Source organism: Gorilla gorilla, chromosome 1, assembly GCF_029281585.2.
Source record: "Gorilla gorilla gorilla isolate KB3781 chromosome 1, NHGRI_mGorGor1-v2.1_pri, whole genome shotgun sequence".
Taxonomy (NCBI): Eukaryota; Metazoa; Chordata; class Mammalia; order Primates; family Hominidae; genus Gorilla; species Gorilla gorilla.
The window spans coordinates 17678944-17967301 of record NC_073224.2 but is presented as its reverse complement, the minus strand read 5'-3'; the positions used below and the strand labels follow the sequence as shown (position 1 = coordinate 17967301).

General features: G+C 43.8%; 5 protein-coding genes, 1 long non-coding RNA gene, 1 other non-coding gene and 1 pseudogene across 13 annotated transcripts; 5 read left to right on the top strand and 3 right to left on the bottom strand.

The window, feature by feature from the left end:
• Window positions 1-26692: 26692 nt before the first annotated feature.
• Window positions 26693-60767, bottom strand: URB2 (URB2 ribosome biogenesis homolog). 2 transcript variants are annotated; one of them, XM_019031710.4, is made up of 10 exons: window positions 60301-60767; window positions 58898-59036; window positions 54359-54535; window positions 48559-51889; window positions 43089-43249; window positions 40816-40926; window positions 38999-39241; window positions 35422-35509; window positions 32359-32498; window positions 26693-27648 (listed from the first exon to the last, which is right to left on the bottom strand). In XM_019031710.4, exons 2-10 carry the CDS (start codon window positions 59021-59023, stop codon window positions 27451-27453), a joined length of 4575 nt encoding a protein of 1524 aa, XP_018887255.2. In that variant the 5' UTR covers window positions 59024-59036; window positions 60301-60767; the 3' UTR covers window positions 26693-27450. The 2 variants fall into 2 exon arrangements, with proteins under 2 accessions (XP_018887255.2, XP_055236185.1); XM_055380210.2 differs by having other exon boundaries at window positions 60253-60488.
• On the top strand, window positions 60633-93367 carry TAF5L (TATA-box binding protein associated factor 5 like). Of its 4 annotated transcripts, none has more exons than XM_031003492.3 (5): window positions 60633-60769; window positions 72049-72193; window positions 76314-76418; window positions 83605-84329; window positions 91399-93367. In XM_031003492.3, the coding sequence occupies exons 2-5, from the start codon at window positions 72052-72054 to the stop codon at window positions 92194-92196; spliced, it is 1770 nt and encodes a 589-aa protein (XP_030859352.3). In that variant the 5' UTR covers window positions 60633-60769; window positions 72049-72051; the 3' UTR covers window positions 92197-93367. The 4 variants fall into 4 exon arrangements, with proteins under 4 accessions (XP_030859352.3, XP_004028609.3, XP_063563724.1 ...); XM_004028560.5 differs by lacking the exon at window positions 60633-60769 and adding an exon at window positions 60976-61074; XM_031003493.3 differs by lacking the exons at window positions 60633-60769; window positions 72049-72193 and adding exons at window positions 79649-80107; window positions 80332-80406 and having other exon boundaries at window positions 76353-76418.
• A 23847-nt stretch (window positions 93368-117214) lies between these two features.
• Window positions 117215-122952, bottom strand: LOC134757628 (non-histone chromosomal protein HMG-17-like; annotated as a pseudogene).
• Window positions 122953-129409: 6457 nt separating this feature from the next.
• ABCB10 (ATP binding cassette subfamily B member 10) lies at window positions 129410-171943 on the top strand. The gene is made up of 13 exons (XM_004028559.5): window positions 129410-130225; window positions 139020-139220; window positions 140758-140960; window positions 145982-146116; window positions 147606-147752; window positions 149046-149181; window positions 156836-156931; window positions 158174-158383; window positions 161257-161336; window positions 162452-162632; window positions 166948-166991; window positions 169651-169685; window positions 170115-171943. The coding sequence occupies exons 1-13, from the start codon at window positions 129709-129711 to the stop codon at window positions 170344-170346; spliced, it is 2217 nt and encodes a 738-aa protein (XP_004028608.4). The 5' UTR covers window positions 129410-129708; the 3' UTR covers window positions 170347-171943.
• Window positions 153453-153599, top strand: LOC115932076 (U4 spliceosomal RNA). The gene has a single exon (XR_004068433.3). It is a non-coding gene; the product is annotated as a U4 spliceosomal RNA (small nuclear RNA).
• Window positions 171944-174257: 2314 nt separating the features above from the next.
• On the bottom strand, window positions 174258-179898 carry LOC109027836 (uncharacterized). The gene is made up of 3 exons (XR_002006922.4): window positions 179808-179898; window positions 178013-178131; window positions 174258-174552 (listed from the first exon to the last, which is right to left on the bottom strand). It is a non-coding gene; the product is annotated as an uncharacterized lncRNA (long non-coding RNA).
• Window positions 179887-246322, top strand: NUP133 (nucleoporin 133). Of its 3 annotated transcripts, none has more exons than XM_019031672.4 (26): window positions 179887-180185; window positions 182088-182206; window positions 186112-186215; window positions 187351-187458; window positions 188401-188535; window positions 189910-190080; window positions 192167-192322; window positions 192649-192719; window positions 198122-198269; window positions 200608-200755; window positions 201693-201850; window positions 204024-204115; window positions 210368-210531; window positions 212420-212514; window positions 216439-216663; window positions 220499-220621; window positions 221721-221820; window positions 222371-222622; window positions 223570-223703; window positions 226489-226647; window positions 228990-229125; window positions 234952-235070; window positions 236995-237075; window positions 238403-238467; window positions 242640-242728; window positions 245579-246322. In XM_019031672.4, the coding sequence occupies exons 1-26, from the start codon at window positions 180004-180006 to the stop codon at window positions 245713-245715; spliced, it is 3471 nt and encodes a 1156-aa protein (XP_018887217.1). In that variant the 5' UTR covers window positions 179887-180003; the 3' UTR covers window positions 245716-246322. The 3 variants fall into 3 exon arrangements, with proteins under 3 accessions (XP_018887217.1, XP_063563705.1, XP_063563706.1); XM_063707635.1 differs by lacking the exon at window positions 179887-180185 and adding an exon at window positions 180219-180480; XM_063707636.1 differs by lacking the exons at window positions 179887-180185; window positions 182088-182206 and adding an exon at window positions 184960-185024.
• Window positions 246323-253495: 7173 nt separating this feature from the next.
• ACTA1 (actin alpha 1, skeletal muscle) lies at window positions 253496-256333 on the top strand. The gene is made up of 7 exons (XM_031016549.2): window positions 253496-253599; window positions 254463-254603; window positions 254710-255034; window positions 255147-255308; window positions 255393-255584; window positions 255677-255858; window positions 255937-256333. The coding sequence occupies exons 2-7, from the start codon at window positions 254475-254477 to the stop codon at window positions 256078-256080; spliced, it is 1134 nt and encodes a 377-aa protein (XP_030872409.1). The 5' UTR covers window positions 253496-253599; window positions 254463-254474; the 3' UTR covers window positions 256081-256333.
• Window positions 256334-288358: the final 32025 nt, after the last annotated feature.

Genomic DNA, 288358 nt, shown 5'->3' with positions numbered 1-288358 from the left:
GATTTTCTCTCTGTTTTGCCTAACTCAGGACTGAGGCCAAAAAAAGCTAAAAAATATTGCAAACCAAAATAACAACCCTAAGATGCCTGGGAGAAAAGATTACAGGTCAACATATAACAGACTACCTAAGGCAAAATCTGTGTAGAGTTTCTCTGGGAAATTAGGACACTCAAAAGTAAATGGGGAATTTTGACAGACATGTGCATGCCCAGAACAAGATGCATGCTCAGAAAAGACCTGAGAAAACCTAAGCTTTCACCTTAGACTGATCCCTAGACACAGTGCAAGCCTAGCATGGAGTTGAAGGAAATCCCAAGCACAGAGTCAATTTGCAAAGAGTAGGAGAGCTCCTAGTATTCAAGGAATTCTCTGTCAAAACACTAGCTGAACTCAAGCTAAGGAACAGAGACTTTAGTTACCATGTCAACAAAAAATACAGTATTTGAAATATAGCTTGGGAATGTCACTAAACAAACAGGCTACTATAGACTTCAATAACAGAAAGAAGAAAAAAAGAAAAGGAGCCAGAAAATCCTGGTGAAGGGGAGAATCTGATTTTCAGAGTTACCACATTGTAGTAATCAAATGTCTAGTTTTCAGTGAAAAATCACAAGGCATACGAAAAAATACAAAAATATGATTAATTCAAAGGACTAAGGTTAATTGACAGAAACCATCCTGGAGGAAGGACAGAAATTGGAGTTACTAGACAAAGGTTTTAAAAAAATGGTTTAAAGTATGATCAAATCATTAAAGAAAGACACAAAAAAACTAAAGGAAATCAGTATAACAATGGATGAACAAAATGAGAAGTCAGGTACAGGGGTACATGCCTGCAATCTCAGCTATTTGGGAGGCGGAGGTGGGAAGATCACTTGAGCCCAGAAGTTGAGGCTGCACTGAGCTATGATTGTGCCACTACACTCCACCCTGGGTGACAGAGTGAGACCCCATCTCTATAAAACAGAGAGAGAGTGAGAGAGAGAAAGAGATTATCAATAAAGAAATAAAAATTATCTAAAAAGAACAAGACAAATTTTGGAACTGAAAAGAAATAAAATAATTGAAATGAAAAAATTAACTATAGGGTCCAACAGCAGATTTGAGCAGGCAGAAAAATGAATCAGCCAACTTAAAGATAGAATCATTGAAGTCATCAAGTGTGAGAAAAAGAAAGAAAAAAAAAGAATGCAAAAAGTGTAGAGTCTAAGGGACCTGTGGAACACTGTCAAGTAGACAAACATACACATTATGAGAGTTCCAGAAGGAAAAGGGAAAAAGGAGCAAAAGAATATTTGAAGAAATAATGGTAAAAAACTTCCTGACTTTCATAGAAGATATAAATATACAAATCCAAGAAACTCAATGAACACTGTTAGGACAAACACCAAAATACCCACACCTAGACACATTATAAGCACACTGTCAAAAGCCAAAGACAAAAAGAGAATCTTAAAAGCAACAAAAGAGGCCAAGTGAGGTGGCTCACACCTGTAATCTCAGCACTTTGGGAGGCCGAGGCAGGCAGATCACAAGGTCAAGGGATCAAGACTATTCTGGCCAACATGGTGAAACCCTGTCTCTACTAAATACAAAAATTAGCCGGGTGTGGTGGTGCATGCCTGTAGTCCCAGCTACTTGGGAGGCTGCGGCAGGAGAATCACTTGAACCTGGGAGGCAGAGGTTGCAGTGAGCCAAGATCATGCCACTGCACTCCAGCCTGGTGACAGAGTGAGACTCTAACTCAAAAAAAAAAAAAAAAAAAAGGCAACAAAAGAGAAGTGACTAGTCACATACAAGGGATCCTCAATAAGATTAACAGCCAATTTCTCATGAGAAACCATGACCAACAGAAGAAAGTAGGAGGACATATTTAAACTGCTGAAAGCAAAAATATGGCCAGGCGCAGTGGCTCATGCCTGTAACCACAACACTTTAGAAGGCCAAGATGGGCGGATCACATGAGGCTAGGAGTTCAACACCAGCCTGATCAACATGGTGAAAACCTATCTCTACTAAAAATACAAATTAGCCAGGCGTGTTGGTGCATGCCTATAATCCCAGAGGCTGAGGCATGAGAATTGCTTCAACCTGGGAGGCAAAAGTTGCAGTGAGCCAAGATCATGCCACTGCACTCCAGCCTAGGCAACAGGGCGAGACCCCATCTCAAAAAAAAAAAAAGAAAAAAGAAAAAAAGAAGCAAAAAGAAAAGAAAAAAATCACCTGAAGTCTTACGTATGATCCATGAAAATAAACAAATAAATACAAATAGTCAATGAAGAACTCTATACTGTCCTTCAAAACTATGGAGAAATCAACATGTTTCCCGATAAACAAAAGCTGAGGGTGTTTGCTACCAGTAGACCTGTCCTGCAAGAAATGTGTTAAAAGATTAAAATTATACAAGATATATTTTCCAGACACAATGGAATGAAACTAGAAATCAATAATAGAAAGAAAACTGGAAAATTCACAAATATGTGAAAATTAAACAACATACTCTTTTTTTTTTTGAGATGGAGTCTTGCTCTGTTGCCCAGGCTGAGAGTGCAGTGGCGCGATCTCGGCTCACTGCAACTTCCACCTCCCAGGTTCACGCCATTCTCCTGCCTCAGCCTCCTGAGTAGCTGGGACTACAGGCAGCCACCACCATGCCTGGCTAATTTTTTGTATTTTTAGTAGAGACGGGGTTTCACTGTGTTAACCAGGATGTTCTTGATCTCCTGACCTCGTGATCCAACCGCCTCGGGCTCCCAAAGTGCTGGGATTACAGGCGTGAGCCACCACACCCGGCCTAAACAACATACTCTTAAACAATCAATGAATAAAACATGAACTCACAAGGAAATTAGAAATACCTTGAGACATGACAATAAACCACAACACACTAAAACTGATTCAATGCATCAAAAACACTACTAAGAGGAAATTTTATACCTGAAAATGCTTACATTAAAAAAGAAGAAAGATCTAAAATCAATAATCTAAACCTACATCTTAAGGAATAAGAAAAAGAAAAGCAAAACAAAATGACAGCTAGCTGAAGGGAGGAAACAATAAAGATGAGAGTGTAGATAAATGAAATAGAGAATAGAAAAACAATAGAATCAATAAACCCAAAAGTTGCTTATTTTAAAATACTCACAAAATTGACAAACCGTAACCTAGACTAACAAAAAAAAAATGGGAGAAGACACAAAGAAATAAAAATCAGAGATGAAAGTGGTTGTTACTATTGGTTTTGCTGAAATACTTAATAAAAAGGATTATAAAAAATAGTATGAACAATTGTACACAAAAAAATTGGATAACTAATGTAAAATAAATTCCTAGAAACATGCAAATTACCTGTACTGACTGAAAATGAAATCAAAATTCTGAATAAACCTATAACAAGTATAAAGATAGAATTAGTAACTCAAATTCTTTAAAACGTCTAGAATTAAATGGCTTCACTGGTGAATTCTACCAATCATTTAAAGAAGAATTAACACTAAGTCTTCTCAAAAACTTTTAAAAATAGATAAGGAGTTAATATTTCCTAACTCATTCTAGGAGGCCAGCATTACCCTGATAAAAACATCACAAGATATAAAACTACAGACTAATAACCTTTTGAATATGATGCAAAATTCTCATCAAAATGCTAGCAAACTAAATTCAGCATCATATTAAAAGGACTATACATTGCCAGGAGTGGTGGCTCAGGCCTGTAATCCCAGCACTTTGGGAGTCTGAGGCGGGCGGATCACAAGGTCAAGAGATCAAGACCATCCTGGCCAATATGGTGAAACCCTGTCTATACTAAAAATACAAAAAAATTAGCTGGGTGTGGTGGCACACATCTGTAGTCCCAGCTACTCAGGAGGCTGAGGCAGGAGGATTACTTGAACCCAGGTGGTGGAGGTTGCAGTGAGCCAAGATCACACCACTGCACTCCAGCCTGGCAACAGAGCAAGACTCTGTCTCAAAAAAAAAAAAAAAAAAAAAAAACGAGAAAAACAAACAAACAAACAAACAAACAAAAAAGGACTATACAACACCACCAACTGGAATTTATTCCTAGAATGCAAGGTTGGTTCCATATATGAAAATTAATCAATATAACACACCACATTGCAAGAATGAATGGGGGAAACTTCATGATTATCTCAATTGATATAGAAAAAAGGTTGAAAATTTTAACACTTGTTCATGATAAAAACAGTCAATAAACTAGGGTAAAAGGAAACTCCTTCAACAAAACAAAAGCCACATATGAAAAACCTACAGCTAACATCATACTCAATGGTCAAAAACTGAAAAGTTTTTCTCTCAGATCAGGAACAAGACAAGGACATCCACTTTCGCTACTTCTGTTCAACACAGTAGTGGAAATTTTAGCCAGAGAAACTAGGGAAAGAAAGAATGAAAAAAGAAAAATAGAGAGAAAAAGAAAGGGAAGAAAGGAAAGGAAGGAAGGAAGGAAGGAAGGAAGGAAGGAAGGAAGGAAGGAAGGAAGGAAGGAAGAAAGAAAGAAAAAGAAAGAGAGAGAGAAAGGGGAAAGGAAAGAAGGAAAGGAAAGAGAAAGAAAGAAAGAAAGAGAAAGAAAGGGAGGGAGGCAGGGAGGGAGGGAGGAAGGGAGGATGAAGAAGGAAAGAAAAAAAGAAAGAAAGAAAGAGAAACAAGAGAAGAGAAGAAAGAAGGAGAGAGGAAGGAAGGATGGAAGAGTGGGAGGGAGGGAGGGAGGGAAGAAAAAGTCATTAAATGGAAAGGAAGAGTATCATTATCCCTATTTGCAGATAACATGATCTCATATGTAGATACTCAAAAGAAAAACTGTTAGACCTAATAAATGAATTCAGGAAAGTTGCAGGATACAAAATCAGCACTCAAAAATCAATTGTATTTCTATACATTTACATTTAACAAACCAAAAAGGAAATTAAGAAAACAATTTCATTTGCAATATAATCAAAAATAATAAAATACATGGGAATAAATTTAACCAAGGAGGTAAAGACTTGTACGCTGAAAACTGCAAAATATTACTGAAGGCATCTTTTTAAAAATAATAAATACAGTGACATCCATACTCATGGATTGGAAGACATTGTATTGTTTAGATTACAGTAACACTCAAAGCTATCTACAGATTCAATGAAACCCCTATAAAGTCCTAACAGTGTTTTTTTTTTCAGAAATAGAAAAACCATATAGAATTTCAAAGTACCCTAAACAGCCAATCTTGAGAAAGAAAAACAGAGCTAAAGATCTCATACTTCTTGATTTCAATATATATTACAAAGCTATAGTAATCAAAACAGTATCGTACTGGCAAAAAGACAGATGTATACACACTACAATAGAATAGAGAGCCCAGAAATAGGCCCTCATGTTTGTGGTCAAATGGTCTTTGACAAGGGTGTCAAACATACGCAATAGGGAAAGGATAGTCTCTTCAACAAATGATGTTGGGAAAACCACACATCCACATGCAAAAGAATAAATTGTACCCATCTCACAGCATATTAAAAAATTAACTCAAAATGGATCAAAGACCTAAATTTAGACCTAAAACTATAAAACTCTTTGAAGAAAACAGGGCACCAGCCCATGACATTGGATTTGGCAATGACTTCTTGGACCTGATACCAAAAGCACAGGTAATAAAAAAAAAAAATAGGTAAATTGAGCTTCATCAAAATTAAGAACTTTTGTGCATCAAAATACACCATCAAAAGATAATTTATACCATCAAAAGAGAAGTAATATATCTTATATTACTTATACTAATAATATATTACTAATTATATATTATTAGTAATATATTTTGATGCACTCACCTTTTGTGCATCAAAATATACCATCAACACATAGAATGGGAGAAAGTATTTACAAATCATTTATCTAATAAGAGGTTAATGTCCAGGATATACAAAGAACTCTGATAACTCAATAACAATAAAATAAACAAACAAATTTAAAAATGGGCAAAGGACTTGAATAGACATGCCTCCAAAAAAGATAGACAAATGGCCAACAAGAACATGAAAAGAGGCTCAGTGTCACTAATCATTAACGAAATGCAAATCAAACAAAACCACAATGAGATACCACCTCACTCTCATTAGGCTGGCTATAATCCCAAAAGCGGAACAATAACAAGTGTTGGTAAGGGTGTGGAGAACTTGGAACCTGGGTGTGTGGCTAGTGTGAAGGTAAAATGGTGCAGTCACTGTGGAAAACATCCGCTTCCTTCTCCTTGGCAGGTTGGATTTCACCGCTCTTCCCATCTATATGGCAGAAAACATGGCCAGTGATTTGCATGTTACTGGTCTAGACTCCACTCTCTCTCTCTGCCTTAATTCCAAATTCCTGGGAAGTAACATTTTAAGGCAGGTACCAACCCTTAAATTCCTCAATTGTGGCCTAAAGTAAAGGACAACAATTGACGTATATTAGCTGCCTTCTGGTCCAATCAGCTGTGACCAGGAGACAGGGTCACATGGCACAGGTAGCCACAAAGAGCCCACCACGGCTATCATGAGGACTCGAGAGGAGAAATAACAGAAAAGTCAAGAGGTTGTTTATTATAGGGGGGGTGTGAAACGTCAGAATATAATCAGTAGCACAACATACTAAAGGTACCATTTTACCTTCCCACTAGCCACACACCCAGGTTCCAAGTTCTCCACATCCTTACCAACACCTGTTATTGTTCCGCTTTTGGGATTATAGCCCTGAAACCTACATGGTAGGAGCAGAAAGAAACAGGCATCATAGAGTTCTAGCAAGGTAGAAATGGGAAACCCAGGACCTGGGACTGGTCAGATGGAGCCAGAAGGATGCACAGTTGAAATTCACACGGCTAATAATTTATAGATTGAGTTCTGACACCACCTCTATCCAATTCCAAAGCCCGGGCTCTTTCTTCTACTCATCATTGCTACTCTTTGGGCAGAAAAATATTTTGCTAGTCTGAGCAAGTATGAAAAGAGAAAAGGTCATAAAAGTCTTCATTTGTTTGCTGATAGAATGCCTTGTTTTTATAAGGTTTCTGAGAGGCATACAAACACATAATTTTCAAAAATTACTTATTTATCGTGTGGTAGGCATATATTAAATTTTTTACCTACATTATTGTATTTAATCATCAATAACTCTTTATAGTAGCTAATATTATTATTTCCATTTTCTGGATGAAAAAACTAGAATTTAGAAAGGCTGTCTGGGCATGGTGGCTCACACCTGTAATCCCAGTACTTTGGGAGTCTGAGGCAGGCAGATCACTTAAGGCCAGGAGTTCAAGACCAGCCTTGCCAATATGGTGAAACCCCGTCTCTAATAAAAAATATAAAAATGAGCTGAGTGTGGTGGCACACACCTGTAATCCCAGCTACTCTGGAGGCTGAGGCAGGAGAATCATTTGAACCCAGAAGGCAGAGGTTGCAGTGAGCCGAGATCACGCCACTGTACTCCAGCCTGGGCAACAAAGCGAGACTTTGTCAAAGAAAGAAAGAGCTAAAGAGAGAGAGAGAAAAGAAAGAAGAAAGAAAGGAGGGAGGGAGTGAGGGAGGAAGGAAAAAAGGAAGGGAGGGAGGGAGAAAGGAAGGAAGGAAGGAAGGAAGGAAGGAAGGCAGGCAGGCAGGCAGGCAGGCAGGCAGGCAAGCTTTTAGTAATTTTCACAAAGTGATATATCTAGTAAATGACAAAGCTAGAGTAGTTAGGTCTGAGCCCACAGCCTTAAGCTCTTAAGTGTTAGGCTAAATAGTTGAGAAGTCAAGATGAAGAAAAAACATGGTTAAGAAATTACAGTCTGGGTCAGGCGTGGTGACTCACACCTGTAATCCCAGCACTTTGGAAGGCGAGGCAGGTGGATCACCTGAGGTCAGGAGTTCGAGACCAGCCTGGCCAACATGGAGAAACCCCATTTTAGTCTCTACTAAAAATACAAACATTAGCCAGGCGTGGTGGCACATGCCTATAATTCCAGCTACTTGGGAGGCTGAGACAGGAGAATCGCTTGAACCCAGGAGGCAGAGGTTGCGGTGAGCTGAGATCGCACCACTGCACTCCAGCCTGGGCGACAGAGCAAGACTCCATCCCTGCCCCCCAACCCCGCCCCCAAAAAAAGAAATTACAGTCTGATTATCCTCTAGAATCATACCTCATATTGTCTTGATTGGAAGCCAAGAATACACCAAAAAAATTAAAGATTCCTAGTGGCCAATGCAAAAAAAGGAAGAAAATGAATTATAAAAGTTGTGATATCGTTAAGATTAATAGAAGTTTAGGATGGCCCCAATTTTTTTGATAATTCTCAGTACCCCATGAGTCTTTATAAAGAGAATAGTATGTGATGTCATAGATAATGTCCTTGACAGCATCTTTACAAAAAAATACCATGACGAGTTTTATACTCATGCATTTGCAATTCACCCACTTAATCACAGTCAGTATAAAGTCAAATAATGTGAGTTTAGGAAGTTCTGTATGAGGCCAAACCAACGTCGTCTCATTCACAGCTCTCTGGAGAACTGGTTTGAACCAAGGTTGTATGTATGTATGTGTGTGTATGTGTGTCTGTGTGTGTGTGTGTCTGTGTAAGAAAAAAATGGATTGTATTTTCTTCAGGGAACTTACCATACATATTTTAATAAGAATTACACAGAGAGCCATGGTTGTGATTTCTGAGATAAAACCTGGAGTGCAGGTAGTCTACGTTGCTGATTAAAAACAAAGCCCCAGGCCGGGTGCAGTGGCTTACGCCTGTAATCCCAGCACTTTGGGAGGTTGGGGCAGGTGGATTGCTTGAGCTCAGGAGTTCGAGACCAGCCTGGGCAACATGGTGAAACCTCGTCTCTATGAAAAATACTAAAATGAGCAGGGCATGGTGGTGCCTACCTGTAGTTCCAGCTACTTGGGAGACTGCGGTAGGAGGATGGGTTGAGCCTGGGAGTGCAGAGGTTGCACACTGTACTCCAGCCTGGATGACAGAGCCAGACCCAGCCTCAAAAAAACAAAAACAAAAACAAAGCCCCAGAGGGAGATAGAGGTTAAACTTAAGGAACTAATAAAGATTTACTTGGATGAGGTCACCCTATCTAAATGTTATAATTTGGTTTTGATCAACACGAATCAATATTATCTCATAAATATTATTTTTAAATGTCAATAAGCAAAATTCTAACCTATTCTAACCAATTTTAAGAGAAATATGTAAAATGCAAATCCATATGCCAATGCTATTTTGTGTTCCTTCTGTTGTTTTCAAAATATAAAGAGGAGTGACTCTTACTGTTTACTTGTAAATAGAAATTTTAATCTCATAAATAATGACCAGGACTTGCAATCATATTACAAATAAAAGCAAATGAGACAGCTCCCTTTAAACTATAGCTTTGATTATGCAATACAGCATTGTGGTTTGAAAAATGTTCTTCTCTTTTTTTATAATGGAAATAAAATGCCTTATAAATGAAGATTTTTATTAGGTATTAAAAAAGCAGTAAGAATAAAAAGAATTTGGAATAAAGTGGGATTGGTGAGAAAGAAGTATTAGTAGAACATACATCAAAATATATGAAGTTGTCAAATAAAATATTACTTGAAATGTCAGCCAGGTAATATTCATTATGCAGCTTGAAATATAGAACAAAATATTCAGATGTTTCTATTTAAGTCAGAAATAACTAATATGCCTACCACCATAAAGTTAAAAAGTCACAATTTGGCTCATCAAAAGATATTCCTGGGTTTCAACATAAAAGCAAAACTATTAAATTCATTTGAGAATCATCTACAATCATTTTGGTTCATGAAATGGTTTGCATAATATAGACTGAAATTACTGGTAGCTAAGATCCAAGGACTCCGCAGAAGTGAAATATATTGAGTGCAAATCTTAATGAGAAAGGAAATGATAATTAGGGACAATGGGCTGACGTCTTAATAGGACTAACTATAGAAACCAGAAAAAGTTCACTGAAGAAAAATGTGAACCTGTACCAACTTTTTAAGCAACATTTTTACTGCTGTTGCATATGGTAAAGAAATTATATATTTATGTTTAAATTATGATGCTGATTTGGCCAGGCATGATGGCTCGCGCCTGTAATCCCAGCACTTTGGGAGGCTGAGATGGGTGGATCACAAGGTCAGGAGTTCAAGACCAGCCAGGCCAAGATGTTTCGTGAAACCCCGTCTCTACTAAAAATAAAAAAATTAGCCAGGTGCAGTGGCAGGTGCCTGTAATCCCAGCTACTTGGGAAGCTGAGGCAGGAGAATCACTTGAAACTGGAAGGCGGAGGTTGCAGTGAACCAAGATCATACCACTGCACTCCAGCCTGGGCGACAGAGTGAGACTCCATCAAAAAAAAAAAAAAAATTATGATGCTGATTTTAGGCAAATTCCTGAAATTCACTTTTAACTAGCATTAAAATAATTTGGTCAAAATACTTTCCTTATAGCCTCATTCACATAATACCTTTGTAATTATAGCTGGATGGCACATTAATCTTCATGGCATCACTAGAATATAAGCTCCATGAGGGCAGACCTGTCTATTTGCTTCACTACTATACCCCTGGCACCTATAACAGTATGGTGCATAATTGCTGCTCTAGAAGTATTTGTTAAATAAATGAGTGAATTTTCTGTAAGATATGTCATTTAGATACAGAAGTAAAATGTCCCCAAAACTGGGAAATAAGGTTAACCCCTGGGAATAAAACTCAGCTAGCAGGACATACCAAAAGATGATAGCTAGCTATAAAAATAATGTAAAAGATTATCTATGTATATGAAAATGAGGAAACTTAGGGCTCCTGAGTATAGTCAGACATGGGGTATAGTATCAGTGAGTCATGATACAAACATGATTGTCACCAAGGAAATAAAAGCCTAATTTTTTACATGTTGTTAGAAACTATATCTAATGGAATAGAGTCCTGGGGAATAGGGAATAAGAAATTAAAATTTTTTATTCCCTTGGCTCCTTTACTAGTAAAAAGATAAGCTCCAAGAAGGCAGATATATTTTTTTTTCCTGTTTGGATGGATGGATGGATGGATGGACGGATGGATGGATGGATGGATGGACGGATGGATGGGTGGGTGGGTGTGTGGGTGGATGGATGGATGGATGGATGGATGGATGGTTGGGTGGGTAGATGGAGAGAAGTGTGAAGGGAAAGAGGGATGGAGGGATGAGTGGATGAACAGAGATTTATTTGATCATTTATTCATGTATCAAAGAACTTGCCCATGCTAATCCAGCATGATTCAGGAGAAAATTATGAAATCTGGCAGAGGGCTGTGGCCACCAGAATGATATACTCTATTTTAAAAGAGAGATAGGTCATTCGACTTTACTGTGCCTTGGTTCCATTAACAAACAGTTATTGAGCACTTGCTATTGAATAGTTCTCAAATGAGATATCAAGACTCATGGGAGGTCATTAGGATACAGAACCAGTTGGTTGTGATTAAAAACATAATACTAACAGTGGCCTAAACAGGTAGAATTGTATTTCTCTCCTGTGTGCATGTCTAGAATAATATGGTGGCTCTGCTCCATGAAGTTACTCCACAAAGAGCCAATGTGCTCCTCGGGTTAAGTTAAGCTATGTTGCCTGAAAAACAACGCTGAAATCTCAGTGGCTTAACAACGAAACACTTTTTGGTTCTTCCCCTGCTCATGCCAATGGCTGCTGTGGATCTGACTGCTCCTCTGGGAAGCTCATTCAATAGTGGTGCAAGGATCCACATTGATTCTGCCTTTTTTTTTTTTTTTTTTTTTTTTGAGACGGAGTCTCGCTCTGTCGCCCAGGCTGGAGTGCAGTGGCGCGATCTCGGCTCACTGCAAGCTCCGCCTCCTGGGTTCACGCTATTCTCCTGCCTCAGCCTCCCGAGTAGCTGGGACTACAGGCGCCCGCCACCATGCCCAGCTAATTTTTTTGTATGTTTAGTAGAGACGGGGTTTCACCGTGTTAGCCAGGATGGTCTCGATCTCCTGACCTCGTGATCCGCCCGCCTCGGCCTCCCAAAGTGCTGGGATTACAGGCGTGAGCCACCGTGCCCGGCCTGATTCTGCCTTTTTCTCAAGCACAAGGCTTGGAGGCACAGCCCAGCCCCTAGTAAATTCAGCCAGGAAAGCGACAAGAAGCCCCTTTTTGATTGTGACAGTTTACTACGTACATAGGCCGTGAAAGGAAACACAGACAAAGGTGCCCGCTCCAGAAGTCCTTGTCCCACACATTAAAAGGATGACTCTGAAACAAGAGGCCCAGTGAATACAATGTGAGTTGTAGGACACCCCGTTGCAGAGGAGCTAATTCCCACCTCTAACCACGTGATTTTATAGTCTGCAGCTTTATTCTGAGAGAGGGTGCACAAAGCCCCACACCTCCTCAGAACCAGGAGGCAATGGGAAACGGTGTAACAGCTGAGCAGAGGGAGAGGGAGGCTATGGGCGGGGGCTCAGAGCAGCTCACGCAAGCCTGCCAACTTCTTGTGTTCTGAGAGGGCCGTGAGGCATTCTGGCAAGACTCAGATTCACTGCAGGGCAAGCCAGTGCCTAGGTGGTCAATATAGATGGTGCGAGATCATCAGGGTGCCATGTGGAGCTGTTACCTACATCTGCATCTCCATCATCCCCACCTGTCTCAGAGGAGAGGATCAGGCTGGAGAGTTGTGTGTGCTCCAGCCCAGAAGCGATCATATGTCACAATTGAACATAGTTCTGCCTGACTCCTGGAGGGGAGTCAGGGAACTCGAAGGTGTTTAGCAAACTGTAATCAATGTCTCTGCCTCAGCAGGCATGGCACTCAAGGCATGGGACCCAGGCTCCTTCTCCCTGGTCATCGACCGTCCCCCAAGCATTTGCCTCGTCTGTATGATCCAAGGTGGCTGAACTCCAGAAAGCAGGAAGGACAATGTATTTCCCTTACTTTTGAAGGAATGACCCCAAAGGTGTGTGCATTACTTCACCTCACATCCCACTGGCCACATGACCATGTAGCTGCAAGGTAGACTAGGAAATCTAGTCTTCATGTTTGGTAGCCATGTGCCTGGCTTAAACTTCATTATACTGGAAGAAGAGGAGGACAGATCCAGGGACAGTGTGTAGAATTGGTCACAGGTATGTTGGGATCATTTGTAAGGTGTTTTCCAGGTAATCTGGCACCAATAAAAGTTAAAATATTGAAGCTTGTGAATGGTTTTTTGCCATTTGCGATTTATATATCTTTCATTGTGTTTCATGTTGACATGGTTTTGAAGGAAGAAGAGAGCTGCAGGTAGCACATTTGAGAAAATGAACCTAATCTTGGTGGAAAGGCCAACATGAAATACCCTTTAGAATAATGCAGCTCCTTTCACATAACGTCATCCTCTGCAAGCAACCCTCCAGATGACGAATCCAGCTTCCCGAGGATTCTGAAACCAGGTAGAGCTCGTGCCTTAGTTAAGAGCTTAAATAGCGCAGTCACTGTTGATGAATCTTGTCCATGGTGAAAACTCTTTTTATTTGGTTATCATGATATTGTAAGTTAGCTCTAAGTATCTAGTTGATGCTGATTTACTGATATAGTGAAGTTTCTAAAGCTGCTAATAAGCTTAATCGAGTCCCCAGGACATAGGGACTCTGAATCAGGGGCCTGCCACACTGTAAGCCCTGCCTGTGCATGCAGCCAGCTAGCTTCCCTCTAAGTGGTTTCTATTGCAGGTATGTCTTAGAGCAACAGAAGGTTATTCTGATACTTTGCAACCTCATAGCCTGAAAACACATGTTTACACCAGCATGATTTCCCACCAGAAGCTGCACTGTAGAGGCAGAACATGTTCATACAGCAGCATCCCTTTGGGATAGGAAGCACTACTGACATCACCAAGAATCACAGAAACTCTTAGGGCAAATACACATAGGAATTCCCAAATGCCTTTTCCCCAGCACTGAAAAATAGGACCATTCCAGTATTTCTGATTTAACATCTGATTTAAGATTCACTGACCAGGGGAGAAAAAAGAAACAGATCTCATGCCAACACAATACCTTGAAAATAAAATATTGAAACTTTACCAAAAACCCAAGTCAGAAATACATTGCAAATATAATAAAAGGTGTACAGCACCCTGCCTATCAATTTTCTTAAATGATCTTTTCATGTTCTGTGGAAATTATAAACATAGCTATTCTCAATAAATGTGTAATTTGGATGGAGAAAAGCCCAGAGCTGGCATAAAACTCATCTCTGTCGGTAGGTTTTCAGATGTTTCTAAAATGAAATAGAGCAGAAACAATTTCAAAGCTCTGAGAAAGTGAGCTGTTTCAAAGAGGTAGCAAATAAAAATGAAACACCTGCAAATCCTGCAGAGACGTGTACAGCATCATCAGCCTCTGGCTTCCAGGCTCGGTGGTGGAGATTTTGATTCCAGTAGGATTGTGTCCACATTAGAAACTCCAAAAGGCAAGCTTTTCTTTTCTTTTCTCTTCTCTTCTCTTCTTTTCTTTCTTTTTCTGGGCCAAAACATTCTTTATTGCCTACAGCTACGGAGAGCAACTCAAGCTTAATGAACCAATGGCAAAGACCACAAAGAGAATAGTAGCTAAGGTCGGGGTTTTTCCTAAATTCCATTATGTATTTTATCATCACTGATTCTGTTATAAACAACTTCTGACCTTTGAGACCAACTTCAGTGTCCACAGAGACAACCCACCAAACCCTGTCTCCAAGCTCTGTGATGTCTCAACATAAACGTTCTTCTCCTGCGCCACTCTGTCCCAAGTGGGCAGAATAGATCTTGTCTGACTACCTAGAATCACTCCAACCTTGACACTTGAAGGCATCAACAACGCACTTTCCAATCAAAACCTCCAGAAGAACCTACTAACAACCCTCTCTTGAGCTGCCTGGAATCTCCTCATTGAAGTGCACAACCTAACTTTCACCATCTAGTTCTTGCTTATCTTTAATAATAACAGCTTCTAAGAACATTTCTTATGGCTTTTGAATGAGTGATGGTGGACAGGGGAACATTCCAATTAAGGTTTAAATACTGTTGGTTTTATCTCATAATCTCTTAATCTAAAATAACCCTTTCACCTTTTCCTTTCTTTCATGACACTGACGTTTTGAAGAGTTTCAAACATGCCCCACATTCTGGTTTTATCTGATTGTTTCCTTGTGATATCATTTGCCTTGTTCCTCCACCCCCTGACTTTCTCAAAGTTAGGTCTACAGCAGTGCTGTGCAATAGAAATCTGTAAACCAGCCCGGCGCAGTGGCTCACACCTGTAATCCCAGCACTTAGGGAGGCTGAGGTGGGTGGATTGCTTAAGCCCAGGAGTTCAAGACCAGCCTAAGCAATACGGCAAAACCACATCTCTACAAAGCAAAAAAAAAAAATTAGCCAGGTGTGGTGGCATGCGCCTGTAGTCCCAGATACTCAGGAGGCTGAGATGGGAGGCTCCCTTGATACAGGATCACATCAATGCACTTCAGCCCAGGTGACAGAGCAAGACCTTGTGTCAAAAAAAAAAAAAAAATCTGTGAACCACATACATAATTTTAAATTACCCAGTAGCCACGTTTTAAAAAATGTAAAATAGGTAAAGCTAATTTTAATAATTATTAACTCACAAAATGCTGATTTCAACACAATATTTTCAAATTATCAGTGAGAGGCTGGGTGTGGTGGCTCACAGCTGTAATCCTAGCACTTTGGGAGGCTGAGGCAGGTGGATCACCTGAGGTCAGGAGTTCGAAAAAAGCCTGGCCAACATGGTGAAACCCCATCTCTACTAAAAATACAAAAATTAGCTGGGCATGGTGGTGTGGTCCTGTAATCCCAGCTACTTGGGAGGCTGAAGCAGGAGAATCACTTTATCCAGGGGGGTGGAGGTTGAAGTGAGTCAAGATGGCACCACTTCATTCCAGCCTGGGCGAAAGAGTGAAAGTCCATCTCAAAATAAATAAATAAATAATCAATGAGAGATTTCACATTATTTCTTCATCCTGAGTCTTTACAATGTAGATAATACATGCCTACAGCACATCTCAATTTGGACTAGCTACATTTCAACACTGAATGGCCACACATGGCTAGCAGCTACCATATTGAACAGTGCAGGTCTACAGGCTTGATTAGATGGCAGGTAAAATTTTTGGCAGTGATACATCTTAGGTGGTGGTAGGCACTTCATGTTACACTGCCGCAGACCACTACTTATTATTGTTAACATGGACCGATATTTCTATAATAAAGATACTTTCCTCCCTAATCGTACTCAGCAAGTAATCCTTGGGGTAATTCTTTGGCACCATGCAAATATTTTTGGAAGAAGTGAAAAAATATTGACTATAGACTGGACAATAGAGGGTTTTATGGAATTTGATTTTTCTTAGGTAAGAGATGGGCATTATGGGATGTAGGAGAATGTACTTTTTACTAGAAGCAGGATGAAGTTTTTAGGAGTGAAATATAATGTTGGCAACTTCTTTTCACACTGCATTAGCAAAACATATAGTGTGTGTGTGTGTGTGTGTGTGTGTGTAGAGAGAGAAATTAAGCAAATATGTCAAATAGTAACAATTTTTTAATATAGGTAGAGTATATGGATGTTTATTGCACTATTTTTTCAACCTCTATAATTTTGAAATTTTCACAATAAAAAGTTGGGGACAAAATTTTTAAAATAATAATAACAGCACTTATTCTCTACCTGGGACTGTACTAAAGGATTTTTGTGCATTTCAAATTTCATCCTTGAAACAACAATACAAGGTAGTTATAATTATTACCATAGTTTTTCCTGACAATGAAACTAAGGTACAGGGAAGTTAGGTGGTTTTCACAAAGTTACACGGATAATTCTATCAATGACAGGTGAGATTCAAATTGAGTATATCTAACTTGGAATCCGTGTTCTGAATAACAAAAGTATACTGCCTCCTGAGCATTCAAAATAAATATTTCAAGTTCAGAAAAGTCATTTTCTGGGTCTTGATAACCTCAATCTTTATTCTAAAGACCAAGCAGCGTGCGAGGTGAACCCAGAGAGATGAAAACCCTAATTCAAGACCCCAGATGACAAGGCCACATACCATGATGGTAGTCCAGGGCATCTGCCTACTTGCAGGACCAGATTCACTGTGTTCTTACATCAAGAAACCTTTGCACTGGCTTGGTCTGTTTCCAGGAACTGGAACCGATGGTTTTCTCCAGACACCCACAGGCAACGGGCCAACACAAATAATTTCAAATACAACTGGCTCTTAAGCCAGGTTTTATTTCAACTCACTTCTCTCATTGGCTATAGAATGACGAGGATGATGACAGCCACTATTTATTGAACCCTTATTGTTTATGTGCCACACACTGTTCTAAGTTCTCTTCATATAGCACCTAGCTTAATTCTTTCAACAACTCTGGGAGGCATGTTCTAGAAGAAAAATGAAACACAGACACTGAAAATAGTATGTAGGGCTGAGATAAGACAATTCCAGAATAGTTACTTCTCACCACTGCATGGCAGAGTGAGAGGTGCCATCCCCAGAGAGCTCGTGTATACTGGAACTGAGCAGAATGGCCATGAGCTCCTGGGTAGCAGCCACTTCATCATATTCCCCACTGGGAACTAGGTGAAGGGATGGCATCAGGGGGGACATTCTTACCCACTGGACACCTTCTGGGCTGGCATCTGATGAAGCCCTTTAAAGTCCACTATCTTGTTCAAGGTGCAGGACCACACCAGAGCCAATCATTATTACCTCCATTTCACAGAGAAGAAAATGACACTCAGGAAACTTAAGTGATTTATCCAGAGTCTCACAGTTATGAAGTGGTTTCTGCTATGTAAAAAAATAAATGTTGGTTAAATGAAAGCATGAATGAATGTATAAACATACATATAATTTCATAAATTTAGAAACACATATGTTTTATAAGCCATACATATTTATTCACCAAAGAAAAACTATGGCCCGAACGCCCAAGGATTCCCTGTCAATAGAGGTAGCCCTGATGCTGAGGACTGCAGGGAACACCTGGCAGAAAGGAGGGAGGGAGCTGAGGAGGCCAACAGGAAGAAAGAAAAAGGACCTAGGGCCAAATCCACAGATATGAGCAGGCACAAGACATCCAAGGCAACACCAACTCACCACAAGAAATCAGAATCTAGACTAGAGCGCAGGACAGGTGAAAAAAGGAGGACTTTTGAGCAGTGATTCTGTTCATGAGGAGGGTCTGGGATATAGTTCAAGATGCCTGGTCTGGGCCACAGGGCCTGATGGCACGGGCAGAAACTAGAATGTGAAGGGAGCTAAGGAAAAGGAGGCTGGATGGGGTGATATGGTTTGGCTGTGTCCCCACTCAAATCTCATCTTGAATTGTAGCTCCCATAATTTCCACGTGTTGTGGGCGGGACCCAGTGGGAGATAACTGAATCATGGAGGTGGTTTTCCCCATACTGTTCTTGTGGTAGTGAATAAGTCTCACGAGATCTGATGATTTTATAAAGGGAACATACTTTGGCTTGGTATTCATTTTCTCTCGTCTGCCACCATGTAAGACGTGCCTTTTGCCTTCTGCCATGATTGTGAGGCCTCCCTAGCCACATGGACCTGTGAGTCCATTAAACCTCTTTTTCTTTATAAATTACCCAGTCTCGGGTACATCTTTATCAGCAGCATGAAAATGGACTAATACAGGCGGCAACCTACCCCTGACTGGTCAGTTTGGAAAACCAGGTGAAGAGAGCTCCCCCTGAGCTAATTTGGAAAAGGCACCTGCTCTGGGTGGACAAAGGTACAAGACTCTGTAAAGAGAGCTCAGGTCAGATTCTGGTCCCAACTTGTTCCCTCAGCCAGGAATCTTTGGGCAGTGCACAAACCATACAACTGTATGAAGCAGACTTGAAGTTAAGCAGGTAGTTGGAGAATCTGCATCAGATACCCCTTTGCCCCACTGCAGAGCCTCTGGACCTCACCTGTCTCTCATTCCAGCTGTGTGGATTTTGACCTCCTACAGACACAACCTGACTGCACCAAACCTCCGGCCCCAGTTCTTCTATTGACAGAGGCCTCCTCCCCACTCCCCCACCAGATGCCCAGACAATGCAGGTGCAGCTCGCAGGGCAGGGGTAGAACATGCCCTCCTATTAGCTCTTTCTATGCTTGGTGCCCCACGTCCCTCGCTCCTGCTCTCTCAGATTGAACTCCATAATAAACTAATAGTACCTGTGTCCTCCATCTCTTACTTTGCTTTCTGGAAGCCTGCACTAAGGTAGAATCAATGGAAGCCATGGGCCCACCCAGAAAAGTGCACATACAAGCAGAAACTGGTACGGGTTCTCAGCGGGTTTGTGGCTCCCCTGAAGGCCAGGTTAAAAACCTCAGCCTTGAGGAGAAAGGTAGAAGTTACAGTTCCTGAGTAGAAGCATGTTAGCTTTTTCTTACTCCTGGACACACCCCAGCTCTCTGATTCTGAGGGTACTCAAGAATTGAGCATGGAGAAGGGAGCTCAACACAGCAGAGCGCAGCCTTCAAACACTCACCAGAAGCCCAAGCCTAGCCAGAGTGAGGCAGCCATCAGATTACTGAAGAACTAGATGAAGATTTAAAACCGATTCCAAGAGAGGGTATTTCGCCCCCACCACTCTCTGGGTTTTGAGCAGCCATCTCCTAATCTCTGCTTATATAGTCTTTTTACAAAAAGTCCTTTGCATCTTAGCAAGAAGCAACAAAATTGCCCTATAAGATAAACAAAAGGTTAATTACAAAACCCTGCGTACTCCAGAAGCCCAAAGGCAAGAACAGCTATTTATTTCGCCAGCTCACAGCTCTGTCTGCCCTGCTGCAGGTGTCTGTCCAATGCATGCAGCCATCTGAATCACTGCACCTGCTCCCACCACACAGCAAAAGAAAATACCACCTGGGATTTGGACAGTTTCCCATAAAGCATTCCAAAGCGAGTATTCCAAAGACAGAAACGTTTGCCCTTTTGGAGACCTTGAAAGGAACCTTGGCAGTTCTCCCCATTGTCTTCTAAGGAGGGAAGAAGAATCCCTCAGACTGATGCCCCATCTGTGATGAATATGCGTTTAAGAAGCTGGAGGAAACCACTAGCAATTGCTGCATGCACGCGTAAGGCACCAGCCGCGGACGTTCATGCTATCATTCTGACAACCTGTCCATCAAAAGTGGCATCCAAATGCCACCCAGAGAATCCCAGAAGTGGACATTTAAGTCTCCCCAGTGCCCTTGCTCCATGCAGATGTGCTGTGGATGAACAGCTGCTTTTCACCAGCCCAGCTCCTCTGAAACTTCCCATTGCAAAGGGAGCCACCAGACCCTGCATTTCCAGCACCACAAGCCAGCGCCAGCAGCAGTACATGTCACAGGAGCCTCATCACAAAGTCGAATCTGGCAGAGCTGTCTTCTGCCTGTATCTCCAATCCCAATGACGATCAGAACTAGGTGTGTGGCAAACAGGTGCTGAAAACCTCAGCCCCCAGAGTATAAAGCAGCCCTCCTGACATTTGCTGGATTAGAGATGAATGCATCCGGAAATTGAGACAATCAGGAAGCTAATGTCACATTTCCAGATTTTCTGAAAACCTAAACTGTGGGTGTTTAGTGAAACAATGAGGCATTGTAATAGGAAGCATCAGCAACACTTTGCTGTGGTAAACTGCGGCCTCTGTACAGTCAGGCCACGCAGCCACACATAGTGCATGGAAAATTTAATTCACACAGTCACTTGTTTTTCAAATATTTATTCTACAAAGACGCATTCATTGACATTTATGGAGACAGGCGGGTGGAGCGCAGTTTTCAAATTGTTCTACTCTGCTCGAAGACCAGTATTCCCAGGGCATTCTTCATCCAACAAGTATTAATTGAGCACCTACTATGTGCCAGGTGCCCATTTCGGGTCCATACTCATAGCTGTGAGTAGCACAAACAGGATCCCTGCATATGCGGAGTTTAACTTCTACTGGGAAAAAAGACACCAGACAACATGCATAAGCAAAACAGCTAGTAAATTGGAGAGCAACACATACTGAGGAAAAAGTAATGAAGCAGGGAAAAAGGGGACAGGATGGTCAAGGCAGGTGGGTGGGATTTTAGATGGAGTTTCCAAAAGTCATCATAAGGCCAGCCGTGGTGGCTCATGCCTGTAATCCCAGCACTTTGGGAGTCCAAGGATGGTGGATCACCTGAGGTCAGGAGTTCAAGACCAACCTGGCCACCATGGTGAAACCCCGCCTCTACCAAAAAAATATAAAAATTAGCCAAGCATGGTGGCACGCACCTGTAGTTCCAGCTACTCAGGAGGCTGAGGTGGGAGAATCGCTTGAACCTGGGAGGCAGAGGCTGCAGTGAGCCAAGATCATGCCACTGTAACCCATCCTGGGCAACAGAGCAAGACCCTGTCTCAAAAAAAAAAAAAAAAAGAAATTTGTTTTTTGAAAGGAGACTCTTTGGAGGTTTTGAAGATGGAGGGACAACCGCTAGGACTATTTAGAAACAATCTCTAGGATGAGTGACCGCAGGCAGTAAGAGAAAAGAGGGAAGATGCTAGTGAGAGCTGGGACTGAAGGAGAGTGAGGAATTGGTTATGTCTTCCAGATTTTCAACTCAATTCAATGAGCAGAAATTGGCAAGTTTGAGAAGGACTTGCCCGGAGGCAATGGTGACATCAGGGAGTGGAAGGTCAGGAAAGTTAGAAGGTCTAGAGAGAATTGTCAAGGACTAATCCTTGAGGACACCAGTATTTTAGGGGAAGGGAGAGAAAAAGGTAACCAAGAGCATCAGAGATAGTCGAGGCCCTAGAGGATGCAGAGAGCCAGCAGGGGGTCCGACCAGCCAAGGGTGTCCAGCGATGGTCAAGGACCTACCACACATTCGTGAAGCCAGGTGGCTGAAGCTGACCCAGTTGTCTTTCAGAGGGCAGTTTTGATGGGAAGGATGACCAAGGAGCAAAGGTAGACTCCTTATAATTGTTGGGTAGTCAAGAGAAAAGGCTGATGGAAATGTGAGAGGATAACAGGATTGATACTGAAGATAAATTAAGAGTATTCTGTGTGTGTCTATGAACAGCAGGGAAAGTGATAGCAGAGACTCGAGAGACAGAGGGCTATGGTTAGATGGGAAGAGATTGTGTGCCTGATTTAATCTGTTATAAAGCTCAAAGAGGGCTTAGAGAAAATACCAGTGCAGGCTGCATGCCAAGTCAGAGAATACCAGACACTGAATGGCACCGGCACCCACATCTGTCCCCACAAGAACAGCCATTCTGAGTCTTTGAAATGGCCATAGTTGGGAAACAGTTGGCCATGCCCTCTAGCATGACATTAAGGTACAGGAAGACGCAGGGCCGGGCACTGATTTGTGTTTCTGTGGGTGCTTCTTTATCACCACCTTGGCAGCCGGCCAGGCGTTACTGCTGGGATTTCCCGTGGCCTCATTTTTCTAAGTGTGTTTCTCGCCCCAGGCCCCAGCACACTTTCACCTCCGTTGAGCCTGGTCTACTGAGTCACATCCCCTCAATCCTCCTTTGTAATGAAAAACCACTCCCACTACTACTAGTTGTGTTCTTTCTGGAGCATTTCACAAACCTCTTCCTTCCTCTCATCCAAATATTTATGTTCTACGATCAACCAGAACTTCACATTAAAACCATTGTAACAATCCAGTCTCCACAAGCTCCTAACATCCCAAAGCTATGCTGCCTCATGGATGTTTCTCCTTCTGATGAAAAAAGAGATCTTCCTCCCAATAGGTGGCCCCAGCAGAAGAGAGAGAACAGGATTTTGTAGAGAATCAATCCCCATGACTCCATTCCTTTCTCCCTCAACAGAGCTGGCTCTGGAGTTGAGGGGAGGGCAGGACAATCAGGGGACTCCAAAGCCGAGGAAGGAGGTGACAGACCTAGGGATGCCAGTGAGGCACAGTGGTCATGGTGGCAACGGGGAACAAGCTGGGTAGAGGGACAACAGGGCAGGCCAAAGAAAGGACATTACAAACAGGCTCATTGGGCCAGGCACGGTGGCTTACACCTGTAATCCCAGCACTTTGGAGGCCAAGGCAAGAGGATCACCTGAGCCCAGGAGTTCAATTCCAGCCAGGGCAAGAGCGACATCCCATCTCTACTTAAAAAAGATTAGCGAGGCGTGGTGGCATGCACCTGTAGTCCTAGCTACTTGGGAGGCTGACATGGGAGGAGCACTTCAGCCCAGGAGTTGGAGGCTGCAGTGAGCTAGGATCACACCACTGTACTCCAGCCTCTTAAAAAAAAGGAGCAAGGGAAGCCAAGAAGAGTCCAACAAGGAGGCTCAAGTGTGAGTTCTCACATCAGCGATGGCAGACGGGCGGGGGTGGCAGTCCTGGGAATGTGGGCTCAGGACATTTCAGAAGGGTCCCCAGTGTGGACATGAGGCTACAAAAAATATCAGCAGGAAACAAGAGGGAAGACTGGGAAAGAAGAGAGGTCACCAGCAAGCAGGAGTGATTGGGAGAGGTGGCCCAGACACACCAGGGAGGGAGGGCAGAGAAGTCAGTGAGTGGGGATGGCAGAATGGTGTTGGAAGGACGTGGGGACAAGAAAGCACAGGGCAACAGAAGTAACATCCATTAGAGAGACACGAGAGACATATGGGCTGAGGGGGAAAGGGTGAATATCACCTCTCCCTCCAGCCACTGAACCTGTCTGCTGGAAGAGATGGAAAAGGTAAACGACAAAGTAAAATTTAAAAAAAAAGGAGAGTGTTCAGAAGTTGCACAAGGGGATGAGGAATCAAAAACGACACTGCTGCTGCCTCTACAGTGGCTTTTATGAGACATAAAGCAGAAACATATGAGCTTATTAGACAAAAGAATTCAGGCTATAGCCTGGCATGCTGGCAATAAATCAAAGTAACCTCTATGAGTTATGAGAAACCAGGGCCGGGTGCGGGGGCTAACACCTGTAATCCCAGCACTTTGGGAGGCCAAGGAAGGGAGGACTGCTTGAGGCCAGGAGTCCCAGACCAGCCCGGGCAACACAGTGAGACTATCTCTACTAAAAATTTAAAAATTAGCTGGTTGTGGTGGTGTGCACCTGTAGTCCCAACTACTTGGGAAGCTGAGACAAGAGGATCGCTTGAGCCCAGGAGTTGGAGGGTGCAGTGAGCTAGGATTGCACCACTGCACTCCAGCCTAGGCAATAGAGCGAGACCCTGTATCCAAAGAAAAATGAAAAAGAGAAACCGAAAAAAAAAACCTCCCCCAAATCCCTTCAAGTACACACCCCCTCTTTGCTGTCTTTTTTTCTGGAGACTTCACATCACTCCTTAACACTGGGCAGTTTCCACAGCTACTGTAGGAGGCTGAGTCCGGAAAGCTGCAGAAGACAGGCTGTGAAGGCGACCCACCCACTGTGGTCCACAAGCAGCGGTCAAGGGCAAGGTCGAGAACGGGGTTGTGTGTTGTCTGTGCCATTGGGGGCCCCCTGATGTACTACTGTCCAGGACCGCCCAAGGCAACATCCCAGGCAAAGTCACCCTGCTGAGCCTTCTCTCGCCCAACTCCCCTTACACCCACCCCTCCCTTCAGGTGTCCGCTCTCAGCCAAAACCAGGCTGCCACATGGATTCAGTGCAGGCATTAAGGATCAGCACCCCAGGCCCTTCCAGGGGCGCCTCTCACCACCCAGGCAGGTCTCAGTTCAAATATCACCTCTTTCTCCAACCACTGAACTTGTCTGCTTTGCTGCCAACCCCGCGATCACCCCCTGGCCTATTTGTTTCCTGGCTCATTGTCAATGTCCTCTACTAGAAAGCTCCCTGAGGACCAGGGCCATGTCTCCGTGTCTGGTACAGACAGGTGATTCATGCACATCTGTCAGGTGATGGGGGTCTGGAGCCACAGCAGGTCTGGTGGGGACAGTCTCTCTGAAGCCCAGCATTTTGCCGTTCCCCAAGCTGAGTCCCCCACTCTGCCATGTGGAGAGCTGGCTGGGCCAACTCTCTTTGCTTGTGAGGTCTATTCTAACAGGATAAAAATGAACAACAGAGCCTCCATATTTGCCAGCCAGAAACATGTTTCTTCTACCCTATGAATCAGCAAAATGGAGTTAAAACAAATTCTTTGCTGAGGAGCGTTTAGAGTTCAAATAGAAATGACTGTGAGGAACCTGTGACTGCTTCCCCAGAAATGGGAACACAGCAGAGAGCCCTTCAGAGCTGTGCAGGGAGGAGGTGGAGTCCCAGCCTTCTCTTCTTCCTTCCCTTCCTTCAAGGCTGACTACCTGGCAGCCGCTGCCAACTCCCTTCGAAAGGCCCTGCAGTGCCACCACCAGGACGCCTGATGAACTGCTCCACGTTCGTCAGCTCACCCAGCATTCCCAAGGCAGGGGGAAAGGATGGTCCCCTCACCTCTGGCCTTCAGAACTTTCAGCACAGGAAAAACTAGCCATGGCTCCATGAAGGCCTCGGAGACAGTGAGCTTCCGGTCTGGGCACTTGAACCAGAGGCAAACCTAAGACCGTGTTTTAGCTCCCGCTTGTTTACAGCTCGTGTCCTTGAAAGGTCGCCCGCTCACACCAACACCCATCTCCAATTGTGAACAAGAAATGGCGCCACCAGACTCTCTTCGAGGCTCCTGCAGGGAGTTTACTACAGAAACAAAATTCTGTCAACACAAAGCATTAAGCGAAAGGATGCCAGACCAGCCGAAGACATTTCTGGTGGCCAGAGCTTCGAAAGGCCCTCTGCACACACAGTCTAGATGAGGAAGGGAACAGATGACATGCGCAGTGCGTAAGGCAGGACTGTCCCCCAGCCCCCACAAGATAGCACAGGAAATAAAATCAAATGTGGGGGGTAAAACAAGGGCCATTTCTCTTAGGTATCAAAGACATTCATTTTATATTGTCTGCTCCAATCACATCTGCTTGAAAATATAGTGTTAAAAAAAAAGCCTTTGCTTAAGGATGATCCTTCAAATAACTTTAAAAGTCTGCATTTTGAACTAATTAAAAAGGGAATTCCAACATGATTCCCACAAAGATAGTGAATAAGAAAAATAGTAAATATCCCAATTGAGAAATGTGCTATTACAGAAGATAATTATATAAACATAATTTACATAAGAAATAAAAATGGTAAATGTGAAAAATGTATAATCTCTTAGTAATGAAAGAAATTCAAAACAGAGTAACATCTCTCTCCTATCAAGGAAGCACAAAGAAACAAAAATCAATAATATTAAAGTTGACTCACTAGTAGGAAAATAAGTTAGTACATATTCTAGGGGGCAATTTGGCAATATTTATATAAATCCTTTAAAAATGATGTGGTTTTCTGACAAATAATACAACTCATGAGAATTCATCTTCTGAAAATAATTCAGCTGCAAGCACCATCTATAAATGGGAATTTGGAAAGATAACTATGTCTAACCATGGGGTACTTATTAAATAAAACAACAATATCTACTCAATGGACTACTATGCAGCCAAAAAAAAATGTATGTCGAATGTTTTCACTGACCCAGAGTTACTTAAATATTACACATGAAAAAAGGTAACTTTAAAAAAATGCATTTATGATCCAATTTAGCTACTATATATATTTATATGCACACCTATATACATACACATAGTAAAGGGACTAAAACAAGATACTCCAAGGTGACAACAGACGTTATCTGGGTAACTGAGACTATGAATGAGTTTTTAAAATTATCCTTTTATTTTTCTTTTCTGAGGTTGCTATAATAAAAATATATTGCTCAGGTAATAAGAAAAAACAATTAGGATTATTTCTTAAACTGAATAGGAAAAAACATTCCTAAATGAACTTCACAGAGCTAACACAGGAGGAGCAGGCAGGAGCCCTGGCACCCGTGCTAAACGTCACCCACCTGCCTGAGGTGCCCACTATCGCCACCCAGAGCAGACACCTCAGGCCACAGACTCTAACTTTCCCTGACTTCTTCAGAAAGCATACTTAGAGGGAAGGCAGAAAAAGTGACATTTCAAGAACACTTCCCATGTTACTTGAAGAACTTGAAAGGCAAATATATTTAAACAGGGCTGAATTATATGCCCATGTACCCAAAGTAAAAAGCCAAGTTTTATGTAGTTTCTAGTGCAGACGAGGGAACACCAAACCACTGAGCCAAGACGAGAACCAAACACGGAAAGGTCCCAAGAGTCAGCAATTTTTCTATTGAATTAATCTCATGCCAGGGTCAATTTTCAGGATTCTATTGCAATACTTACTGCATAAAACTATGTATTAAAAAACAGTAAGGAAAACACGATGTAAAATACATCAAAATATACTACATAAACCCCAAAGGATTTTCTATGTATACCAATACTACGAATTAGAACATCTTAAGTCTTTCATTCTCCAGCTCTTTCAGACCATGCAGCCAAAGCCTCTGGACAGTGTCCCTGGCGGCACTTCTGTCCCATGGCCTTAGGCCGTATATCTTTTCTCTCCTTCATGTTTGGCCTTGTGGTACTTGAGATAGTCATTATAGAGCTCCTTAAAGATGTCTCTCATTCCAGGCTGCAGCGAGGCCCGCAGGAACTGGACGTCAGGCTCGATGCAGAGGTCCAGGATGAGGTAAATGCCCTCCTGCAGCAGACTTTTCACAGCTGGATATAAGGTCACCTGAGGAAAAAGGCAAACCTCTGTGAGAACAATTGGGGGCAGAGATCAAGCCGCACTACCTGCCGACAATGCCTTGGCAAGCACTAACAAGTAATTTCAAACTGATCTCCAAATTGAGAAAAAAATCGACATTCACTTTTAAAATATAATTTTATTACTAAGTCAAACATTTAAATACTCATATTTTTAGTTTGTATTTTGGGGAAATAGAAGCTAACTCAAGCAAACACAAACCTAGAATAAAACTCCATGAAAGCACAAGGCTGGCTTTGCTGTTCAGTAAATGATGCTTACATGTTTACCAGGGGCATTTTAAAAAACTGGAGTCTTTAAATTTAAAAACCTTATAAGAAGATAAGCTGCCTGCCCATTGTGTCAAATTCTTCTACACCGTCAATCACCTTGGAAGCTATGCCAACCCTGTGGGACAATGACAACTACGTTCACCATAACACTATGACCCCCATCTCACCCCAGAGCAAGGCAGCAGGCAGGCTCTGAAACTACCAAAACAGACCACTGATAAGCCTACACTAGTAATTAGATCACATCATATCACCCAAGAGCAGAAGTGATTTCATGATTGCCATTTAATAGATTCCTTTTTTATTTATGTCAAGAACAGCACAATATGCACTTAATTCCTAACAGCCCTGGAATGGTTGAACTGGTCCTCATCCCTAAAGATGCACTTCTCCCCTGAAGTTCAGGGTTAACTAAAATCTGGAGCACAGGAGTGCGGGTGGCAGCCAGCTCCAACCTGGCTGTATCTGATGCTCCACCCAAACTTCCAGAGAAGAGACGCAGACTAATATCAAACCAACCTAAAAGGCTGGGGGAGCAGGTTCTCTTCACACTTACCACATCCATTCAGGTTTCAACTAAATGTGGGCTGAACAGAGTTTGAAACCCTAGTAACTGAAACTAAAAAGCAGTAGTAATGAACAGTTCTGGGAACAGATGGTGGTGATGGCTGCACAATATAAGAATGTATGTACTACTACTGAAGCGCACACATAAAACAGTTTAGCTGGTAAAAGTCACCTTATACGAAATGTATTTTGCCATTACTTTTAAAAAGTAGAAAAAAACCAAAGCAGTGGTAGAGCATCAGCAGACAGGCCTGGAATTTGGCTGATCATTTATTGCTACCCTGATAACCTGAAAGAGTTAATGTGTCTCTGCAAACGCAGTTTCTAATGAGGACATATTTTATTAACCAGAAGAACTGATTCACGACAGCAACCACTGGGAAGTACATTCCTAAAGAGGCAATTTGTTTCTGTCTCTAAGATGATGCTACTCTTCAAAGTTATGATCCTTTTCATGTAATAGTTCAGAAATTTCTGACAAGTGATCATCTTAAATTTTACCATTTTATAGATGATAGCAACACTCAAGGACCGAAGGTAGAATGGTGTGTCTGTGAATTTTACAGCAAGGTAATTGGGAGGGAAAGAAAAAAACAGAACAAAACAAAAAACAGACAAAAACACAAAGTCCTTGATCATACTGGCAGGGTGAGGGCTTTGTAAGTGGACTACTTATTCATACTTGTTCATTCATTTAATTATCACTTACTAAATAAATAATTCCACTTCCAAAGGCAAAAAATGAGGTTCAGTGACCTCCCCAAAGTCACACAGCTATTAACTAGCAGCGCTGAGACTTGAACCTAGGCAGTCTGAGCCCAGAGCCCATGCTCTGAACTATTTACACAGTTTCTCAGTAGTGAAAATGCAGCTAGACAGCCTCTAGCAAAGAGCTCTGGGGGTAGTAAGAAGGCCAGTAGGTTTTAGACAACACAACCACTTTAAATCTTTAGGTTTCAGATAACTTATTTATAAAACAAGAAAAGAGTCAATTTCTACAACACTAAGATCACTGGCCAACAAATGAAAACATCACTAAGTAGCTTTTAAAACCTTAGATAAGATGAGCAGCACAAACTACTTATTCTAAGCTATCACCATACAGATGGTTCCTGACTTAAGACGGTTCAACTTAACACTTTTCGACTTAACATTTTTTGAATTAACAACAGATTTATCCAGATATAACTGCATCATTAAAGTCAAGGAGCATCTGGACTTAACGATGGTTCAACTTACGATTTTTTCACTTTTACAATGGGTTTATCAAGTACTGAATGCATTTCAACTAATGATATTTTGAATATACTATGGCTTTACTGGGACACAGCCCCCTCCTAAGTCCAGGAGCATCTGTAGAGGGACATTGTAAATTGGTCTACAGGTAAAAAAGGAGATGAAAGTAACCATAATTTCCCTGCATGTTTCCATGGGGACTCATTACTGCTTGGAGGAAAGAAGACAAGTGGGCCTCTGGAGCTGCCCCTTCTCCTAACTGACACATCTCACCAGGTCGTCTTCCCTTACTACTGACAGGTCCCACCAGCAATACTCAACTCTGCAGAAGTACAAGGAAAATGCAAAGGAGATCTATTTAGCATTAGATCTGGTATTTAATTAAACTTAAACACGCGGGTCTAGAAAGATTTATGGCTCTCTCAGTAGAAGCCGCTAATGCATATGGAATATTTTCTTCCTTACTGAATTTAAAAACAAAATGAAAGATAGAACATGTACTGTGGTGCCAGTGGATTCTGGGAGGCTATGGCCCTAGCTAATTCCCAAAGCCTTTGGCTTTCAAGATTAAAAATAAAATATAACTAATGAGCATAAATTAGACATGAATAATGAGGCCAGGAAGCCAGAGACTTTTCATAAAGTAAATTTCAGAATAATAATTAGTGACTGAAGGGTTCAAATTACTGCTTCTCTTCTTGGCTCTTAGTGAAGTGATATTACTATGTCTCATTTTATTATTCAGTAAGACAGAAAATAATGCCAGCTTTTCTTTCATCAAAAGCTTACATGTTAATGACTGGTATGCTTGGGAAATATTAAGATTCCATAAAAAGGCCAAATAACTGCAATGAAACCAAACTACAAGCCCACATCTTGGTCAAAGGACAACGTGAAGGGGTGTTCTCAAGATCCGCAACACTTACCAGGTGTGGGCTCCACACCCGGTAAGGTGTGTGCACTCACATGGCCAGGCTGCCCCCATGTCCCCACCCACAGGACAGGCATCGCCACCTGCCGAGGTGAGCAAGGCCAGCGAGGTAGAAATTATTTAGTAGTTCTAGATGTATCTAAAACAGGAGCAGGGATGAAAAGTGATGCAGCTCCAGGTTTTCTAAGGAAGCCCATTCAACCCAGCCTCCCTGGACAAATGCTGACACCTCTACCCTAACAAGCTTACTTGTGATTTTACTATTGTTCTTAACAAGATTTACAAAGGGGAAATGGGTATTTTACAGAGAGATTGAACACAATATAAATGTATATCTATACATACAGAAGAAGACAGTCAAAAGAATACACCGCACTTTGCTCAAGCCTATGACAGTCAATTTAAACCAAGATTTATACAGCGTAGATTTACAAAGTTCTGTAGTGAACTTACTATGGGTCACACAGGATCCTATGGAATTTTGAAAATAGCATAATGACATTCCAAAGTAAGATAACTGTTGAATGGCTGGGCGCGGTGGCTTACACCTGTAATCCTGGCACTTTGGGAGGCCAAGGCGGGTGGATTACCTGAGGTCAGGAGTTTGAGACCAGCCTGGCCAACATGGCAAGACCCTGTCTCTACTAAAAATACAAAAATTAGCTGGGCGTGGTGGTGGGCACCTATAATCCTAGCTACTCAGGGGGCTGAGGCAGAAGAATCACTTGAACCCACGGGGCAGAGGTTGCAGTGAGCTGAGATCACACCACTTCACTCCGGCCTGGGAGAAAGAGCAAAACTCCATCTCAAAAAAAAAAAAGATAACTGTTGAATAATGAATTATCCAGAACACTGAATCAAAAAGTCAGATTAATTTGGACAAACATGTTTTTTCTTAATCTGTCTCTCTGAACAACTACCTGTATCTCCACCTTGTCATCTACTTTGAGTGTCTGAGAGCAGCTGAGTCACATGAGTGACACACCGCCAGAGTAAAGATACATGAACTCTTGCAGCTGAGGGGATCCCAGAACCCTGAGGTCTAGGACTCCTCTTTCTAGTCTCCATTAAGCCTGGTCCTATGAGAGCTCCTGCTCTTGGACCTGAGTAACATTTCCTCTCCTTTTATATTACTCAAGAAACTAACCAAATAGACCCCAAAGTTTGTGCTGGAGCAAGACAGATAATCGAGCATTTTCTGTGTACAAGGCACCACTGAGCCCTCTGTATGTCATTTCATTTGGTCCTTACAATAACCCTGTAGGAATGCTGCTAAACACCTTGAAATAGACAGGACTCCAGAGAATGGGGAGGCTGAGGAGAAAGGAAGGCCTGAGGCCAGGAGTTTGAGACCAGCCTGCACAACATAGGGAGACCCCATCTCTACAAAAATTTAAAAATTAGCTGGGTGGAGTAGTACATGCCTGTAGTCCTAGCTACTTGGGAGGCTGAGGCGGGAGGATCATTTGAGCCCAGGAGTTCGAGGCTGTAGTGTGCTATCATCGCACTAATGCACTCCAGCCTGAGTGAGAGAGCAAAACCCTGTCTAAAACTTGCACACAGCAACAGAGAACTGTCAGATCCACAACACCGCTTGCCATTTTGGTTGAGAAACCCTGCTTAAGGACCATAAACACAGTACTTGGTGAAAGACATTGAACCCAATTTTACCTTCTGTACCTCCAACACATACTGGGCCACCATAAATGGGGAAAACACAGCGAACTCCTCAGCTCGTGCGGCGATGTGGCTGTACATCCTTTCAACCAGGCGTGCACACTTTAGGACTGTAGGCAGGTCATCTATGCTTCCTACAGACAGCAAAGTGTTTCCCAACCAATTAGTTCAAAAACAGCACATTTTAACTCTTCTATGTTAGACTTTTAATATGGGTGAAAATTATCTCAAGTGTTACATGTTTTCCCAGACTCTTTAATTGGCTTATTTTCCAGACAGAATAAGGGAGAACAGATATGTCCAAACAGTTATCTACACAACAAAGGGAAGGACACTTTAAAAACTCAAGAGTGCTCGGGTGTTTTTAAGAGTCTAACCAGAAAAGTAATCAAGATTTTTAGGATGAAATCCAGGATTACTAAAAAAAAAAAAAAAAAAACCAAAAAAAACACCAAGATGGAGTTCTATAATAAAGGCAAATGGAAAACAAATTGAAAATTATCTTAAGAGAAGAAAATCATCTACCGACAACATATGATTTAAAAAATGAGATACCCTAAACTATGTCTTTGCCTCCTTACATTTCAGAAATTGTTTGTGTATGTGCCTTTTATAGGTGGACAGACATAGGACTCAATTATCATTAGCAGACATTCTACTGTCTTCTTAGATTTACTTCTGATTCCTAGTTCTTTTCCTACCATATGGTGTCAGGACCGCCCAGGGCCTCTTAACAAACTCCTCCCAAGAATCCTAATTGCATGAGTGTCCCCACAGCGTGAGTTACAGCTCATGGGGAAGTTCCAGCACACACCAGAGCACCTTCCCTGCTGTCATTCAGCACAATGGTAGGCACATTTTTATAAAACTCCAGAAAACACAAACAAATCCATAAGGACAAAAAGCAGATGGGTGACTGGGGCTGGGACCAGAGTGGAGAAAACACTGCAAAGAAACAAGAGGAATCTTTTAAGGATGATGGAAAATATTCTATATTTTGATTGTGGGGACGGCTTCATATATACATAAAACCCATTAAATTGCATACTTTAAACAGAAGCAATTTGTTATGCATACATTGTATATAACTCAATAAATTTGATTTTTAGAAGGCATACCTTTTTTGAAGACCGTGAATAAGCACACAGACATCTTTTATAGATGTAATTTTTCTAGATCAATGTAATTGTATGAAATTATGTCAACTGTTAACATTCATGTAGCATTTCAACAGACAATATACTTTAGTGATATGCTTTAATATCTAACATTGACTGCTTCTTCTCTTTTCAGACTGTTCACCATATACATGCTATTTACAACATGAATACATAGCACTTGTTATTTCGGCCACCAATTTAATGCATGCTCATTAGAAAGAGCATATTAGATACCAATAGAAGAGATAATAAAATAGTTAAAACTCTACTCAGTTAAGCCACGAATATGTCTGAGAACCAGGTCTTAGCAGGTAAGATGACGAAGCCACCTTCACATGAACACAGCACAGAGTCCCAGAAGTGTGATGTGCTCCTGTGCTTCCTCAAATACATGACAAAGGACATGCCTGTGGCAGTGTGACCAGGCTGTGCTCCACCACTGCTGAGCAAGGCCCCGGCCTTCCGTCCAGGCAGACATGACTACAAGAACAGAGATTCCTCCTTGCTGAGCTCAGACATGATGGGAGAGGCCTTGACACAGAACTGTAGGCAGCCACCACCAACTCGCTGAGGCTGGCATGGGAGGGGAAACTTGTTTACTAAGGCTGCTCCTAAATCGATTCACAATATTAAGCTGACATGCTCTGCACCAGATACAGGAAGAAGCGAAATATCTAACTGTGCCACTGACTGATCCCAAAACCGGGCAGAGGAATTGAAGCCTAGTCTTAACAATGCTCTTTTCCTTTTCTCAAAAGATGTCTGGTTAAAAGGCTATTGCTTAGGTCTACAAAACTGAACCACAATGGTGGGAGAGAAGCTGAGCACCACTCCTGTATTTCCAGTCGGCCCAGAACTATGGTCACAGGCTCTTCTCTGACACCCCGAGTTGAGTTATGGTCCCAGAGCCTCTGAGCTGACACCCTGACCTACCGCTTAGCACATCAGACAGTACAGGGCTGGTACATGCTATGCAATTTCAAAATACTGCAAAATAAAATCGAAATTCATGCAGTTTTGTTTTTTTTATTTTTTTTTGGAGACAGAGTCTTGCTCTATCGCCCAGGCTGGAGTGCAATGGCACGATCTCAGCTCACTGCAACCTCCGCCTCCTGGGTTCAAGCAGTTCTCCTGCCTCAGCCTCCCAAGTAGCTCGGATTACAGGAGTCCACCATCACGCCCAGCTAATTTTTGTATTTTTAGTAGAGACAGGGTTTCACCATGTTGGCCAGGCTGGGCTTGAACGCCTGACCTCAGGTAATCCACCCACCTCAGCCTCCCAAAGTGCTGGGATTACAGCCATGAGCCACTGCGCCCGGCCAGCAATTTTTAAAATAATAAAAGTCTCCCTCAAATAAGAAATTCAACAAGAATCAACTTCAAAGCTGAAAAATGAATTGTACACATAATATATGCTATTGCCATATGGCAGTTAGTGTTTCCCTAGTAAACAAACACACCCTTGCCAAGGTGAGGCTGGAACAGTGAGCGGCAGGACCTTATCCCTTTTATAAAATGAGATTGCTCTATACCTGCCTGTTCCTTTTCATCTCCCTATTGAACTATAAGCTCCTTAAGGGCAGGAATGGGGTTGTAAGTCATTTTTATATCCCCTTTACATGATATACATGCTCAGTAAACATTTCCTAAATCTGACAGTTTTTTCCCAGAAAAGGAACTATTTCAATAAGGAGATGCCTGATTCATCCACTGTTTTGGATAAGATAAAATGTGACCGTTTGAAATTTTAAAAAATATATATTTTGAGTATTCATTTGATATCATTTCTCTTATTTAAACACAAGTGAGTAGTTTTATTTTCAGTAACATATGTGGCCAGCAGCCACACCTCATGATGAATACATTTGAAACTGTATCTGATGTTACTCCAAATTACCTTTGTCCTTCTGCCGCCCTTCCCGCATAACTGAAAACACCAATCTATTGAAAGAGTTCAAGAAAGAAGGGATGGCTTTCAGCATTACCTGTAATGACAGATAACAGAATGTAAAAGTACATATGTGATTATTTAAGTTTTTCTACTTTAAAGGAGCTCATACTTATTTCTTTCTTAGCCTTGTCTATCGGGACACTCAAACCAGTTGTGTGTGCCCAGGGGTAGCCACATCCTTTCGCCTGGACATGCTGCTGTCACTGCTCACCCATCTTGTATTAGACTCTTCGACCCTTGTTTTAACTATCTAGGGTAGAGAACCCATACTGCGTAACTTCAGGAGGTCTATGGGGCAATCCTGGTTTGGAATTTGCTGAGTCTGTACCTTTCACTCTAAGCTGGTGCTAATCCATTCTGGAAATGGGTAGAAACAAACAATAACAGGAACAGTACTAATTAATATATTCAAGTATCATTGGTACCAAAAAAAAAAAGATTATGTTGAAGCAAATGCACTTAAAATGGGGACCAAAACCTCTCAATTAATAGTGGTGAAAAGGTCTGCTTGAAAACTTCATCTCGAAAAATGAGATTTCAGCCGGGCGCAGCAGCTCCCACCTATAATCCCAGCACTTTGGGAGGCCTAGGCAGGCGGATCATCTGAGGTCAGGAGTTGGAGACCAGCCTGGCCAACAGGGTGAAACCCTGTTTCTACTAAAAATACAAAAATTAGCCAAGCATGGCGCCGGATGCCTGTAATTCCAGCTACTCAGGAGGCCAAGGCACAAAAATTGCTTGAACCCAGGAGACAGAGATTACAGTGAGCCAAGATCGCACCACTGCACTCCAGCCTGAGTGACAGAGCGAGACTCCGTCTCAAAAAAAAAAAAGAAAATGAGATTTTGATGACAAAACATGCCTCTTTTATAGTCAATCACCTTTAGGTCTGAATCACAACCACACACTGTCCAGCAGAGCACCACCAGCCACATGTGACTACTTACATTTAAATTAATTAGAATTAAATAAAAGTAAATATTCAGTTCCTAGTCATACTGGCCACATTTCAAGCGGTCAAGACAGCTGTGGCCAGTGGTTACCATGCTGGACGATGGAGACACAGCACACACCCACCACTGCTGACCACTGCTGGACAGTGCTGCATCATGTGTGAGAGTGAACAGAGAGTAAGTCAAGTGTCGGGATTATTCTCTTTGGCATAATCTGTCCAACAAAATTTTTGATAGCATAATACCACATTCTTCATGTCAAATTACTGACTTTTTGCAGCATATTCAGAAAGAAGTCGTTTTTGCAAAAGTATTCCAGCATTTCATCCAGTTCCCCAAGGACCCTCTCTTAATCCTTTGCTATCATACTGATGAAAAGCACACAAATCCTTTTGAAACTATCTGGGTTCACACTCTGGCTCCTTATGATCTTGAACAAATCATCTAGCTTTTCTTTGTATGTGTGCACCTCAGTTTCCTCATCTGCAAAATGAGGATGATAGGTTGTCATGAGGATTGAACAAGCTAAGCCATGTAAAGTGCTTGGAACAGCACTAGCTGCTGATCATTCTGCTGGGTATGCTGGCTGTGCTGACTTCTTACTATACCCTTTAGATGCACCTAAGAGGATTCTGGCTGCGTGTTTACATCAATGTGGGCCTACCATGCACACTGTTGATGCTGTGATCATCCATCAGATTCCCTACACAACCCCAACAGATGAGAGTGAGCTATGATTAATTCACATCATTCTTTACTGTAATACCATGTCATTATCCTTGTCAATTTTCCCCATTCGTTAAATGATCTAATTCCACTAAATGGTCATTTGCTAATGGTTTTGCAGAAGAATCAAGCTGCTTTCTAGTATTACTTTCATCAACTTCATGAAATCCTGCACCTGTAATTTCAGTTTGTAATTTATGTGCATTGCATTTATATTGTACAGTTACATACAAATCTAACATCAGCAGAGAGATTTTAAAACAAAGATGCTGACAAGATAAATAGGGTCAAAGGCAATTGTTAACAGGGGAAGGCTTTAGAGTTAGAACCAATGTCATGAGTGTTTAGCTTACCAGAGAATATTTTTCTGAAAAACTGCATTGCTGGCAGGTCTCTATCCTTAGGACATCAAAACACTTAAAAATATCTGAATGTGCATGAATATATGACACACAGCCATGCACTACAAAACAATACTCTGGTCAAAGGCATACTGTATAAACAACAGTGGTCCTATAAGATTATAAGATTGTATTTTTAATGGAACTTTTCTCTGTTTAAATGCACAAATACTTACCATTGTGTTACAACCGTCTACAGGATTCATTAGTCACGTGCTGTACAGGTTTGTAGGTTTCTAGCCCAGAAGCAACAGGCTATACCCCATAGCCTAGGTGTGCAGTACTCTGTACCATCTGGGTTTGTGAAAGTATTATACGATCTATGGTGTTTGCACAACAAAAATGCCTAACGACACATTTCTCAGAACAAGTCTCTGTCATTAAGCGATGCATTAACTGTCGTATCTATGAGTTCCTACATACCTAGTCAGCCACACATACAGTGGTGGCACCATGAAAAGAACACTGGTCAAAGATAACAAGTCTTGAGTCTAAGGTTTAGACTCAGCTAAGTGACACTGGTCAAATTATTTGGTGGCACTGAGCCTCAGTTTATTCATCAATAAAATGGGATTACTGCCTCCTTCACAGGCTTGCTATAGCGGTGGAACATGTCAAATGTTCAATAAATGTTAACTGAACTGTAATTTTTTCTGTGAGACATGTATCCCTAGTTTCAGTTTAACTTAAAAAGGAGCATACTATAAAACTGGAACTCAGGATGCTTCATTCCCTATATCCATTTGAATTATAAGCCCAGCAAGAGATCTATGCAAGTGAGTGGCTTATTTAAAGACGTGGTGAGCAAAAACAGAGTAATTTTTAATGAGCTTCCTTAAATAGTATAGATTGTATATGCCTTATCCTAAAGCTTTGGGACCAGAAATGTTTCAGATTTCAGATTTCGGAATATTTGCATATATACAATGAGATATCTTGGAGATGGGACCCATCTAAATATAATTTAAAAGTTCATTTATGTTTCACTTTATATAGTTTATACACATAGCTGAAGGTAACTTTATGCAATAATTTTAAATAATTTTTTGCATGACACAAAGTTTTGACTGTGTTTTGACTGCGACCAGTCACATGAGGTCAGGAGTGGGATTTTCCACTGGTAGCATGATGTCAGCACTCTAAAAGTTTCGAGCTTTGGAGCATTTTGGATTAGAAGTGTTCAACCTGTAGTATACAAACACTGTTCATAGCACCAGATCCAATGAAGAAAAACTCGCTCGCAAACCCAGTGTGAAGGTCGAGCATTTTTATGCTTGAGAAACCACCTGGCTCTGAAATTTACTAGAACAGAAAGTTTGCCTAGCAAATCGTTATTTGTATTATTATCCTGCAACAGTAAAGTTTTGCTGCCACTTTTCTATAGACTTCAAGTACCCTGCTTGCAGAGGAAAAGCTGCCTGCCGCTCTCACCCTCCTTCTCACCTTAGGGTGACACTGCAGGATTGAGAAGAGCACGTTGTGCAGCCTCGGGAAGACGCTTCCATACTCCAGCGGCTTCAGATGGTCCAAAGGGACAGTGAGAAGGATGCTGAAGGCCAGGCTGACGTGGTGGGGGTTGCCGATGGCCTCCTCCCCCTGCCGCAGCAGCGCAGCCAGGACGTCTAAGACAGGCCCGACCACCGTGAGGGACACAGGCTGCTCCTGACAAGCTTCTCGGTTTAAGAGCTAAAGGGCAAAATAAGATAGAGGAAAAATGAAAGTAATTCCCCAAGGAAATAACACAAACACTGCAGCACTGAGTGACTGAGGTAGAAATGTCTGTGCTCCAAAATGAATTGATGTGGTCCGTGGGCCGTTAAATACTATTTGCTAAACTTCTTACAGATCAGCTCTAGTGAAAGATATTCAATTCATGATCTAGAATATAAAGAGAACAGACCCAAGAGGAAGGACAGCTCAAAGTCTTACCTAAGTAACCTGGGACAGCTCACCTGTGACCCTCCTTCTCAGATACACAGCAGCCCTGGTGAGGCCTTTTGGGTCCTGTCTCTCACAATGCTCACTGTTCTGCTGGGTATTCTGGCTGTGCAGACCCCTGCTACACCCTTTGGGTGGACATAAGTGGATTCTAGCCCGGTGTTCTTATCAGTGAGGGCCTACCACACGCATCATCAACACTGTCCCCGCCCGTCAGCATGGGTCGCCTCCCTATACAGCCCACGTGCCTCTCCTGATGCTCACCACACATGCTCGGTGACGATGACCCCTGCCATCCACCAACACGGATGCTCAGGAAAATGACAAAGCAGCCAAATTGGAAACAAGAGAGAATATTAAGTCTGTTTTTTAGACCCTTTTGCCCCAGGAACATGCTAACCCAGGGCAATTGTCTCAGGTAGCAACAGCTAGAATTAGGGCAGAGGATGATGGTAAAATAGATACTGCTCGTTCGCACCTAAGTGTAAGAACACCCAGGTCAGGGATTTTAGAAGGCAGGAGGCAGTCCCAATCTGAACCAGACTGTTCTAGTGAAACAAACAGCCTAGCAACAACTGGACACAAATTTTAACATTTGAGTATGACTGTAACAAAATAAACTCCTATCTGCAACATTACTATCCCATCCTATAAAGCATTTTATTCTCACTGTATCATAGGCCTTAAACACACACACACACACACACACACACACACACAAACTCCTACAAATAAACGAGTGCATTAAACTAACCACAACATTTTGTGGGGACAAAGAAAGCCCCAGAATTCCTTCTTTTATCATCTGATTAAATAGGCATCTACAAGCTGGCTGCAGTGGCATGCACCTATAATCCTGGTGACTTGGGAGGCTAAGGCAGAAGGATCACTTGAGGCCAGGAGTTTGAGGCTGCAGAACACTACGTTTGCAACTGCAAATAGCCACTTCACCTTAGCCTGGACCACACAGTGAGACTCCATTTCTAAAAAAATAATAAAACATAAAATTTTAAAAATTAAGCAGGCCTCCACGATAGCCTCCCTTTATCACTACATCCCTCTTCTTACTGCCTGTCTGATGCTTCCCAGTGCTACTAAATGTCCCTTGATAGCACCTCCCTTCCACTGCTCCAACCGTTGATACCAATGTGTTCAGGCAGGACACACAAGCTCGGCATCCTGCTCACCGCCGCCCTTTGGAAGTAGCCCACACACACGTTCTGCATAAAGCTACAGGGCAGCAGACCCCAAAAGGCTGACTTCTGTCTTCACAGGAAGAGGGAGGGGAGGAGCTGGAGGACACATCTCCAGAGGGTACTCACTGTTAAAGCTGTGACTATCTGGGGACACGCACGCCACAACAGACTTGCTTTCTCTCCACTGAGTGGGCAGTTCAGTAGCAGCCTCAGCAGCGTAACAGCTGACACAACAGCCTGGGGCAAAAGAGAAAAAACTTAGCAGCAGAGATAGCGTGTTCTCCCTTAAGAACTCCACCTGGGGAAGAAGCCTGCTCTCTGGGGCTGTGGCGTTGGAGTGGATTGAGAGCCCTGGTGTCAGGGGAGGTGGACAAGGCCTGCTTGGGGTTAAGTCCTGGGAGGGACACCCTTCACATCAGCATGCAGACAGGAAGGAAGTGAAGAAGATGAGCAGAGCTGGGGCAAAGTCAGGGTCTTTCAGCAGCATTTCACTAAATCAAGCACGTAAATGGGCCAGGACAGTGAACTGCAAAAGGGTCACACACTGTGACCTAATTACGGAGAGCCCGTGTTGTCAAGGCTCTGTCCACGCAGAGGACACTGGCTGTTACTTCACTGAGCAACGATGCACGCTTACAGATAGGAGGGGCTGGAGGAAAATGTGAAAACAATCGGATTAGGTGCTGTGGTCACGGGTGCTACATGCTGACATGACGGCAATATGGCCCAATCGGGTCACATGTTCCAACATATATGGTGGGAGAGGTCTTACGCAAAGAGTGAGCAGAATTTAACTTTTTTTTTTTTTGAGACCGAGTCTCGCTCTGTCACCCAGGCTTGGAGTGCAATGGCATGATCTCTGCTCACTGCAACCTCCACCTCCTGGGCTCAAGCGATTCTCCTGCCTCAGCCTCCCAGGTGGCTGGGATTACAGCCACCCACCACCAGGCCCAGCTAATTTTTGTATTTTTAGCAGGGACGGCGTTTCACTATGTTGGCCAGGTGGTTTCGAACTCCTGACCTCATATAATCCACCCACCTTGGCCTCCCAAAGTGCTGGGATTACAGGCATGAGCCACCGCACCCGGCCAGAATTTAACTTTTATACATATCAGTATTGTGAATATGTAATACTTAGTATTTTACATAATAAGACCACACATTTGTAATTTGAAAAACTTCCCCTTTGAAAAATAAGGTTTTAAACCATGAGACGTGGGCAGAGCCCTACCTTTACGGGGTGCCTATATGAACAAACAGACCCAGTGCCAGGCATTTCACATTGTCAGTGAGTTTCTATTTCAGCCTCACACCGTCCCTTTCTCCCCGAATGCTGTGCAGCCCGCCCCACAACCCTAGCCAAAGTCCTGGCTTCTGCCTTTCACTCTCTTCCCTTCCCTGCTCCCTCTGACTAGGCACACCCTAAAGCCCCATCTCCACTCCCACTCTCCTGCCCACCTACAGGCTATCTCCCCACCAGGGCCTGCCCCCCGGCACCACTTCTCCCTGTCCATCTTCTCACTCTTGCACATCCCCTGCTCCTGGCAGCCCAACACGCTGCCTGCACGGTGCACGCCTCCCTTCCCCTCACCTCTGCTCCCCAATCAAGTCCCCTGCATTCTTCAGTGCACGGCTGGAGTTTCACTTCCTCCGGGAAGTCTCCTGACCAACTGGTCCAAAGAGAAATTTGGGTTTGTTTCCTCTCCTGCCCAAATCAGTACCCAATACCAGTGTGCTGTGTATGACCAGGAGTCAATAAGCCATTCATGAGGCAGAATATGCCTAGACCAGAGACCTTGGCTGGACTCTCCACCCCACCAACCATTGGCTCTGTGGCCTGTGGCCTTCTTCCTTGCGTAAGAGACGTCTGACCAGTCCAGTGCCCATAGGCATTCAGAGAAACAAATCCCAGCATGTGAGCTCTGTGCAAAGGCACTCAGCAAATGCAACACCATGCAGGCTGTATTAGCGACTTCTGTCAGAACTGAAGGGGGTAGGCTAACCTAGGTGCTTCTCAAATGCTGGCATGAGGGCAGTATGGCCCAGTCAGGCCACATGTTTCAAGAATTATGGTGTGAGAGGTCTTCAGCAAAGAATGAGCAGAATTTAACTTTTTTATGTATCAGTTTTGTGAATGTGTAACACTTAGTATTTAACGTAATAAGACAACACATTTGTTATTTGAAAAACTTCCCGTTTGAAAACTAAGGCCTCCCTATGCCGCAGCCTGGGCTGTCCCACAGGCCAGGGCTCCCTCTCACAGCCTCCCCCTTTGCCTAGAGTCTCTACCAGTTAGAACTTGTTTAGTTTTAAGGGTGACACCACATCTCAAATCAGTTTTCCCATTTGAGCCGACGTGGTTCCTGAGCCTGCCACACAAGGAGGGAGAAGCCACCCACCTGCACATCTGCTTTCCACATGTTACTGACATCCAGTCCCTGGAGAATACACTGCATCACCAGCCTCAAGTCCTCTGTCGTCCCAACCTCTAACATTTGGGTGAACAAGGCTCCCAAATGAGGCTCAATATCCTGAGTGACCTGAACAGGAATTTCAGGATCTGTGTGGGAAAGAAACCAAAACCGTTAAGATGTGACAGACAGGTGAAATAAACTACCAAATAGTCATAGGATGAAACTGCGCACAGCTGTGGCCGCCATCAAAAATCACCAAGTTAGGGGCATGGTGATACAAGCACTGGTGGAAAAAGCAGTTACACGTATTTACTGTGATGCCATGCTCTCACACGCACAGCTACGCCTGCGCACTGTGTGTACACACACAAACACAGAAGACGACAGCCATGCTTAGGAGGTAAACCTGAACCACAGAAGACAGTGATTATTGCTTTGTGCCGTTGACCCTTGAACAATGTTTGAACTGCATGGATCCACTTATACATGGGTTTTCTTCTGCCTCTGGCACCCCTGAGACAGCAAGACCAACCCCTCCTCTTCCTCCTCCTCAACCTACTCAGTGTGAAGATGAAGAGGATGAAGACCTTGATGATAATCTACTTCACTTAATGAATGGCAAATACATTTTCCCTTCCTTGTTATTTTCTTAATAACATCTTCTTTTCTCTAGCTTACTTGATTGTAAGAATATAATACATAAACACATACACAAAATACGTGGTAATCGACTGTTTATGTTCAGTAAGACTTTGGTCAACAGTAGGCTATCAGTAGTTTAGTTTCTAGAGAGTCAAAAGTAATACAAGATTTTTTTAACAGAATTGTATCAGAAGGATATACACGGAATTTTTTACTCTGCTGGGGGATGGTGCCTTAACCCCTATGCTGTTCAAGGGTCAACTGTATTTTATTTCTCTATTTTCTTTGTGTTTCTTTATAAAATCAGTAGGGCTGCAAGAGTAGGTGGTATTTTAAACAGATGGGAAAGTCAGAAAGACTAAGAGAGCTCCACTTTTCAGGCCTGGATGACTGTCAGGAAGTCACCCAGCTGTTTCCCATCATTCCCAGTGTCCTTGGGCCCACGGTTTCACAATAACGCCCAAAGCCAGGGCACTCAAGGCCCTTTATCGTCTGGCCCCAGGTCATCTTTCCAGCCAGCGCTTCAGCCCCATCTGCCTATTCCACATTGCCAGCATACCTTCCTGCTTTCCTGTCTTTGCTTACTATTTACAGCACTGGGGGGAAAGGGGACTTTTGAGAGGTAAAGACCTAGGTCCAAGTCTCCCACAAGCTGTAAAACCCTGGACCCATGATCTCTCTGAACCTCAACTCCCTCATCAGTGAAGTGGGCATAACAGCACCAACTCCTGTGGCTGGCAAATAAAAAAAGGCCACAGAGCTCACAACATAGTGCCCTCACATGAAAGGCTCCCATTTCCACCTGCCCTAGCTACCCTTCAAGGGCCACTCACACGTGGCCTGTATGTGGCCTCTCCACCGAGTCCCATCGCTCTGGTTCGCTTTATGGCGTCTCCCCCACCTTTACCCTGTGATTTGTGCGAATGTCTGTTTACTTAATTACATAGGCCAAAATCAACACCTCACTCATCTCCAGAGCAGGATACAGCCTCAAACATACAAGCATTTTAAGTGTTTTTTTTTAATGTTTCTGGAGACAGGGTCTCACTCCATCACCCAGGCTGGAGTGCAGTGGCACAATCATGGATCACTGCAGCCTCGACCTCTTGGGCTCAAGGGGTCCTCTCGCCTCAGCCTCGGAGTAGTTGGGACCACAGGTGCATGCTACCCACACTGGCTTTTTGTAGAGATGGGGTTTTGCTTTTTCACCCAGGTTGGTCTCAAACTCCTGGCCTCAAGTGATCTCTTGGCTCAGCCTCCCTAAGTGCAGGATTACAGATGCCAGCCACCACTCCCAGCCAAGAAGCATTTTTAGAAGTGTTGATTTCTGTAATTGAATTCAGGTCCTCTGTTCTGCTGTCAGAAGGCATTCTTTACAAAAGCCCACCTCTGAGCCATCCTTAAGGACACAGGGAGAACTCCATGGCTGGGGCACCTGCACGGCACCTCTTCACACTCCCTCTCCCTGCCCAAAGCCTTGGGCCACTCCTCACTCGGCATTTCTTCCAGAGCACTCACAACTCTGGCACTTCCCTGGACAGTATCTAACAGCTCAGGTGGAAGAGGCCTGGACACAGCAACACCCCAGGCCCATGAGCTGAGGGCACAGTGTGGCAGGCTGGCCTTGCCCAACCCTGACCACACTGTGACCGAGGTGCTCTGTCCCTGGGGAAATAAGGTACCAGAAGTCCAGGGACATACAGTTAGGACTTAAAGACTGCCTCAACTTGGCCAGGCACGGTGGCTTATGCCTGTAATCCCAGCACTTTGGGAGGCCGAGGCAGGCAGACCACTTAATGTCAGGAGTTCGAGACCAGCCTGGCCAACACGGTAAAACCCCATCTCTACTAAAAATACAACAATTAGCCGGGCATGGTGGTGCATGCCTGTAATCCCAGCTACTCAGGAGGCCGAGGCATGGGAATCGCTCAAAGCCGGGAGGTGGAGGTTGCAGTGAGCCGAAACTGCACCACTGTACTCCAGCCTAGGTGACAGAATGAGACTCTGTCTCAAAAAAAAAAAAAAAAAAAAAAGAGATTGCCTCAACTCAGCAGGGTTGAAGAGGAAAAGGAGGACACAATATTCTGTTTAACTAAGGGGCACAGGGCAGAGCTTCAGACCACCAGCTGCCATTTCTTGGGCCAGTCACTTAGAACACTGTAATTAAGCTTAATAAGAGACTCGATTTTAGCCCCCATTAAGAAGGTGAACACCATTCGCTAAAAGAGACCCCGACACAATAAGACAGAACAATGTAATATCAAAGCCTTTCAGTTAATCCACAATCCAGCCAGAGACAGGTTACTGAAAGGGAGACAACAGCAGCGTGATTTGGCCCATGGCACTTCAGTTCTGGCACTGGCACAGGCAGACCAGATGGCTTTACTTTCTGCGAGAACCCATTTAACCCTCAACTACCGAAAGGCACGCCCACGGCCCCACCCGTCACAGCTTCTCCACCCAGAAACACAGAGGTTAAGGTGTGCTTAACACAGACGTTAACGTGACATTAACGAGGGTCAGATTTGGCTGACTTCCAGACCTCACCTCAAAAGACTGACCTGACCCCAGCCCTTTCATTACCACCAAAACAAAAAAGAAAAGACCCCCCACAATTGTGATGTGTGCCATCTTGAAACAGAAGAAATCTCTTCCATTAACTGTTTGTTTGGGAGGAGTAAAAGTGTGTTTTATTTGTATACCCTAATAAAGGTAACAAATCTTAATCATCCTTCACTATAGAGGAAAACCTCAACAAACTCTAAATGGGCCTCCAAAAACATTATAATCTATCCCCTGCTTATGGCATATTTAATTAAATCATAGAAAAGTATTTTGATTTATTCTTATTAAAATGCAACATTAAAGTGTACAAAATAAGAAAATAGCAACAATCACAACATGTTAATGCAATAATACAATGCATGTTAATACATGCATGTTAATACAATAATTATTTTAATTTTTGGATGCGTTTCTAGCCTTTGTCTGCACGCATGTATATCTTATATAGTTGTAATTGTGGCATATTTAACATTTCATACTGTACTTTTTTTGCTTAATAATATTTTCTAGATATTTCTAGCCCTTGTCTTCATAATAGTTTTCATAATTATACTTTTAACGGCTGCATAGTAACCCATTAACCTTTCACCAGTGGGGCTGTAAAGGTCGACTCTGTGCAGGAAGACATGAGCTTTCTTGCTTCGAGGCTGTGTACGAGATCCTAGTTTGCTGCTTGGAAGGCTGCCTTCAGACTAAAACACTTTGATGACATTGAAGGTTAGCCTTGGTCCAGTGAGCACTTGCACCTGGCAGCACCCTAATACGGTGGGAGGACAGGGGTGAACTAAGGAAGGCACAGTCTTGTCCTCAAGGAACTGTAAGAGGCTCTTTGGAAATTAAGTGATTTGGCTGGACATGGTGGCTCACTCCTGTAATCCCAGTACTTTGGGAGGCTGAGGTGGGCGGATAATGAGGTCAGGATATCGAGACCATCCTGGCTAACATGGTGAAACCCTGTCTTTACTAAAAAATACAAAAACATTAGCCGGGCGTGGTGGCAGGTGCCAGTAGTCCCAGTTACTTGGGAGGCTGAGGCAGGAGAATGGCATGAACCCAGGAAGCGGAGCTTGCAGTGAGCTGAGATTGCACCACTGCACTCCATCCTGGGAGACAGAGTGAGACTCCATCTCAAAAAAAAAAAAAAAGAAATTAAGTGATTTGTACTTTTTTTAATTTATTTTTTTATGAGACAGGATCTCACTGTGTCACCCAGGCTGGAGTACAATGGCAGGATCAAGATTCACTGCAGCACCGACCTCCCTGGGCTCAGGTGATCCTCCCACTTCAACCTCCTGAGTAGCTGGGACTACAGACACATGCCACCATGCCTGGCCAATTTTTGTATTTTTTGTAGAGATGGGGTTTTGCCATGTTGCCTGGACTCAAGCAATCTGCCCCCTCAGCCTCTCAAAGTGCTGGGATTACTGGCGTGAGCTGCCACGCCTGGCTCTGATTTGTAATTTTTTAAAGTTGGCAGATTTTCATATCTTTTTAAAGTCAGTTTATGGCACTGAAAGTCTGATACATAAGAACGTACTAAGGATGCAGATATCTATGTATCTCATTGCAGCCAGGACAAGTTAAAGGCTAAAAAGCTGAAGAGGAGCAGATTTCAAAACTATAAACGTACACAGAACAACCTCCAAAATAATTGAGCAACTGAGGTGCAACTGAGGTGCAATTGAGCAACTGAGGAGGCTGCTGTTTGCACAGAAAGTAAGGCAACAGTTGTAGCAGTAATTGCTTATGTACGCCTAGAATGTAAATAGAGGGCATGAAGTCGTGGGTGCTGGGCCTAGAAGGGAGGTCTTCTCACTGTCCACATGTAGTACTTTTCTTTTTTTTTTTTGAGACAGACTCTCGCTCTGTTGCCCAGGCTAGAGTGCAGTGGCGCGATCCTGGCTCACTGTAAGCTCTGCCTCCTGGGTTCACGCCATTCTCCTGCCTCAGCCTCCCGAGTAGCTGGGACTACAGGCGCCCGCCACCACGCCCGGCTAATTTTTTGTATTTTTTAGTAGAGATGGGGTTTCTCTGTGTTAGCCAGGATGGTCTCGATCTCCTGGCCTTGTGATCCGCCCGCCTCGGCCCTCCCAAAGTGCTGGGATTACAGGTGTGAGCCACCGCACCCAGCCTCACATGTGGTACCTTTTGAACACATCACGTGTTCACTTATTCCCAGTTCCAAAAAGGGGAGCAGTGGAAACCAGACCTCTATAACACAGAATTAGCTCAAGAGAAAATATCTTACCTGCAAGAACTCTTCTCACAGAATGAAACATGGAGGTAAACACGGAGTCCTTTTTGGGATGCAGTTCTGGGGCCAAAAAGAACAGAGTCAAAAACTGCAAGGCTGCCTGAAAAGACTGATCATGTCCCGCGAGAGCTGGCAACTCCAACAGTATCTGAGAGTAAACACCCTGGTAGAGGGCAGCGTGGGAGAGCAGCGTCCTGTCGCTTCCTTGGGAAATGTCGGCCCCTCCATCCCTGCAGTGCTGACCCAGGTCGGCTTCCAAGAGCTTGCTGACGGATGAGATGAGGACCGAGGGAAGGCGCCAGCCCTGGGCCCCCGGCACTGAGCAGAGCTGCAGCACAGCTCCTGTTTGCAGCACAACCTGCTGCAGCAGCTCAGACAGTGCTGCTGGGGCCTCTTGGCCCGGCTTCTGCTCTTTGAGGAAAGGTCCCAGGACATGGCACAACCTGGTTAAAGACACCAGAAGGAGCTGCCTGCCCTGGGGGTTCTGATTTTCTAATTGTTTGCTTGAAGCTGCCTCCGTGTATGGTTTGGAACTGGAGAGGAATGTGGTGATTTTTCTAAAATTGAGCACCAAGCTCAGCTTCATTTGGATGAGCATCTGCATTAGCTCCTCTAAGAACGTCCCTATCACTTGGAGGAATTCCAGCCAAGCGGGATCATCCATCTCAATAAGGAACCTACTACTAGCTCTGAACAATGAGGTCAGTACAATCTCAAAAATATCACTACCATACATGATCTTCAACACAGAGCGAGCACTCTTCCCCCTTTGCAAGTAACCAAGAAGTTGGTAGCAAGTCGTCAAGAACTTGAGAGCCAGTGAGGAGGAGCAAGAGCATCCTAGTTTGGTGACGGCCATGGACAGTAACAGAAGAAAATAATGCACATGATAGGGTGGCAAGAGGCTGTCCAGCTGTAAGGCAGAAATCACTTCCAAAAGCCCCAGGATGCTTTCCAACTGCTCTCCCTCCAGCTGGATAGGGAAGTCACTCTTGACCAGGGACAGTAAGTTCTGGGCAATTTCTCCTCTAGGTTCTATACCTTCGGGTCCAGCTTTTGCAAATCTGTTTTCCCAATGACCCACAACCATGTGGTCCTTTTCAAAAAGCCAGGGAAGCTGCTGACTGACAAGACCTGAGTCACGCTGGGCACCAGAACACAGAATGCTGGAGCAACTTGTGGTTACGCACGTTAAGAAAGCAGAATGAAGGGACTGCATCTCTGGAAAGAGAGGGCTATGAAGGAAGGCTTTGGATATTTTTTCCAGTGTGATGTATGCCTCTTCATCTATTGAGCCTTCCTGGGCTTTGCCCATGGGTAAAGTTCTCAGCAGGACACTGGCCAGGTATCCCACATCATCTGGACACAGATAGGATATTAAAATTGTGAGATTTGACACGATCAAGTGCCAGTGTGCTACAGGGTATGTGAGTCCACTCACCATCCCAACTTGGCCATCCCAGGAAGCCGTCGTTCTCTGATTCAAGCTTTTTCTGCCGGAACCAATAATAAAGGCAGCATCGCACCTCAAACTTTGGATGGCTCCTTCAGACCGGAAACTAGTTTGCATTAAAGTCCTTTTCATTTTCTGCAGGTACAGCTGTTCTAAGCAATATGTACCAAGAGAGCTGAACTGAGCTGTAAACTTCTCTATCTTCTTCCAATGCTGTGTTTTTACACCTGGGAGCAACGAAGGGAGGTTCGAGATCTCCAGAGCAACACCTATAAGGGGCCCAGACATAGAGTGATACTGGCTACAGTTCAAACTGAACATAGCGTCCACCTGGGCCCAAGTGTAAGAGAGCAGGAGCACAGAGTCACTGACCTTCTCCAGCCACAGCTCTGGCTCTGGGCCTGGGGTGTCCAGGAGAAGGGCCAGCAGGGGCTGCACGAGCTCCCTCAGCATCCTCTCCATCATGCACTGTGTCCGTCTGACAATGGGCAGGGGCGTGCTGCTGTCCAGGCTCCTCATGTTGAACATGATGCAGTGCAGCAGTGAGCTCAGTGACAGTGACTTCAGGGCCATGTCGATATCACTCTGCAAATAGGGCAAGACTAAAGACTGGAACTTCTCCAGCACAAGGGACCACGTGTCCAGGATCTGACTCGGAGGCAGCTCCAGGAGGCATGCAGAGAGTACCGTGGAGGGGCCCGAGGCCAGCACAGGCTGCCTCAGTGCCTCAGCAGCTGGACGACAGATCACCCCCAAAACCTCTTCAAACAACCGTGGCACTTGTCGGAGTTTGGCATAAGTCTGGAAGACAGTATGAATAAGCGCCTCCTGGGCTTTTTTGGTTCGAAACTCTGTTACCTCTGCATCGATCCACGCTGAAGCCAGCAGGTCATCCAGGTCTGGCTCCAAAATCAAATGATTCAGAGATATCAAAGTCTTCAGACAGCGGAACCAGGCCGGTATGGGTGCTTGTGCATGGTTTATCAGCAGCTCAGCCACATGGCGGTAAAAGTGGAACTGAGCCTCTTCATGCCGAATTCTGTCGGCAGCGATGTTGTAGATATTGTTGTTGGCCACTGAGTTTAGTAGCTGTTCCACAACCAAAAGCTCTGTGGTCCAATCTGATGTGGACAGGGCTTTGCTCTGCTCCTCCTGCAGGTGTGAAATCTTCAAGCAGCCAAACAACCTGGGGAGAACCTGGAAGCAGAGAAGCTGGTTTCCCTCCTTAAAGTAAGAATCTAGAAAGAGCTTATACAGCAAGGCCACTGAGTTGGCCACAACAGAGGTATGAAGGGATGCTGCACAGTAGCCAGCATCGACCAGCCTGGTAAGCACGGTGTCCATGGGAGCCAGAAGGTTCTTCATGGCTCCCGTCTTCACATCCCCTTGCTGGTGGTCCAAGAGCTCCTCCTTGTAGGATGACAGTAGCTCAGGCTGAAAAATCCCTCCTCGGAACACGGCCTCAATCTGACTCCTGATGTCCCGGCTCAGCATCTGCCTCAGCTGGCCCTGGCCAGCCTGCGTCCATGTGCCCCCTGAGAGTAAGTGCCTCAAGACCAGGCACGGCTGGAGTAGGTGAGCAGTCACATCCCCAAAGGCACGTCTTGGGTTGACCTGCTGCTGCAGGATCAAGAGATAATGGCCAAGGGCCAGGTGAATGACCTCAAACAAGTGGGCTACCACAGCTCTTTCAGGCTGCCTGCAGGCCGACCAGCAAAGCTGACTCAGCAAGGCCACCATCAGCTCCTGTTTGGCCACGTAGATGACAGCCAGGGCAGGTGTCGACAGGATGCCCTGGCAACATCGAAGGACAGCACAGATGTTTCTTTGGGATCCCAAAAGAGAGAACTCAGCTACTCTCTCATTGATGATCTGAACATTAAGAAAGAAAGAAAACTCATTACTGACCTTAAACCCATACATACATAAGAAAAGTATTAAAAAAAAATCAACAAACTCACCCCTTTCCCTCATCTTGGTAAGAAAGAAATGCCCAGATTACCATATTTCAATGAACCTGACAAAAGCTTAGTGCATCAAAATAAGGCAAAGCATCTGTTTCAATTCCTCCACCCATCCATCTTCTACCAATGCAAATCTAGAAAAGGATCCGTGCCTCTGTAAATTTGCTGTCCCTTTTTTTAAAGCTGGGTTTTAAAGGGCTTAAATGCCAAATGTCACTTTCTCTTAGATCCTAAACCTGCAATTGAGCTTAGATGTTACCAGGCAGAGGGAAAGTAGCACTTAAATTATGATCTTGTGGTCTAAAATACATGTTTATAGGCCAGGCACAGTGGCTCACACCTGTAATCCCAGCACTTTGAGAGGCCGAGGCGGGCGGATCACTTGAGATCAGGAGTTTGAGAACAGCCTGGCCAACATGGTGAAACCCAACTCCACTAAAAATGAAAAAATTAACCGGGCATGGTGGCAGGCAGCTGTAATCCCAGCTACTTGGGAGGCTGAGGCAGGAGAACTGCTTGAACCTGGGAGGCAGAGGTTGCAGTGAGCTGGGATCGAGCCACTGCACTCCAGCCTGGGTGACAGAGCGAGACTCTGTCTGAAAAAAGAAAAAAAAATGCATGTTTATAGTCAATTATACTTTTTCTATTTAAAAAAGCCAAAGCAAAAGGCACTCTTTTAAAAAGGAAAGCAGCTGGGCATGGTGGCTCATGCCTGTAATCCCAACACTTTGGGAGGCTGAGTCGGGGCGGATCACTTGAGGCCAGGCGTTCGAGACCAGCCTGGTCAACATGGTGAAACACCATCTCTACTAAAAATATAAAAACTAGCCGAGCATGGTGGTGCACACCTGTAGTCCCAGCTACTCGGAAGGCTGAGGCACAAGAATCGTTTGAACCCAGGAGGCAGAGGTTCCAGTGAGCCAAGATCACACCACTGCACTCCAGCCTGGGTGACAGAGACTCTATCTCAAAAAATTTTTTTAAAAAGGAAAGCAAATGTTATGTTGCTACTGCTTATTATACAGCAAATCTATTGTCTACTGCTCTCAAAATTCCAAAATTCACAAACACCAGAAATTATGAGAATCAGGCAGATTCTATAATTCAGTCACAGGTTAAGTTACTTGCTCCCAGCCTTATGGAATCTGAGAACCAAACCTATCCCAGATGCTAAGTTATCAGTGCCCTAATGAGATAGGTATTATTATTTCTATTCAAGTAATTGCTGGCCGTGGACTTTTAAAGTTACTCTGGAAATGCTGTAACAAAGATGACAAATCCTTAAATGTCAATGCACTATTACAGTGATCTCCAAATTTTTGATGATGATACAACTCATCGATTTTTCCTGCATTTATATTCAATAAGTGTAATTTATTTATAAATTATGCACACATGCTGCAGCACTAACATTTTATATAATTATGAAGCATACATAAAAATAAAATTTAAGTATGGCTTTTTAAACAAGGAGACATTCTAAGATTTTCTTCCCATATTCCAAAAGATCCTTTGAAATAAGCCACTTTGGTGACCACTGGTTTATTATTTTAAAAAGTGACCCAGTTTGGAACATAATCTCAAGAACCGTTAAGCCCTATGTGCCATCGGGCAGCTCAACCTTCGTTCCCCTCCGTTACTAGCCTCTAATGATTTTCTCTCAGCCCACACACTCATGAGGGTGAGGCAGTGTTATGGCTTCACAGCCCAGGATTTACACTCAGGCAGAGTGAGGTTCAAATCCCAGCTGTGCCACTAACTAGCCACGTGACTTTAGGAAAGTTAAACTTCTTTGAGCCTGGCACACGTTAAGTGCTCACTAGTAGTAGTTTTTATTGTATCTAGCTATTCTCATGGTATTTAAACACACTCAGTTTTGACAATGAAGTTCCTACTTCTGATCTGAGACTTCAAAATCACTTTCAGTCAAAAACTGAGGCGGCCCCGGGTTGCCGGCCAAGCCACTAGTGGCACTTGTGGCTCGAAGGCCATAGTGGCAAAAAAAAAAAAACCTTTGAGGAAATTCCTGTCTGGATTTTGGCCTTTGATCTCCCTCTAGCCCAAAAGAAAGGTGAAGAAGAAGAAAAACAAATCAGAGAAGCATAACTTGCTAGCTACCTTTTCCAATTAAAAAGGTAATCAATGACCTGTTTATGAAATTGTTCCAAGCTTTTTTTGAATATTAAATAACAAAATGCTTAGAGCATATGATACACATTCAATAGTTACTATTTTAATTCCAATAATATTACATCCTTTTTCTCCTACCTTAATATTTCCTATATCTTCATGCAATTGACACTAAAACAGGTTTCCAGCATTAACAAGAAATCAATGGAGATGCATGCAACACATACAGAACAGAAGAGTGAATTACCTTGACTAGGGAAATCTGAAGATTAATGGTCTTTCCATTCTTGAGGAGATTCTGCAATTTTCTGCTATGTAAAATGTTATCTATATAGATCCAAAGCCTTTCAACAATATCTTCCTTCAGTTCAAGCTTTTTCTTATAAAATGCAACCAATGATTGTCTTGCCCAATCAAGTAACACCTGAATTTGAAGGAAACATACACTGAAAATAAATTTATTGGCTGAGAGAAAGATGTTAGACATTATAGGGACATTACAGGTATAACCAAATCCAATTGCCACACGGGCGGCGGGGGAGAACCTCTCTTTTACAACTTACCTTTGGTAATATTACTTACGTGTTCTGGTATTTTAAAATGTTTATTATTAAAGGATAAGAACAGGAAAACAACAAATTTGTCTTCAGCTAGGGCAAATTAAAAGTTTCAGGTGAAACTAACACGTCTTAACCCGTTTTTTGAGGTTATACAGGCATACCTCATTTTATTGTGCCTTGTAGATACAGATATTGCATTTACAAATTGGAGGTTTATGGCAACCCTGTGCCAAGCAAGTCTATCAGATCCTTTATTCCAACAGCATGTGCTTGCTTCATGTCTCTGCCACATTTTGGTAATTCTCCCAGTATTTCCAACTTTTTCATTCTTATATTTGTTAAGGTACTCTGTGACCAGTGATCTCTGATGTTACTATTCTAATTGTTTTGGGGCACCATGAACCGTGTCCGTCTAAGTCAGCAAGCCTAATCAATATATGTTCTATGCATCCTGACTGCTCCACCAAAATGCTATTACCCTGACAGGCTATTTTCCCCTCTCTCCTTCTCCTCTGGCTTTCCTATTCCTTGAGACACAATAATATTGCAATTAGGCCAGCTAACCCTCCAATGGCCTCCAGACGTTCAAGTGGAAGGACTGGCTGCATGTGTCTTTAAATCCAAAGCTAAAAATAATCAAGCTTAGTGAGGAAGGCATGCTGAAAGGTGAGATAGACCAAAACCAAGCCTCTTGAGCCAATTAACTAAATTGTGAATGCAAAGGAAAAGTTATTGAAGGAAATTAAAAGTGTTACTCCAGTGAACACCAAATGATAGAAAGTGAAACCGCCTATTGCTGATATGGAGAAAGTTTTAGTGGTCTGGATAGAAGATCAAACCAACCACAACATTCCCTTAAGCCAAAGCTTAATCCAGAGCAAGGCCCTAACTCTCTTCAATTCTATGAAGGCTGAGAGAAGTAAGGAAGCTGCAGAGGAAAAGCTAGAAGCTAGCAGAGGTTGGTTCATGAAGTTCAGGGAAAGAAGCCATCTTCATAACATAAAAGTTCCAGATGAAGTTATCTAGAAGGTCTAGCTAAAATCACTGATGAAGTTGGCTAAACTAAACAACAGATTTTCAGAGTAGAAGAAACAGCCTTCTATTGGAAGATGGCATTCAGAACTTTCTTTTTTTTTTTTTTTTTTTTTGAGACGGAGTTTCACTCTTTTCGCCCAGGCTGGAGTGGAATGGCGCGATCTCGGCTCACTGCAACCTCCGCCTCCCAGGTTTAAGCGATTCTCCTGCCTCAGCCTCCTGAGTAGCTGGGATTACAGGTGCCCGCCACCATGCCTGGCTAATTTTTTTTGTATTTTTAGTAGAGATGGGGTTTCGCCATTTTGGCTAGACTGGTCTCGAACTCCTGGCCTCAGGTGATCCACCCACCTTGGCCTCCCAAAGTGCTGGGATTACAGGCGTGAGCCACTGTGCCCAGCCACCATCTAGGACTTTCATAGCTAGAGAAGAGAAGCCAATGCCTGGCTTCAAAGCTTCAAAGGACAGGCTGACTCTCTTATTAAGGTCTAATGCAGCTGGTAACTTTGACGCCAGTGCTCATTTACCACCCCCAAAATCATAGGGCCCTTAAGAATTATGCTAAATCTACTCTTGCTTGTGCTCTGTCAATGGAAAAACAAAGCCTGAATGACAGCATATCCTTTTACAGCATGGTTTACTGAAGATTTTAAGCCCATGTCAAGACTGATCAGAACAAAAAGATTCCTATAAGAAGATTACTGCTCTTGGGTGACCAAGAGCTCCGATGGAGTTGTACAAGGAGATGAATGTTGTTTTCATGACTGCTAACACAACATCCATTCTGCAACCCATGATCAAGGAGTACTTTTGACTTTCAAGTCTTATTATTTAAGAAACACATTTCCTAATGCTATAGGTGCCATAGTGATTTCTCTGACGGATGTGGAGAAAGTCAAACTGAAGATCTTCTGGAAAGAATCACCACTCTAGATGCCAGTAAAAATATCCCTCAATCATGGAAAGAGGTCAAAATATCAACATTATCAGGAGTTTGGAAGAAGCTGATTCCAGTCCTCATGGATGACTTTGAAGGGCTCAAGACTGAAGTGGAGGAAGCAACTGCCTATATAATGGAAATAGCCAGGGAACTAGAATTAGAAGTGGAGCCTGAAGATGGGACTAATAAAACTTGAATGGATAAGTTGTTTCTTAGAGATAAGCAAAGAAAGTGGTTTCTTGAGATGGAATCTACTCCTGGTGAAGATGCTGTGAACATTGCTGAAATGACAACAAAGGATTGAGAATAGAACTTAAACTTAGTTGATAAAGCAGTGGCAGGTTTTGAGAAGTCCAATTTAGAAAGAAGTTCTACTGTGGGTAAAATGCTGTGTCTTTCATGAAAGGAAAAGCTCCATCAATGCAGCAAACTTCACTGTTGTCTTATTTTAAGAAGTTGCCAGTCACCCTAACCTTCAGCAATCACCACCCAGATCATCAACATTAAGGCAAGACCCTCCACCATGATGACTCCCTGAAGGCTCAGATAACCAATAACCACTAGCATTTTTGGGCAATTTTTTAAAATTAAGATATGTATTTTTTTAGGCATAATGCTATTGCATTCTTAACAAACTACAGTATAGTATAAACATAAATTTTATATGCACTAGGAAACCAAAAAATTTCTGTGACTCACAATATTGTGATCTATTTCGGTGACGTGGAACCAAACCTGCAGTATCTCTGAGATATGCATGTACTAAGTTCTAAAAGCTAGAAATACAAAGACTGCTCAGAATGACCACAGAATGTATCAGACACGCAAAGCAAAAAAGTAAGTAGAGTTGAAAGTCTGGGATTTGTGTCCTGGCTTCCCCCACATTACCTACAGCTTAACCTCTAATACTACTAATATTTATACATCATCTGGGAGACAGACACAGTCGATATGAAATCACACAAGTGCTTTATGAAAAGGACTGTGCCTATCTATACAGGTTCCATTACGTGTCATGTTTCCTCTTCACAAAACATCGAAGAAAGCTCACAATCCCAGAACTGTCAATAACAGTATGAATAGTGACAGATGCCAGAAGGAATAAAATCTCCCAGTATAACAACAGCAGAAACCTTGATCCAATTGGCTGCTAGAGCCTCCCCTTTGTTTCACCCTGGGCAGCACCTGCCAGGTGATGGCCACGCTGCCAAGATGACTCCCAAGTGCAGCCAGGTGTAGAAAGCACTGGATATGACCGCTGCTCTCCACACCACACGTCATCATCGCTTTACATATGTCATCCATCTTGGAAGCATTTTGTGCTGTCTTCTTTGACAACAGCAACTGGATGTGTATTAATCCAATTTCATGAGCTTGTCATCCTGGTGTTTATCATGCCAACTATTTTTTAACCTAAAAAGCCTGAGAAATTCTAACAAAATGCAATGCCTTTCTTGGTACCTAGCCCATTTCTAAAATGGCTTTATACAAATACTAACATTTCTCTACTTCCCAACCTTCAATTTATCCAATTCGGAAGACTTTTAACAAAGCACCACCAACCAACAGTTTAAGAAACATCACTTTGGATTTATAAGCAAATGCAGCTATCAATGGACTTTCAGAACCTAACGTCTGTAACTTAATTCCCAATGTGTTCATTAATGCATATACTTAATTTGTAATATAATGTCTCCAAACAAAAGAAATGCTAAATTCGGTGGGTTCATTTATTTTAAAGAGACAAGGTCTTGCTCTATCGCCCAGGCTGGGAGTGAAAGTGGCACAATCATAGCTCATTGCAGCCTCAAACTCCTGGGCTCAAGGGATCCTCCCACCTCAGCCTCCCAAGTAGTAAGGACTACAGGCACATGCCACCATGTCTGACTAATTTATATACATATATATATATAAATATATAATTTTTTTAAAAGATGGGATCTCATTATGTTGTCCAGTCTGGTCTAGAACTCCTGGCCTCAAGCGATCCCCCGCTTTGGCCTCCCAAAATAGAGATGACAGGCATGAGCCACTGTCCCCGACCTAAATGAGGTTTTTTAACAGAAAAAAAAAATGTACTAATGAAGTGCCTGACTCATTACTTTTTTCACTGACATTACATTTAACTTCCAACAAAGTTCCCTCCCCAACTTTTTCTCTATTTTTTTATTTTAACCAATTGTCAATATCCAAATTATACAAGTGATAATTATCTTGACAGACTGTAAAAATATGAGTTTCACATTAAACTTACTTGTTCTTTATTTGGAAGAAAGCACTGGTGAGAAATCCAAGCAAAGTGAGCTAGTTTTAGTTTATCTTCCCAGGAAGTTGTCTTGCTTTTAAGCTTAAGGGAAATGCCAGAATAAACAGCAGCCATGGCTAGGCTTTATCTACAATTTAAAAACAATGGGAAAAAAATACTATAACAATGTCAGACTGAGCAGGCACCAGAAAACCAACAGTATTGCAGTACTGTATCTTGTTTACCTAATATGTATTCTTTTATAAGTTTTTAATGAATCAACAGATTTGTCGGGGTAAATCTACATACAAGATGCTTGACTCCAGAATTTTCTGGGGGAAATTCAGACAAAAGCAAGCAAAATATGGACTGCACACACAGAAGATGGACTATATGTATTCCAGCTGTGATCAAACATCACTTCCACAAAGGTGAGTGTTCAGGAATTCAACAAGGCCAAAATCAGTGATTACATTACTTGTGGAAAGAGTCATTCATACATGGTTTCAAATTGAAAGAGGAAAAGATACATAAGCAATATCCGGAGGAAGTAATATGTCTCCAAGTGAAAAAGAAAACCCCAAAGGAATACAGTTATTTCAGCTGCAACAGTAACCTTCCACTAACACTTTTATTCAGTCATGTATAAATTTACAACGCACATACACACTTCAAAAAAGACTCTACAAGAGATACTTGCACAAGGAAAAGACTAAAAATAGAAAACAAAAAACCATGAAATCTCGGGGGTAGCAAACATACCAAACACCTACAGTTACTATAAAACTGGGTAAACTTGGCTTTGAGTTTCCTAAAAGTTACAGTAAAAAGGAACGTTAAGACGTTTTCATTTTAGAAATTAAGTTATCCTTCACTCTACTGCAGAGAACAAGAACATCAAGTGCTGTCAGTTTTCCTATTTTGTCAAAATGTCCAAAACGAATTCAACGATGCCTGACTTCTAAGTTCAGTACCATAGAACCGCCATCGCGACAGCTACAGAGTGCATAACAGGTGTTTGCTGAACTGGCTACAAAGACAACCGAGATGCTCTCCCCGGCTCCGCCAGAGTTCGGCTCTCCGGGCCTCCAACCGCCCTTACCGGGCAATGCGAAGTCCAGGGCGGACAGCACAGCCCTGCCAGCACTCCCTGCCCAGCAGAAAGACACCGAGCAACAAGAACCAGGGGAGAGCAGCTAGGAGCCAGGAGGGAGTTCGCCTTCGCGAATGGAGCGTGCCCAAGCCGCTCTCGCCCAGAGTCTGCTGGCGGCACCGGAACTGGGCAGGGTTGGGGGGCCCCCCATCTGGGCCCGGCCTTAGGTAGGGGGATCTCCTCTGGACCAGCCCCGGGTGGGGGGACTCACCTCGGGACCTGGCTGCCCGCAGGGGCTCACCGCGGGTGGGGGACTCACCTCGGGACCCGGCCCGGTAGGGGGCTCAGCTCGAGACAGCTCCGGGTAGACAGCGGAGGACGGCGGCAGCGGCGGCGGCTGCTGTCCCGGTGCTGCGGCTGCTGTACGGGTCCCGCGTCCCCACCACGTGGGACCGGTACCCGCGCTCCTTCCGCCCGACGCCGGCGGCGCAGCGGGGAGGGGCTGCACGCACGCCAGGCGTCGCTAGCCGAGCGCCGAGGCGCCTCGCCCATTGGCGGAGACGGTTGCGCGTTGGAGGCCCGAGCGGCCCAGCCCGCGGCCCGCTCCGTGTCAGTCAGTCATGGAGCGGCCGCCCAGAGCGGCGGCGGGGGCGGCGGGGCGCGGGGCGCGGGGGCCCAGCTGAGCCGGCCGTCGGAGCGAGACCCTGCGGCAGAAACGACGGAGGCGGAAGCAACCCGATCCCGGAGGCGGCGGCGGCGGGGGGAGCCGGAGCCGCCTGGGATGTTCAGTGAGTGCCGGGCGCACGGGCGGGGAGGGCGGGGAGGGCGGGGAGGGCCGGGAGGGTCGCGAGGCGCGCGCGCGCGCGGGCGGGCGGGGGCCGGGGCGGTGGGGCCTCGGCGGGGCGCGCCTTGGCTCCCGCCGGCGGGCGGTGGGGGTGGGGCGCGGGAGGCGGGGCGGGGGGGCGGCGGGCGGCTCTGCGCGGGCGCGACGGCCGCGCCTCCGCCCTCGGCCTCCCGAGTCCCGGGCTGCGGCCGGCGGCGTGGCCTGCAGTCGGCGGCTACACCTGGACTGGCGTCGCGTTCCTGCGCAGGGGTGGGTCCTGCGGGTTGGATGCCGGGCTCGGGGAGGAGGTGGCGGGCGCCCGCGGGGAAGGTATCCCAGTGCCCGACAGCCAAGCAGGGAGCACGGCTCCACAGCTCCTTTGCATGTAGGGGAAAATGAAATGTCTTTGCGGCGAAGTCGGGATTCAACTTTGCACATGGTGATCGTGCGTGGGTGGGTGTGGAGTCGATCTCCGCGTGTGACACGGGGGAGCCAGAGTTAGACTAGCTGCTGCAGGAGAGTGCTTGCCTGCAAGGGTGTCTCTCGGGGCTCGTTGCCTCATGACAGCAAGGTAAGGTTGGTGCGCCCATGGTGTGGGACGGGTTCACCACCTCCAGCTCGCGAAGCTGCCAGGCTTTTGAAAATGTATTCGATAAGGCGTTGGTCCGAAGTGAGTGGATGGTTAGAAACAGTGGTGTCATTTTAGACTTAGCGGAAGTGGAGTGCAGGAACGCTACATGCAGTTCTCCCATCAGTTGTGAAAGTCGTTGTAATGCGGATCTCGCAGTCTTTGTGGTTCTGGGATCAGAAGGTAAGTGCCAGTCCCATGCAGTGTCTGTCTTAAATTACTGTACCTAAACTGACCTTGCAGATTGGAATCTCGGAATGGTGACTCCTGCTAACAAGCAGTTGGGAGCTGTGCTGAGAGGAATATTAAGGGCGGAGCGTGTCTTATATCAGGCGATTCAAGTGTGCCAACACCTGAGTTGGGGATGTAGGGGAGGACACGGAGGCTGTTCCCCGGTTCCTGGTCACAGCTCTACTTGGAAGGGGGAGTAGGAAAGGGAGTTTTGTGCTTAATAGGTTAAATGCATCTGGCCACATCTTTAAACTTTGGAACAGCATAATGTAGTGGATAGAGCTTGGTGACAGTAGACCTAGGGTGGAAATCATGTAGCCATCTGCGTAACCTCTCTGAACTGTAGTTTCCTCATCTATAAAATGCGATGATAAGGAGTAACTTAAACGTGGATTTTTTTTATCTTTAAGAGACAGGGTGCCTCTATGTTGCCCAGGCCTGGGCTCAAGCAGTCCTCCCGCCTCAGCCTCCCAAAAAACGACCTTTTTAAAGGTACCCAGAAAAAGAATGATGTGTATGAAAATAGCTAAATGTTAGCTATTATCGTTTCCTTTTTGGCAAAATACCCTCTAGGTTCCCTGTAGTCCTAAGTTTTTGCGTTAAATGGAATATATGCTAATTTTTTAATGAATCGTAAATTCTTCCTGCCTTAAAAATCAGCGCTAAGCTAGAAAATTAAAAGGTGGGCTTGTTTTGAGTATTTTTCTTTGTCATCAACAACAAATTAGATTAGTGTATCTTGGAATAGTTTTGTCGCTCCTGCCTGTAAATGTGAGGCTTATGTGAGCTTCTGTCACTGTGAAACTAGGTAAAGGCCTCACTGAACTACTCAGTAACTGGTTTTTGGTTTTGCAAGCAATATATTAGCACCTGTGAAGGACATCTCTGGGGAAAGAAAGGGGGTTTTGTTTCTGCTAATTTGTTTTGCTGGAAGGGAGCTCTAGGGGTCATCTGTTAAACCAGCGTTACTCAGTGGACAGTACTAGAAGTCAAGTTTCCAGCCTGTCTTGTATGTGACTGGTGGCTTCTCAGGTAGTAAGTGTTCTGATCATTCTCTCAGCAAGCTTCTAGTAAGCATTCATTGTGCTCCCTCAGGAAGCCCCTGGTCACATGTAGAATCCTTTGAGCAGCAAGATGCTATAGAAGGTGAGAGCTCAGACCCTTCAGCCAGATGTGCTGAGTTCCCATCCTGGCACTGTGTAACTTCTTTGCGCCTCAGCTTTCCTGTCTGAAGAACGTTACCTACCTCATAGGTTTGTTGTGAGCTTAAAGAAGGCAGTCTATGTAAAGCACTTAATTTTAAGTGCTCTAAGTGTCTTAGCGTCGACTATGCTCAGTGTTAAGTATTCGTAGTGGTAGTGTATGAAACAGACAAGAATAGGGTAAGTTCTGTGACAGATTTGTTCCTGGGTTCGTGTGTGGAAGGGATTGTGATCAAGGAAGCTTTTGGGAGGAAGACATGGCTAAGCTGAGCTGCGAAGTGCGGGTGGGATTTAGCCAAACCAGGTTGTAGTGCCAGTGTGGCAGTGCCTCCAACTACTGGAGGGCCCCTGAGGGGAGAAGGTGGAGTGGGACCCACCAGTAGAGTAAGAAGAACCAAGGATTGGTCCAGTGAGGTAAACAGGCAGATTAGAGCAACCTGGAAATGACACAGTAGACACTCACTTTTTCTATCCTTCACACTAGTGGAGGCAGTAGAAAGTATTTTGTTTTGTTTTGTTTTTGGAGATGGAGTTCCACTCTTGTTGCCCAGGCTGGAGTGCAATGGCGTGATCTTGGCTCACTGCAACCTCCGCCTTCCGGGTTCAAGCGATTCTCCTGCCTCAGCCTCCCCAGTAGCTGGGACTGCAGGCATGCACCACCATGCCTGGCTAATTTTTGTATTAGTGGAGATGGGATTTCACCATGTTGACCAGGCTGGTCTTGAACTCCTGACCTCGGGTGATCCACCCACCTCAGCCTCCCAAAGTGCTGAGATTACAGGCCTGAGCCACCGTGCCCAGCGGCAGTAAATGTTTTTAAGCTTAGCAGAGATAACATCAGATTAGCTCCTTGGAAAGATTGTGCCTATAGTAGTATAGTATTATGTTTAAAGTAGGGCCAGGTGTGGTGGCTCATGCCGATAATCCCAGCACTTTCGGAGGATCACTTGAGCACAGGAGTTTGAGATCAACCTGGGCAACGTAGTGAGACTCCGTCTCTACAAAAAAAAATTTTTTTTTTTTAACTAACCAGGTGTGATGGTGGGCATGCCTGTAGCCCCAGCTGCTGAGGAGGCTGACTCGGGAAGATCTTTGAGCTCAGTCAAGGCTGCAGTGAGCTGTGATTGTGCCACTGCACTCCAGCCTCGGTGACAGAGCAAGACCTTGTTTCAAAATTAAAAAGAAAGACTTTTATTTTTATTTTATTTTACTTTTATTTTTTATTAAAATAAAAAAAGTCTTGGCAGTTCCCTATCTGCCCGTGATTTCAAAAGGAAAATGGTAGTAGAGTTGGGCATTTTATTCCAAATCTCAAAGCTTAGACAGCACTTACAGAAAGCATGAAGAAACCAGGCAGCCTTCCCTCTTAAAAATTATCTTCAAGTATATATTGTATCTGCTTGATCACAAGCAAGGTTTTCCCCCAAAAGTCTCATGTTTGGGGCTTCCCTGTTACAGGGCACTCTTTCTCAGTCTATTTTGAACAACAAGGTGCTGTTTGGGAAGGACATAATGGGCTGGAACAACTGGAGCAACCTCAGCTGGTGCTAGTTTGGGATATTTATTCAATCTTACCAAATAAGTGAAACAAAAAAATAGGAAAGATTCAGTCATTAAGTCATTCTTCCTGATGGGGGTGGGGCGTATCACAAAGTGCAAGTGTTAAATGCAAAACATAATGTATGTATAATATATATACACACACATATCTGTATTTCTATATATATCTATCTATATAGATAGATAGATAGATATATGATGATGAATGAAAAGAAGTTCTGCTCACCCGAACAGGCATTGATGGCTTGGGTTGAGATTTCCAGCAGGAGTATATGGATTTAAGACGTGCTTTATTGTAACTGATTTAGTAGATGGGAAAGGTAAAGTGCTCTGGAAATGGAATTTGATGATTCATAGTGGCTTAATTCATCACAGACACTGGTGTTTAAGATATTCGTGAACAGTTGGAGTGAATTTGTTTAGTGAATTAATATATTGCCTTATATATTTTAGATATGTGTAAATTAATAGAGATTATAGTTAGACATTTGATTTTCATCTGTAACCCTCAGAGTTTCTCTTTTTTTAAATTAAAGTTGACTAAAATGTTTTCTTTTTAATTTTTCTTATTGCTATGGTAAGGTAGTCATAGGTTTGGGCTTACCTTTTAGTTGGACATTTTACAGAAAGAAATTAGCTGCTGCTGTTTCTCTGCTGAAGCAAATTGTCTTTTTCCTTCCTATTTTTTAATTTAAAGAAGATTTGAAGAGTGTTGTGTATTGTCAGTGTTTAGAAAACACTATAAAATACTTCCATTTATAATTGTTTAGTAGTCAGAGAAGATATCCTCCCAGTGAGGTGTATCAAGGTGGATGGGTATGTTAATAACTTCACAATGTTTGGCAATAATAAAAGGTAGCTGTGTTTTTAAAACAAAATACTAACTTTTGGAGACTTTGTCATTAGTAAGCAGAAGTGTTATGCAAAACTTTATGAATTAACTTTTTTAAGCCAAGATGCTGATGCATTAGTTTCACCAGGTAATGTCATTCTGTAGAACTCTGTTGTCCAATACGGTAATCATTGGCCACTTATGACTACTTAAATTAAAATTAGTTAAAACAATTCAGTTCCTTAGTTGCACTAGTCATATTTTCATTGCCCAATTGCCCTGTGTGGCCAGTGACTACTGTTGTGAACAGTGCAGCCTTACAACACCTCTGTCATTTTCCAAAAGTCCTCTTGGACAGTACTGCTCTGGAATGAAAAATTGAAGATTATTCCATCCACTTTGAGACACACGCACACATAAATGTTTTAATGAAGCGTCTTCAAATCCTCATGTACTGCATTTGAATTCAGTTTCAGGAACAGTGATAAGCATGGGAAAACATCTTATCCCTTATTTTGAGAACAGGACATCCTATTTCTGTCTGCAGTGGTGTTTGCAAATAGAGCATTTGTGAAAGTTTTCTTTATGTAGTCAAACATAGTAAGTAATGTAGAGAGCCATTCTGTAGATTGTGCCACACTCTTCCATGTTAATAAGATTTTGTATAGAAGCAGTTTTTCTGTGCTGTAAAACAGTATTAAAATAGAAATTCAAAAAGATCATGAGCTTAAAATAAACTCTCAAGAATTCCAAGAAGCTAGATAGCACTCACGTTATTTTTATGACGAGTTTCAAAGATAAGCCCTGTCCTCAGGGAACTCTCCATCTGTTTAGGGGAACTGAGGAAGAGTGATGGCAAGAGGGGACAACCTGCATGAGGGTTGGGGTGATTTAGGCTTGGTTGTAACATCATTAGATTTGTCATGTACTTTGGCTGCTTTTCAAAGGGCCGTATGAGGAGGGCCTAACGGTGGAAGAATATTGGAATAGTCCAGTTGAGAAGTGATTTGTAGAGTCGGGCATAGTGGCATACACCTGTAATCCTAGCTACTTGGGAGGCTGAGCTGGGAGGATCATGAGCCCAGAGGATGGAGACCAGCCTGGGCAATATAGCCAGACCACTTCTCTAAAGAGAGCGAGAAGCAATTTGTGCTGTCAAATAGCAAACAGTCAAGATGGGGCAGCAGAAATGGTTGAGTTGCACTAGCCGCATTTTTTTTTTTAAGTTGAGAGAGAATTCCCATTTAGAATAGGAGTTGGTGGCCTCTTTGAAGTAAGGGAGAGAGAGAACAGAATTTTATCATGACTGGCTTTTTGGTTGTTTTGTTTTGTTTTTGCTTTAATGGTGGATAGTGGCACCATTAAGCCGGCTAAGAAAACCGGGAGAAGGAAGAGGTATTGCAGGTGGAAATGTCTGTTAATTGACTGAGTTCAGGAAGGTGGTCTGACTGTAAGTCTTGCATGGTGGTGTGGTGAAGCAGGGAATGTGAAGAAGCAGTGGCAGACAGTAATGGGAGGGCAGAGCCACAAGAGAGGCTTGCAGTGGGAGGGACCAAGAGAGTTTCAAGTAGGAGGTGAGCAGCAGCATCCAATCCAGCTGAGAGATCGTGAAGGGTGGTGCTGGAAAGTGACTGGTTAGATCAAAAAGTTAAGGAATCCCAAGTCTCAGTAGCCCACTGAGGTCAGAAGCAGGGTCAGCTGGCTGGGTGAGGAGACTGGTGAAGGTTTAGAATAGCGTAGGTGGAAGGCTGTAGGGTAAGTAGTTGATGAAACAAGACTTCTGGAACATCATGGAGGTCCCAGCTGATGTTGGAGAAAATCTACTTCTCATGACATCTGTTTGCTGGATTTCGTGATTTCCACCTACTTTCTACCACTGCTGCCATCCCCACCAAAACGCCACATTCTTCACTGCGTCCTGAGCCCAGCTACGGCCTTATCCATGTGCCATTTTATTTCTTAGGACACCATGGGAAAAAACACAGCTTCTAGTTCAAGTGTATTTATGTCAGTCTGAGCAAAGATTGAATATGAAAGGCTATCATAATTTTTAAATTATATGAGGTATGACTGAAACTGAAAGTAGTATGGCTCATTTATTTTTCAGTTGTGATTTATATTTTCACAAAGCTTATTGAATACACTTTATCATGATGATTAATGCAAAGCTAGGGCTTTAGGTCCTACTTAGACTGATCTTTTGATATTACAACCATTTAGTTGCTGTGAGTGAAGAGAACTAATAACTTGAGTTACCTAGTAGACACTTTACAAAAAAATGCAAAAAAACAATTTTTTTCATCTGTTATAAGCATAAATTTGCCATTGGAAAAAAGATACAATTACTCAAAAGCCAACAGTCAGAAGTCTCAGTTGAAGAGCTGATTTGAGGATTGTGTAGTGAGTTTGCCTGAATTTATCTTGAACTCACCCCTACTCAAAACTGCCACCTTATTGGGGCAGGGGGAGGGATGGGGGAGCCAGGTAGTAGTACTCTTTTGGCATTTCGTGGAACTGTGTAGTACTTTAACCTGTGATATGGTGGGTGAGGGTGCCTCCCAGCTCTCCTCTACCGACCGTGTACATTAGAGCCTAACCGGGGTGGGGGTGGAGGGATAGGATGTGGCGTGTAACCACTGAAGGGATTGACCAGACTAGAGTTCCACACTGACAGCATCTTAAGAGGATGCCTGGGTTCCATGTATCTCCACCTCCCCATGTTTCTGTAGTTGAATGTTAAGTGTGGCTGTGGTTTTCCCTGCAGAGTTGTTACATTGAAATGATCATGTAGGATTTTATATAGCAACTTGGTTGAAGTATCTGGCAACTGTTGATACATGAGAATAGATATACATTGTGTCAAAATCCTCCAGAAATTTTTGATTTCCAGAAATACTGTGATATGAAGAGCAGAGTATTTGACATCTGTTTTTACCTCTGAAAGTTAAGTATTTTATATAAATTGAAAATTACGAGAAATTCTGAAATGTTAACAAAGAGTATAATTATATATAAATCCAATTTCAGTTTGAAAGATTTTATAATTATAGGAAAAGCTAGGCAGGTAACGAAACTGCACTGTTCGTCTCATGTATGAGTCTCTCCAGAGACTTAGGTCTAGTTTAAGGAGAGTTTTTTTCTTCACTTGTCCCTTTTTGGATATTAGTACTCTGGAAATCAGTCTGGGTGGAGGGGACTGATTTATCTCAGGTTCATTAATTATCCATGTCACTTGAACTATATGTACATTGGAATAAAACCCAGCTGAGTTGATTGGGTCGTGTCTCTAGTATTTGAGTTTAGCGTGGTTATGCAAGAGAGTCATTGCCAGAATTCCTGCCCTTAAGATCCATGGCCATACAGTTGGTTCACCACCCACCCTCAGGGAAGCGCCCTTATCATAAATGGTAGTTTGGACTCAGAGAAATTGCTATTTGGGGCAGCTAATTTAAGCATATTTGTTAGAATCAATATTACAGACTAGTTTCTAGCAATCTTAAATATGGTCAGTGTTGACTATCATTCATTCTTACTCCGTTCTGTTTACTCTTTCCTAACTTCACATCTTTTCCCTTCCTCCTCAGACACATAGGTATATTGTCGCACCTTGAGGACACTGTGTCATTGCAGAGTCTGTTCTCCAGATCAGTCATTCATGTGTCTTTCACATGCAGAGTTTTTTCTTGTCAGAGGTGATCTGAGAGATCCAGGCCCATCTGCCTGGAATGCTCACGGATGTGCATCAATATGTGCATGCATTCCCAAGTCAGCAAAAGATCGGCAGTGTGGAAGCCGGAAAGATTTCAGTCTCAGCTAGAGTAGGGAATTGGGCTGGTTTGGGAAAGCCCGCAGAGTAGGAGATCTTGAAGTTAGATGAAAAGCAGCTTTAGCAAGTGATAGGAAGAGGCACTGGTTGGATTGACTCGTCTTGACTTTGGGCCACACGGGAAAGGACAGTACTGTCACAGCCTCTGTGTGCATTTAACTTTTTTCCTCTAAATATAACACAACCAGAATCTGCAGGGCTGAAATTATTTATATACGTATCCACACACTCACGGGATTCTTATGTATAGCCAGGTTGGAGGATCACTGATAAAGCAGTGCTGATCAGTGGCCACAGAGAATGGGAGCAGGGACCCCACCCTCAGAGTATCAGAATCCGTGTATTAGCAGTTTAAAAAAACAGCTTAATTAAAAAGTAACCTAAGTCATCAATACAGTGAGAGAATAATACACCATACCCAAGCAAGGTAAATTTCATAGTGAGAGGAGAGTTCAGTATTTGGAAATTTATTATTGTGTTTCATTATGTCACTGATTCACAACCATAGTGTTCCTTCTTTTTAACAATCACAGACCTAGTACCCCTTCTTTGTAACAAATATTTTGAACTCTTTGGCAACCTAGAAATAAAATGCACAGATAATGTAATCTTTCTGGACATATAGTTTAATATATATATAATGTCCTAACATTTTATATTTATATGTATATATACTTGTGAGTATGTCTCTAGCCTTCACAGTTTGCTCTGTTGTGTGACTTGTAGGGAATTGAAAAGTAGGTCTTCAGAGTATATTTTTAAAGGGCTCCCACAAATCAGTTTAGAAGGAAATAATTACTTGCAAATGGTATTGGGACAGTGTGTTAGCTACAGTCACTGGGCAAAACGTTTGTTTGGTTATTCACCACACATACACTAAAAGAAACTGCAAATGGACGAAAATTAGATACAAATAATTTTTTTATGTTTAAAGAAAAATAAGACCAGGCATGGTAGCTCATGCCTGTAATCCCAACAATTTGGGAGACTGAGGCAGGAGAATTGCTTAAGCCCAGGAGTTTGAGACCACCCTGGGCAACATAGCAAAACCCCTTCTCTACTAAAAAAAAAATAAAAATAAATAAATAGACTTCTGGAAAAGGTGGAATTTTACATCTTAAAAAAGAATGGAAGGGCAGGCACGGTGGCTCACACCTGTAATCCCAGCACTTTGAGAGGCCAAGGCAGGTGAGTCACTTGAGGTCAGGAGTTCGAGACCAGCCTGGCCAACATGGTGAAATCCCATCTCTACTAAAAATTTAATAATTAGCCAGGTGTGGTAGCGTGGGCCTGTAATCCCAGCTACTCGGGAGTCTAAGGCAGGGAATCACTTGAACCCAGGAGCTGGAGGTTGCAGTGAGCTGAGATCATGTCATTGCACTCCAGTCTGGGCGACAGAGCAAGACACTGTCTCAAAAAAAATAAAATAAAATGAAAGACCGGTAGAACTCTCAAAGGAAAATACTAATGCATGTAACTGAAACTGAGAACTTAAAACACATCCAAATAAATGATCAAAAACAGATCTCCCACACAAAACAACTGGGAAACCTTGATTTAGAGAATGTTACTTTGGTTGGGATGATTGTGTGTATATGCGTACATGAAATGCATTCCAAAATGGACACAATATTTTGGTCCTGGAGGGGAAAGTATGTTTTACATGACAGAAGTGAACCCCAAAATTCATCCAGCTGTCATTGGTCATCTGGACTGCAGTATTTATTTCTGGCAAAGTAGTGTTTGAGGCCATGGCAATACTAGGGGTTCCTGTCATTCTTGATAATAAACTCGATAGTCAAAGGAAACAGTGCCTCTTCTTTTTTTTTTTTTCTTTTTCCCTTTTCTTTTTATTTTTGTGAACCTACAAATTAGCTTGAATTATTCAAAAATAATTTACTTCTGTTCAGGTCACTTCCTACCACTTTCCTTTCCTTTCTTACAGGAATTTATGAGACATATGCTAACACATATACGCACCCTCTTAGTGTTGTGCTGCCTTTCTTTACCTGTGGTTTAAATAAAGAGCAAAAATGGTAAATAATATTATACAATTAAAATGAAAACACGGCCAGGCGCAGTGGCTCACGCCTGTAATCCCAGCACTTTGGGAGGCCAAGCCGGGCAGATCACAATGTCAGGAGATTTAGACCATCCTGGCTAACACGGTGAAACCCCGTCTCTACTAAAAATACAAAAAATTAGCTGGGCGTGGTGGTGGGTGCTTGTAGTCCCAGCTACTTGGGAGACTGAGGCAGGAGAATGGTGTGAACCCAGGAGGCAGAGCTTGCAGTGAGCTGAGATTGCACCACTGCACTCCAGCCTGGGCGACAGAGTGAGACTCTGTCTCAAAATAAATAAATAAATAAAATAAAATAAAATGAAAACACATTTTGCAAATCCCTAACTTAGAGCTGGCAGTCTTTTCCTGGCTATTAAGCAAAAATATCACAGTCCCCTTCACCATTGTTAACTTCATGCTTTGTTAACATCTATTTATCCAGTTTCTGTGGTCTTTGATTTGGCACTGCCTCCTGCCTGCTTTTTTGGCTAGTTCGCTGCTAATTAACACCTCTCTCACAGAGTAGGCAGGAGAAATCAAAGGCCCTAAATTTCAGACTGGCCCTGTTTGCTCTTTGTTAGCTTCTCTAATGAAAAGTTTCATGGGGCTGATTGGAATCTTGGTATTAAACAGAGTTTGGGGGTGATCTAAGGACTTTATTATCGATGCTTTTCCTATTTTCTGTAATTGAAGTTGGCTGTATTGTCATTGGAGAAACAGACAAAATGGAAGAGTATACCACGTTGGTATTAGGGAACTTAGATTTGCGTCTTAACTAGGCCACTTAGCCACATGGCTGGTCTTTCTCTCCCATGTATCCTACCCATCTGCGATGGTGCAGTTGGATAGGTTGCTCTCCCAGGCCCCTGATGTCTCTGTATCCTGTCATTGCCTCCCTTGAAGGTCATGAAACGAGTGCGTACCGAGCAGATTCAGATGGCAGTGTCCTGCTACCTCAAACGCCGGCAGTACGTGGACTCAGATGGTCCCCTGAAGCAGGGACTGCGGCTGTCACAGACTGCTGAAGAGATGGCGGCCAATCTAACAGGTAATGGTGGGGGCTTGTCTGGTGGGGTGAGCCTGGAGCAGGAGAACTCACATCAATATCCATCTGGAATTACTTCTCCTCTTCTCAAGACAGTGCCAGAGAGAGCAGACTGACCAAAAACCTCAGTGAGCTACGTTAAGTGAATGATGTTGGCCTCAGAGACCCTGTCTGTCATTCAGAGCGGTGCTCACATGTCACTTCTGATAACCTCTGTGATTCCCCTGGCTAAAGTCATTTCCTTCCTCAGGACTTCTCAGTTACTTTATCTGTACCTGAAAGTATGTGCAACTTTTTCCTTCCGTAAACAATTAACCTACAAGACCCTTAGGGACAGGGTCTCCCTCTGTCCCCTTCTTGCACAGGTCCCCTCTCCTCCAGCATGGAGCCTCACATGTAGAAGTCAGGTTTGTTGAATAAATTGGTACTTCAGGATCTGTAGTTGGAAATATTATTATTATTATTATAGACACATTCCTGAAGTTTTTTAAATTTGTTTTTGTTTTTTAATGTTTTGAAATCCGATTCTATTTTAGAAAAACTTGAGTTGACTCCATCTGGATTAATAAGTATAGTCATCCCTCAGTATCCATAAAGGATTGGTTCCAGGACCCCTCCATGAATACCAAAATCCACAGATACTCAAGTTCCTGCCTGATAAGACGTGGTATAATATTTGGCATAGCAGGTTACATCTACAGACATCCTCCTGTATTCTTTAAATTGTCTTTAGATTACTTATAATTCCTAATACAGCCTACATATCACCCCATTCACATGGATTCATCATAGTATTCAGCACCTGGTAAATTCAAAATTTGCTTCTTGCGACTTTGGTGTTTTTTTTCCCCAAATATTTTTGACTTGCAGTTGTTTGAATCCATGGATGTGAAACCCACAGATACAGAGGGCCGACTGTAATTGTTAGCTATTTTGTGAGTTCATGTTTTTATGTAATATGACTTTATGACTTTCTTCTTCTTCTTCTTTCTTCTTTTCTTTTTTTTTTTTTTTTTTTTTTGAGACAGGGTCTCTCTCCATCACCCAGACTGGAGTGCAGTGATGCAGTCACAGCTCACTGCAGCCTCAACCTCCCAGGCTCAAGTGATCCTCCATCTCAGCCTACCAAGTAGCTTGGACCACAGTCATGCACAACCACCTGGCTAATTTTTTTTTTTTTTTTTTTTTGCTTGTTATTCTTGTTAGAGGTGGGGTCTTACCATGTTGTCCAGGCTAGTCATGACCTCCTGGCCTCGAGTGATCCTCCCACCTTGGCCTCCCAAAGTGCTGGCATTACAGGTGTGAGCCACTGTGTAACAGGACTTTCTTTTACTGAACTTATTTACTAGTGATTCTGGGGGAAAAAATTGCTGGGATACTTTAGGGTGATTATAAACTACTTCAATGGCTGTGTGTGGAGGTGGAGTTAGCAGTGATTTCTGCAGCTCAGCCCTGGTTCCCTTTCTTATATGCTCAGGCTACATTCTTCTCTCTTCTTTGTTCCTGGGCTTTCTGTGATCTTCCAAATATCTTTCACCACGTGCTCCATTTCTTAATGGTTTCATCCTCCATCCTTGTAGCCGCAGTTACCTCAGCTCCCTCTTTTCATATACCTTTAAAGTCAAGGACCCAGGGTTCATTGCCGTAGGAAGAGAGTGCCAGGACAGTAACAACCTGAGGACGCTCTCAAAGGAGTGGTTCCTGACTTCCTCTGAAACACTAACAGAAGCCCAGTCAGCAGCCTGCCATCATGTATTTCAGGGTCGGATCCACCCGTTATTCCTTGCCTTCAAACTCCTCAGAGATACCCTTGACCAAAACAGGGCCAGATGATGGCCTTGGTATAGAATACTAAGTGCCTTATTGTTTGAATAGGGGAGTCCATTTACAAGGCCTCTGTCCCATTGTAGAGCAATTCCTTCTGAATATGCCATCCTAGCCGTTTAAAAAATCTGCTGCCCTGCATCCTTTGGAACCAGAGAGCAGTAATTCTTGCTGTTGTTGATAGAAAGTAGGAATGAACAATATTAAACAGACTTCCAGAACTTTGCTCGTCTAAGTTGTCTTAGTTTCAATAGAATAGCTTATTAGGAGAAAGTGTTACTGCTGGAAAACCACCAGGAAAAGTGAGAAACATGAAATATGATTATCAGAAGATTTTGTCCTAGATTTTTCCATTAATTGAGTAATCTGAAGAATTCTTTTTTCAGCAGACATTTAGTGAACATCTGCTATAGGCCAAGTGCTGAAAAGTTCTAGAGATAGCTACGATTTGACCCTAGCTCTGAGAAGCTAAGTGTTCTAATTGGGAAGTGAGGCAGGTAAGTCAGTGATTGTAGAAGAGCATGAGGTAGTAAGTTCTGTGAGGGGGAGGTTCAGTGGTAGCAGAAAAGATCATCCAAATTAGGCTGGCAAGCCAAGGAAGGATCCCCAAAAGGCCTTGTGATTCCTGACATATAGTTGGGGGTCACTAAATAGTTGAAAGAGTGAGCTGAGTTGCAAAGGAACTATTAGATGTTTACCAGGGAACAAATTGGAGGAGGGTGTCCAAGTTTTCAAATGTGAATTTTAGAAAACTCAGTCTGGTGGCAGTATTGATAAGGCAGCCCAGATTAGAATCGAGGAAACTAGTTAAAAGACGCAGTCCAGTGAGAAGTGAGGACAGCCTCAGTTGAGGAAGTGGTAATGGGAGTGGAGAGGAGAGGATAAATTTTAGGGATCTGTAGGACTTAGTGACAGTAACTAAGCGGGGGGCAAGAAGAAGGAGGAGGAGTCCCTCCCTTGCATGCAGGCTTGCAGCAGGTCCTCTCTTCTGACTGTCTCTTCCTTCTCCTGGAGTAGGTTGGCTTTCCTCTCACCTGTGTTTCCCTTTCTACGTATTTCCTGTTATGGCGCCCTCAGTCCTGCCACATTCATCACCATTTCTCCATCCATATTCCATTGACAAAATGCATTCATGTTTCATTCAGGACACGGTTAAAGGTGGCTTCCCTTGGTTTTTAGCCACCTTCTTTCCCCGGTGTTCCCCACTCCTCTTGTAAACAGGAGGAGAATGGTTTTTGTTTTTTGTTTTTAGAAAGCATAAACTCACAGATTGGAGATTAAGTGTGTGTTTACATACTGAATATTGAGACTCCAGCCTTGTTTCCCCTGCACCAATTCATATGCCCGGAATACTGCAGCCAGGCACACATGCTCCAGGAAGGCAAGTAAACGATCCTTCCCTGATGAGTCCAACTTGCCCAAGAAGAAAGACGAAAAGACAGTGATGTTGGGACATTGCTCACCCTGGTCACCCTGGAGGATGAGCCTCACCACCCAGAGTGCCTCACTGTAAGACAGCCAGGGGCCATTGAACGCTAGAAGAAACATCTCATAAGAAGGGCAGATGGAAAGAAACAGAAGAAAACTTCAAAAATACCTTGTTTTAAATACTTAAGATTCAAAAAGCATAGCGTGTTTGGGGGAAAAAGAGAATGTTGAGAATGGAAAAAGTTATCAATTAGATACATGATAGTAAAAAATAAAAACTCATTAGGTATTATAAGTAATGTAGGGGGAAATAGTAGAAGGGCTGAAAGGTGAGGAAGGCTTTTAGAAAGTAGAGCAAAAAGACAAAGAAATGGAGTAATAGGAGAAAAAAATTAAAGGATTGGTTCAGGATATCCGACCTTGAAATTGTAGGAGTCTTGGAAGATAGGGAATTATCAAAATGAACTAGAAGACATGAATTTCCAGATTGAAAGGGCCCACTAAGTGCCCAGCACAGCGGTTGACAATGAACCCACACCAAGGCACCCGTGAAATGTCAGAACATAGGATCAAACATTTCCTGATGAATCTCATGGATTTATGTACCTGTGCTCTCTCATTCACCTTGTCCTGTGCTTTATGCCTTTCCTTCCCTGGCCTTCATTTTATTGGGCTTCAGGAGGGAGGGGAGAGAAGCAAGTGTCATCAGTCTGTCATGTTTAACCAGGACCCAGCATGCTTTGGAAACCTGCTGAAATGTCAGTTGCTGTGCATGTGCGCACAACACCCTCCTTCACCCATTCTGCCACATACCGGGTTAATAATCGTCTCTCTGTTTCCCGCCCTGACTTGTGTATCTTCTCCTCTTTAGTGCAATCAGAATCTGGTTGTGCCAACATAGTGTCTGCAGCCCCTTGCCAGGCAGAACCCCAGCAATATGAAGTACAGTTTGGACGACTGCGGAATTTTCTCACTGGTAAGTACTCAGCTCTAGAACCTTTTCTTATTAAGAAAACAGAGTAATACAGACCAACTCTGGGCACACTGCTTGTGAGTTAGCCCTGCTCCACGAGGAGCGGTAAAAAGAAAAATAAAAAAAATAGAGTAATGCAGATTTCCCTCTGAACCAACTATATTCCACAATTGGTGTGAGGTACTAGGGCTTCGAAGGTACTCTTAACACAGTTCTTGCATTCAAACTTATGGTCTATTGGAATTCCTGAAGAGTTCAATCACGAGGTTTAAGTTTACAAGGGCAGAGCTCTGGGTGTTTTATTCACTGTTTTATTCATGGCCTTCAGCACAGTGACTTGTGACTTGTATTGAATAAGTAAAAACTGTCAGCTATGCAGAGAAACATCCTTAAATACAGCACATTTGAAATGTACATGACATCTCTACTAATAATATAGTACATTTCACAATGGTCTTTGCCCCTTATTTCCAAAAGTGCAAGTAAATAGTCCTTATGAATGAACAGGCAAAAATGCTAGAAGTTGTCGTTTAGACCAGTTTTTGAGTGGCAGAATGACCACTTGAGATAAGAATAAAAAAGATACTGTAGCACATATTAGGAAGAAAAACATTAAGAGCCCCAGAAGATAAATTGGAAAGGGATGTGAATATAAAAATTTACACCAGGATAACTCACTTTAGCAATCAACCGAGTGTATTAATACTTCACTGCAAAAATCATTGCAATTCTGTAACAATAAAATTATGCCATTGAGTTTATTTTATTATACACCTATGCTTCAGTGATTAAAAAAATACAAAAATGTATGTAATGTCATTAGGGTCGTCTGAGTGTCACTCATAATGGAAATAAGTCATGTCCATGACAAGAGCCATCTCACTGTCATGAGTCAGAATATACCACTATTAAAATTATACATTTGGTGATTTACTTTTGTGTCTGTTTTCCTCATTAGACTATATGCTCCATGAGGGCGGGGACCATATCAATATATCTTAGGACAATAACTATCCTGGCATGTAGTCAGCACTTAACATAAATACAGGCTGAACGAATGAAGGAGACAGGCTCAAAGAAGCCAGATAATTTGCTTCTTTTTCTTTTTTTTGAGACAGGGTCTTGTTCTGTTGCCCAGGCAGGAGTGCAGTGGCATGATCACGGCTCACTGCAGCCTTGACCTTCTGAGATCAAGTGATCCTCCCATCTCAGCCTCCTGAGTAGCTGGGACCACAAGCATGTGCCACCACACCTGGCTAATTTTTTTAAATTTTTTTGTAGAGACAGGGTCTCACCGTGTTGCCCAGGCTGGTTTCAAACTCCAGGCCTCAAGCAGTCCTCCCATCTTGGCCTCCCAAAGTGCTGAGATTGTAGGCACAAGCCACCACACCCAGCCAAGACATTTGTTTCTAAACCAGCTTCCCCACCACTAGTATGGTGAAAATAAATCTGTCATGGAGAGATTAATATCATATTTTTTTAACTGAGTAAAATAACTTTCTAAAAACTGAGTTAAATTTTTATGCAAGTTGCTTAAAGCCTCAGAAACCAATGCCAATGATAAAAAATATCTCTAAGTTCTTACCTCTCAATGAAAGAAACCCTTATTATAAATTCAGTTTTTCTTTTTTTATCCTTAGTGGAAATTGATCACTGCACTGAAATATTTAAGATTTATATGATATGCAGAATTAATGGAACTTCCTTTTTTCAAACATAATAGAGTTATTTTACTAAAGCCTTAATTTTCATGATTTTTCGTTTTTGTAACTATTAAACAGACTATTCTCTACTTATGAATTCTGTCACCCAACAACCATGAAACTGATAAGATAACCCCACTAGAGGGTTTTATTTTGTAACGCTTATTTCCTGTAATATTTTGACCATTTTCTCCAACTGTAGACTATAGTAAATATAGATTCTTTGCTTTAAAATACCATTATGGGGGCCAGGTAAAACTAGGATAATTCTATGTGTGTGTAAGGCCAGATGTATTATTTTGGTTTATATATTGATTACTATGTACTCGTCGTTTACCATTAAAAATTATTACCACAAGGATTGTTTGGCCAGAACTTTACATTTCAAAAGATTATAGTCTATCAACCATTTCCTTTAAGTTCTTTGTTTCTGAACTGAGAAAGTTGTCTGTTATTTTGTCTGTAATTTGATTCTTTAATCCTTTGGTTTAAAGGATCATTATTTTAAAGGGGTTAATATATATTGATCACTTTGGACCGCTGCTCCTGGAATGTTTTTCTCTACCCTCAGGTCTCTGAAGAGCAGTTAACCAAATCAAATGAATAGTTATTTCCTGATCACCAAGATAAAGTATAAGATATACTCATTAATCTATTTTAGAAGCAGTCCTAGCATAAAAACACTATAGGTAAAAGTTTTTACATAAAATTTGAATATCACAGAAGCAGTTTCACAGACCAGCATGAGATCAATTGCTGAATCATATAGGAATTGCATTCAGAATGAAAGGAGAAAGTGATTTGGTTGGGGGTAGTCAGAGAAGGCTTTACTGAGCAGGAGGTAGGCTTTAAGTCAGCACTTGCAGGATGGATTGAGTTTCAGTAGACTGGAAGAGGAGGAGGAAGAGGAGTAATTTGGGTAAGAAATAACATGAGCAAAAAGGCAGGCTTGACGACTGTACAGGAACAACTAAGGCTTTGCTATGAATGGGGGTTTCAGGCTGGAGATCAATGAATATTAGTCTGAAAGCAGTTTGTAAAATTATTTGTAAGAGGAATGGCAGGGAGACTGACTGTTAATTAAAGTGCTTGGCAATCTTGAGAAATGAGGTGAGAAAGGACCAGAATTTGACAGCATCGTGGAACTGGAAGGCAGGAGCTTTATTTCATAGTTAAATTACCAAGGTGGAATCTCCAAGGCTCAGGAGTAAAGGAGGAAGAAGAGGTGATGATGGCTCAGGCTTTAAGACTGGAGTGGAGATGAAGATTTATTGAAAATAAATAAGTCAGAAGGGTTTATGTTTTTTAAATTGTCATGACAGTGGCATCCTACTGCATAGCTTGCAGTGGGAAATTTGAGGCTAGGATTTAGGAGAAAGATAAAGACTTGTAATAAAGAACATGTAGCATCAGCTACATGGAGATGCAAATTAAAGTCTTAAGAAATGATAACATCTCAAAGGAAGATACTAGGGAAAGATATAAGAGTATCTATGTCTATATCCACCTGAATGTATTTTTCCTCCACAGGTTGTCTGTAGATGAGAGATTCTGTGAGCTCACCTATTGCCGTAGGTCCTATTCTTCAGGAGGTGTAGTGGGAAGAACACAGCCTTTGGAGTCAAGCAACCTCTGGATTTGAACCAGGGCCAGCTGTGACTCTTAAACATGATCATGGATGCAAAGTACCTGGCTCCTAAGAGGCACACACCCAGTGTTAATTCTTTAAAGTGAAATGAGCATTTGAGGATTGACAGGAGGAAGAGGAACCAAAAAGGGAGTGACGACAGGACCAAGTAGTGTGGGGTTTCAGAATAAAGGACAGAGGAGTGCTAGTCAGTAGAGCCAAACCTTGAAGAAAGGTAGAGGAGAATGAGGACCGACAGGATTAGTTTTGTTTAATTTAGTATCCTTTTTACTACTAATTTCCATGAACTCATGAAAAACTCCATTGTTCTCTCATTTACCGCCAGTAGAGTTGGGCACCAGGTGGGCCTTCATTACATTTCGGTGGGTAGATAGAAGGAAGAAAAAGTGTACTTTCAGAGGATATGTTTGTTACTTTTGCGGTTAGAAAAAAATGTATTTTAAGTGAGTACACTTTCAGTAAAATACAGAGTATGTTAGATTGCAAGGGAATAATTTAAAGTGGGAGTTAGAATTCTGAATCTCACCTTCTTCCAAATTGATCAATTTTTTTGTTTTATACCCAGCACACTGTTCTCTTCAGACAAGAGAGAGCAATTAAGCAATTTTGAACCTATGAGCTGAAGCAACAGTGAATTTCAGTAAGTTTTAAAGTAGTACATCACTATTTCTTGATAGCTAGGTTTTTTTCTAAACTTACTCAATTAAAATGCCTCTCATTTTAGGAAATGAGCCTGAAATTTTGTTTCTAAGGAGTTGAAAACAATCCTTCATCCCAATAAAATACAAAGGAAAAAGAAAAACCAAAATCTAGTCACAGTTCTCGAAAGAAACAGCCAAGAGCCAACAGGATGGATATGTAGAGGTTTACTTTAAGGAATTGTTCCATGCAATTGTGGAGGCTTGGCACATTCAAAATCAGGGCGGGCCAGCAGGCTGGAGACCCAGGAAAGAGTTAGTATTGCAGTTCAAATCCAAAGGCTCTCTGCTGGCAGAATTCCTTCTACTGGGGGAAGATAAGTCTTTTTCTATTAAAGCCTAAACTGATTGATTGATTGATTGGATGAGGCCCACACTTTATGGAAGGTAATCTGCTTTACTCAAAGTCTGCTGACTTAAACGTGTTAATCTCATCTAAAAAAAAATTTAAAAATACCTTCACAGAAACATTTAAAATAATGTTTGACTGAATATCTGTGTGCCGTGGGCCCCCCCACAGTTTGACATGTAAAAGTAACCTCACAAGTCCACTCCTTATTAACTTGGCATCCGTATGCATCTCCTTATTCCATACTTAATCTCCAAATAAAGAGAATAACAAGTTCATACTTCCACCTAACCTAATAAAATTATCCTGTGTACAACCAAAAAACACACTAACCTTTTCCCCAGAGGAGAATGCAAAGTCCTTGGATGATGTTTACTCCTCTCCGTGATATTCCATAATTTTGATACGGTGAGGTAAAGTTAACAATACTTAAATACTATGATATGGAGTCAGTAATCTGGCCAGGCACAGTGGCTCACGCCCTTAATCCCAGCACTTCGGAAGTCTGAGATGGGTATATCACTTAAGGTCGGGAGCTCAAGACCAACCTGGCCACCATGATGAAACCTCATCTCTACTAAAAAATATATGTATATATATACAAAAATTAGCTGAGCGTGGTGTCACACGCCTGTAGCTACTCGATAGGCTGAGGCAGGACAATCACTTGAACCCAGGAGGTAGAGGATGCAATGAGCCGAGATCGCGCCACTGCACTCCAGCCTGGGTGACGGAGTGAGACTCCATCTCAAAAAAATAAAGTCAGTAATCCGATGTTCCATGATAAGGGAACGAGAAAGGAAAGAATGTGAAGATATTTTCTTTTTATATATCTATATATAGACATTCACACCGAAACATTCGTAACAAAATAAGAAATACAACAATTACAGTCCTCGTTTCCGTAGCTGGTCACATGGTGGTTGCTGGTATTCATGGTTGCCTCTTTCCACTACCCATTCTGTATTCCCTTCGCACTCATCTTGCAAGCTGATCGTGGTTTACCTGGTGGGGTGACCCAAACCTTCATTCTTCAGGGGTGTGGGCCATTCATAGTTCTGTATGGATTGTTGTCATTTTTATCGACTGTAATCACAGGGCAGGGTACAGAGATGTCCTAAGGGATCTCCTTAAGCCAGACATACTCCTCCTTACCTCCATTGTGTAGCAGTTCCAGTTCCTCTTGGGCAGGATCGATTACCCCAGCCAACACTGTAACTCCCTTCCTTGCCTATTGATTCAGAGGTGTGAGGAGCCCAAAGTGGCTGGGTGGCTGTCTTAACTTCCAGTTCAGTGGAATGATTGTAATTTTTCATCCTCTAAATAATGTATTTGAGTAGGGATACATTTATTCTAAAATGCATATTATGAATATTATGCAGCAGATTCATTCACCTTGTGATAAAGTGAAATAGGGTGTTAAGCAGAAATAACATGCAGATATCTTTTATCATCAAATTAGGGAGCAGGATTCTCTGATGCAGTATTCCTCAGTCTTAAACCCTGTATTGATGCCTTTTCATGAAAAAAAAAAAAATGCTACCAGAACATAAGTGCTGACTTAAAACATTTTTATTTTAATTTATTTAAATATGTACAAACATTACACTAGATCTAAAACCTTTATGCTTATTATATTTCTTTATGAAACCCAGACTCATTACAGATAAGAGACAAGCAAAACCCCAAAAGCAGTCAAGTTGAAAATAACACTGAGTGAATGTAACGGATGGATTTTGCCAGAACTACCTTGCTACTGCAAGCAGGCATCTGGACAGCACTGGTGACTGTGACACGGGCTGGTCTCAGCTCCTTGGGGGGCTTCTGCCCTGCAGTGGCCCTGCTGTCTCCCCACTGTGTATGAATCACATCGAAACCTTTGCTCCCTCACAGCATGCCTTGAGCACTTATTTAGGTGTCAAATATACCTCTGTTCTTTTCTCATTCACCCATGAATTCAAGCTGTACACCTTTTAAATAACATTCTCTGTCTTACAGTTTCATGGCGCTAAACTCCCAAGTTAGTAAGTAGTTGAGTCTTAATGACGTAAAATGGTCTTATTTGTAAATTATCACTGCAAAAGAGAATTTAACTTGTTAACCAACAAAATCAGAATGAATATGCTGACGAGACAATTGTTAATGAAGGCTGTCATGTTAACACAGGACACGCCAGCCTGTATAACCAGACATGTTAATGAGCCCACTAAAATAACTGCTTTGATTTTACTTGAGACAATGGATGCCAAAAGTAATCACAAAACACAAACTAGAGCACTAAAATCACTTGTCAGTACTTACTTGTTAAGCGGACATCCAGATAATTCTGAATATACTGTGTGTTGATTATTTTTTACATTATCATCAAAGTAAAAAATTGTGAAGAACTCAATCTTCCAAGAATGTGTTTAAGTACCCTCAGATATCTGAGGTCCCCAATTTGAAGAAACCCTAACGTATTGGGAAAAAATACTAAATCTTGAAGACCTGGGTACAAGCCACTGTATTGTTGTGAACTCTGGCAAGTCACTTAACCACTCTGGGCATTAAGTTCCTGAGTTGTGCCCAACTTCAAGCCCTGATTTGCTGGACTTCAGAGTTCATGCTCTTTGTTCAATCAAAAGGCCTTTGAAATTCCAGAATCCTGTGTTGGGCTTATAGTTCAATCAGTACTCTTAAAAAATGGGGTCCTGGCAAGAAAGCATTATATGATGGTGGTGATCCCCAGGAGGGATCACATTATTCTGTAAGATTATGCTGATTATAAAGCCTTCTTTTTCTTTCATTATAGATTCTGATTCCCAGCATAGCCACGAAGTGATGCCTCTCCTCTATCCTCTCTTTGTCTACCTCCATCTGAACCTGGTCCAAAACAGTCCGAAGAGCACAGTGGAAAGTTTTTACAGCCGCTTCCATGGAATGTTTCTGCAGAATGCTAGCCAGAAGGATGTCATTGAGCAGCTACAGACCACTCAAACCATCCAGGACATCCTATCTAACTTCAAGCTTCGAGCATTCCTAGATAACAAGTACGTGGTCCGTCTCCAAGAAGACAGCTACAACTACCTTATCCGCTACCTCCAAAGTGACAACAATACCGCCCTGTGCAAAGTCCTCACCTTACATATTCATCTTGACGTGCAGCCTGCCAAGAGAACAGACTATCAGCTGTATGCCAGTGGCAGCTCCTCCCGCAGTGAGAACAACGGTTTGGAGCCCCCTGACATGCCCAGCCCTATTCTGCAGAACGAGGCTGCCCTAGAGGTCTTACAGGAGAGCATTAAGCGCGTCAAGGATGGGCCTCCCTCCCTCACTACCATCTGCTTCTATGCCTTCTATAACACAGAGCAGCTGTTGAACACTGCAGAAATCTCCCCCGATAGCAAGCTGCTTGCTGCTGGGTTTGACAACTCCTGTATAAAACTTTGGAGTTTACGATCCAAGAAGTTAAAATCAGAGCCCCATCAAGTAGACGTGTCCCGCATCCATTTGGCTTGTGATATTCTGGAGGAGGAGGTATGAATACCATTTTTTTCTTCCCTGCACCCGCCTTCCTAATTTCCTTAGAATGTCCTTACCAAACACGACGTGTCTTAGAATGGACTTCCTAGTTTCCCTCATCATACAGCTAAAGCCAGACTAATGACATGTAACCTGTAGCCATTGAATTCCTGCACATGCCTAACCTAAGATGCAAAAACAATTTTTAGCAGCATTAACTTCTTATTAATGAATGGTCAGTATTTATACTATGTGAAATGTGGATAGCAACACTAAGCCTAATGAAAGACCTTTAGCTAATATTGACTTTAGCTGAGATTTGCAGTAAATATACACTTATGTGTGTGCACATTTGCTCAGGTACAAATAATCGGTAGTAGGATAACTGAGTCGAAGGACCTCCATTGTAAACTGTAATGAATATTATTTTCCCCACAGAAGGTTGTGCCATTTCACAGTCTCAGCAACAGTAGTAAGAACACTGGCATCCCTGCACCCTCACCACACTGGATGGTATTGGCTTTCTGAGGCCAGTGCATATCCTGTGGCTCCATGTACCCCGGGGTGTTCCCAGACCCCACTTGGAGAAGTATCACAGGAAGTAGAGTTGCCAGCTCCCCTCCCCTCATCAGTCAGTGTTCAATCTTGTTTGGCTTGTAACAGTTTAGGACAGTCATTGAAAAGGGCAGGCGCAGCTTGGGTTTCAGGTCACCAAAAATCACTACCTTATAAAAAATGTGGGCCAAGGAAGATAGAAATTAAACTTCACAGAATTAACTTTTCTTTAGAGTGGTCCTGAAAAAGCTGTGGGCCAAAGTATTTTTGTCTTATCACCACTGAAATTCAGGTAGCTCTGCCTCACATTACGTTGGACGGAAAATTCTTTACACAATGTTGAATAATTAAGGAGCAAAAAAATCACTCTAATTAAATTACAGTTAATGATAAGGATGTCAAGAATATTGGGTGCCCTAAATTAAACCTGTTTTCCTGTTCTGTTTTCTGAGTCCGCTTCCAGTTAGGATGGCCCTTGAATTTTTGATTCTTGCAACCCAGACAGTATAATTGAAGGATTTCCTTGTGATGAGTGAAGAGTCTAGCTTCCCATGTAGAAGCTTTAATTCCTAGAATTTTATAGTACTCTCCAAAATATTTTTTATTACATTTGTATTTGAATTTTCAAACATCTCTTTTCCTTGGAGATAGTTCCCTTTTTGGGAGTTCTTCTGATAAAACTGAGGAATACTGCCTGCGTTTGCTTTCAATTTTCTGTAAATACAAAAAAAATTACACTGACCTTATTAGCTTTGATGATACAGAGTTTGGAGATTATTCTGTGCATTAAAAATTAATATTAAGGAAGATAGCCTTATGACATCTGATAACAGTAGACCAAAATAAAACATTTTAAGACTCTGGCCACTACTGGTAACTAGCTCTGTGACTTGTCCTATGTTTATTTCCGGGTATCAGAAGTGTATCTGAAGACTCAGAAGTCAGGAACCGCATGCGGAATTCCAGGAACTGAAAGAAATTAAGTATGGCTGGAGTTAGGAGAGGGGCCAAGACAGGAAGTGATGTAGTGACACTGTCTTATATGAGCAATTATGGCGGCCAAACTAGGGTAGTGGCAGTGGCAAAGGAGACATGGATGAACTAGAGAAGAGCTCGGTTATTCAATTACTGTAGGGAGAGCAAGCATCAAGGGTGACGTTTGTGTTTCAGGCTTAAACAGTTAGATGTCCATCAAGAAGAAAGCAAAAGACGTCATTGGAATGGTGGTTTTGTTTAAGCATTTCTGGCTTTCCATCATGGTTCATACTGAAAGTACTGTAGATGCTAGCTAACCTCTGCCCTTTTTAAGAATAAACCTTTTTTTTAAACTTAAGAACTAAAGCTGAGATTCTCCTATTCTGTTGTTGAGGGGCTTCTTGCGTGGGATTTCTGCATGCCCGCCCATTTTATCACAGCAATTTGAGAAGTTTTCTTTTTGGTTTCTGACAACAAGCATTTGGGGAGAAAGCCAGGCATAAATTAGTTACGATAGTTGGTGTTTAATGTTTCTCCAGCGAAAATTTGGACTTTTCTTTTTCCCTTGTAGAATGCATAATTAAAACAGACTATTATTTTGAAATGAAATATTGAATATTAAAAAAATAAAATAGAGACTCTTAATACAGGAGCCACAAACTCACATACCTAGAGAAACCAAACAGGTAAAAGCAAGTGGTGAAGCCACATGGATTAATGAGATGATAGAAAGTACAAAATCACTATGTAAGTCAGATTAAAAAGCCAGCTTGCACTCTCTGCTTTCATCTTTTTGAAGCAATAACTATTACATAAATCAGTGAATACAGTATTTCTACAGTATTTGAAACGGTGTTCACACCTAGCAATTCCACTTCTAGACATATATCCAAGAGAATGGAAAACATGTGCACACAGGCACTTGTACATGAATATTTATGGAAGCATTATTCACAATAGCCAAAAAGTGGAAACAGTCCAAATGGCCATCAAGATGAATGAATAAATAAAATGTAGTGTGTGCATGCAGTGGAATATTATTTGCCCATAAAAAGAAATGAAGCACTGATGCAGGCTGCAACATGGATGAACTTGAAAGCTTTATGCTACGTGAAAGAAGCCAGTCATAAAAGGTCACCTACTGTTATTCCTTGCATAGGAAATATCCAGATAGGCACGTCCATAGAGACAGAGAGGAGAGGAGTGGTTGCCAGGGGCTGGGCAAGGAGAATGAGAGTGGCCGCTAATGGGTGTGGCATTTCTTTGTGAGGTAATGAAAATGTTCTGTATTAGATAGTGGTGATGATTGCACAACTCTGTGAATGTACTAAAAATCATTGAATTGTACACTTTGAAAGAATTATATAGTATGTAATTATATCTCAGTTTAAAAAAAAAAACAGGAAAACAGTAACCAAAATCTTCTATGTAAGCTTAAAATTTTCTGTTAATTATGCCAAATAAAACTGAATTCACAGCACTGTCCTGTAGCTTCTGTTGTCTCCCACTTAAAGATCATCTAGGTTAACCTTTGGAAAGGTGTTAAGTGACATAGCAGTCCCTTGCTTTTTACCTTGGTATGAGCAGCCCTCCTCCCGTTTCAGACACTGAGATGAAGAGTGAAACCTTCATTCTCCATCTTTTGTTCTATATGAAATGGAGATAGAAATGATATCCGGCTGGGTGCGGCGGCTCACGCCTGTAATCCCAGCACTTTGGGAGGCCGAGGCAGGTGGATCACAAGGTCAGGAGTTCAAGACCAGCCTGGCCAAGATGGTGAAACCCCATCTCTATGAAAAATACAAAAATTAGCTGGGCGTGGTGGCAGACACCTGTAATCCCAGCAACTCAGGAGGCTGAGGCAGGAGAATCACTTGAACCCAGGCAGCAGGGGTTGCAGTGAGCTGAGACCGCGCCACTGCACTCCAGCCTGGGCGATAGAGTGAGATTCTGTCTCAAAAAAAAAAAAAAGAAAAAAGAAATGAGATATCCAACCCTTACCCCTGTTGATTGATACCTATGTATTTTTAATATTTGAGCAACATGGCAAAACCACAGAGATACCAAACCAAGGATTTGCTCTTCTTTCTTTTCAGCTGTGTGTATGCAGCTACGCTTATCACTACCAGCACCCGCCTCCTTAACTCAGCAGTAAAACAGCTGTGTGCAATTCATTTATGTGTCTGGTTGTTTTGCCCCCAATCTGGTCTTCTTTAGGTTTGAAAAGTAAAGAAGGCAATATTAGCAGCAATACTCAATTCTATAATCTGTGTATCAAATTGTCATTTAGATTAATGCTATCCAATGGGAATATGATGTGAGCCATATAGTAATTTAAATTTTTCTAGTAGCCACATCTAAAAAGGTTAAAAATTTGTTAAAATTAATTTTAATGATGTATTTCATTCAAACTAATATGAACAAATTATTTCAGCATGTAAGCAATATAAAAAATCATTCATGAAACCTGTTACGTACATCTCTTTTGGTCCTAAGTTTTAGAAATCTGATATGTATTTTACATGAACAGCACATGTCGATTCATGCTAGCCAGTATCCAACTTTTCTGTTCTAGTTCAGGCTGCTGTCATCTCCCATGTAGATAGCAGCGATTCACTTGCTTCCAAGTCTAATACACTCACAAGTCCAGCCAAATTTAATGTCTTCCTGTTCCACTGACAGCTAATTAGAGAATAGATGGAGGCTAAATTCCAGACCCCAAGAAAGGACCCCTGGTCTAGGGGGAAACGTGAATGTGAGCTCTGAGGTAGTTGGAGCCTCAGAGTCCAGGAGCAGACGGCTATAACAAATCTGAGGTTTCAGGGACTCCATAGTCCAGAGCAGGGGCAGCAAACTACAGCACAAGGGTGCATGAGATGATACTTGATCTCTTTATTTTTCTTGTTAAATTTCTATTTCATGTGTGTTTCATAATGTATATAATAAGATTTATTATTACATGAATATGCTTTACAAATTAAACATTTCTATTTGGGATGCATACCCAATTACTGTGGAGCATTCAGGCTGAATCGTAGGGTATGGTATTTATCCTGTCGGCAGGAGAGAGAAGTGAAAACCCATGGAGTTGGGCCCTTGTAAATCAGCTGCTCGACCGTGCTGAGGCCCGTGTGGGACTGGTTGAGCCACACCGAAAATGTGGCTGGGTTATTTTAAGCTGTGGTCCTGGCAGAGGGCTGACAGTGATAGCCAACAGGAACATTCTGGTTTCTCCATTCCTTGGTCTACAGAGTCAGCTGGACACGTTTCCACCAGCCTGGGACAATCATCAAGATCCCTGGGGAGCACCAGCTGGACTCCCAGCCCATGCTCCTAGCCCATGCACCTTCATCTCCAATTGTGATGCTTTCACCACTGAGGAGGTGAAGGCCACTTCCATAGCTTCTTGTTCCAAATGAAGACCACTTACACCTCAGAGGCAGTAACATGTCCTTTAATTCACAGTTAACTTTCACAGGATCTTTGTTTAATTCATCTGGTGTCATTTTTGTTCCCACAGTCTTTATATAAACTTTCTGGTGTAGAGCAGTGAGTCATTCTTGAAATTTTAAAGTGTTGTTGTAACTTCTTTGGAAAGGAAAATTACTAATATTCTTGGTAGCACTCAGTAGACCCTTAAGCTCCCAAATACTTAATGTATTTTTAATGTTGAGTGTTTGGAATAGCCATTGTGAATATTCATGAACATCAGTGTTTATTTTCTCTCAACTTTTTCTTAAATATGTACACATGGGAGGCATTCATTTTATTTTGAATTTAACTATTTTCAAGTAGAAAAAAAGGCTGCCACAATGAACCAACAAAGCTGACTGGTTCGGGGATCTTCATCATACTCCTTTCTTCTGGTGTTTAATTAAAACCCATTTTAATTGATGAATTCTGGGACAGAAGAGACAGCTGTAGTTTTGAGGAGTTTATCTGTGTGGGAATAAAGGGAAATGAATTTTGAAAACAGATGGTATACTTGTGGGGAGAGGACCAGGAAAGGGGACTCTTTCTGAGTACCATTAGTTGCCGTCTTTTCTGTCGTCACACACAGGAAATTATTTCGAAGAATCACGTGAATCACTTGGCTTTGCTTAAAGCACTTCTGAATCCACACCTTGTTTTGTTACTTTGGGGGAGATGTTTTTTGAGACCCTCCAGAAAGTCACTTTAAAAACTTCATTCTTATTTATTTTGAAACACTAAGCAGTTTGTGGCTGGTCACTAGGCAGGGGGAGCTGTGATTTACTAGTAACTGTACCTTTCTAGCTTACTGTTAATTCTTAAACATCCAGGTTTTATTTTGGCTAAACTCCTCTGATAGTTCTGGGTTTTGTTTGTGTTTGTTTTTGTTTTGGGGTTTTTGGGGCACAGGGTCTTGCTCTGTCCCCCAGGCTGGAGTGCAGTGGTGCCATCACAGTTCACTGCAACTTCAACTTCCCAGGCTCAAGTGAGCCTCCTACCTTAGCCTCCCAAGTGTCTGGGACCACAGGCATGCGCCACCATGCCCAGCTAATTTTTAAAATTTTTTTGGTAAAGAGTCTCCCTATGTTGCCCAGGCTGGTCTCCCAACTCCTGAGCTCCAGTGATCCTCCTGCCTTGGCCTCCCAAACTGTTGGGCTTACACTGCGAGCCACCATGCCTGAACCAATAGTTGTGTGTTAATCTTGAAGTGAGGCCGGGCGCGGTGGCTCACGCCTATAATTCCAGCACTTTGGGAGGCCAAGGCGGGCGGATCACCTGAGGTCGGGAGTTCAAGACCAGCCTGACCAACATGGAGAAACCCCATCTCTACTAAAAATACAAAATTAGCCAGGCGTGGTGGCACATGCCTGTAATCCCAGCTACTTGGGATGCTGAGGCAGGAGAATCGCTTGAACCCAGGAGTCGGAGGTTGTGGTGAGCCGAGATCACACCATTGCACTCCAACCTGGGCAACAAGAGCGAAACTCCATCTGAAAAAAAAAAAAATCTTGAAGTGATACCACATCTGCCTTCATGTGTTGCTGTGTCCATCATTAACCCCCATCATGGGAGGAAGGAACATGTCAGGACTTAACGAAATGTTGTTGTCAGTTAAATGGAATAAAAACAGCAGTATGGCTTATAAAGCAGCTAAAACTGATGGATGAAGGCAATGCCCATAGAATAGAACAATCTAAGAGCCTCACATAAATTCAAAAGTAAATATTTTCAAATGGCACACATCAGAATTAACCGTACAAGCTATCCTCAATCGAAGGGTAAGGTCCACAGTCATTACTCTGCAGTGGCCTTGCATTTCTGTATCTTTTAATCTGATATAGTCTGAGCTGCAAGGTGAATTTAAGGGGAGCAATTTGTAAGTCGTAAGAGACTTTTATTCAGTTATGAGTTATCTTCCTGGGGTAGCGTTCAAGGGCAAGGCCACTGTCATTTGCTGGATAGATGCTATTTCCCAAGCAGTCTCAGTTCTCTACTTTTTTTTCTCCTGGACTTGTTTTCCTTGTCAGACCACTGAACATTTTTTGTGTGTGTTTCTTTTCCCACCCCACCCCACTGTTCCCAGGATGATGAGGATGATAATGCAGGCACAGAGATGAAGATACTGCGGGGCCACTGCGGACCAGTGTACAGCACGAGGTTCCTCGCGGACAGCTCAGGGTTGCTCTCTTGTTCTGAAGACATGTCCATCAGATACTGGGATCTGGGGAGTTTCACCAACACTGTGTTGTACCAAGGACATGCCTATCCTGTGTGGGATCTGGACATCAGTCCATATAGCCTGTACTTCGCCAGCGGTTCCCACGACCGCACCGCCAGGCTGTGGTCATTTGATCGGACGTACCCGCTGAGGATATATGCAGGACACCTGGCAGATGTGGACTGTGTCAAATTCCACCCTAATTCAAACTACTTGGCCACGGGCTCAACCGACAAGACCGTCCGGCTGTGGAGCGCTCAGCAGGGGAACTCGGTGAGGCTTTTCACAGGCCACCGTGGCCCCGTGCTTTCTCTCGCCTTTTCTCCCAACGGTAAGTACTTGGCGTCTGCTGGCGAGGACCAGCGGTTGAAGCTGTGGGACTTGGCCTCTGGGACCCTTTATAAAGAGTTGAGAGGCCACACAGACAATATCACCAGCCTCACCTTCAGTCCAGACAGCGGCTTGATTGCCTCTGCCTCCATGGACAACTCGGTGCGCGTCTGGGACATCAGGAACACTTACTGCAGTGCACCTGCCGACGGCTCCTCCAGCGAGCTCGTGGGCGTGTACACCGGGCAGATGAGCAACGTCCTGAGCGTGCAGTTCATGGCCTGTAACCTTCTTCTGGTGACTGGAATTACACAAGAAAATCAGGAACATTAATTTTTTAACTTTGTTGGAACGGACTGGGGTAACAGTGGAAAGCCTCCAGTTGCAATCCTTCAATGAGCTGAGATTGAATCATTGACTGTGAAAGAGCCCCCTCCTCCCCTCTCTCCTGGGCCCTCATTCCGGGCAGGTCCCCCTTCACTCAGCCCCCCAGTGTCGAAGGCCAAGGTTGGGGAGGGGAACAGGAGAGAGGCAATGATGAGTGATCAAGAATTAGGGTGCCCTGGAGGTCACTCACAAGTCCTCATGGAGACTCTGCCGTGACCTCGCGCATGCGAGCACCTTCCTGTCTCTCATTTTCCCCATCTGACCGGGGCTAGGTTTGGTTAGAGGGCGGCTGTAGAGCACCCTCAGGAGAAGTGGCGCCGCAGGGGTCACGCACGGTCCAGCCCTCAGGTGGGAGGGAAGTCCTTGTTGGCAGAGGGATGTGGGGCGGGAACGAGGAAAGGGGAGGGCATGATCCTGGCAAATAGTCTTTCCTTTTCCGTAATTACAGAGAACCAGGATTTTTTTTAATTATTGTTATTATAATTATAATTATTATTATTATTGACATGAGGAAACCTAGCACTGGCAGAGGGCACCTTCTCTGCTTTTAATCTTTCAGGTTTGACTCCTGGCACTGGCTTTGATACTTGGAATTTTGAGGTTCAGGGAATTCAGAGAATTTGGTAGCACAGTGTATTGGGAGAAAGGGAAATTTCGGGTGACAGATTGATCACCCTGGCTGACATGTTTCTGGAAGTGGGTGGGTGGGTTTGATTGAGAACATTTTGGGCTCCTGCAGTGATGGTGGGAAAGAAAAATTCTTTCCAAAGCTGCACTTCTCTTAATAATTCTCTCCCCTCAAAAGAAAGATTATGATAAAGAATAATTTGGAGTAATAAGTAACAAGATAGAATTAGAAAAATGTTGAATTTCTGAATGACCATTCAGAGGTGTGGCTTTTTCCACGTCTTTTTCTCCTGCAATGAACTGCTCCCACGTCCTGCACTGCAATACCAGTCTAATGAACACTTTGTGAAACAAATCGTAAGTATGTACGCACGCATATCAAACTATGCTCTGAGGATAAAGCAAGTTCTAATTTGTGGAAAAAGGATTAAATATTTCTGTTTTCTGAAAAGAGTTATTTTGTATTTTGTTTTCTATTAAAATGTATTTAGTTTCAAAAAAAAAAAGTGTTGGCATCTCATTTCATCTCTGAGGACAGGCGGGTGAGTGTTCTGTCCTGGGATGGTGTGTCTCTCACCTCTCATCAGGGCAATAACCCGTCGGTTACCTAGGCCACACTGTCCCCAACGAAGGTGCATTTTTATCTGTTCTTGGGTTCTGTTTAGCTTACTTTGAATCATGATTCCCTTAGTATTCACTTGGATTATTGATGGCATTTAATGCTGTTTGTACATCCAAGATTAATAGTTGCTGACTGGAGACCACATATATTTCACCATCTAGAGTCATTTGATGAGATCCTACTTCGCACTTCCTTCAAAGACCCCACTATAAAATCTCCAAGGGGCATAAGAACTGGACTGTTTAATAAACTCAAACTATGTATTGAACAATTCCAGATAAAGGACTCATTCAAAGTAAAGTGAACTTCAAAACATAATTTTCTCGGCCGGGTGTAGTGGCTCACTCTTGTAATCCCAGCACTTTGGGAGGCCAAGGCAGGCAGATCACCCAAGGTCAGGAGTTTAAGACCAGTCTGACCAACATGGCAAAACCTCATCTCTACTAAAAATACAAAAATTAGCCGGGCGTGGTGGCGAGCACCTGTAATCCCAGCTACTCAGAAGTCTGAGGCAAGAAGAATCGCTTGAACCTGGGAGGCGGAGGTTGCAGTGAGCTGAGATCGAATCACTGCACTCCAGCCTAGGAGACAGAGCGAGACTGTCTCAAAAAAAAGAAAAAAAAAATAATTTTCTGACAAGGACACCAAGAATCATTAGGAAATTAAGTAGGAAGACTAGAATTCTATGCCAGTTTTTTTTTTTACTTGAACCTACAATGCTGATTAATCAGAAATTTTTCTTATTTATAAAATCCATATATTTGAGACACTGGAAGAAGGGTCCTTTGGTAGTAGCCTGATGGCATCACCTTCCGTGTGTTCTGCACGTAAAGCCTAGAGTTCAAATGTGTTCTGATCTGTAATAAGCAAACTCTTAGGTGAGATGCTGTGGTATATTACCAGAAACAACAAAATCTCTAAGTTGGACAGAATTATTCTCTGAAGTGAAAGTACATCTCTGACAGGATGATTTGGAAAGGTTTTGTGTGTGTTTGTGGGTTAGTGCAGAGAGATTGCACTCTTTTCTCCGAAGGGTAGGCGTGCAGGACTTGCACCATTTTGTAGACGACATACTTAATGTGCAGCAACGCTCTGTTACTCGTCCATATCTGACATGGAATAGTCACAGGTCTTGAACATGCGCCATAGATTCAGTATCCTTAGGTTCTAGCAGGAGGGTGTAGCCATGGAGATAGAAAAATGTTTTTTAAAAACCTCCAAAAAAGAAATAAGGATATTTAATAAGCATGTAGGTAGTACTTACCATGGGCCAGAAACTGCTCCAAGAGGTTTATGAAAATTAACTTACTTTATCTCAAAAACCGTCTGAGGGGAGTGTATTTTTAACCCCATTTCACAGATGAGGATTCCGAGGCGCTGAAGGATTAAGCCACTTGCCAAGGGTCACAGCTGGTGGTCGAGGAAGCCAGATTTTAACCTGGGCATTCTGGCTGCAGAGCTCCTGCTTTTATCCCTACTCTGTTGTCTGCCTTCATTCCTGCAGTACCAGGTAAAGACGGAACTGTGGTTAGGAGTAACTAAATGTTCCCAGCCAAAGTTACGAGACTCTTGCTTCTCTCTGCCCAATAAACTAGCAGCAACAAACAGGATCAGGACCTGGCAGTAAGAACAGACCTATACAATATATGGCAAAAAGAAACTTCAGGCCATGTGCGGTGGCTCACGCCTGTAATCCCAGCACTTTGGAGGCCGAGGCAGGCGGATCACCTGAGGTCAGGAGTTCGAGACCAGCCTGGCCAACATGGTGAAACCCTGTGTCTACTAATATTAAAAAATTAGCTGGACCCACTTGGTGGCGCATGCCTGTAATCCCAGCTACTTGGGAGGCTGAGGCAGAATCACTGGAACCCGGGAGGCAGAGGTTGCAGTGAGCCGAGATCGTGCCACTGCACTCCAGCATGGGCAACAGAGCGAGATTCCGTCTCAAAAAGAAAGAAAGAAAGAAAGAAACTTCAGAATATTTTGTTACTCTGAACCACAATGATAAATCTCTAAAATGTGTATAAGGTGCGGAAGTGTTTAACCAGCTGAGGCCAGGCATGGTGGCTCACACCTATAATCCCAGCACTTTGGGAAGCCAAGGCAGGATTACTTGAGCCCAGGAGTTCAAGACCAGCCTGGGCAACATAGTGAGACCCTATCTCTACAAAAATTTTTTAAAAAATAGCAGGGCGTGGTGGCTCACTACTGTGCTCCCAGCTACTTGGGAGGCTGAGCTGGGAGGATCACTTAAGCCTGGGAGGTTGAGCCAGCCGTGAGCCATGATGACACCACTGCACTCCAGCTTGAGAGACAGCATAAGACCGTGTCTTAAAAAAAAGTTTTTTAATAAAATGTAAAAATAACCAGCCGAAATTTCTTAGGACAGACTCAGAAAATCAGACTGTAATGTTAATTTAGCAAGAGACTGGCCAAATGGAAGAAAATTAAAGCAATGAATAAAGATGAAATAGGGAACAATTTAAAGTTTTTGTATTCAAGATTCAGCTTCTAAGGATATGATTACCACCTTTCTGTTTGTTTTATTTACATGTTTAAAATGTCTTGGTGGCATAAGAAAATGTATTGAGCATGGCAGGCTTCTGATTTTGCTATTGCCCAGATCCGTGTTTAAGTGTACGGATTAAAAGATTAGTCTGTGCTTCAACTTGGCTCTCAGTTGCATATTTTAGAAAGGTGTTCATTATATACCCAGCCCAGACCAAAAATTTTTTTTTTTTTTTTTTTTTTTTGAGACGGAGTCTTGCTGTCACCCAGGCTGGAGTCTAGTGGCGTGATCTCAGCTCATGCAACCTCCACCTCCCTAGTTCAAGCAATTCCCCTGCATCAGCCTCCCGAGTAGCTGGGATTACAGGTGCACACCACCATGCCTGGCTAATTTTTTTTATTTTTAATAGAGATAGGATTTCACCATGTTGGCCAGACCAGTCTTGAACTCTTAACCTCAGGCAATCCACCTGCTTCAGCCTCCCAAAGTGCTGGGATTATAGGAATGAGCCACCGCACCTGGCCAAAAATTCATATTGACACCTCACATAGCAGCAAAGTGAGTCTGAAACTGCTTTGGGCTAAACAGAAAGTCTCTATTATAGAATTTAAGGAACACACTTTTTTTTTTTTTTTTTTTGGAGACGAAGTCTCACTCTGTCACCCAGGCTGGAGTGCAGTGGCATGATCTTGGCTTACTGCAACCTCTGCCTCCCGCGTTCAAGCAATTCTCCTGCCTCAGCCTCCCAAGTAGCTGGGATTACAGGCATGTACAATTACACCTAGCTAATTTTTGTATTTTTAGTAGAGACGAGGTTTCACCATGTTGGCCAGGCTGGTCTCAAACTCCTGACCTCAGGTGATCCACTTGCCTCGGCCCCCCAAAGTGCTGGGATTACAGGCATGAGCCACCATGCCCGGCCAGGAACACAAATGTTTCTTGTCAATTTGACTAATTGAAGGACAACTTGCTAACTTACCTATGATCAACTGAAATCTCTAAAATAAATTTTTATTTATTTCATCTTTTTTTGAGAAAGAATCTCACTCTGCCTGCCCAGACGAGTACCGTGGTGTGAACACGGCTCATTGCAACCTCCGCCTCCTAGACTCAAGTGATCCTCCCACCTCAGTCTCCCAGGTAGCTGGGACCACAGACTTGCACACCATGCTAGGCTAATTTTGTAAATTTTTGTAGAAGTGAGTCTCTCACTGTATTGCCCAGGCTGGTCTCAAACTCTTGGGCTCAAGCAATCCTCCCACCTCAGTCTCCCAAAGTGCTAGGATTATAGGCATGAGCCACCGCACCTAGCCTAAAAAATTTGTATATAAAAATATGAGTTTCTACTATGAGTGAACATTGTATCTGTGGGTAGAAATACAGTGGAAAGCAAAACTGATATAGTCCCTGGCTTGAATTTATAGTTTAGAGAGGGAGACAGGTTTTTTGTTTTTGCTTTTGTTTGTTTGTTTGTTTATTTTGAGATGGAGTTTTGCTCTTGTCGCCCAGGCTGGAGTGCAATGGTGTGACCTTGGCTCACTGCAACTTCCGCCTCCCAGGTTCAAGCTATTCTCCTGCCTCAGCCTCCCGAGTAGCTGGGATTACAGGTGTGCACCACCATGCCCGGCTAATTTTTGTGTTTTTAGTAGAGGTGGGGTTTCACCATTTTGGTCAGGCTGGTCTTGAACTCCTGACCACAAGTGATCCACCTGCCTCGGCCTCCCAAAGTGCTGGGATCATAGGCGTCAGCCACCGAGCCTGGCCGAGAGACAGGTTAAAACACCATAAAGATATAATTTCAAGCTGTAGTAAGTACAATCCAATGTGTTATGGAAATATATACCAGGGGATCTAATTTAGATTAAGCATTCAAAGAAGGCTTCTCTGAGGAAGTAGTAATTAAGCTTATACCTGGAGAATAAGTGGGAGTTAGCCAGGCAGAGTTGAATGGTGTGCAGACCCCAAAATGAGAAACAGACTGGTGCACTCAAAGAAGCTCAGTGGGACTGAGGCAGTGTAAGAAAAGGTTGGACAGTTGGCAGGGCCTTGGGCACCAGCGGGAATTTGGTTTTATCTTCAATGGGATGGAAGCCATTGAAGGATGTAGAAGAGGACAGTGATGTGATCCAGCCTCGAACTGGGTGTCACCAGTGACAGGAAGACAGAGACAGCACATTTACCACCGCAATTCCACTTTAACATCAGGATAACTCAACATTTACTGAGCCTGATCTGTGCCAAACATGTCAGGGCACAGCTGATGTTGGACACCAGCAGCCCGTGGGGCAATTGACTCAATGAGGCCTCCAACCATAGGGACATGAATCCTGTCACCAACCACTTGAATGAGTTTGGATGCAGATCCTGCCCGAGTTCAGCTTTCAGATGAGACCAAAGCCCTGGCTGACACCTTGATTGCAGACTTGTGGCAGGCCTTGAGGCAGAGGCTCCCAGCTCAGGCATGCCCAGATTCCTGACCACAGAAGACATGAGGTGGCCAGGTGACTCACACCTGTAATCCCAGCATTTTGGGAGGTTGAGGCAGGCAGATCCCTTGAGCCCATGAGTTTGAGATCAGCCTGGACAACATGGCGAAACCCTGTTTCTATTTAAAAACACACAAACACACACAAATTAGCTGGGTGTAGTGGCATGCACCTGTAGTCCCAGCTACTTGGGAGGCTGGGGTAGGAGGATCACCTGAGCCTGGGAGGTTGAGGCTACAGTGAGCCAAGATTGCACCACTGCACTTCAGCCTGGGTAACAGAGTGAGACTCTGTCAAAAAGAAAAAAAGGAAGGAAGGGAGGGAGGGAGGGAGGGAGGAAGGAAGGAAGGAAGGCAGGCAGGCAGGCAGGCAGGCAAGCAGAAGTGATGAGATGCAGCAATAGATAACTATCCCATCTGTCTGGCTGCACAGCCCATTCTTTTTACTGCTACGCTATAGAAAATAAAATAATTACTAATTTTTTAAAATCGCTGGCAACTGTAAGGAATGTAGATTGGAGGACATAAGAGTGAGAGCAAGGAGACTGGTTACAATCATCATAAAAGGGAGGGACAAGGGTGATGTGGACCACAGTGGAAGTGGAGAGCATGGACAAGTCCAGTGAGCACGTTAGAGGTAGGATTAGCTGGACCTTGTATCAGGGTTGAATGGGGGAAGGGAGGAGAAAAAAGAATTAGGGATGACCCGCCTCTTTCTGTTATAAGCAACTTGGACTGGGTTGCCATTTATTGTGGTGCAAAACTACAGAAAGAGGAGGTTCAGGGGAAAGGATCAAGAGTTCAGTTTTGAACTTCGTAAGTTTGAGATGCTTATCAGAGAACCACATGAAGATAGCAGATAGGCACTTGGGTAGACGTGCCTGGAGCTCAGGAGAGGTCTGGGCTTGTGCTCATTTGGGAATTGTTTCCATTTGAGTGCTTTCTGCTACAAGGGACCGAAATCTGACTTCAGGTGGCCTTTTTAAGTAAGGATTTTACTGGTTCGCTATAATGGAAAGTCTGAGGGCTCAGGTGGGTTTCATGTGCAACTCACTATGAGCCCACCTCTGTTCACCTTTGCCCTCTTCTGTGGCTGGCTTTTCCCATGGTTGTGAGAGGGCTACCAACTGTGACTAGGACCAGACAGTCCTCATTCATGTCTAGGGGGAGTGTGAGCTCACTTCCTATTCTTCACTCTTAAGAGCAGCCCCTTAAACCTCTCCAGTTTGGATTAGGCCTTCAGTCATTGAACCAGTACCTGACAAGGTATAGCCATATTAGCTTGTAATAAGTTGAGGGCAGTCCCCCAATCCTGACATAATGGGGGGAAAGTGAATGTTGGAGTCAAGCACAATATCTTCCCCAAGAGTCACTGGCATGTAATTGGAATTTGAAGCCTTGCAAATAAATGTGATGACCAAGGATAACAGAATAGAGTGAGAAGGGATGAGAACTTAGACGTATGCTGTGGAGTCCACTAAAACTCAGAGGTCAGAAAGGAGTAGCCAACAAAGGAAGAAAAACAGAAGAAGGTGATATGAAACTATGAGGCACTTAAAAGAGTATCCCTGTGACCTTGAAACAGGAGGAAATTTCTTTTTTTTTTTTTTTTTTTTCTTGAGACGGAGTTTTGCTCTTGTTGCCCAGGCTGGAGTGCAATGGCACGATCTCAACTCACTCCAACCTCCGCCTCCTGGGTTCAAGTGATTCTCCGGCCTCAGCCTCCCTAGTAGCTGGGATTACAGGCACCCACCACCACGCCCAGCTATTTTTTTTATTTTTAGTAGAGATGGAGTTTCACTATGTTGGCCAAGCTGGTCTCCAACTCCTGACCTCAGGTAATCCACCTGCCACAACCTCCACCTCCCAGGTTCAAGCAATTCTCCTGCCTCAGCCTCTCGAGTAGCTGGGATTACAGGCATGTGCCAACATGCTCAGCTAATTTTGTATTTTTAGTAGACACAGGGTTTTTCCATGTTGGTCAGGCTGGTCTTGAACTTCCAACCTCAGGTGATCCGCTCACCTCTGCCTCCCGAAGTGCTGGGATTACAGGTGTGAGCCACCGCGCCTGGCCGGAAATTTCTAAAGAAACGAAAAGGCACTAACCAAAAGGGAAAGATGGATTCAATTGTAAACCATCTCTTACTCAAAGACACCACAAAAAGAGTGAGAAGGCATGCTACAGAATGTGAAAAGACGCTTGTAAAACACGAGCAACAGCAAAGTAGTGTCTAGAGAGAGCAAGCCCAGTACGATGTGCTGTGGTTGTGGAATGCTCTGCAGGTCTGCTCCTTCCTGTAGAATGTGATGCGAGGAGGGGACTGTTATGTTGTTGTGTGCCTTCCTGTAGAATGTGACTGCAATAGAGGAATGTTCTACAGCTCTGTCCTGTCCTGTAGAATGTGATGTGAGGATGGGAATGTTCTGGAGTTCTTTCCTGTCCTGCAGAATGTGCCATGAGGATGGAAATGTTCTGTCATTTCTGCTGTCCAGCAAAATAGCCACTAGCCATGTGTAGCTACTGAGCACCTTGAAATATTGCTCGTACAACTGAGCAACTGATTTTCTTATTTTATTCATTTAAATTTAACCATATTAGGCTGGTCACAGTGGCGCACACCTGTAATTTCAGCACTTTGGGAGGCCAATTCGGGTGAATCACCTGAGGTTAGGAGTTTGAGACCAGCCTGGCCAACATGGTGAAACCCCAACTCCACCAAAAAATACAAAAATTAGCCAGGTATGGTGGCACATGCCTGTAGTCCCAGCTACTCGGGAGGCCGAGGCAGGAGGATCACTTGAACCCAAGAGGCATAGGCTGCAGTGAGCTGAGATCACACCACTGCACCCCAGCATGGGCAACAGAACAGGACTCCGTCTCAAAAAAAAAAAAAAGAGTAAGAAGGAGATGAGGAGTGGAGAGAGGATTTGGGGTTGCAGACAATTTCAGGCAGCTGAGGGGAGCAGAGATGAAGACATTACTGAAGGCGGTATGGAAGCAAGAAATAATTGTTCTGTCTGCTCATTGGTTTTGTTTGGTTTTATGTATTTGTTTTAATGAAGGTTCCTAGAGCAGGGACTTTCACACTTGTAGACGTCAACCCACTTCAACCCACATTTGTAGACTTCAACCCACAGTAACAAATGTATTTCACACTGTGTTCTGACATACACATATGCCGTGTTTACTGAATCTGAGACTCCTTTGATTAGAAGATGCACCGTTATCTTATGTACCATTTTTTAAAACTGTCAATTAGATGATGAAGAATGCTTTCTCTTCACTTAGAAGTTAATTTTATTTTATGTCTGTGTTTGCTTTTTTTTTTTTTTTTTTTTTAAGAGACAAGGCCTCACTAGATTGTCTAGGTTGGTCTCAAACTCCTAGGCTCAAGCACTCCTCCTGCCTCAGCCTCCTGAGTAGCTGGGACTACAGATGCACTCCAGCATACCCAGCTTATTTTATGCTTATTGAAAGCCCTTTCCTTTAGACCGTACATTGTTTTTATAATATAAGTGAAATCCACTAGTATTGGTATTCCTAAAACTTCTTCACACCAAGTCCAACTTTTTGAGTTGGTCGTCAGTGTCTAACTATTCCCCTCTGTGCTCCCCGAAACCTTGATCTTAGCAGAAGGTGTTAACAGAGACTTTCGTGCTTTATATTCCTTCCTCAAATTGTCATTCAACATTTTTCTGACCAAGCTGATGAAGAAGGCAGTGGTGCAGTCCCGCCACCTGGACTAACAACCCACTTCAAATGTCACAACCACCCTCTGGCAAGATGCCATCCCGTTATAAGTCCTATTCTCTCCTGATTTCAGAAATGTTCCCCCAGATTTTTAAATTACATATGAGGCTCAACAAAGGGTAGTATATAAGAAAACCATTTCTGGCCGGGTGCAGTGGCTCACACCTGTAATCCCAGCACTTTGGGAGGCTGGGGCGGGTGGATCACTTGAGGCCAGGAGTTCTGGACCAGCCTGGCCAACATGGTGAAACCCCGTCTCTACTAAAAATACAAAAATTAGCTGGGCACAGTGGTGCGCGCCTGTAATACCAGCTACTTGGGAGGCTGAGGCACGAGAATCACTTGAACCCAGAAGACGGAGGTTGCAGTGAGCTGAGATTGTGCCACTGCACTCCAGCCTGGGCAACAGAGTGAGACTCTGTCTCAAAAAATATATAAATAAATAAATAAACCATTTCTATGCAAGATGTACTGTGAGGTAAAATTTTTAATATTGGTCACTACCCACTAATTAATTCCATGGCCCACTAGTGAGGCCATTATGTGCAAGCTGGAAAGGGCAGTGGGGACCGTCTGAATGCTGATAAGCTGTGTGCAAAGTGGGGACAAGAGGCTGGCAGTGGAGTAGACTGGGGTCAGAAGTCCTGGGGGCAGGCCTGGCCTTGAATTACCAAGGCTCTTCCTCAGTGTTCCATGTGGGAAGAAGGAAAGAAAAGAGACAGGGAGGTAGCTTGTAGATAAAAGAACAAGCTTATGAGCCCATTCAGTCTACACTCACTTTAGCCAATGTGGTTTATTTTGGTTCACTCAGATTAATACTTATGCATCAGGCTTTGTTCACAACACTGAGCTTTGATAACAGTCTTTTTTAAAACAAGAGGGTGAGTCAGGCATTGTGGCTCACACCTGAAATCCCAAGACTTTGGGAGGGCAAGGTGAGTGGATCACTTGAGGCCAGGAGTTCGAGACCAGCCTGGCCAACATGGTGAAACCCCGTCTTTACAAAAATTAGGTGTGGTAGTGCGTGCCTATAATCCCAGCTACTCAGGAGGCTGAGGCAAGAAAATCGCTTGAATCTGGGAGGTGGAGGATGCAGAGAGCCGAGATTGCGCCTTTGCACTCCAGCCTGGGTGACACAGTGAGACTGTGTCCCTAAATAAATAAATAAATAAACAAACAAGAAGCTGATGGACTCTAGAGAGTTCAACTGATGCTGGCTATTGTCTGGTAAAAATCACAGTAATTCTAACTCCTTTTGCCTGGACTTGATTTTCTCATAGCTCAGCAGCCTTTGCTGTCAATCTGGTCTAGGAAAAACCATAGTATGCACAATTTACTCTCTGCAGCATTGCAGACACTGAATTCAAATATTATGAAATGCGCACATCTATAGAAAGAAAGCTGGGCTTTTTAGGGAGGAAGGGAGGGTGTTTTAGTTGGCTTGCTGAGTTTGGGCTGGTGCAGGGAGAGGGATCCAGTGTTTATTTGCAGAGTATGGAATGCTAAGGCCTGAGAGGTGACATGTGCTGTTGAATTCCAGCTCGAGTGAAATGTGCCGTGGCATTGGGTAAGTCCTTGGCCTCCCTGAGCCTGTTGGCTCACCTATGAATGTGGACATATTTATACCTACCAGGAGTGTTGGCAAGAGTAAATGACATAAAGAATATAGGCCCCACCCACAGCACATACTCAATATTAATGTTTTCCTGCTTCACAATAACGCAATCATCTGGAGGAACTTCTTCAAAATATAGAGGTGGAACTGTGCCAGAACAGTGCAGGAGGAAGGAGAGCCTGCCGGGCTTGACTCTGTCCTCTCTGGGATTTTGCTGTCCTTCCCGACCTTCCTGGCTGAGATCCACCACCGTATTCACTCCTCTAGTCACCAGCTACGTCAGCCGCTGTGCTGGGCAGCAGGGATTCAAGAGCACAACCGGACCTGGCCTCTGGTTCCGCTAAGCTGCAGTCCAGCTCCCTCCTTTCCTTGACGCTTTGTTCTGCTTTTGGCTGTGCAAGAAGATGCTCAGTCTAAATTGACAGTGGGTTTGGGAGGTGGAGAGAGTTGTGATATTTTGAGAAATCAAGTGATAAAATGAAGGGAAATGGTTAAAATGGTAATTTGTATGTGATTATATTTTCCCAGGATAAAAAATTGAAGAAAAGATAAAGCACCCTTCATAGGTATGCATGTAGTTATTATGTAAAACCCTCTGCTTCCTTAGATCATATAAAAAATTAAATTCAAGTCTGAGGGAAGAAAATAATTGAAGTAGCATTTAAGAGGGTTAAACTTTAATAGTCAAATGACACCATAATGTAACTTAGAAATAGTAAGTGAAAAGTCTCATCTCTTACTAAAATTATAGGAAAGTCCGCAATTTTGCCTTGAGAAAACGTTAAATTTGGAAGGTCATTTGAGGTAATGAAAATTGATTTTGGTGATATTTGTGCAATACTGAATATATTTAAAACCATTGAGTTGTACTTTTTTGTTTGTTTGTTTTTTTGAGACAAGTTTCACTCTTGTTGCCCAGGCTGGAGTGCAATGGCGCCATCTTGGCTCACTGCAACCTCTGGCTGCCAGGTTCAAGCAATTCTCCTGCCTCAGCCTCCCTAGTAGCTGAGATTACAGGCATGCACCCCCACACCCAGCTAATTTTTGTATTTTTAGTAGAGACAGGATTTTGCCATGTTGATCAGGCTGGTCCTGAACTCCTGACCTCAGGTAATCCGCCCGCCTCAGCCTCCCAAAGTGATGGGATTATAGGTGTGAGCCACTGTGCCTGGCCGAGTTGTACATTTTAAGAAGAGGAATTGTATGGTATGTGAATTCAATAAAGTCGTTACCCTCCAAAATTGAAAAAGTAAGATGCAACGGCCTATAACTGGCAGTAATTCAATAATGCTTATTGAATGATTGAGTAAATGAATGTATGGCAAAAGGTAGCTATTCATTCATGAAACAAAACTGCAGTCTGGTTCCTTTTGACTTTGAGGAGACTTCAGCTCAACTGTCTGTAGGACTTTTAAGGATGAATTTATTGGAAGAGGGTCGCAAATATTAACTCAATGCACCAACTTTTGTGTTTTGAATTATTCTTGTTTCTTTTGATGTTTTTTAAAATGAGACTTATGCTCATAAAAGTGTATCCAAAATTTTTTTGAAAGGCAATTTTTAATGCCTACCTACTCCGTGCCATAAAATGCTCTTTCTTGATTAAGCCAATATTGCTGGATTTATCAATGTTTCAAAGTTTGTGACTTTCTATAAAACAAAGTTCAAATCTGAATTAACTCACAGGTTGTTCCGATGGCTCATAAATTCATGTTGGTAAAACACTTTTGCCTCCCAGAATAAAACCAGGCCAGGTGCGGTGGCTGATGCCTGTAATCCCAGAACTTTGGGAGGATTGCTTGAGGCCGTGAGTTCGAGACGAGCCTGGGCAAAATAGTGAAACCCTGTCTCTACAAAAAAAAAAAAAAAAAAAAAAAAAATTAAAAAATAGCCAGACATGGTGACATGTGCCTATATTCTCAGCTACTCAGGAGTTAGAAGTGGGAGTAGCATTTGAGCCCAGAAGTTCAAGGCTGCAGTGAGCCATGATTGTGCCACTGCATTCCAGCTTGTGCAACAGAGTGAGACCCTGCCTCTAAAAATAAAATTTAGATTTAAAAAAAGAAGAATAGGCCGGGCGTGGTGGCTCATGCTTGTAAACCCAGCACTTTGGGAGGCTGACTCAGGTGGATCGCCTGAGGTCAGGAGTTCGAGACCAGCCCGGCCATCATGGCGAAACCCTGTCTCTACTAAAAATACAAAAATTAGCTGGGCATGGTGGCAGGCGCCTATGATCTCAGCTACTCAGGAGGCTAAGGCAGGAGAATCATCACTTGAACCTGGGAGACAGAGGTTGCAGTGAGCCGAGATCACGCCATTGCTCTCCAGCCCAGGCGACAAGAGTGCAACTCCATCTAAAAAAATAATAATAAATAAAACCATAGGTAAGTATAATGAGGGACAAGATACTGTAATTTCTGCTCAAGCTAAGAAGAAAAAAGTAAAGCAATTTGGGGAGGTATCAAGCTATAAGTAAATGCCCAGAAACATAGTGTGCTGTACATGTAGTAATCTACTTCATGATCATTACCTTTGTTAAGGGCTCATTATATAAAGGCATAACAGAGAAATCAAAAACAAACAAACAAACAAACCCCATCTCCCAAAAGACAGAAAACTGTCTCCTTCATTAGAAGCATTTCTCTTTAATTATAAACTTTTTTGAATCCTCAAAAAAAAAGTTCATGGATATTGGTACTATTGAGAAACTGTCACAACCAAAGTTCAGCTCACTCTTCAGACAGCCCTCTTTATTTCTTATCTTCCTCTCTTTCTCAGCCATTTCCCACATTGCTTTCAAGCTGTATGTCTTTTCTTTCCTGGCTGAGTTCCCAAGTCGTGATCATCGCTTAGTGTCTGACTTGAGACTCTGTTAGGGGTGGGGTCCTGCTGCCTGAAGCACAAAGCATGGCAGGGTCGGGTTCTGGCGTGTGGTTCCCAGCAAGGGCGCTGAAGACAGGCAGCTCTTCCCTGGCATTCTGCCCTAGCACAGAGTGCGCCATAGATCCCATGAATGGCTGTCCTGTGAACAATGAGAGGACAGAAGGGAGCTGTGCAGGCTTCCTTCCAGCTGCAGACGCCAAAGCATACAGAGGGCCTGCTGACTGCAGCTGGGGAGTCCTGAAATGGCCTTGCATTTATGTGAAGTGCTCATCCAAGCTGCGATCCATAACAGGGCCATTATAAGGACACCTGAGACTCTCATTCACTGCAGCACAGCCTCCTGCCAGTGTCTCTCATCCCGCTCTGCTGAGCTCTGAGCAACATTTAAATGAATTGGAGGCAGGCCAGGAGTTATTTTCCCTTCCCCTTTTCTCTATTTTCTGACTTCTTCTCTCAGGGCTTTCTGTTCTCATGACACAGTTTTTACAGCCAAAGGTCAGTACATTTCTTTTCAAAAGTCCTGTAGATCCGCCTCGCTCCTGGCATCCTTTCACCTTCTTGTGAATGATGAAGGTGAAATAGAAAAGGTGAACCTTTGGAGAAGGAGGAAACACAGTTTCTCCCCTGCGCTGCCAGACACTTCCTCTCATTTCTTTGCTGCCACACCGTGGCAGCAGATTTGCCCTTAGATTACAATCAATGTGAAGCTAAAACAAAGCTATAGTCAAATGCTAATAGATTCTTGGGCTCTGGGACATTTTCAGAGGGAGGGTGGGAGTAGACACAAGAAGAAATCAGGGTCTGGGCATGGTGGCTCACGCCTGTAATCCTAGGAATTTGGGAGGCTGAGGCGGGCGGATCACCTGAGGTCAGGGGTTCGAGACCAGCCTGGGCAACATGGCGAAACCCCACCTCCACTAAAAAAGTACAAAAATTAGCCAGGCATGGTGGCACATGCCCGTAATCCCAGCTACTTGGGAGGCTGAGACAGAAGAATCGCTTGAACCCAGGAGGCGAAGGTTGCAGTGAGCTGAGATTATGCCACTGCACTGCAGCCTGGGTAACAGAGTGAGACTGAAGAAAGAGAAAGAAAAAGAAAAAAAGAAAGAAAGAAAGAAAAGAAAGAAAAAGAAAGAAAGAGAAAGAAAGAAAGAAGGAAAGAAAGAAAGAAAAAGAAAAAAGGGAGGGAGGGAGGGAAGGAAGGAAGCGAAAGAAGGAAGGAAAAGAAAGAGAGAGAGGAAGGAAGGAAGGGAGGAAGGAAAGAGAAAGAAAAAGAAAAAAGAAAAGAAAAGAGAAGAAAGAAAAAAGAGAAGAAAGGAAGGAAGGAGAAAAAGAAATCAGGGAATAATAAAAACTACCACTTGTAAAAATACATATTGTGTGCCAGGCATTGTGCTAGATACCAGAGATTCATTGATAAGTTAGGTAGAGGTGGTGTTCACCTGATAACTCCATTTTTCAGTGAATAGATGCCTTGCTTATAGTGGGGACTCAACATCATTGAATGGAAATGTTTGCTAGTAGGTTGAACATCAGCAATGTTTGCTCTAGATTCTCCTGCTTGTGTGTGCAATAGTTTAAGAAATTCCTTTGGACAGTAATACCATGGATCTAGCCTCTTAATGAAGAATACCCAAAGTACTCCTGGCAGAGAAACTGGCAATCACTTTGGGTGGTGGAGCATAGCCTCCTACCTCTAGATTCAGTGTTCTGCAAATTCAAAGAGGAGAGTGTTTTTTTGTTAGTTTTGTTTTGTTTGAGATGGAGTCTCTGTTGCCCAGGCTGGGGTTCAGTGGTGCGATCTCGGCTCACTGCAACCTCTGCCTCTCCCGAGTTCAAGCGATTCTCCTGCCTCAGCCTCCCTAGTAGCTGGAATTACAGGCACCCACCACTATGCCCGGCTAATTTTTGTATTTTTAGTAGAGACGGGGTTTCACCATGTTGGCCAGGTTGGTCTCGAGCTGCTGACCTCAGGTCATCCGCCCGCCTCAGCCTCCCAGAGTGCTGGGATTATAGGCGTGAGCCACCGCACCCGGCAAGAGGAGAGTGTTTAAGTGCAGTTCAGAAACTATAGTGAATATAAAATGCTGTTACACTTAGCACTACTTCAACTAAGCCCTCTAATTGCTCCTAGATGGCACCCGCTTCAGGAAGAAGTTATGAGGCCTATTTGATGGAGAGTGAATATCACACATCCAGATTTGTTCAATTGGTACCTCCATTTTTCAGTTAACAGAGAGGCTGATCTTGCACGTGATAGCTACTCAGACATCTGTTAAACTGAAATGTTTGCTAAGCCTGCCTGATAAATTGTTTTGATTTGGGTTTTGCTATTTCTTGATAAATATGCCCAACAGTTTAACAAATCCCCATTAACATTAATGCCCTGGATCTAGACTAATAGGAATAAACAAATTTCCTCTCTCTCTTAAACTGAATTTCTTTAAAACGTTGCTCAAAATCAAGTTTTATGGCAAATTTCATCACTTAGTCTGAAACTTAAATCTTATTTTTGTCATGTTTTATGTGATCTGATCAGATGATATGGCCCCAAACAAAGCCATAACATCAGCTTGGCCAACTATTTTCCTTAATCACTCTTGTAGTGCTTTAAGACCACATCGTTGGCCGGGTGCGGTGGCTCACACCCATAATCCCAGTACTTTGGGAGGCCGAGGCAGGCAGATCACCTGAGGTCAGGAGTTCAAGACCAGCCTGACCAACATGGAGAAACCTCATCTCTACTAAAAACACAAAATTAGCCGTCGTGGTGGCGCTTGCCTATAATCCCAGCTACTCGGGAGGCTGAGACAGAAGAATCACTTGAACCCAGGAGGCGGAGGTTGTGGTGAGCCGAGATCGTGCTATTGCACTCCAGCCTAGGCAACAAGAGCGAAACTCCATCTCAAAACAAAAAAAGAGGAAGAAAAAAGAAAAACACACATCTTATAGTGGAGATATTTGCCATGTTTTTCTGCCTCTTTATGAGCCTGACATAATCAGTGAGGAAGTAGCCAACCTTTCCAGGTATTTGAATGTTCTAAGGCCTCAAGGAATCCATTTATTAAATTATAAACCCCCTAACTCAAGCTACAGCTCCCGAAAAGGCGGGAGGGTGGGTGGGAAGAGCAAGGTCCTCACTGCAGAGCAGCTTGGGGCAGCACTGTGACTGACAGCACACGTCTGGAGTCAGACCCATCTACATCCCAGGGCCATGACCTACTTGAGCAAACCATGTATGATTTCTGTGCCTCTGTTTCCTCATCTGTAAAATGCAGATTATCAGGCTGATGATATGATAAAAATTATATTAGTGCCAGGCTCAGTGGCTCACACCTATAATACCAGCACTTTGGGAGGCCAAGGTGGGAGGATCACTTGAGGCCAGGAGTTCAAGACCAGCCTGGGCAACATAGCAAGATCTTGTCTCTTAAAAAAAAAAATGACAGGGTCATGCCTGGATGATGGAGGTCACGCCTGGGTCATAATAGGGTGTGGTAGTGCACACCTGTAGTCCCAGCTACCTAGGAGTCTGAGGCAGAAGATTGCTTGAACCCAGGCGCTCAAGGCTACAGTGAGCTATTATCACACCACTGCACTCCAGCCTGGGTGAAAGAGCGAGACTCTCCAGCATGCGTGACAGAGCAAGATCCTGTTTCAAAAAACAGAAAAATAATAAATAAATTATATTAGATATATAATAGGTTAGCTTATGAAAAGCATTCAGTAAATTACCATTGATAACATCACTCCAGCAAAAGTCACTTCTCTGGGCTTCCATTTCCTCATATGTGAATTGGAAAGTTTAGGCAATCATGTCTAAAACCTATTTCAGCTATAATCAAAGTCTCTGGTTATAAATAACACCACTACAAGCAAAGAGCTGATAGATGTCGCTTTTTCTCTATTCCAATACACAGTATCAGAGCCTAGACAACAAAGGGGGACTTCATCTCTACTAAAATTTTTTTAAAAGTTAGCCAGGCATGGTGGCATGCACCTATAGGCAGGAGAATCACTTGAGCCCAGGAGGTCAAGGCTGCAGTGAACTATGATTGCACTACAGCCTGGGTGAAAGAGTGAGACCCTATGTCAAAAAATTAACAAAAAATACATAAAAAACAATACCTAGTATCAGTACTTTCTTAAGTTTGTGATTTTAAAATGCTCTCTCTTAAGTAATCCACTGAAAGATGTTTTTTCTGCTGCCTGATGATTGCAATCAGTGCTATATTAGTCTAGGGCTGCCATAACAAAGTACTACAGACTGGGTGGGTTAATCAACAGAAATTTATTCTCTCGCAGTTCTAGAGGCTGGAAGTCCGAGATCCAGGTGTCAGCAGGGGTGGTTTCTCCTGAGGCTTCTCTCCTGGGCTTGCAGATGGCTGTCTTCTCCCTGTATCTTCACATGGGCTTCCTTCTGTGTGCATCTGTGTCCTAATTTCTTTTTATAAGAACACCAGTTATATTGGATTAGGGCCCACCCTAATGGCCTCATTTAACATTAATTACCTCATTAAAGGCCCTTTACAAATACAGTCACATTCTGAAGTACTGGGAATTAAGACTTCAACATATGAACTTTTGCAGGGAACATAATTCATCCTCTAACAAGTGCTCTCTAACAAGAGTGTCTATGCTTAAAAGAGATTGCAGCAGAGTTCTTTACATCCCTCAAAACATTGGTATATTAAAATGATGACATCATGCTGATCCCAGCAGTATGAGCAAGAAGTGGCAAACATGCTGGAGGCGTGCCATAAGCCCTCTGTAAGACCCACTTTGGAAGGTGAGAGATAAACCATAGAAAGATTTAGGGGCTTGCCTCATCAATATGGTATTTAGGAGTATGGCGGTCAGGGGCATACTGGGATACTCCTGCAAAGTAAAAGACAAATTGCTACTTCTTGCATCCCTCACCACAAAGAATGAAGCCTGACTGGATCCTGGAGGCAACAGTTCCACACTCAGGACTACTTTTCCAGTCCATAAGCCAAGTGACACAGAACACTCCTCACTTTGAATGCGGCCTAGAGCAGGAAGGAGCTCTGCAGCAGGCCCAGGCTGCAGGCAAAGAAGCCTTGCTTTGGACCATATGGTTCAGCAGGCCCAAAGATGCTGGAGGTATCAGTGATGGAGGAGATTCAGTAAGGAGTTTAATCAATGGTGGAGGAGATTCAGTGAGGAGTTGATGTCAGTCTCTAGAGGGAGAGTCACAGTGCAGGCTTGGGGGACCTGGAACAAGGATATCCTGTCTGTTACTGGGCCCTGGAAGAGACTGAATGTTTGACCATGGAACAGCAAGTACCTGTGAATCCAGAACTGCTAGTCATGACTTCTGGCTTCTGACAAACTCATCAAATCATAAGATCAGGCAAGCCCAGAGACAATCTATCATAAAATGGAAATCATACATCTGGATCGAGCCCAAGCAGGACAACAGGGTACAGGTAAGCCACATGAGCAGGTAGCCAGACCTTGGTCATCCACCATGGTCACACCAGTACCCCTCCCTCAACTTACACTAATGGCCATATGCAAAGAGGGGAGGGTCTCATACAACCAGTTGAAGCAGGAAGAAAATGCGCAAAATTGACTTATCTTGGGTTGGCTCAGTGAGTAAGTTCAAGCCACAGATGGATGGCAGCGCCACTGTAGCCACACTCTGGGGTGACCTTGAAAGACAGTGGAGAGAGGAACCCTTCCCAAGGGGCAAAACATTGAGCATGCACCTGGGTATGTGTGTTGTGTAGAAAGAAAAGCAGCCCAAGATAAAAAAAATACATCTGGACTCATGGGAAGCAGCAAGTGACCTGTGTCAGGAATCTGGAAGGCCAGGGACATGGAGGTCTGGGGAAAAGGCATTTGGGTGGGCATATGGGAATGGGTAAAAAGAGGGATGATCTCTGAAGTACATGCTGTGCTCAGCAGAAAGCATCCACCTCTGAAGACGCACCGATAACTGCACAAACAAAGTGACTCCCCCTGTTGACATTAGCCAGCCCTTGTCATCAGCCACCCCAGGAGTGGAAACATAGGCACATAAATGGACTGGCCATATTGCCAGAGATGGATGCCACACATGGGCTCATCTTCATGGACACTCAGTGCCCTTTCCTGTTCCTGATTTTAATAAACATGCCTCTAGTGTTTCTCTCTAAAATGCTGGTTTAGAACTAAGGCATATAGGCTGGGTGCAGTGGCTCACTCCTTTAATGCCAGCACTTTGGGAGGCCAAGGCGGGCGGATCACCTGAGGTCAGGAGCTTGAGACCAGCCTGGCCAACATGGAGAAACCCCGTCTCTAAGAAAAGTACAAAAATTAGCCCGCGCATGGGGGCGGGTGCCTGTAATTCCAGCTATTCGGGAGGCTGAGGCAGGAGAATTGCATGAACCTGGGAGGCAGAGGTTGCAGTGAGCCAAGATCGCGCCACTGCACTCCAGCCTGGGCAACAAGAGTGAAACTCCATCTCAAAGAAAAAAAAAAAAAGAAAAGAAAAAAAGAAATTGGTCTGCTTACATTTTCTATCACTAGAAAATTCTGGTGAACTGTGATTTCCTATATAACTATCTAGTTCATGAACATTTTCAAATGTATGTACATCGTGATTTGCAAAATGTCTCTGATTTTCTTTTTTGGAGGGGGGGAAATGGTCCCACTTTGTCACCCAGGCTGGAGTGCAGAGGCACAATCTTGGCTCACTGCAGCCTCAACCTCCTGGGCTACAGGTGCACACCACGAGGTCCAGCTAATTTTTGTTGTATTTTTTGTAGAGATAGGGTTTTGCCATGTTGCCCAGGCTGGTCTCGAACTCCTGAGCTCAAGCAATCTGCCCTCCTCCCAAAGTTCTAGGACTATAGGCATGAGCCACTTGGCCCAGCCCTCTTATGGTTTTATAAATTTCTTCTCAACAAGTATTTCTCCCTCATCATATCTTGTTTTGCAGATATGCAAACCTCTATGAGGTTTCATAAGATATGCTCATCATACAGATATGAGCACAGTGCCTCATGCCTGTAATCTCAGCACTTTGGGAGCTCCAGGTGGGAGGATCACTTGAGCCCAGGAGTTTGAGACCAGCCTGGACAACATAATGAGACTCCTACTCTACAAAAAAAGAAGTCACGTGTCACTTAACAACAAGGATACGTTCTGAGAAATGCATCATTAAGCAATTTCACTGTGCAAACATAGAGTGCACTTACCCAAACCTAGATGATATAACCTACTACATACCTAGGCTATATGGTATAGCCTATTGCTCCTAGGCTATAAACCTGTACAGCATGTGACTATACTGGATGCTGTAGGCAATTTTAACACAATGGTATTTGTGTATCTAAAGATAGATACCTAAAGATAGAAAAAGTATAGTAAAAATACTGTGTTACATGGCCAGGCACGGTGGCTCATGCCTGTAATCCCAGCACTTTGGGAGGCTGAGGCAGCTGGGTCACCTGAGGTCAGGAGTTCGAGACCAGCCTGGCCAACATGGCGAAACTCCGTCTCTACTAAAAACACAAAAATTAGCCGGGTGTGATAGGTGCCTGTAATCTCAGCTACACAGGAGGCTGAGGCAGGAGAATTGCTTGAACCCGGAAGGCAGAGGTTGCAGTGAGCCGAGATCACACCACTGCACTCCAGCCTAGGCGACAGAGATATACTCCGTCTCAAAAAAAAAAAAAAAAAAAAAAAAAAAAAAAAAAATTATAGTGTTACAGTCTTATGGGACCACTGTTCTATATGTCGTCCATTGTTAACCAGAATGTTGTTTTGTAGCACATGACTTCATTTGGTCTTTCTTCCTTTTTTTATTAATTAAGTCAATGGTTTGAATGCTTTGTTGTTTTTATTTCCCAAAAAACAGTATTTTGTTTAAACAGTATTTTGTCTGTTATTTCTCTATTCTCCATCTCATTAGTTTCTGCTTTTTTTTTTTTTTTTTTGGGTTTTTTTTTTTTTTTATTGATCATTCTTGGGTGTTTCTCGCAGACGGGGATTTGGCAGGGTCATAGGACAATAGTGGAGGGAAGGTCAGCAGATAAACAAGTGAACAAAGGTCTCTGGTTTTCCTAGGCAGAGGACCCTGCGGCCTTCCGCAGTGTTTGTGTCCCTGGGTACTTGAGATTAGGGAGTGGTGATGACTCTTAACGAGCATGCTGCCTTCAAGCATCTGTTTAACAAAGCACATCTTGCACCGCCCTTAATCCATTTAACCCTGAGTGGACACAGCACATGTTTCAGAGAGCACAGGGTTGGGGGTAAGGTCACAGATCAACAGGATCCCAAGGTAGAAGAATTTTTCTTGGTACAGAACAAAATGAAAAGTCTCCCATGTCTACTTCTCTCCACACAGACCCGGCAACCATCCGATTTCTCAATCTTTTCCCCACCCTTCCCGCCTTTCTATTCCACAAAACCGCCATTGTCATCATGGTCCGTCCCCAATGAGCCGCTGGGCACACCTCCCAGACGGGGCCGCGGCCAGGCAGAGGGGCTCCCCACCTCCCAGTAGGGGCGGCCGGGCAGAGGCGCCCCTCACCTCCTGGACGGGGCGGCTGGCCGGGCGGGGGGCTGCCCCACCTCCCTCCCGGATGGGGCGGCTGGCCGGGCAGAGGGGCTCCTCACTTCCCAGTAGGGGCGGGAGGGCAGAGGCGCCCCTCACCTCCCGGACGGGGCGGCTGGCCTGGCGGGGGGCCGACCCCCCCACCTCCCTCCCGGATGGGGCGGCTGGCCGGGCGGGGGGCCGACCCCCCCACCTCCCTCCCGGATGGGGCGGCTGGCAGGGCGGGGGGCCGATCCCCCCACCTTCCTCCCCGACGGGGCGGCTGGCCGGGCGGGGGGCCGTCCCCCCCACCTCCCTCCCGGACGGGGCGGCTGGCCTGGCGGGGGGCCGATCCCCCCACCTTCCTCCCGGATGGGGCGGCTGGCCGGGCGGGGGGCTGACCCCCCCACCTCCCTCCCAGACGGGGCGGCTGGCCGACCCCCCCCCCGCCTCCCTCCCGGACGGGGCGGCTGGCCGGGCAGAGGGGCCCCCCACCTCCCAGCAGGGCCGGCCGGGCAGAGGCGCCCCTCACCTCCCGGACGGGGCGGCTCGCCAGGCGGGGGGCTGACCCCCCCACCTCCCTCCCGGACGGGGCGACTGGCCGGGCAGAGGGGCTCCTCACTTCCCAGTAGGGGCGGCCGGGCAGAGGAGCCCCTCACCTCCCGGACGGGGCGGCTGGCTGGGCGGGGGGCTGACCCCCCCCACCTCCCTCCCGGACGGGGCGGCTGGCCAGGCAGGGGGCCGACCCCCCTCCCCCCTCCCGGACTGGGCGGCTGGCCGGGTGGGGGGCTGACCCCCCCACCTCCCTCCCGAACGGGGCGGCTGGCCAGGCGGGGGGCTGACCCCCCCACCTCCCTCCTGGATGGGGCGACTGGCCGGGCAGAGGGGCTCCTCACTTCCCAGTAGGGGCGGCCGGGCAGAGGAGACCCTCACCTCCCGGACGGGGCTGCTGGCCGGGCGGGGGGCTGACCCCCCCCACCTCCCTCCCGGACGGGGCGGCTGGCCTGGCGGGGGGCTGACCCCCCCACCTCCCTCCCGGACGGGGTGGCTGCCGGGCGGAGACGCTCCTCACTTACCAGACGGGGTGGCTGCCGGACGGAGGAGCTCCTCACTTCTCGGACGGGGCGGCTGCCGGGCGGAGGGGCTCCTCACTTCTCAGACGGGGCGGTTGCCAGGCAGAGGGTCTCCCCACTTCTCAGACGGGGCGGCAGGGCAGAGACGTTCCTCACCTCCCAGACGGGGTTGCGGCCCGGCAGAGGCGCTCCTCACATCCCAGAGGGGGCGGCGGGGCAGAGGTGCTCCCCACATCTCAAACGATGGGCAGCCGGGCAGAGACGCTCCTCACTTCCCAGATGGGATGGCGGCGGGGAAGAGGCGCTCCTCACTTCCTAGATGGGATGGCGGCCGGGCAGAGACGCTCCTCACTTTCCAGACTGGGCAGCCAGGCAGAGGGGCTCCTCACATCCCAGACGATGGGCGGCCAGGCAAGAGACGCTCCTCACTTCCCAGACGGGGTGGCGGCCGGGCAGAGGCTGCAATCTCGGCACTTTGGGAGGCCAAGGCAGGCGGCTGGGAGGTGGAGGTTGTAGCGAGCCGAGATCACGCCACTGCACTCCAGCCTGGGCACCATTGAGCACTGAGTGAACGAGACTCCGTCTGCAATCCCGGCACCTCGGGAGGCCGAGGCTGGCGGATCACTCGCGGTTAGGAGCTGGAGACCAGCCCGGCTAACACAGCGAAACCCCGTCTCCACCAAAAAAATACGAAAACCAGCCAGGCGTGGCGGCGCGCGCCTGCAATCGCAGGCACTCGGCAGGCTGAGACGGGAGAATCAGGCAGGGAGGTTGCAGTGAGCCGAGATGGCAGCAGTACCGTCCAGCTTCCGCTCGGCATCAGAGGGAGACCGTGGAAAGAGGGAGACGAGGGCGAGGGCGAGGGCGAGGGCGAGGGCGAGGGCGAGGGCGAGGGCGAGGGAGAGTAGTTTCTGCTTTTATTTCATTATTCCCTTCCTTGTGCTTTCTTATTTTTTTTCCAAGCCAAACTGTATCCAGCTTTATTAAAGATACTTTCCATAAGCAATCATGATATTTCAGGCAGGACATGGGCAGACAATCGTTAACAGTATACAACAACTTTCAAACTCCCTTCTTCAATGGCCTACCAAAAATCAGAAAGCCACTATAAAACCCAGTGAAGTCTTCATCTGATGCTCTGAACAGGGAAAGTTTAGAGTGAGGGTTGACATTTCACATTTAGCATGTTGTTTAACAACTTTCCACAAGCCAACCCTGACTTTCAGGAAGTGAAATGAAAATGGCAGAATTTATCTGAAGATCCACAGTCTAGAAATGGAACCGCTGCTCTTTTGACAGGTGCCACCTCAGTGGCATCACTCGAAAGTCCAGGTTGCCTGACACACTGGTAACCAATGACTGGGGGTAGGTCCTAACAGATGTCTGGGCTTAAGGGAGTTAAGTGTATGCTGAAAGATGGAAAGGGAGAAGAGGACATAAGGACGTATTTGTTTTTCCATACCACAAGGCTTTTGTGCCAAGGTGGCCATGTGTGTCAAAGTCCAGGAATCCCTCCTCCTGGGAGCCAAGAGGAAGTCTCTCAAAACTAGAAGGGAGAGGTGTTTTCCCCACATCAATCCAGCTTCGGAGACATTCTATTAGTGACAAATGCCCCTCCCCAACAAAACAACAATGAAGTGTTCTGTGTGCTAACAACATAGCTTAAAAAATAATAATACTAAAAAATTAACACAAAATTCTGCATTTTTATAAAACTTGATAGAAATAGTATTTCAAACTGTACAGTCACCAGAAGTACACGGCTATCAAAAATGCACACACTTTACTTGGCATCTCCAGCACCTTCAGCTTTCTGTGCCTGGTCTGTTTTGGCATCTCCATTTTCTGCAGGGTTATTCCCCTCCTTGCCAGCAACAGCTTTTCCCTTTTTCCCTTTGGGTACTGTCTCTCTATTCTACGCAGGGGCCTTTTTAGGCTTGGGCTCTGGTTTTGGAGGAGCAGGTTTAGCAGACAACCTCGCGGATCTGTTCTGTGGTTCGTCCTTCACCTGGGCTTTATCTCCTCCTTTAGTATCCCCTTCGGCCCTTCTCTTGGAGATGATGGCGGCGGCGGCGGCGGCGGCGACGGCAGCGGGACGTGGGCGTGGGCGCGGGATGCAGCGGCGCGCGGGCTTTGGTTGGTCCGGGGGTCGTTCTCGCCTCTTTTTCTTCACATTGTGCTTTCTTTTGATTTACTTTTTGGTTCTTTTTCTAGCTATTTGGGTTGAGAATACAATTCATTAATTTTTATTGTTTTCTTTTAAAAATTGTTATTTTTTTTAATTTAAAATTAAAAAAAAAGACGGCTGGGTGCGGTGGTTTACGCCTGTAATCGCAACACTTTGGGAGGCTGACGCCGGTGGATCACCTGAGGTAAGGAGTTCGAGACCAGCCTGGCCGATATGGTGAAACCTCATCTCTACTAAAAATACAAAAATTAGCCGGGCGTGGTAGCATGCCCCTGTAACCCCGTGGTGGCATGCCCCTGTAATCCCAGCTAGTTGGGAGGCTGAGGTGGGAGAATTGCTTGAACCTGGGAGGCGGAGGCTGCATTGAGCCGAGATCGTGCCACTGCAGTCCAGCCTGGGTGATAGAGCAAGACCCCTCTCGAGGCCAAGGCGGGTGGATCACGAGATCAGGAGATCGAAACCATCCTGGCTAACACGGTGAACCCCCGTCTCTACTAAAAATACAAAAAATTAGCCGGGCGTGGTGGCGGGCGCCTGTAGTCCCAGCTACTGGGGAGGCTGAGGCAGGAGAATGGCGTGAACCCGGGAGGCGGAGCTTGCAGTGAGCCGAGATTGCGCCACTGCACTCCAGCCTGGGCGACAGAGCGAGACTCCGTCTCAAATAAATAAATAAATAAATAAATTAATTAATTAAATTAAATTAAAGAGATAGGTGTCTCACTATGTTGCCCAGGCTGGTCTCGAACTCCTGGGCTCAAGCAATCGGCCTGCATTGGCCTCCCAAAGTGCTGGGATTACAGATGTGAGCCACAGTGCCCGGCCTGTTTTACTTCTGTTTACATAAATGTTTAAGGCTATTGCTATTCTTCTGATGACTACTTTAAATGCATCCTACAGATTCATATATGTAGTACAGGTTGAGTAGCCCTTAACCAAAATGCTTGGAACCTGAAGTGTTTCAAATTTTGGATATTTTTGGATTTTGGAATATTTGCATATAAATAATGAGATATCACGGGGATGGGACCCAGGTCTAAATATGAAATTCATTTCTTGGACCACCTGTGGTTGTTCAGCATTACCATCATTCTGAATGTAAATGACACTGAATATATATGCTACCGATAGCAATCATCTTCTTATACTTATTCACACGTAAGTAGCTAAAAACAGTTAAAAAAAAAAAGTACTCTAAGATACTATTAATACAGTAAAAGAGGCCGGATGCCGTGGCTCATGCCTATAACCCCAGCACTCTGAGGGGCCGAGGCAGGCACATCACCTGAGGTCGGGAGTTCGAGACCAGCCTGGCCAACATGATAAAACCCTGTCTCTACTAAAATTACAAAAAAAAAATTAGTCCGGGCCAGGTGCGGTGGCTCACGCCTATAATCCCAGCACTTTGGGAGGCTGAGGTGGGCAGATCACTTGAGGTCATGAGTTTGAGACCAGCCTGGCCAACATGGTGAAACCCCATCTCTACTGAAAAAAAAAAACCCCACGAAAGTCAGCCGGGCATGGTAGCGATGCCTGTAGTCCCAGCTACTTGGGAGGCTGCAGCAGGAGAATTGTTTCAACCCAGGAGGCAGAGGTTGCAGTGAGCCAAGATTGTGCCACTGCACTCTAGCCCGGGCAACAGAGCTAGATCCTATCTCGAAACAAACAACAACAACAAAAAATTAGTCTGGTGTGGTGGCACGTGGCTGTAATCCCAGCTACTCAGGAGGCTGAGGCACTATAATTGCTTGACCCTGGAGGCAGAGGTTGCAGTGAGCTGAGATTGCACCACTGCACTCCAGCCTGGGCGACAGAGCAAGACTCTGTCTCAAAAAAAAAAAAAAAAGTAAAAAAAAAAAATGTTCAGGGTAACTTGTGGCTTCATGTTGGTGCTCAAAAAGTTTTGAATATGGGAGCATTTCAACTTTTATTTTATTTATTTATTATTATTATTATTATTATTTTGCGATGGAGTCTTGCTCTGTCACCCAGGCCGGAGTGCAGTGACCCCAGTCTCGGCTCACTGCAACCTCTGCCTCTCGGGTTCCTGTGCTTCGTCTCCCCGGTTTAAGCAATTCTCCTGCCTCAGCCTCCCAAGTAGCTGGGATTACAGGCATCTGCCACCATGCCCAGCTAATTTTTGTATTTTTAGTAGAAACGAGGTTTCACCATGTTAGCCAGGCTGGACTCGAACTCCTGACCTCAGATGATCCTCCCACCTCAGCCTCCCAAGGTGCTAGGATTACAGGTGCAAGCCACCATGCCTAGCCCAGATTTAAAATTTTTGGATTAGGGATGCTCAACTTGTATTTAAATTATAATTTATTTATTTAAATTCTGTAATTTTTATTCATAATTTCCCTTTCAAGAGTTGTTTAATAGAAATGTGCTTTTTAAAAAAAATTCTGCAGTTAAGTGTGATTTTCTGATTTGTTATTAATTCTGAATTATATTGCATTGTAATCAGAGTGCGTTGTTATGAAACTTATGCTTTTTAGTGACATAATACATGATCATTTTTTGTGATCATTCTATTAGCACTTGAATCTCTATTATTGGAGTATAAAATTAAATATATATATCCATAAACTCTACCTTATTGATTTTGCTGTTTAGATTTTCTATGTCCTCACTCACGTTTAGTCGACCTTGGTCTGTCGTCTAAGAGTGACGTGTTAAAGCATGCTGTCATTGGCGTGCTTCCGTTTCTCCTTGCATTTCCTGTTATTTTTCCTTCCAAAGGTACTCATTGTTGGTAATTGTGGCTTTTACTTTAAAACATGTACTTCTTCATATTTGATGAATTTTGGCTTAAGTTCTACGTTAATATCAAGACCACAGCAGAGTCTGGGCATGATGGCTCATGTCTGTAATCCCGGCACTTTGAGAGGCCGAGGAAGGTGGATCACTTGAGCCCAGGAGTTCGAGACCAGCCTGGGCAACATGGTGAAATGTTGTCTCTACAAAAAAATACAAAAACTAACCGTAGCCAGGCATAGTTGTGCGTGCCTATAGTCCCAGCTACTTGGGAGGCTGAGGCAGGAGGATCACGTGAGCTTGGGAGGTTGAGGCTGCAGTGAGCCATCATCGCACAATTGCCCTCCAGCCTGGATAACAAAGTGAGACCCTGTTCCCCACATCCCCCCCACAAAAAAAAATACCACAGCACTTGTTTTCATTTCCCCATTCCTGTATTTTTATCCTTTTTCTTACATACAGAATATAGTTGATCTTGTTTTGTAGCCAAATTGGAAATATTTTCATTTCATAGGTTAAACCCATTCCCATTTATTTATTTTTTGTTAAAATTTTACTGTGTACGTGACTATTTGCTTTGTTTTCGCCCATGTGATGTGTTTTTTTTGCTATTTTTAAATTTTCTCTTGGCATTTAGGAATCTTTGTATTTTTCAAGCAATTCTTTGATATCTTTGCACTTTTCTTCCCTTTTTTCTATAATATATAGGTTATCTTTTATTATTTTTGATTTTTTTAATCAATAAATTAATTTATTTTTGAATAAATGGTATACAATTTGAAAGCTACAAAGGAACACATACCCTTATACTTCAGTTATTTACTTCTCCCCAGAGATCTTGGTGTATCCTCCCAAAGATAGTCAATGAACACATGAGTATAAGTGCATGTATGTGTACATTGATACATTTTTAATTTTTATACAAATATAGCCATATTTGTGTAATCTGTGCTTTGCCTATTCATCCTGTGTGTGCAATATAGCATGCTGTACACACAATCCTGCACCTTGCTTTTTAATTGTACATGTTAGGGTATGGTACCAAGTGAGAACGTGTAGAGCTGCCTTGTTCTTTCTGAGGATTGCATAGTCTTCCATTGCCTGGGTATACTACAAGTTATGTAACTAATGCACTAATGCTGGAAAGTAGTTTCCAGTCTTTTGCTATTACCAACAATATTACAGAAAGTTTCTTTGTATATATTTATCATTCTACACATGTGGGAGTTTAAATGTACCTTAAATTCCTAGAAGTGGCACACTTTTTTTTTTTTTAATTTTGAGATGGAGTTTCACTCTTGTTGCCCAGGCTGGAGTGCAATGGCACTATCTCAGCTTACTGCAACCTCTGCCTCCTGGGTTCAAGCAATTCTCCTGCCTCAGCCTCCCATGTAGCTGGGATTACAGGTGCCTGCCACAACGCCCAGCTAATTTTTTGTATTTTTAGTAGAGGCGGGATTTCACCATGTTGGCCAAGCTGGTCTCGAACTCCTGACATCAGATGATCCACCTGTCTTGGCCTCCCAGCACTTTGGGAGGGTGCGTGAACCACTGTACCCAGCCGGCACACCTTTTAGAACGACTCAAATCCAAAATTCTGACAACACCAAATGCCGGTGAGTATATGGAGCAACAGGAACTCTCATTCATTACTGGTGGAAACCCAAAATGGTACAGACACTTTGGAAGACAGTTTGGTAGTGTCTTATAAAATTAAATACACACTAACCATACAATCCAGTAACTGCACTCCATGTTATCTACCCAAATGAGCTGAAAACTCATGGCCACACAAAAACCTGAACAAAGATGTTTATAGCAGCTTTATTCATAATTGCCAGAACTTGAAAGCCACCAAGATGTCCTTCAGTCGGTGAATGGATAAACAAACTGGTACCTCCAGACAATGAAATAGTATTCAGTGCTAAAAAGAAAATCAGTTATCAAACTACACAAAGACATGGCAGTAACTTAAATGCATATTACTAAGTAAAAGAAGCAACTCTCATAAGACTATATGACTCTGGTTGTATGACATTCTGGAAAAGAAAAAACCATAGTGACAGTAGAAAGATTAGTGGTTGCCAGAGGTTAAGAAGGGAAGGGCTGGGCGTGGTGCCTCATGCCTGTAATCCCAACACTTCGGGAGGCCGAGGTGAGAGGATCGCTTGAGCTCAGTATTTCAAGACTGGCTTGAGCAACATAGATGGAGGTTTATATATAAGACCCCATCATTCATATATATATATGTATATATACACATATATATGTATATATGTATATATGTGTATATATGTATATATGTGTATATATGTATATATGTGTATATATGTATATATGTGTATATATGTATATATGTATATATGTGTATATAAGTATATATGTATATGTGTACATATGTGTATATATATGTGTATATATGTGTATATATATACAAAAAAAGAAGGGAAGGGGGAATAGGCAGAGCAGGGAGAATGTTTAGGGCAGTGCAACTACTCTGTATGATATTCTAAAGGTGATACATTTGTTTCCCTTAGAAAGGAATAAATTTTTGAGCTCTATTGCACAGCAGGATGACTATAGTTATAATAATGTATTGTATATTTCAAATAGCTAAGAGAGTAAGTTTCAAATTTCTCACTACAAAAATAAGTGGGGTGAAGGAAATGTTAATTAGCTTGCTTTTAATCATTCCACATTGTATACATTTATCAAAACATCACATTGTACCCCATAAATGCATACAATTATGACTTGTCAATTAAAAATAATATTAATTTTAAAACACAAACAAGTGATAGGGTATGGATGCTTTTTCTATTTGTCTGAGTCCAACCTCAGACTCTTAACATATGAAAAAATACTGTATCTAATTTTTTTCACCCGCTCCCCTATGTATCTAAATATTGTAAAACATATAGAATCAGGCTCACTGTCTTGTTTGTGGTAGAAGAGTCCAGAGCTACATTTCATTACATCCTGCAAGGTTCTTTGTGTAGTCTGAAATCTGGATGGCTGTTGAACATACTTGCGGTAAAATGAAGGTAAGTATTGTAACAGGTGTGATCACCAAACTGACTATCTTAAGCAGCCTCAGTAACTCAGTTGCTTTTTTGGCCAAACGTGAGTAAATAGACAAATACTGAACATCTACTGCAGTATTATTCAAGATACTGATGTCAGGACTTTGTATCAGTTTGCTAGGGTTGCCGTAAGCCATAACAAAGTGCCAGGAACTGGATGGCTTAAATGAAGAAGCGGGTAGCTCAGGTCTGTAATCCCAGCACTTTGGGAGGTTGAGGTGGATCCCCTGAGGTCAGGAGTTTGAGACCAGCCTGGCCAACATGGTGAAACTTGGTCTCTACTAAAAATGCAGAATTACAAAATACTAAAAATACAAAAATTAGCCGGGCATGGTGGTACAGGCCTGTAATCGCAGCTACTCAGAAGGCTGAGGCAGGAGAATCGCTTGAACCTGGGAGGTGGAGGTTGCAGTGAGCCGAGATGGCACCACTGTACTCCAGCCTGGGTGACAAAGTGAGACTCTGTCTCAAAAATAATAAAATAAAATAAAATATCTCACAGTTCTGGAGGTTAGAAGTGCGAAATTAAGGTATTAACAGCAGGGCTGCAGGGGAGTCCTTCTGTGTCTCTTCGTAGCCTCTGGTGATTTGCTAGCAATCTCTGGCATTCCCCTTGGCTTGCAGCTGTGTAACTTCCACCTCTGCCTTCCTCATCACATGGCATTTTCCCTGTGTGTGTCTGTCTTTGCATAGCTGTCTTATAAGGACACTCTGCTCCAATATGACCTCATCTTACGTGAACTAATTATATCTGCAATGACCCGATTTCCAAATAAGGTCACATTCTGAGGTCCTGGGGAGTTAGGAACTTCAACATATCTTATTTGGAGGGACAGAATTCAAACCACATCAACCTTTCTTTGGGCTCTTTTGTGAGAAGGTGAGAGAAAGAAATATAAAAGCTATGTAAAATGTAAAATGTAAAAGATGCCGAAGCCTTCTACCTACAGTGCACTCACCTGCCTAAGGCATAGTGCTAAGAGGTTAAAGTTACAGCCTCAGCATTCACTGTAATCACACAGTACACAGGTGAGTTGCCAAAAGCTTCGATCCTAACCTCTTCAGAGGAATTTACAAAGCACTCCTCCTGCCCCATGTGGATTCCACGACTTTGCTGTGCATGCTTCACTGAGCTGCTTCCTCCATCTTCAGCCACAGTCCTGACACCCTACCCTTGACGTGATGAGCTGCAGGCTTGAGTCGAAAGAAAAAGAATGTACCAATAAGGGTCAAATGACACCCCCAATCAGCTTACAAACTCCGACCAGAGAGCCTTTGTTTTGATTCTTGTGCTATCGTGTACCCGTTCCTGCTGTCCACATGGGCTCCCTCCTTTGCCACCCTTAGAGAGGGACAAGCACCCACAGGTGGAATTGCTCTTGAAGTAATCCCAACAGCTCTCAAGTTGCATCAAAAGAAGTCCCTTTTGAATTCAATACCTGTTAGCCACGAAACCTATTAAGAGTCTATTCAGAGGGCCAGATTTTACCTCTTGGTTCAGTCACACCTCCACCAAGAGTCTTCTGTGTCTTTCTTGTGGGCAGGACTTAAACTTTTCTTATTCTCTTGGCATTAATACACAGCCCTTTCTTGCTTTGCTGTGGTATTTTATTAATCCAATCACATCTAACTGGCTTGTTTTATTCTTTTCTAAACACACCTTAGAGCATTTTTTGTTTTGTTTTTTGTCTTTATTTATTTATTTTTTTGCTTTTTTCAGAGGCCCAGGAACTTGATCCTAATTTCTAAAGAGGCAGTGAAGGGCCGGGCGCAGTGACTCATGCCTGTAATCCCAGCACTTTAGGAGGCCGAGGCAGGCGGATTACCAGAGGTCAGGAGTTTGAGACCAGCCTGGCCAATGTGGTGAAACCCCTTTTCTACTAAAAATACAAAATTAGCCAGGCGTGGTGGTGCACGCCTGTAATCCCAGCTACTCAGGGGGCTGAGGCAGGAGAATTGCTTGAACCTGGGAGGTGGAGGTTGCAGTGAGCCCAGTCCAGTCTGGGCAACAGAGTGAGACTCTGTCTCAAAAAAAAAAAAAAAAAAAAAAGAGGCAGTGAAGTTATTCTTATTTTCAAGTGAGAAGAGAAGGTCATAGAAATGTAAAGCAATAATTCATATATATATGAAATATATATGTTATATAAACATATATATATATATATTTAGAGTAGGTCATCTTTTTTTTTTTTTTTGTGATGGCAATATAGGTCCAGGTGATCCTTCTGCTAATATTCATTCCCCATTGTACTTTTAAGAGCTATAGACTTTTTTTTTCTTTTCTTTTTTTTTTTTTTTGAGACAGAGTCTTGCTCTGTTGTCCAGGCTGGAGTGCAGTGGTGTGATCTCTGCTCACCGCAACCTCCGCCTTCTGGGTTCAAGCCATTCTCCTGCCTCAGCCTCCCCAGTAGCTGGGATTCCAGGCACCCACGACCACACCCAGCTAATTTTTGTGTTTTTAGTAGAGATGAGGTGTCACCATGTTGGCCAGGCTGGTCTTGAACTCCTGACCTCAGGTGATCCACCCACCTCAGCCTCCCAAAGTGCTGGGATTACAGGCTTTCTTTTTTTTCTTGATACAGGGTCTCACTCTGTTGCCCAGGCTTGAGTGCAGTGGCCCAATCACAGCTCACTGAAGCTTTGACCTCCCGGGCTCAGGGAATCCTTCCACTTTAGCCTCCCAAGTATCTGGGACTACAGGCACACACCACCACACCCAGCTAATTTTTACGTTTTTAGTTTTTGTACAGATGGAGTCTCCCAATGTTGCACAGGTTGGTCTCAAACTCCTGGCCTCAAATGATCTTCCCACCTTGGCTTCCCAAAGTGTTGGGATTACAGGCGTGAGCCACCACACCTGGCCAAGTTTTGTTTTTTAATCAGCTACACTTCAGTTATTTTTCTATTGACTGGAGGCCTTAGAGAGCAATGGCAGAAAAAGGCAGTGGGATGCCATGCCAGGGAAGGTAGGAAGGGAAGGCCAGTCTGACATTTCCTGGCCCTTGCAGCAGCAGGGGTTTTCTGGAAAGTGGGTAAGAGAAAGATGAAGCTTAGGTCTAGGTTAAAATTGTCACTTTCTCTCCAACTGGGAGAGTGTCGTTCATTGATGTTTCTTCAGCTGGGCTCAAAGAAGAGGTAGCAGGATGCATGATGAGGAATGATCCTACTTCTTTTCAGAAGTCACTGAATAACATATTTGCTAAAAGGAACATGCTTACTCATAAATATCACTGGAGCTGATTTCACACTACACCACCAATTCTAGAACTTCTGCACTGATGAGAAACTAGCTTGAATTGTAGTCACCCTGGGGGCAGGAAAGTGGGGGGGCGGGGGTAGGGAGGCGAGACTCCATGTCCTCTGGGTTTAAGAGGTTGGACTTTAGAGGATTACATGCTTACTGCTCATTTCACAGGCACATTTAAGGCCCGACTTAACCCCACACTTTCTATTATCGATCCTTCCCCCACCTCACTCCTTACCTATCAGGACCATATACTTAAGGCACTCTATTAGGCACAAAATTTAAAGATGTGCTAAAAAGTCTCAGTAATCAAATCATGCAAAATTTATTTTAATTGAAAATTTTTTAAGTCAGGTTTTATGAGGATACTTCTGAAAAGAAATGGGATCGTTTTCATCGTGCATCTTGCTACCTCCTCTTTGTGTTTTTTTTGTTTTTATTTTGTTTTGAAAAGATGCAGTCTTGGTGTGTCGCCAAGGCTAGAGTGCATGGAGTGCAGTGACGTGATCTCAGCTCACTGCAACCTCCACCTCCTGGATTCAACCGATTATGCTCCCTCAGCGTCCCAAGTAGCTGAGACTACAGGCATGCACCACCAAGCCCGGCTAATTTTTGTATTTTCAGTAGGGATGGAGTTTCACCATGTTGGCCAGGCTGGTCTCAAACTCCAGACCTCGAGTGATCCGCCCGCCTCGGCCTCCTAGAATGTTGGGATTACAGGTGTGAGCCACCGCCCGGCCATTACCTCCTCTTTTTTTTTTTTTTTTTTTTTTTTGAGACGGAGTCTTGCTCTGTCTCCCAGGCTGGAGTGCAGTGTGGCACCATCTCAGCTCACTGTCCAGGTCCAGTAAAAATACCTATGAGTCTACAAAAATCTACCCACGACTCACTGTACCACTGGTACATATCCCCCCCGCATGAAGTCTCCATAAAGTGTCCCAGTGAGTTTTAATGTTCTCTCCTGTCTTTCCATGCACGTGTATTAAGATGCATTGCCTTCTGATTGGTGTTTTCCACTTATAGCAGCGGGTATGCCTCGACCACGCCTGTCTTCAAATTTCTGCTCTAGTTAAGAAACGATCTCAGGCCGGGCACGGTGGCTCACGCCTGTAATCCCAGCACTTTGGGAGGCTGACGCGGGCGGATCACCTGAGGTCAGGAGTTCGAAAAGAGCCTGACCAACATGGTAAAACCCCGTCTCTACTAAAAATACAAAATCAGCCGGGCGTGGTGGCGTATGCCTGTAATCCCAGCTACTTGGGAGGCTGAGGCGGGAGAATCACTTGAACCTGGGAGGCAGAGGTTGCAGTGAGCCGAGATCGTCTCAAGAAAAAAAAAAAAAGAAACGATCTCTTCCCTTCTCAAAGTTATATACATTTCACTATTCGCCAACCACCTCCTCCACGCCGTCCAGAGCTGAGCTGACACGCAGCGAAGTCCTCTCAGTGGTCCCTCCGCACCTCAGCCCTGTGCTTGGCAGCGAGACGAGTGACAGGGCCGCCCCAGCATGGGTCTCCCGGGCCGCGGACCCGCCCCACGCCGTGTCCAGCACGCTGTCCTCCCGCCCCATCCTTGTGCCGGCCATCGTGTGGTCGCGTCTGCGCGCTCCGCCCGGTCTGCCGGCGTGAGAAAGAGCTCGTGTCGCTCCCAAGTTCAGACCAGAGGGGACGGCGAAGCGCGAAAAAGTTCCCTGCGCCCAGTACGCAGGCGCAGCCGTGCTCCTGGACTTCCCGGGCCTCGTCCCTGCTGGCGCGCCCGGCGCTCCTCCGCCAGCGGGCAGTTGGGGGCGCTGCAGGGAGGGCACCCGAGCGGGTTGGGGGCGCTCGGAAGGGTGGCTTGCAAGGTCCGGGTAGCTGCAGTCCCCGGAGTGGGGCGGAGAGGCGCGACACCGCGCGGACGAGGATGGGGCGGGGGCGGGCGCAGCCCGAGGGTGCAGGCACGATAAGGCGGGTGACAGCCAGCGGGGAGGGGCGGGCGCCACCGCGTCCACGCCCTTTGCTCGGGTCCGGGCCGGGAGGGTCCTCGGGCTTTGCGCGCGCCTGGCCGGCGGGCTGAGGCGTACGGGTCGCCCGCAGCGCCATGCGCGGCCCCCCTGCCTGGCCGCTGCGGCTGCTCGCGCCACCCAGCCCAGCCGAGCCAGGTCGGCTCCTGCCGGTAGCCTGCGTGTGGGCCGCGGCCAGCCGCGTTCCCGGGTCCCTATCGCCGTTCACTGGCCTGAGGCCGGCGCGGCTATGGGGCGCGGGGCCCGCGCTGCTCTGGGGCGTTGGAGCCGCGCGCCGCTGGAGGAGCGGCTGCCGGGGCGGGGGTCCGGGCGCCTCGGGGGGCGGCCTGGGCCTCGCGCGGCTCCTGGGGCTGTGGGCTCGGGGCCCCGGCAGCTGCAGGTGCGGGGCTTTTGCCCGGCCAGGCGCTCCTCGCCTCCCGCGCGCCCGGTTCCCGGGCGGTCCCGCAGCCGCTGCCTGGGCAGGGGACGAGGCCTGGCGGCGCGGGCCGGCGGCGCCTCCCGGGGACAAGGGGCGGCTGCGCCCCGCAGCGGCCGGACTCCCGGAGGCCCGGAAGCTCCTGGGGCTGGCGTACCCTGAGCGCCGGAGGCTGGCAGGTAGGGCCCTCCCCGGCCACTTCCCTCCGCCGGGCCGCTCCTTCTCCACACGCGGGGTCCCGGGGCGCCGAGAGGGACACGGCCGGGCCGCTCCTTCTCCACACGCGGGGTCCTGGGGCGCCGAGAGGGACACGGCCGGGCCGCAGAGCGCGTGTCACCGCCGCCTTTCCTGGGCCACTCCTAACCCCGGAGGAGGGAGGGGATCGCTCACCTCAGAGTAGCGTTGTCAAGATTTCGCCTTAGCTGGGGACTCGTTTGCAGATTTTACACTTGTTTTCTTGTTGACACACTTTATATATGTCATTATTGGAATCTTTGAGTCTGTTCCACCAGCAACTTAGTGGGAGCATCTGTTTTGGCTTAGGCAGCAAAATGAGCTGGAGGTTTTTCCTTGGAAAAAAAAATTCTAGCCAAAAATATGCCTATTTTGTTATTAGGCGTTTATACTTTTTTTTTTAACCAAAAAAACATTATTTGCTTTAAGCGAGTCTGTCAAGCAGTCACCAATGCTTTCACAACGGAAAGCAAAACTTTCAGACTTGTCTCTTGTGCAGGAAGTTACAGCACTGTGTTCAACAGGCCACACCAACCAGTGATCTGTTCAGTAATTGAGTAACTTTTTTAAAAGAAGCCAAAATGAATGTTTTTAGAAACAAAATTTAAATAGAACAGTTTTCTATAGCTCCTCATTTTTTAGCCATAATTGGAGGAGTGTTTAGATGCAAGGGCCTTGTAAGATCTAAAATTTTTTCGATTTCTCTAAATCTTCACTCCTTCTATAAACATCTGTTGAGCCCTCATTCTGGACTGGGCCCTGGGTTTACAGTGGCATGCACAAGGAAACATGGTCCTCACTTCTGCTGGGGCTTCTAGGTTAGTGGGGAGAAGCATCTATGAAATATTCGTATGTATAGAGGTAAACCTGCACCTGTGGGCTGTGGAAGGGGGCCTGTCAGGTTGTCAGGTGCAACACCAGAAAAGCATTCTTTGCTGCAAATCCATTGCTTTAGAAAGGACCCTCCTGGGTAGTGATTTGGGATTTAGAGTAGGTTTGCACAGTGGAGGAGAGCAGTTAGGGTGGCGACTTTTCATCTACCAGTTGCTATGACAGCTTAGGGGGCTCTTGATATCACTCGGGTGGAAAGAGAATTATTTCATTGTTCAGTTGGTTGAGTGTACATTTTGTTGTAAAATATCTTTCTTTTTCTCTTTCCTCTTTTTAAAAACATCGGAGACTAGGAGCTCTCACTTGACTTTGAGCTGCTTGGGACGGGGACTGTCTGATTCATCTTTCTGTCTCTAGTTCTTAGCATGGCACAGCACAGAGCAGGCACTCAGAGTGCCTTCAGTGAAGGAATAAATGACCATACCACCAGGCACAGAGTGAGGCCTTTAGAAACCCTGAGCATCATCGGGTGCGCCCACCACTTCTGTATGTGACTCAAAGTAAGTGTAAGGAAATCCAGTTCTGTTTTGTTTCTGAAATACTAGATGTCAGGAAGGGTGTTTAGGTGTCAGGCTTTGGTGGCCTACACGTGCCCAGTCCTCTTATGCCATGACCATTGTTCCTGTGACCCCTCACTCTGTCCCCAGATATCCTGCCATGCTAGTATGTTTTGGTGACAGCCTTAAACAAGACGAGACTGCCTCCTTTTTTCTTTCTTCTTTTGTTTTTCTGGGATAGGGGTCTCACTGTGTTGCTGAGACTTGTGTTGAACTCCTCAGCTCAAGCAGCTCTGCCTCTACCTCCTGAGTAGTTGGGACTACAGGCATGTGCCACCACACCCAGCTTGTACCTTTTTTTTTTTTTTTTGAGATGGAGTTTTGCTCTTGGTTGCCCAGGCTGGAGTGCAATGGCGTGATCTCACCTCACCGCAACCTCCGCCTCCCGGGTTCAAGCGATCTTCCTGCCTCAGCCTCCCAAGTAGCTGGGATTACAGGCATGTGCCATCATACCCGGCTAATTTTGTATTTTTGCAGATAGAGTTTCTCCATGTTGGTCAGGGTGGTCTCGAACTCTCGACCTCAGGTGATCTGCCCGCCTTGGCCTTCCAAAGGTGCTGGGATTACAGGTGTGAGCCACCGCACCCGGCCTTCTTTTTATTTTAAGAACAGAATATATTTTGTTCCACCACATTGAGAAATTATGAATATATAATTTGAAGAAACAAGCCTAGGGTTGGCACACTATTTTTTTTTTTTTTTTTTTGCTTTTCAAACAGATAAATACATATTGTATGTTATGAGGATAAGGATATCTGATAAAAAGCCCTTATTTAGATGTATGATTTCCTGAGAAGTCATTATATATTAAAGCCAGTTAGAATTAAGAGGAAGTGGGGGTCATTGTTAATTTGTAATTTAAAAAAAAATGTGTAATTTATCATTCTAAGAGCAGCCTGAGGTGTTGGCACATCTCTTTGAAATGCTGGAGGTAAAGAGCAATTGCGTGTGTGTATTTTCTAATCAAAACACTAAAAAAGCTGAGCTGAAAAGGAATTCCAATGTTAATTTGTTAATTTTTAGAAAAACAAATACAAAAATCTTTTTTCAAAAATGCAGCTTTATATTTTAATAATAATACCTCCATCTGTCTCAGCATTTTGCTGGGTATGCCTCCTAAACTGTGTGAACAGAAAACTTTGATAAATAGTTTGCATCAGAAACTTTAAAAACACAGTCTACCATGAAATATGTACAGACGTGTGCCGAAAGCAGTTTTAGCATAACTGTGTTACATTCCTCTCCTAAAGGAAGGCCTAAGCCGCCCCTTTGGGGAGGAATTCGCAGCTATCTTCATACAGATGTAAGGTCCCTTTTCACTGATAATTCTCCATCGTTATCACTTTGGCCAGAAGGACTCTTAAAAGATGCAGGTGCTTGAGGAGGAGCAGGGTGTGGACTGATGGGATAAGCGACACTTCATCAGAACCGTCTGGCTGTGCCTGGCAGATAGATGAGGCTCTGACCTGAGTGAGTTAGGGGCAGGGTTTTAGGAGCAAATGTGGGCCCCTACAGTACTGTGAGATTAGGGCAAAGCTGCCTCCTGGAGGTTTTTTGTGGTGGGGGCTTCGGCGGGGGGGGGGGGGCAGCATGCCTTCATTAAACTGTGGACTGTACACATGTATCCCCTCCGCTGGGGCGTGTTCAGTTGGTGCCTGTGTGGAGGACTCGGGAGGACTCCTCTCACTGCAGTTACTGATAAGGGGCTGGTGTGTGGTTTGAGGGCAGGACTGCTCTGAGAACCTGAAGCCTGCTGGCAGCTTTTGCTGAGTTTGTAGTTGCATTTTATGAAGATGGACCGTGAATGACCACAGTGAATATAGTGACAAAAGCAGTGGGTATGGTGGGCAAGGAAGCCAGAGTAGCTACTTCCTGAAGCCCAGTGAGGATGGAGATCCTGCAGGGACAGTGCCCTGTAGGGGCTGGGGAGGATGAACCTTTGAAATCGGAATTGCCCCCAAAAGCCAGGGATGTGCGTGTGCTACGGAAATACATTGTTTCAGAGAAACTGAGCATTCTGTAGCTGTGCTGTCACGTCAGATTCCAGAAGGACAGTAGAGAAAAAATGTAAAATATCTTACTAATTTTTTATGTTGATCATGTGTGGATAATATTTTGGATATATTGGGTCAAGTAAAATGTTATTAAAATTAATTTTACGTATTCCTTTTTATAATGTGGCAACTAGAGAAGTTTAAATTACCTAAGTGGCTCCCATCGTATGTCTGTTAGAGTCCACGGCGAACCCTCCTGTGGTTCATGGGACAGGTACCCCTAACTGTTTTATTTTAATTTTGTCTTTGGGGTACTCCTAACTCTAGAGCATGCTAATAGCATGGACAGAGACAGTCTGATCTTGCACCAGACACATGGGGGCTCGGATCTTTCTTCTCCAGATTTCCAAAACCTGGAGTCCCTGGCTTCTTCCTCGACTCCCTTCTCATCTGTCAGCCGCTCATGTCCTCACTCATTCTCTACCCAGCGCAGATGCCGAGTCCCTTCACTCAGCCTCCATCTCCCCAACACCCTCAACTCCTGTGTTCTCCATCACACCCACCTGCATCCGTGGAAATGTGTCCCAGACTCCAGCAAACCAAACATGTCTAAAAACCAAAGTTACCTTTCTCCGCAAAGCATCTTTCCTCTTCTGTCTCTTGGTTCAGTGAGAGAGACTGCAGTGTGAACCTCTTGGCCTTGGCCAGAGACATGGGTCGTTCTTATAACGGTAGTAATAAAGATAATAGTTAATATTTCTTGTGTGCTCAGCCCTGGGCATTATACCAGATGCTTTGAATATGTGTGTAGTTTACTCATAATTCTGTGAGGGAGGGATTGTTTCTATTGCCATTTTACAAATGAGGAAACTGGGCACAGAGAGATGGGGTGACTTATGCAAGGTCAAACAGCTAGATGGCAGAGCTTAAAAGGAGAACTTAAGATAACGAATGCCTAACCTAGGAGGGCCGGTTCTGAGGTTGAGTTGGTCAGGGTTCCGACCCAGTGCTGACCAACTCAACCTCAGAATGGCCCTCCTAGGTTAGGCATTCCTCATCCTAAATCCTCCCTTTAACCCTCATCTTATCCTCATTTTTCAGAGAGGAAAAATGCTCCCATCCACCCAGTCATCACGTCCTAGTTCTTAAAAATATCTGCAGTCCTATACTCTGCCCTTTATCCCTCTGTCCCCAGCCTACTTCACCCTAAGTTTGCTTCTCACCTAGGGCACTAGAACAGTGCTGTGTCCGCCACTCCTTTCGCTCTGTAGCCAGAGTGGATCATTTAAAAATGCAAATCTGGCTGGGTGCGGTGGCTCACGCCTGTAATCCCAGTACTTTGGGAGGCTGAGGCGGGCGGATCACCTGAGGTCGGCAGTTCAAGACCAGCCTGACCAACATGGAGAAACCTCATGTCTACTAAAAATACAAAATTAGCCAGGCGTAGTGGCGCATGCCTGTAATCCCAGCTACTCAGGAGGCTGAGGCGGGAGAATCGCTTGAACCTGTGAGGTGGAGGTTGCAGTGAGCTGAGATTGCGCCATTGCACTGGACAACAAGAGGGAAACTCTATCTCAAAAAAAAAAAAGCAAATCTGGCTGGATCATTCCCCAGTGTAAAGCCCTTTTAGGCCGACATTGCCACAAAATCCTTCTGTTCTATAACCTAGAGGCTTCATTTCATTTCTCAGTTCTCCTTCCTGTGCACCCATGAGGTCTCTGCCCCTGCTCCATCCTGACAGGCTTTCTGCTCCCTTCCCTGATTCCAAAGTGAGGCCTGTGCTTCCTCTTCCTCTGCTTGGGATGTGGGAAGATGCCGAAGACAGGCTTTGTTGCAGAATGTGGTTCAGTGTTGTGTAAATTGGGAGACCTTGCATAGGCTCCCTCTCTGTGTTCGAGATTCCTCTCTGAAAAACGAGGATAAGATGAGGGTGAAAGGGAGGATTTAAGATGATGGATGCCAGATCCTTCAGATAATGGTGAGGACTCTGAAGTGCTGCCTTTGAGTCCTTGAATGACAGTGGGGATTGCTGTACCTGCCTGATACAACCAGATGGGTGCCGTGTTCAGCAGTGGGCAGGTGGTAGGCACAGTGTACAGCTTCCTCCAACTACCCCCAATCTCTGTCCTTCTATCCAGCGCTGTTGTCCAGCAATCTGCAATTCAGATTTTCCTTCCCCTTTCTTTTGAAGGATATTTGTTTCCATCTTTGCTGCAATTCAGTAGAATGAGGTAACAAAGATACTTGAAGGTATCTGTCAAGAAATAGATAATGGGAGAAGTTGCTGGGGCCGCATCAGGCAAGGGTGGGGGCAAGCAAGAGACTTAACTATGGAGAAAAGGTGTGGGAGAATTTCAGAATTGCAGTATGCTCAGTTGTGTCCAGGGCTTGTGGTGGAATCTGAAATGATGTTTATGGAGCAAGTCTAAAGTATTCCTTAATATCAGAAGACAGTGATATGTAGTCAGATCTTGATTAACAAGAATCCAGTTAACTAAAAGCTGAAAAATATCTTTTACTTTTCTTACATTCAAATTGGGCAAAGAATCAAATGACAATAAAACAAGCTGATAATTTTTAAATGATTATTAAAAAGTAAAAGTGTGGGGGGATATCCTGAAATTAATTTGGATTCAGCTAAATTACTTCCTCTTTGTAATCAGCATTATTACTATGTGAGAACAAGACTCAGAATCATAATTAGGGGGCATTTCATTCATGTCATATGGATTCTTACTGTAGAATCATAACTGATTTAGAAAACTAGAGGAGGAGGGAAGAGGTGGACCTTTATATAGCAGGTCACATACACTGTGCTTTCAGAATTATTCACTGAGGCGAAAGAACAGAGATTAGCTACGATGAAGGACAAAAAGAATTTTCTGCTGAATCCTGAATTCGCCAGGATGACTCCTTCTGGAGCTGCCAGTTCATCGAGGCTGAGGTACTCAGAACCTCAAGTTAGACAAACTGCCCGTCCTTTGGGCCTTCAAGCCCCTTTGGGCACTGTTGTAAGAAGCATGTTGCTTTGAAACAAGACCCCGGGCTTTACGTCAAAATGAAGTGACCCTTGCCCAGCTTCCTATTATTCAGTTAGATTGTGATTATGGGATTTTAAGCCAGGCATATGGACTTTATGAGCTGCCAGAGCTCACATTTCTGCTTAGGCTATTGAAGAATTTTGATCTGATAGACGTTATTGCTTCCATTGCCAAAGTTCAATTTCTTTGTTTGTTCATCCAACAAAATAGTGATTGAGATTCTCCTATGTGCCTGTCACTGTAGGCAATCAGTGACAAATCAGACCGAAATCTTTTATGTCCTAATGGAGAGAGAAACTAAATAAACAAGTGAAACATTTAGAATGCTGAAAGGTAGGAGCTTCGAGAACACAAATGGAGAGGGAGTGAGGTGGGTAGTGTAGGGTGTCTGTATTTTAAGTGAGGCTGTCAGAGCAGGCCTTTTTGGGGAGGGGACTTTAGAATAAAGACCTTAAGGAGGGGCAAGAGCAATTGTTCTAAATGTTCCCCCACTTAAAAAGGCCCATGTTTTTCCTACAACTCTGTTTGTCGACTAAATGTCCAGTTGGCACTGAGTTTGCTCTGGACTCTTTATTAAGGTTATATAACAGTAATACTTTTGGCTGGGTGCAGTGGCTCATGCCCTCAATCCCAGCACTTTGCAAGGCTGAGATGGGAGGACTGCTTGAGGCCAGGAGTTTGATACCAGCCTGGGCAACATAGTGAGACCCCCGTCACTATCTTTTAAAAAAATGCATTTGTCTTATTATGAATGCAGTTATCTGTGATATGTGTTGTTACTAATTGGGTTTTCTTTTCTTTTCTTTTTTTTTTTTTTTTTGAGACAGAGTCTTGCTCTGTCACCCAGGCTGGAGTGTAGCAGCACAATCTTGGCTCACTGCAACCTCTACCTCCCGGGTTCAAGCGATTCTCTTGCCTCAGCCTCCCAAGTAGCTAGGACTACAGGTGCACACCACCACACCTGGCTAATTTTTTGTATTTTTTTTTTTTTTTTTTAGTAGAGACAGGTTTTCACCATGTTGGCCATGGTAGTCTTGAACTCCTGAGCTGAAGTGACCTACCCGCCTTGGCCTCCCAAAGTGCTGGGATTACAGGTGTGAGCCACCATACCTGGCCTATTCATGTGGATTTTCTAAACTTTTTTTTTTTTTTTTTTTTTTTTTTGGAGAGAGCATATTGCTGTGTCACCCAGGCTGGAGTGCAGTGGCATAATCATGGCTCACTGCAGTCTCGACCTCCTGGGCTCAAGTAATCCTCCCACCTCAGGCTTCTGAGTAGCTGGGACTACAGGTGCATGCTACCACCCTGGCTAATTTCTGTATTTTCTGTAGAGACAGGGTTTTGCCATGTTGTCTAGGCTGGTCTCGATCTCCTGGGCTCAAACAATCCACCTGCCTCAGCCTCCTGAAGTGCTGGGATTACAGGCATGAGCCACTGTGCCAAGCCAATATTTTCTCTTCAGATAAGACTCTATCTTGTTTGCCTGTTTTTTAGGTGCATGAACAATCCTGTTCATATTTATTTTCATATCATGTTGATATTTCGCAAAGCAATAATACAATATTAAGAAGCAATATATCACATGTTTTATTGACGTTTGCTTCTGTGTAATGATCCGTGAAACTGTTTTCCAAAAGTTATCTAGAATGGGTTGTTTGTTTGTTTAAAGCCTGCAGCACCTTGTATTCCCAGGCAGTCTCCCATCCAAGTACTAATGAGACCTCACCCTGCGTAGCTTCTGAGGTCAGTCAAGATTGGGTGCGTTCAGAGTGTATGGCCGTAGACAGAGTGTTGAGATACTAGATGTAATCAAGGGCTTTAACTAGACAGCTTGATCTTCAAGTTACAGTATAGTTAGATGCCAAGGAGTATAGCATGCATAGCATGAATGGAGGAAAAATACAATCTGAGATGAACACAAAAATCAAGAGATGGGGAGGAAGGGGCTGGCCAGAACGGGTTCCATAGTTGGCTCCCAGTTTTTCTTGGTGAGGAAGAGTTGATCAGACTAAGAAGTCATCTTCTCTGATTCAGATATGATCACTCACTTCCTTAGTCAACCTGCTTGTTCTCACCTGGAACCATTTGGTTCTTCCCTTGAGTCAGAGGTCGAGGAGCAAAAGGGAGGAAACTGCTAGAGACGGAGATCAACGCATACTCTGAAAACAGCTTATTTGGCAAGGAAGCCTCCTGGACTCAGCACCGCAGCCCCTTTGCTGAAGCACCCTGAACATTGAGAGTGCTTGTGTTTTCTAGCTGCGGTTGGATTTCTCACGATGTCCAGTGTTATCTCCATGTCTGCCCCTTTCTTCCTGGGGAAGATCATCGATGTCATCTATACCAACCCCACTGTGGACTACAGCGACAACCTGACCCGCCTCTGCCTAGGGCTCAGTGCCGTGTTTCTGTGTGGTGCTGCCGCCAATGCCATTCGTGTCTACCTCATGCAAACTTCAGGTAACAGTCTCTCCTCTCAGGGATGTGAGTCATCCTGAAGAAGATGTAGAGTCCTGTGGGTTTGTTCGGGCTCAAATCTCATGTGCTCCAGGCTCCATTCTCTTCCTCTCTTCCTGGCATCCCATTAAGTGGGGATAGAGTCCAATGACTGCCCAGATGTTGGAGTTACAGATTATTTTAGATCAAGCACTCTCAAGTCTTCTTTTATAGTTGAAGTTGAGCTGTAAGGGCAATCATGCCGGTCTTATGGGAGGTTTGAAAATAAGCCCCTTGGGCTGGGTGCCGTGGCTTATGCCTGTAATCCCAGCACTTTGGGAGGCTGAGGCAGGTGGATCATGAGGTCAGGAGTTCAAGACCAGCCTGGCCAACATGGTGAAACGCCGTCTCTACTAAAAATACAAAAATTACCCGGACGTGGTGCTGTGTGCCTGTAATCTCAGCTACTCAGGAGGCTGAGGCAGGAGAATCGCTTGAACCTGGGAGGCAGAGGTTGCAGTGAGCCCAGATCATACCACTGCACTCCAGCATGGGGGACAGAGCGAGACTCCATCTCAAAAAAAAAAAAAAAGAAAAAAAAAAAAGAAAATGAGGCCCCTGGCCATGAAGCTGGACTTCTGAGGCTTCCTGAAGGCTTCAGAAACCCATTTACATGCCCCATGCTTGTGTTTCTCCTTAAGTAGCAGCTGGGATGATAACTTTGTTAGTATTTCTCTGAAGAGGTCTCGTTGTTACAGGCAGGTCACTGCCACAATAATGAGAGAACCTGGGACACCAACTCGAAGTCTGTTGCTCTCCATTTATCTCTCTGGATAATTAACCAGTTCTTGCCATTTGAAGGTTCAATACAGGAAAGGGTTTCCAGGGAGGAACAAAATGGGCTTTTGGAAGTTAATGTAATAAAACTTCTTTGTAAATAATACCTTAAAAAAATCTCGGCCAAGTGTGGTGGCTCATGCCTGTAATCCTAGCACTTTGGGAGGCTGAGGCAGGAGGATTGCTTGAGCCCATGAGTTTGAGACCAGCCTGAGCTACATAGCAAGACTCCATCTATTTAAAAAATAAAAATAAGTTAGCTGGGTGTAGTGGCGGACATCTGTAGTTTCAGCTACCCAGGAGGCTGAGGTGGGAGGATGGCTTGAGCCCACAAGGTTGAGGTTACAGTGAACTGTGATCGTGCCACTTCATTCAAGCCTGGGTGATAGAGCAAGACCCAGTCTCTTAAAAAAAAAAAAAAAAGTAAAAATAAAAAAGGCCTCTGAGTCATGTTATATTTATTTTATTCCTGTATCCTCTCACTGGCGCCCACAGTCTGTAGTTAATAAGAGAAAAGTAGTGTTAGTAGTGCATGACAGTTAATGTGCCTGGTTTGGGAAAGTCTCTTTCCACCCATGGGATACAGTGCAGCAGACACGCTCAGAGGCTGCATTGCTCAGGAGGGTTACAACTCCAGGCCAAGCTGCTGCACAGTAGGTGGCTGCCCCATAATGGTAATGGATGTCTTTACCCTTGGTGAGCCTGTTTGTGTTTGCTTTTGCAGGCCAGCGCATTGTGAATAGGCTGAGAACTTCATTATTCTCCTCCATTCTGAGGCAGGAGGTTGCTTTCTTTGACAAGACTCGCACAGGAGAATTGATTAACCGCCTCTCATCAGACACTGCACTCCTGGGGCGCTCAGTGACTGAAAACCTCTCAGATGGGCTCAGGGCCGGGGCCCAGGCTTCTGTAGGCATCAGTATGATGGTATGTGGGCCTGGTTCCCCTTGGTACCTTCCTGCCAGGGCTTGGCTTGCACCAGGCCTCTCAAGTGTGAGACGAGCTCAAGCTGAGCGGTTCGCATCATTCTGTAAGTGCCTAGAGCCAAAAGTGCTGTTGCAGAAGCTGCTGGAACGTGGGGATTGCCTCTGCCTGCATGGCCTCTTGTACCTTCATTTCTCCAGAATGAGTGATTATCTGGAAAATGGACTCATGTGTTACTGCTGGGTATTCTGAGATGTGTGTACCCGGGGTATTAAGGCAGAAAAGAGCATCAGGTAGAAGGAGCACTGGGTACTACCCTGTGGGTGGCACCAAGCGGTGACTAAATTCCATTCCTCTGTGTGTGTAAGTCGAACTGTGCTCTTTTAAGGGGAGAGCTCTTCACTCCCATGGCCTTTTTTCCTTTCCTTAACTGGGTGGCTTGTGCCTGTCCTGTCTGCTTGCCTTACCTCTTCAACCAGTATTTCTATTCAGCCCAGTGCTGCAGGTCGTTGGAGAGGCAATGCAAGCCACATATGTGATTTTAATGTTTTAGTAGCCACATTTAAAAAAGCAAAAAGAAGCCAATGAGATTAATTTTGTTTTTTAATTTTAATTTTTTTAGAAACAGTCTCACTCTGTTACCCAGGCTGGAGTACAGTGGCAAGATCATAGCTCACTGCAGTCTTAAACTCCTGGGCTCAAGTGATTCTCCCACCTCAGTCTCCCAAGTATCTGGGACTACAGGCACACACCACCAAGTCTGGCTAATTTAAAGAATATATATATGTTTTTTGTAGAGGCAGGGTCTCTCTATGTTGCCCAGGCTGGTCTCAAACTCTTGGCCTCAAGTGATCCTCCTGCCTCGGCCTCCTGAAGTGCTGGGATTACAGGCTTGAGCCACTGTACCTGGCTGAGATTAATTTTAATAATGTTTTGTTTAAGCCAGTATAAACAAAATATTGTCACCTCAACATGTAATTAATATCAAAATTATTAATGAGGTATTTTATATTATTTCTTTCATGTTATAGTTGACCCTTGAACAATGCAGGGGTTGGGACACTGAACCCCACACAGTCAAAAATCAAAGTATAACTTTTGACTCCCCAAAAACTTAACTACTAATAGCCTACTGTTGACCAGAAGCCTTACTGATAACATTAACAGTCAATTACCATGTATTTGGTATATGTATTATATACTATGTTCTTATAACAGAGTAAGCTAGAAAAATTGTGTTATTAAGAAAATCATAAGGAAGGTAAAATATATTTATTATTTATTAAGTGGAAGTGGATCATCATAAAAGCTTTTTTTTTTTTTTTTTTTTTTTTTGAGACGGAGTCTCGCACTGTCATCCGGGCTGAAGTGCAATGGCACGATCTTGGCTCACTGCAACCTCCTCCTCCCGGGTTCAAGTGATTCTCCTGCCTCAGCCTCCCGAGTAGCTGGGATTATAGGTGCCAGCCACCACGCCTCGCTAATTTTTTTGTATTTTTAGTAGAGATGGGGTTTCACTATGTTGGCCAGGCTGGTCTTGAACTCCTGACCTCGTGATCTCCCTGCCTCAGCCTCCCAAAGTGTTGGGATTGCTGGCGTGAGCCACTGCGCCTGGCTCATCACAAAAGTATTTATCCTCATTGTCTTCACACTGAGTAGACTGAGAGGAGGAAGAAAGGTTGTTCTTGCTGTCTCAGGGGTGGCAGAGATGGAAGAAAATCTATGTATAAGTTGACCCATGCATTTCAAACCAATGTTGTTCAAAGGTCAACTGAATTTCCAAATCTGGTGTGTATTCTCTACTTAAGAAGCATCTTAATTCGGATGCTAAATTTTCATTGAAAGTACTTGATCTATATTTAGATTTTATAAAATGTACAATTGAAAAAGTAGTTTGACATACTCAAGTTTTCCAGACATACTTAATAGTTTGCCAGTAACTGAATGGAGTATAGGCTTTTAAATTTTAATTAAACCTAAATACAATTAAAAAGTCAGTGTCTCAGTCATACCTGCCACATTTCAAGTTTCCAGTAGGGCTATCGTTTTGGGCAGTGCAGTTCTAGACTCGTGGAATAAGAACTGTAAATAATCCTTTCTCACAAGTGGAAAAGCTTGGATTCTGTCCTTTGTGTCCCATGAAGCACTCAGAGAGGAAGGGTGTGTTGCCTATTAGATCTGACTTACGGAATGAAAAACAGCTTTGAAATCTCATGATTTTCCAGCTAAGAGAGAAGCAAACCTCTGGAAGAGGACCCTTCCTGTACTAACATGCCGTTTTCCAAATATGAATAGTTTTGGGGATCAGGAAGAGTTCAAGCTGGGAAAAATCACTTGGGGTACTTTGTGTAACAAGGAAAGGGAATTCAGTGTAGGTCAGATGAGCAATTCAAAGGGGTCTGTTTGGGATGCCATAATAATACCACAGACTGGGTGGCTCAAACAACAGAAATGTATGTCTCACAATTCTGGAGGTTAGAAGTCCAGGGTCAAGGTGCTAGCAAAATAGCTTCGTTCTGAGGCCTTTTCTCTTGGCTGGTAGGCAGCTGCCATCTTGCCATGTGCTCACATAGTGGAGAGAGAGTGTGCTCTAGAGTGTCTCTTATAAGGACACTAATCCTATTGGATCATGGCCCCACACTTAACGACCTCATTTAACCTTAGTTACTTTCTTAGAGGCCCCATCTCCAAATACAGCCATGCTGGGGGTTAAGGCTTCAACATGTGAATTTCAGGGGAGAATTTCCATTCAGTCTGTAAAAGGGCCTCTGGAAGTGGCTTCACCTAGGATCTGATCTTTGGCTCTAGGGGATCAGAAATGTGACTTTGTTTCTCCTGCACAAACTCATGGACCTGACACAGGGGAAGTCCAGTTATGAGAACCTGATATTGTGTATGGAATACTGCCAATTTATTAATTTACATAGTGGGCCTACCCACCATTAAGTTGTGTTTCTGCTATTCCTTTTTTTTTTTTTTTTTTTTTTTTTTTGAGACAAGGTCTCACCCTGTTGCCTAGGCTGTGGTGCAGTGGTGTCATCTTGGCTCACTGCAACCTCCGCCTCCCGAGCTCAAGTGATCCTCCTGAGTAGCTGGAACTACAGGCGTGCACCACCATGCCCGGCTAATTTTTGTATTTTTTATAGAGACAGTGTCTCACCATGTTGCCCAGCCCACTGGTTTTGAACTCCTGGGCTCAAGCGATCCGCCTGCCTCAGCCTCCCGAAGTGCTAGGATTACAGGTGTGAGCCACTATGCCTAGCCCATTTCTGCTATTCAAAACACTTCATTATGGTGCCAGCACCCTGTATTAGTCATCAGAAGGTTTTTCATTAAGTGTGGAACCAGAGTGAAGGGAGGGGGGTGGTTCTGGACAGTTCTAGGGGAATCTTGATGGACTGTGCCTGCCCCACACAGAGGACACCTGTCCAGTTGGTTCATTTTGACATCAGTTGTGTTCAGGCCCCAGAAGTGTTAGACCTGCCCTGTTGGTCTCATGTCCTGTTGGTGACCATCAGAGATATGATTATGTTCCCCAAGGCTCACCCCAGGTGTCCTGATGGACTTGTCTTCTCAGGGTGGGACATTCCTATGCACATCTGCTTGCTCCTCTGTGAAGGTGCCAACCTCCTTTCTGCCTCAGGGCCTTTATGCAATGGCTCTTCCCTCTTGGGGGAGAGGTCTTCCAAGATCGTGTTACATCTGCAGTGATACTTTCTCTTTCTTGTTTATTATCTAAGTCTCACCTCTTCTTTCTTGCATGAAAACTCTGTGAGGGTTGGTTATCTCCCAGGTGCCTGGAATAGTGCTTGTACTCAGTAACGTGGGCTCTCAGTAATAACTTGTTGACTGAGTAAATGAATGAGTGAATGATTGGTTGATCCATCCACTTATGTTTCAGTTTGCAGTTTTTCCTTAGTATTATTTAGCCTTGTACTGATTATACTATTTTCTGTGCAAATGAGATATGGTAGATTTTAGTAATCTGTTGAAGAGATGCTAGTACTATTGAAAGTATAATCACCAAATTGCAATGTTGACAGGAAAACCCTCTGTTACTTACTTCTAGAAGTTAGGTTATTCTTTCAGCAATTCCAATTGCTAGAAGCTCCTCAGTATGTTGAGCCCAGATCCATCCTGCTGACTTCAGTCCACTGAGCCATGAAAGCAGCTCTAATTCTTCTTCGACTTGTTAGTTGTGTCCTCCAAGTCCTCTGTTGACTGTCATGCAATGTGCTGTTTTTGTTTTTGTTTTTTTTTTGAGATGGAGTTTTGCTCTTGTTGCCCAGGCTGGAGTGCAGTGGCTCAATCTTGGCTCACTGCAACCTCCACCTCCCGGGTTCAAGCGATTCTCCTTCCTCAGCCTCCCGAGTAGCTGGGATTACAGGCATGTGCCCCAACACCCAGCTAATTTTTGTATTTTTAGTAGAGATGGGGTTTCACCACGTTGGTCAGGCTGGTCTCGAACTCCTGACCTCAGGTGATCCGCCCGCCTCGGCCTCCCAAAGTACTGAGATTACAGGCGTGAGCCACCACACCCCACCCGATAATGGGGTTTTTTGGTGACTTCACCATCTTGGTCATTTTGATGGGACGTGTTGCTGTGGTTGTTCAGTGCCTGCAGGTGGTTCAGACCTGAATATACAACTCCTGAGGTGGACTGGAGCGTGGAGCAGAACGGGCCTCTGCCAAACCCCCATCCTGTCTCTTCCCACTCTGTTGTTAAACAGCATGGTCTGATCTAGTATTGGCCTGAGGATTCTTTCTTCAGCAATTGCTTGTCACATTTCTTCTGTGTGGCATGCTGAATATTTATGGGGTTTTGTGAAGAATAAAGATGTCTGAAAAATTCCACCAAAACAGGATGTAACAACTTGGGGACAGTACCTTCAAGCCTGCTGTTAATTTAAACACACTCACACACACACAGACACACCCACACACACACTCCCCTTTCGTAGGTAATGAGAATGTCTTGCCACCCAATGTAACAAACACCTCTGAATTTTTTTTGTTTTTGACAGTTTTTTGTCTCACCTAATCTGGCCACCTTTGTTTTGAGCGTGGTGCCTCCAGTGTCAATCATTGCTGTAATTTATGGGCGATATCTACGGAAACTGACCAAAGTCACTCAGGATTCCCTGGCACAAGCCACTCAGGTAAAGGCCCCTTCCTGTCCGCATGGTTTCCAGCAGAATGGGGTCACAGCCAGGATCCTAGAGGGCAGATCCTAAGGGATGTACTTAGGTTTTTCAATAAAGTGCCTGCCTTTCCTTTCATTAGAAATTACCCCAAGATCCATGAAACTTAAACTACTCTGTTTTCTAGACTAGATTTCTACCCATATCTCAAAGTAGATCTAACTTCACTGAACATTTTGTGGAGTCCTCACTTGTTACTATCACTATTTCTTTTCTTTCTTTTTTTTTTTTTTTTGTTTTTTTTTTTTGAGACAGGGTACATGAGAAAAGTTTTTTCATGCACTCTAGGCTGGAGCGCAGTGGTACAATCACAGCTTAGTGAAGCTTTAACCTCCCAGGCTCGAGTGATCTCCCACCTCAGCCTCCTCAGTAGCTGGGACTATCGCCCCATGCCACCATGCCCACTAATTTTTAAAATTTTTTGTACAGACATGATCTTACTGTGTTGCCCAGGCTGGTTTCAAATTCCTGGGCTCAAGTAATCCTCCCACCTTGGCGTCCCGGAGTGCTGGGATTACAGGCATGAACCACCATACCTAGCCACTATCACTATTTGTTATAGGACAAAACAGTTAATCAGGTTTTGAAAATAGTTACTAGATAAGTGTTTCATTAATTTAATAAATCTAGCTTTGCAGTGCTGTGCAACGTTATCTTTTCAAAAATTAAAAATGGCCAGATGCGGTGGCTCATGCCTATAATCCCAGCACATTGGGAGGCCAAGGCAGGTGGATCACCTGAGGTCAGGAGTTTGAGACCAGCCTGGCCAACATGGTGAAACCTTGTTTCTACTAAAAATAGAAAAATTAGCTGGGCGTGCTGGTTTGTGCCTGTAATCCCAGCTACTTGGGAGGCCGAGACAGGAGAATCCCTTGAACCTGGGAGGTGGAGGTTGCAGTAAGCCGAGATTGTGCCATTGCACTCCAGCCTGGGTGACAAGAGTGAAACTCCGCTCCAGAAAAAAAAGAAAAATAAAAAATAACCATTATACTTTCATGTTACAAAAACCATGCATGTTTATTGTTGAAAAATTTGAAAATATAAAGAGAGAAAACAAAAACACGCATAATCCTGTCTTTTTGAATTAACATTATTAACATTTTGGAGTCTGTCTTTTTCTCTGCATAAAAATGCATTTCTGCATCTACATATACTCCTGTTTTTCTGCCTATATGTTTTTCTGATATGTTTAGATATAGATTTTTTTTCCCCACAACTAGAATTGTTTTGTATACTCTGCTTTGTCACTCTTTTTTGACTTAGTCATGTATCAAGAGTGGCTTTCCATTGATAGTGTCTTTTGTGGAGTTCTCACTTCCTACTATCACTATTTCTTTTCTTTTCTTTTTAATGAATAACAAAATGAGAACCACATTTTATTTTTCCTTCTTAGAAGCTCTTGAAATATGACCCTTCTCCTCCTGAAATGTATTTATTATTCTCCCAGCTAGCTGAGGAACGTATTGGAAATGTAAGAACTGTTCGAGCTTTTGGGAAAGAAATGACTGAAATAGAGAAATATGCCAGCAAAGTGGACCATGTAATGCAGTTAGCAAGGAAAGAGGCATTTGCCCGGGCTGGTTTCTTTGGAGCAGTAAGTAGATCATTTTGGAAAAAGTAAAAGTGGTAAATGTTAGAATGGGGAGAGTTTTATTCTGTGGTGCTCAGCATAAGTAGAAAATAATTTTAATTTTTAAAATTTTAGTCTTAATTTCAAGGCCAAGAATGACTTTCTTTAAAATATTTTTGTGAAAAAGGAAGAAATAAGTAAATGTCCTTAGAGAAAAGTCAGTGCATGGTGTGATCGGGCACTGATTCTTTGTGCGGTGCAGGCCAGCGGCATCAGCTTTGCCTGAGCACTGGTCTGCCTCACCAAGACTCAGCTCCACCCCAGATCTGCTGAGTAGGAAACTGGGGCCAGCAATCTGTTTAACAGGCCTTCTAGGTCATTCTGATGCCAGCAAAGTCTGAGGATTAACCAAAATCATCTCAGTGTGTTTCAAGAAACAAGTATAAAAAATCAATCACCACTTTGGGAGGCCGAGGCGGGTGGATCACGAGGTCAGGAGATCGAGACCATCCTGGCTAACACGGTGAAACCCCGTCTCTACTAAAAATACAAAAAATTAGCCGGGCGTGGTGGCGGGCGCCTGTAGTCCCAGCTACTGGGGAGGCTGAGGCAGGAGAATGGCGTGAACCTGGGAGGCGGAGCTTGCAGTGAGCTGAGATTGCGCCACTGCACTCCAGCCTGGGCGACAGAGCCAGACTCCGTCTCAAAAAAAAAAAAAAAAAAAAAAAAATCAATCACAATGCACTCAAATAGGACACTGAAATAGAAAATCACCATGAGGGCAAATTCAAGATATGTGTAAACTGAAAAGAACTTCAGAGGCAATTCCATCATTGCTATGATTAACAGATAAGGAGCAGTGGCCCGGAGAAGGCCTCCCCTATACCTAAGACAACCACACACCTAACCATGGTAAAAGCAGGCCATAGATACAGGAGTCCAGCTCCTCAGGCTGGTGTCCTTGCCCAGAACATCTGATTATATTATATAAACCCATACAGTAGATATTTATTTGTTTCTTCTAGTTAGGGAAGGAACCTTTAATATTACTTTTATCTTTTGCAAACTGAGTAGATGGGATAAAATCAGGATCTGATGGGAGACTTAGCTTATAGGTTTTCAGGTGATGAGATTGTTTTCTTCATTATTGCAATATTACAAAACCATTTTTAATTTGAAACTCAGGTGAAATTAATATTTTGGAAAAATCTTGCTGTGACAGTTGAGTGAAAAAGGGACATTACAGGCCGTGTTCATGCTTTTCGCATTCTGGGTCCTTGATTCCCATCTGACTTCTGTGTTTTCTTCATTCGACAGACTGGGCTCTCCGGAAACCTGATCGTGCTTTCTGTCCTGTACAAAGGAGGGCTGCTGATGGGCAGTGCCCACATGACCGTGGGTGAACTCTCTTCCTTCCTAATGTATGCTTTCTGGGTTGGAATAAGCATTGGAGGTAAATAATTTAAATAGGCTTGGGGTGTTACAAATTAAAAATCAGAGCATCATTTCTGAAAGAGAAACTGAACTTTCACATTACTTCAATTAACTTCCACTGAAAAAGCATTTCCTAGAATGTTATTATTCCAACTGGGCTTTTAAAGAAGTAAAATGAGTGTGACCCTCCCCAGCAGGTGAGCAAACAGCTCCTTGGTTGGGAAGTATGGGGATCTTTGCAGGCCTCTTATAGCTCAGCATCGCTCTGGAGTGGTATTTCCCAGCCTGTGTCTTCAGACCATTTGTTCACTTGCTCACAGGTGCAGGCAGGAGGAGGGCGGCGCTGAGCAAGTGTGGACACAGAAACCCATAGTCGTGTGTTAGTCATGGTTTCGTGATTGGCAAATCAGTGGAGAATAAAATTGCTTTTGCACAAAGTCGACCATATTCAAAACTAATGAGCAATCAAAAAATATTTATAAATTATCAAGTGTATGAAACAGAGTTGCCTGCTTTTATTAAGAATCTGTGAGAGTTCAGCTTTTATTTTTCATTCCCGGATGAAGGAAAGCAGGAATGCATCCCCAGTCAACTTGGGACAAATGATTTCCTGGTTTTTGTTTCCCTTCTTGTCTTTGAAAATCAAGATGGAAAGGTCAGGTAAGTAGCTTAAGGTCTGATTAATGGAACATTATCAGGTATCCTATGGTGTTGCCTCAACCAGCGAGTTTTATTTTCAGGGTTTTGTATCTGTCTAATTGTTGAAGGTAGAAGCATTTCCGTAGACATCTGCAGGCAAGTGAGGATTTTTTTCTGGAATGAGATTTTCAGAGACCCCTGAAAAAAGCATTTTTTTCAGGCTGGTCTTAAATAAAAACTGATTTTAAGATGTTTTGGGGTGCTGGCTGGTTTGGGAAACGAGAAAGTGGACCGGTTCAGGAGGACCCACAGACAGTATGTAGCTCTTCCCTCTCCATTTCCTGGATTGAGCCTGCTGGGCTGGAGGTTTCACACCCTGTTGTGGTCCTGTTCCCTTAGGTCTTCCATCCTCCTTCAAGTGGACTACCTACCCCACTTCCCCTCTCCCTGGCCTTTCTGTTCACATTCCAGGTTTCCTCCCTGGCCTCCCCTCATCTTAATGTTTTCTGCCACGCTAGACATGATCTTTCTCAGCCCCTCTTCTTCCCTCCTCTGAACCATTTGGCATGATAGAAGTTATTTCTGTTTGTGGTTGTTCTATTGCCCTTTCTGTTCACAACGGACAAATTCACAACTGTGCCTTGCACAGAATGGGTTGGAAAACACAGTTCTAATCCATTGCTATAGTCAGTTACCACCACTGGTTATGGGAGGTGCTGCTAAGGCTTTGTCTGCGTGCAGAGATTGGGTAATTTGGCTTTCTTAACCACAGGCTAGCCCACAACTCTGGTCAACTGTCTTGTTCAGGATCTGCCATCTGGTGTGAGGAGGGATAAGAGAAAATATGGGTAGGTCAGTGTACATCTGTTGCCACCAGTTCTTCCACATTTATAACATAGATGCCTAAGGTGATAGGAATTTAATCCAACAACTTGAATTAGCAGGTGAGAATTCTACCACTGAACCACGAATGCCCAACAACTTAAATTAGATTTTAAGTGCTTTTATGTTTGTTTGTTTGTTTATTTATTTATTTGGAGATGGAGTCTTGCTCTGTTGCCCAAGCTGGAGTGCGGTGGCATGATCTCGGCTCACTGCAACCTCCGCCTCCGGGGTTTAAGCAATTCTCCTGCCTCAGCCTTCCGAGTAGCTGGGACTACAGGCACGTGTCGCCACACCTGGCTAATTTTTTGGATTTTTTTAATAGAGACGGGGTTTCACCATGTTGCCCAGGCTAGTCTTGAACTCCTGAGCTCAGGCAATCCGCCTGCCTCAGCCTCCCAAATTGCTAGGATTACAGGTGTGAGCCACCGCACCCAGCCATGCTTTTATGTTTTTAAAGTAATTTTATACTTTTATAGAATCACTGTCTAAAATGATTCTATAATCTACAAAGCAAGAAATTCTATTTTATTTATTAAATAAGAATTTTTATTTTGGTTTCTGCTTAGAAAGGCATAGTAGGGGTAAAAACCCCAATGATTCTAAGTACATTCTCTGCTAAGATGAAGTCAGAAGTACTGTATGAAGAAAAGCAAAACCTAACCATTTTCAAGTTTACAGTTCAGTGGTGTTTAGTACATTCATAATGCTGTGCAACCACTACCTCCATCTAGCTCCCAAACCATTTCATCACCGAAAAGAAAACCAATACTCATTAAGCAGTCTATCTACTTTACTTCCTCCTGCCAGCTCCTGGCAACCAAAGTTTGCTTTCTGTCTCTATGTATTTACCTATTGTAGATATTTCATATAAAAGGAATCATACAATATATGTCCTCTTGTGCCTGGCTTCTTACACTTAGCATAATATTTTCAAAGTTCATCTACATGGTAGCACGTATCAGTACTTCATTCCTTTTTTTTTTTTCTTTTCTTTTTTCCTGAGACAGGGGCTTGCTCTGTCACCCAGGCTGGAGTGCAGTAGGGCAGCCTTGACCTCCTGGGCTCAAGCAGTCCTCTCACCTCAGCCCCCTGAGTAGCTGAGACTTACAGGCATGCGCCACCATGCCTGGCTAGTTTTTGTAGTTTTTGTAGAGACAGAGTTTCGACATGTTTCCCAGGCTGGTCTTGAACTTCTGGGCTCAAGCAATCTGCCCGCCTCTGCTTCCCAGAGTGTTGGGATGACAGGCATGAGCCACCGCAACTGGGCTAGTACGTCGTTCCTTTTTATGGTTGAATAATATTTCATTATAGCGAGAGATTGCATTTTGTTTATCCAGGGCCATTGTGCTTTTGTTCTTCAGAGTCAAAGCTCTTAACTATGCTAAACTACTTTTGACTCTTTACCTTTACTTCTTTTTTGTTTTGTTTTGTTTTAGAGACAGGGTCTTACTCTGTCTCCAGGCAGGAGTGCAGTAGCACAATCCTAGCTCACTGCAGCCTCGACCTCCTGGGCTCAAGTGATCCTTCCGCCTCAGCCTCCTGAGTAGCTAGGACTGCAGGCATACACAACCATATTCAGCTAATTAGTTTTATTTTTTGTAGAGACAGGGTCTTGCTATGTTGTGTTGCCCAGGCTGGTCTCAAACTCCTGGGCTCAAGTGATCCTCCTGCCTCGGCCTCTCAAAGTGCTGGGATTATAGGTGTGCACCACCATGCCTAGCCTTACTTTTTTTTTCTTCTTTCTTTCTTCCCTCCCTCCCTTCTTTTTAAAAATTAATACCATTTTCAAAGTAGTTTTACGTTCATAGCAAAATTGTGTGGAGATAGGGGTGTATACCCCTGCCCCCATACATGCACAGCCTCCCTATTAACATCCCCCGCAGAGTGGTACATATGATACAATTAATGAACCTACAGCTGGGCGCAGTGGCTCACTCCTGTAATCCCAGCACTTTGTGAGGCTGAGGTGGGCAGATCACTTGAGACCAGGAGTTCTAGACCAGCCTGGCCAACATGGCAAAACCCTGTCTCTACTGAAAATACAAAAATTAGCTGGGTATGCTGGTTCATGCCTGTAATCCCAGCTACTCCGGAGACTGAGGCAGGAGAATTGCTTGAACCTGGGAGGCAGAGATTGCAGTGAGCTGGGATTGTGCCACTGCACTCCAGCCTGGGTGACAGAGTGAGACTCTGTCTCAAAAAAAAGAAAAAGAAAAAGAAAAAAAAGAGCCTACATTGACACAGCATTACACCCAAAGTCCACAGTTTACATTAGGGTTCACTCTTGGTGTTGTACATTCTATGGGTTTGGACAAATGCAAAATGACATGTATCCAACATTACTGTATCACACAGAGTAGTTTTACTGCCTCAAAGATCCTCTGAGCTCTGCTTATTCATCACCCTTCTGCAACCTGCTGTTTCCATGGTTATGCCTTTTCTAGAATGTCATATATTTGTAATCATGCAGTATGTAGCATTTGATTGGCTCTTTTCATAGAAATATGCATTTAAGGTTTCTCCATGTCTTTTTATGGCTTGATAGCTCATTTATTTTTAGCACTGAATAATATTCCATTGTGTGGATGTACAACAGTTTATTCATTCACCTACTAAAGGGCACTTGGCTGCTTCTAAGTTTTGGCAATGATGAATAAACCTGCTATAAACATCCATGTGTAGGTTTTTGTGTAGATAGGAGTTTTCAGCTCATTTAGGTAAATACCAAGGAGTACAACTGCTTGATTGGATGGTAAGAATATGTTTAGCTTAGCACAGTGGCAGTATCATAGGCAGTGAGGTTTATCCGAGGCGTGATTATTGCCAATTGAAAACTTTTCTCGATACCCTTCTGTGATGACTTGCAATGTAGTCAGCATTGGCAAAGTTTTTTTTTGGTTTTTTTTTTTAAAGGGAGTCTCATTCTGTTGCCCAGGATGGAGTGCAGTGGCATCATCTCAGCTCACTGCAACCTCCACCTCCCGGGCTCAAGCAATTCTTGTGCCTCAGCCTCCCAAAGAGCTGGGATTACAGGCATCCGCCACCATGCTTGGCCTTTTTTTTTTTTTTTTTTTTTTTTTTGAGATGGAGTCTTGCTCTGTCACCCAGGCTGGAATGCAGCGGCGCAGTCTTGGCTCACTGCACCCTCCACACCCCCAAGTTCAAGCGATTCTCCAGCCTCAGCCTCCCGAGTAGCTGGGACTACGGGTGCGTGCCACTGCGTCCAGCTATTTTTTTTGTATTTTTAGTAGAGACGGGGTTTCACCATGTTGGCCAGGCTGATCTTGAACTCCTGACCTCAGGTGATCCATCTGCCTCGGCCTCCCAAAGTCCTGGGATTACAGGCATGAGCCATCCGCGCCTGGCCTAATTTTTGTATTTTTTTTTTTTTAGTAGAGACAGGGTTTCACCATGTTGGCCAGGCTGGTCTTGAACTCCTGGCCTCAAGTGATCTGCCCACCTTGGCCTCCCAAAGTGCTGGGATTACAAGTGTGAGCCACCGCACCCGGCCAGCATTGGCAATTTTTGACATCTCTATGGTGACCGAATGAATTTTTTTCTTACAAAAAAATTTTTAGTTTTGTAAGAAACTCCCAAACTGCCTTCCAAAATGTGTGTCCCATTTGCATCCCCACCAGCAAGGAATGAGAGTTCTTGTTGCTCCACATCCACCCCAGCATTTGGTGGCGTCAGTGTTCTAGCTTTTAGCCATTCCGATAGATGCATGGTATTTCATTGTTGTTTTAGTTTGCATTTCCCTGATGACATATGATGTTGAGCGTCTGTTCATATGCTTATTTGCTCTCTGTATATCTTCTCTGGTGAGTTGTCCATTCAGGACTTCTGACCATTTTTAAGTAAGTCTTCATGTTTCCGTATTGTTGAATTTTAAGAGTTCTTCGTATATTTTGGGTAGCAATCCTTTATTGGATAGGTCTTTTACAGATATTTTCTTCCAGTTTGTGGCTGGTCCTCTTGGTATTGTATCTAAAAAGTCATCACCAAATTCAAGGTCATCTACACTTGCTCCTAGGTTGCCTTCTAGGAGTTTATTGTTTTGTGTCTTACATTAGGTCTGTAATTCACTCTACATTAGTTTTTGGGAAAGGTGTAAGGTCTGTGTCTAGATTCCTTCTTTGCATGTGGATGTTCAGTTGTTCTAGAACCATTTGTTAAAAAGATAATATGTATATTGCCGTTGCATCTCCATTGTATTGCCTTTGCTTCTTTGTCAAAAATCAGTTGACTGTTTATGGGGGTCTATTTTTGCCAAATGCATTTTTAATTCAGCCTAAAAATTTTAGTCCATTGTATCTTGCATAAATATTCATACCATAGAATATTTGATTTGTATTTTTTCAGCATCGTCACTGAGGGAAAATGTTACAAATATATGTCCTCACATTTGATGTAGACCATTGCATTTGGGGTTTAAGTTGTTAAATGGTTCAGGCCAGGCACGGTGGCTTACACCTATAATCCCAGCACTTTGGGAGGCTGAGGTGGGTACATCACTTGAGGTTGGGAGTTGGAGACCAGCCTGGCCAACATGGTGAAACCCCATCTCTACTAAAAATACAAAGATTAGCCAGGCATGGCGGGGGGCGCCTGTAATCCCAGCTACTTGGGAGGCTGAGGCAGGGAGAATTGCTTGAACCTGGGAGGCAGAGGTTCAGTGATAGATACTACACCACAGCAGAGCAAGACTCCGTCTCAAAAAAAAATAATAATAATGGTTCAAAGCTGACTTTAAAAAGTGATCGCTAGAGACCAGGGATGGTGACACACGCTTGTAATTCCAGCACTTTGGGAGGCCAAGGCAGGAGGATTGCTTGAGCCCAGGAGTTTAAGACCAGTCTAGGGAACAAAGTGAGACCCTGTCTCCACAAAAAAATAAAAATAAAGAGATTGCTGGAATGTTTAACATTAACCAAATTTATTTCAGTTTTTGCTACTGTGAAAGTTTTTTTGTTGTTGTTGTTTTTTGTTTTGAGACAGGGTCTCGCTCTGTTGCTCTGAGTGCTGCCAGAGTGCAGTGGTGCAGTAATACCTCATTGCAGCCTTAACCTCTTGGACTCAAGCAATCCTCCTGCCTCAGCCTCCCAAGTAATTAGGAATATAGGCATATGCTACCAGGCCTGGCCTTACAGTTATTTTTTGTAGAAACAGGGTTCTCTCTATGTTGCCCAGGCTGATGTTGAACTCCTGGGCTCTAGCAATCTTCCCAGCTTGGCCTCCCAAAGTGTTGAGATTACAGCCATGAACCATTTTGCCTGGCCCTTTTTTTTTTTTTTTTTAACATAGCATTACATTGTATGAGGTATTATAAGTAATCTAGAGATTACTTGAAGTATATGGGAGAATGTGAGTAGCGTATCAAAGTTATATTTATTGAGTGCCTGAAGGTGAGGTATTGTTTTGTGGATTTGTCTTTAAAATCAACATTGAAGTATTTTATATTTTTTTAAATTATGAGATAGCATTACATTTCGGTTAAATTGCTATGCTTTTAACTAGGTAGATTTCCTCTGCGGCATTATGATTTTAATCCAGTGGTTGATGAGTATGACTATATATGTTTTTCAATTCCTGATCAAACATTAAATCCTTATTAGAAATCAGTGAAATGTGGCCGGGTGCAGTGGCCCATGCCTATAATCCCACACTTTGGGAGGCTGAGGCAGGTGGATCACCTAAGGTCAGGAGTTTGAGAGCAGCCTTGCCAACATGGCGAAACCCCATCTCTGCTAAAAATAAAAAAATTAGCCAGGCCTGGTGGCTTGCGCCTGTAATCCCAGCTACTCAGGAGGCTAAGGCAGGAGAATCACTTGAACTGGGGAGATGGAGATTGCAGTGAGCTGAGATCGTGCCACTGCACTCCAGCCTGGGTGACAGAGTGATAATCTGTCTCAAAAAAAAAAAAAAAAAAAAATCAATGAAACTGGAAGAGGAGAAGCCAAAGGAAAACTAGAGTATGAGACAAGCAATTCTGAGTATCAGTTCCCAGGAAGCTGCCTCAAGTTGTCTTTTGAAAATATTAATAACAGATTTTATATTAAGAGCAATCATTGTCACTCCTCTCAGAGGAGTGGTGGCCAGTGCCAGTGCCAGTGGTGGACATGTGTGTGGATTCTGCTTCTCATCCTCAGGTCTGAGCTCTTTCTACTCGGAGCTGATGAAAGGACTGGGTGCAGGGGGGCGCCTCTGGGAGCTCCTGGAGAGAGAGCCCAAGCTGCCTTTTAACGGTGGGTCTGAAAATTGATTGTTTCTTTGCTAGGATTACCAAATGTGGCTTTGAACAATGAGACCAGCTCTTCCCCTGCCTGCAAGGGAGTGAGGGATGAGCCACAGTAAGGATGTGGCTCCTGCTACATGGCGGGCCGGGCGGGGGGGCGGTCAGGTTTTCTATGAGAGGGGGTGGGACAGCTGCTGGGGCACTGTTGTGGGCCAGGATGTCCCTGGATGCATGGGCTGGCCACGTAGTGTGCTGCCCTCTGTTCCCCTCCCTCCATCTGGGTGTTACCGCAAAGGGCAGGATGGAAGTCAGTGTGGCCCAGGGCTGTGACTAGGAAGGGTCCCAGCTAGTCTACCAAATTGATCTTCCCTAGTGATTCTGACATCTCTGTGGAGGGCTAGGGTGGGAATAAGGGAGGAGGAATCAGACATAAGAAAATATCTAAGTTTCTTGGCATTTTGGTGTGGGGTAGGGGAGGCTGGTACTCATTGGCTGGAGCCATCTCCTTCCTTATCAGTGACTTCCCTGGAGCTGTAGGGCCTAAACCAACTAGCCAGGAATCAGGAGAAATGGCTATGAGTAGTAACCACTCCCAACTGCTTATTGACTTCCTAGGACATTGTCAGGTAGCCCCAGGTCCATAAGTGAAAGCCCAATATTCTCCGATGTGAGAGGCCTAGGAAATAGGTCCAGCTGAGAGAGTTTCAGTGGTGTCTCCCAAAGCACAGTAGGTGAACACCAGGGCAGAACAGACGTCTGACCCCTCCAGTTCTGCAGCTGCTGTGCAGCGCTCCCTGTTTCATCATAACTCTTCCAAAATATTTATTCCGGGTAGGTAAGATAAACTCTGGAGCTACACAGAGGCAGTGGCATAGAGAGAAAGCCATCGGGTTTGAAACCAGACTAACAAGGGTGGATCTTAACTCCACTACTTGTTAGCTTAAGCAGGTTGTTGTCTGTGGTCTTCAATGTCCTCATCAGCAAAATTGGAATTATAATTTCTACCTCTCAGGGTTGTAAGGATCAAGTAAGACCGTCTACGTATATAGTACCTTGGACATAGTAGGTGCAGAGTTGGCACGTGGTAAGCATTTAGCCTAGGTCTGCTTCTGACTTGCCCTTTAAGAGCTCATATACCAGGATTAGCTGTGGTGGAGTCACCCATCCATAGCCAGATGAGTAGGAGAACCGAGTTCAGCTTTTGAGTTTAATTTTTTGCTGTAAGTAATTAATATTCCATTTTATGTTTCAGAGGGGGTCATCTTAAATGAGAAAAGCTTCCAGGGTGCTTTGGAGTTTAAGAACGTGCATTTTGCCTATCCAGCTCGCCCAGAGGTGCCCATATTTCAGGATTTCAGCCTTTCCATTCCGTCAGGATCTGTCACGGCACTGGTTGGCCCAAGTGGTTCTGGCAAATCAACAGTGCTTTCACTCCTGCTGAGGTTGTACGACCCTGCTTCTGGTAAGTGGTTCACCACACTGTAGCACCGAGGGACTCTCCCGAGCTCTGCTCCCACTTTTGTGCCCTAGGAGATGCTCAAACCATGCAGATACCTTATTTTGTGAGAGTACCTTCTTTTCTAAGTGCCAGTGGAAAGAAATCCCTCAAACAGAAGGTGTCATTTGCAGGGGCATGACAGCTCATACAGAGGCCTTTAGAGCTTTTTGTGTGTAATGTGTCCTACCTCTTCAAGCCCAGAGTGACTTCCCCAGATCTGCCTCCTCATCTCCCATGCGGGTATCTCCTCTGGACATGCCCTCTACTGGGAGCAGGTGGACGAGGCTGTGCTCAGCAGCCAGGACAGGGTGCCTGGGGTGCTCCAGCAGCACCCTGGAAAACCACCGTGTCCCAGTGCACGTGCTGGGCGCAGGAGTGATAGGGAGCTCCTGGAGAACCTCTGCCTCTGCCTGTGACCCATTGAATGCTTATTGTGCACACAGTTAACTTGGCAATCAGTGATTCACTTCTTTTTTTTTTTTCTTTTTTTTTGAGACAGAGTCTTGCTCTGTCGCCCAGGCTGGAGTGCAGTGGTGCGATCTCAGCTCACTGCAAGCTCTGCCTCCTGGGTTCCCGCCGTTCTCCTGCCTCAGCCTCCCTAGTAGCTGGGACTACAGGTGCCTGCCACCATGCCCGGCTAATTTTTTGTATTTTTAATAGAGTTGGGGTTTCACCGTGTTAGCCAGGATGGTCTCGATCTCCTGACCTCGTGATCCGCCCGCCTTGGCCTCCCAAAGTGCTGGGATTACAGGCGTGAGCCACCGTGCCTGGCCAGTGATTAACTTCTATGTGACTGTTCCATTGAAACTATTTTGAGCTAGTAGGGATTTTCCTTTTTCTTTTTTTTTTTTTTGAGACAGAGTCTTGCTCTGTTGCCCAGGCTGGAGTGCAGTGGCGCGATCTCAGCTCACTGCTGCAAGCTCCGCCTCCCGGGTTCACGCCATTCTCCTGCCTCAGCCTCCTGAGTAGCTGGGACCACAGGCGCCTGCCACCATGCCCGGCTAATTTTTTTTGTATTTTTAGTAGAGATGGGGTTTCACCGTGTTAGCCAGGATGGTCTCGATCTCCTGACCTCGTGATCCACCCTCCTCAGTCCCCCAGAGTGCTGGGATTACAGGCGTGAGCCACCGCGCCCAGCCGGGATTTTCTTAATGGATGATTTTTCTCATTCTAGTTTTTATTTTATTTTTAACTGGATTATAACATCTTTAAGAGCAAAGAGCACATGATTTTACTTCTATCTTCCCTGTAGTAGACAACAATGTCAGCAAGCAAACAACTCTTAGTAAAAATCAAATCATGAATTTAGAAAGAATATTTTGGCCAGATGTGGAGCCCCACACCTGTAATTCCAACACTTTGGGAGGCTGAGGTGGGAGGATCACTTGAGGCCACAAGTTGGAGACCAGCCCGGGTAACATAGTGAGACCCTGTCACTATTTATTAAAAAAAAAAAAAAATTCTTTAATTTAAAAAATGAATGTTTTGTGTCTTTGTGCTTATGCTTTTTGGTTAAAACAATGTGAGAGCTGGTTACATGTCAGATAAATATGTGACTTGCAAATCCTGACCCATGGAATCACCACCTGTGTTAAAATGGGGCTTACTACATTGTTTGTCTCTGGAATCACTTTCTTGATTCACCATTCACTTGCTATAAAATTTGGAGTTTAAAAAAATCCTAGTTAGCTGGGCACAGTAGTTCACGCCTGTAATCTCAGCTCTTAGGGAGGCAGAGGTGGGAGGATAGCTTGAGCCCGGGAGTTTGAGACCTGCTTGGGCGATATAGTGAGACCTTTTTCTCCATAAAAAGGAAAAAAAAAAAGACCAAAAAAAATCCTATTTAGGTTGCTGTAATTCAAGTAAAAATACTGAGTCTCTAGTTTCTTCATCACAATGAATAAATCCAGGACAAAGCAAACTGCAGTTAAATGTCTGCCATGTGTAGTCTATAAAGAGCTTTGTGCTTTTTCGTCAAAGACCTCAAGTTTTTGCCAGTTTGTGAACATTTCCAGATGGCTTCTATAATTCCACAACATTAACTGAGAAGAAATGGCATTTCTTATGCTGTCACTGTTGTCATCATCACCAAGTTTTGTTGAGCACCCTCAATGTGAAGAATTCTGTTAGCAAAAGTCATAAAGATAGCGTCTGATTATTTAAAAGCTCTGCCATGGTATCGACCAGATTCTTAGTTGCAGACAACAGATTCCTCACCAACTAAGCTTATTACAGAAAGGGATATTTTAAGGAGTAATAAAAGAGCTCAAAAATCACTGGCAGGAATGACAAAATAGATTCTAGATTGTACTTCCAGGACAGTTTGCCGAACTCCATCCCAGAACCAGGCCTTCAAGGTAGCTGCTGACACTGGCATGGTCAGGAAGCTACAAATTTAGGCAGTTGCTGTCATGAGTGCCAGCTTCAGAGCTGTGCCACCTCTGCCAGTATTCGTGCCAGCAAGTGGACGCCTCATGGCTTGCCCCTCCCTTCTGAATTAAAGCTTTGCACAAGTGCATCTTATCGGTGGAATCCTAAGTCACTAGGGAGTTTTGGGAAAACCCCCTACAACCTGCGGAGTACAGGAAGGCAAGCTGGACAGATGGACTCGGTGAGATAGTCATCCAGCTACTATCGGGAGACAATAACTTGGACAATCCAGAAAGTCCCTTTTAGCTCTGAAATTTCATGAAATATGTTAGTTTTAGAGTCCATCTGGAGATTTTCAGTACATTTTGATCTTTAAAAAATGAGTCTGGAATTTTCCCACCGGATCCTTTCTGTGTTGGCCATCAGCCTCATCACACTCAGTGACTCTTTCCTTTCCTCTCAACAAGGAACTATTAGTCTTGATGGCCATGACATCCGTCAGCTAAACCCAGTGTGGCTGAGATCCAAAATTGGGACAGTGAGTCAGGTAAGAAGAGAGGCTTCCATTTCGGTGTCACTTTCTTTTAAAATTACTTTTGTCTTTTGCTTTTTTTTTTTTTTTTTGTCTCGAACTTCTCAAGAGAGAAGGAATGGAAGTCTTTGGGATGTATTAAGCTCATCTCACATGGCAGGTTGTTTAGGTTTGCAAGTAGCGCTGTTTCCTGAAAACCCTAAATGTTTGAGCAAGGGTGAAGCATTGACTTTTTATTGAAAGCTGGAGACTACCATTACTAGATAGTCTAGAGGATGGGGAGGAAATGATAGAAGATTTTATTGACTCTTTTTTAGCTTTTACTGATTCTTCCCCACTTCCCATTTTCATCACCAGCCACAGTCTACTATTCTGCATAATGGGTTTCAGGGAAAAGTCAGCAAAGACTATGGCAAGAGCCAGAGTCCTCCTTGCAAAGAAGTTGCAGATTTCAAAGCAGAGTGTTAATGTAATGTGGTCACTTTGATAAGGCCATTTTCACAAGACCCGTTGGGGCAGGGAAATGTTGCTGCAGCTGTTTTAATTTTTATTACCAGGCTGTGCACACAGCATACAAACCTGAGCCTCCCCCCATTTCTGAACCTCTCTTTGTGATTAGCTTATCCTCTCCCCACTCCACTTGGGTGAGGGCAGGTGGATGGTGATGGGTGCTCAGGAGTGTAGGGACATCAGTGGTGTATGTGATTAGGGATGGAGAAAAGAGCCTGGAAGTTTGCTTATTTTTTAGGACTACTCCATAGGGTTCTGTCAGAATTGTCTGTTCCCATCTGGTTTGTGTGTATTTCAAAAAGTAATGGATGGAGATGGATTCCCCGCTTTGTCCTGAGTGGAAGGCAGGCAGCTGGAAAATGCAGATGGACTTGGGGTCTCCCGGTGCCTCCTGATTCCTGAGTCAGGGGACTGACATTTACAAAGTTCCTACCATGTGCCAGGTGCCTTGCGGGCACCTGCTGTGAGGTCTCATTGCTTGCAGCATGGTGAGAACTACAGATGATAAAATCCTGTTCATGGCAAAACATAAATTTTAAAAAAGACTGCTAGGTCTAAATTCATTAGACATGTTTTAAGTCTGTTTGAAATTCGTGATATGTTTTATTTCCAATTTGTAGGAACCCATTTTGTTTTCTTGCTCTATTGCTGAGAACATTGCTTATGGTGCTGATGACCCTTCCTCTGTGACCGCTGAGGAAATCCAGAGAGTGGCTGAAGTGGCCAATGCAGTGGCCTTCATCCGGAATTTCCCCCAAGGGTTCAACACTGTGGTTGGAGAAAAGGGTGTTCTCCTCTCAGGTGCATTTCTTTACTGCTTTGTAGCAAAGTCTCTATATCCAAAGAACTTTTCACATGTTTCTTGCTTTTTTTATTTGTTTGTTTTGTTTTTAAGACGGAGTCTTGAGTCTTGCTGTGTCACCCAGGCTGGAGTGCAGTGGCAGTGGCGCGATCTCGGCTCTCTGCAAGCTCCGCCTCCCGGGTTCATGCCATTCTCCTGCCTCAGCCTCCCGAGTAGCTGGGACCACAGGCGCCTGCCACCACATCCAGCTAATTTTTTGTATTTTTAGTAGAGACAGGGTTTCACCGTGTTAGCCAGGATAGTCTTGATCTCCTGACCTCGTGATCCGCCCACCTTGGCCTCGCAAAGTGCTGGGATTACAGGTGTGAGCCACCGTGCCCGGCCCACATGTTTCTATATTGCAGTATTATTTTCTAATTAGGTTTTCATCTTTAGAGTTTTTGAAATTAGCCTTACCACTTGCTCTCTTATATGTGGAAAACTCCCCAGTGTTTTCTTTCACTTTCTACCCCATATGTGTTCCAAAAATTCTGAGTAGTACTCAGCCACAGCAAGCTTTTTTTCATCTGAAAAAAACAACAACAACAACAAATGTACTTTGCAACCTGAGACCCTCAAAAATTAAAATAAGAAGTGGCAGGATGATTTGCCCAGGGAGTCAGGGAATGTGCATCAGGAACAAAGCTGAAATTGAAAGAATTATTTACTCCCTACATACTAGACCAGGGTTTGACAAACTTTTCTTTAAAGAGCCAGACAGTAAATACTGTGGGTTTTGGCCAGGCACGGTGGCTCACACCTGTAATCCCAGCACTTTGGGAGGCCGAAGCGGGTGGATCACTTGAGATCAGGAGTTCAAGACTAGCCTGGTGAACATGGTGAAACCCCGTCTCTACTAAAAATACAAAAAGTTAGCTGGGCGTGGTGGTGGGCACCTGTAATCCCAGCTACTTGGGAGGCTGAGGCATGAGAATTGCTTGAACTCAGGAGGTGGAGGTTGCAGTGAGCCAAGATTGTGCCATTGCGCTCCAGCCTGGGAGACAGAATGAGACTCTGTCTCAAAAAAAAAAAAAACTGTGGGTTTTATGGGTCACATATGATGGCTGTCACACATCCTTCTTTGTGTGTGTGTGCTTTTAAGCAACTTTAAAAATGTAAAACACATTCTTAGCTTGAGGGCCGTGCATAGAGAAGCAGTGGTTCAGGTCTGGCCTGTGGGCCATAATTTGCTGAATAGACTCATGGCTGTGAGGCAAAGTGAGCGATTCCCTGTGGTGTCAGACCACACCTATCATTCTGGATCACATTATGGTTGCCATATTTTGAGGAGAGAGAAGACTCACTTTGTATTTCTTTAAGGTGCAGAAATGAACCAATGAGTAGAACTTAAAGAGAAATAAATGTTCAGCTAAACACTTTTTTTTCAATACAAATATTGAAATGTTTCCTTGCAAGATAACAAGTTCCTGGCCGGGCATGGTGGCTCACGCCTGTAGTCCTAGCACTCTGGGAGGCCAAGACAGGCTGATTGCTTGAGCTCAGTAGTTCGAGACCAGCCTGGGCAACATGGTGAGACCCCCTCTCTACCAAAAATACAAAACAATAGCCAGGTGTGGTGGTGAGCACCTATGGTCCCAGCTACTCGGGAGGCTGAGGTAGGAGTACTGCTTGAGCCCAGCGAGGCAGAGGTTGCAGTGAGCTGGGATCGCACCACTGCACTCCACCCTTAGTGACAGAGTGAGTAAGACTCTGTCTTAAAAAAAAAAAAACAAACAAAAAACTTGTCTCTGTTTGAGCAGAGGGTGGGTGCCTCTTTGTGACAGTGAAGGCTGGCAGATTAGACTAAAACAATAGTCTTTTCCTATGCTAAACTTTTCATTTGAAGTTAGACCACAGAAAATATAAAACAAAAGGGTTTTAAGCTTATTGCATATGATTTAAAATATATATATATATATATATATATATAAGCAGTAGATGAAAAGGCGTCTTTGATAGATCTGAGATGTTCCAGGAGTAGAATTCCTGACTGCTGTGTAAAAGTGAACTGCTACTCCATCTCTGAAACATATCTGAGAAACGAGGCAGAAAACCAGTGTAAACTGCTCGTGGTGAAATTATTGAACATTGAAGTGTGAGGCTTGTCCTAAGAGCACGTCACCTCCCTTGACACAGATTCTGCATGTCCTTCCCTCTGGTAGGATCCTCCAGTTCCGTTTCTCAGCGAAGTAACCAGAGGTTCCAGTCTGCTCTTGCTTTCTGGGAGGAAGACAGAGCACCTAGTAATAGATTCCCAGGGTACTGATTGGCACCACACATGACTCAGAGGGGACCTAAGCCATCAGCAGGCTGCTCTAAGGACCTACCTCAGGGCACTCAGACACCCTCACCAATCAGAGGCTCAGGAGAGGGTTTTCCTCACCGCCCTCCTTGTGTGCACTGGTTTCCTGTTTGAGAGCAGCATTTAGCAGCACCACACGCCTCAGATGTAGAGGATGAACCTCTCTTATATGAAATAAAATGATGTCCAGCAACTACTGTTGATAAGTATGTTCAGCCAATAAAATCAAAAAGGAATGTTTTTTATCCCCAAAAATGGAATTGGGTTTTATAAACAATGTAAGTTGGGAGGAGTGAGCACTCTGAGACTTTCCAAGTGTGACTTAGGAGCAGCATCCCTGGAGGAAAGGAGGGAGGATGGGGTGAGACAAAGATAGGGAGGGAATCAACACAGATCCTGCTGACTCCACTCCATCCCACCTTCTTCCACACCTACGTCCAGTTTGTTCCCTCACTTTTAGTAGAATTTGAGCTTAAAAAGATAGGATTAGAGTGACTTACTGTAACTTTCAGTGTCATACATACACACATATTACTATTTTTTCCTCTAGAGGAGGGGAAAAAAAGAACATCATAAAGAATAAGTGCTATGTTAGCCGGGCATGGTGGCACTGCCTGTAGTCCCAGGTACTGGGGAGGCTGAGGCAGGAGAATCACTTGAGCTCAGGAGCGAGAGGTTGCAGTGAGCCATGATTGCACTACTGCACTCCACCTGGAAGACAGAGCAAGACTCTTGTCTCAAAAAAAATTAAAAAAAGAAGAATTGCTATAATGTGGGAATATTAGAATTATCAGTCTCAGCACCACTGATGTCCTTTGCTCCCAGACATTTCAAGTGTTCTTTGGAAACCTGCAAATATCTTGAGTTTCTGGTTTCCTTGCTACATTGGATATTCTGCTAGGGAGGAAGTATGTGTAGTGATGAACAGCATAGATCTTTAATGCTTTTAAGAGCATACCCCTTGCACTGTGTAGGTTCAGATCTCAGTTCCACTACTTACCAACTGTGAGATCATGGACATGTTACTTTGTATCTCAGTTTATCATCTGTAAAATGAGAATAATTATAGGGTCTGTCTCATAGGATTTTTAAAAAGATTAGTCAGGCACAGTGGCTCACACAGTGGCTCCCAATCTCAGCACTTTGGGAGACCAAGGCAGGAGGATCTCTTGAGTCCAGGAGTTTGACACCAGCCTGGGCAACAGAGCAAGACCATCTCTCCAAAAAATTTTAAAAATTAGCCAGGTTTGGTGGTATGGGCCTGTGGTCCCGCTACTCAGGAGGCTGAGGCAGGAGGATCACTTGAGTCCAGGAGGTTGAAGCTGCAATGGGCCGTGTTCATGCCATTGCACTACAGTTGGGTGACAGAGCAAGACCTTGTTTGAAATTATTTAAAATAAAAACATTAAATGAGATAATACATGCAGTGCATATAGAAAATGCCTGGTATTGGCTGGGCACTGTGGCTCCCGCCTGTAATCCCAGCACTTTGGGAGGCTGAGGTGGGCGGATTGCTTGAGCCCAGGAGCTTGAGACCAGCCTGGGCAACATGGCAAAACCTGTCTTTACCAAAAATTAGCCAGGTGTGTTGGTGCACACCTGTAGTCTCAGCTACTTGGGAGGCTGAGGTGGGAGGATCACTTGAGCCCAGGAGATTGAGGCTGCAATGAGCCGTGATCATGCCACTGCACTCCAGCATGGGTGACAGAGTGAGGCCCTGTCTCAAAAACAGAAAGAAAAGAAAATACTTGATATATAGGAAGTCCTCAATACATTTTGGCTATGATAATAATTATTAATTTTGGGATTGATATATTTTAAACCTATATTTTAAAATAGGTTTCTGGTCTATCTGTGTCAGCTATGACTAACTAGAAGAAGCTTACCTTCAAATTGCTATATGGTTTATCATAAAAGCCTATTACTAAGATTTTTTGCTGAGGCTTTCTTTTTTTAAATGTTGTCTTTGTCAGGTGGGCAGAAACAGCGGATTGCGATTGCCCGTGCTCTGCTAAAGGTAAGCCTAAAGCGACTTGGATGTTTTTTAAATTAGGGATTATTTTTATTAGGGACCTTGTAATTTGTAATTTACTATTTGTCTTCTTCCTTTTCCTGTTTTTTGTTTGTTTTTTTTTCTTGGAGGGGGAGGGTGACAGTTCTGGTGAAAGGTAAGTTAGTGTAGTATATTGTCCAAATTTAACAAGTATTTCTTAGGTATCATGAGCTCAGTACTGTGCTAAGGTTGTTGGAGGTAGAAGAATTTAACACATGGACCCTCCATCAAGAGGCATACAGTCTAGCCAGTGAAACAGTGATTATTAATGCAAAATATAAAACAGCATAAGTATGCATATTTGTACAATCTGTAATCAGCTGCTAAAGTGAATAGTACAGACTTGAAGTACTTAGACAAGATTCCTAGAAGGAAAGGGAAGAGCCATTTTAGCTGAAAGGCAGGCATTCTGTTTTTAAGGAAGCAATAGCCTTCTCTTTGTTATACAACTGTTCTTCTCAGGCTTATAGGTGATTTTAAAAAAAGCAGCTTTACTGAAGCAGAATTTACATATATAAAATTCATTTATTTTAAATGTACTTTCCAGTGACTTTTAGTAAATTTGCGGAGTTGGTTGCACACAAAGTCCAGTTTCAGAACATTTCTGTCACCCTAAAAAGATCTCTCGTGCCCACTTGCAGTCGTTCCTTGTTTCCGGCCCCAGGATGCCACGAATCTACTTTCTGTCTGTCTAGATTTGCTTTTCCAGACATTTCAGATAGATGGAATCAGACAATATATGGTTTTTGGCATCTAGCTTCTTTCACTTAGTACAGGTGGAGTGTTTTTGAGATTTCTCCAATTTGTAGTTTGTATCAGTACTTTATTCCCTTCTACTGTTGAGTAGTATGGATGGATCCCTATTTGTTGATCTGTTCACCAGCTGATAAACGCTTGGGTCATTTCCAGTTTGGGGCTATTGTGAATAATATATAAAGAATAGTAGCTACCTTTTTGTGAGGGTGTGTGTTTTCATTTGCAAAGCTGGACTTGTAATGTTTTATCTACATCAGATTAGTCTCTTTTTTTTTTGGTCTCATGTGTTAGCTTTTCTTTTTTCTTTTTTTCTTTTTTTGAGACAGAGTCTCGCTGTATCACCCAGGCTGGAGTGCAGTGGTCCGATCTCAGCACATTGCAACCTCTGCCTCCCAGGTTGCAAGTGATACTCATGCCTCAGCCTCCCAAGTAGCTGGGATCACAGACGCACGCCACCACACCTGGCTGATTTTTGTATTTTTAGTAGAGGTGGGGTTTCACCATGTTGGCCAGGCTGGTCTTGAACTCCTGACCTCAAGTGATCCACCCACCTTGGCCTCCCAAAGTTAGTTTATTATTTCTAAATTAACTATAAGCAGGACCTTGAAAGTTATAGACTATATCTTTTTAATTTTAATTTTATTTTATTTTTAAATTTGTGACAGGGTCTCATTCTGTCACCCAGGCTGGAGTGCAGTGGTGTGATCATGGCTCACTGTAGCCTTGACCTCCTGGGCTTCAGTAATCTACCTGTCTCAGCCTCCCAGGGAGCTAGGACTATAGGTGCATACTATACCAAACCCAGCTAATTTAAAAAAAATTTTTTTTGGTAGAGATGGGGTCTTGCTATTTTGCCCAGGGTGGTCTTGAACTCCTGGGCTCAAGCAGTCCTCCCCCCTCAGCCTGCCGGAGTGTTGGGATTACAGGTGTGAGCCACCGTACTCAGCCTTACTCATTTTATTTATTTATTTATTTACTTACTTACTTACTTTATTTATTTATTTTCTGAGACGGAGTCTCACTCTGTCGCCCAGGCTGGAGTGCAGTGGTGTGAGCTTGGCTCACTGCAGCCTCCACTTCCCGAGTTCAAGCGATTCTCCTGCCTCAGCATCCAGAGTAGCTGGGATTACAGGCATGTGCCACCAGGCCAGCTAATTTTTTTGTATTTTTAGTAGAGACGGGGTTTTGCCATGTTGGCCAGGCTAGTCCCAAACTCCTGACCTCAGGTGATCCACCTGCCTCGGCCTCCCAAATTGCCGGGATTACAGTCGTGAGCCACCACATCCGGCCACCTTACTCATTTTAGATTCCCATCTCACTGACCAGCAGGATAAAACTGTGCTATAAAGGATACCTGGTCTAGTGATTACTCTGATGATCATTTAAAATAGTCTCTAATTCTTTCATTTATGTACTTATCCCAGACACTTAGTAATTTGTGGGGTTTTTTTGTAACAGCTTTGAGATATAATTCACATACTACATAATATGCCCATTTAAAAAATAAATTCATTGGTTTTTAGTGTATTCAGTGTTGTGCATCCATCATCACAATTTTAGAACATTTTCATCACCCCCTCAGGGACCCTCTACTCTTTAGCAGCCATGCAGCTCCCCTTCCTTATTTCCTGCATTGAACCCAGCCCCAGATATCCACCAATCTGTAGAAGTGCCTGTTGTGGACATTTCATATAAGTGAACTCATACAGTATGTGATTCTTTGTGTCTGGCTTCTTTCACTTAGCATAAGTTTCCGAGGCTCATCCACATTGTAGCATGTGTCAGAATTTTATTCCTTTTTTATTGCTGAGAGTTTGTGTTTTTCCAATAAAATTATTTTATCTTTTCCTTTTTTTTCCTTCTTCAGAATCCCAAAATTCTTCTCCTAGATGAAGCAACCAGGTGAGGATATCTTAATAATATATGCGATTATGGGTATTAAACCAAATTCTTCCTTCACCAAAACACTTTTAATTCTTTACCTCAAAGTGATACAACTGAAAATCCTTTTCCCCCCTTTACTTTAAAGTGAGGGAAGCTGAATTAATAATGACAGTTGAAAAGCAGTGGGCAGACTGAGTCCTAGTTGAGAGTTCTAGGTCCACTTCAGACATGGTTGCCATCAATCCTAATCACTCTGTAAGCTGTAACTGTGCAGAATGCTTTTCTCCTTACATCACAGTATAGTTTTATGGAGATCAGAAAGTCCCAAACAGTTGAAATTTTGATCATGGTAAAAATTCATTGCTCAGGAAGGGCTGCTGTGTGTATCAGGAAGCACATGGGTGTCACTGACGTCTTTGCTTTCTTGTGTGTGTGCTCCTGTGTCAGTGCGCTGGATGCCGAAAATGAGTACCTTGTTCAAGAAGCTCTAGATCGACTGATGGATGGAAGAACGGTGTTAGTTATTGCCCATCGTCTGTCCACCATTAAGAATGCTAATATGGTTGCTGTTCTTGACCAAGGAAAAATTACTGAATATGGAAAACATGAAGAGCTGCTTTCAAAACCAAATGGGATATACAGAAAACTAATGAACAAACAAAGTTTTATTTCAGTATAAGGAAGCAATTACTGGTAAACAATATGAGACTTTAATGCAAAACAGTGTTGCAGAAAAAAAACTCAGACTATGAAATACACAAACCATATATCAAGTTTTTTGAAAAATACCTATTTTTTTCCAAAGTGTGTAAAAGATTGTTTTGAAACGTACCTGTTCTCAAGATCTTTTTATTCAGAGTTTTAATAATTGTAACTTTTTAAATGTCTATAGCACTGAAGTTATTTTCAGGTTTTGTATTTTCTTTTCTTGTGGAATATTTTAATTAATATAGCATGGCACCTCATTTTCTTTTGCCTGCTGTTAAAGATTGAAGCTATTGTCAAATGACAACTTTAAAAAGGCAATTATAAATAAAAAGCCTGATTATTTTAGGCCAGTTTACCAATCACTGTGTAATTCTTCTGGTAGTATTCTACCTACTTTTAAGTCTAATTTTACAGATAGAATAATGGAAATTGAAAATTTAACCCTTTATTCCGATAATCTCATGAAGCAAACCTAACTATTTAACATCAGCTGGAAAGAAGGGAACATTTATATTGCCCGTCTCCTGTGTCTTCAAAGGTGTGAGAGCTGAGGAATATGTGTTCCTATGGGAACTATGTTTGAATATGTGCAGTTTTCAACATTTTGGCACATGAAAGCCTGACAAGTTTTTAAAAGGGCAGAAGCTTTATTTTTTGAACAGGAAAACATGTTTTTTAAATTCACATGTTTGTATGAGTACTTTTGCGAAGCAAGGCATGAACTGCTAGGTATTATTAAGAATGAATGATTTTTGCGTTTAAGTTGTTTGAAGGCATGTATTTTGAAAAATATCTGTTACAAATTTATAATTTCAAGACAAATTGAATCTTATTTTATCATACTTTTGGAATTTCATTAATATAAGGCTAAAATCTGAGGAATATAACTAATGTTCAGCCTTAAGACATTTAAGTTTGGAAGTCCTTGCTATTCAACAGAATAACAAGAAGACTTCAGAATGTATCACTCTCCTGAAAAGAAGATATTAATAAGCCCTTTTATTTATGGTTATAGTTTTATTTATAGTCTCAAAATTCCTAAAGCAATGCTACAACCATTGAATTTGCCATATTTTGTATCAGTGCTGTTAATTTGCTGTTGCTTCAAGAAAAAGTGCTTTTTCTCCATGGATGAGGCTAGACCCTAAGAAGTAATTAAGTCAATGTAAATCAAATGGAAGTTTTCCCATGAACTAAGCATTTATTAGTTCCCTGATTAGACTGGAAGAAGAAACCACTATTTCATGAAAAGCATGGAATATTATATTTTATTGTTCATAATTAATGAATAAAATTGATATGAATGAATGTAGTGTTCTTTGAATTAGTAAACAGTACATCTGTGACAATCATTTTTAACAAGCTCTACTTGTGTTCTTTATAAAGTGATTTTCAGAAAGCAAACAGAACACAATTACAAGGTTGAATCTGAGGAAAATAATCCTTGTGCCATAGAAGTATTTACGAAATTGCATTTCATTGTTATGTTTTATTTTCTGATACATGATGTTCAATTTTATCTTTAGGTAATATTTTATATCATAGATTAAAATTTATAGTGAACTTTATCTGTGTCTGTCACTTTTTTTTTTTATGACCCAGGAACCAAAGATGCAGTCTGTCATTTCTTATAAAACTTCTCACTACATTGTTTCTTAGTAGAATTTGGCTGTGGAGATTCAGGAATAAAGAAAAGACTAACATTACACATATCCAAAAACATGTTGTAATTAAAAGTTCCATTCATTCCTCCTTACCAAGTTTGTTGAATGTCATCACTTGTTTCCTAGTAAACAATTGTTTAATTGTTTCACTGCAGTAAATAAGTATCTCCTACCCACATCAGGGACAAGGAACTGTGCTGTGAAGTTGATGATAGATGAGTAAGGCACAGTTTCTGCCCTCAAGGAGCTTCTAGTTTTGAAGGAGTGGGAAGGCAGGGGAAAATTAATAACAAGAATGCAGCTAGGGATCATAAAGAGGTGTAGTTGTAACACTGTGTTCTGGTATCACTTTTTTGTTTCCAGAGTGTTTGCATGTTACATTTGATACTTTGACAAGCCTGTAATTTAGACAAATATTTATCTTCCCCATTTCACAGAGGAGGAAATAAGCGTAGGCAAGTTGTGAATTAATTCAGCATTAATGACATACACAGTTTCAGGCAAGAAGAAACTCAAAAGAAAATTTTCACATTGTTGAGCTCAGCATTTTGTTATATACCGTCCCAGGCTTGTCTGTATGTTCAAGGTCTCCCCTGACCCTGGGCCTGACAGGTTCCCGAAGAATAATCACAAGTTAAACCATTGTAGGTCGAACCCTTGTAAATGCATTCTTATAAAAGTAGGGCTCCATTTTGGGAATCCATCTTTTTTTTTTTTTCCTTTGAGACAGAGTCTCACTCTGTTGCCCACACTGGAGTGCAGTGGCGTGATCTTGGCCACTGCAACCTCTGCCTCCCAGATTCAAGCCATTCTCCTGCCTCAGCCTCCGGAGTAGCTGGGACTACAGGCGTGCACCACCATGCCCGGCTGCTTTTTGTATTTTTAGTTGACACAGGGTTTCACCATGTTGGCCAGGCTCATCTTGAACTCCTGAGCTCAAGCGATCCGCCTGCCTCAGCCTCCCAAAGTGCTGGGATTACAGGCGTGAGCCACCGCGCCCGGCCTGGTTTTAGTTTATTTTTGATAACTTTGGCAGTTTTATAAAATAAGATGAATTCCCGGCCAGGCATGGTGGCTCATGCCTGTAATCCCAGCTACTCAGGAGGCTGAGGCAGGAGAATCACTTCAACCTGGGAAGCAGAGGTTGCAGTGAGCTGAGATCGCACCACTGCACTCCAGCCTGGGAGACAGAGTGAGACCTTGTCTCAAAAGTAAATAAGCGAAAACCAGTACAAATGTTACAAAACAAATATAAATGAAATAACTATGTGAAAACTACATTGTAAAAGTTCCTTTGGAGTGTATTTCTGAGGCATCATGGGGTTTTCCTGGTCATCTGTCCACTGAATTCATTCAATAAACATTTACTGAGCATCTTCGATTTTGCTAGGTCCTGTGCTGGGTGTGAGCTGTGCCTCCCTCACAAAGCTAGTGCAAGGGTTGGCAAACAGCTGTTTTTGTATAGCCTGCAGGCTAAGGATAGTTTTTACAGTTTTAAATTGTTGGAAAAAATCAAGAGAATATCTCATGACACATTAAAAATACATGAAATTCAAATTTCAGTGTCCATAAACAGCCTACTCCTTCTAGGAATTGTCTGCGGCTGCTTTCACCCTACAGCCACAAGGGGGAGGAGTTGTGACAGAGACTACACGGCCTACAAGCTGAGATGCCTGACAGAAATCTCACTGATGACAGAGACAGTGAAAAAATTCCGTACTACTTGAAGGACTTCTAAACCACACTGAAATTTAGAGCCTTCTCAAAAAGTTCCATTGACAGGATTAGATGAGTGCCCTGAAAATGACTGGGTGCGGGTGATTTCTGGATGCGTTCTTCCTTGTTCCTGTGCCTCTCCATTTTAACACATTAATTACCATGCTGTGAGAATGGGAGTCTAATAATTCCACCACGTCGGCAGGGAATCATTCTGGCTGCTTTCCTATTGTCGACTGCAGTTGTTAGTTAGTCCCACATAAATCAAAGTTTGATCTTAACTGCAAAGGTGATATTTTGGGAAGGACGTACAGAGGAGAGGCTCGTCTCCAAGTGGAACCACAAGTTGGCTGGGTGCCTCACACATACACACATGTCTACACTGGGGAGGTATTTTTCTATTTATTTTAATAAAATTTAAATCCGCTTATATTGCATGTAGGGGAAAAGAAACCCTTACCATCTTAGGTTCATGGCTAAGGCCCTTATAACAAAAACCAGATTCACAAGAGAAAAGCATGCAAATTTATTTAAAAGTTTAACATGACATAGGAGCCCTTGGAAATGAAGACCCAAACAAACAGGGAAACTTGTGCATTTTTATGCTTAGGGTTGATGAGTGGACAACTTGTGGAAAGGTATGACTGGACAAAGGTCTGATCTAACGGTAACAACTGGGGGAAATTGGTAAAGCCTGTTTGTTCAGACTCTTCTCTGTGGCCCTGTGTCTTCAGAGATAAGGATGTTTCTTTCCTCCAGGTACAGGGAAGGCATCTCTCAAATGAGGGTCTTAAGACCTGTTTTAGGGGAGAAGGGTGGAAGAAGGTCAGAGAATGATCTTCCTGCTTCTACTGTGTTCTCAAATGCCAAGGTGCCACATTTTGGGGTGGTAGGTCCTGAACCGTATCACTGCACACACTATTTTTTATTCTATATATTTAAGGTGTACATGATGTTGATATGTATATGCACAGTAAACTACAGTCAAGCAAATTATCCTATCCTTCATCTTCCATAGTTACCTTTTTTGAGTTTTTTTGAGGAAAGAGTCTATAAAATCTCCTCTCAGCAAATTTTCAGGATATAATACAATGTTGTTAACTATAATCCTTATGCTGTACATTAGATCTCTAGACTTACGCATCTTACGTAACTGCAACTTTGACCTAATTCTCTGCACATACTATTTTTAACCAAACTGCTTTTTAGAAAATTTGCATGAATATTTTCCTACATTGTTAAGTGTTCACTACTCACATCCATATGTATTCTTTTAAATATAGCTTTTCATAATGCTTTTTTTTTCAGACTCAGGACCTTTGTATTTTTTTTCAGTTTTCCATAATGTGGATGCACTATAAATCTATAGTTGGCCATCTATGTTACTTTCTACCTCCTTCACTATTATAAACAATACTGTCTTTGTTATTTGACTTTTTCACATAAATTTCTAAGGTGAAATTGCCAAGTAATTATAAGGCTTTTTGATAGAAATTGTCCTCTTAAAAGATTGTACTTTTACAGTCCCACCAGATAGATATGTAAGCAGTGCTTGTTTCCCCATAGCCTTTTCAATATGAACTGCTACTTTTTTTTTTTTTTTTTCTGCCCTGTTGCCCAGGCTGGAGTGCAGTGGCCAATCTTGGCTCGCTGCAACCTCTGCCTCCTGGGTTCAAGCTATTCTCCTGCCTCAGCCTCCTGCGTAGCTGGGATTACAGGCGTGCATCCACCATGCCCAGCTAATTTTTGTATTTTTTTCTTTCTTTTTTTTTTTTTTGGAGACGGAGTCTCACTCTGTGGCCCAGGCTGGAGTGCAGTGGTGCAATCTCAGCTCACTGCAACCTCCGCCTCCTGGATTCAAGCAATTCTTCTGCCTCAGCCTCCCGAGTGGCTGGGACTACAGGCACGCGCCACCACGCCCAGCTACTTTTTGTATTTTTAGTAGAGATGGGGTTTCACCATATTGGCCAGGCTGGTCTCGAACTCCTGACCTCGTGATCTGCCCGCCTCGGCCTCCCAAAGTGCTAGGATTACAGACGTGAGCCACTGTGCCTGGCTAATTTTTGTATTTTTAGTAGAGACAGGGTTTTGCCATGTTGGCCAGGCTGGTCTCAAACTCCTGACCTCAGGTGATCTGCCCTCATTGGCCTCCCAAAGTGCTGGGATTACAGGTGTGAGCCACCACCCCCAGCCTCTAACATTCCTTTATTAAATTCTTTTAACTACCTAGCTTGAGGGTACCATCTGTTTTCTCTATGATTTTTTTCTTTTTTTTTTTGAGACAGTCTTTAGATATATATATATATAATTATACTTTAAGTTCTAGAGTACAGGTGCACAACGTGCAGGTTTGTTACATATGTATACATGTGCCATGTTGGTGTGCTGCACCCATTAACTCGTCATTTACGTTAGGTATATCTCCTAATGCTATCCCTCTCCCCTCCCCCCACCCCACAACAGGCCCTGGTGTGTGATGTTCCCCTTCCTGTGTCCAAGTGTTCTCATTGTTCAATTCCCACCTATGAGTGAGGACATGCGGTGTTTGGTTTTTTGTCCTTGCGATAGTTTGCTGAGAATGATGGTTTCCAATTTCATCCATGTCCCTACAAAGGACATGAACTCATCCTTTTTATGGCTGCATAGTATTCTATGGTGTATATGTACCACATTTTCTTAATCCAGTCTATCATTGTTGGACATTTGGGTTGGTTCCAAGTCTTTGCTATTGTGAGTAGTGCCGCAATAAACATACGTGTGCATGTGTCTTTATAGCAGCATGATTTATATTCCTTTGGGTATATACCCAGTAATGGGATGGCTGGGTCAAATGGTATTTCTAGTTCTAGATCCCAGAGGAATCGCCACACTGACTTCAACAATAGTTGAACTAGTTTACAGTCCCACCAACAGTGTAAAAGTGTTCCTATTTCTCCACATCCTCTCCAGCACCTGTTGTTTCCTGATTTTTTAATGATCTCCATTCTAACTGGTGTGAGATGATATCTCATTGTGGTTTTGATTTGCATTTCTTGCTCTGTCGCCCAGGCTGGAGGGCAGTGGCGCCATCACAGCTCACTGCACCCTCCACCTTCCTGGCTCAAGCAATTCCCCAGCCTCAGCCTCCCACGTAGCTAGGATTACAGGCACACACCACCGTGCCCAGCTAATTTTTTTGTATTTTTAGTAGAGACGGGGTTTCATCATGTTAGCCAGACTGGTCTTGAACTCCTGACCTCAGGCAATCCACCTGCCTGGGCCTCCCAAAGTGCTGGAATTACAGGTGTGAGCCACCATGCCTGGCCTTCTCTAGGATCTTATTTGACAGAGCCTACAAGGCCCTTCATGGTCTCTCCTTATTTCTCCAATTCCCTTTACTTTTAGTCTTTCAAGTTGATTTGTTTGTTTAAAGTCCCTGGCTCTAATCTCAGCTACTCAGGAGGCTGAGGCTTGAGGATCACTTAAGGCCCGGAGTTTGAGACCAGCCTGGGAAACATAGCAAGACCCCATTTTTTAATTGTATTTTTTTAGAATTTAAAATAAAATTTCTTGGGGAGACAGGGTCTTGCTATGTTGCCCAGGGGCTGGTCTTGAACTACTGGCCTCAAGCCATCCTCCCACACCTTAGCCTTGCAAGGTGCTGGGATTAGAGACGTGAGCCACTGTGCCTGGCCATGAGACCCCATTTCTAAATATATATATATATATATAAATAAAAAATAGGCAGGTGTGGTGGTACATGCCCATGGTCCCAACTCAGAGGCTGAGGCAGGAGGATCACTGAAGCCCAGAAGGTTAAGGATGTGGTGAGCTTTGATCACGCCACTGCACTCCAGCCTGGGCAACAGAGTAAGACCCAATCTCTAGAAAAATCATAAAGTAAAATAAGAATAAATAAAGTTCCTAGAATGCACCAAGTCCTTTGCTGCTTCAGGACCTTTGGCGAAGGATCCTCTGCCTGAAACATTCTTCCTCCTATTCTCTTATGCTTCATGTCTCAGGTTAAATGTCCTTTTCTCCCAGAGGCCTTTATAGACCTCCATCCAAAAATAGGTAGCCCCAGTGATTCTCTCTCATACACTTTGCTCTTTTATTTCATAGTACACATCTCAGCTTGTAGCTGGATATTTGTGTTCATTTTTTCAGTGTCTGTCTTTCTCATTGGTCTGTAATCTCCATTAGGGTAGGACCCATGGGCTTTGTTTAGTTATAAGCCTTAGCAATTATCACATAGCCTGGCACATGGTAGGTACTCACTAAATCCGTAACAAATGGATGACTTTTAGTGCTGTCTGCTTACTATATCCTTCAATAGCCATACGTTTGGACTCCAGGCAAGTTCTTGCTCAAAGGTGGCTGACAAGTCATTCTAGCTCCTGCAAACAACAGCTTTTACATTAGGATGCTGGGGAAACCACTAACCAGTCCAACAAAGCACAAGAATAAAATTGATCCCACCAATCCTCTCAGACACAACTATTAATACTCTCTATTGCCTATTTCACACCCCTCCTTGTAAGAATGAAACAGGGAGGAAATGCACTGGGCTCTCAGAGCTATAAGACTCAACAAGCTGCCAAGTTGGGTTAGACACCCAGGTGGGAGAAGGAGTAAAGCAGCTAGCCTATGTAACCTTGGCAAGATGACTGCTCAGATGCCACTGGTGCATAGATAGATGACTGGCTTCCCAGGGGAATGTCAACAACTGACACCCACACTGTGGTCTCCCACATGTGGATACGTCAATGTTTACTTAACCATTCCCTTATTTCAACACATGTTGAATGAAAGTCTACTATGTGTCTGTTACTGTGTGCCACAAAGGTAACAAAGTCACTGCTCCTGCTGTCAAGACATTTAAAAGGAAGTACTTGACAATTATGAAAACAAACTATTATGCAGGATAAAAATACAGTCTACACACAGGAGCAGAGCGGACGAAGCATAAAGGGGACCTAATCCTGTGGAAGGTTTCACTGAGAAGGCAGCACAGAACTGACTTGATGCGGAAGGTAGGTGCCTTCTGGACCAACAAGGCAGGGAGTGCATTCCAGGTGAAAGAAACATGGACATGGGCACTGGAGGGAGATTTGGGTTTTTAAGTTCTTGGAATGTGGAGTGCAAGTGGGAAGTGCTGGAAGTACAACACGGACGGAAAAGCCAACCTGACTTAGATCACATAGGACCTTGCAAAGGAGCTTAGCAAATAACCTACTGGCAATGGTCAACCCCTGAAGCATTTACAGGCCCAAGAGCAGCATTAGGTTTGCCTTAATTCGTTGTGTTGGCAGTGAGAAGATAGAGTGGAGGAAGACTAGACACAGGTAAGGAACCCTCTCCCCATCTCCCCCACTCCCTCCCGCTGGCAGAAAAGAGGCTACGCAGTGGTTGAGGGAAAGGTAAGTACCAGAATCAGGGCAGAGGCAGTGCAAATGTGTGATCTAGTACAGACACGTAGGACCTTACAACGTATACCATGATCTTAGGGTGGAGGTAGGTGTGAGGGATGACTGCAGATAGAGCTCTTCTCTTTGCCTTGGACAACTGGCCAGTTTTACCAAGCTGGAACAGAGATGGTGGTAAGAGAGGGGTCCTAAAGGAAAACACGAATGCGCTTTTCATAAGTGGATTGTGAGGAGTTCGCAGGACTTCCAGCTGAAATTGTCCCCTAGGGAGCTGAATGATAGGGGTCTGGGGGTTTTGAGCTGGATCCAGGTTAGAGACACGGATTTGTGGCGTCATCAGCGTGGATGAGACTGCGCAAAGTTGAATGGGAAAATGGCAAAGCTAGAAAACAACAAATATCACAGTGCGATACCAGTGTCAGCTTTACGGCTTTTCTCCGTCCTCAGCTTGGACTGAGGAACATCTTTCATTTCACAAGAGGCTCAGGAACTACCAGTGTGAAAAGAGGCTACGTTCAAGCTGCTGGAGGGCCAGTTCCACCTAGGCGCAGTCAAGAAGGGCGCTTGGCTTTCCGGCTTCACGTCCCTGGAAGCTCGGCACTGCAGCGGTTCTAGATTTGGGGCCGCCGGCTGCCTTCCCAACCTACCTCGCTGACTGGGCACCGCCCTTAACGTCACGATCACGCCCCCGCCAGCGCTCCGACCACAACCCGCGGGAGCCATTGCGTTTGACGTCATCATCGCGCGCCATCTCTTCCCTTAGGTGTTTAAGTTCCGCGCGCAGTCCGCGCTGCAACCTGACCGCCAGATCCCTCGCTGTCCTAGTCGCTGCTCCTTGGAGTCATGTTCCCAGCCGCCCCTTCTCCGCGGACCCCGGGTACCGGGTCCCGAAGGGGCCCGCTGGCCGGACTCGGGCCCGGCTCCACGCCCCGGACGGCTAGCAGGAAGGGTCTGCCCCTGGGGTCTGCAGTCAGCTCCCCAGTGCTCTTCTCGCCGGTCGGCCGGCGTAGCTCGCTAAGCTCGCGGTAAGTGATCTCCCTGTTTGGGTCTGGCAACCAACAGGCTCACGGGCCGCAGTGGGCCGGATAGGTTATTGTCTTTAGAAGCCTTTGGAACCGGGGCGGCGGAAGAGAATGCCACAGTATTGGAAAATAGACCTTTTCCACTGTTGCAGGTAGTATCTGCTTCGTTTTGATTATCAGTTGATCAGTTGATTCCCCACTTTGCATTTTTCATGGATACCTTTTTGCAGAAGTGAAGTACAAACTGGATTTGCATCAGTGGTTACCCACTTCCCACCTACTACCCGTGTGATCTGGTGTAAGTTACTCGTGATTTTCTTCATCTGTGAAATGGCGATAATATATCTCACCTGAGTCAGAGGAGTTATTATGAATTGCCACGATGCAGATGTAAGGTGATGGTGATAATGAGGACCTACAACCCTGAAAGATCATTGTTTAATGCCTAACATACCAACTGACATTAATATCTGATGATAGGTAATTAAAGGGTTTCTAGCTACGGAATTTAACTTTCTAGGTAAATTATAAGGAAAAGGCTTTACATAAGTGAGCTAAGAGTACTGTGGTAGTTTAGTTACTAAAACTGATGGTTTGGAGCACCAGTAAAATCATCACACACACACACACCCTTCCCCCCCCACACACACACCTTGTTCATAATTAACCTAAAACTTTAGTGTTTCTGCATAGTTTTCTCTGAATTCATCTATAAAAAATGAGTTTTTCCCTGCAGGAAACACAAAGTATTGTGTCTTGAAATTATGGTTAAAATTTATCTGTAAAATTTTTCAGTACTTTAAAGGAGAAGAGGTTTTGAAAGAATACACCGTATCTTTGACTTTTTTTGGCATATTTTGAAAAGTTCTTTTCAAAGTGCTGATCTTGTCAGTGTTTTCTATTCCTTTTGCGAAAAGTTGGAGAATAAAAGCATACTTTATTTACTGTGTGTTGTTTTATTTAAATCTCTTCTTGTGATCATTTGAAGAAAAACCTTTGTTATCCTCTGTCAGGAAACAAAGCCCTCAGCCCTTCTGTATGTGCATCTTCTCATTTAATTCTCTTGATAAGACATAGAATAACTTTTATTCTGGTGACTTTACAATATTCTAAATGTTAAGAGGGTGAGCAAGAAATAAAGTTTTTACTGTGATATCTGCTGTTGAAGACCATGTAACAGCTGATGCTCGTAACCTGTTCGATTTCTTGCTTGGTTGTACAGATCCGATAGATTTTTTTTTTTTTTTTTTTTTAAGAGACCCCTCTCACTCTCTGTCGCCCAGGCTACGGGCTGGTGCCACAATGCCCGGCTAATTTAAAATTTTTTTTGTAGAGACAAGGTCTTGCCACATTCCCCAGGCTGGTCTTGAACTCCTGGTCTCAAGCAGTCTTCCCGCTTCGGCCTCCCAAAGTGCTGAGGTTATAGACGTGAGCCACTGCTCCTGCCAGGTCTGGTAGACTCTTAAACCCCTAAAGCCAGATGAGCTTAAATCTCATCTAAGCCAATATTTATAAAATGTATTTGACCACAACATATGGTAAAAGCTGATGTTTTATATTCTGTCTTTCAAAAATGTTGAGATCTGCAAAATGACCCGCTGTTTGAAAAAAAAACACTGGTCTAGTTAAGCCTTATTTCACAGCTAAGGAGGCAGAATTATAAGGAGTTTAAGTGAATACAGGCATGCATTTCAATACTAGAGTCTATGGGATTGAAGCCAAGTTTTCCTAAATCCTGTTTTGTTTTTTTTTTACATGAAAAATATTACATTTAATTACATGGTAAATATGAGCTAGTGTTAATTTTTTTCAAAGAACTCCTTATTGTGAAAATATATACATAAAAAATTAGGATAATGGAAAATTTTAAGTTACAAGTAAGGTAATATAGACTCTTTTCTTTAGGGGAACACCAACACGAATGTTCCCACACCACTCCATAACTGAGTCTGTGAACTATGATGTGAAAACGTTTGGATCTTCTCTTCCTGTTAAAGTCATGGAAGCCCTAACATTGGCTGAAGGTAGGTGTCATCTTTCCATTTACCTGTATTAGCAGTTTAAAATGGAGCCTAGATGTGGCATAGAGATTAAATTTATGTTTTCTCTAGTATACCTTTACGTAGATGGTGAGAGATGGGTGGCCTGTCTAGTTTTTTTTTATTTTTATTTTTTTGAGACAGAGTCTCACTCTGTCACCCAGGCTGGAGTGCAGTGGTGTGATCTCAGCTCACTGCAACCACCACCTCCCAGGTTCAAGCGAGTTTCCTGCCTCAGCCTCCCAAGTAGCTGGGATTATAGGTGTGAGCCACCACGCCCAGCTAATTTTTTGTATTTTTAGTAGAGACAGGGTTTCACCATGTTGGCCAGGCTGGTCTTGAACTCCTGACCTCAGGTGATGTGCCCTCCTTGGCCTCCCGAAGTGCTGGGATTACAGGCGTGAGCCACCACATCTGGCCACTTTAGTTTTTTTTTTTTTTTACTGTAATTGAGATGTATAATACATTCGAGAAGGAGAATGAGTTCATTTGAACACAATCAAATTAAGTCTTTAATGGTTTTAGGTACTGTACAGTAGTCCCCCATTATCTTTGGGGGATATCTTCCAGGATCCCCAGTGGAAGCCTGAAACCTTGTATAGTACTAAACCTTATATATACTGTGTTTTTTTAATACATACACACCTATGATAAACTTTAGTTTATAAATTAGGCAAAGTAAAGATGAACAACAGTAATAATAAAGAACAATTATAACAATATACCAGCAGCACTACTCTTGTACTTCGTTTGGGGTCATTAACTAAAATGAGAATATAAGCATTGCATTACTGCGACAGTTCATCTGGTAACTGAGACAGCTACTAAGTGACAAACAGCTGGATAGTCTCAGGGGTGTCCAAACTTTTGGCTTCCCTGGGCCACTTGGAAGAATTGTCTTGGGCCACACATAAAATACACTTACAATAGCTGATGAGCTAAAAATAAATAATAAAAAGGTCTGTGTGTAAATCTCATCATGTTTTAAGAAAGTTTACAAACTTGTGTTGGACCGCATTCAAAGCTGTCCTGGGCCACACGTATCCCTGGGCCGTGGGTTGGACAAGCTTGGGGTATACAGTATGGATATGCTGCACAAAGGGTTGATTCACAACCTTTAGGCGGGACAGTATGAGATTTTATCACTTTACCAGAACAGCATGCAATTTACAACTTAGGAATTGTTCATTTGAATTTTCCATTTAATATTTTCAGACTACGATTGACCACAGGTATTTGAAACTGCAGATAAAAGGGGGAAATACTGTATATGCAAAATTCAGTCCTGTTTACAGAGTTGATCAGGTTTATGAAGTTTCCCGTTAAACCCCAAAACTGGCACCTCATGTTATTGGGTTTAATAATACAGTAAAATCAAGTCCTACCTCCATTTCTGGATCCTACGTAGCATCCCAGAGGCTGTGTGCACAAATTTATGACGTTACCATTGTCGTGGTGTACCTTTAGAAGAGTCTGTTGGTGGAGAATTAGTGTGGAATTTTGACAGATACAATCAACACAAGCTTAGAAAGGCAACTTTAAAGATGAGCAGTTGGATGACACTGGAAGAGCAAAGTTCAGAGCAGCCTTAATATCTGCTGAAGTCATTTTTATTAAGGCTTGAATTCTAGATCTTTGTGATTTTTCTGGAACGGTATTTTTCAAATTGTAGGGGTGACCAAAATTTAGCGGTTCTTGACCAGCATTTAAAAAAAGAAGAAATAGAATGCATCTCATATGTTTAGTAAATTTTGTTTGTTTTACTTAAATTGTATATGGGTGTATCATGATGTAAAATGTATTATGCTGTGAATAACTCTATTTACTGTATAACTGTTAATAACAGTAAAAAAAAAATGCTGAAATTACTCTGTTTTAGAAGAAGGAATATATCTCATCAACTGGAACTTGGCACATCTTGCCTGTAGGTCCTTGGGAGCTTTAGGGATAGTTGTTTTCAGACAACTACTAACCTTTCTATACATTGTTCTGTTTTAAATAAATAAATGTATATATATATTGTATATATGTGTATATTTTTCCCCCTCTAAAAATTTCAGTTTAAATTACATTTAAACCTTTTAATGTACTACTCATATTTTAACAGACTAGATTAAATAACACAGCCCCAAATCTAGAAATTCAGAGAGTCCCTAGAAATTAGGATATATAAAACAAAGAGGTGTGTCAACTTGAAGAACTCTTCCCCACTTAGAAACCTGCAAACTACTGTTAAGTCAGCCCTTAAAGGCACACCAGTCGAGGATCTGGAGTTGTAGTGCTTTCAAGAAAAAGAAAATTACTGAGCAGATAGTTCAGTTGAGCAAAAAGCCTCACTTAGCCTGGGCTTGGTTTGATATTTTTGCTTGTACATTATCTATGCCTTTTACTTCACCCTTCTACCTTTCTGTAAGTAAAGAGCAAAGCTCAACTTAATAAAATTTCCAGGGCTGTTAACACATTTGTGGAGGTTTACCACCAATACTTAAGACATATGCTAATTTAGTTTTGTCACTTAATAGAGAACGTAACTCTTTGTCTCCATATAATAAATAATTTATCATTCCTTTAAGGAGCTCTTATTTGAAAATTATATGCTTTTGGTCCTCCAAAAGCACATTGTTTTCCTTGAAATGTTTTATGTAGTTAATGAGTTTGTTATTTATGTTACTTTATCGATAAAATTATAAATGTTGCTAAATATTTCTTTTTTGTTTGTTTGTTTTGAGACAGAGTCTTGCTCTGTTGCCCAGGCTGGAGTGCAGTGGCGCGATCTCGGCTCAATGCAACCTCTGCCTCCCAGGTTCAAGTAATTCTCCTGCCTCAGCCTCCCGAGTAGCTAGGATTACAGGTGCACGCCACCATGCCCTCATGCCCGGCTAATTTTTTTTTCTATTTTTGGTAGAGATGGGGTTTCATCATGTTGGCCAGGCTGGTCTCGAACTCCTGACCTCATGATCCACCCACCTCGGCCTCCCAAAGTGCTGGGATTACAGGCGTGAGCCAGCCTGCCTGGCCTCTTTTTTGTTGTTTCTGCTTACTTATTTTTTGATATGGAGTCTTGCTCTCGTGACCAGGTGGGAGTGATGTGATCATGGTTTACTGCAGCTTCAATCTCCTGGGCTCAAGTGGTTCTCCTGTGCCTCAGTCACCCTAGTAGCTGGGAAGTGCACTGCCAAGCCTGGTTTTTTTTTTTTGTTTTTTTTTTAAGAGAGAGGGTCTCACTATGTTGCCCAGGCTGGCCTCAAGCAGTCCTCCCAGGGTGGCCTCCCAAAATATTGGGATTTATAAGCATGAGCCACCGTGCCTGGCCTAAATATGTCTTATAGGAAATAAGCTATCTGGTCTGTTTGTAACAAAAAATTAAGGAATATTCAATGTCCCAAATACACTTTTTGCCTTTAGATATATTTCTTTTTTCTTTCTTTTTTTTTGAGATGGAGTCTGGCTCTGTTGCCCAGGCTGGAGTGCAGTGGCACGATCTGGGCTCACTGGAACCTCCACCTCCCAGGTTCAAGCAATTCTCCTGCCTCAGCCTCCCAAGTAGCTGGGACTACAGGCACGTGCCACCACACCCAGCTAATTTTTTGTAGTTTTAGTAGAGATGGAGTTTCACCATGTTAGCCAGGATCGTCTCGATCTCCTGACCTCGTGATCCTCCCACCTCGGCCTCCCAAAGTGCTGGGATTACAGGCATTAGATATATTTCTAAAGTTGGTTATCAGAGTTAATAGATCTATTGTTTTTGGTGTTGATGATTTTGGAATATTCAAAAGTATTTGTTGTGAGGTAGTCGTTTCTGAGTGTGCCAATTACTTTTTTTTGGTAAAGCGTGTGGTAATAAAGATTTATACTATAAGATTAATCGCCCACCTCATTTTTTCCTTTAGTCGATGACCAGCTGACCATTAACATAGATGAAGGTGGATGGGCTTGTCTGGTGTGCAAAGAGAAGCTCATTATTTGGAAGATTGCTCTGTCACCTATTACTAAGGTAATGGCTCTTTAGAGAGCTGGAACGAGATAGAGGAGAGGAATGCCAATTGACTTTTCATTTTTACCCTCATTTTTTTACAGTTGGAGGATAGTCAATATGAAACTACTTAGGCATTAAGAGTTTGCATTTTCATAGTGATGCGAAATAATGAGCATGCATACACATTTGTGTATTGGGAAAAAAGTTTCCCCCTTTTGAAGATCTGTGTTGTTTACGTTTAATAAAATTAGAGTCATTGAAATTTCCAATGAATATAATGCTAATCCATCTGCCTAATGAAGTATCAGACTAAATGCTATCCACATAAGCAAATGAACTTTGAGTTTGCATATTTCTGAGAAGATAGAACTATGTTTTGTTGAACCTACTGAATGATGCTTAATAAAATAAGAAAATATGATACCAGTTGCTAGTTAAACTTTTCACTTGTCCACTTCCAACAGTGGGTTATCATTTGCATGTCTAGTAACTTATCCTCAGCAACCTTTTTCTGTTTGTTACAGCTTAGATACGCTACTCTCTTCTACCAGTCATTACTTCCTTGGCCATGTTCCGTTGGAACTCAGGGCTCCTGCTTACCTCAACTCTTCGCTTCTGCTGAACTCTGTGTTACTGCTGCCTAGAAAAGGGTGTATGTGGTTAGGAGTAATAGGTGAGGGAGAATTCCTGGGGGACATACTGAGTTAGCTGAGGGATCCTGATATTTGGCTGAGAGTCTAAGAAATTGTTTCCTAGGTAACTTGGTATAATTACTCTTTGGTCATGCTAATTTTAAATGTCAGATGAACAAATCAAGAGTAGATTGGGAAGGTTCCATAGGAAGCCAAGCACTCATCTTAACCTTACTTAGCCTTCTCTTAACTGGACTTTTCTAGCCCGGGAAGGGGTGAGGATAGTTGTTCTTCAGAGTTTGGTCTAGCTTTAAGTTTTCATGATTCAATATCTCTTAAGATACTTTGTTTTAAAGTTACTGAAAGCCTGATTAAAAGGAGATGTGAGAAGAAAGAATATTTGTAGAATGGTGTTTCCAGCAGTGAGTCAGAATCTAAAATATGCAGAGAAGGGAAATCAGATGCATCTTCAAAATACTGGATTTGATGGGAAAGATTTTCTGTTTGGGTTTGTTCTACAGTTATCGGTTTGCAAAGAACTTCAGCTGCCACCTAGTGATTTCCACTGGAGTGCCGACTTAGTGGCTCTTTCTTACTCTGCTCCCTCAGGTGAAGCACATTCTACTCAGGTAGGTGACTTAAAAGCTTATTTAAATAAACTTTTTACAACAAGGACATCCTGAAGTTAGAGGAATCATCCTCTTTGATTTTGAGACATAACTATAAACCTATAGAAATCAAGACATTGTGGTATTGGCAAAGAGAGCTACACACATAGGTCAGTGTAAGAGAATAGAGAACACAGTTATAGATCCACGTAAAGGCACCCATTTGATCTTTGATGAAGGTGCAAAAGCAATTCAGAAAGGATGGTTTTTGATGATGATTTTTCTCTGTATCAATGCATAGTGTAGGAACCTTTGTAATTTTAAAATTACAAATGACCAATTTGTATTGTATTGTATTGAATTTTCCCTTAAACCTCATACCTTGTTACAAAGATTAATTTGAAATGGGTCATAGATCTAAATGTAAAACAGTAAAACTTTTAGAAGAAGACAGAAGAAAATCATCATGACCTGAGATTAGACAGAGTTCTTGGAAATCACCAAAAGCATGATCCATAAAAGAAAAGTTTGATAAAATTAATAATAAAATTAAAGTAAAATAAAAATTTAAAGCGTTGCTTTGCCAAAGACAAGAAAATGAAGAGACAAGTTACAGAGTGAGAAGACATTTGCAAATCATGTATCCAGCAAAGGACTTGTATCCAGAATATTTTTTAAAATTCTAAACTTGATAAGAAAACAATGCAGTTTAAAAATAGGGGCTAGGACTTGAACAGACACTTAGTGAGGATATAAGGATGGCAAATAAGCACATGAAGAGATAGATGTTCAGCATCATTAGCCATTAGAAAAATGCAAACCGAAACACTGGTGAGTTCTTATTTCTGATTTTTCTTGATCAAATAGTAAATTGTCCTGTTTCTTTATATCAGTGCCATCAGACTGCTTGTTTTTGGGTTCCTCTTTTATTGTGATTGCTGATTGTTGTGATCTTGTTTTGAGGCTGTTGCTGTCATGGTTGCCACCAGAGAAGGATCTATCCGCTATTGGCCAAGCCTTGCTGGTGAAGATACCTACACAGAGACTTTTGTAGATTCGGGAGGTGATAAGACTTACAGTTTCCTAACAGCAGTGCAGGTATACCACGGATATTCCTTTATATTTATTGGAAAGCTGTGATTTGGCTTGGAAATAAATTTTTGTTTTTATTTTTAAATAGAGGTGGGATCTCCTTATGTTGCCCAGGCAATTCTCAAACTCCTGGGCTCAAGCAATAACTCCTGCTTTGGCTTCCCAAAGTACTGGGATTACAAGCATGAGCCACTGCACACCAGCCGTGGAAATGAGATTTGATGACTAAAAATGTGGGGTTTTAAAGAGACTATAGAGGCCAGGGAGGGATCAAAAAGAGACAAGGAAGAGAAGAATGTAAGGATCTATGATTTGAACAGTTAGACAAGGGAGGCTCTTCTCACAGGACTCCAAAATATCAATTTCAGATAGTAGCTTGTGATACGAATTTCTTTTAGAAACATTTTATAAGAGTGGCTTAAAAACTGTCAGACACTATAAAGAATGGCTTGCATTATCTTCTTTGTAGGTTCACAAAGAAACAAAATCTGGCTGAGCATGGTGGCTCATGCCTGCAATCTCACCACTTTGAATGGCTGAAGCGGAAGGATTGCCTGAGGCCAGGAGTTCAAGACTAGTCTGCACCACAAAACAAAACTTTGTCTCTACAAAAAAATTTAAAAATTATCTGGGCATAGTGATGTGTGCCTGTAGTCCCAGCTGCTCAGGAGGCTGAGGCAAGAGGATCTCTTAAGCCCAGGAGATTGAGGCTGCAGTGAACTGTGATCTCACCACTGCACTTCAGCCTGGGTGACAGAGCGAGACCCTATCTCTAAAAAACATAGCAAACAAAAAATATAAATAAATAAAATCTGATAACCTAATTTGTTGAATCTGAAATATGATGAACTTGTAGTTTAAAAATCATAATTTAAAAAATATGCAATTTTTTTCTGCTACAAAAGTTTTTTTTTTTTTTTTTCTTTTTTCGAGACACAGTTTTACTCTGTCCACCCAGACTGGAGTGCAGTGGCGCAATCTCAGCTCACTGCAACCTCTGCCTCCTGGGTTCAAGCAATTCTTGTGCCTCTGCCTCCCAAGTGGCTGGGATTACAGGTGTGCACCGCCACGCCCAGCTAATTTTTGTATTTTTAATAGAGACGGGGTTTCACCCCGCCTTGGGCTCCCAAAGTGCTGGATTACGGGTGTGAGCCACCATGCCTGGCCAGTTTTTTTCTTATGAGAGTTTTTCTATGTAGGATTAATAATATTAACTGAATGGATTCTGAAATATATTACTTTAATAAAATAACAACGTTCTATTTTGTATTCTTTTAGATTTATTTCAATTACGATGATTTTTCTCTGTATCAAAGAATTTTTCATTTTATCTTAGCATTCGATGCTAAACTGAACTAACCTCATAATATTTTTTCACAGGGAGGAAGTTTTATTTTGTCTTCGTCAGGAAGCCAACTAATTCGGTTGATACCTGAGAGCTCAGGAAAGATTCATCACCATATCCTGCCTCAGGGGCAAGGCATGCTTTCAGGAATTGGTCGAAAAGTTTCTTCTCTTTTTGGAATTTTATCTCCTAGTAGTGATCTCACAGTAAGTTTATAAAATAACTATTTTACAAGCTTATTTCTTAGTTAAATCAATAAGTTGAAAGTATCCTCTGAAGTTAGTATTCCTCCATATGGACAGTAGCTTATGCGAAATAAAACCTTTGGTCTTTTTAGTGAACTATTTTTATTATGATGAAATGAGATCATACTAACCTTCTCCCGTAAATTGTAACACTAAAATCTTTAAATCAGATTATCTCACAAGTACATTTTTTGAACTAAAACTATTATGTAAAATATAAAATGTGTTTCTTAAAGATTAATTTGACTTTTTATATTTAACCAGAAGCGTGTCTCTACTCTCATGCCTCCAGCTGTCTGTGTGGATGACTGAAATCTAGATCTGTTGGCTGGACTTCTCTGCCCCATACTCTAGCACAGTGAAGGGAAGATGATTTGAACTAATATTTATGGACCATCTACTCGCTGCTTGGTGCTCTATAGTTGTTATATTCATATTGTGTAATCATTGTGACAACCTGTAAGGTAGCATGCTTTCCCTCCAGTTTACAGATGAGGAAGCACCCTCAGCAAGGCTGAAGGTGTGTAACTGCTGAGTGGCAGAGCTGGGAATCATACCCAGGCCTGTCTGAATTTAAAGAACATGCTCTTTTTACTGTGCTGTTTCCCTCTTGTTTCAGATAATTATCACCTGCTTCCTTGAATGTTCTTTAAACCTAAACTTAACATGTTTAAAAACAAATTTATTGTATTCTTTCATCTCTCCTATTGGCTACTCACTTAACCCTATAAAACTCATTTCTCTTTTGACCTGTTTTTGTTAAGAGCACCGTCCCTTTTTTCAGTGACCCAGGTATAAAACCTTGTTATTTTTTGTGTCTCCCTCTCCTTCTATAGCAAACTAGTTATTTACCAGGTGCTGTAGATTTAACTTCTATCCAATCTCATTTCCATCCCCATCTTTCTGCTTTTGATGTTATGCCCTAACCTATACTCTTGATAAATTTCACCTAAGCTCCTGGTACCTGCTCAGTTTACTTACTGTTGGCCTTTCTGCCCTATCAGTGATGAGTTTTAACACAAAACAGTCATGTATATCCAGCTTTAAAAAGCCGAATATCTATACTTCATGATTAAGTATATACTGAAAAGGCAAAATAACACTCCTCTTCATGACTAACTACATACATTCTGCCAAACGCATTCAAACACAATTCTGTGTTCAGAAGCTATTGATAATATCTCCCTTGCTTGCTACACTTACAAATTCACATTCAACACTCTCTGCTATATGTCCCTGATTTTTCATTATTTTTTATTTTTATTTATTTTTAAAAATAGAGACAGGGTCTCAGCATTTTGCCCAGGCTGGTCTCAAGCTCCTGAGCTCAAATGAGCCTCCCTCCTTGGTATCCCAAAGTGTTGGAATTACAAGCACGAGCCACCATGCCTGGCCTCATTATTTTTCAAAAAATCCTTATTTTTTCTTCTTTTCTACTTATCATCTACATTCCTATGTAACAGGATGACTTCTTGTTCTCCAAAGACGCTGTAACTTTCCCACCTTTCAGCTCTGCTCCTCTTGGGCCTTCCACCTGTATCCTCCTTCCTATAGATCCAACCTTGCCCTCAAGCTCTATTTCAGGATCACTCCTTTCTGGGTTTTTTTGCTTGTTTGTTTTGGAGATGGAATCTCACTCTGTCGCCAGGCTAGAGTGCAGTGGTGCGATCTCGGCTCACTGCAGCCTCCACCTCCTGGGTTCAAGTGATTCTCCTGCCTCAGTCTCCTGAGTAGCTGGGACTACAGGTGTGTGCCACCACACCTGGCTACTTTTTTGTATTTTAGTGGAGATGGAGTTTCACCATGTTGCCCAGGGTGGTCTTGAACTCCTGAGCTCAGGCAATCCACCTGTCTCGGCCTCCCAAACTGCTAGGATTGCAGGGGTAAGACACCACACCCGGCCCGGGATCACTACTTTCTTTAAATCCCAAATGAAGAATTCTGCTAGGATTACTAATCACATATGTGAAATTTGACTTTTAAAACAATAGTTCCTTAACATTAGAAGTTAATCTGTGAATTTGACTTCCTTTTCTTTTCTGAATAGCTTTCAAGTGTTCTTTGGGATAGAGAGAGATCAAGCTTTTATAGCCTGACGAGTTCAAACATCAGTAAATGGGAATTAGATGATTCTTCAGAAAAACATGCATACAGTTGGGATATAAATAGAGCCCTGAAGGAAAACATTACCGATGCTATTTGGGTAAGAAACAATAATATTCATCTCTGTAATTCATGTTTATGGTTGTATGATAATGCTGGTTCCCTTAATTGTTTTATTTATTTCAACACATTTCAGTGTAATAAACAACATAGTGTATGGTTATCAGATTAAGTGGAAATGGGGTAGTCAATCTCCAGAAATATTGGAATGCATTGGTTTACTTGCTTAGCGATTTTTTTTTTAATGTATACATTATTCAGCAACTGAGTTATGGGTGAAGCACTTCACTAGCTACTAGGGATATAAAGGTGAAAATAAATCATTCCTGCACTTGAGAAGCTTACATTATTGATATTTTCATGTAGGGATCTGAAAGTAACTATGAAGCTATTAAAGAAGGAGTCAACATTCGATATTTGGACTTGAAGCAAAACTGGTAAGCAATTAATTTGTTGTAAAGAACATAGAGAAGAATTTGGAAAAAATAAGTTGATGTTTATAATAAAATGATGAGCAATCTCACTGTCTGCTCTTTCTTTGGAGACAGGGTCTCATTCTATCACCCAGGCTGGAATACAGTGGCACCATGATAGCTCACTGCAGCCATGACCTCCTGGGCTGAAGTGATCCTTCTGCCTCAGCCTTCCAAGTAGCTGGTACTGCAAGCGTGCGCCACCACACCTGGCTGATTTTTAAAATTTTTTTGTAGAGATAGGGTCTTACCATGTTGCCCAGGTTGGTCTTGAACTCCTGGGCTCAAGCAACCCTCCTGCCTCAGCATCCCAAAGTATTGCGATTACGGGTGTGAGCCACTGTGCCCAGCCGGTTCTTTTAGTGCGGATCTTCTCATGCTATCTATTAAGCCTTACTGAATGGTCTTGCTCTTGTTTATCGAGTGATGTTAGTTCATTTGGGAAATTGAGGCATTTTTCAGCCTTAAATAGTATAGTCTTACCTTGGTGTCTCATTCGTTAGAGACAAAGCTTTTCTGCTCTTACAGCTAGAGCTTCTCTTCTTCACTGCCAAGAGATGCCTGAGACCCTGTCATTGCCCACTGCTGTGGCTGCCCCATGCTGTGATCTTTCTCTCGTTGGAGGTATCAGGCACATGTTTCCCATCCTCTTTCTGTTGCTCAGGGAGCTTTAGGCCTATGTTTGTGGCTATGCCGACTTAAGGATGGGATAAGGCTTTGTCTTGGTAGTACAAATTAGAACTTAATCATAGTTCATACTCAGAGTAAATTTCCTCTTAGAAACAGTGCTCTCTCTGAGTGGTGCATAGGATCCTAGTTTAGTCTGATAAAGCTAATTATCCCATGTTACTATTTAACTTTAATGCTCAAGGTCACATGGAACTTAAAAACCATTTGTAACATTGCTCATGGTGAATCCAAATATATAACTAGTAATCCTTCAGACGACAACTTCTCAGAAGTTAAAGACTATTTTTTATGAGTTTTAGAGTAATTTTTACTGTTCTTGTTACATGTTTTGGGTTAGTAGAACAAATTCTATGTGTTCCTTGGAGGGATATTGTAGTTGTACCACTTTGTGTAATTTTTCTCTCTCGGGCTGTTTAGACTATTATTAGTAGGCCCCTTAACAGTCTCTGAAAACCTTATAAAAGCTATCAAAGAGGTGAAAGTAATAGTACTTGTTTAATTTCTGTAAGCGTTTTAATTAAATACAGTTTACCTGTTTTTTTGTCTTTACCAGACTTTTGGAAATGTAGGAGTACTGCTAGGACAGCCCACTATGGGCATATAATACAGACATTTTTCTTTTTTCTTTTTATTTTTTTTTGAGACTGAGTCTTACTCTGTCACCCAGGCTTGAGTACAATGGCATGGTCTTGGCTCACTGCAGCCTTTGCCTCCCGGTTCAAGCGATTCTCCCACCTCAGCCTCCCAAGTAGCTGGGACTACAAGTGGGTGCCACCACTCCCGGCTAGTTTTTGTATTTTTAGTAGAGACAGGTTTTCACTATGTTGGCCAGGCTGGTCTTGAACTCCTGACCTCATGATCTGCCCACCTCAGCCTCCCAAAGTAGTGGGATTACAGGTGTCAGCCACCGCGCCTGGCCATGCAGACATTTTTCACATAGTTTTCTGAATTGGAGGCATGAGGTTGAGAATGAGAAGCATGCTTAGGAATTGCTATGCAGGGTCCACCCAGGGCTCCTCTGCCCCAGTGTTGTCGTGCTGACCAGCAGGGTCCCTGTGAGGTGCAGCCCTTATCCTCCTAGACCTTCCTCTCCACCTTTACTGAAAATTATCCAGTTAGTACATGTTCTTGAGGCCTCATGATCAGAACTGTACAGAGAATTTCTCATACGGGTCCGTTTATTTATTTTAAGAATAGTGTCTGTCGTCTTTATAGTCATTCACACCTACTGATTTGTTGTCCATTTGGGCAGAGCTACAATCTGGGCTTATAATTTCAGTGAGTAGCTGGGCTGGGTGGCTCACGCATATAATCCCAGCACTTTGGGAAGCCAAGACAGGAGGATTGCTTGAAGCTAGCAGTTCAAGATCACCTGGGCAACAAAACGAGACCCTATCTCCACGCAAATAAAAATAAAAAATTAGCTGGGCATGATGGTGTGTACCATAGTCCCAGCTATTCAGAAGGCTGAGGCGAGAGGATCACTTGAGCCCAGGAGATTGGGGCTGTAGTGAGCTATGATCCCACCACTGCGCTCTACCCTGGGCAACAGAGAAAGACCTTCTTTCTAAGACAAATAAAACAAAAATAAATAAATTATTTTTCTAGATGATTACTAATACAAAGTTTAGATATCTTCATTTTAGATATAAAGTTTGGAATTTTTTTTAACCTTAACTTCATTACTTTGGATATACTCACATAAAAACTTAACTGGTAAAGCAGGAGGATCACTTGAGGCCAAGAATTCTAGGCCAGCCTGGCATTGTAGAGAGAGAGACACTGCCAACATGTTACAAGTTTGGGCCAATATTCTTTTTTTTAAAGTTGATTTTTTTTTTTTAATTTTTATTTCAATGGTTTTTGGGGTACAGGTGGTTTTTGGTTACATGGGTAAGTTCTTTAGTGGTGATTTCTGAAATTTTAGTGCACATGTCACCTGAGCAGTGTACACTGTACCCAATATGTAGTCTTTTATACCTTACCCTTCCCACCCTTCCCCTTCAGGTCCCCAAAGTCCATTATCATTCTTATGTCTTTGTGTCCTCATAGCTTAGCTCCCACTTATAGGTGAGAACATATGATATTTGGTTTTCCATTCCTGAGTTACTTCACTTAGAATAATGTGGACCAATATTCTTGAATTCCTTTCAAGAGTCCAAGCAGAAGTGATAAAGTTTGGGGAGCTGGGGGAAGAGAACCGTGAAGAAGGAAAATGAGAGCCGTGCTAGGATTCCTTGCTTGGAAGTGTCATGTCATTTAGTTACTTGCTTGGTTTCTTATTTTTAGTTGTCAGTAGAGGGTGCTTTGCCACCTTTTAATATTTTTGAGACTTGAATGAAAGTTGCTAGTAATAGGACCGGGCGCAGTGGCTCGCGCCTGTAATCCCAGCACTTTGGGAGGCTGAGGTGGGCAGATCACCTGAGGTCAGGACTTTGAGACCAGCCTGACCAACATGGAGAAACCCCGTCTCTACTAAAAATACAAAAATTAGCCAGGTGTGGTGGCGCATGCCTGTAATCCCAGCCACTCGGGAGGCTGAGGCAGGAGAATTGCTTGAACCCAGGAGGTGGAGGTTGCAGTGAGCCGAGATCACGCCCCGGCACTGCAGCCTGGGCAACAAGAGCGAAACTCCGCCTCAAAAAAAAAAAAAAAATGTTGCTAGTAATAGTATTAGATGTTTTAGAAGAGCTAAAATAGGAACCATTTAATTTATTGGGAGCAACAAGTTTGCTAGACTTAAGGGACAAATAAGCTTTAAGATGCAAAATGGTCTGTTTTTACATATATAGCAGTTTGAAATTTCTATAACCAGTGGCTAAAAAGCATTTTAAATATATATGTATATTTTTAAACGTTAGAGACAGGGTTGCCCTGTTTGGTCTTGAACTACTGGGCTCAAGCGATCCTCCTGCTTCAGCCTCTCCCAAAGTGCTTGGATTAAACACATAAGCCACTATGCCTGGCCTAAAATTATTTTTATTTTTTTTTTGAGTTAGAGTCTCACACTGTTGCCCAGGCTGGAGTGCAGTGGTATGATCTTGGCTCACTGCAATCTCTGCATCCCAGGTTCAAGTGATTCTCATGCCTCAGCCTCCCGAGTAGCTGAGATTACAGGGACACGCCACCATGCTGGGATAACTTTTGTATTTTAGTAGAGATGAGATTTTGCCATGTTGGCCAGGCTGGTCTCGAATTCCTGGCCTCAAGTGATATGCCCACCTCGGCCTCCCAAAGTGCTGGGGTTACAGGTGTGAACCACCACACCTGGCCTTTTAAATTTATTTTAGAGATATATGGTCTCACAGTGTTGCCTAGGCTGGTCTTGAACTCTTGGGCTCAAATGATCCTCCTATCTCAGCCTCCCAAAGTGTTGGGATTACAGGTGTGAGCCATCGTGCCTGGAGGTAAAATTTTTTAAAAAATATTTTTCCTCTGGACAGAAGCAAGTAAGCTTTAAATAACTGAGTACATCAGGGATTGGCAAACCTTTTCTGTAAAGGGCCAAAAGTAACTGTTTTAGGCTTTGGCGGCCATGTAGTCTTTACTGCAACTACTCTATTTCACCAATGGTATCATGAAACATCCCTAGAAAATACATAAATAAATGCGTATGGTTGCCTTCCAACAAAACTTCATTTATGAAAACTGGTTTGAGATCAGTTTCACTGGAGGGCTGTACTTTGCCAATCCCTGGATCAGATGGTTGTTTTGATCTTTTTTTGAAGTCAGATTTATTGAGCTATAATTTATATAGAGTAAAACTTACCCTCTTTAGTTTATAATTCCACAAGTTGTTTTTTTTTTCTTTTTTTTTTGAGATGGGGTGTCACTCTATCGCCCAGGCTGGAGTGCAGTGGTGCGATCTCAGCTCACTGCAACCTCCATCTCCTGGGTTCAAGAGTTCTTCTGCCTCAGCCTCCCAAGTAGCTGGGACAACAGGCATGTGCCACCATGCCTGGCTAATTTTTATAGAGATGGTTTTGCCACGTTGACCAGGCTGGTCTTGAACTCCTGATCTGAGGTTATCTGCCCACCTTGGCCTCCCAAAGTGCTGGGATTACAGATGTGAGCCACCGCACCTGGCCCTAATTCTACAAATTTTGACAGATACACAGTTTAGTCATTTAACCGTAACAATCAATACAGAACAGTTTTATAACCCCCCAGATTCCCTTGTGCTTTCTGTAATCGACCCCTCCATCCTCTAGCCCCTGGAGACCACTGATGTGGTTTTTGTCCCTATAGTTTTGCCTTTTGCTTAATGCCATAGAAGTGGAATATACAATGTAAAGCCTTTTGAGTCTGGTTTCTGTCACTTAGCATAATACATTTCAAATTCATTCAGTAAGTTTTTTTTTTTTTTTTTTTTTTTTTTTAACTACTGAATAGTGTTCTTTTGTATGGATATACCACAGTTTATCTATTCAGCACTTGGAAGACATTGGGTTGTTTTCAGTTTTAGGCAATTATGAATAAAGCCACTACAGTCATTTGTACACAGGTTTTTGTGTGAACACAGTTATTGGTTTTTTGTTTTTGTTTTTAAATTTTCTCTTGGATAGGTATCCACGAATGGGATTGCTAGGTTATATGGAAGCATATGTTTAATTTTATAGGAAACTCCTAAGTAGTATTTTTAGAGAGGCTTTACATCTTCCTTTTTTATTGATTAGTGATGGGCTGGTGATTTTGGCAGCAGCATGGCACTCAGCAGACAATCCATGTCTCATCTATTACTCTCTGATAACAGTAGAAGATAATGGTTGCCAAATGTCAGATGCAGTTACTGTAGAAGTCACTCAATATAATCCGCCTTTTCAGGTAAGATTTATATTGGTTAAATTACAAAGCAATAATATGTTGAGTATTTTTCTAACCATTTCAGGGTCTTATGTATTTATTGACAGAGTTTTGCTCTGTCACCCAGGCTGGAGTGCAGTGGCTTGATCTCAGCTCACTGCAACCTCTGTCTCCCCTTCCAGGTTCAAGTGGTTCTCCTGCCTCAGCCTCCCGAGTAGCTGGGACTGTAGGCACGTGCCACCATGCCCAGCTAATTTTTGTATTTTTAGCAGAGACGGGGTTTCACCGTGTTGGCCAGGCTGGTCTCGAACTCCTGACCTCAAGTGATTCCCCCAGCTTGGCCTCCCAAAGTATTGGGATTACAGGTGTGAGCCACCACGTGTGGCCCCATTTCAGGGTCAAATTTCTTGACAGATTTCATCTGCAGGGCTTGGAAATATTTTAAAATAGCTTGTTTCTAGACATTGTTGCATTTTCTTTGCCATCTCAGGCTTGTTCTTTTGCTTAGTTTTGGCTAAAGAAAAATGAGAATGGAAGCAACTAGCAGAAAGCAGTTTGTTTCTTCTGCTCTAGATCTTTGGAGGGATTGTCATGTCTGTATTTAGGTAGAAAGAAGGTATTGATTAATTCCAGGGTGGAAGTAAGGAAGAAACCAAGCTGGGCATGATGAGTACATGCCTCTAGTCCCAGCTACTCAAAAGGCCGAGGCAGGAAGATCACTTGAGCCCAGGAGTTTGAGGCTGTTGTGTGCCATGTTCACACCTGTGAATAACCACTGCATTCCAGCTTAGGCAACATAATGAGACCCCATCCTAAAAAAAGAAAAAAAGGAAGGAAGAAAACTGGTAGGTATTAGGGTTTGGTTTAGAGCCTTGTATACTATAGAAAAATCCCCCTTTTTACCCAAAGGAAGATTATATTTGTATTCAGCAGTGTTATATAGTCATCATAGTTCTTGTAAACGACTGGAAGACAGGCTTTCTAATTTTAAGTTCATTAATAGCAATTAAACATGTTTAATAACTGGTATTCATGAGGAAGAACCTGAACATCTATAAATTCATTTTATTTACTCTTACATAGTATCTAATTCTGTTAAATCCTTGTTTGTTTATTTTTTGAAGAGATAAAGTCTTGCTATGTTGCTTGGACTGGAGTGCAGTGATATTCACAGGTCCATCAGAGTGCACGGTAGCCTCCAACTCCTGGGCTCAAGCAGTCCTCTCAGGTAGCTGGGATTACAGGTGTGCACCACCGTTCCTGGCTTAAATTCTTACTTTTTTTTTTTTAATCCTTACTCTTAACATGACTTGTTTAATTGAATCCTGTAAGAAAATCTTTTGATTTGTTCTTTTATGTCAGACAGAAATAAACTTTATCAAGTGTTCTGATTATGCAGTGTGGAAAACATGCTCAGTGTTAGAAAAAATTTCAGCCAGGGCGGAAGACTATAAAGAGAATGTGAGGATTAAAAAACAATTCTAGGACCTCGCATTTAATGTTTCTGTAAAATTATTTCTTTAATAACAGCTTATCATTTTTAGCATATTCTAATTTAATGAGATTTATTTTTATTTCTCCCTCTGATTTTATATGTAAACAAATCAACTAAGTTTTCTTGCCATTAATATCTTGGCAGTAAGGTAAGAACAAAAATGTTTGTTTATCAGGGATCATTTATAAAAAATTGCCAATTCTTAATATAATGAATTTTAGTGTTTTCATTTTCTCCTTTGAATTTATCATAGGCTTCTAGTTATAGTCATCATCATGGAAATGTTTTCAAAATTTGTTAATTTTGGAAATTAACAAATTAGGCCAGGTGCGGTGGCTCACACCTGTAATCCCAGCACTTTGGGAGGCTGAGGTGGGTGGATCACCTGAGGTCAGGAGTTCAAGACCAGCCTGGCCAACATGGTGAAACCCCATCTTTACTAAAAATACAAAAAAATTAGCCAGGGGTGGTAGCATGCACCTGTAATCCCAGCTACTTAGGAGGCTGAGGCAGGAGAATTGTTTGAGCCTGGGAAGCAGAGGTTGCAGTGAGCCAAGATTGCACCACTACACTCCAGCCTGGGCAACAGAGTGGGACTCTGTCTCAAAAAAAAAAAAAAAAAAAAAAAAATTAAAAAAAATAAGCAAATTATAAGCAAGTCAACAAAATATATGTCTAATTGATGTTTATAAACTTACTCTGTCATGTTTTGTTAATCATCTCATGGGTAGTGTTCAGATTTTTACAAAGAGAATTGGTGAATTATTTTTATGAAATAATGTACAAAAATGAATTTAAAAAACCATACAAACAAATATTTTTGTTTTACTTCTTGTTAAATGTAATCTTAAATTTAACTTTCAGTCTGAAGACCTGATTTTGTGTCGGTTGACGGTCCCAAACTTTTCAAACCAGACTGCCTGTCTGTATAACGAGAGTGCTGTCTATGTGTGCTCCACAGGAACTGGGAAATTTTCTCTTCCCCAGGAGAAAATTGTCTTTAATGCACAAGGTACAGTAGCAGTTTTAGAAAGCATGATTGGTGAGCTCATTAGTCATTCTGAGTGCTTTTTTTCTCTTTCCCTGAGTGTCACTTCAAGCATGCTGCTTTCAAATGTTTCTGAGACATTTCATACCACAACTACAGCAGCTGAAGCCACAACCCTACTAAGAAACCAAAAGGGTACTAGAATTTCCAAACTATTATATTTACAGGCAAAGATAGTAACATTTGTTCCAGGAGAAGATGCCAAGAAGCAAAAAACTATTGCCAAGAGAAGTAATTGCTTATTCCTAGTTAGTAAAAGTGACTTATTCTGAGTTGATGCTTTAACTTTTCCACACCCCTAGATAAGAAGAGCCTCAGGTGCTGGACTTATGCAGGGGGGCTGGTCAGGATTGAAGAGAAACCAAGCAGATACTTAGCTGAAGGGGCTGGGCAGAGGACAGAGTGCAGGTAGGCAACAGCATGGAACCCAGGTTTTCTAGTCCCAGCACAAGAACCTTGACAGAGGGTGGTGGGTAGGATGTTACTAAGGTGCCAGGTAGGCTTAGACTTTTTTTTTTTTTTTTTTCCAGTCCCCATTGACTGATGTGGTAAGTTAAAGTCAGAATTAAGAGAACTCCACAGGATTGAAAAAGCTCTTCTTCTGAGTTTGGCAGAAGCAATAATTTTCTTTTTTGGCTTACTAGACTGACTGCTGTCTGGCAAGGCTAGTTTTTATTGTCCTTAAAGCTGAAAGACACAGAGCCTGCTTCTTCAGATAGCAACCGGTTCTTAGCATTTCATTCTGGGATGTAAAGGATGAGTTCGAAGTAGGAATAATGTTGTAAAGGAAAAAATGTGCTTAATATATCATCAAGATGATTTTCTGCTTAGGGTGGTAGCTTTTACATAGCATTTTGTTGTTATTGTTAGATGTATTTGACTCTGTTTTTCTTTCTTTTAGGAGATAGTGTTTTAGGTGCTGGTGCCTGTGGTGGTGTTCCTATCATTTTTTCTAGAAACAGTGGACTGGTGTCTATTACTTCTAGGGAAAATGTGTCTGTATTGGCAGAAGACCTGGAAGAGTCCTTAGCATCTTCAGTTGCTGGACCAAACAATGAGGTAATGTGATTCGATAAGAATTTGAAGTTTTTATGTTATTTATTTTTTAGAGATAGTGTCTCACGCTGTCACCCAGGCTAGAGTGCAGTGGCACAGTCATAGTTCATTGCAGCCTCAAACTCCTGGCCTCAAGCAATCCTCTGCCTCAGACTTCCCAGTAGGTGCCTGGCTAATTTTTTGTTTTTCGGTTTGATTTGGTTTTTGAGACAGAGTCTCACTCTGTTGCCCAGGCTAGAGTGCAGTGGCATAATCATAGCTCACTGCAGCCTCACCTCAACCTCCCGGGATCAAGCAGTCCTCCCCTCTTAACTTCCTAAATAGCTGGGACTACAGACATGCGCCATCTCACCTGGCTAATTTTTTATTTTTTGTAGAGACAGGATCTCCTTATGTTGCCTAGGCTGGTCTCAAACTCCTGGGCTCAAGAATCCTCCCGCCTCGGCCTCCCAAAGTGCTGGGATTACTGGCGTGGAGCCACCATGCCCAGCCTAATTTTTAGTTTTGTCAGATTATTTTATACAAATGGTCTCAAAACTGAGACAGTTTTCAAAGACGTAATGATGCAGACATTAGTTCTTTTTATCTTCCTCATCCCCTCTGTCCTCTTTGCCTGGAGCAACTACATTTAAGCCTTTTAGTGATTTATTCTGGTATTTTTCTCCATATATCTAAGTAATGTACATATATTCCTGTCTCCTGATTCGTCTGTTGATTTTCTACTACAGAAAATGAGGTATTGGGTTACCTTACACTCCTTCCTCTGCCTTTATCATTCTAACATAAATTTTTTTTGTAATGACAATGTGAATATTGTTTATGGTTTGCTGAGCCAAATACTGATTACATGTCCTTTATTATACAACTTTGTGTGACTCTTGGAGTGTATAATGACCTCGTTTTGTATTTTCTCACTTTCCTTTCATATGTGACTTAATCTTTTTACACACTCCAGGAGTTCTGTAGAGTGCCCCTCAATGTAGTTTTTCCCAAAGTCAGGTCTCCAGAAACCTTCCATCTGCACAGCTGTCATCCCAGAACTTCCCTTTTCCATTGTCCTCAAATCCTGAGGACCTGTCCTCTGCACCATGCATAGGTGGCCTCATCTCCTGTCAGCGGGGCCATTTCCCATTCCTTCTGCTTTCTATCTTCCTTTGTTGTAGTTAGTATCACAGATATTTCCAAGGAGCTTGTATTTCTGTTTCTTTTTATTCTGGGATGATTTTTTGAGAGGAATAGCCAGGTAAAAATTACCAATGTTATTCTGTTGTCTTGAAACCTGAAATATCCTATCCATAAGATTTTTATCATTCTTTTACAGAAGACTAAAAATAATTAATACTGTTTGGGGTAATTTCCATTTGAATAGTGTATGAAATATATAGACTACCTCTGTAATTCAAATTAAAGTGATTAAGTGTAGTTTTAAAGGAAAGAAACAATTTTTAACTTTTTTTTCTTTTCACAAAAGGGATTAATACCTTGTATTTTGTATTTTGTAATTAATACAATTACAAAAAAGGATTAATATCTATTTTGTAATTGTATGGTTATTATAATACTGTTATACATTCTGAAGCAATTTTATAGTATTCCATTTCTTTAAAATTTTTCTAAACCTTTGTTTAAATTTGTAATCAACCATTATGCTTAGGTAGTACACACTGTGATGAGTAGTGTAAGAGCAAACCTATAAAAAGATTCTGTTAATTATGATGAAATCTCCAAATTATTTTACTTACAACATAATCCCTGAATTACCTGTACCTTTTCTGTATGACTTTGGTTGATCATTTGGTGCTATTTATAGTGTTTCAATAAGTATATGAATGATTGGTATGGACCAAGCTTGTCCAACCCACAACCCATGGGCTGCATGCGGCCCAGGATGGCTTTGAATGCAGCCCAACACAAATTCGTAAACTTGCTTGAAACATAAATTTTTTTTTTTTAACTCATCAGCTATCATTAATGTTAGTGTATTTTATGTGTGGGCCAAGACGATTCTTCTAGTGTGGCCCAAGGAAGCCAAGATTGGACACCCCTGGTACAGACAATATGGCAAACAGCTCGTGTGTATGCGGAGTTGCTATCATAGGATGGGTGCAGTTTTTAGTCCAATAATTAAGAATATTCAGATGCCTTTACCTCTAAACTATACTTTGTTATTTTGCAGAGTATGATTTTTGAGACCACTACAAAGAATGAAACTATAGCCCAGGAAGATAAAATCAAGTTGCTGAAAGCTGCCTTTCTGCAATACTGCAGGTATAACATGTTTTTTAAATTATGGATTATTTTGTGTGTGAGGATATGTTTTACTGACATGTGCTACTTATTGACTGGTGGGAGCAAGTTGGAGGAATGATGCTATCAAGAGGAGAATGTTTTTTTGAGCTTTAGCACTTTAGTAAACTGTTCTGAACTTAGTAGCCGTGGGAGGGTTCCAGCTAGCTAGGCTAGGGAAAAAAACATGGGCTCTAACATACTCTCTCCACTTCATGAAAAACAATGTACCATTAAAAATGGTGATCATGAAGACATCTTGCAAGGGTCTTTTATGTATAACGTTAAGGTGCAAATAAGTTGCTTACAAAGTTTTTTTTTTTTTTTTTTTTTGAGACACTCTGTCGCCCAGGCTAGAGTGCAGTGGCGCGATCTTGGCTCACTGCAAACTCCGCCTCCCAGGTTCAAGCGATTCTCCTGCCTCAGCCTCCCAAGTAGCTGGGACTGCAGGCGTATACCACTACACCTAGCTAATTTTTTTATTTTTAGTGGAGATAGAGTTTCACCATGTTGGCCAGGCTAGTCTCAAACTCCTGATTTTAGGCTGACTCCTAAAGTGCTGGGATTACAGGCGTGAGCCACCACTTCCAGCCACATGCAAAGTTTTATTGGTAATATTAAAGAATTATGGCCTGGTGTGGTGGCTAACACCTGTAATTCCAGCACTTTGGGAGGCTGAGGCAGAAGGATCTCTTGAGCCCGGAAGTTCGAGACCAGTCTGGACAACATAGACCTCATCTCTACAAAGAAAAATTTTAAAAATAATTAGCCGGGCATGGTGATGCACGCCTCTCGTCCCAGCTACTCAGAGGCTGAGTTGGGAGGATCATATGAGCCCGGGAGGCCAAGTCTACTGTGAGCCATAATCACACCACTGCATTCTAGCCTGAGTGACAGATCAAGACCCTGTCTCAAAAAAAGCAAAAGAATTAGACCTGGCCTATTAGTTGAGTTTTGCTTTATGCAAAATCACCACAAACCTTAGTGACTCGTTTAACATAGCTGACAATTCTGCAGTTTGACTGTTGGGGCTGGACTCGGGGCAGTTTTACTGTTCGGAGTAGGCTCACTCATTTTGGTCTGCAGCTGGGCTGGCTGCTCTTTACCGTACTCGCATTTCTGGGCCATTGGCTGGCCAGCTTGCTCTCTACTTCCTATGATGTCTCCTCAACTAGCAGGCTGCCCTGGGCTTATTCATGTATCGCAGGGTTCTAGAGTGGCAAGAGAACAAGTGTCAGTGCACACTCTTTAAGTCTTTGCTTGGATGGCGTTTGCTAGTGTCCTGTTGGCCAGAGCAAGTCCAGCTGTAGTGAGAGCGTGCCTAAGCAGATGCACGTATGGGGTGGGGAGTGATTGTCCTCACTTGGTCACACTTGCTGCTCTAATACTCTTCTGGGTTTAAGGCAAATGCAGATTTCAGTTTATCTTAGACATGTATTCTGCTCATGTATTCTGGTACTTTCCTTAAAAGGTATGGCAAATTCACATTTGAATAAATACTCAGGAAAATGGTGATCCAGCCCCCCTGCTCTGCCCCTTGTTAGCTGTGGGAAACTTTGGACAGATGCTGAACATTTCTGCCATTCTGTTTCTGTTTCTTCCTTTTCGAAGTATTGAGTGGGGTGGGAGTTAGCATGGCTAAAGGATCATTAGTTTATCGTCAGATCTTTGTTTTGAAGGAATATGCTGAGTGTACTACCTTCATTTCCCCGAGTTCTGAGCCCATGGTTCCATAATCCCACTCATACTGGTGTCTGATGCATAGCGGCTCACTCACAGAGACAACAGATTCCAAAGTGCTTTTACAGTTCTAACATTCTGTACCTCGTGATCTACTGAGCTTAGTTTGTCACCAGAAGGGGGCACCATTAGGCAAGTTTTTTGTTTCCGTTTAAAATTATATTCTTTTAATCTTGTTCTTTTACATGGTTCAATCTTCAGAAATCTCAGTTGAAGTGCTGTGTTTTTATGTTTCACAAGTTTATCCTGTAATTAAAATTCTGTCAGATTTGTGGCATCTCAAAATGTAAATGATAATGCAGCAAGTCACCAGTCATTAGATTTGTTTCCTGTGGCTGCCATAACAAATCACCACAAGCCGGGAGCTTCAAACAACGCAAGTGTCTTCTCTCACAGTTCTGGAGGCCAGAAGTCTGAGAGCGAGGCATGAGCAGGGCCCTCCCTCTGAAGGCTCTGGGAAAGGATCTGTCTTCACCTCTCTCAGCTCCGGGTGGCTGCTAGCAATCCTTGGCTTGTAGATGTGTCACTCCAGTTTCTGCCTCCATTGTCACGTAGCTGTCCTCACATTCACATGGCCTTTTTTTTTTTTTTTTTTTTTTGAGACAGAGTCTCACTCTGTCATCCAGGCCAGAGTGCAGTTGTGTGATCTCGGCTCACTGCAACCTCTGCCTCCCTGGTTCAAGCAATTCTTCTGCCTCAGCCTCCCAAGCAGCAGGTGCACACTGCCATGCCCAGCTAATTTTTTGAATTTTTAGTAGAGACGAGGTTTCACCATGTTGGCCAGGCTGGGCTCAAACTCCTGGACTCAGGATCCGCCCACCACAGCCTCCCAGAGTGCTGGGATTACAGGCGTGAGCCACCGTGCCCAGCCCACGTGGCCTTCTTATAAGGACATCAGTCATTGGATTTAGACTCATCATAATTTAACAAATTGTATCTGCAAAAACCTTATTTCCAAATAAGGTTGCATTTTGAGGCACTGGGTAGATATGAATTTGTGGGAGACACTATTCAACCTGGTGTAGTCATCTTAAGATGTTTTACAGGGGAAAATTATTAGGCACAAGAAGGGGGACCCCTGATCTAAGTCCTGAGCAAGCAGTACCCTCAGGAACAGTGTCATGGGCCCTGTAGCACAGCTGTGCTGAACTCATCCTGCCCAGCATGGGTGAAGTACTATGGACTTAATAAGGGATGATTTCTGGGGGAGTGTCAGCTAGCTCTCTTAAAGATGTAGACTCCTTACAAACAGAATTGTGGTGCCTTTAAAGCAGGATTTCTCAACCCCGTTAACATTGACATTTGAGGCCAGGTGTGGTGGTTCACACCTGTAATCCCAGTACTTTGGAGGCCGAGGCAGGCAGATCATTTGAGGTCAGGACTTCGAGACCAGCCTGACCAACATGGTGAAACCTTGTCTCTACTTAAAAAAAAAAAAAAAAAAAAAAAAATTAGCCAGGTGTCGTGGCACATGCCTGTAATCTCAGCTACTCAGGAGACTGAGGCAGGAGAATCGCTTGAACCCAGGTGGCGGAGGTTGCAGTGAGCCGAGATCCCGCCACTGCACTCCAGCGGTGCATTGTAAGCTGTTTAACAGCGTCACCAGCCACTTCCTGCTAGATGCCATTAGCACCGTTTCCCCCAACTTGTGATGCCCAAAGTTATCGTCAGACATTGCCAGATGGCCCCTGGGGTCACAATTGGTAGGTAACACTTTTAAGTGTGACTGTTTAATTTTTTGCTAAGGTAATATTACTGTTTTTATAGCATCATTTCTTTGAAATTGATTTTTATGTTATTTTGGTTTTCATTTTATTTAGCCCCAAAAACACTAAATCTTTTGTTCATGAGAGTTTTGGGGAACTTTTTCTGTAATTTTTTATTAAATCTTGCCATAGTCACCTTTGTATTTTCATAACCTGTAGCGTGACTGGGTCACCAGCTTCACCCTGGCCTTTCACGCTTTCAAGAGTTTTTCTGCGTTTCTTCAGTCAGCTGTGTCTCCTGTTCTACCAAGGGACCATGACAGCCCTTTTCCAGTCTCCTCCCACTTCCCTCAGACTTAGCAGAGGACTTAACTTCCTACTTCACAGAGATCACAGAAGCCCTTGATAAGAGCTCCCTGTACCTCCTAGCTTACTAGCTATGAATGTATCTGGATCCCAAATCCTGTTCCTCTTTCCCTCCCAATAAAGTAGGAAGTGTACTCTTCTTCCTATCAGAGACTGCTCTTTGTTTTGAAGGCCACTCTCTCCTGCTTCACTTAAGACTACATCCTTTCAGTTCTCCCTTTCCTCTGTCCTTTGACCTTTCTCATGCTGGCTCCTTCTCATCAGCAATTAATCATATTTAGTCTGCCATTTGTAAAAAGACCAGTCTTTGACTTTGCGTCCTTTGAGTTACCACCTTATCTGTTTGTTCCTGTTGATGGCTAAACCACCTGAAAGGATGTCTACATTCGCTGTTGTCAACCACATTCCCTCTCTCTCTACTCCCTCGGCTATCTTTTCTCCTCCTTGGCTTCATTTGCTGAAGAAACAGATGTACCATGACCCGGGCCATTATGTGAAAATGGAGAGTGTCCAGCAGCAGTACATATTTCATAGGCACTTGAGTTTCAACGTATCCAAAACCGAGCTTATCTTCTCCAAAGCTTATTCTTCCATCCCTACCCCCTGCTCCAGTGACAAGCACTACCATCTCTTCAGTTCAAAGCAACAACAGAGGAGTCATCCTTATATAGTTGTTCCCCCTTACCCGCAGGGGGATATGTCTTAAGACCCCCAGTGGATACCTGAAATTGCATATAGTACTGAATCATATATATACGTTTTTCCTATACGTACCTATGATGAAGTTTAATTTATAAATTAGGCATCCTAAGAGATTAAGAACAATAGTAATAAAACAACCGTAACAATATACAATTGACCTTTGAACAACACGGCTTTGAACTCTGTGGGTCTACATAATACGCAGGCTGTTTTCAACCAAATGCGGATCAGAAATTCATTTGCTTATACAGAGGGTCGCCTTTTTGTATACTGGAGCTCCACAGAGCCAGCCGCAGGACTTGAATGTGGGTGGATTTTGGTGTATGTTGGGGGTCCTGTAACTAATCCCCTGTGTATACTGAGAGATGACTGTACTGTAATAAAAATATGTGAGTGTGGTTGGTCTCTCTCTCTCTGTCATCTGTTTTCAGACTGCAGTTGACTGCAGGTAACTGTGACTGTGGGAAGTGAAACCATGAATAAGAGGGGACTACTGTACATCAGATCCAGCAGTAACCTAACTGGATTTTTCTCTTTCCTGTCTTTTCCTTTCTTCAGTAACCTCCTAACTGGATTTTTCTCTTGTCTGATCTGACATCTGATCCCCTCTCCATATGATAGAGCAATCTTTTGGGACACTGGAACAGACTGTGACACTCCTTTACAGTGCCTGTCCATTGTCCGTGGTATTAGGTTCAAACCCCATAACATGGTTTACAAGACTGTGTCCTCTAATTTTGTGATTCATCCCTTCTCAGTATCCCTTATTTCTTCATGTGTGCCATAGTTAATCCCCTGGTGGGTTCATTGACACCCTAGTTGTCCCCTAATCTCTCTAAGTTAGAAGAGTCTGCTGGTTTTTATGGGCTTACCCTTCCTTTAATTGGTTATCCTGCAAGTTTTTTCCAAACTCTTGCTCCCTGGGTGATCTCAGCCTCTCCCGTAGCCTCAGTTCTCTCCTGAGATAGAGGCTTACTTGCGGACGGATGTGGATGTATGTTCTGTGTGCAGCTGTATACCCCTCCCCCAGTTCTCCCCAGCCTTCCATGACCTCCTCTTTACCTGTTAGGAAGTTTTCCCTGTCTCTCTCGGTGTTTATCACCTGTGTCATTGCTTGCTCAATTGTCTGGACTATTTTTAAGTCTTTTTATCTTTCTGTGTCCAGAGCCGAGCATGTTCTAAGTATTCAATGTGTATTTATTGAATTAATGAATGGATAATAGTTTTCTCCCTTTTAATTAAATAAATTTTATTAAAAGTAACTTTGAGCCAAAACCTATAAATGGTTTTTAGGTTACATTTAACTTCACAATTAACTTAAAAATTTTTTTATTTTTATGGGTACATAGTAGGTGTATACGTTTGTAGGGTACATGAGATATTTTCATACGGGCATACAATGCATAATAATCACTTCAGGGTAAATGGGATATCCGTCACCTCAAGCATTCATCTTTTTTGTATGTTGTGAACATTCTGATTATGCTCTTAGTAACTTTAAAATGTACACTAAATTATTGAGCATGTCAAGTTTGTTACATGTCTTTCTGTGCCTGACTTATTTCACTTAACATGTCCTCCAGTTCCATCCCTACTGTTGCGAATGACAGGATCGCATTCTTTTTTTTGGCTGAATAGTAGTCCATAATTAATTTTTTCTTGGTGAGTTTTGAAAATATTTTGCCTCCCTTAATACTTGTGTTTTCCAATTTTATTTCAGAAAAGATTTAGGTCATGCTCAAATGGTGGTTGATGAGCTCTTTTCCTCTCACTCTGATTTGGATTCTGATTCTGAACTAGACAGGGCAGTTACCCAAATCAGTGTAGACCTGATGGATGACTACCCAGCATCTGACCCACGGTGGGCTGAGTCTGTCCCTGAGGGTAAGAATGTTTCAATTATGGAATGGTGTGTTTTGAACATATTCTGGTTTCTTTATTAGAAGCATCTGTTAAAGCATATTTTTTAGCTTCTCAAACAATTTAATATTAATTCAATATTTTTTTAAATATTGTGACCTTCCTTTTTTTTTTTTTTTTTGAGACAGAGCCTTGCTCTGTCACCCAGGCTGGAGTGCAGTGGCGCGATCTTGGCTCACTGCAAGCTCCACCTCCCAGGTTCATGCCATTCTCCTGCCTCAGCCTCCCGAGTAGCTGGGACTACAGGTGCCCGCCACCACGGCTGGCTAATTTTTTTGTATTTTTGGTAGAGGCGGGGTTTCACTGTGTTAGCCAGGTTGGTCTCGATCTCCTGACCTCGTGATCCACCCGCCTCGGCCTCCCAAAGTGCTGGGATTACAGGTGTGAGCCACCAAGCCCGGCCAGGTAACCTTCTTTATAGTATGTTTTGAAAAAGGGTCAGAACAGGTCTAGATAACAGAATGTAAACTAAAGGAACATTGGAGCAAATCCTAATTGTTCTATCCAAGGCAGATTAATTAGCCTTACTTAGCTTTCCTGGCTTTTATTTCTAAAAGAAAATTGGTAGCATAGGTAGACAATTGGCACTTACCTGCCCCCCAATCCCAATTTTTTTTTTTTTTTTTTTTTTTTTTTTTTTTTTTTTTTTTTTTTTTTGGAGACAGGGTCTCCCTTACTTTGTCACCCAGACTGGAATGCAGTGGCATGATCTCAGCTAACTGCAACCTCCACCTCCTGGGTTCAAGTGATCCTCCCACCTCAGCCTCCTGAGTAGCTGAGATTATAGGTGTGCACCACCACGCCCAGCTAATTTTTGTATTTTTAGTAGAGACGTAGTTTCACCATGTTGGCCAGGCTGGTCTCGAACTCCTGACCTCAGGTGGTCCACCCGCTTTGATCTCCCAAAGTGCTGGGATTTCAGGTGTAAGCCACCACACCCAGCCTACTTACCCCCAAATTAAATGATAATTTTGGCATAATCAGTATATTTGACTAATAGAAATGATCCATTCCCCTAAGAGCAGCAGTGATCAAATGTCAATATGTAGAAGTGGACAAGACATGTCTAGCTGCCTGTCCCAGGTGACTGCCCCTCTTACTCTTACTTCCACCTCAGAAACTCGAGGGGAACTCTGGGGTCCCCAGATACCAGGGAACTGTCTCAAACATGTTTCTCTCCCTAATTATCCTACTTCTTAGCAAGTTCACTAAGCTCCATTAGAGATTTAGGAAGAAAACATCAGAGCTCATCTCCTTTCTTTGACTGTTTTTGTTGGCACTGTCAAGCTTAAATTGTTACAAATGATTAAACTAAAAACGTATTTTGCATTTTGAATAAATACAGTATGAATTGTATCAAACCTCCAAAATTTTCTCTTAAATTTTTAAAACTCCTGAGTAATGTTATAAACAACTGTATTGTAAGGTTGATATTTTTCTTTTGTATAGACTTTTATTTTTTTTTTCCTTTTCTTTTTTGAGACGGAGTCTTGCTCTGTCGTCAGGCTGGAATGCAGTGGCGCAATCTCGGCTCACTGCAACTTCCGCCTCCCCGAGTTCGAGCAATTCTCTTGCCTCAGCCTCCTGAGTAGCTGGGACTACAGGCACGCGCCACCACGCTTAGCTAATTTTTGTATTTTTAGTAGAGATCGGGTTTCACCATGTTTGCCAGGATGGTCTCGATCTCTTGACCTCGTGATCTGCCCACCTCGACCTCCCAAAGTGCTCAGATTACAGGTGTGAGCCACCGTGCCTAGCCTTAGCTTTTTATTTTAATAGCAGTTAACCACTAATATTAAAATAGTATAGTTGTAAAACCACTATGTTCTAAGTTTTATCACTGTTTTAACAGAAGCACCTGGGTTCAGCAATACGTCACTGATTATCCTTCACCAGCTAGAAGACAAGATGAAAGCTCACTCTTTTCTTATGGACTTTATTCATCAAGTAAGAGCGCAGGGTGCTGGGCACAGGGCTCTGCCTTTGGCAGTCTCTCCAACACAGTGGGAAGTCCCTTCTCTCTATTTTGAGGTGTTTCATTGGGTGGGGCATGACTGGTGTTTTCCATTGTCTCTGCTGATTTAAAAGTCCGTAATTCCAGGGCTGTGTACAAGCCTGTTAATCCAGGTATAAGAAGCAGGACTTCATTCAGATTTCCCGTGTGCGTTTGTGTAAGAACTTAAGTTTTCATGAGTCGATTTTGTATTTGACAGATTTTTATATATGACTTTTAATTTTGAGGTGCCATTAGAATCAAATCCTCATTGAAAGTGTTCCTTTTCTTTTTTTATGTTAAGGTTATCCTCATATATATTGTGCCTAAATTAGAAAATGTTTTGCTACTGGATAGAATTGTTACATAAATTCACTCATTCTTGTCTCGTCAATAAAAGTGGCTTGCAGACATATTACGTAGCCAAATGCATGAATTTCAACCTGCTTGGGGTTTTGTTTGTTTGTTTTATTTATTTATTTATTTATTTTTTTGAGACAGGGCACTCTGTTGCCCAGTCTGGAGTGTAGTGGCACAGTCTTGGCTCACTGCAGCCTTGACCTCCTAGGCTCAAGCAGTCCTCTCACAGCCTCCTGGGTAGCTGGGACTACAGGTTTGTGCCACCATGCCCATATAATTTTTTTTTAGTTTTTGTAGAGACAGAGTCTTACTACATTGCCCAGGCTGGTCTTGAACTCCTGGGCTCAAGAAATCACTGCACTTCAGCCTCCCAAGGTGCTGAGGTTACAGGCATGAGCTACCAGGCCCAGTCTCTTCCCTGATTGTTTTTCAAACTCAGTAGTGCCTACTCACTACCACACCCGGCTAATTTTTTATGTTAAGGAGATTCTAGTGAGTGCTGTCCAATCCATTGCTTTCTGTGATCATGGGAATGTTCTCCTAGTGTGATGTCTAGTGGGACAGCTGCTGGCCACATGTGACCTGAACAGTTCAAATGTGACTAGCAACTGAAGAACTGAATTTTAACTTACTTAAATAGCCACTGTGGACAGTGGCTACCTTATTGGACAGTGCAGCACTAGATAATTTCAGAAATGACTTGATTGTTCCTAATCCCACATTCAATTTTGTGCATGGTTTATCTCCTGTCTACTCTTTTATTTTCTTGGCAAGAAAACTCCAATCATTCAATGAGTCTCTCTTTTTTGTTGTTGTTGTTATTTTAGGTGGGATATGGATTAATGAGGAAAAAACACATTTTCTCCCGATATGGTCGTTTAATTAGCCAAGTGTATTAGTTAACTATTACTGCCGTATAAACCACCGCAAAACACAGTGGCTTAAAACAATTCTGTGGGTTAATCAGGCAGTTCTTCCGTTGGTTTCACCCGGAATCACTCGACCTGCATTTAGGATGCACTGAGCTGGAGGGTCTGCAAGCCTCTTCCCGCTTTCTGGCAGTTGGTTCCAACTGCCAGACAGTTGGAACCAACTGTCACAGCTCACTGGTTCCACAGCTCACTGCAGGCTTGACCTCCTGGGCTCAAGCAATCTTCCCACCACTGCCTCCCCAATAGCTGGGACCACAGGCACTCACTACCACGCCCGGCTAATTTTTTTATTTTCTGTAGAGACAGGGTCTCATAATGTTGCCCAGGCTGGTCTCAAATTCCTGGCCTCAAGTGGTCCTCTTGCCTAGGCTTCCCAAAGTGCTGGGATTACAAGCCTGAGCCACTGTACCCAGCCCTAGGGAATATTTCTGAATATAGAGAAATATTCCTTTTCTCCTTGAGCCAAACTTGACATCTGCAGGGCCATATCCTCATTCTGAAGGGGGTGGAAGTAACACCAACACTTCAGAACAGTACCCTTGCCTCTAGTTTTCTGATGTTGAGGGAAGCCTCTGTGTTCATACATTGTGTTTCCATACCTTACAGAAGCAGGGAGGTAATCTGATCATATTCACTGTGTGACTAGAATGATTGTACATATATATATATATATTTTTTTTTTTTTTTTAATTTTTTTGAGACAGGGTCTCACTCTGTCACCCAGGCTGGAGTGCAGTGGCATGATCATAGCTCACTGTAGCTACAGCCAGCCCGGGCTCAGGTGATCTTCCCATCTCAGCCTCCCAAGTAGCTGGGACTACAGGCATGTGCCACCAAGTCAGCTAATTTTTGTATTTTTTGTACACATTACCCAGGTGATCGCCTGCTTCTGCCTCCCAAAGTGCTGGGATTACAGGTATGAGCCACTGTGCCTGGCCTAGAATAGTTTTAATCTAGAGCTGTTGCTTCACTGTCAGTGCTGCAATCAAAGCAAAGTAAAGCAGGCAATTGGGATGACCTTGCATGAAAACTCCACCTAGATTTTTTTTTTTTTTTTTGAGACGGAGTCTTGCTCTGTCACCCAGGCTGGAGTGCAGTGGCGCAATCTCTGCTCACTGCAAGCTCCGCTTCCCGGGTTCGTGCCATTCTCCTGCCTCAGCCTCCCGAGTAGCTGGGACTGCAGGCGCCTGCCACCACGCCCGGCTAATTTTTTGTATTTTTAGTAGAGACGGGGTTTCACTGTGTCAGCCAGGATGGTCTCGATCTCCTGAACTCGTGATCCGCCCGCCTCGGCCTCCCAAAGTGCTGGGATTACAGGCATGAGCCATCACGCCTGGCCGATTACACCTAAAATATTTTTGAGGGAACCAGGAAATAAATTCAAGTCAGGAAAGACCATGTAACTCTTATTTTAAAATAATAAGGTGAACAGGTTAAATACATTAGGATTCAGTGAATTATTCCACAGTCATTAAAAATAAGAATATCTAAATGTGTTATAAAAAATAAAATACTATCAAAACAAGGTACAGAACAGTATATACAGTGTGACCCCTTTTGTGTTATAAAAAGATATCTCCTAGCATGTAAATACTACAAAAGCATATAGAAAATGAAGGATGAGAAAATCAGGTCACTTATTAACGAAAGAGAATTATACTTAAAATGTGAAAAAGTATTCATTATTTATGCCTGTCTTTTGGCTCTTTCCTAGTTCAGGTTATTGTAATGTCATATGCAATGAGAAAGCTTAGGAAAACCTCTAGAAGATCATAACACAGGACAGATGGGCACCAAGCAACTCAGTAGGAGATGCAAAGGGTTAGAGACACCCCCACCCTCCCAGCAGCATTAGGGGTATGAAATCAGTCCTTGAAGGTGGAGGTTGCTGAGTTTCTGATTTCTGAAAGTCTGGAACCTAGGGGAGTTAATTGATACAGCTAGTAAAGGGCAGTGTGAGGCCAGGTGCAGTGGTTCACACCTGTAATTCCAGTGCTTTGAGAGGCCGAGTCAGTAGGCTCGCTTGTGCACAGCCAGGAGATCTTGTGGCCAAGATCAGCCTGGGCAACATAGCGAGACCCCATCTCTACAAAAATAAAGTGTAAAAATTATCCTGTTGTGGTGGTGTGCTGCTTGGGAGGCTGAGGTGGAAGATGGCTTGAGCTGAGGGTTTAAGGTTAGGGTGACCTGTGATCGTGATTGTACCACTGCACTCCAGCCTGGGCGACAGAGCAAAACCCTGTCTCAAAAAAGACGAAAAGAGCAGTGTGACTGTTTTGATAACCATAAACAATAATTTGGGAAACATGATATGCAGAGGCAGTAGTAGTGGACAGAAGCCCTGGAGTGACCCTGTTCTTAGAACAGGAATATCTACATTTCCTTGTGGGTGTTAATGGCCTGGCTGAAGTGTCTGTGTGTTAGAAACAGTTAAAACAAGAGACAGCTGGAGGGACTTGCTGGGGGAAAGCTGGGGGAAAGCTGGGGCCAGTGACTGCCCAGGGTGCTTCTGGGGAAAATACAGCTATGGTATTTTGCATGTTACCATAATTGCTTTCTGAGAATATATGTTTGCCTTTTTGCAAGGTTGGCTTATTTGGACGTCTAGGCAGTTTTCCAGTTAGAGGGACACCGATGGCCACTCGACTGTTGCTCTGTGAGCATGCCGAAAAGCTGTCAGCCGCCATTGTTCTCAAGAACCACCACTCCCGGCTTTCTGACCTTGTCAACACAGCCATATTGATTGCTTTGAACAAGAGGGAGTATGAAATCCCATCCAACCTGACTCCTGCAGATGTCTTTTTCAGGGAGGTAAGATGAGTCCTCTTTCATGTGGCTTTGTAGAACGGTGCCATTTAGTGATCATGCCCTAGGCAGGAAAGACGGTGAGGACGAGTTAAATCACAAAAGATCTCACTGAAATTTTAAACTGGACTCCAGATTTTCTGGCTAGAGTGTCACTCAGAAGTATCATTTATCAGGTACCTGTAAAGAAGAGTTTGCAAAGTTGACTAAGAAGTGCTCCCTGTTTACTTTTTTTCCCCGATAACTGTCTCCAAGTACCTATTTGCTTTGCGTGCTGATCTTTTTTTTTTTTGAGATGGAGTCTCACTCTGTTGCCCGGGTTCCAGCGATTCTTCTACCTCAGCCTCCCGAGTAGCTGGGATTACAGGTGCTAGCCACCACCCTGGCTAATTTTCATATTTTTAGTAGAGATGGGGTTTGATCTCGAACTCCTGACCTCAGGTGATCCACTCGCCTCAGCCTCCCAAAGTGCTGGGATTACAGGCGTGAGCTACTGCATCCATCCTGATCTTCTCCTTTGTCTCTCTCGATCTACTCTTTTTTTGGGGGGCGGGGGGGACTGAGTCTTGCTCTGTTGCCAGGCTGGAGTGCAACAGTGCAATGTCGGCTCACTGCAACCTCTGCCTCCTGGCTTCAAGCAATTCTCCTGCCTCAGCCTCCCAAGTAGCTGGGACTACAGGCATGTGCCACCATGCCCAGCTAATTTTTGTATTTTTAGTAGAGACCTGGTTTCACCCTTGTTGGCCAGGCAGATCTACTCTTGACTCTGCCACAGCAAGGTGGCCTTCCTGAGTGGTCTCCCTTGCCCTCCGGCTTCTGCCAGGTCAGATGAATGTGAGGCCCTGCCATAAGGCCAGAAGTTGGAGTAGTTATTCCGCCAGCTTTCTTCCTTGCCTGTGCACACTTTACATTGGTTGTGCCTCTCTGTCAGGGACTGTGCCTCCTGTCCAACTGCTTTCTCTGTGTTTCCAGTAGCTGCCCCCTCCTCTTGCCTCTTCAGGCCTGAGGTTGATAATGCCTCATCCTAGGGTGCTGCCCCATCCCTTTTTGGACCCCTTAATCTTGCCCACACCTTTGCAAACAGTACCTTCACTGAACTCCTCAGCTACCTCCTAGGGTCTTGTTGCTACACCTTGCTTGTAGAATCAGATTTATTTTCAGAGAAAAAGTAAAGTCTGCTACAAACTTCAAAGACAAAAATGGTTACGATGCTGGGCAGCCAGTGGCAGCTGGACGTTGTGGAAATGGTGGCGCAGTCCTCGTGCTTTTGTGAAGCCTCACAGCCTGATGAGGCAGCAAGGCAGACTTCGCTGTCTCCCTTTAAAGGTGTGACATTAGAACTTAGACCTGTTGTCTTAGCTGAGACTGCAGAATTATCTGGTTTTAGAAACAGTGCCAGCTCTTCCCTGAGCTCTGTGAAATTTGGAATTCCTTATGCATTTGAGGAACTTCAAACTCTATTTGGTGTCTCAAATTTTGCTTCCTTCCTCCTATAGCCTAGCTGTATTCTAACATGTAGCACAGTGTGCCGACAAGTCTCTTTTTCTTAATGTTTGATGTACTGTAACCTAAGTTTGATGTACTATAACCTAAATTCAGTCTTCCTGTTGATTCCATAAATGTGTTTAGTGTGAATTCTTTGCTTTTATGCATTTGGGTTAGTTCCTAGGGAATGGAAGGAAAAGCACTTTGTTACGTTTTGTTTTTAATCTAGAGAGTATGCCAGAAATCTGAAAGAAAAACAAATCACCTCAAGTTTCATGATCTAACAAATCAAATTGTTGTCATTTTTGTGTCCTTTTTGGTCTTTATTCATATATAATTTTATATGATAAGACAATGAATTTTTTAAAATTAATTACAAACTACTTGTAAGAACTGAGCAAGAGCCTGGTTCATTATTCTGCATTTGGATCAAAGGGCAAAGTATAATTGTCAATTTAGTGTATGTACATGTTTCAGTTAGCTGAATTATTGGAGAAGGGTCTGGAAATTATCAGTTGGATACATATAGAATAATATTTTAGGAATATGATACAGCAAAACTAAAAATGTGATTGGCTCCTCAAAAGAATGTTCCATATGAAAAATGGTAACGTTTAGGACTGTTCACGTCACTATTTATCTTCATTTCTCATGATGTTCGTTGGTCTTCAGCTTCTCTGGGGTGTAGTTATAAAGGTTTTCTGCCGTGTCATAATGATCATGAAAAGAGAATACAATAGCTATATGCATATAGTAGTTTTTCTTTCTTTTTATCTGTCCTTCCACTTGGGGGTGACAAGTTACCTGTCTAAGGAGTATTTGTGTTTTGGGACGAGCTGGTTAACCAAAATCAATCCCTGATTGGTGGGCCATATAGAACGATATTTTGACTTGGCAGCCCTGATAGAAACTAAAACAATATAGAGCCTGCCTGAGGGTGCGCTCTCCACTTTGCCTCTGTTTCCAGTTTGGGAAGGCCTTGTACCTCCCAGGGCTCTGGAAAAGCAGAGCTCACTGCTTAAGGAACAGACTATGTTGACACGGCATATGAGCAATATTTGAAATCACTGAATATATACATGATAAGAGAATTTAACAAGTGTTTTGGCATTTTATGCGCTTTTATGTTATTTTCTGTCTTTTATATTATATATGCTTTCCTTTTTTTTTTTTTTTTTTTTTTTTGAGACAGAGTCTTGCTCTGTCGCCAGGCTGGAGTGCAGTGACACAATCTCTGCTCACCGCAGCCTCCGCCTCCTTGGTTCAAGCAATTCTCCTGCCTCAGCCTCCCAAGTAGCCGGGACTCCAGGTGCGCGCCACGACGCCCAGCTAATTTTTGTATTTTTAGTGGAGACAGGGTTTCACCATGTTTTCCAGGATGGTCTTGATCTCTTGACCTTGTGATCCACCCACCTGCAAAGTGCTGGGATTGCAGGCATGAGCCACCGCACACGGCCATTATATAGGCTTTCATTGTGTTTTTCATGTTAACAATGTAAAATATTCTTACGCTTAAGCTTATAAATTAAATGTGCTAAAGATTTCTTGCCTGGGCTGTTAGGATGCCTTTGGCTAACATCAGAAATGCAAAAGGAAGAACAAGGTTTGCAAAAGTGAGGGATTTTGTTTGGGTCATGTTTTATCTGTGCCTTCAGATCTTGTTCCTTCAGCCAGTTTGTGAGGTCCTTGAGGGCAGCTAATCTGATTTTTCTTTCCTCTTATCTCTGAGTGTCCATTGCTATGCAAACTCTAAATAATGGGGGGAAAGCTTAAGTGCAGACTTGAACTTGAAACAGGAGTTTCAGTGCCTGATGGTATTTTTGCACTGTTATCTCCATGTATTAATTAATGACAAAGGAAGAGTTAGAAGTTATGTATTTAGTTCATTCTCTTATGTTGCTTACTTCTGTTCTACAAATGTTTCTGTTATGTCTGAAGAAGGGGAATTCCTCAAAGAAAGAAATTAGCAAGTTCACTTTTTGAGGTCATTATTTTAGTCTATTAGTCCATTAGTTTGGGGTATTACATTGTAAAGTGATGTCATCTGTAACCTAGTGCTATTTAAAGATGCACTGAGCAGAGTAGCTATAATAAAAAATATCATCGTTTAAATAAAAATCTCAGTAACAATCCAGAATTTGCCTGTTTATAAGACTTATTTGGGCACTCTGACTTTTAAAAGTTAGGAGATGTGACTTTTCTTGATTTTTGAATTTATTTTTACCATCAACTGCCAATAAATTTTCCTCCATCTATAGGTCTGAGGATATGGCTTAATGAGTAAAACTCACTGGGTAGTTGTTACCCATCACCATAATTTTTGTTGTAAGTAGTTTACTTCTGTGTATTCTCTCAGGTATCCCAAGTAGATACCATCTGTGAGTGCTTACTGGAGCATGAGGAGCAAGTCTTGAGGGATGCACCTATGGATTCCGTTGAATGGGCTGAAGTGGTGATCAATGTGAACAATATTCTCAAGGTACAAAAATATAGTAAAGGCTTCAGCAAATCAAAGCCCAGGGCATGGATAGACAAGGAAGTGGTTTCCATATTCCTACTCTGTATTGCCAATAATTTATAAGGTTGTAGACATTTGTTAATCCCAAAAAAGTTAGAAAAATGTCATTTTATTATTAATCAGCTAATGAGTATTTTGAATGTTAGCCTGGTGCCTATTAATAAATTTCTATAATCCTGAGTTTCTATTTGGTAGAATAATAAACCTTTCATTTGGGAAGATGTGTTTGTATCTTTGCAATTTTTTTAGTTGGTTTTTTTCGGAGAGAAGGTCTCACTGTCACCCAAGCTGGAGTGCAGTGGCACCATCATAGCTCACTGTAACCTTGAACTCTGGGCTCACAACTTCCTCCTGCCTCAACCTCCAAGAGTGTTGGGATTACAGACCTGAGACACCATGCCTGATTGCAAACGTATTGTTAATGTAACTGTCTAAATATTTCTCATTTCTATTTTTTGATTACTCAAAACCTTGCTACTTTTACTATTGACTAAAACGTTCCATTTAATTTTAGCTAGTGGACTTGTAGTAATGATTTTCCTACTTTGGTTACTATTATTTGCCAAAACTGAAGTTAAATTATGGAGTAAAACAAATTTCAAAAGCAGAAAGAACCAAAAAGTAATCGTGCAGATCTGTGCTGACTTTTTTCTCTTATTTTCTTTTTTTTTTTTTTTTTTTTTTTTTGTGAGACATGGTCTCACTCCATTGCCCAGGCTGGGTTTATAGTGGCTTGATTATAGCTCACTGCAGCCTCCACCTCCTGGGCTCAAGCAGTCCTCCTGCCTCAGTCTCCCAAGTAGCTGGGACTGTAGGTGCACGCCATGATGCCCAGGTAATTTTTAAAATTTTTTGTACAGATGGGGTCTCACTATGTTGTCAGGCTAGGAGCAATCCTCCTACCTCAGCCTCCCAAAGCACTGGGATTGCAGGTGTGAGCCAACATTCCTGGCCCCTGAGTATTTTTTCTTACTAATTTACTTTGCTGTCTTAAATTATCTTCAGAAATACTGTGATCCATCACCTTTTGCCTGTGATAACACATTAACTTTTTTTCCAGGATATGCTGCAGGCTGCTAGTCATTATCGCCAAAATAGAAACTCTTTGTATAGAAGAGAAGAATCACTAGAAAAAGAACCTGAATATGTTCCATGGACGGGTAATATACTGATTTATTAACAGTTGTTCAAAATATATTTCTAATGACCCATCATTTTTAGAAGTTGTGTTATTCCCCTAGTGTAGGTTTGTAAGTGAAATGAAAAAGTGCCGTCTCCAAAATGAGAATGAGCAGCTCTTGTCAAAATCACTTTATTCTTCCCTTGCTCTTATTTATCGATCTCTCTATAATTTATGTATTCAACTGGTACTTATGCATTTGCTAGGTTTTAGTTCAAATAGTTATTCATAGAAGTAGTCCTGGCCCCGGAGGTATGGACTATATTTTGTGTTGATTTAATACAAGAAAGTAAGTGGAGTAGCATTAAAGGAATTTAGAAGGAAGAAGAGTCATGTTTACCTGGCTTTGCTGAGGAAATCTCCTTGGAGAAGATGGGGTTCAAGCAGGGCATTGACAGGTATCACCTGAATCCCTGTTCAATGTAATTTTCCAGCAGTGATGAAGAGGCATAATTTTTATGCTATTAGTCTTTCCTTTAGCCATCACTAGAGCCCTTACTTTAACCATATTATTTTGTGTAATTTCACAGCAACAAGTGGTCCTGGTGGCATCCGAACGGTAATAATACGCCAGCATGAGATTGTCCTGAAGGTGGCTTATCCACAGGCAGACAGCAACCTCCGAAACATCGTGACCGAGCAGCTGGTAGCCCTGATCGATTGCTTCCTGGATGGTTATGTTTCTCAGCTTAAGTCTGTGGATAAATCCAGTAATCGGGAAAGATATGACAATCTGGAGATGGAATACCTACAGAAAAGATCAGATCTCTTATCTCCTCTTCGTAAGTTCGTGATACTTGGCAAGAGTTTTAAATTTGCTGAATGGATGAAAGGGTTGAATAGTTAATTCAGTATATTCAGTGTGGTAGTGTTAATCCAACTGTAATAAAGAACTTAAAGCAAATATGCACAGCTTTCTGTGCTCATTTATTCAACTTTTGTTCCAGTACTATCTAGGTATAAGTACCATAGATGATACTGAAGATAATTAATAAATACATAAATAAACAACATGCGGAGACTACCCTTAAAGAGCTTAGCATCACAGACCTTTACGTGAATAACTGGATTGCAAAGTAGAGCCTGGTGAGGGCTGCTTGAGGGGTACAGATAAGATATTATGGCTGTTTGGCAAAGGACACATTATACTCCAGGCTAGGACTGGGAAGAGTTTGCTTTACTCTTACATGAAGGAAGAGAATAGCGTTTTGGGGAGGCAGTGATGAAACAAGGGTCTGAATTTGCATCTTTTTTTTTTGTTGAGACAGAGTGTCACTCTCTCGCCCAGGCTGTAGTGCAGTGGTATAGTCTCAGCTCACTGCAACCTCCATGTCCCGGGTTCAAACAATTCTCCTGCCTCAGCCTCCCAAGTAGCTGGGATTACAGGCGTGTGCCACCACAACTGGCTAATTTTGTATTTTTGGTAGGGATGGGGTTTCACCATATTGGCCTGGCGGGACTCGAACTCCTGACCTCAGGTGATCCACCCGCCTCAGCCTCCCAAAGTGCTGGGATTGCAGGTGTGAGCCACTGCACCTGGCCTGAATTTGCATCTTTAAGAAATTGATGTGAATTGTGAAACTAAGTGCCAGTAAGTGGGAAGGTTTCCATTCCATTAATGATTGTTGGTTTATAATAGGAATAAAGATAAAATTTCAAGTAACATTTTTTATTACAGATTTTAAGTTTTGCTAACAGGATTTTTTCCCATCTGTTCTCATTCCCACAGTTTCACTAGGCCAGTACCTGTGGGCTGCTTCTCTAGCAGAGAAATACTGTGACTTTGATATATTGGTACAAATGTGTGAGCAGACTGACAACCAGAGCCGACTCCAGCGCTACATGACCCAGTTTGCTGATCAGGTGATGAGTGTTGGGTGTGTGGCCACTGAGTCCTTTAGTTGCCTTTTCTTGAAATGGCTTTGCCATTTCAAATCTGTAATCAGGGCTTTTGGAATATGATACGATCTTTTTGTAGTTAACTTTGATGAGAAGATACTAATTTGTATGTCGCGTTTCTTTGTAAATTTTGTCCAGTAGCGAGATCACAGTTCACGACAGCCTCAACCTCCTGGGTCCAATCACTTCTCCCACCTCACCCCCTCCCACACCTCCGGCTTTCCAGTAGATGGGACCACAGGAGCTCGCCACCATGCCTGGCTAATTTTGTTCATTTTTCAGTAGAGACAAAGTCTCGCTATGTTGTCCAGGCTGGTCTCAAACTCCTGGGCTCAAGCGGTCCTCCTGCTTCAGCCTCCCAAAGTGCTGGGATAACAGGCATGAGCCATTGCCTGACCACACAATTCTTTATATATAAATATTACTGAAAGATTATTTGACCTTTGGAAAATATAACTTTCATTTCTGTTTATATATTTTCTAGTTATTATAAAAGTACTTAGGTACATGAATATTGGTAAAGTTCTTAAAAATTGTATAGAAGATACTCGGGAGCATAGAAGACTACTTTAAGAGAGCTTAGCTTTACAAATACACCTAACATTCTCATTTTCCTTGAGGGGTATTATGCTTCCTGTTTAAAAAACAAAGTTCCCAGCCAGCCTCAGTGGCTCATGCTGTAATCCCAGCACTTTGAGAGGCCAAGGCGGTAGGATCACTTGAGGCCAGGAGTTTGAGGCCAGCCTGGGCAACATAGCGAGACCCTGCCTTTACAAAAAAAAACTTTTTAAAAAACATGCCACCACACGCTCATGGCCACACTTATTCAGGAGGCTAAGGTGGCAGGATCGTTTGAGCCCAGGAGGTTAAGGCCAGTGAGCCAAGATTGTGCCACTACACTACAGCTAGGTGACAGAGGAAGACCCTATCTTTAAAAAAAAAAAAAATTTCCATTGTGACGCTATCTTAAGTGAATTTAAAGTTGTTTCTTGAAGCCAGTCTATTCAGTCAGTTGATTACTATGAAAAGCTTATTTTTTATTACTGTAAAAGTGATATTGTATAAAATTTAGAAAACCACTATAAACACAAAAGATAAAAATCACTCAAAATGCCACCACCCAGAGAGAACCTTTTAAGCATTTGGTTTATATTTTCAGTCTTTCCACTCTGTGTATTATAGACAAACATGTTTTGTCAACTGCTTTTTTCACTTGATACATTGCAAACATTTGTTCATGTCATTAAATATTTTACAGCAGCATTTTTAATGGCATTATAGTATTTCATTGACTGGGTATGACTTACTTGATCAAAGATCAGTTGTTGGGCTGGGCGAGATGGCTCACGCCTGTAATCCCAGCACTTTGGGAGGCCGAGGTGGGCGGATCACCTGAGGTCAGGAGTTCGAGACCAGCCTGGCCAACATGGCAAAACCCCGTCTCTTCTAAAAATACAAAAATTAGCCAGTCTTGGTGGCGTGTGCCTGTAATTCCATCTGTTCTGGAGGTTGAGGCAGGAGAATCCCTTGAACCCAAAAGGAGGAGGCTGCAGTGAGCCGAGATCGTGCCACTGCACTCCAGGCTGGGCAACAGAACAAGAATCCGTCTCAAAAAAAAAAAAAAAGGTCAGTTGTTGGACATGGCTTATTTAGTATTTCAAAACATTGCTAAATAAATATTTTTTGCACTGATCATGATTTTAAAATTATTTTTATGGATTTTCTTTCTCTTTTCATGCATTTTTGCATTTTTTTCTTATATTTTCTTTAACATGTTTAAATGTTATTTTAAAGTCCTTTTGTGCTTACTCTGATCATCTTTGAGTCTGTTTATGTTGCCTGCTTTTATGTTGCTTGAATCATAGTTTTCTGCTTCCTGTATCTGGTAATTTTTAAATTGTATTTTAGACATTGTATATTTTAAAAACTCCATAGTATGGAAATCGATGTTATTTGTCCCCTCGTGGATTTTCCTTTTTCTCTGTTAGGCAATTTAGAGGAGAGGGAGATGACTCAGTTCATTAGGAATAGAGGTGGCCCAGGACTCGGTCTCAGCTTTTGTAATATTCATTTCATTTCTGGTGTCAGAAGTCTTTCATGGCAGGATCCCTGCTTTAGGGGAAGTATCTCTTAAACACTGTGAGACTGTAGAACGTCTTGGTCTTCCTCTCCAGCTCAGCCTCCACACCACCCCAACACTCCACAAACAGCCAGTGGGGAAAACTGGCTGGGCATTTGGGCCTCTCTAGATTTTGATGTATCATGCCAGGCCATGTGGCCAGCTGGCGCAGAATTCTGGAATGTTACAGTCTCGGTGCTGTCCCACAGAGCTTTCTGTGATAATGGAGCTGTTGATAATGCGCTGTCCAAATGGTAGCCACTGGCCACATGGGGCTACTGAGCACTTGAAATGTGGCTAATGTACCTAAGGAACTGAATTTTAAATTTCAAGCTAATTTTTTATTTAAGTTAAACAGCTACGTATGGCCAGTTGCTACCATATTGGCCAGCGCACATCTAGATTCTGCCATTAATCTTGTCAGTGGTCTTGAGCAAGATGCCCTTTCTGAATCAGAATGTACACATTTGTCAAATGAGATGATTGAATTAAGTGATCCTACAATATAGGAAATTATTGTTTAGAACAGGTTTTCTGTTTTGGAGGCCTTTAGAACAAAGTTATGTTTTGTTATCAGAAATGTATTTTTTTAAACTATTATGAATGAATTCTATGTTCTGTTATTTGTAGAATTTTTCAGACTTTCTCTTCCGTTGGTATCTGGAGAAAGGAAAGCGAGGCAAATTATTATCTCAGCCCATTTCTCAGCATGGACAGTTGGCAAATTTTTTGCAAGCTCATGAACATCTCAGCTGGTTACATGAAATTAATAGCCAAGAATTAGAAAAGGTAAGAAGGATTTTTCTATGGAGCAGATGTGTGCAATTTATTTAGGTAGTTTTAATTAGTTTTATTTTTAGTAATTAAAATACTGTTTACTCTCATACACCTGAGAAGGGGTTACTATCCAAAATATATAAGGGAGCTGGGCATGGTGGCTTATACCTGTAATCCCAGTACTTTGGGAGGCTGAGGCAGGTGGATCTCTTGAGTGCAGGAGTTCAAGACCAGCCTAGGAAACATAAATAACAAAAACATTAGCCAGGTGTGGTGACACACACCTGTAGTCCCAGCTACTTGGGAGGCTGAGGCAGGAGGATCACTTGAGCTCTGGAGGTTGAGGCTGCAGTGAGCTGAGATTGCACCATTGCACTCCAGCCTAGGCAACAGAGTGAGGCCTTGTCTCAAAATAAGTGAATGAATGAATGGCAAAAGACCTGAATAGACATTTCTCAAAAGAAGACATGCAGATGACCAATAGATGTGTGAAAAAAATGTTCTGCATCACTCATCATTAGGGAAATGCAAATTTATATCACAATGAGACATCACCTTACATTTGTTCGAATGGCTGTTATCAAAAAGATGAAGGTAACAAGTGCTGGAGAAGACATGGAGAAAAGGGAACCCTGATGCACTCTTGGTGGGGATGTAAGTTAGTACAACCATTATGGGAAACTGTATGGAGGTTCCTGAAAAAGTTAAAAATAGAAATACCATATGATCTGGCAATCCCGCTTGTGAGTATATATCCAGAGGAGTTGAAGCCAGTATGTTGAAAAGATACCTGCACTCCCATGTTCATTGCAGCATTTTCACAGTAGCCAAGTTATGGAATCCACCTAAGTGTCCATCAATCAGTGTAAATGATAAAGAAGATGTTGTATGTAGAATACACAATGCAGTAATAGCCTTAAGAAAGAAGGAAATTCTCTCATTTGCAACAGCATTGATGAAGCTGGAGAACATTACACTAAACCAAATAAGCCAGGCACAGACAAATAACTCATATGTGGAATCCAAAACAATTGAACTCATGGAAGCAGAAGAATGGTGGCTGTCAGAAGGGTGAGGGGATGTTATATGCACACACACACGTACGCACATACACATATACACATATACATATATACATACATATAAGGAACTCAGCTCAATTGCAAGAAGACAAATAACCCAATTTAAAAATGGGGAAATGGGCCGGAGAAGTTGGTCAAAGGGTACAAGTTTCAGTTAGGAGGAGGAAGATTATTTTTATTTTTATTTTTGTTTTTTTAGAGACAGTCTCACTGTGTTGCCCAGGCTGCTCTTGAATTCCTGGGCTCAAGCAGTCCACCCACATCAGCCTCCCAACGTTCTGGGATTACGGGCATGAGCCACTGCACCCAGCCAGGAACATTTTTTATATACATTGCACAATATGATGGCTAAAGTTAATAATAGTATATTGTACATTTTAGAATTTCCAAGAGAACAAATTTGAAATGTTCTTACCACAATGATAGGTATTTGAGGTGATGGGCATGTTAATTAGCTTGATTTAATCATTCCACATCACATACATATATTATTACTGTGTATCCATAAATATATACAATTATAATTCGTCAGTATACGATAATTTTTTTAAATTTAAAAGCATTTCTTATGGATTATTTAGAATGTGTACTCCTATTTTCTCACATAATTTGCATAAAACATTCTTAATTTGTGATGGTATTGCGATTACTTCTTAATATCTCAATAAAAATATGTAGTCCAGGCTGGGTGCCTGTGGCGCATGCCTGTAATCCCAGCTACTCAGGAGCGTGAGGCAGGAGAATCACTTGAACCCGGGAGGCGAAGGTTGAGTGAGCTGAGACTATATCATTGCACTCCAGCCTGGGTGACAAAGTGAGGCTCTCTCTAAAAAAAAAAAAAAAAAAAAAAAAAAAAAAATGTAGTCCATCATGATTTGACATCACATTAAAATCACAAAAATTTTAATGATGTGTCTAACAGTCATTGGCCTTTTTGCAATGAGTATATTGTTGTAATATTCAAATTATGAGTAAAAACATACAAATTAATTTTAAAATTTGTTCTTGACAGGATGTTCAGGTGAATATGTAAGTTTTAGAGCAAATGTTTTGTGCATGTCTCTTTTCCCAGTATTTAGTGAGGATGGTTGATATTTTGCTGTGTAATTACTCTCAATGTTACGTACTGCTCAGTTTTTAGGTTTGCTAACTGTTGACTTTTCATTCATTGATATGGCTTAGGGGAGAAAAACAAGTTTGGGGTTTACTTACCTTTGTTTCAGCTTGGATTGGTACTCAGTATCTTATGATGGTTTGCATATTTTATTGTAGGCTCATGCAACACTTCTGGGTTTGGCAAATATGGAAACTCGTTACTTTGCAAAGAAGAAAACCCTTCTTGGCTTGAGTAAATTGGCTGCATTAGCTTCAGACTTTTCAGAGGATATACTACAAGAAAAAATTGAAGGTGAGAGAATTCGAGCAAAAGGATTTACAAATTGGTCATGCCATCAATTAACTCATGATGTGTTCCTGTCATCAGTTAGCAGGATCTATCTCTTAGAAACAGGACCTGTCTCTAAGAGGAATGCATTTAGTTAATGTCCGTGTGTAGTTACTCAATTATATACTTGGAATTTTTTTAGAGAAAAGTAGTTTGTATTTTAAATAAGAATTCCTAAAGAATAGACTCAAATGATTTTGAATGGAGAGGTCTGATTATGTACCTTTAGTGATAAATATTCCAAGGGCAAAAAGAACTACAAAGCAATCTTGACCTTTACACAGTGGGTTTGTTGTAGGTAGTGTGGTATAGGTGCAATAATTCTGAACTATTTTGTGTATATTGTAGATGAAAACGATTACATATAGTACAGTTGGCCCTCCATATTCTTGGATTCCACATCTGCAGATTCAACCAAACATCAAAAATATTTGGGGAAAAAAGAATTAAAAATATTCAACAACAATTAAAATTACAACAACAGAATTAACAAAAAATTAAAACAACAAAAATAATGCAAAATTAAAACAAAATAATGCAAATTTTAAAAAACCAATACAGTATAACAGCTATTTACTTAGCATTTACGTTGTATTAGGTATTATAATCTAGAGGTGATTTAAAGTATATGGGAGGATGTATGTGGGTTATGTGCAAGTAACTACCGTTTTTATATAAGGGAGTTGAGCTTTTTGGTATTCCTATGGGTCCTAGAACCAGTTGTCAGCAGATACTGAGGCATGACGCTATTATTTTTTCGAACCAAGGAGAGAGGAGTACAAATATAGAAAGACAGTGAAGAAAAACTCTGTATTACTGAATTTGAATTGGAAATACCAGATAGAATCTGATTTTTAAAAACAATATATTTTCTTGCTTGAGGTGATGGGTATGCTAATTACCCTGTGATCATTACACAACATATACATGTATTGAAGCATCACATTGTACCCCATACATATGTATAATTATTATGCATCAATTAAAAAAATACATCAGCTGGGGGTGGTGGCTCATGCCTGTAATCCCAGCACATTGGGAGGCTGACGTGGGAGGATTGCTTGAGCCCAGGAGATCGAGCCAGCCTAGGCAACTTAGTAAGAACCTGTCTCTACAAAAAATTTAAAACTTAGCCAGGTGTGGTGGTGTGCGCCTGTAGTCCCAGCTACTGGGGAGGCTGAGGTGAGAGGATCACTTGAGCCCAGGAGGTCGAGGTGGCAGTGAGATGTGATTGTGCCACTGCCCTCCAGCTGGGGCAACAGAGCAAAACTCTGCCTCAGAAAAAAAAAAAAGTCTCTCTCTCTATATATGTAGATAGATAGATATAGATAATAAAATGTGTGTGTGTATATATAAAATTGTGTGTATATATATATATACACACACACAATACATACACATATATATACATTTTATCTATACACACACACACATACATATTTCTTGTCTCTTTGCAGTGACACCCCAGTAGCATGAGTATACCTAGTTCCATATGTTGGTTTCTGACTACCGTTTTCCAGTAAAAGAAGTGAGGGCTTATTGAAGAAATCTTGGAGAGTCTTATTGGGCCAGAAAGCAAGGTTAATGTAGCGATACTAAAATAATACAAGAGCCTTGAACAGCTCCCACTGTTCAAGTCTGGGGACTATTTGAACATCAAAAGATTGGTAGTAAAGGGTATATTCCACAGTTTATAAGACAAAAAAATTCATGAGTCTACAGTGATTTTCAAAAAGGGAGAGGGTCAGTGAAATGCTTCTTTACAGGAGAATGCCAACTAATAAATGTGAAAACAATGGCAGAAGTCACTATTACAACCACAGTGAATAACTGGTCACCAAAGGATGCTGAGACCATTGAGTTTAGGGGCTAGGGGAACAGGATATTCCCGTGGTTTTGGAGTATCAGTAGACAAATCTAATAGACCCTGTCATCAACCACAAAACAAACCACATTGTGTACCACTCCTGAAGCAATGTACTACCATCACGTGTGTCCTGTTATTGCCAAAATGTTCACCATTATTCTAATTACAAGAGAACAATCAGACATAACCTGCTGGTGGGACATTGTATAATACAGTTGCCCTAGACTCTTCAAAAACTTTACCAACATGAAAGACAAAGGCTGTTTTAGATGAAAGGAACCTAAGAGCCATGACACATAAGCAAATGCAGAGCAAGATTCTTGATCCTGAATCACCCTCAAAATAACCACAACAGTTATGGTGAATGTTTTGGAAACAAGTGGGAGAAAGTTTGAACATACTTAATATTAGATGATATACCTGTATTGATGTTAAATTATATAAGCCTGATAATCGTATTGTGGTTGAATGTCCTTGTTTTTAGGAGATACATGCTGAGTATTTAGAAATGAAATGTCATGATGTCTGCAACCTTCATATGCTGAAAAAAAAAGTACCTATGTACATAGAGAAAGCAAAAGGGACAGAGTGTTAGCAACAGATGACTCTAGCTGGAGGATATAAAGTGCACATTGGCATTTTAAAATTTTTTCTGTAGATTTGGACTTTTTCTGTTTTTTATTTTTATTTATTTATTTTCTTTGAGACAGGGTCTCACTCTGTTGCCCAGGCTGGAGCACAGTGGCACAATCATGGCTCACTGCAGCCTCGGACTCCTAGACTCAGGTGATGCTCTTGCTTCAGCCTCCCCAGTAGCTGGGACTACAGGTGCATGCTCCCATGCCCGGCTAATTTTTGTATTTTTTTGTAGAGATGGGGTTTCACCATGTGTACCCAGGCTAGTCTCAAAACTTCTGGGCTCAAGCAGTGTGCCCACCTCGGCCTCCAAAGTGCTGGGATTATAGACATGAGCCACCACACCCAGCCTGGAATTTTTCAAAATAAAAATTGGAGCGGGGAATCTCAGCTATGTGGTTTGGATCAAGTATATGCAGATATGGATATCTGGTTATGTGGCTTATCCACAGAGTCCAGCCTAAGATCTGGGTTTAAATTATACTGCTGTCATTTTTTTCCTTTTGAGGGAGTGGATATAGTAGAAAGAATTGGGATTTCAATATTTTCTCCAGAACTTACTAGCTTTGTGACCTTGGATAGTTAATTTATGCTCCTTTGCCTCAGTTTGTTCATCTATAACAAGGGTAGTTGTAAGGATTGAGGACACTGTCTTGAGAAAAATGTCTTGCATATATTAAGTACTCAATAAATTATAGGTATTAGCCCCTTTTATTAAAATTATTTTTTACTGTTTGGGATAATCTTCCTTCAATCTTTTTATTTTTTGCACTAGTGGCGCCTGTTCTAAAAAAACGTGTGTTTTTATTCTATAGGACTGGCTGATAGTCTAAGAGGGGAAGCCATATTTTAGCCTGGCCACCAGAGATAGATCATGTTAATCAAAGTATTTTAACACAAGGCTTTCCTGTTTCTTCTTTCTCCCTGCTTTGCATTTGATCACTTCTTAGCTTTTATTTCTTAACGCAATGGGAACATTTGCAGGTCTCAGTGATTCTACAGACTGTTAGCACAATGTATCTAATCGGAGGGGATAGACTTTTTAAAAATAACTCTTCTGGTAGTTAAATAATTCCTCATGGAAAATGTGTAAATTACAGAAAAAATTCAATAGGAAAAATAAGTTGTCTGTAGTCCTACCTCCCCGGAGATAGCCACTGGTACTGTTTTGTGGGTTTTCTCCCACTCTGATTTTCTAGGTACAGAAATGGACAAAAGTGTTCCATTTAATTTTTCCAAAACCAGGATCACGGGGAATGCTGCCAGTATTTGAGCGAAAGTATCTGTGTTTTGGTCACTGTTTTGCTGTGAATGCTGTGTTTATGAGGCTACCTAGCAGTTTTCACCCTTTCCTGCAACTCAGCACATTCCCTGGGGTGGAGTCAGGTCATGGGCTGCAACCTGGAGAGTTTATGGCAAACAGAAGCCCCTGTTACCTCATCCAATGGAGATAACCCTTGCTGCCTAGGAGATGTGCTGTATATTCTTCCAGGTCTTGTTTTTCTTGATAGACTCATGGTAGCTTTTACATCATTTCCATTTGCGAATGAAACTCAGTTGACCCTTGAACAACATGAGCTTGAACTGCATGGGTCCACTTACATGCAGATTATTTTCAATCAGTGTATTTCGGAGATTTTCAACAACATGAAAACACTCATAGATATACACCATGTATAACTGTGTAGCCTAGATATACCAAAAAAAAAAAATTAAGAAAAAGACAGGTTATGAATACATAAGACATATGTAGTCTATTTTATCATTTACTACCATAGAACATACACAGATCTGTTACAAAAAGTTAAAATTTATCAACACACAAACACAGACCTCACATAGCACCATTCACAGTGGAGGCAAATGTAAACAATGTAAATAGGCAGCATTAAATCACAAAATTAACTAATACATACTGTACTTACTGTAATAATTTCATAGCCACCTCCTGTTGCTATTGTGGGCAAGTGTCTGCTTGCTGAAGTGTTAACAGTATTCAATTAAAACCCCAATTAAAGTGATGATCCAGTTAAAATGATTCTGATCATCTCTGTTTGAGAAGTTTGTCTACACTCCGGTAAATTGCCTATTGCAGCAAAAAGTAAATTTCCTATTGCAGTAAGAAGTGATTTCTCATAGTTCTCGAGTATTTTTTCCTGTGTTTAATGCAATACCATAAACCTTAAATAACACCTCGAGACTCATATGAAGTGCCACTAGGTGACGCTAGACATGCTCCCAAGAAGCATAGGAAAGTCGTGACATTACAAGTGGAATTGCTTGATATGCACCACAGATTGAGGTCTGCAGTTTTGGCTATCCCCATTTCAATATAAATTAGTCTAGCTTAATGACCATTATTTTAAAAAAAATGGAAATTTGTGAAGCTGGCAGCAGCAGTTAAGCTTTTGGGGAGTCGAAAGTTACCCTCCCAGCACTTTGGGAGGCTAGAACAGGAGGATCACTCAAGCCCAAGAGTTTGAGACCAGCCTGGGCAGCATAGCAATACCCCATCTCTTTAAAAAGTTATGCTGGGATTTTTGACAGCACGGGAGCTTAGTGGCCCATCCCCCTTGTTAGTCAAGGGCCAACTATATACTATAAATTCTAGTGGGAAAAATTTTACTGAATTATAAAATATGATGGAGAGATCTCCACACTTATGAAGCTTATACCTCATGAAATAGCTATCTGCTCTCCAACTTCTTCAAGCAGTGAACGTGTTTCCTTACCTGTTCTCTTCCCTCCTATTTCTCATTGCTGTGATAATTCTTAGGACTTTGATCAAACCATGGATATGCTGTAAACATAACCAGCAATCAAGAATAAGAATTAAAAGCATTCTGAGTGAGAAACACCCAAGAATGATCAATAAATAAATAAATAAATAAATAAATAAATAAATAAAAGAGACAAAAAAAAAAAAAAAAAAAGAAAGTTCTTTGTAATTCTCCCCACCCTTGAGAATGTACTTTGTGAGATCCACCCCTGCCCGCAAAACATTGCTCTTAACTTCACTGCCTAACCCAAAACCTATAAGAATTAATGATAATCCATCTCCCTTTGCTGACTCTCTTTTCGGCACCCAGGTGAAATAAATAGCCATGTTGCTCAAAAAAAAAAAAAAAAAAAAAAAAAAGCATTCTGAGATCATTGAATAACGATAGGTTTACCTCTGGAGCTATTTTTTTCTTTTAAAATTCAGATTTGTTTTATGACAGCAAAAATGAGAGCAAAAGTCAAAGTTCATCATATTCTCTTTCCCTCCCTCTCATCTTGAATACTAGAAATGGCCGAGCAGGAGCGCTTTCTACTGCATCAGGAGACCCTACCTGAACAGCTGCTGGCGGAGAAACAGCTAAATCTCAGTGCGATGCCAGTATTGACTGCACCACAACTCATTGGTGTATGTGCTTTTCAAATCCTTAACACTATTTCTTAAACTCAAAACCTTTTTGGTGTTTGTTGGGCCATGTAGTATAGTTCCTAAGAGGAGTTATTGTTTTACTGCCTACCTTCCAGAAAACTCCCCTAGAAAAACGTTGTTTGAGGCTGCTTGGGAACAGAAAGCTAATTAGAGAAAAATTAATCAGCATCTGCCTCCCCATACACCTCCACCTAAAGGTGCTTTATCTAGGTGACCAGGAGAAATTACTTATATTTTGCTTTTCTAGTATAGGACAAATAAGTACCATGAGATAACTTTTATTTCCCCCGCAAAATTACTTTTCAAGCTCTTCTATAAGAAAAAATGGATTAAGGAACTCAGTTTACATGATCTAGCAGTGCTGTCCTTACCCCTTTCCTCTGCAACCCAACACATCCCCGAGGGCAGAGCCGGAATACAGGCTGCAGTCTAGAGAAGAAGCATCTCTTTGCCAGAGTGATGTAGGATCACCTTAAATGTGTTCTATCTATATGAAAAGGCAAACAATTAAAATACATTAGCATTTTAGCCATTATTAGGAACAGATTTCCTGTTATAACTGAATTTACAACAGCCTCTCCTGATAGAATATATATTTAATTTGGAAATGGAAGATACTCTCTATTGTAACTCACTATTAAGTATCACTAAGAAAAATGTAGTGCCGATTTTACTCTAATGCATCATTAATTTTAATACCACAGTCCAATTTCAGAGATGGTGGAGTAAAAAGGATGTTCAAGAACAACAAAATAAAAGTATTGTCTTTTGAGTGCTGTAAGACAATGAACACAAGCAGATAGCTTTTTTTCTGAAATGGTCTGAGTATTGTTGCTATTAAAGGATTACACATACAATTTTTAAAAAATGAAATTATAGTTTTTGGGAAAGGAAGACGGGAAAAATTCAAATTGATATTTTTAATAAGGCAAGTATTTTTCTGACCATAAAAATTACAGGAAATTTGAAGAATACAGAAATGAGTATGCAGTCAGCTGTAATCTAACCAGGGATAAGTGTTGGTAACATGTTGATGTGTTTTTTTATTAAGTAAATATAGATCAACTGTACACTTTATTGTAGGTCTCAATTTTTTTTTAGAGACAAGATCTTGGTATCGCTTGGGCTGTCAGGCTGGAGTGCAGTGGCCCTGTCACAGCTCACTGCAGCCTTGACCTCCCAAGCTCAGGTGACCCTCCTACCTCAGCCTCTGGAGTAGCTGGGACCACAGGTGTGCACCACCATACCCAGCTAATTTTTATACTTTTTGTAGAGACGAGGTTTCTCCATGTTGCCCAGGCTAGTCTCGAACTCCTGTTCTCAAGGAATCTGCCTGCCTCAGCCTCCCAAAGAGCTGGGATTATAGACATGAGCCACTGTGCCGTGCCTAAAATATGCATTTTTCTAAAAGACAGTTTATTTTAAGGTAGATGCAATACAGTTTCCAAATATGAGGCTGTTTTTACTATAAAAATACAACTGGCCAGGCGCAGTGGCTCACGCCTAAAATCCCAGCTCTTTGGAAGGCCAAGGCAGGCGGATCACTTGAAGTCAGAAGTTTGAGACCAGCCTGGCCAACAGGGTGAAACCTTCTCTACTAAAAATACAAAAATTAGCCAGGTGTGGTGATGGATTCCTGTAATCCCAGCTACTCAGGAGGCTGAGGCAGGAGAATCACTTGAACCAGGGAGGCAGAAGTTTCAGTGAGCTGAGATCGTGCCACTGCAATCCAGCCTGGGTGACAGAGCAAGACTTTGTCTCAAAAAAAAAAAAAAGAAAAAAACCAAAAAAACAAAAAAACTACAACTTCCTTACAAGACATAATGGCTTCTTTTCTCCATAAATGTCTCTAGTATTAGTTACATGATTGTATAATCTTCTACCTTATTTTAACTTGTCATAGCTATATATCTGTGAAGAAAATAGAAGAGCTAATGAATATGATTTCAAGAAAGCTTTGGACTTGTTGGAATATATTGATGAGGTAAGTAAAATTGCTTGAAATGATCTCAGGAAACTGAATACATATATAAAAAGAGGGAGATGCCTCTTTTAGTCAATCATGAAAATGAATTAAGCAAAAAAGACTGTATCTGTGGTTCAACTACCTTTAATCCTTAGAATGTAAACAACTCTTCAGAAAAGCTGTCAAGGTCAAGAGACTCCCTTTTGTGATAATTCTCACACATTCCTGGGTATCTTTTTTTGTGCACAGATAAATACTGCTTTTCAAAGTCCTGAAATATTTTTTTCTCTTTCATTTATTAAGTCATTAGTTTCTGAATGTAATATACGACTTTATTAGTTTATTCTGGCTGGGTGCAGTGGCTCACGCCTGTAATCTCAGCACTTTGGGAGGCCGAGGCAGACGGATCACCTGAGGTTGGGAGTTTGAGGCCAGCCTGGCAAACATGGTGAAACTCCACCTCTACTAAAAATACAAAAAAATAAAAAATAAAAATTAGATGGGTGTGGTGGCGCACGCCTGTAATCCCAGCTACTTGGGAGGCTGAGGCATGAGTCTCTTGCATCCAGGAGGCAGAGGTTGCAGTGAGCCAAGATCACGCCACTGAACTCAAGCCTGGGCGACAGAGTGAGACTGTCTCAAAAAAAAAAAAATATATATATATATATATATATATAAAATCTTCATAGTATTCATCCTAAGAGTAGCTGTTTCTTGTGTTTCAACAAGTTATAGTGAAAATTCTGTAGGATAAGTAGTTCTATTACCTGTCGATGCAATTGAAAGTAATTTGGTAGATTTTAAAAACATAATATGTTGACTTTTACATTACCTTATTTTAAAATCTTACCCCTCTCAGGCCGGGCGAGGTGGCTTACACCTGTAATCCTAGCACTTTGGGAGGCCAAGGTGGGCGGATTGCCTGAGGTCAGGAGTTCGAGACCAGTCTGGCCAACATGCCGAAACCCTGTCTCTACTAAAAATACAAAAAAAATTAGCTGGGCGTGGTGGCGTGCGCCTGTAATCCCAGCTACTTGGGAGGCTGAGGTAGGGGAAGTGCTTGAACTAGGGAGGCAGAGGTTGCCATGAGCTGAGATCGTGCCACTGCACTCCAGCTTGGGCGGCAGAGCAAGACTCAGTCTCAAAAAAAAAAAAAAAAAAAAAAAGAAAAACTCTTACCCCTCTCAAGGTTGCTGATAAAATCATCACCACCACAGAGTAACCTGAAAGTAATTCATAGATATTAATTGGCTTCTATGTATGTAGTATTAACATAATGAAAATTTAAGCATGTATTTCTTTCAGAGCCAGGATTTAATCAGGATTTTTTTGTTTTGCTGTGAAGGAAGAAGATATAAATATAAATGATCTAAAACTGGAAATCCTTTGCAAAGCTCTTCAGAGAGATAAGTAAGTGCTCGTGGCATTGCTTCTTTGGAAAGTATAGAAACTGCTTTTCCTCTGCTCTCACCACACGACAGTCAATAACAGAAGACTTCTGTGACCAGACGTGTTGGGATTTCCCACCTCCTACACTGGGCAACCAGTGAGTTCTGTTGGTGGACACCAGCTGAATGTCCTTTAATTTAGTTCAGGCCTGATACAATCTACAACCACAGGTTGAGGGCTCAGACTGCCCCTGACTTTGATGCCAATTTAAGCCCCAGGTGGTTTTGCCTGTGCTCCTCACCGACCAGCTATAAATTGGGGTTCCCACAACCCCCTCCTTGGGTTTGATTAATTTGCTAGAGCAGCTCATAGAACTCAGGAAAACACGCCTAACAATTTATTATAAAGGGTGTTGTTACCAGAAAGGGGTCCCGATCCAGACCCCAGGAGAGGCTTCTTGGATCTTGTGCAAGAAACAATTTGGGGCAAGTCCACAGAGTAAAGTGAAAGCAAATTTATTAGAGAAGAAAATAAAAGAATGGCTACTTCTTACACAGAGCAGCGGCGTGGGCTGCTTGACTTGAGTATACTTATGGTTATTTGTTGATTATGTGCTAAACAAGGGGTGCATTATTCATGAGTTTTTCTGGAAAGGCATGAGAAGTTCCCAGAACTGAGGGTTCCTCCCCTTTTTATTTTTATTTATTTATTTATTTATTTTGAGACAGAGTTTAGCTCTTGTTGCCCAGCCTGGAGTGCAGTGGTGCGATCTTGACTCACTGCAACCTCTGCCTCCCGGGTTCAAGCAATTCTCCTGCCTCAGCCTCCCAAGTAAATGGGATTACAGGCATGTACCAGCAGCCCTGGCTAATTTTGTATTTTTAGTAGAGATAGGGTTTCACCATGTTTGTCAGGCTGCTCTGGAACGCCAGACCTCAGGTGATCTCCCCACCTCAGCCTCCCAAAATGCTGGGATTACAGGCGTGAGCCACCACGCCCGGCTCCTCCCGTTTTTAGACTATATAGGGTAACTTCCCAACGTTGGTTGCCACAGTCTTTGTAAACTATTGTGGTGCTGGTGGGAGTGTCTTTTAGCATGCTAATGCATTGTAATTAGTGTATAATGAGCAGCGAGGACGACTAGAGACCACTCTCTTGGTTTTGGCGGGTTTTGGCTGGCTTCTTTACCACATCCTGTCTTATCAGTGGAGTCACTGTGACCTGTGTCTTGTGATACCAGTCCTGCTGACCTCCTGTCTCATCCTGTGACTAAGAATTCCTAACCTCCTGGGAATGCTGATTCTAATGCATCTGAAAGTATCACATAGAATACAGATGAAGAGATCATGGGGTGAGGTATAGGGGAAGGGGCTTGGAACTTCCAAAGCCTCTCTGGCCCTCCACCTTCCAGGAACCTCTACGTGTTCAGCTATCAGGAAGCTCTTCGAACCCTGCCGTTTTGTGTTTTTATGGAAGCTTCGTTATGTAGACATGATTGATTAAAGTTGGTGACCAATTTAACCTTCAGCCCCTCTTCCCTCCCTGGATATTGAGGAACAGGGCTGAAAAGTCCCAACTCTAATTATGCTTTTTCTGGTGACCAGCCCCTATCCTGAAGCTAGCTGGGGGCTGCCAGCTGTCAGCCAACTCAATAGTATTAAAAAAAAAAAAAAAGACATCTATGGAGATCCTAAGGATTTTAGGAGTTGCAAAGCAGGAAGTGGGGTGAAGAAGAAGACTAAATACATATTTCACAGTATTACAGGAAGATTATGATATTATATGTCAAACGGTTTTATAACCTAACCATATTGTAACATACATATTATGAAAATTTTAATGGTTACATTAGTAATATTTATTTAGTCTTGGTCTTCTCTATTTTAACAATTAAGAATAGCAAGAATAGCCTAAAGACTTAGGACCACTCATATAATAAATCACTACTTTTGATTTTAAAATTTAGGTTGTCAGTTTGCATAGAAATACACATCCCTTATTTTCTTTCTTTTTTTGTGATGGAGTTTCACTCTTGTTGCCCAGGCTGGAGTGCAATGGCACAATCTTGGCTCACCACAACCTCCACCTCCCGGGTTTAAGTGATTCTCCTGCTTCAACCTCCCGAGTAGCTGGGATTGCAGGCGTGTACCACCACGCCTGGCTAATTTTGTATTTTTAGTAGAGACAGGGTTTCTTCATGTTGGTCAGGCTGGTCTCGAACTCCTGACCTTGTGATCTGCCTGCTTCGGCCTCCCAAAGTGCTAGGATTACAGATGTGAGCCACCATGCCTGGCCACATCCCTTATTTTCGCAGAAGTAAGGCTTGTCATGCCAAAGGAGACTTGAAGCTATGATTTTGTTTTATTTATTTTTATTTTTTATTAAAAAACATTTTTTTTTTGAGATGGAGTCTGGCTGTGTTGCCCAGGCTGGAGTGCAGTGGCACAATCTTGGCTCACTGCAAGCTCCACCTCTCGGGTTCATGCCATTCTCCCGCCTCAGCCTCCCGAGTAGCTGGGACTATAGGCGCCTGCCACCACACCTGGCTAATTTTTTTTCATGTATTTTTAGTAGAGATGGGGTTTCATTTTGTTAGCCAGGATGTTCTCGATCTCCTGACCTCGTGATCCACCCGCCTCAGCCTCCCAAAGTGCTGGGATTACAGGCTTGAGCCACCATGCCTGGCCTATTTTGTTTTTTAAGTTACTACAATTTGAGGGTCAGTGCCCTTTTCTAAGGCATTAAGTACTACTTTCTCTTTTTTTTGTTTTGTTTTGTTTTTTGTTTTTGAGACAGAGTCTCACTCTGTCACCTAGGCTGGAGTGCAGTGGCTCAATCTCGGCTCGCCGCAACCTCCGCCTCCCAAGTTCAAGCGATTCTCCTACCTCAGCCTCCCGAGTAGCTGGGATTACAGGCATGCGCCACCACGCCCAGCTAATTTTTTGTATTTTTAGTAGAGACCGGGTTTCTCCATGTTGGTCAGGCTGGTCTCAAACTCCCAACCTCAGGTGATCCGTCTGCCTCGTCCTCCCAAAGTGCTGGGATTACAGACATGAGCCACCGCGCCTGGCAAGTACTACTTTCTCACAATCATATCCTTTCTGCAGAGGAGGACTTCCACCTATGGAAATGGTGTTTATGTTACGATTCAATGACAAAGACTAAGAATAATCAGTTGAAGGAACAAATTCTTTCCAGGAAAAGAATTTTAAACAAAGCATGACTTGAATACTAAAAGCCTTCTCCTACTCACAATTTTCCTTTTTCCTGTGGTAAAATATTATAGAAGAGCTATTTTTACTAAAGCATTTCTTCCCTCCTCTGATCATTCCAAAATAGTTAAAATTGCTGTTAAGTTTAGTCTTAGAGGTCAGTCCCTGAAGCTTCTAGCTTTCTGCCTACTTGATTGTTTGGTCCCATCCCAGTCATACAAAAGGATGCTATCATTTTGATTCGAATTCCTTGTCTTAGTTTCTTGTTTAAAAATTTTAAAGTTATCATGTCCATTGATTACAGAGCAGTGGTTTGGTATTTTTATTTTAGTAGTAGATAGTCACAACGACATAAAGAAAGCTTCTGGCTGGGTCCAGTGGCTCATGGCTGCAATCCCAGCACTTTGGGAGGCCAAGACAGGAGGATTGCTGGAGCCCAGGAGTTCAAGACCAGCCTGGGAACATAGCGAGACTTTGTCTCTACACAAAAGTAAAAAATTAGCCAGCCACAAAGTGGTGCATGCCTATGGTCTTAGCTACTTGGGAGGCTGAGGTGGGAGGAACGCTTGAGCCGGAGGAGTTCGAAGCTGCAGTGAGTCATACTTTGGGGTCCATACTGAATATGTTACTTACTAATAGAATTTTCTTCAGAAAGATACCTCACTACTTGGTTTCTGAAATCAAATAGGTAAGAGTTATATTAAGTCAGTAGCTACCTTGAGTGTAACATCTTTTTTTAAATGTATTTTCCTTGGCGTCTCTTGCATGTTCCCTAGAGTGTAATGTCTTACATCTAATGTAGAAACTGTCAGGGTATTCAGCATGTAAAGTGCCTTTATTTAAATGATTTGAAACAGTATCACAAAACTCAGATTCTCCATCCCCCACAGCCATCAAAATAAAACCATGATAGCAAACAAATCATTTATTTCAGCTATATCAGTGATTTCATTTTTCCCTCATAATGATTTTGTTTTCTAGCTGGTCCAGTTCTGATGGCAAAGATGATCCAATTGAAGTATCTAAAGACAGTATATTTGTGAAGATCTTACAGAAACTTTTAAAAGATGGTAAGTGGTTTGTTACTATACCATTGGAAATTACAGTGTCACTCCTCAGGTTTTTGGGTTTTTTTTTTGAGACGGAGTCTTGCTCTGTCACTCAGGCTGGAGTGCAGTGGCATGATCTCGGCTTAGTGCAGCCTCCACCTCCTGGGTTCAAGCAATTCTTCTGCCTCAGCCCCTGGAGTAGCTGGGACTACAGGCCCGTGCTACCATGCCCGGCTAATTTTTGTATTTTTAGTAAAAGCAAGGTTTCACCATATTGGCCAGGCTGGTCTTGAACTCCTGACCTCGTGATCCACCTGCCTTGGCCTCTGTCTAAAGAAAAAAAAAAAAAAGAACCAAGAAGCTTTCATTTGGAGTCTGTCCACACTGATCTCCAAGCATTAGTTTTCAGATTTGTAGCTTCCTTTCATAGCTGTAAAAATGCCGCAGACTGAATTGTGTCTAATTAAGTATCTAGCACTAATATTTAAGGGCAGCTTTGCAGTTTTTGTTATTCTTAGTGGATTATAAAACAGGTGAAAAACAGGAATGGAAAGTCATAATTTCATTAAGGACAAGAACAGTGGAAACTTTTTTTTTTTTTTTTGAGACGGAGTCTCATTCTGTTGCCCAGGCTGGAGTGCAGTGGCTCAATCTCAGCTTACTACAACCTCCACCTCCTGGGTTCAAGTGATTCTCCTGCCTCAGCCTCCTGAGTAGCTGGGATTACAGGCACGCACCACCATGTCTGGCTAATTTTTGTATTTTTAGTAGAGGCAGGGTTTCACCATGTTGGTCAGGCTGGCCTCGAACTCCTGACCTCGTGATCTGCCCGCCTCGGCCTCCCAAACTGCTGGGATTACAGGCATGAGCCACCGTGCCCAGCTGAAACTTATTTAAATAAAAATATAGGCAGGTGCAGTGGCTCACACTTTGGGAGGCCAAGGTGGGAGAATCACTTGAGCCCAGTAGTTCAAGACCAGCTGGAGCAACATAAGGAGATCCTGTCCCTATTTAAAAAAAAAAAAAACAGAGTTGGGCACAGGGGTGCATGCCTGTGTTTCCAGCTACTGGGGAGGCTGAAGTAGGAGGATTGCTTGAGCCCAGGAGGTGGAGGCTGCAGTGAGTTCTGATGGTGCCACTGCACTTCAGCCTGGGTGATAGAGTGAGACCTTGTCTCAAAAAAAAAAAATTATATATGTGTGTGTATTATATATGTATATTTTACATATATAAGGTGTGCGGTTTTTTAATAACAGGACAAATGTACTTTTGGAACCTTCTTAATAATATGGCTTTCATGTACAATAGTGTTTTTAAAGGACAGATTCTGAAGGTAGGGAGATACAGATAACCTTGCATTATATTTCATAGGCATTGACAGTGCGGCAGCTACTTCAGCCTGTGCATTCTTCCTGCAGACATATTGAAATTACCCACAAGGCTTGTTCTTACATGTTACCTGAAATACATTATACATACAGAACAAAATGCATGTCTCATTAAATGGAGTTTAAATTTTTTTCTAGTTAGTCACCAACATTTAAAAGTTGAGAATAGTGTTATAAAAGTCTTATTTTGCCGGGCACGGTAGCTCACGCCTGTAATCCCAGCACTTTGGGAGGCCGAGGCAGGAGAATCCCTTGAGCTCAGGAGTTCAAGACCAGCCTGGGCCACATAGCAAGACCCCCACCTCTACAGAAAAAAAAAAAATTAGCTAGGCTTGGTGGTGCATGCCTATAGTCCCTGCTACTCGGGAAGCTGAGGTGGGAGGATCACTTGAGCTCGGAAGGTCAAAGGATTGAAGCTACAGTGAGCTACGATCGTACCATTCCACTCCAGCCTGGGTGACAGAGTGGAGACCCTGTCTCAATAAAAAATAAAAACTACAATTAAGAACCAAAAAATAGGCTGGGCACAGTGGCTCATGCCTGTAATCCCAACACTTCAGGAGACTGAGGTGGGTGGATCACTTGAAGTCAGGAGTTCAAGACCAGCCTGGCCAACATGGTGAAACACCGTTTCTACTAAAAATACAAAAAATTAGCCGGGTGTAGTGGTGGGCACCTGTAATCCTAGTTACCGGGGTGGCTGAGGCAGGAGAATCGCTTGAACCCAGAAGGCAGAGGTTGCTGTGAGCCGAGATTGCGCCATTGCCTGGCCAGCAGAGTGAGACTCCGCCTGAAAAAAAAAAAAAAAGAACCAAAAAATGATGCAAGGCCCTTTGAGTTTTTTTTTTTAAACCAGTATTTGATTTTGAGAATCTTATGGTAATGTATCAAATTATAAAAATATTATTGGCTTATTAATTTGAAATTTTTCATCCAGTTTTCTCTATTTGTCAAATGAGAAAATTGTGTATGTTTGTTTGTAACTACACAGATGTCAAACAATCCATTTAGTTCATGTTCACTGTCTTTTCAGCTCTATGGATGACTTGTGAAGAAATGATGCTTTTGCCTATCTAATTTTAGATTTATACTGTAAACACATTTTGAGATCCTGTAGCTAGCGTTCATAACAGTGTTTCTACTAAATTATTCCCTAAATAGGGGATCATATAAGTGTTTGAAATACTTGTTTTCAAGCTTGGGAATACATGAAAACGTTTCAGATCTTATTAAACACTTTAAATAGAATGGCTATTTTGACCACTGGAGGGAAAAACACTCAGGCAGCCCCTGTAAAGGATATCACATTGTTAGACTTGAAAGTATGTTTGACAGATGGAAGGAATTTAGAAGAGAGTATTTCCCAACAGCAAAGTGACGTTATATTTAAATAGAAGCACAGGTGCTTTTGTCATCAATCATCTGAATTCATTTGAGCGTTTTATAATAATTGAAAAATGACTTCTTGTGTTTGTGTTTATAGGCATTCAGCTCAGTGAGTACTTACCAGAGGTGAAAGACCTGCTACAAGCGGATCAGCTTGGAAGCTTAAAGTCCAATCCTTACTTCGAGTTTGTTTTGAAAGCAAATTATGAATATTATGTTCAGGGACAAATATAACTTTTTCTAAAAATGGCCATTGTTTATGAAATCTGTATAAGTGTGTCCTTATACAAATTTTAGGCCATAAACAAGTATAAGTTTGTACAATTTCATAACATGTATAGCTGAGTTTTTACACTTTATATGTAGGAAGCTAATATAAAATAGTTGTGTAACTGTGATTTTGGTTTTCAGTTATGTGACTTGTTTTTTCCACCTGAAATGTGTCAGTTGTTGTTCCTGTACTCAGTGCCCTTTCTTTTTACTCTCACGTGGTCCCAGGTTCTGGAGTTCTTGTCCTGGTTCTAGCTACTCACATGTACAAATCACTTCTAGGCCTCAGTTTCTGTGACTATGAAAATTACTAGATTGCACTAGCTTGTCTCTAAAATTGCTGTGACTCCAGATACTTTGCACCTAAGAGAATCTAGGGTGTTTGGTATCTGTTTCAGTTACGGCTAATGGGAAATGTCTAGTAAGATAAATGTCAGCTTTTGCTGACTTATTATGAGATGAAAAACCAAAGGAGAGTGGGCCTAACTCATGTGAGCTTGATAACTGATGAACTCATTGGGAGCATTTTAAACTTTTCTACATAAATAATAAATGAGCACTAATGAAAGTATTTTAGTGAATGAAATATTTATGTGGTTTTCTAACCTATCTAGAAATTACTGTTGATGTTTAGTTCTAATCTTTCAGTATGGGGATTCAGCCAGCCTCATGTATTTTCAGAATGACTCATGAATCTTTACCACAGTCTGCCTAGCTAGTCAAAAGCATGAATGATACTAGAAACCATTATAGGTTTTCCTAATATGGGAATTGATGTGACTAAAAGGTACTGTACTCTCAGAGCTTTGTCCTGACCAGTGTCATCACTCACTCAGTGTTTATCTGGGTTTTAAATAAAGGCCAGAGGTTGCACAGGGAGTTGCTGGCATGTCCGCGGCTTGGCCCAGTAGAATGCCCACTAACCATCTTGCTCCAGCAGCTGAAAAGGTCAGAAGTTAAACATGGTGAAGAGTCCGATTCCTGGATTCACAGAGCCCAGCATCAGGCCGTCTCCCCCGCCGGCTGCAAGGCCAGCCCTTGAGTATGTTTGGAAGAGCAGGTTAATGGAGCTGTTTGTAAATCAAAGGGAAGAAATTAGCAGCCTGTTCTTTTTCTGTTTGCAGCTTGTGTGTTAGGACAGCATTAGGGTCTGGGTTAGGAACATGTTGGAAGGTACTAAGAGAAGTTAGGAAGAGCAGCTTGTCAGATGGCCAGTAAGAAACCGCTGAGTACTTGTATCGTAAGATGAGGCTTTGCTTTTACGTGGAGGTCAGCTGTCAGTGTTCACGTCTCACCTGTAGGACCCTGTCAGGTGATAATGTGCTCTGAGACACACAGGCTCCCACTTGCCTCCTGTGCTGCTGCAAACCTGGTGATCCCTGGTGGTGATCCCTGGTGTATGGGACAGTACCGCAGGAAAGCCCATCTGATCATGCCCCAGAACCCACTGATCGCGTGGATGTAGAACGACTGCTCTTACGGTGTGAAGTAGAGTCATCCTGTTCAAGGGAAGAAAAAGCTCCCTCTTTTAATCCTCTTTCTCTCTAAGTTAGTAGCTATTACACCCAAATGGTTGAGTTTTTAAAAATTATTTTAACAGTAAAAAGGAAATTAAGACCTAGGATTTTGAATAATTTTTTCTCTAGAATTTAAAAAATTGATTTCACAACGTAGTCTTCATCAAAGAGTTATTAATGGTTTTTATATAAATCAAGTAGCTGATAAGTATACAGATGCTGTGTGACATTTCTGTGGAAAGAGATACTTTACTGACTTGGAAGAGGTTCGTGATCATGCCTGTCTATAAGTGCTGCCCTGAGAGTCCCAGCTTGGGACCTTGACAGAATACAAGAGTAAAGTGTTGTGTGCGATCCTGAGCAGAGGGGAGTGTACGCAGGCATGGGGACTGGCGTGTCTTGAGGATTTGTGAACAGAATGGTGTCAAGGATTGCAGCAGACCTGGAGATAGACAGTAAAAACTTGATGAACTCCTGAGTGAGGTAAAGGCTACTGACGCCTCTCTTTGAGGGCTTTCATTTTTAATGATTGAACTGTGTTTCTTTTTTTACTTTAGGGGCTGAATCGTAGTTTTCCTAACATCACCCACCTACATCCTACACACCTGGACATTTTGAGGCTAACTACAAAAGCAGTGTAGCCTGTTCCTGACATTTTATTCTGAGGATGCGTGAAAAAAAAAAATTATATATATATACACACCAGTGTAAACAGATCCACTCATTAAAAGCCAACATACATTTAAAAAAAATAATACTGGGTCAGGCATGGTGGCTCACACCTGTAATCCTAGCACTTTGGGAGACCAAGATGGGAGAATCGCTTGAGCTGAGGAATTCACAACCAGCCTGGGCAACATAGCAAGACCCTGTCTGTACAAAAAAAAATTACAAAAATTAGCCAGGCGTGGTGATGTGTGCCTGTAGTCCTAGCTACTTGTGAGGCTGAGTTGGGAGGATTGCTTGAGCCCAGGAGTTTGTGACTGCGGTGAGCCATGATCACACCACTGCACTCCAGCCTGGGTGACAGATTAAGACCCTGTCTCAAATAATATTATGTAATTCTAAATTTTAAGAAAAACACTGTAGAAAATGAAAAAGAAAATAGACCTCTGTAATCCCACCAGCTGGAAATAATTAGTCACCATTATGAAGCAGAATGTTTTGGACTGCATATGCTTTTTCATTTTGTAACCTACTTTTCTCATGGGAGATGTGAACATTTTGCTGTATCCTTAATCCAGTGTTTCTTCACCTTTTTTTTTTTAATCACTCCTCCTGAGGAGCCTTTTTAGACAGTTTTTCCTAATCACCTCCCACTCCAAAGAAAGTGTAATACCACAGACCTACTATATATCATTCATTCATTCGTTCATTCATTCATTTATTTATTTGGAAATGGAGTCTTGCTCTGTCACCCAGGCTGGAGTGCAGTGGTGCGATCTTGCCTCGCTGCAACCTCTGCCTCCTGGGTTCAAGCAATTCTCCTGCCTCAGCCTCCCGAGTAGCTGGGATTACAGGCACCCGCCATCATGCCTGGCTAATTTTTGTATTTTTAGTAGAGACAGGGTTTCACCATGTTGGCCAGGCTGGTCTAGAACTCCTGACCTCAGGTGATCTGCCTGCCTCGGCCTCCCAAAGTGCTGGGATTACAGGCGTGAGCCACCACACTTGGCCGACTATCTTTTAAATGTACTGTGGCCTTTGGAAGCCACAAACCATTGTACTATCTGAATTTTTTTCATTGTCTAAGAACCAAGTTTTCCCCCTTTGAGAATGCCCATCTTAATTATTCTTTAGAATACAATGTTTTAAATGCGTGATACTTTACCATATGGCAGAACTATAATTAACGTAACAGCCCTTATTCTCTTGCTGTAGCTCTCTCTCTCTCTCAAAAATTAAGACACATTTTTTTGACCATTTTAAATAATGCTAGAATAAATCTTTGTACAAAAATCTTTATGCCCTCCAAATACGGTGAACATGACATTGACTCTCCTTGCTCAGTTGCAGTGACATTGATGTGTGTATACTGAGCAGGCCAATGACTTCTAATGTTCTTTTCTCACCTTTCCTGCCACTGCACTGTGTGCACCTGCCCCAAGCCCTTAGTCATTGGAAGCAAGACATGGCACCATGTGCTGAATGTTTCATATGTCTTAGGTACTCACCTAGTTTGTTGTTTTGGTTTTGGTTTTGGTTTTGGTTTTTTGAGACGGAGTCTTGCTCTGTTCCTAGGCTGGAGTGCAGTGGCTCAATCTCAGCTCACTGCAACCTGTCTCTTGGGTTCAAGAGATTCTCCTGCCTCAGCCTCCCTAGTAGCTGGGATTACAGGCACCCGCCACCATGCCCAGCTAATTTTTTTGTATTTTTAGTAGAGACCAGGTTTCACCATGTTGGCCAGGCTGGTGTCGAACTCCTGACCTCAAGTGATCTGTCCACCTGGGCCTCCCAAAGTGCTGGGATTACAGACGTGAGCCACCGCACTCAGCTCTCACCTAGTTTTAATCCTCAGATCAGTCTTAAGGAGTATCGTGAGTTGAGAATGCTTTCTGGAAAGTCACTTGTCCAAGATCACATAGCCAGTCAGAGGGGAAGGTAAATGCAGCTCTGCTTGATTCCAGAATGCAAGCTCCTAACCAGTTCATGATATCCTGAGTATAAAGAATGTTGAAGAGAGGGCACTGCTCCAATGAATCATCAGGTTCTTAGAGGTGGCCATGAGTGCAAAAACCACCAGCTTCAGGAGGAGGAAGAAGTAGAAAATCCAAGCCCAAGCCCTTTCTTTGGGCTGCCAGGAGTTGACCCAACTTTTTTTTTTTTTTTTTTTTTTTTGAGATGGAGTCTCTCTCTGTTGCCCAGGCCCGGAGTGCAGTGGTGGGATCTCGGCTCACTGCAACCTCTGCCTCCCAGGTTCAAGTGATTCTTCTGCCTCAGCCTCCCGAGTAGCTGGGATTATAGGTGTGCACCACCACGCCTGGCTAATTTTTGTGTTTTTAGTAGAGACAGGGTTTCACCATGTTGGCCAGGCTGGTCTTGAACTCCTGACCTCAAGTGATTCACCAGCCTCGGCTTCCCAAAGTGCTGGGATTACAGGCATGGGCCACCGCACCTGGCCAACCCGACGTTTTTAAGTAGCTTGTGAGGAGAATGAGTTGGTCTTTGTCTACCCTGTCCCTGGAATATCTCTAACTTGGAGTGCCCAGCCAGCCCCTCAAAGCTGAGTTTCTGGGGAAGCTATGGCTTTTCATGTCAGGATATCTTTGGCTCATTATTGGGAAAGATCCCTCAAGGGCCTGTTCTGTTTTGAACTGTACCCAGTGTTGGTGAAGATTAGAGAGAAGCAGCAGTCCTTGCCCTCCCTGGCCACTGGCAGTAGAAGGAAGGACAGCCCAAGCCCGTCTCCTCCACTGGCTGCTGTGGAACCTGGGGTGTGTTTTAGCTCATTAAGCCTCAGTTTTCTTAAAAAAAAAAAAAAAAAAAAAAAAACTGGAATGAGTAATACCTATCTTATTTACCTTAGGATAGTTAAAAGGTTAATTGAAACACAAAAGCATATTATAAAGTGTTTTACCAATTCCTGTTTAAATTGATAGGAAACACAGTAGGGAAGACTGGAACTGAGCAAGATTGGGGTACGGGTGTGTGGAGTGTTGAGGGGCACAATGGGAGAGAAGGGAAGTGTGAACACACCGGGGTAGTGGTAGCAGAAGGGCCTGGTCAGGGTATGAAGAGCTGAGGCTGCACCTGAAAACTTAGAAGCAGGAACTCCCTGTCAAGCATACCCTACATGGCTGACCTTTACTTAGTGACAGTTCTCAAAAGGCTGTGCAGGGTGCCGCTGCACTCCCCCAAAACATACATGTATGGAGACGTGGCTCTGCCACCCACCATTCAGTCTATTCTCTAAGCCAATGAGAATGCAACAAGACCAGAATGGGACTGAGAGTGGCCTGTGGTGACCTGTCAGGGACTATTTAAACCAGCCGCAAATCATGTGGGCAGGGAACAGATGCCTGGCTGGCCACCTCAGGGGCCATCTCCCACAGTTTGCTGTACTAGCAGGTCTCTGTTCGCTTGTGAGTGTTTTTAATCATGGTCAGCTTTTAGTGTGGGTTTGAATGTAACAGACTGAGCTTAGAAAAGCTTTCTGTAAGGAAAGGTAAGAGTTGAACTGAGCAAGAGTTTTGAAAAATAGTGACAATCCCATTCTCCTTTGGAATGCGCACAAATATTGAGGTATCCAGTGAACGGCAGCAAATTTCCTACCTTCAAGGCCCAAATGTAAGCTATTCCCCTTACATTACAAGCAGCTCATTTGCTAAGTGGTTTTTTTCTAGTATCTCCACTACTCGCTGACACAGGAGGACACAGGATGTTAAAAAGGAAATACAGTTCTGTCAATTATTCACTTATTCTCCAAAATACTTGGAAGAACTAAATATGAAACCATAGGAGACTTTATCCTCACCACATAGTCCCTATACTAGTCAAACTCCTTATTTTTTAACTGACTGATCATTTTTAGGAAGGTAGCATTTTATTCACTAAAACATTTTTGTTAATACTTGTTTATTTTTAGGATGAACTGCCATGATGTGGGCTACAGAGGAGGGTCGCATATGCTTCTATCCCCCTTTTAGAGAATCCACACCTGTCCCAGTTGCTGAGTTCCACTACCAAAAGTGAATTGCAACTATTTTAGGAGCACTTAAGCACATCCGAAAAATGAGTGATTCTGTTCTGGCCCACACCACATCACTGATGTACCCCCTTAAAGCATGTCACTGAGTTCATCACAGAAGACTGCTCCTCCTGTGCCCTCCACAAGGTTAGAACTGTCCTTGTCTTAGGGAAAAGAGAGAGAGAGAGACAGGCACCAACTGGGTAACCTCTGCTGACCCCCACTCTACTTTACCATAAGTAGCTCCAAATCCTTCTAGAAAATCTGAAAGGCATAGCCCCATATATCAGTGATATAAATAGAACCTGCAGCAGGCTCTGGTAGATGATGACTCCAAGGTGGACTGGGAGGCAGCCCGGCCTTGGCAGGCATCATCCTCTAAATATAAAGATGAGTTTGTTCAGCCTTTGCAGAAGGAAAAACTGCCACCCATCCTAGAGTGCCGCGTCCTTGTCCCCCCACCCCCTCCAATTTATTGGGAGGAAGGACCAGCAAAGCCTCATCTAGGAAGAGCCCCTCACCCATCTCCACCTCCACTCCAGGTCTAGCCAGTCCTGGGTTGTGACCCTTGTCTTTCAGCCCCAGGAGAGGGACACACATAGTGCCACCAAAGAGGCTGGGGGAGGGCCTCAGCCCACCAAAACCTGGGGCCAGTGCGTCCTAGAGGAGGGGAACCCTCACCCCTTCAATCCCTTTAGGAGACCCAAGGGCGCTGCGCGTCCCTGAGGCGGACAGCTCCGTGTGCTCAGGCTTTGCGCCTGACAGGCCTATCCCCGGGAGCCCCCGCGCCTCCTCCCCGGAGCTCCGCCCTCGCCTCCCACCGCCAGTTGTCTATCCTGCGACAGCTGCGCGCCCTCCGGCCGCCGGTGGCCCTCTCTGCGGTGGGGGAAGGGGTCGACGTGGCTCAGCTTTTTGGATTCAGGGAGCTCGGGGGTGGGAAGAGAGAAATGGAGTTCCAGGGGCGTAAAGGAGAGGGAGTTCGCCTTCCTTCCCTTCCTGAGACTCAGGAGTGACTGCTTCTCCAATCCTCTCAAGCCCACCACTCCACACGTCTCCCTCTTCCCGGTAGTCGCAAGTGGGAGTTTGGGGATCTGAGCAAAGAACCCGAAGAGGAGTTGAAATATTGGAAGTCAGCAGTCAGGCACCTTCCCGAGCGCCCAGGGCGCTCAGAGTGGACATGGCTGGGGAGGCCTTTGGGACAGGTGCGGTTCCCGGAGCGCAGGCGCACACATGCACCCACCGGCGAACGCGGTGACCCTCGCCCCACCCCATCCCCTCCAGCGGGCAACTGGGTCGGGTCAGGAGGGGCAAACCCGCTAGGGAGACACTCCATATACGGCCCGGCCCGCGTTACCTGGGACCGGGCCAACCCGCTCCTTCTTTGGTCAACGCAGGGGACCCGGGCGGGGGCCCAGACCGCGAACCGGCCGAGGGAGGGGGCTCTAGTGCCCAACACCCAAATATGGCTCGAGAAGGGCAGCGACATTCCTGCGGGGTGGCGCGGAGGGAATGCCCGCGGGCTATATAAAACCTGAGCAGAGGGACAAGCGGCCACCGCAGCGGACAGCGCCAAGTGAAGCCTCGCTTCCCTCCCGCGGCGACCAGGGCCCGAGCCGAGAGTAGCAGTTGTAGCTACCCGCCCAGGTAGGGCAGGAGTTGGGAGGGGACAGGGGGACAGGGCACTACCGAGGGGAACCTGAAGGACTCCGGGGCAGAACCCAATCGGTTCACCTGGTCAGCCCCAGGCCTGCGCCCTGAGCACTGTGCCTCGTCTCCGGAGCCACACGCGATTTAAAAAGGAGACAAGACAGGCTCTGGAAATTAGACTTCTCCAAAGGAGCCCCTTTGGGCTCCTTTACCTGGCATGTAGGATGTGCCTAGGGAGATAAACCGTTTTGCTTTAGTTGTCGCCAAGGCAGTTCCCTTCCAAACTAGCGCTAGAGCGAATGAGCGAGCAGCCAGGACCACCCACTCTGGGTTTCCAACAGGCGAAAAGGCCCTTTCTGAGTTTGAAATGTCATAGGGTTCCTAACAGGCCACTCTTCCCTGGATGGGGTGCCAACGCCTTTTCCATGGGCATCTCCTTCCACCCTCACGCTGGCCCAGCGAGCAGGCAGTGCTGAGGCCTTATCTTCCTAGGTGACAGATGTGGTCAGGGAGGCGCAGAGAGGATGGGCACTAGCGTCCAGCTCCTGGAGCAGGTGTCAGGCAGGGAGGGCAGACAGGTCTTGGGGAACATGTTCCCCTGGCTATGTGGACAGAGGACTTCTCAGTGGGGTCTCACGACCCTGTGCCCCTTTTCCTGGTGCAGGGCAGCCCTTAGCCGGGGCAAAGGTCGGGAAGAGAACCCCTGGTCGCCGCCCTGGCAGAATTTGAGTGGCTCCGGCAGGAGATGTCCCTAGGTTCCTGGGGAGGGAGGACGTCGGGGCCAGCCAGGCCTACCCCCCTGCCGCTGAGACTTCTGCGCTGATGCACCGCGCCTCTTCGCGGTCTCCCTGTCCTTGCAGAAACTAGACACAATGTGCGACGAAGACGAGACCACCGCCCTCGTGTGTGACAATGGCTCCGGCCTGGTGAAAGCCGGCTTCGCCGGGGATGACGCCCCTAGGGCCGTGTTCCCGTCCATCGTGGGCCGCCCCCGACACCAGGTCAGGCTGCCCCTCCGCAGAGGGAGCCGGCTCGGGGTCCCCGCGTAACCCAGCCTGGTGCCACCCGGAGCGGCGTTAACGGGTGCGTGGTGTCTCGGCTCCGCAGGGCGTCATGGTCGGTATGGGTCAGAAAGATTCCTACGTGGGCGACGAGGCTCAGAGCAAGAGAGGTATCCTGACCCTGAAGTACCCTATCGAGCACGGCATCATCACCAACTGGGATGACATGGAGAAGATCTGGCACCACACCTTCTACAACGAGCTTCGCGTGGCTCCCGAGGAGCACCCCACCCTGCTCACCGAGGCCCCCCTCAATCCCAAGGCCAACCGCGAGAAGATGACCCAGATCATGTTTGAGACCTTCAACGTGCCCGCCATGTACGTGGCCATCCAGGCCGTGCTGTCCCTCTACGCCTCCGGCAGGACCACCGGTGAGTGCCCGCTGCCCCCAGTCCCCTCTCCCGCCCCCGCCCCCGCCGCTAGCGCTGAGCGCCTAGCCTCGGCCTCGCCCCCAGCCACTCACTCTCTCCCGCGCGCGCACAGGCATCGTGCTGGACTCCGGCGACGGCGTCACCCACAACGTGCCCATTTATGAGGGCTACGCGCTGCCGCACGCCATCATGCGCCTGGACCTGGCGGGCCGCGATCTCACCGACTACCTGATGAAGATCCTCACTGAGCGTGGCTACTCCTTCGTGACCACAGGTGCGCGGCGCCCCTGCACCCCGGGCGGGAGGGCCGGCGGCGGCCCCTGAGTGAGGGCTCCTCTCCTGCTTCTGCCCTCCGCAGCTGAGCGCGAGATCGTGCGCGACATCAAGGAGAAGCTGTGCTACGTGGCCCTGGACTTCGAGAACGAGATGGCGACGGCCGCCTCCTCCTCCTCCCTGGAAAAGAGCTACGAGCTGCCAGACGGGCAGGTCATCACCATCGGCAACGAGCGCTTCCGCTGCCCGGAGACGCTCTTCCAGCCCTCCTTCATCGGTGAGCCCCGCTCGCCCGCGCCCCGGCCCCCAGGCCCCGCCGGCCCCCGGCGCCCCGAGCTTCTGCTCACGCTCCCCCGCCGCGGTCCCCAGGTATGGAGTCGGCAGGCATTCACGAGACCACCTACAACAGCATCATGAAGTGTGACATCGACATCAGGAAGGACCTGTATGCCAACAACGTCATGTCGGGGGGCACCACGATGTACCCTGGGATCGCTGACCGCATGCAGAAAGAGATCACCGCGCTGGCCCCCAGCACCATGAAGATCAAGGTGGGTGGCGGCCTGCGCGGGCTGTCGGCGGGGTGGGCTCCAGGGTGAGGTCTCCCCACCTCACGCGCTGTCTTGCAGATCATCGCCCCGCCGGAGCGCAAATACTCGGTGTGGATCGGCGGCTCCATCCTGGCCTCGCTGTCCACCTTCCAGCAGATGTGGATCACCAAGCAGGAGTACGACGAGGCCGGCCCTTCCATCGTCCACCGCAAATGCTTCTAGACACACTCCACCTCCAGCACGCGACTTCTCAGGACGACGAATCTTCTCAATGGGGGGGCGGCTGAGCTCCAGCCACCCCGCAGTCACTTTCTTTGTAACAACTTCCGTTGCTGCCATCGTAAACTGACACAGTGTTTATAACGTGTACATACATTAACTTATTACCTCATTTTGTTATTTTTCGAAACAAAGCCCTGTGGAAGAAAATGGAAAACTTGAAGAAGCATTAAAGTCATTCTGTTAAGCTGCGTAAGGCGGTCGTGTTTATTTGCTTGCGGCGGGAGTGGAGCAGGAAGAGGGATTCCCATCCCCCACATCCTCTTAAGTCACTTTTCACGATACCCCCAATGAATGGGCTCCTTGGAAGACAAAACTTACATCTTCCCATGCTCCCCTGCCGGTTTCCCCAGTGGATCAGATCCATTCCAGATCACTGGCAGCTAGTGGTGGCCTGACTTGACCCTCTGGGGTGTGGCGAGGCAGCTTTCTTCCTCTGCGCAGCGCTCCCGAGTGTTGCCAGCACTGCCGGGGCGGCCTCCGCTGGTGGCCCTGGGTCCCCTCAGGCAGCGGGCGCTGACCATGGTGCTGGGGCCGGAGAGCTGTTTCTCAGAGGGCGTCTCAGCTCCGCCTATGGTGTTCCTCTACTGAATCTCCAGATCTGAGAGGGGGTTGTGTTCTGCATGTAACAGGTCATTTTGTTTTTGTTTTTGTTTTTGTTTTTAATAGAGACAGGGTCTCGCCCTGTCGCCCACGGTGGAGAGCAGTGGTGTGATCAGAGCCCAACTGTACCCTCTAATTGAGCTCAAGGGGTCCTCCCACCTCAGCCTCCCCAGTTGCTAATATTTTCGCATGTGCCACCGCGTCCAGCCAGTTTTTTATTTTTATTGTAGAGACAGGGTCTCAGGGTCTTGTTATGCTGCCCAGGCTGGTCTCGAACTCCTGGCCACAAGCAATGCTTCTGCCTCAGCCCCTCAAAGTTCTGGGATTACAGGTCTGTGCCACTATGTCCAGGCTTAATAAATGAGTTTTAATTTGCAAGTGAAGACCGTCACTGTCTCTCTCCAATGGGGAAGTCCTTTGCTTCACACCAGGTGCTGCTGGTAGAAAGAAACACCCCCTCGTGCAGGACCTGGGAAGGAGGCAAGGGAGGGCCAAGTGAGAGCTCCAGAAAGAAGGGCAGCAAAGAAGCGTCAGAGGGGTGGGAAGCTGAGGCTCACACTGGAAGACGGGGAGGTAAGCAAGGGGAGGAGGAACACCCTCACCCCCAAAAGAAGTTTTAAAGGCATCAAATTTATCAACAGTTTGGATTTCTGTGGGAGAGTGCAATACCTATTCCTTAAAGGGAGCTTAATGTTTCCTAGTCAAGTTTCTCAAGAGCAGTGGCCCCTAAATATAATGGATTCAGACTCAAAGTAATAAACTCGTTTGTAAATAAGTTTATAGCTGCAATTGACAAAATAGCTATGTTACATGCCACGTAGTCATATGTTTAATCCCTCATTTTCTGGCTTATTGAAAAACTTCAGAAATCTTTGAGGCCTCAAAAGGTATGGTACTGTCAAATCCAGATATCAAGAGAGTTGACAATATTGCTAAAATTTAAGATTTTAATAAAACAAGTATATAATACCATGTTCATTGAAAACCTTGTATTGTCCCACTCACGGTGGATGAAGGTTAAAAATGGGCGAAATACTAGTCTTTCCGAGGTATACAGCTTTTGTTGATAATACTAACCACATATATACATATCTGATATAATAATACTCTAACATATTGGTAATATTGAATATGCAAAGGCATATCTGAGCAAACATAACCTACACACACATAGCTTAAATAATTCATTCATGGCCAGATGCAGTGGCTCACACCTGTAATCTCAGCACTTTGGGAGGCCAAGGTGGGCGGATCACTTGAGGCCAGGAGTTCGAGACCAGCCTGCCCAATATGGTGAAACCCTGCCTCTACTAAAAATACAAAAATTAGCTAGTCATGGTGGTGTGCACCTGTAGTCCCAGCTACTCGGAACGCGGAAGTGGGAGAATCACTTGAGCCCCAAGAGGCAGAGCTTGCAGTGAGCCAAGATTATGCCACTGCAATCCAGCCTGGGTGCAGTGAGACCCTGTTTCAAAAATAAATAAATAAATTCATTCATGTAGCCAGCAGCCTGGTAAAATATCACTATTACATGTGTTAGCTGACTGTCATGCTAATGATTTTTGAACCAGAACCCTAAATCAATTGGGATTTAAGTAAGATATGTAAGGTCTATTTCTCCTATGATCATAGTCTGTAAATGACTCATAATAGTTTAGAACTGACAGAAGTTTTCAATATACTGTGATAGTATTTTGTCAAGCGCCAATTTTTAAAACCCATCATTGACATTACTGTTTTACCAAAAATAAGTGCAAAAATTATAAATTACATGTTTTCACTAGAAATGCACGAAATCTAAAAAATATCATTTATTATTTATTTATTTTGAGATGGAGTCTCGCATTGTCACCCAGACTAGAGTGCAGTGGCTCAATCTTGGCTCACTGCAACTTCTGCCTCCTGGGCTCAAACAATTCTCCTGCCTCAGCCTCCCCGGTAGCTGGGATTACAGGTGTGCACCACACCTGGCTAATTTTTGTATTTTTAGTAGAGACAGGGTTTCACCATGTTGGCCAGGCTGGTCTTGAACTCCTGACCTCAAGTGATCTGCCTGCCTTGGCCTCCCAAAGTGCTGGGATTACAGGCATGAGCCACCACGCCTGGCCAAAAATGCCATTTCTTTTCTGACACTTCTCTAAAAGGAAACAAGCATCTTGCATTTTATTAGTATTCCATATCTTTTCTGCTCTCATATTGGGTTGTGGCTACAGGTATTTTGTAAAGTGTGTTACCAATATTAGGCCTGAAAGAGGATTTTTTCTGTGGTGTGGTGTGGTCAGGAATGAATCTTTAAAAACAATCTAGAACATATACAAATGTTTGTACTACATGAGGACAGAGGTAACTAGTTTCAGCAGCTACACAGCTGTTTGTGGTAACAAGAACCAAGACCCTGCGTGGCAACACTGTGCTGGGCCTTGCAGAGGGGATATGCCATAGCAGACTTCCCACCGAAAAGCTCTCTCAGAGAATCCATTTAGAGCTGTGAGAGAAGTGAAGGCCACGGGGATTCCCCCCACCTATTGCTTATCGTGCTTCCTGAGATGTGGAAACAGGACTCATCAGGGCTCTAACTGGACTTATTTCCTTCTCATAAAAGCTCATTAAGTTGCCACCAAAATTTTTCCCTACTAAATCTATATTACTATTGTACAGGAGGAGAACGATAGGGGAAAGAAGAAAATGGAAAGAGAAAATGTGTCCAGATTAAAGTGTGGGACTAGGATTGAGAAAAAAGAATGAAAGGTCTCAGGACTCGGGCACGCCCTGGGCTCTCTCATTTAAACCTTTGGAGGTTAGAATTTGGGGATATCAAGGTCCTTCCTGCTGCATCTGTCCCATGGTCTATTGCATTCACCTCAGATGTGGCAGAACGTACAAAGGGTTAGTGAACCATTGTATTGCCCAGCTTCTTGGTTTTTTGTTTTATTTTTCTAGAGACAGAGTCTAGCTCTGTTGCCCAGGCTGGAGTGCAGTAATGTGATCATAGCTCACTGCAGCCTTAAGCTCCTGGGCTCCAATGATGCTCCTGCCTCAGCCTCCCAAGTAGCTAGGACTACAAACATGTACCACCACACTGGCTAATTTTTTTTTATTTTATGTAGAGATGGGGTCTTGCTCTGTTGCCCAGGACAATCTTGAACTCCTGGGCTCAACTGATCCTCCTACCTTGGCCTCCCAAAATGTTGCGACTGCAGGCGTGAGCCACCATGCCTGGCCATATTGCTCAGCTTCTATGTGCAAAGGGTACAGAGAAGGCCAAGATATGTCCCATCCTTAGGAGTCTGCTGCCATGATCCTTATCACGACTAGCCTCTCATGCCTTGGCTCTTTTTGTTAAAATTTATTTTTATTTCTTATATTTTAGAGACAGGGTCTCACTGTCTCACCCAGGCTAGAGTGCAGTGGTCCGGTCATAGCTCACTGCAGCCTTGATCTCCTGGGCTCAAGCGATCCTCCTGCTTCAGCCTTCCAAAGCACTGAGATTGCAGGTGTGAGCCACTGTGCTTGCCCCCTGCCCCGCCCCCCATCCTTTTTTTTAAGACAGGGTTTCACTAGGTTTCCCAGGCTGGTCTAGTAGCTGGGATTACAGGCATGGGCTGTGATACTAGGCTCTTCTTGAGTCTCTTTTTGCCACAGAGCACACTGGGGGCTGCTGGCGGAGAGGAGGCGGGGGCACCCCCTGACTGTGAACTGTTTGGATTCTGTGAGTGCTGGGCTGTTTCTCACTCTGTGCAGTTAGTTGTGACTGTGAGGCTGCTCCACTGCACAGTATTGCTTTCTGACAGGATGGGATGTGTTCCAGATCCTCGTTCTTATGGAGGAAACACATCCCTTATTGTGCTCAAGAAGGCCTGCTTCTCTCCCCAGCTCCAGGGACATAGAAAGTGGCATGGCCTCACCCAGCAGTGCCTCAGCTAGAAGGACTGCAGGGAAATGGGCTCTGCCCATGGGGTCAGCCTGCCTGTCTGCCTCTCCTCTTTGTCTCCCTTTCTGTCCCTTCCATTTCCTTTCTGCCCTGCTATGTCCTCTGGAAGGCATTCATTTTACCACTGTCGCTATGTCCTAGGGCTTTTGAGGAGCTACCACAAGCTTTTGAGCTTCAGTGTGGCTCTCAAAAAGAAGCTAAGGAAGCCTGCTTTCTTGGTTAGACAGGTGGCATGCTGGGAACACGGGGGTCCCATGTCCACCTGCATCCTTGTCACTCCCAGCCAGAGCACTGTTAGGGCAGGCCATGGGCTGCGACTTCCAAAAGGGGTGTGAGGTGGCAGAAGCAACTTCAGGGTAGCTCATGGGAGACAGGAACATGGGCGGCTCCCCCAGGGCCATCCATATCACGTAGGAAGCTGGTGGGCCTGTCACTGGGTGAAGGATCCCCAAGCACTTGACTGGCACTGCCTTCCTTGTCAATTTCTTAATGGCTTATCCTGATATGAAACCATTTCTGGGGATGGTGAGTGAGGGAAAGGGAAATTTTGAAGGGTAGAAAGATGACATTGGTGGTTCTCATGGGTGTGAATAGAATCAGGGTTGCCTTTACCACCCCATTTTCTCCAATTCCCCACACAGTGCCTGGTGCCTGTATTCTGTTCTTCTGGCTGCTGTAACAAAGTACCACAAAATGAGTGGCTTCAAACAACAGGAGTTTATTCTCACAGTTCTGGGGGCCAGGAACCTAGAATCCCGGTGCTGGCAGGATAGGTTCCTTCTGAAGGCTCTGAGGGAGAATCTTTCCATGCCTCTCCCAGCTTCTGCTGGTTGCCAGCAATTCTTGGCCTTCCTTGGCTTGTAGATGCATCACTCCAACCTCTGCCTCCATCTCCACATGGCCTTCTTCCCCATGTGTTTCAATGTATCTCTGTGTGTTCACCTGACTGCTGCCTTCCTCCTCCCCCTCCTCCTCCTCCTCTCATCCCCTCCTCCTCTTCCTCCTCCTTCTCTTCTCTTCCTCCTCCTCCTCCTTCTCTTCTCCTCTTCTTCCTCCTCCTCCTCTTCTCCTCATCCTCCCCTTCCTCCTCCTCCTCCTCTTCTCCTCATCCTCCCCTTCCTCCTCCTCCTCCTCTTCTCCTCATCCTCCCCTTCCTCCTCCTCCTCCTCTTCTCCTCATCCTCCCCTTCCTCCTCCTCCTCCTCTTCTCCTCATCCTCCCCTTCCTCCTCCTCCTCTTCTCCTCTCCTTCCTCCCCTTCCTCCTCCTCCTTCTCTTCTCCTCATCCTCCCCTTCCTCCTCCTCCTCTTCTCCTCATCCTCCCCTTCCTCCTCCTCCTCCTCTTCTCCTCATCCTCCCCTTCCTCCTCCTCCTCCTCTTCTCCTCATCCTCCCCCCTCCTCCTCTTTCTCCTCCTTCCCTCCTCGTCCTCTTCTTCTTCAACCAGAAATCTTAACTTTTTTACATCTATTATGCCACAGTTTCATAGAGAATAGGTTCCAGCAGCTCAGGCTTCTTTGGTTCTCATGAAGTGTGCTGTTCCAGGTGAGGTAGGCTGGTGTTTCAGTTGAACATAGGTACCTTTCTCTTTGGCTTCTTTCTTTTACTGATCTTTTTTGTTCAATGTGTTTTAGGAATTTATCTTGTGTGCCTAACATTCTCAATAACAACATTTATTATCTTGGCAAGAATCTTGCCCTTAACTTGTTTGTCTGTAACAATGTCAACAGCATGCTGGGTAACGTTGTATTTGTGGGACATTCCCCCAACCTCTTTTTTTTGTGGCAGAGTCTCACTTACTCTGTCACCTAGGCTGGAGTACAGTGGCATGATCTCGGCTCACTGCAACCTCCGTCTCCTTGGTTCAAGTGACTCTCATGCCTCAGCCTCCTGAGTAGCTGGGATAACAAGTTCGTGCCACCACTCCCAGCTAATTTTTGTATTTTTAGTAGAGACGGGGTTTTGCCATGTTGGCCAGGCTGGTCTCAAACTCCTGGCCTCAAGCGATCCACCCACCTCAGCCTCCCAAAGTGCTGGGATTACAGGCATGAGTCACTGCACCCTGCCTGACATTCCCTTTTGAACAGTGCCCATTCCCTTGATGTCATCAGAAAGATTCAAAATAAAAGATATAGCAGACACTCCTATGCATCCATGATTATGGCTAAAATTAAAAAGACTGGTAACACCAAATATTGGCAAGCATGTGGAGTAACTGAAATTCTCATACTCTGTTAAGTGGGAATATAAAATGATACAACTTTGGAAAGGCATTTGGCAGTTTCTTATAAAACTAAACATACAACTATTCTAATACCTGAGAATTTCACCCCTAGGAATTTACCCATGAAGCATAAAAACATATGTTCAAAAAGAGACTTGAGCAAGAATGCTAATAGCAGCTTTATTCATAAAAGTAGAAACCGGTAACAGCTTCGGTATCCATCAACAAGAAAAGGAATAAACAAACTGTGTGTACGCTTATAATGAATACTACATAGCAATAAAAAGGAACAAACCGTTGATACACAAAACAACATGATGGATCCCTAGAACATGCTGAGTAAAAGAAAATTTACACAGAGCAGTATATACTGTGATATTCCATGTACATGAAATTTGAAAATAGGCAAAACTAGGAAAAAAAATTAGAACTGTGGTTGCCACTGGAGAGTGGAGAAGGAGATTAAGAACCACCATTATGAAACTTTTGGTGGTGATGAAAATGTTCTATATCTTGAGAAAGGATTGGGATATACAGGTTAAATTCAGGACTACACCCTTAAGGTGTGCATTTTACTTTACATGCCTTCTAATAGAAGCAAAATTTTTTGTAAGCAGAAACTAGGGTGTCAGAACTTCTTGATATTCTTTACATTTTATTTAATTTTTATTTTTTATAAATTTTTTGAGACAGGGTCTTGCTCTGTCACCCAGACTGGAGTGCAGTGGCATGATCACAGCTCAGTGCAGTGATCCTCCCACTTCAGCCTTCCAAGTAGCTGGGACTATAGGTATGTGCCACCACACCCAGCTGAAAAAAAAAAAATGTAGAGACAAAGTCTTGCTGTTTCCCAGGCTGCTTACATTTTACAACTTTACAATTTCTTTTCTGTATTTTTATGGGGGGGTTTGTTTGAATGGCATTGTAGGTAATTTCCTCCAGCTGATCTTCCAGTTCACTAACTCTTCCTTTAACTTGCTTAATATCCTGTTAACCAATATCACTGAGTTTTAAATTTCTAGTATTAAATTTTTTTGTTTTAGAAATTGTTTTATTATTTTCCAAATCAACTAGGTCACATTCTTATAGTTTTCTGTTCCCTGAAAAAAATTGTTATTTTATCTTTTACTTCTTTAACAGAGCAAGCATAGTTTCTTAATAATACAGATATGAGGCTGGGTGCAGTGGCTCATGCCTGTAATCCCAGCACTTTGGGAGGCCAAGGCGGGTGGATCACCTGAGGCCAGGAGTTCGAGACCAGCCTGGTCAATATGATGAAACCCCGTCTGTACTAAAATACAAAAATTAGCTGGGTGTGGTGTCACATGCCCGTAATCCCAGCTACTCAGGGGGCTGAGGCAATAGAATCACTTGAACCTGGGAGGCAGAGGTTGCAGTGAGCCAAGATCATGCCACTGCACTTCACCCTGGGCAACAGAGTGAGATTCTGTCTCAAAATAATAATAATAATAATAATAATAATAATGATAATAATAATTAATAATAATAATATAGATATGATAATCCCAGCAGCTGAAATCATTGTGTTTGTTTCTGTTATTTCTGCTTTAGTTCTTACTCCTGCTGCCTTGTTTCCATGTGCACTTAAATGTGCCACGTTCATTGTCCTTGAAGAGTTACTTGTGGGACACTTAGAATAAAGGTGACTCTCCCCAGAGAGGGTCTGTGTTTGCTTCTCCCAGAAAAACGCTTCTAATCCAAGACCGTGTTAAAGTAAATTCAAAGCTTTAGGACTCTTGGTCCCCCAGGTGATATGAATTATGAATCTGTCCTGCAACTACACATGAGAACTGAGTTTATATTTACCATTTCCTAGAAGTTTGCGTTCCATCCCATACCATGACCATCAGCATTCCATACCAAGACCATGCGCTCAGTGCCAAGACAAGTTGCAAATTCCCTGAGTGTAGGTGTAGGGTAGGGTTAGCTTATAGTTCACTGCTATAAGCTTACCCAATGGTGTAGACCTTCAGGGTCTTAGTTTCCTGTAAGGAGGCCCCAGGCTTTGCAAAGCTGTTAAACCCCAAGTGCAAGGTAGTTGGAATAAGCAAACACCCTCTGGACAAGAGCTATTTCTAGGATCCTTGCACTTACAGCTTTTCTTAAATTTTGGCTAATTCTTTTTTTGGTCTGAATTTTTAAAAAATATTTATTTATTATTTTTTAGAGACAGGGTCTCACTATGTTGCCCAGGCTGATCTTGAACTCCTGGGCTCAAACGATCCTCCTACCTCAGCCCCCTGAGTAGCTGCCACTACAGGCACAGGCCATCATGCCACACTCTGGCTTAGTAATTCTTTACCACCTGTTAATTCTTCGGTGTTCATAAGAAGATTAAAAAAAATCTTAGGCCAGGCATGGTGGCTTATGCCTGTAATCCCAGCACTTTGGGAGACTAAGGCAGGAGGATCACTCGAGCCCAGGAGTTCAAGACCAGCCTGGGCAAGATAGTGAGACCCTGTCTCTACAAAAAAAAAATTATTTTTTATTTTACTTTAAGTTCTGCACATTTTACATGTGCAGAACGTGCGGGTTTATTACATAGGTATACATGTGCCATGATGGTTTGCTGCACCTATCAACCCGTCATCTAGGTTTTAAGCACCGCATGCATTAGTTATTTGTCCTAATGCTCTCCCTCCCCTTGCTCCCAATCCCCCCGAAAAAAAATTTTTTTTTTTTTAAATTAGCAGGGGTAATGGCGTGCACCTGAAGTCCCAGCTACTCAGGAAGCTAAGGAGGGAGAGTCATTTGAGCCTGGGAGGTGGAGGCTGCAGTGAGCCGAGATTGCACCACTTCACTCCAGCCTGGGCAGCAGAATAAGATCCTGTCTCAGCCGGACGCGGTGACTCACGCCTGTAATCCCAGCACTTTGGGAGGCTGAGGAGGGCGGATCACGAGGTCAGGAGATTGAGACCATCCTGGCTAACATGGTGAAACCCCGTCTCTACTTAAAAAAATACAAAAAAATTAGCGGGGCATGGTGGCGGGCACCTGTAGTCCCAGCTACTCGGGAGGTTGAGGCAGGAGAATGGCGAGAACCTGGGAGGTGGAGCTTGCAGTGAGCTGAGATCGCGCCACTGCACTCTAGCCTGGGTGACAGAGCAAGACTCCATCTCAAAAAAAAAAAAAAAGACCCTGTCTCAAGAAAAAATAACGTTCTATCAAACATTTTTAGTTGGTTTCAATAGGAGTGTTAATCCCAAGAATTTAGCCTACCATATTCCCTAAAAATAGACCTCAACATACCCTACTTACCAGGTTTGTCTTTAGCCACCCCTGAAAAACATCTCAAATCTCACATGTAGGCTTCGGAAAGTTTGCCCCAAATTCTGATGCCTTATTTTAAAGCTGTTGCCTTTTTCCTGGGCCTAAAAATGCACTGAATCTGAAAATTTTCCCAGGATGACAAGCCACCAGCTGGGAGGCCGAGATGCCTGGAGCCCTCGCAGCCCAAAGCTAATGTGCCATGTGTCAACAGGGATCAGTTGAACCATGAACATAAAAAAAAAGAAAAGAAAAAAAAAAAGAATGAAGGGCGAAACGGACGAAGAAAGTAGGTCAAACTGATAAATCATCATGACAGCTTCCGTGGGTGGAAGAGTGGGGGATTTTTTTTCCTGACCTTTTTGTACCTCAATGTTTCCACCAATATTATTTTTTCAACAAATACGTGTTATGTTAACATTAAGAATATTAAATCAAAAGGCACAAATGAATAATTAAACAGAAAAGAAAGGCTCTACTAGTCCAGCAGACCAGAATTCTCTTTCCAGTAGGACAAGTTTGGGCGGATCCATTCACAATCCTGCTGATGACCAGAGGCCGGGCTCCTGCGACAGATGGAGGAGCTTAGAGGCTTGGGCTGGGCAGGGGATCAGAGGATCATACACAATCATACACGTGAATGACACATGGGATCATAGGTGATGCAAGGCGGCACCTGCTGGAAGGAGCTCAAGTTGCTGCTTTCATTGACCTGCCCCGTGCACCAGAGCAATTCTGGATGCACTTAGCAGACATCGGTGGAAAGAGAACATATGGAGTTCAGGAGACTGAGTTCTATTCCCAGCTCTGCCTAGCACATTGGGTTTCCCCCTCCAATACCATTCTGCCATGGGAGAGGGAGGAGCGGCTTTTCTGCAGGATGAGGGAGCAAGCTAGGAGAAGGGGGAGAGTCACATTTTTCCAAGGACACGTTCCTTGAGAGCTTCAGAAAAGGTTCCACTGTATTCTTTGTCCTTCCAAAGCTACAGAGCTCAAGATTCTCCCCCACTTTCTTCCCTCCCTTTCGTTTTGTCCATTCATCAACACATATTTATGGAGTATCGCTACCATTGCAGGCACGGAGACGTGCGATATGGAATATAGTTATATGGAATAACTTAATCTTACTTGAACTTCTTCTCAAGTAAATGCTTCAAAAGGATGCCTGTCATCCCTGGGCGCATGTCAGGGCGCATGTTAGGGCGTCATCTCAGGGCGCATGTCATCTGTTTCTAGAATCTGGATTTTCTGCTAATGTTTGTTTCAGCCTCTAGTGCTCAGTGCAAGGCAGGCAGGTGGAAGCAGGACCATGCAGGTACAGTGAGGCTCCCGGAAGACGCATGCTCAGATCTCCAGGTGCCCTGGGGCGGAAGCTACCAGGGTCATTCTCCCAGGTTTGGGGGATGGGGGAGCTGCATGTGTTTTCCCACACCACGCTGGCACTGGAGACCAGGAACTTTTAAGCCAGGGAACTCGGCGTCTCTGAAATTATCATGGGATCTCTTCCCGACATGGGCAAGGCAAACACTGGTTCAGGCTGGGATGAGGATGAGATGAGAGGCCCCAGAATCTGCACTTGCACTTGTACCACCAGCACAGAGGATGCGCCTCACTTCCCACACCCAGTCCCAGCCCTGCACTGGGTGGCTGTATTTTTTCCAAGGGGCAGCCCCGGGCACCATGAGGCAAAGCGAATTGTTCCAGGCTACAGGAGAGCACAGGCACTGTGGCCCCCCAGCCAGGGAAGTGTCTGTGTCCTTTTTCCTCCATGCACTTTCCTGGTTATGGGACTACATGGGAGGGAGCTGTGCTGCTCCCCAGTCTGAGAAATTAAGCCATCTAAAATCGAGTTGACATTATTCTTCAGCTTATTTTCCAAACGGATCCAGAACCCCCTCCCCTGCTATTGCCCTGCTTATTGGCACCCCCTCCAATCCTCAATTAATTCACTAATTTATTCAACCAACACTTGCTGAGCACCTACAAATCAGTGTCTCGGCCCTCAGGGAGCTGGCAGTCTAGCTGAGAGGCAGATATTGATCAAACAGCAACATGGACTGGGTGCAGTGGCTCAGGCCTGTAATCCCAGCACTTTGGGAGGCCAAGGTGGGTGAATCACCTGAGGTCAGAAGTTTGAGACCAGCCTGGCCAACATGGTAAAACCCCATCTCTCTCTCTCTTTTTTTCTTTTTTTTGAGACAGAATCTCACTCTCTCACCCAGGCTGGAGTGCAGTGGCACCATCTCGGCTCACTGCAACCTCCACCTCCTGGGTTCAAGTAATTCTCCTGCCTCAGCCTCACAAGTAGCTGGGATTACAAGCATGCACTACCACGCCCGGCCAATTTTTGTATTTTTAGTAGAGATGGAGTTTCACCATGTTGGCCAGGCTGGTCTCTGTCTCACGCGTCCATGTGAAGAGATCACCAAACAGGCTTTGTGTGGGCAACAAAGCTGTTTATTTCACTTAGGTGCAGGGGGACTGGGTCCAAAAGGAGAGTCAGCAAAGGGTGGTGGATTATCATTAGTTCTTATAGGTTTTGGGATAGGCGGTGGAGTTAGGAGCAATGTTTTGTGGGCAGGGGGTGGATCTCACAAAGTACATTCTCAAGGGTGGGGAGAATTACAAAGAACTTTCTTAAGGGTGGGGGAGATTACAAAGTACATTGATCAGTTAGGGTGGGGCAGAAACAAATCACAATGGTGGAATGTCATCAGTTAAGGCTATTTTCACTTCTTTTGTGGATCTTCAGTTGCTTCAGGCCACCTGACCTTGTGATCCGCCCTCCTTGACCTCCCAAAGTGAAGGGATTATAGACATAAGCCACTGCGCCCCGCCCATCGCTCTTAAAAATACAAAAATTAGCCAGGTGTGGTGGTGGGTGCCTGTAATCCCAGCTACTCAGGAGGCTGAGGTGGGAGTTTCATGCGCGTCCGTGTGAAGAGACCACCAAACAGGCTTTGTGTGAGCAATAAAGCTGTTTATTTCACCTGGGCGCAGGTGGGCTGAGTCCGAAAAGAAAGTCAGCAAAGGGAGATAAGGGTGGGGCCGTTTTATAGGATTTGGGCAGGTAAAGGAAAATTACAGTCAAAAGGGGGGTTGTTCTCTGGCTGGCAGGAGTGGGGGTCGTAAGGTGCTCAGTAGGGGAGCTTTTTGAGCCAGGATGAACCAGGAAAAGGACTTTTACAAGGTAATGTCATCACTTAAGGCAAGGACCGGCCATTTTCACTTCTTTTGTGGTGGAATGTCATCAGTTAAGGCGGGACAGGGCATTTTCACTTCTTTTGTGATTCTTCAGTTACTTCAGGCCATCTGGGCGTATATGTGCAAGTCACCGGGGATGCGATGGCTTAGCTTGGGCTCAGAGGCCTGACAGGAGAATCCCTCAAACCCGGGAGGCAGAGGTTGCAGCGAGCCGCGATTGTGCCATTGCCCTCCAGCATGGGCAATAGAGTGTGATTCCATCTCAAACAAACAACCAAATAGCAACTTGAACCAATGTGCCTCTGCACATTTCACACATGCTACAAAGAAGGGGTGTGGCATGGGACAGCATTGACCAATCCTCGGTCAGGAAGGGCTTCCAGAGCAAGTGCAGCTCTGAAAAACAGGTTGAACGCCTCTAGCAAGGTCCTGGGATCCTTTAAGTCCTGAAGGGAGTTCAGTGTAGCTGGGAGAGAGGGTAGGGGTGGCGTGGGGTTGTCAAGGAGGCACAGTTGGCCAATCTAGCCTGTGCAGACCCTCCACTGCTGAATGTATATATAATTTTTATTTTAAGAGCAATGGAAATCCATTGAACTGTTTTAAGGAGACAGAGGGAGAGAGAAACACACACACACATACACACACATACACACAGAACCTGGCCTCGGTGGGTGTAGGAGGGAGAACTGAATGACAGCTCTCAGGTCTCTGATTCACACATTTGGATGCTCAACGAGGGCACCTTCCTTTGGGAGCTTCAGCTGGTGTGGGGAACCAGGCAAGTTGGGAGCCCTGGAGATGGCGTGCCTAGTGGGGAGAGGGGGGCAGGCTGGGCCTGAGATTGCGGTACGACCTGGGTCCCAGCAGCCCTTTTACTTCCTCTCAGTCTGTTGGAGCCTTGGGGCTGGCAGGGAGGGTCATTAGAATGTTCTCTGCAGAAAACTCAAAAAGCCCGCAGGAGAATGAGAGTCTGTGCTATTTCGGCATTCCCTCCCATTTCACTCACTGCCTTGAGGGAATGGTAAATATGAGAAACCTGCTCAAAAAGCCTGGCTGGACCCAGGGTCTGCTTGAAGGCCTGTGCTCTGGGGCTGGAAAGGGGAGGGGGGAGGGGAGAGGGAGGAAGGAGAGATGAAGTGGGGGGGGAGAAGGGAGAGGGAAAGGGGAGGAAAGGGAAGGAAGGCAGAGGGAACTAGGAGAGGAGAGAGGAGGAGGGGGGGAGGAGGGGACAGGGAGAGGTAGGGGAGGGGAGGAGGAGGCCGAGGGGGAGGGCATAAGGCCTGCCTGCAGCTGTCTGCAGAGCCCCACGCCTGCCACACGGTGAGTCACAGTGCCAGCTCCCACTGCCTGCCTCTATTTTTATATCAGCGCCTGCTCATATCTGACTCGTTAACTAAGCCTTCCAACTGGTGGAGGGGAATCTGGTGGCAGAGGATGAGGGCCGAGGGAATAATTTAGAAGTCTACATAGGAATTATAAAGCGATCCTTCTCTCTTATCAGGAGCTCTAAGCCTTTTTAATAACCAGGCGCTTTCAGCTGCTGCTCTAGAGGGCTGTGGGGAGTTGCCAGCCCTCCCAGCAGTAATCAGTGTTCTGGGAAGGAGAACAGAGTCAACAAGAACAACCGCCTGGGCTTTGGCACCAAAGGGTGGTAGCAGCTGCAGGAGGGGCTCAGGGAAGCTGTGCTAATAGGCACTTAAATGTGACACCCACATAATAAGGATCCTAAACAGATGGTGGGGGGCTGCTGCTATCATGCGGTGCGCATAATAGATGATCAGAGCAAATGACAGGCACGCCGCCTGGGGCTACCATTCTGCAGAGGGTTGATTCGAATGGGTTGACACCTGCTGGCTTAGGCAGGCATCCCTTTCCTCCCTCACTGCTCCATGTGGATCTCTCCTGAAGCTGTGTGCTGGGTGGAAGAGGAGGATCTTCTCTGATAGAGGACAACGGTTCTGTGGTCAAGTGTATACCACTCCCCTGCTAGAACCGCAAAACGAGCTCAAACCAGAAGATGAATGTTGAACATGTACATCCTGTTGCCTTCAAAATACTCAGAAGAGGGGAATTCAGGTTTTCTATTGCTAAGAGGAACTTGGGGTGAGCTGGGAGCCCTGCAGCACCCCCCTTTCTGCAATGCTCAGAGAGGGATGGGCAGCCAGAGCTGATGTGTGCCCCTGTGTGCCTGGGATGGATGCCGGCCCTGCCGTTCGCTCCCAGCTCCTGGGTTTGGTGGAGAAGAGGCATGGGCACATGTCTGCTCTGCCCTCCGGAAGAATCCCCACGTTCAGAACAAGATGCCAGAGACCCAGGTTCCCAGGTCCTGCCTGCACGCCGAAGCAGAGTCCTGGCCCCGGCAAAGCTCCAAGGGCCCGATGACCATGCCTGGGGTGTGGGGGGGTGCAGGGGTGCCTGGCCGTGGCACAGCCCTCTCCTTTCTGGAGGCTCCTGGGTATCAGCTGTCCTTTCCTTCCCGCACTCTGCCTGAACGTAGAAGGAAGAAGAGGGCCGCTGACAAAGGGCTTGTTCTTTCTCCCAGCCCCTTGGATAAGTAAGCACAGCTTTAAATCCAAACTTAAGAGCCAGGAGAGCGGCTCTGGTGGGCATCTCCCCACGGTTCTCATGCTCTGGGGGAAAGACAAGAGCATCCAGACCCTGCCTGGGAGCTCCCCGGGCCCGCGGCCTCAGTGCACACCCTGAGCTCTCCTGCGCCACCCTCCCCCATCCCCTGCACCACCCCCTCCTTCTCTGCACTTTGGCCCCTTCTCGGGGACGTTGTCTCTCAGTGCCTCAGGTGCCTGGCTCCAGGGAGGCCTGGGAGCTCACTCCACACCATGCTCCCACCCTTCTGATTAGGAATTCAAACTGCTTTGCCTTTCCTTCACATGCACACGGAACTGTGTGTGTGAGGTCCACGACTCTGGGCAGAAGGTAGCCTTGAACTGCTTGGACGCCCTCCCTCGACACCAGCTTTCTCACTTGGGTCTTGTTAATCCCAGGTACTCCTTGAAAGCAGTGGCCAAGTTTCCTTCATAACGTGTCCCCTAGGAGCCCATGAAGGTCCTTACACCCAGGGACGGCTCAGAGAGGGCCTGGTGGCTGGTCAGCGAGTCTCCTGGCATCTGTGTCCACCCTGAACTGGGTGAAGGGAACTTTCCTCCAGGGCCAAGGACGTAATGAGCTGCCTGCTTACGAGGAAAGCTAGACGTATTCCCATTGAGTAGATTTGAAAAACAAGGCTGATGGTTGATCATAAAGTCCTGGAGCCTGTGTCTCTAGTGTCACGGAATATTCAGAGGGGACGTGGTGGTGGGGATGGTGGGCAAGTCTGGGGCAGGGAAGCTCTCAGACTCCTTCCTGGGTGGGAGATAAAAGGGAGCATTTCCCTCTAGAACCCGTCAGTCAGAGCCAGTGTTGAGAACGGTACCCTCCGCCTTCCTTAAGCAGGTTTTTACCTTTGCCGTCCTCTAAGCGACCTCCTCGTGTTCCATTTCACAGGCTCCCCATTATCAGGCTGTATTTATTCCCCTTCCCCTCCCTACAGCTGCCTGGTCTTCCTAACTAGGCTGAAAGTGCCTGAGCTGGTCTGACTGCAGCTCCTCTGCTGGCTCCAGAGCCTGGGGCAGGAAGGAGGCTGTGGAGTGGGAGAAGCCTGAGGCAGGCAGCCCAGGCGGGCCCACGGGGCTGTGCTCACTGTGACAGCTGGGCCACATGCCTGCCATTCCCTGCAGCGTGCTCATCCTCTTGATATAGGGATGCTATTGGCTGCCCAGCCAGTGAGGCCTTGGGCTCTGGGACCAGACACCCTGCTGCTTTTAGGGCAAGGCCAGTGGGGACAGGCTAGGACAGGCGTCAGCTTTCTTTCTCTCCTTGCATGGCCAGGGCCTGCAGCCCGTTTTCTGATTTGTGTGTATTATTAGGTCCCAGGGATTCCTGCAGCCTGGGTGAGCCTCAGTGGGTGGGGCCCACCCGGATTCCCACCCCACTCTGTGGAGGAACTGTATCCGGAATCTGAGCTCTGTCCAGGGTCCTCAGCCCGGCTGAGAGAGACCTGGCCCACTGCCTGCTTCCAGGCAGAATGAAGAAGGTGCCATTTCTCATCCCCACTGTCCATGAGGCCACATGCGGCTTGCCTTGCTTAGATGTCCCTCCGGCACCCTGCACCTGATGGCTTCTTTCTGTTCTCTAGATTATCCTAGCTCACGGCTGACAAGGGCCTAACAGCCTCCTCCTCTTGGTAACATACGAGCAGGTTTACCAGGGTGGATAATATCGTGACTCAACGGGACCTACTGCTCCTGGAGGGGTGGGTGGGGTCCCATCCAGGGCAGGGCCCACCTTGCCCCACAGGCAGGGCCCTGTTAGGCTAAGCTTCGGGCTGGGAGAAAAGCGAACTCTTCTGCCCTTTCCGACGCCTAAGGACCATCGACTGGAGGGAGAGGGGCCCTGCGTTTTTGCACGGGGGATATGGGCAGGGGCCGGCGTATTTAGGAAAGTGAACCCCCTTCACTGACTGCGTTTAGCCAGGGGAAGCAAGCCCCTGCCCAGGCCCATCCCAGGGTCGCAGAGGTAACGCTAAACAGGGCGCCTTGGAGCTGACCGCGTGGGGCGGGTTCGCGCTGCCTCGGCGTCGCCCGCCTCTGAGCGTGTGGGTGGGGGTGCTTAGGGCCCTGGCCAGGCTTAGGAAGCAGATCTGGCTGGATCTGATAGCTCTTACCTTGGTTTGAACGTTTGTGCGAAGAGCTGATTGCCCTGGAGGCGAATTCCCGAGAAGCCGCGGGAGAGCCGCGTGAGTGTGCCCAGCTGGGGCGTCCGAGGGCGAATCCGGCTAGGGTGCCTTTCCTGCGGCGCGGAGCCTCAGCAGCACAACCCGCGTGGGGCCGCGATCGCCCTCCCTCCCTCCCTCCACAGACTGCTTTCCCCAAAGCAGGCACCCCTCAGGCCAGCCTCATCTGCGTGCGCTCACCACCCTGGGGTGTCACCTCCCCGCGGTAACCGCTCCGCCGTGCACGCCAGACGCTCAGTCCGCGGGGCGCTCGGGGCAGGGCCTGCTCCCCCTCCCCACCTCGCTCCCTCCCGGGACAGCCCCTCGGGGACCAGAGCTCCCTCTCGTGTCTTATCTGCCACATCTGTAAAGCAAGGGGCACGTTAATCACTTCCAGGGTCTCTCTTTCTCCCCCCAGTCCTGAGCTCCTGCCTCAGTTGCCGCTCGGTAGCTCCGGAACACGCAGGCCCCCGAATGCCAACTTTGACGGGGGCGGCCTTCAAATCCCAGAGGACGCGCTCGCTCTGCGTCCCCGACTGGCGGCGCGGTGCCTCCCTCGCCTATGCAGCAGAGTTAACTCGGGGCCTTTTTGGGTGCAGGAGCTGTTCACGTCGTATTTTGCCTTTTGAGGAACTCCAGACCCAGGCCACGTCTCTTCACTGTGGGGAAAAAAAGCCACTTGTGAAAAACTTATCCCCCGTGGCATGGACTGCGTAGGAGACAGTGAATGAAAGAAGCGACCAACCTCAGCATGAACTAAACCGAGAGACCAGGGCGGGAGGGGAGGAGAAAGAGGGAGAGGGGTCAGAGGCCAGGCTCTCTGTCTGGTGGAGACTGCCCAACCGCTGCTTCTGAAACAGCAGAGACATCTGATACACACAGAGGTCTTTTGTGAATGGCCTTTGTTTGTTTTTTGGGAGCTGTGTGGAGGGCACGACACTTTTTTTGATGGCAATCAGAGCAGGGGCTGAGACCAACCTTGGCTGATATGGTGCCGACCACAGGCTGCAAACATGAGCTGAGAGGTAGGATAGTAAGTGGAGGAGAATGTCCCGCTGAGCCAGACAGCAGCAGAGGGGTTACACGGGATAACAATACCACAATGAGGAGTTAACATCTGTGCTGCACTTAGAATAGTGCCTTGAGCAGGTGAAGTTCTGTATGTGTGTTCATTGAATGCATTTTTAAAAGGATACATTTTTTTTAAAACCTCAATTAGAGCTCAAGCTTTTATTCAAATAAACTTTTATTTTGGGCAAATTTGAGATTTGCAGAAAAATTTGAAGTTGCCCTGGTGGGACATAGGTTTCCATATATCCTGTACCCAGTTCCCCCTATTGTTAACACTGTACATTACCTTGGTACAACCATTACACTAAAGAATCAGTTATGGCAAATTCCATTTTTTTTTTTGAGATGGAGTCTTGCTCTGTCGCCCAGGGTGGAGTGCAGTGGCACAATCTAGGCTCACTGCAACTTCCACCTCCTGGATTCAAGAGATTCTCCTGTCTCAGCCTCCCAGGTAGCTGGGATTACAGCCATGCACCACCATGCCCGGCTAATTTTTGTATTTTTTAGTAGAGATGGGGCTTCACCATGTTGGTCAGGCTGGTCTCGAACTCTGGACCTCAAGTGATCCACCTGCCTCGGCCTCCCAAAGTGGTGAGATTGCAGGCATGAGCCACCACGCCCTGCCTATTTTTGAATTGTAAAAAAATTATTTGTAGAGAGAGGGGTCTTGCTTTGTTGTCCAGGTTAGTCTATGAACTCCTGGCTTCAGGAGATCCTCCCACCTTGGCCTCTGAAAGTGCTGGGATTACAGGTGTGAGCCACCATGCCTGGTACATTCACATTACTTAAACTCCAGGTTTTACTTGGATTTTACCTATTTTCCCATAGAATGCCCTCTTTCTCTTCCAGGATCCCATTGAGGATGCCACGTTATACATAGCCATCATGTTTTCTTATTCTCCTCTGGTCTGTAATAGATTCTCAGTCTTTCCTTGTTTTTCGTGACCTTGACAGTTTTGAGGAGTCCGGTAATACTCCTTTGTAGATGGAGATTTGTAGAATGTCCTCAATGTGGATTTTCTCTGATGTTTCTCTCATGATTAGCCTGGGGTTATGGGTGTTTGGAAAGAACACTAAAGAGGTGGCGTGCCAGCCGGGTGTGATGGCTCATGCCTGTAATTTCATCACTTTGGGAGGCTGAGGCAGGTGGATCATGAGGTCAGGAGTTTGAGACCAGCCTGGCCAACATAGTGAAACCCCATCTCTACTAAAAATGCAAAAAATTAGCTGGGTGTGGTGTGGTGGGGTGCGTGTAATCCCAGCTACTTGGGAGGCTGAGGCAGGAGAATTGCCAGAACCTGGGAGGCAGAGGTTGCAGGCAGCTGAGATTGCACCACTGCACTCCAGCCTGGGCGACAGTGTGAAACTCCATCTCAAAAAAAAAAAAAGGTGGAATGCCCTCATGGCATCCTAGCAGCAGGTACATGGCACGCCATCTCTGGTAATGTTCACACTAATCATTTGGTTAAGGTGGTGTCCGCCAGATCTCTCTACTCTTAAGTCACTATTTTTCGCTTTTTCTACAACATTCTTTGGAGCCCAGGCTTGTTGGGGGTGGGGAGATTAAACTCCACCTCCTGGATGGGGATGCATCTAATATATTGTTTGGAATCCTTTGTAGGGAGGAGCCACCCTTTCTCACTATTCAATCATAATTTACATCGGTATGAACGTACATATATTTATTTTGTACCTTGGGTTATAATCCGATTATTTGTTCTTTATTTTGTTGCTTAAATGGTTCCAGCTTTGCCCATCTGAAGCTCTTTTGGGTTGGCTCTTGTGTTCTTTTGACATGCCATAATACTTCTGTTTATGCAGCACTTCCTTACTTTCTGTTAAAGGTGTTGCTCAGGCCGGGCGCGGTGGCTCACGCCTGTAATCCTAGCACTTTGGGAGGCCCAGGCGGGCGAATCACGAGGTCAGGAGATCGAGACCATCCTGGCTAACACGGTGAAACCCCGTCTCTACTAAAAAAATACAAAAAATTAGCCGGGCATGGTGGTGGCCGCCTTTAGTCCCAGCTACTTGGGAGGCTGAGGCAGGAGAATGGTGTGAACCCGGGAGGCGGAGCTTGCAGTGAACCGAGATCGCACCACTGCACTCCAGCCTGGGCGACAGAGCGAGACTCCGTCTCAAAAAAAAAAAAAAAAAAAAAAGAAGGGCATTGCTCTGTCTCTCAGGCTGGAGTGCCATGGTGGTGTGATCTTGGCTCACTGCAGCCTCAACTATTAGAGCTCAAGCAATCCTCCCACCCCAGCCTCCTGAGTATCTGGGACCATAGGTGTGCACCACCACACCCAGCTAACTTTTTAAAAATTATTATTTGTAGAGATGAGCTCTCCTTATGTTGCCCAGGCTGGTCTTGAACTCCTGACTCAAGCAGTCATCCCACCTCGGCTTCCCAAAGTGCTGGGATTACAGGCATGAGCCACCACACCTGGCTGCTTATCCAATTTCTATCTCAAGAGGACATACGTATTTTTACTTTTGTATCTATCTCAAGAGGACTCTATTTTTACTTTTCACCCAGTTGCCTGCCATCATATAGCTACCAATGGAGTCAGACTCAAATGGCCCATCCCCACAAAATAGCCCCTCATTCCAGAGCCAGCTCTCATAAGGATGGGAAGGAGTCCTGTCCTCATGGTCTGGCCTTTGTCTTCTGGGCATCCTTTCTCTGGTCTCTGGGTGCCACCCTTCCCCCTTAGTATGCTGGTAGCTCCTTGGTCACTTTAGAGCTGATGCCGGCACCTCCTGCTGGATGGGGTGTCCTTGCTCAGAAACCTCTAGGTGCCCTGGCTGGATCATTAGCGTCCACAGGTTCCCCTTTCCCGAGGGGCAGGTGTGCCCCCAGGTGCTGCTTTGGCCACAAGGACCATGAGAAACCTGGTCTTTGCTCCTGCAGGAAAAGGTCATTCTAGTCTTCCTCCTTCACAGCACAATCTCCTCCCACCACCAGGTGCTATTGGCTTCCTGGTCCTGCAGTCCGAAAGTGGCCCTCAATTTAGTGTCATGGCCTGAGCTCTGCCTCCGCCTTTGGGGCTGATGGTAGTGACTGGCCACCGTCCCCCACAGCCTGTTGTAGAGGACTTTGTGGTGAGGGTGGGAGCAGGCCCCGGCTCCCTTCCACTTGTCCCTCCTCTGCACCGGGGCAAAAGGGCTGTGTCACTGGAGCTTTAGATCTCGCTCACTCTGCAAGTCAAGGACACAGAAGACACATCCAAGGGACATACAGGGCTTATAGATCCCAGACACTTCCGGATTAAAGGAGAAAGAATCTTGGCTGAAAACACCCTGGAGGATGAAGCATGAAGGGTCTTATTGAGGAGAGGCTGTGTGGAGAAGGTGTCCTCACTCTTCCTTCTGCTCAAGACCTTACCAGGTGGGGCCGTGCTGAGGGCATGTGGGGTGAGGTGCTTAATATGTGCTCCATCCTGGTATGTAAATCTGAGGCAGGTAAGTCAAGGAGATAGGCTCTAATTGTGCACCCACTGTGTACCCAGCACTCTGCTGGCCACTGGGGGAAATAACAGGGCAAGGGGAGACCTTTCTCCTGTCCCGACGAGCTCATGGTCTTCAGGAAAAGGTAGGATGTGCAGGGACCACCCTGGGAGCATGGGTCCTGGCCATGCAGTTCAGACGTTCAGGGCCCGTGTGACCTCTGTGGGCTGGCACCTCTTGATAAAGGCTTCCCATAGGCTGGGGATGGGGAGGGTGGAGAGAGCGGGTGGTGTGTGGTGTTTAGGAGCAGACCCTGAGTCTGATGGTTACTGAATCTCAGTGATCACTATCCAGATGTGTGATCTTGGGGGATCCACCTTGCTCCTCCAAGCCTCCACTTCCTTGTGTATAAAACAAGAGAAATAGTTGCAAGATTATTGTGAGGATAAAGGTGATGTTGTCTATATAATGCTCAGCTGGGTGTGTGGTGCACAGTAGCCATTGAGTTACTGGTAGTAGCTGTCATTGTTATTTAGAAAGGAAGGGCCTTTCTAAAAGGGTGTCGAGGCTCACACCTGTATTCTCAGCACTTTGGGAGGCCAAAATGAGAGGATTGCTTGAGCCCAGGAGTTCGAGACCAGCCTGGGCAACATAGCGAGACCACCCCCACATCTCTACAAAAAATTAAAAAATTGGTGGAGCATGGTGGCATGTGCCTGTAGTCCCAGCTACTCAGGAGGCTGAAGTGGGAGGATCACTTGAGCCCAAGAGTTCAAGGCTGCAGTGAGTTATGATTGCAGCGCTGCACTCCAGCCTGGGCAATAGAATGAAACCCTGTACAAAAAAAAAACAAAAAACAAAACCCTAAATAAATAAAAAGGAAGGCCAAGTCCAAGGCCACCTGCTCCAGCTACTGTCATCCCCCACAATCTCGATGCTGCATCTTCATGGTGCTCCTGGAAGAACAGGACCACAACCCTGTTCCCTCCTGCACTTGCCTCAGATTGGAGCAGGCACAGTGGTCTCCTCACCTGTTCCCTTGGAAGCAGAAAAGGCTACAGTTGAATGGTAGACACAATAATGGCCCCCAAAGATGTCTGTGTCCTAATCCCTGGAACCTGGGAACTTGTTATCTTCATATGGAAAAAGGACTGGTAAGGACCTCTGTAGTTGGGAGAACATCATGTATTTTCTGAATGGGCTCAATTTAATCACAAGCATCCTTATGAGAGGGAGGCAGGAGGGTCAGTCAGAGAAGGAGGTGGGACAATAGACACAGTGTTGGAGGGGCAATGGCAGAAGGAGACCATAAGCTCAGGAGTGAAGGTGGCCTCACTCCTGGGCTCATGGATTCTCCCCTAGAACACAGCCTTGTCAACACCTTGATTTGAGACCCATTTCAAACTTGTGACCTGTAAAAGTATAATACATTTGTATTTTGGAAGCCACTGAGTTTGTGGTAATTTGTTACTGCAGCAATAGAAAACGAATACAAGTGTGTTATGAAAAATGACCCTTTCCTGGGCTGATTTGCCTCTTCTTGGGATGGGCCAAACCTTCTACAGAGGCTAAATAGAGACCATGTTGCAAAGGGGCATGTTTTTCTTTGGGATCCATATTACAAACTTGTTACCCTGGGGTAATTAACGTTGACGCTTTCATTTCCACCACTTCCACATCAAAAGCAAATTTGTTACATGCATCAATCCTACTTGGATGGAGGCAAACTCGGTTTCCCTTCTTTGGAGTTCTTGCCAACTCTCCTTGGAAGGCAGTAATGATCTGCCTTTGCTATTTAGAGCATCTTCATTTCCTGAATATCAAGATGACAACAATATCCTATAGATATATCCTCTGCAACCTGAAGATTTATTTTCACATGTTGCTTTTTCTTTTCAAATAACAAAGTGTCTCCAAGGGAAAGGCAGCTTCCTGGAGCTGGGCATGCGGGATGGTGGAGTTGGTGTGTGTGTGCACGTGCCTGTGAGTGTGGGGGCTCCATGTGTTCTCAGCCTCTCCAGAAATAGATGGGCTGAGCTTTCAGTGAGATTGAGGATGCCTTGAAAAAACAAAACAAAACAAAAAAAACCCTGCTCTATTCTTTGGCATTGTAGCTGGTTTAAGATTAAACCAGAAATATGTCCCTTGATGTAAGGTTCCTCTGCCAGCCAGTAGGACTCTCCGCAAATAGGAGTCCTTGGTTATCTCACAGACGTGGCCAGTGAAAAAACTGGCAGAACCTCGGTCCTTCATCTGGAGCTCATGAAGCCACATTGGAATGGCACTCGGGAGTTTATGTAGCAGTACTTGCACATGTATAATCTCAAACCTATGAGGTAGATGTTATTATTCCCTTTTACAAAGAATAATTACTCTTTTTTTCCTTGATTTTTTGAGACAGGTTCTCGCTCTCTCTCCCAGGCTAGAGTGCAGTGGTGTGATCATAGCTTACTGCAGCCTCAAATCCCTGGGCTTGAGCGATCCTCTCATCTCAGCCTCCTGAGTAGCTAAGACTACAGGAACACACCACCACTCCCACCTAGTTTAAAAATTATTATTTTTAGTAGACACAAGATCTTGTTATGTTGCCCAGGCTGGTCTTGAACTCCTGGGCTCAAGCGATCCTCCCACCTCAGCCTCCCAAAGTGCTGAGATTACAGGCATGAGCCACTGTGTGGCTTTTTTCCTTTTTCTTTTTTGAGAGCTTGAGATTTGGCAGGCCCTGTGTTAGGCTCCTTACTTAGTTACTTAGTACAAGTACCTTACTTAGTACAAGTTGAGCATCCTTAATCTGAAAATCCAATATCCGAATGCTCCCAAATCCAAAACTTTTTAAGCACTGACATAATGCCACAAGTAGAAAATTCCATGCCTGGCCTGGCATGGTGGTTCATGCCTATAATCCCAGCACTTTGGGAGGCTGAGGCGGGCAGATCGCCTGAAGTCAGGAGTTCAAGACCAGCCTGTCCAACATGACGAAACCCTGTCCCTACTAAAAATACAAAAAATAGCTGGGTGTGGTGGCACACACTTGTAATACCAGCTACTCAGGAAATTGAGGCAGGAAAATCCCTTGAACTGGGCGGTGGAGGTTGCAATGATTGTGCCACTGCACTCCAACCTAAGTGACAGTGAGACTCCGTCTCAAAAAAAAAAAAAAAGGAAAATTCCACACCTGACCTCTGACCTCATGTGATGGGTCACAGTCAAAATGCAGTTGCACTACACACAGTTTATTTAGCGTCCCCGATGGGGAAAAGGCCCTCCCAGCCCCCTTCAGCTGCAATATATCTTTTCCACACATGCCCAGATTCTCCCATGCAAGCATGCCCACAAAGAGTAATGAAATAAAAACTTTGGTTCATGCACAAAATTATCTAAAATATTGTATGCAATTACCCTGAGCCTATGTGTATAAGATGTATGTGAAACAAAAATGAATTTCGTGTTTAGAGATGGGTCCCATCCTCCAGAGATCTCATTATATAATATATGCAAATATTTCAAAGTTCAAAAAATTCTGGCTGGGCACAGTGGCTCACACCTGTAATCCCAGTGCTTTGGGAGGTTGAGCTGGGCAGATTGCTCGAGCCCAAGAGTTCGAGGCTGCAGTAATCTATGATGGCATCACTGTACTCCAGCTTAGGCGACAGAGCTAGACCCTGTCTCAAAAGAAAAAAAAAAAAATCCCAAATCCAAAACACCTCTGGTACCAAGTATTTCAGATGACGAATACCCAACCTGTATAGTGTTTGGGAGGCCAAACGTGGGAGCCAAACTGCCTGGGTTTGAGTCCTGGCTCCCCCTCTTATCAGCTGCATGGCTTTGCTCAAACTTCGTCACCTCTCAGTGCCTTCGTTCCCTCCTCTGTTAGGTATCCTGGAGATGGCTGTGAGGATGACGTGAGATGATATTTGTAGGGTGCTCAGAATGGTGCCAGGCATGTAAGAGGAGCACACTGCATCCTTTCAAGACAGGTATTTGTAGCTGGTGCTCAGGTTCCAGTTGGACTGAACTCACATCTGAGTCTTGCTGGCCTCTCCAAGAAAGAATTCTTTCTCCCCATCAGAGAGAGAGTTTTCTCCTATGTTACGTTGTTTGGCTGTGAGGCAGTAACTCTAATTGGATTAGTCTGAGTCTTGTATAATCTGTGATGATCAGTTGATTTTCAACAAGGGCGCCAAGACAATTCAATGGGAAAAAAGAATAGTGCAACTCCTTTGGAAAACAGTTTGCAGTTACCCCAAAATTAAATATAAACTCATCATAGGACCTAGAAATTCCACTCTTAGAGAACGGAAAGCAGGGACTCGAACAGCTGTTTGTACACCCGTGTTCATACCAGCACTATTCACAATAGCCAGAAGGTGGAAACAACACAATTGTCCCCCACCAGATGAATGGATGGACAAAATGCGGTCTATCCGTACAATGGAATATTATTTAGCCATAAAAGGAATGAAGCGCTGATACACGCTGTAACATGGATGAGTCTCGAAAACATCAGGCTAAGCGAAAAGCCAGACATGAAAGGCCACATATTGTAGGAGTCCATTTGTATGGGATGTCCAGAACAGGTACATCCCCGCAGACCGCAGATAGGCAGCTGCTCAGAGCCCAGGGGAGGAGAGGAATGGGGAAGAACTGTCTAGTGGAGGTAGGGTTCATTTGGGGTGGATGAAAATGTTTTGGAACCAGGGGAGATGGTGGCTGCAAAACACTGTGAATGTACTAAATGCCACTGAGTAGATTGTTGACTCTAAAATGGTAAATCTTATCTTAATTTCATCTCAATAAAAAATTAAGGTGGGAGAATCACTTGAACCTGGGAGGCAGAGGTTGCAGTGAACAGAGATTGCGCCATTGCACTCCAGCCTGGGCAACAGAGCGAGACTCCATCTTAAAAAAAATAAATACATAAGACAATGATTACTCATGTGAGGATATGATGATGGAAAGAGGACAGTGAAGGACTTCTGGGTTGCCAGTTATGTTCTGTTTCTTAATTAGGGTGTGGAATATACCAGTGCATTCACCGTGTGTGAAAATTCATCAAGCTATGCATATGATCTGATGCTTTGCTGAATGTATATTATACATCTATAAAAAAGTTAACATGGAAAAAAAAGTGCCCAAGACAGTGCCTGGAGCATATGAGGGCTCCACAACTCTTCCTCTCCACCTCTGCCCCCCAGCTCCCTCGCCAGTCCTCCTCCCTCACCTATCTCTCTTCCTGTTTTCTTTCAGAAGTGCAGTTTGGAGAGGAAAGAAGCCGTATCTCAGTCCTTTCACCAATAGCTGATGTAATCTCAAGAGAGTTGCATTTCCCACAGTGGAGACTTCACACATCACAGCTAAATCCTCCAAGACGACTCGGCTGTGGAATCCTAATGAAGAATGCAGTAGGTAATCTACTGAGGGAGGAGTTTACAAGACTCCAGATAGCAAGAAAAATGGGCGTGAGTGTTTAATATTTGAAAGGTTCTTTCTGCCCTCAATTATTAAACACCACGCTAACTGGTACAAAATATTCTCTTAAATCATTTTCATGAAAGTTTCAAAAGAATTTTCTCCTATATCAGGTTGCTTATGAGCAGGAGCTCATGCAATTCCTCTCCAGAGGTGGAAGGCCGAGAGCCCTGCTTGGGCCGTGGTGGGTGGCGTGAGGAGCTCACAGCGGAGCCTTAGGAGGGCATTCTGTGTGGATTTGTATCACTGCCCTTTTCATCAATGACTCCAAGAAGGAGCTGCAAGTACCACAGGCTTCCAGATCTTCAGGTGTGGCCTGGGACAGTGTGCATGCCTGTATTCTCAGCTACTCGGGAGGCTGAGGAGGGAGGATCACTTTGAGGCCAGGAGTTTGAGGCTGCAGTAAGCTAGTGTCACACCACTGCATTCTAGCCTGGGTGACAGAGACCTCATCTCTAAAACAAACAAACAAATAAAACAGCTGTGGAGGACGCACCTGCTGGTAGCTCCCTGTTTACCATATTCTGCCCACTGGGGTCTCTTTCAGACCCTCAAACAAGCAATCTCTTTCCTGCCCTGAGGCCTTTGCACAGCTGCTCCCTTTGCCCCTGAGTCCCAACCTTCCTCCTGTCTGGGCATTCTTCCCACCCTTCAGAGATCAGCTGAAGCATCTCCTGGCAGAGAAGCTGTTTTAAGGGGACCCAGGATTTGTTTCCTCAGGTCTGGTGAGACACATGAGCACGGGACTGACTGTCATGAAGGAGGAAGTTTATATGCGCAGGTCCCTAGAAACAGGAGGCCCGGCACGCCACTCAGAGCCGCACGGGGAGGCGCCACGTGGGTCAGGAGGCAGAGGGGGAGTGAGGGAGCGGTGGGCAAGAGCCTTTGCTGTGATTTCCATGGGAAGGAAGGAGTGGGGCAGGGTAAGTGGGCTGAGGATGGGCTAGTTTGGATCATCTAAAGGCTGTAGGGCACAGGGACTCTCCCTAGTTGTCTGGTACCTGGGGTGATTAGGGCAGGAGAGAGTGGCCCAGAGTATGAGAGCCCCATACAGGAGGTGGTTGGGGTGTTGGCTCTGGAGGGGTTGGTTTGCATTTGAAAGGCTTGTTCACTTGCAGGCGAATTGTTCACTCTCTCTAGGAATTGACTCACCCTGGGAGGGGTAGTCCCTCCAGGATCAGCAAGACCCCAGAGAAAATGCATCAGAAGTATCACAAATAAAGGGCATGCTTAGTCCAGAGACCTTCCCATAAGCACTCCATGTCTCTATAATGTTTATCATATTTCCTCTTTCTCCTCTAGTTTTGTTAGTTTCCTACACTAGAACACAAGGTCGGATTTCTAAAGGTCAAAACAATGATAATAACCAGTGTTGGGACAGGTTGGCCCCTTCACACCCCTCCCATGTCCGCCCCCCTTTTTGTTTTACTGATTGACTCTTTTCTACACTTTTTCTGCAGCTGGGGGCTGGCAGCCCACCTTCCCTGAGTCTTCGTTTTCTTCTGGTCCAGGAAGTCACTTGCTTGGCTCCACAGCCAAAGGGAATTAATCTATGTTTGGGAAAATGCCAGCCGCACATTAGGCTGCTTTGGAGAAGTATGTGATCAGGGAGTTAATTCTACAGGAATTAGAACAAGTAGTATTGTTCTAATGCATTCTGTGTCTAACTGCTGTCTGGAACTTAGTAGATGCCCAATTTTTTTTTTCTTTGAGATGGAGTCTCGCTCTGTGGCCCAGGCTGGAGTGCAGTGGCGCGATCTTGGCTCACTGCAAGCTCCGTCTCCCGGGTTCACGCCATTCTCCTGCCTCAGCCTCCCGAGTAGCTGGGACTACAGGCGCCTGACACCACGCCCGGCTAATTTTTTTTGTATTTTTAGTAGAGATGGGGTTTCATCATGTTAGCCAGGATGGTCTCAATCTCCTGACCTCGTGATCCGCCCGCCTTGGCCACCCAAAGTGCTGGGATTACAGGCTTGAGCCACCGCGCCCGGCCTTCCAGAATTTTTTTTTTAGAGACAAGGTCTTGTTTTATTGCTCGACTTAGTAGACAAGGTTGGAGTGCAGTGGCCATTCACAGATAGGAAAACTGCATGCCACAGCCTCAAACTTCTGGTCTCAAGTGATCCTCCCACCTCAGCCTCTGAGAAGCTGGGACTTCAGGCATGCACCATGGCACCCACCTCTCCTCTTTTCTTTTTAAATTGGCTTTTTTTGGGAGTGGGGCACCGAAAGTAGCAATAAAGAGTGGGAAGGTGACACTATTACCAAAAAGGTGTGTTAGATGCGTCATCTCCAGCTGAATTTTTTCTAAACCAGTTCTCTACTGGAAAATAATACTTGTTCTAATTCCTGTAGAATTAACTCCCTGACCACATACTTCTCCAAAGTAGCCTAATGTGCGGCTGGCATTTTCCCAAACATAGATTAATTCCCTTTGGCTGTGGAGCCAAGCAAGTGACTTCCTGGACCAGAAGAAAACGAAGACTCAGGGAAGGTGGGCTGCCAGCCCCCAGCTGCAGAAAAAGTGTAGAAAAGAGTCAATCAGTAAAACAAAAAGGGGGGCAGACATGGGAGGGGTGTGAAGGGGCCAACCTGTCCCAACACTGGTTATTATCATTGTTTTGACCTTTAGAAATCCGATGTGTAAAAAAAATGTAATTGTTGACTTCACTTGTATTTTCTTTGTTTACTAGTGAAGTTGAACTTTACTTTTTCTTTTTTCTTTATTTTATTTTTTTGAGATGCTGTCTCCCTCTTGTCGCCCAGGCTGGAGTGCAATGGCAAGATCTCAGCTTGCACTCCAAGCTGAGTGCACTTATTGCAAGCTCTGTTGCAAGCACTTGTTGCAAGCTCTGCCTCCCGAGTTCAAGCGATTCTCCTGCCTCAGCCTCCTGAGTAGCTGGGATTACAGGCTCCTGCCACCAGGCCTGGCTAATTTTTGTACTTTTTAGTAGAGACGGGGTTTCGCCTTGTTGGCCAGGCTGATCTTGAACTCCTGGCCTCAGGTGATTCATCCACCTCGGACTCCCAAAGCACTGGGATTACAGGCGTGAGCCAACATGCCCAGCCTATTTTATTGTATATTTTAAGTTCTGGGATACATGTGCAGAATGTGCAGGTTTGTTACATAGGTATACATGTGCCATGGTGACTTGCTGGACCCATCAACCTGTTGTTTAGGTTTTAAGTCCCACATGCATTAGGTTTTTGTCCTAATGCTCTCCCTCCCCTTGCCTCCCGTCCCCGGACAGGCCCCGGTGTATGATGTTTTCCTCCCTGTGTCCATGTGTTCTCATTGTTCAACTCCCACTTATGAGTGAGAACATGAAGTGTTTGACTTTCTGTTCCATGTTAGTTCGCTGAGAATGATGGTTTCCAGCTTCATCCATGTCCCTGCGAAGGACATGATCTCATTCTCTTTTATGGCTGCATAGTATTCCGTGGTGTATATGTGCCACATTTTCTTTATCCAGTCTATCATTGATGGGCATTTGGGTTGGTTCCAAGTCTTTGCTATTGTAAATAGTGCTGCAATAAACATACGTGTGCATGTGTCTTTATAGTAGAATGATTTATAATCCTTTGGATATATACCCAGTAATGGGATTGCTGGGTCAGAACTTTATTTTTTGTTGAGTGTGTGTGAAAGATGCTTATTGGCCAGATTTTTTCTCTGGTGACTTGCCTGTTTGTATCCTTTCCCCATTTGTTGAAGGGTGCGTCCATTTTCCTTGTTAGTTTGTAAGGACTATTTACATTCTAATTTCCAGGCTGGTCTTCATGTTGCACATCATTTTTTCTGGTTCATCAGTGCCAGGCAACTTCTTTCTGAATGGCCACGTTGAGGTGGATGTGCAGTTATTTACACACTATCAGTCAGCGTAGGTGTGCATTTCTATGGTTGGAGCCAATTTTTGGATTGCATGCTGGCAAGGAAAACTCTTGTCACTAGGGATGATAAATTTGCTTCCCTCAAGTGTCTTTGAATGAATGGGGCTGAGAGTACTTTATGGGCTTTACCAGCTCTTAAGACACCCTTGCTTGTTGGGTGTGAAGAGAAGTATTGGGCAGTTCAAAGCCCTGGGTGACAGGGAGAATAATGATGAGGGCTTAGACTGGGAGGCAGAAGCTTCCTAACTTGCAGTGAGATCCCGGTAAGAAACGGAATTTCTCCAGGGCTCATCTAAAAAGTAAGGCAGTGACATGTAGGGGGTTGGACTGG

Bases quoted from the DNA above. Each gene is read 5' to 3' on its own strand.
- URB2 (XM_019031710.4), bottom strand. From the start codon at position 59,023: ATGGCTGCTGTTTATTCTGGCATTTCCCTTAAGCTTAAAAGCAAGACA. The intron at 40,927-43,088 runs GTGGGTGGCTTC...CTTTTGCCCCAG, and splicing joins TGTGGAAAGCAGATGTGCAG to GCTGTTGTGTCAGCTGTTAC. The intron at 39,242-40,815 runs GTGAGTACCCTC...TTTGCCCTTTAG, and splicing joins AGATAGTCACAGCTTTAACA to CTCTTAAACCGAGAAGCTTG.
- TAF5L (XM_031003492.3), top strand. From the start codon at position 72,052: ATGAAACGAGTGCGTACCGAGCAGATTCAGATGGCAGTGTCCTGCTAC. The intron at 72,194-76,313 runs GTAATGGTGGGG...TCTCCTCTTTAG, and splicing joins GATGGCGGCCAATCTAACAG to TGCAATCAGAATCTGGTTGT. The intron at 84,330-91,398 runs GTATGAATACCA...CACTGTTCCCAG, and splicing joins GTGATATTCTGGAGGAGGAG to GATGATGAGGATGATAATGC.
- ABCB10 (XM_004028559.5), top strand. From the start codon at position 129,709: ATGCGCGGCCCCCCTGCCTGGCCGCTGCGGCTGCTCGCGCCACCCAGC. The intron at 149,182-156,835 runs GTAAATAATTTA...TCTCATCCTCAG, and splicing joins GGTTGGAATAAGCATTGGAG to GTCTGAGCTCTTTCTACTCG. The intron at 161,337-162,451 runs GTAAGAAGAGAG...TCCAATTTGTAG, and splicing joins AAATTGGGACAGTGAGTCAG to GAACCCATTTTGTTTTCTTG.
- NUP133 (XM_019031672.4), top strand. From the start codon at position 180,004: ATGTTCCCAGCCGCCCCTTCTCCGCGGACCCCGGGTACCGGGTCCCGA. The intron at 201,851-204,023 runs GTAATGTGATTC...GTTATTTTGCAG, and splicing joins TTGCTGGACCAAACAATGAG to AGTATGATTTTTGAGACCAC. The intron at 242,729-245,578 runs GTAAGTGGTTTG...TTGTGTTTATAG, and splicing joins ACAGAAACTTTTAAAAGATG to GCATTCAGCTCAGTGAGTAC.
- ACTA1 (XM_031016549.2), top strand. From the start codon at position 254,475: ATGTGCGACGAAGACGAGACCACCGCCCTCGTGTGTGACAATGGCTCC. The intron at 255,309-255,392 runs GTGCGCGGCGCC...TGCCCTCCGCAG, and splicing joins CTACTCCTTCGTGACCACAG to CTGAGCGCGAGATCGTGCGC. The intron at 255,585-255,676 runs GTGAGCCCCGCT...CGCGGTCCCCAG, and splicing joins CTTCCAGCCCTCCTTCATCG to GTATGGAGTCGGCAGGCATT.